This window comes from Hetaerina americana, unplaced genomic scaffold (assembly GCF_022747635.1).
Source record: "Hetaerina americana unplaced genomic scaffold, ioHetAmer1.1.p SCAF_3, whole genome shotgun sequence".
Taxonomy (NCBI): domain Eukaryota; kingdom Metazoa; phylum Arthropoda; class Insecta; order Odonata; family Calopterygidae; genus Hetaerina; species Hetaerina americana.
The window spans coordinates 29,062,358-29,350,715 of NW_027286874.1; the positions used below are offsets into that span (position 1 = coordinate 29,062,358).

Sequence of the window (288,358 nt, forward strand, 5' to 3'; positions counted from 1 at the left end):
CCTATGGGGATAGATAATATGATTCATGGAAGAGATTAGGAAAACACTTTTGATATGTTTAAAATTATTTTCTTACATCATTTGGAAGTAATATTAACTTACCAAATAAAATAATGACACTCATAAAGTGCTATTTTTTGTTCAAAATAAATGCAAATAAAGTCGATTGAAAATTATTTCTTGTGTATATCCCTACATACTGTTTATTTACTATGTATTTTAAATTACCTATAATCATGGTGACACTTTCCTCAGTCGATAAAAGTTGGTAGGATATCCTTTACATTTACACTAATAAATGAAAAATTAGATGCAAATATTTTGCTTACTTTACTAACAGAAAACCGAAAAATTCATGTGAAAACAATGCCCGTTGATTCATGTATGTCATTAAAATTCTCCAGAGTTGATATTGATGATAAAAATGACAATGGCCATATGTATCCTTGACACACTAGTTTTTCTCCATAAATATATGCACCATTTCCAAACAAAAAACTAAATAGCTTTGTAATTTCTCATGAGGCCTTATTTTATGCAGCAAAGCAAAGGTTTTCCTTTTTTTACAGGGTTCTACTTATAATGTTAGCAATTTGCATGTATGAGCCCTCTTATTTGTTTCCTGACAAAATGTATTTGAAGCTGTTCAGACATGATGTAGCTAAATGTGATTTGTTAATACCTTCCTTGGGTATTTCATCCAGTGGTGACAACCACCCCACTCCCTCTCTTCTTTCAATTCACTAAGCATTGAATGACATGGGTCATGGTTTAATGATACATGCAATGGATTCATTGAGAAAATAGGGCAGAGTTCAGTATGTATCCAATTTGTCCTGAATTATTAAGTCTACTCTTTAATTCCAAAATTAATTTTTAAAACTAATTTTTTTAAGGTTTCATAATTATATATTAATATTTCCTGCTCTCTAAGGGTAGCCAGTGAATGTGAAATACAGATATTACGTGGAAAGTTGGGGTTTTTTTTGGGTTGTGGTCTGCTGTGTCTGGTTATAATTATTATCATCATCAATACTTCCATTATAGTACAAATTCCAATATTTCCTGAAAAAACATTAAAAATAACTAAAGCAACTCAGAATAACGTCAATGATTTAACTCCTTACACCCTTTTCTTCTCCAGCTCTCTTTCTTACTTCATTTGTGCCAAGTAAAGTAACAATTTTTTTACCTATACTCTCTTCTGCAAAAGCCTACACCTATCATTCTCCTCAGCTGACCATTCTATGACTTTTCAAGACCTCAAATCGTTTTTACTACTGTAATGAATTCCCTCTCCATCTACCATATAAAAAACTTCTTCAATCTGTCTTCATCACAGACCAGTCGGCAAATAAATAGCCATAAACATTAAGTTATTGTTACTATCATACAAAGATCAGACACTGTGCATGTAAGTGAATGTACTATTTATAATATCATCAGTAACATTTATAATGATTTAATATTGATGTTGTGTGGCCTTAATGAAACACTTTAGGACATGGGGCCTCTTACAAAGGACAATAATGCTTGGAAGTTCGCTAAAAAGTCACTTTTTCTAATGCTAAGCAATTGCCCAAGTGAAAATACTCTTCCAAGTGTTTGATGGTGTGCAAAGTATCATTTGAATAACTTGTAATACTGTAAAGAATGGATGCTCAATAAATAATTTGATTCAAGGTACGATTAGGTATTTATCTGAAGGATAGTTGTCACATCTATTCCTCATTCCCTAGTTCATTTGGTATTTTGGGTGCCCATATTTTCTTTTGTAAGAATTTCATTTAATATTTTTAATTTGTCATTTTTATAGTAAATTTTTCATACCATTTAGTCACAAAACAAGGTTGGATATCTATTTTATTATCGAAAAGGATTTGGTGTGGTGTGCATATAATGCATTATTTTACACAGACTCTCATTTAGTCATAATTTCACGTAATGACATTTCTAAAATAACAATATTTAACAGATATTTTGATTTGGCCATATACACTGTTTAATAAAATTTAATGCTAAACAATGATCATACTTTACTTCTATCTTGGTTGTCACTACCATCATCATTGATAAATATTTTTTCACCGGATCCTTTATCCTCCCCCTCTTCCTGATTAATAGGCACAATTTCTCCTACTGGTGAACGAAGAGAAAACAAAATTGGTATGGATCCAAGACGTGGATTAGACCTCTGCAGAACTCTAATCCAAGAAAGAAGGGAAGATCGGCTTGATGTACCAGTAGCACACATTCCAAGAATTGTCCCTTCCTCTTGTTCATGCATACTTTGTAGCAACTGGAGAGATGATTCTGACATTGGCTCATCCAAAGGTGTTTTTAGCCCACTCACATCTGTTAAAGAAAAACAATTAGGCCACACAGAATAAGCATTTACGTATGCTCTGGAGTAATCAAAACATTTATATTAACATTTAAGATGCATATGAAAGAGTGGTACAGGAAAGATTAATGCTTGTCCCAAACTAGTATGTATCTAAGTAAGAAAGCTAAAGACATTATACCAGTTAATCAGCAAATACATATTTATAACACATAATGCTTCTTCGAGAAGTAGCTTCAGGAAAGAAGGTATGTACTGCCACCAAATTTAATTTCACACTGAAATGAAACTATGGGCTGCGCAATATTGCATTACAGTTTTAACACCAAGAGAGGGTATAGGAGACATAATGAGGAACAGTGAAAACTGCCTACAGCAGAATCATACACAGCCAGAAAAATTTTGGCCCCATGGTGTTCATCAACTTAGTACAACTTGAAAACTACGTAGATGTGCTGGAAAAATTGGCATTTTATATCAACACCTTAATGTTGAAAAATTCATGTAAGGTCTATCATTTTGATATATTCCAGAAATGTTACTAGTTTTCACTCAGGTATCTCTGTTCTTCGTTAATTATCTATTTTTTGGATGTTTTGAAATCATGTTTATCTCACTATCATCAGTAATCACTCTTCCTTCATTCTTTTCATTGACTCACCAAAATTTTTCAAAAATGCTATGAATCTAACACCAACACTTCACTTCCTTCAGGGTACTTATGTAATGAAAACATAAAAGACACTTTCTCAATACTTGTAGGTTCGACGTCAACCCTTTTCAGACTAATTGAAAGTATGAGTAAATATTTTTGGTTCTTACAAATATCATAGCTTCACCAATTAAACTCCATTTATTAAATTTTGAAGATAATTGTTTGTGGAAGGCAACAGAAAACCACCACGTTATTCTCCCTAGAATATGCACCCTTGCATTCAAATATGACTCGATGGCTTTCCTCCCCATAAAATATTCCAAAGGAAAACTAGTCCCACACTCGGATCTCCGGATGCGGACTACTGGGAGGGGAACATCAGTCAAGGTGGATAAATGCAGAATAGGGATATGGAATGTTGGGTCATTAGGGGTGTGCGGGAAATTATAAAATGCAAAGATAGAGATGGATAGCCTGGGCATAGACATCCTGGGAGTGAGCAACATTAAGTGGGCACAGGTGAATGGCTTCCGGAGCAACAGCTACAGGGTGATATACTCGGGAGGCAACCAGAAAATTGCAGCTGAAGGCATCATACTCACCAAGAAATTGGTAAAGACAATAACATCATGCTGGCAATATAAAGAAAGGATACTGATTATAAAGTTAGAGGCAGGACCTACGGATACAGCAAAAGTACAGGTGTATATGCCGACTTCCACTCATTCAGATGAGAAAATAGAGTAAGTATAGGAACTGGTAGAGGTTTTAGGAACAGTAAATGGGAAGGAAAACCTTATCATGATGTGTTATTGGAACACAGTGGTTGGCAAGGGACGAGAGGGAAGTAGCATGGGATACTTTGGATTGGGAAAACAAAATGCCCTGGGAGAAAGGCTGAGAAAATTCTGCAACTAGAAAAACATGGTAAATGCAAACATTATCTTCGATCAACATCTGAGAAGAAAATGCACATGGAAAATGCCTGGAGACAAAGCACAATACCACATTGACTACATCCTTGTCAGGAAGAGATAGAAGAACCAAGTTAAGAAGTGTAAGAGCTACCCCGGCGCAGATATAAATAGCCATCACAACCTGGTGATCATGGAAAGCAAACCGCAATACAAAAAGATGAAGAAAAACGCACAGCAACCCAGATGGAACACAAAGATACTGGAAGAAAAGAGCATAAGAGAAAAGTACACCGCGGCCATTAAAAGGCAGATTCGAGGAAATAATGAAAATACCAGCACTGAGGGTTGATGGAGAGAAATGAATATAATTACCAAAGCTGCAGATGAGGTACTTGTGAGTAAGGTGGAAATATAAAGGAAGCCATGAATAACAGCTCAAATAAGGGGTCTCATAGATGAAAGAAGAAAATACAAGAATCCAAAAATGAAAGTGAAGAAGACCTCTATAAACAGTCGTGGAACCAGGTCATACGAGAATGCAAGAAGGCAAAGAAAGAATGGATAGAAAGTTGCTGCAAGGAAATTAATGACAGCATGTAAAAGGGAAATTGCGAGATTGCGTATTAACTAGTGGAGAGGTAATTTGGAGAAAGAAAAACAAAATCACAAAACAACCAAGCCACTAATGGAAAAATATTAATAGATGATGAAGACATTGGGAATAGATGGACCTTGAAACACTCTATCAAGCTCCCTAAACTCCAGAAGATGGCCTAATTAACGATGAAAGCATGATCGGGATCCGCAGATATTACGAAGTGAATTCGACAGAGCTTAGAAACAACAAGGAACCAGGAGTTGACAAAATAAATGGAAAAACGATCAAGGCACTCCGGGTCAAAGCGAAAAATACCCTCTATGGAATAATCATAGATAGCTACGACAGTGGAAGGACACCAGAAGATTTTGAGAAAATTATAATGATTGCAATACTGAAGAAACCAAAAACAGATAAATGTGAATAACACAGAGCATTGAACCTGGTCACTCAAGCATTGAAAATCCTTACTTGGATAATTAGCTGAAGAATAGAAGGAAACTTCTCGGAAAACTAATTCGGATTCAGGAAAAACCGAGGAGCAAGAGAGACAATTCTCAACTTGAGAGTTCTGGCCGAAAAAATGATACACGTAAATAAGCTATTATACCTGGCATTTGTGGACTTGGAGAAGGCCTTCGACGATGTTGAAGGGAACAAGATGTTCCAGATACTACAAGTGCTTGAATTGGACTACAACAACAGAAGAATTATCTATAACCTCTACAAGAATCAGGTTACAATGATGCAAACAAAAATTGAAAGAAATAAAAGAAGCCAAAATAAACAAAGGAGTAAGACAAAGATGCAACCTCTCACCAGCAATATTCAACATATACCTGGAAGAGGCAATAAAAAAAACCCAAGAATTGGGTATCAAAGGAGTCAAGGTAAATGGAGAAAAGTTCAAAATGCTCCAGTTTGCAGACGACATTGCAGTAGAGGTGGAAATGTGAGAGGACCTGAATGCAACTCCAAGTGCCATGGACCAAGTTCTGGGGGAATAAAATATGAACATCAACAAGAAAACTAAAATCCTTCTGCGTGGAAGAGAGAAGCTGAATGCAGATATCACAATTCGAGGGGTGAAACTAGAACAAGTGGAATCCTTCATGTACCTGGGTAGCAGCATAACATGGGATAGAAGTTTGACTGTCATCAAGCAAAGAATAGCCATCAGAGCTAAGAATGCATTCATGAAGAAGAGGCAATTACAATGTTCAAAAAACCTAAGGTTAGAAACAAGGAAGCATTTCGTCAAGACTTTCATGTGGAGCATGGTGCTCTATGGTTCCGAGACTTGGAACATTTGAAAAGGGGACCAGCGAAGAATAGAACCCTTTGAAACATGGTGCTGGAGGAGAATGCTGAAGATTAAATGGACAGACAAAGTAAAGAATGATGATGCATATAGAAGACCAGAGAAAGATAGGACCATATGGAAAACTTACAGCAAAGACAAAATAGACAGATTGAACACACATTGAGGCACAATAGATTGATCAGGAAAATAATAGAAGGAAAAATAGAAGGGAAGACTCCACGAGGAAGACCAAGAGACATGTACATAGGACAAATTAAGAAGGACATAAAACAGAGAAGGTATCAGGGATTGAGGGAATTGACAATGAATAGAGTAGATAGGAGGGCTACAAGAAACCAATCCTAGGAGTGAAATAATGATGATGATGATGAATATAATTTTTGCAAGACAGCAATGAAATTATGGAAAATTAAAGTTGAAAAATGCATATTTACTGAATTTTATAAAATGTATGTTTATATAGTTTCACTAGATGGAGCATCAGGTGTTGGGGAAATGTTGTTTGAGGCCTATTTGAGCAAAGGAGAGGGGAAAGAGTATAGAACATTGTTATCAATTTTATTTTTGGCATTTTTTTTCATTCAATATTTGTCCCAACAGTTGAGCTACACCCACCTCAGTGTAAATAAAATCTTCAGAAAAAATCACTTATGTGCTTCATTGCAAGGAGGTATTCAGCAAATACAGAGGTTTTGTTCCCTTTACAAAAACACATTTAATTTTCAATCATTATTTCAACATTGGGAAACAAAAAAGCCTCACACAACAGGCTCTCCCCCCCTTCCCTTCATAGCTCCCAAACACCTCCAAGCAGAGGTTTCCAAAACACTAACCTAACTGAATTGCTTAGCCCTTCCCCTTAATGACTTTTCTCCTCCTACAAGTGGCACTAAATTTACCTGGCCATGTATTGTAACTATACCTCATCATGTATCTATTAAATCTAGGCAGTGTTTTGACAAAAAACATTTTTTGGAATTAGAAGCACTTTTTCATTTGAATATGAAAATATCTAGCAGCAACAGTTTTAACTTCTTAATACTAACCATCATAATCAGGCAGTTCATCGTCAATTGTGTTAGGTACAGGATCTGATCTTAAAATGAAATAATTGACAGCTTTGTCCCTTAGCCATACTCTAAAAGCTCCTTCCACAAATATAGGATATTTTTCGGAATGGCTTTCAATTAATTCTGCCTGGACCGGACTATGAGCACTGACTAACCAGGTATCTTCATTAGAGTGTTCCACATCTTTGGTCTAAAAATAAATCACATCAAATGGAAAGAATTTAGAACTAAAAACAAAAAAATACTAAAAAAATGCATTTCTTAAAGTTAAGATCACATAGAATAATCCACTTTAATCCTCATGAAATAAACCTGTAATGATACAATATGTCAAAGTGACTTGAGAAGAAACACATTTTCATGTGGACGATTTGAACTTCATATTGCTTGCTTACCTGATAGACTTCAACGACACTTTGAAGATCAACACTACACATTTGTTTCAAGGCCAGGACTGCAAGTTCTAAGCTATCATTGGGCATAATTTTCGGGAGAGGCCATGGATTAATATTATTGAATTTTGGCATCCAGTACATCATTCTCCAGTATTTTCTCACCGGATGTCCAGTTTTTCCAAATATGTTAATCAACATGTCCTCAAGCTCCATATCTGGCATTACACCTAACATATATTTTTGGATAAAATAAAAATTAGACTATGGATACGTTTAATTTCAGCAAATGTTTCCTTCAAATTCAAAGGTAGGAAATGTATACAAATAATTTAGAGTTAACCTGTTAAAGTCCAGTACCATTTATAGTGAAGATTTAACTAAGGTATTGACTTACCATTATCTTCCATTTGCTGTAAGACGTCTATAGCACATTGTTGCTGCTTTGGATAGTGCATGAATTCGGCTTGAAAAGCATTCGTGGGAATAAATTTACCTTTGGGAAAAATATCAATCAAGTTTTTATAAGCTTCAAGGTCTTTGTGTACACCAAAGTCTTCCATGTGCCTAAGAGCTGCATATATGAATTCGACGTGACCGCGTCTCTGAGGAGCTCGAGACTCATAAATCCTAACCATTTCCAAGTAGGTGTCTTTGTTTTTAGTTCCCAATTTTTCAAAAAAATCCCTCTGAACAATTTCACTCTTTTCATTCTTCCAAACAGTTTTCCCAGCAAAAAATGAACGGTTAACATTATGATACGATGCAGTCTTCCAAGAACACTTCACAATTCTATAAATTTCTGGTACCTTCATGCGATTAGCAAAGCACGTTAAACATATAGGATGCACTAATACTCTATTACACCACATGTCAATGTGTACCAAAAGACAACTCAGTTGAACAATTCTAGGATTCACACTTATGAGTTCCCTCCGCAAAGTCCTTATTTACAAATAGTTGCAGCCTTAAACCAAATATCGCGGTGACCTATTATATTACTATGTAAAATTTTCATTGTGCAATTGAAATTACACCGCAGCAGTATTTTGAAAAACATCATCTGTAAAATTCGAGGATATTCGTAGTTTGAAATCAAACTTAAATATCAAATAATTCTATAAATAGAATTACTCGCCGGCACTCCGAATACCCTTGGTCAACATTGTATATTTGTCGGTAATTTGAATCAATGGTAGCGTGAAATTTCTCATAACATACCCAAAGGAATGTTGAAAAACGAAATGCAAATTTCAACTTTCGTAGCGTTTGCAATGTTTTTCCTTACAATTCATAGTAATTTCACCACTACCATCAATGAGTTAATTCTCATTAAACTAATGAAATAACTAAAGCACTTCATATGTCAATGATTTTTCAACGTTCTCATACTTTGACAGGGTTAACTTCAGTGAATTCCGAAACATGCCTTTTTTCCCGCTCAGTGTAATGCTTCTGCTAATTTTTCCCCTTCATGGATACAAATCATGAAAGGAAATAATATCATGATTTCTTTAGTCCTACTGGTGATTAAGATGAATTTTTCATCTATAGACGCGTAACGAATAGTGATGAACTATATTGCAGATAAGTTTAGTTAAATAGTGGGATGATTAGTCAATCAAATCCAGTGTGGTAACTTGTTTCCAATTTCTTGTCATTTAGCGCGTTCCACATTAACCGCTACCTTCTGCCTGTGTTTTTATAAAACAAGTAAATGTTTACAGCAATTTTGTTTAAGTTAAATATTTATTTTTACTAATCAATAAATTTGCTTTTGACTTGAATGAAGTACTGATACCTAGTCCTAAGTATGTAACTTCAGGTCAGTTTAAATGAAAACTCAATCGAGCAGTGGCATCTCAAGCAACTCTGCCTGATTTCAGTAATTAATATTAGAAAGAGCTAGTCTATTTATTAAGCAAATGCAGAATTTAAAATTAAAGGTCTTTCCGTTACGTCTTTAGGGAAAATAAATACAAAATTCATTATTTTAGCTTTATTTAAAAAATAAAATGTTTGAAATTTTAACACAGGTACAATCAATTAGGAGCATATATTTTCAATCCCGATTTATGCTTTGAGGCTTTGTAAAGCTAGCTAATTCACCATGAACCCTCAGTCGATATACACAAGTATACATTTGTTCTCCATGATTTGATAAAACCTTCAGTTCAATGTAACGGTAAGGTATTTTGCTTTGGTGCTGTAAAATGACATCACTTCCAATATTAAATCCAATTGGTGAAAATTTTAAGGTTAAGGTAATATCATAACACATTTGCACAATAAGTTTTTGCATTAGTTTCCAGTTCAAAAAATCAACTGTGTCAATTTTATTATGCATAACAATATTTCTTTTATTCCACCTGATACTCGTGAATATGGATCTAACTTTGACCATCAATCAAGAATTGTAATTGTTTTTAATAAACAATTTTCAGGGATATAAATCATATTTTAACATTTTCTTCTGTATTTTCGAATTAATGTTATATCTTTGGAGGGAAGAGAATACATAAATGTACTAAACATGAGAATAAGTGTACCAACTTAACTGCCTACCTGAACAACAAAGGTCTGTTTTGGAGGTCCATTTCTCTCATATGAAAATTGTCCAAAAAAGAATCCGTCAACATCATCTTCACTTTTAAGACCCTAGTAGAAAAATTACATACATCTCCCTTAAACATACTAAATTCTCGAAGTCAAATAATTTTTAAAGTCAAGAATACGATATGGAAGCTCATGTAAATTTATCTTGCAGGACACCAGCAACAGAAGTATCACAAAAATACACGTCTAAAAAGTGATTCTTTCAAATAACAATAATTTAATATAAGTAATTCATTTGAATATTCAGTCCATGTTTCGAAGGCCTTCAGTAGAGGCACCTCATGGACACAACAGACTCAGCGTATTATTAGTTTTTTAGATATTTATTTACAGGAATAATCCTTTTACAAAAAGAAAGGCAAAAATATATATTAGTTCCAGCATTGTAAAAAATCATTTTTACATGGGTAAAAATAAAATTAAGTTACATGCTCGTCATTGAGAATTAAAATATAATTTAGAATTAAAGAAGAATTTTGATTTGCAATGCGTGAAAGAAATTTTCAGATGGTACACGGATACGCAAGCATACCAGGCTAGATTATTTAATGTAGACAAAATATCAATATTAAATAATATTCCAAATTAAAAAATGGAAACAATAGCAGTAATATAGTATTAGTTACAGGCCAGATGATGATAAATATAATAAATATTAGTAGTAGTAATTAACTAGACCGTGTGGCATCAGTAAGAAAATTTTCTCGATGGGCATTAGGAACAACTTATTGACAAGTGCAAATTTCCACACAGCAATTGATTCTAAAATTCTTCAGATATTTTTAATAACATTTTTTAAGGGATACTGGTGAAATAAAAAATAGGTCAATATAATCACAACATCTCTCATAGTCTGGCTAATAGGCAAGTAGTAAGTGCAATTTTGTGCATAATATCTAATTTCAAAGAGTGCTTCATTCCTTGTGTTAACTGTATGTGATGGCACTTGGAATGATATTGCTCTTAGGAGTTCTAAGGAATCAATCTTGTTATGCAGTAATTTATAAATAAAAGTGATGTTAGTAATTTTTTTACATTTATGCAAGGAGGGAAGATTTGGTAGAGATAACATTTCATGACAGCAACAAAAATCTTTGTGAAGATTGAATTTGAATGTAATTTTGCACATGAATTTTGGGATCATAATGGCTGCCAGAGTTCTGAGAATGTGTAGATCCGATGAATCCGTAGATGAGATGTGCAGAGCTCACGGTCAACCCACAATTACAAGTTTTCCAGGTAAATTGTGCATAAAATCTACGTACCTATAAAAACCTACGTACTCGAATTATGAAGTCTTAGTGTCAGTTCCATCACCATATAAGTACCAGCTTTGAATAACCTCACTTTTTATTTCCTTTGTGCCCAACCAGAATAGTAACTGTCCAGATGCAGGAAAGTGTTGAACAAAGAAATTTCATAAAAAAGCAATTATTGCAATGGGAGAGGAAAGTGATAGCAAGAGATAGGAACTACCATGGGGTGAAGAAAAACCATGGTCCTAGTTTTGAGCAAAAATAATATAATGGTAGCAATCTAAGGGGTTAGATAAAATCAGGAGTCATGAAACTGCAGTAACAAGCTTTGAATAGGTAAAAACAAAAAAAAACCATAAAGAAGCAAATTAATTGCAATTGCTTTCAATTGGGGCATAGTTAAAACTTGAAAAATATACTTGCTAATACTACATGAACAATTATATGTACTATTTTCATTGCCCCACCCATTCTCAAGCCACTTGAAAAATTGTTCAAATCCATGAATGATCATCATTTCATTTTTCATAGGGCTTTTGTTTTCAGATATATTGAAACATTAGGGATTTATTTTCACTGCCTTAATTAAATTGATGAAGGAGGGAATGGCTATATCAAACAGTAAAATACTTTTAGAATTTGGTTTTCACATGTTAACTACAAGATGTGCATCTTGACCATAATTTTAATCATTGTTGAAATTTTTATTGTGAGAAATGATAATAATATATTTCGTTTCTCAACCCCTTTTGCCTTTTAGAATAATTTAGAAGTTTGATTGCATGAATATTCATCAGAAAATTTATGATTTTTGAATCAGTTCGGCTTGCAGATGATGAAGCTTTAATTAGCCAGTCAGCCAAAAGCATATAATCTTGCTGGTATGGATGTTGAGTGAGGTTCTTTAGAAGAGACTAGTGAAAACTTTGGCATAGAGCACTGTTTGGTATGGCTTGGAAACTTGCCATTGGATTGGATATGAGTGGAGTGGATTGGAGGTTTCTGAGATTTTGGTGTGGAGAAGGATGGAAAAGGTAAAACAGGTAGAAAGGAAAACAAAATGAAGAAGTACATCATACGTGGAGGGAGGAGAGAGGCTTACTGGGAGACATCCAAATCAGACAGGAAATGCAGATGCAATATATTTTGAATGATGATGGACTGCTGAAGATTGCATAGAGGGGAGAATGTCAGGCAAAAGGAAAAACATATTGGATAGAATGAAGGGAGGTAGAATTTGTATGGAATTGAAGTTTATTGTGATGTGGTGTGTCAGCCTGAGCCTTGGTAGGAGAGACTTAGAAATGTAGGCACGTTGTCTTGTGTTAATCCAAAACCTGTCTTAAATCGTAGACTGTTGAAATACCAAATATTAATAATTCTAGTTTAGTTTACACCTAAGTCCAATTTACTGAAAATATTCTTCATAAGTATCTAGCCTTAACAGAACAACACCTTGGCTTTGTAGTCAATTACTGTAAAACCATGTACATGTATACTAAGAAAATTGATGACAGATTAGTATAAAAAATTAAATGGTAATTAGTATGAACATAGGTTCTCATTTTTTTGTGAAATGGTTGCCACTTGGCAAGTCCATTTCAATTAAAGCCAAAATAGTCACAACTTACTGAAAATGGGTTGTTATTTTGGCAGGTAAAACTTACATCGCCTGAACTGAATTCCTATTAGTATATCCATTTACTATCACACATAATTTAAATTCTTCTTAAAAAGTACTACAGAAACCTGCAACAGCTAGTTTATTTACTGACCTGTGATTCTCAATGAAAAATGACAGGCAAGAAAAAACCATTTAATTAAACTATTTACCCAGATGGAGAAAATTCTTGGTGCTGAAGTTATACTTCCAGTGGGAGAGAGTACAACTGGAATGTGCTCCATAGTCACAGATGCTATGTAAACATATCCTATGAGTTGAATCACAGCTGTTCCACTTGATCCTCTAAATGCCCAGCACTGCCCAGGTAGAACTCCAGGCTTTCATATCAAGATGAAAATATTTGTGTGTGTTCATGAAGATTTCCTTTAATTAGACCTTTCTTCAAGACTTAATTATAGTTTACTTTTATTAATGGAGAAACTGCAGTTCATTACATAACATTTAAAATTAATTTTACCCAGAAAAATATTGGGGACATTTTTTTAGTGGACATTAAGGTCAAATTGAATTTCCTTTCTTGATTTGGCAATGCCTATCACCAAGCTCTTAAGATATTTTCTATTACATCTTAAAATAATTTTACCAAAACTACCTCACATATTCCAATGTAAGTAAAATTATAGATCTAAAAAAATTATTTATAAAAAATCCTTGACCCAAGAATTCTTAAGGAGATGAAAACAATCAAAAGTTATTCTTGAAATTTACAAATAAAAAGCAATATTAACTTAAATCTGAGGGCACAATAAAAATATATTAAAAAAGCAATTATCAGTGGTGTCATACCAATGTATATGGCAAAGATGCTGTTGGGAGGATGAAAGGTGAGGCCTGTTGGGATGAAGACATGAAAGATTCATTGAGTGGAAAGAAATAAGATTCTGAGTGGATGATTGGGTTGACTAAACAACTGAGAGACTGGGCTGACAGTCATTACCTACTTGTACTGAAGTAGAAATTGGAGTTGAAGCCAGCTAAGTTTACTGAGAGCATTACAGTTAACGCTGTATTCAACAGAAGTTTTACCCAAAATTTGTGGGCTGAGGTTATAATCTAAATAATTGGCAAAATAAAGTTATAAAACATAATAAAGCATACATTATTATCTTTACCTCCAGTGTCCATCACTGTCATTTACAATAATTTTAATGCCAGAGACGGTACATAGTGAGGATGCACTGTGTGAGATCCATCTGGAAGACACTCATCTTTCATAACAAAGCTGGCAAAACTATACCAAACACCATCAGAGGAAGACTTAACTCTAACAACTAATAAGAAAGAGGAGTACATCTGCAGCCAATTTGGTCACCACTAGTTCTTTTTTCCCCGAAAAAATTAGCCATTCTATCCCCTGATATACCACATTTGTGCTAACCAAACAGGTGCGAAAAGAAAAGGACAGGCTGACTATGGCTTATGAGTATGGTAGATGAGCACAGTATCCTATAATGAGACACAATTTCAAAAGAGAAATATACATCAAATGATTCTATGAAGGAAAAACAACCCTCCCTGATGAAAGACATATATTAGGTATTGATAGACTTCCAACTCCTGGATGGATAAGAGCATGATCTATTAAGCAACCAAAACAATAGCGCCCTCCCATTGTGGCACCTATTGGGAGGATAAAACAGCCAGCAGACATAGAAATCTTGACAGAAAGGCTACAGAGACCAAACAAAAGGTGCTGAGAATTCAGTGTGTAATGGAAAATAAAACTTCTGGACATTTCATTCACATCTAATGGACAGCTAAAAGCTTTGAACATGAAGCCACCACCATCATATGATGAAAAAGCATGCACTGCTAATAATCAGGCAGCACCAGGTGGGCAGAGTGTGGGCACAGAAGTTGACCAAGAAGAAACCATTCAAAAGGATTATGGCTGTGAGGAAAGGTTCACCTTCTTATTACCACGGCCACATCCCTTATGTCACACCCCATCAGTCGTCATATGCCCACCATCAGAAGTCAAACGACACTGAAGAGCCCTCAACAAAACCTTGAAGCTATTCAAGGGACACTCCAGCACTAGCCCTCTTCAAAGAGCATTGCAACCACCTTGATGTGTATGCACCCCATTCAGTCACATAAAGTAACATGACGAAGGAATTCTTTGGCAAGAGGAATTTATTGGCACCATAAATGGGCATTGTGAACAACTTTTGGTGGAAGAAATTTACTTCAACCCACAAAAACCTTGCCTGCATAAAGTAGAACATCAACAAGTTATAAAACCTCAACACAGGTGAGCTATGGTAGTTGATCATCAAAAAATGATGATCAGCTACCATAGTCTTCCCCTATTGACTGAGCGTATCTACCACAAAATCTGAATGTTAGTGTGCAGTGAGTTTGGAGAGTTTCTACAACTGAGTAGCCCTGGGTACAGCATGCCGAGTGTTCTACAGCACAGACCCCTGTTTTTAACTTTTGTAAGACTACAGGGATGTTTTCTATTTCAGGGGGCAAAGAGGGCACCAAACCATCTCAGGACAGACTGGAGCACTTTGCCCACAGAAATGTAAGTGAAACTACCATCCTGTTGCTTAAGGCTGATCTCAAGTTCAAAAAGAAGAGTGCTGTACAGAATACCTGGCTGAAGAAGCACAATGATAAGCCCATTCCTTGATTTTTCTATGGAAACATGGAAAAGTTAAGACTATTGACATATGACACTCATAAATTTTGGGTGCTTTAAAGGAACAAGATGTTGTGATGAAATACTGTGCGTATTATGCCACAGGCATTCGTAGTCATGCCCGACACGCCACAGTCCACAAGGTTAACGCCAACTTTAAACACTTACGCTGTTTTAACCTTTGATAAATGCCAATAAACTGTGGGAAATTCCGATACAATAACTTTTAATGGAGTCATCTGCTAATATGAATTTCATCCCAGTCAAGGCAAATGATTTTTACATTCTGAAATTGTTGCATTGAAATGCATATTAGGGAATGACTCCATTAAAAGTTACTGTTGCGGCATCTCCCGCAGTTTCTTGGATTTTGAGATATGAGCTGACATTGGACCTATTACAATCCACATGCCTCTAATCTGAGACTCGGGGCTTGAATCCTGAATGCATTGAAACATTTTTCAAAGGTATGCATAACTATACACATTTAAGCATAACGAAGAAATGCATATTCAATAATGGCATGTATAGCACTGATTACCAAATAAAATGATGAGAGCACCTTAGAAGAAAAACATTTCAAGTTTCTAAAATATTAGAAAGCTAAAAGAATAAAATAAAATGTAATTACCTGAATAATTGCCTGAGGATTTCCTACCTCGCATAGAGGAAAACCAAAAAATGATTGAACAGTACTTAACATATATGTCTCTGTATTTGGAGTATTCACAACTTTACCACCTACAAAGAGGGAAGTAAAAGAATTACACTTTAGATCCATTAAGAGCTATTAAATCTAATGAGTAAGACTCAAAGCTAATAAATTTAAGATATATCCTGAGAAAGATAAAAAGAATATCATTGAAATATGAAGGAGGACAAAATTTAAAAGAAGCTTTAGACAGCCTAATAAATATAATTAAGAGAAATAATACATATCATTAAGTGGGATGGAAACATAACCATTTTATTTAAATATTTCCTGTTAACAAAAACTAACTAACTTGAAGACATAAGCTGCTAAATTTATTCACTTCATATGAAGTTTGCACATCAAATAAATTGAGGACCAGCATATGTAATGAGGTTGCATGTCTATCTAATGAAAAGTAAATATGGCATAGGAAAGACTGGTACGATGAGACAGTTATGTTTGGAGGAGTTTAATCCATCTTGTCAATGCTAAGATAAAATGCCATCATATAGGATAATAATAATGTTTATTGGTTTCTATAAGATATGTTTGCAACAAGCATGGAAAAAGTTACATTATCTGCTCATATTCTTTGCAGACATCACAGAGTGGATATTAATTACAGAGTCAGCATACATCTCAAAATAAAAATATTAGGAAGTGTACAGGGTACAAACAAAAAACAGGAGTCGTGAGCAGTAACAAGAGTATTTTCATAGAGTTATTTATGAAGAAAATCATTTAACTAAAGAAAGAGGCATGTATAGCATTGATTATCACGAAGGAATTGATATAGTTTAGACTTCAGTAATAAAAAATTATCTCTTTCCCTTCATGTTCTTGAAAGTGCTTCCAAGAATTTCACATCAGCATATCTAGCATGCCTCAACATTGCCTTTTTATCTTCAGTTTACTTACAATCCACCATCTGGATTCACTGACCATGTCATGATTTGAAAAACATTTTTTTAAATTAAAACTGATTCATCTCAGGAACCCAAAGGCCAAGGTACTTATTTATCGTACGTGTGTATGCAAGTGGGCAAACATCTTTTACAAATAAATACCTTATTTAGATTACAAGAATCATGACTCTACAACACTGATACTGGTTGAAGGAAAATTACATACTTATTTCTCAAAAGACATTAAAACTTGCTCACATGTCACATTTACTGACACTATTAACTATCGCATCTTTGAATTACCTGTTGATTCAAGTGCAAAGTCCACTTTTCCAGTACCATCAGCAGTGAAACCTCCATTTTCTATAATTTCATTAAGTGGTTTTAAAGCATCAGTTAAGGCATTCATAATTAAAATTGTTTTTCCTGATATCTCTGCCAAGAAATGTAAAACAAAATATGTTAAAATATTAAAGCAGCCCACTGACTGGTTTTGGACCACAAATTTTTTGACATATCTTCTCATTGAGTCCAAACACCACAGGGTGCGACAATATACCTTCCTTTTTTAAAACGCAAAATGCTTTTAAAAAAAGTGATATTGCCGCACCCAGCATATCAATGGATTTTGAATGCTTGAGGTCACTTCACATTTTTCAACAACATTAAGAAGAATCATAGAGGCTGTTTGTTCAAAGAAAATAAATATGTAAAAGTGAAAATCCCATGAAAATAGTCAACCAATAATCGGATTTAAGGTTGTGATTAGTAGTGGTAGGTTCAGTTATAGGGTGACCAAGCAAATGGTGATCGAATCCCATGGCTTAAATTCAGGAAGGTTCACATTCAGCTGTGACAACCACTGACCTGACCAATTCTCCCAGAACATCATGAACATTTTTTGTACTTTTATTTTAAATGTGAATCTTGGATTATCAAGAGAAATAACTCTACCCTAAATGACTACCCAAACCTCAAATTGAATGCTCTTCACTTCTTAAACAAGGATCAAACAAAATTTTGAACAAGTATTTATGAAACCCTAGGATGTTTCAGTCACAATGATTACTTACCAAAATAACCTAATTTTCACATTTACTATTGGAAAAAATACACCAAAATTCATCACTTAACATACTGTTGATTGTTTACTGCTTAATTCTTTTCCCAAATCAATTATGGTATAACTATCTGGGCTATATCGGGTCACTGTCAAAGACTTCTCAAATAACAAAAATAAATGCTATTTGGCATATTGCAGGCATGGATAAACATATCTCCTATTAAACAACTTTGCGAAATACCAAATCCTGGCCCTTTCCTATATTCTAACAATAAAAGTACCTTGAGCCAGCAATGTTAGCTAAAACCTATCCCAACATATTCACACTTAAAAACCAGAAACACCACCAAAACCTTAAAATACCACAGGAGGAATGAAGTTATTCTCTCAAAAAGAAGCAGTACCATACCATAACTATCCTCCACAATAAATTACCATCTCATCTCAAAACCATGCAATCAATCCACACATTCAAGATATGAGTATAAAGTCATCTTTCAAAACATTCATCCATACAACTTGCTCAATGGGTATCTGCCAAGAAGACAATTTCATGAGAAATTGCAATATCTTGATTGATATTGTGATTTAATAAACTATCAGCCTTGCATCACTTATTTACCTATATTGCATTTATCAACTAATTCATATTTGACGTTTCTATTTGTATATTTCACAACTGCATTTTGACTTATTTCTCTTAATTCTTCTGATTAAACTACACAACCTTGTATTCCCTGCTGTGAATGCATATAATTATTTTTTATGTATAAGTACCTATTTATCCATGGATGGCAGGTGTTACAACACATCCCAATATGACCTTGTGGTCGAACCGTCCATCGTGCCTAAACATTCCTTCCCCTTCCTTGTTTGCCTAATGTTTTCCCCTTTATCACAATCTTCAAAATCCCATTTCCAATCAAAATGCTCTGCACTCATCTTTCCTATCTCCTTTGAACTTCACCCAAAAGTCATCTCTCCTCCCCCACTATGCCCTGCACTTCCTTGTGAGGGCAGAAAAAAAAAGAAACTTTGCACTTCCACATAAGGATTTAATACTTCACGCAACCATGGTTTTGATGCTGCACATCATCATCTGGTGATGATGATGCGCAGCATCAAAACCATAGTCGTGTGAAGTATTAAATCTTTATGTGGAAGTGCAAAGTTTCTTCTTCTACCCTCATCATGGAGGAATCCCACAAAGTTAAGCCTGAAACTGTTACGTTCATCACTTCCTTGTTTGTTTTCCTTTCGGCCCATTGCACCTTTTCCATTCCTCTCCACACTCACATTTCAAAAGCCTCCAATCTACATCCATCATCTTGCTTTAATGACTATGTGCCCTAGCTGCACAAAATTACATTCCTTTTCCAAGTTTTAACAAGCCATTTCTTAACATTCTTTTTTGATGTCCCTGTAATCAATTCCATCTTCCTTGTGAAAGCTTCTATGCTTAGCAGAATTCTTCCTCTTATTTCTCTACTAATTTGGTCATTTTGGTCCAGAAAACTGCTGAGATAAGTTGACTAATCCACCTGCACAAGTTTAATATTTAATTTTGCTTTTCTTTTTCCTGAAAACCACATAGCCTTTGTTTTGTTTAGATTTACTCTCATCCTATACCTATTGTGCTAACTTTCCAAAACACAGAGCAATGCAACCCTTCGACTGACTGGCATACTAAAGTTTGATCATCTGCGCACCAAACTGATTTAATGAATGGCCCACTGACTTTCATTCCTCGATTCAGTTCTTTTAATAACTCTCTCCAAATATGGGGTTCGTATAAAAAGCATGAGTCATAATTCTTTTCCTGAAATTCTGTGCATTTATTGCTGAATTCAGACCATCTGTTGAGTGTGAGCATCATCACAGATCATATTGCCATTGATAAGATTACAGTGCACACCATTATCACTGAAAATATAGCAATGCAAAATATCTGCTCTAAATTCATCCCAAAAGGTCTTGATGTGCGACCAAGAGCTGAGTCGAGTGTTTGCTAGTAAAGACCTTCTGTAACAGCATCGCATCGAGTCCCCAACCCCCTCACAGTCCCAACTTGGTACCAGCAGACTATTTCCTATTCCCAAAAGTGAAATCCTCCTTCAAAGGCACCACCATAGGACCCTGAGCAAAGAAGCTAGTACACACACCATTAAGGACCTTCCGGAATCTGACTACCAAGGAGCCTTCGAGTTATTGAAAAATCACAAGTGCAAAAGTGTGTTGATGCTCTAAAGGGATGTACTTTGAAGAATTTTGAGGAATTGTAGCAATATTTGAAATAAATCTGTTTTTTCAAAACTTTTCATACAATCCATGTATTCTTCAAAAAGTACAGGTTATAATGGACACCCCGAACCCTGAAAAGCAAATAAGTATATCAGGATTGTATTCTGTGTTCCTTTCTATTAGTGAACTCATTACTGTTATGGCATCACGCATGCCTCACCCGTTCCTGAAACCAAAAAGTCATCCCCTAAGAAATCATTTTCACTCCTCTCCTTCTTGTAGTTGATGATCCTGATCACCACTTTAGGTTTGCAAAACAAACTATAGTCCTAATAAAGATTGCTTTTCCCTTTTATGGGATGGGAATCGATCTAATGAAATCTTTTATTAAAATTCCTGCCTCATGATTGCTACCAATTAGTTCAAATATTCTTCCAACCATGATTTCTCAAATTCTTGAGTAGTTCTGCAGGAATGCTGTCCGCCCCTTTAGCCTTATTTGATTTGCTAACAACAATTTATGGAGATATCAAAATGTTGTACATAAATCATTTTGATACTAATGAGAGGCTTCCAAGTTTAAATCCAGGTGGTGTGGTACCTCTGCCCTAGATAACTGGAGCAGGTGACACCTTATCCCCATTAAAACTCAAACTGTAAGATTTTCAGATCAACAGACGTTTTAGAACATTTTGGGAAACGAAGTGTGGCACAAAGAAAGGAACTGGCTCTCCACTTCACAATTGTAAATTTCACATGCTATAGATATTTACTATTTAGGCTGCACCCTCAAATCATATTGAACATGTTAATTGAGAATTTGATTATGGTATCTGTTGGAGGAGTAAGTACCTGTATTCTGTTTGAAAGCAAAATATTCTTATATATATATATATATATATATATATATATACTCATATATACAGAAACATATATAAGGAAAAGGGATAGGAACACGCATAAAGGACGAACACAATAGAGGTGGGGAAGGCGGAATCGAACGGATCACAAGAGTAAAAATATTTCCTCAACCGGGACTCGAACACCGGATCTTTCCACTTGCCGGGCGGATGCTCTTAACCACTTGAGCTATCGAGGATATGTAATTTACCCTGAGATCCGTGGGTCTTATATGTCGCCAAGCGCCCCGATTCTTTAGCCAAGAGATGGCGTCAGGGGGCTGTTTCACCCACCAAAGGAGAAATAGACAATACACAAGAGGAAAGGTAGGTGGTTAGAATTCATACAACATCATACAGGAAAAGAACAGTGCGTTTCGTGGCACGCATAGCCAGAAGAAAGAGATGAGCCACATTGGCCAAATACACATTCAAACACGAAATCCCGCCAAACGGCGAATAAATACTCATATATACAGAAACATATATAAGGAAAAGGGATAGGAACACGCATAAAGGACGAACACTATTTCACCTCCACATATACGTTGAACAGTATCAGTGATAACGTACAACCCTGCCATACACTTCTCCCTAACACTGCCTATCACTCTCTGTTCCCCACTTGCACCTGCGCAGTCTGAGACGTGTAGGTTGCAGATTAGCCTCCTGTCCCTCAAATCTGTTCCTATTTTCTGCAATATACTCATTGGTTTTCCCAATTCACTCTATCAAATGCCTTTTTGAAATCAACAAAACAGGCAAATACATCCTGATTATATTCTATATTCCTCTCAATTAGCGATCTCATTACTACAATAGCATCGCGTGTGCCTCTCCCCATCCTGAACTCAAACTGATCATCCCATAAGTAATCATTTACCCTACTCTATATCCTTTTGTTGATGATCCTGAGAACAACTTGAGCTGCGTGGGAAATCAAACATTGTTCTGGAGTCCCCACATGCTATGAATCAGTCCATAAAGCCTCTTCCTTCCACATTTTCCTACACCTTTTAGTAGTTCCGCAGGAATGTTGTCTACCCCCGCGGCCTTATTTCGTTTCATCTCCCTTAATGCCTTTTCTATCTCATCGTCGAGTATGCCTGGACCTAAGCTATCTTCCCCTACATCATGTTCCTTTTCTATGTCTAACTTTGTTGGTCTAAGTTCTTTACTTTACAGTTCTTCTATATATTCCTTCCATCACTCTTGGATCTTTCCTGTGTCAACTATTATCTTATCCGACTTATCTCTAACTGTTAGCACAGATCTTCCCTTCTTACTTCCCGATAGTGATTTAACCTCGCTGTATAGCACCCCAATCTCACCCTTCCTCAGCAAACTTTCCATATCATACAAATTGATGGACATACATATAAATTTTTAAAAATGTAAGTCATACAAAAGCCTCTGAAAAGTGGTAATGCACCTAATTTCATCACTTTTGTTAAATACCTTTCTCTATATCCTCTTTTAGCCCATTTGTTGACTTGTATAAGCTTGAGAGAAAATTCCTCATTTCCATTATTCCTGTCATTCTCCGTTCGGTATTTTCAATTGGTAGAGTTATTTCTTGCAACATTTTCTGACAATAAACAAGTATAATTATGTGATTTACTTTATCCAACACAAGTCATGAAGTAATACGTTTATATTATAATACATGCCATAACTGAATGGAATTATGAATCGGTAAACAACTGCAAAAATTGATTTTAAGTACGTGTGTTTCACATTCTACTTTTGCGGAAAGGAATCACACTGAAATATCATCACAATCTAAGAAGCTAAAGATAAACTTTTCTTCTTAGCATATTTTTAGTTTAGCAAATATAATGGCAGCCAATGAAGTTTCCATAACACAAGCCAAGGTGAATGACAGACGTGATGACAATTTCTCAGACATAATGGTACATTACATATTTCACACTTCATGCCTATCCATGGGGAACCTAATATGGTCACATGTGTGATACATACATATATATACACACACACACACATATATATATATATATGTAAGCCAATCATAAGAAATGTAAATCCCAAGTGCATCAGAGATCACAGAGCCATAAAAATGAATGACTGAAAGCATACTCCAGACTACATGAATCCTGTACAGCCACAGATTTTGAGTTGGATAGCCCGTTATCTACAAATATTCTTCAAATTACTACCAATCAATTGCTATGACTTGCATTGCTTTTCCCGCTGAGGCCAATGTCCATGACCATTGCAAAATCATTTTATACCAATTGGTTCGACATACCTGCACAAAAATTACTTGTGTCAGGAATAGAACATGGAGCCTTTAATATTTCATCTCAGAAAGATTTTACTGCACATATATTTTGGGTGAAAAATCAAATACCCATAGAGGATGTCCACTCTTTGTGCTACCCGTATCTTCCCTGTAATGCCGCCATAAGAACCTATACATAGGTATGCATCCACTTGCGGCATATTTCCATAATTTTTACTAAAAAATTATTAAATATTTTACATTTCCAGAGTAACCACCCATGTGATTTTTTTGGAAATTAAAATTACACAACAATTACCTCAATTTTGCAGAATTTGAGCATTCCCAAATGGTGGTGTCATGAGAAATTATGTTCTTCCTAATGAACAGATCAAATCACATTTTTTAATATTCTAATTTTGTTTTGCATGTTATATAAAAGTGCCCATGTCCATACATATTTACTCAAGAACATCTAAAAAAATGATTTTATTAACATGCACTTTGGAGTCAAAGCTCAAGTATAACATGGGTAGCACACTTATCCTCTGGGACCATGGCTCAAGCATTGCTTAAGCCCTAATATGCAAGAAGATGTACAACAACACCTACTTTACATTCTTGGGCTTGGACTCTGCAGATTAATCATTCTGTTGTCTGGTACCTTTTTCTTTCAGAATTTTGCAAATTGTCCTTGCCTAATGAATTTTTCATGAATACACTTCTATCTCAGCATCGAGTAAGCCTGAACCTCAGCTACCCTCATCTACATCATACTCCTTCCTATGTCTAACCTTGCTGGTCTAGTGCCTTTACCATGCAGTTTTCCAATATATTCCTTCCATCTCTCTAGGATCTTTTCTGGTTCAACTACTATTTTTCCTTCCCTGTTTTATCTTTTTGAATCACGTTCTACAATTCATTATTACTAAAATGTGGTCTGAGTCCACATACACTCCCAGGGAACTGTGTGAGTTGACCATGCTGTTCCTAAGTCTGCACCTTACCACAATAGTGTAGCCGATACCTTCCTGAATCCCCCAGCATTTTCCAGGTGTACCAACAGCTTATTTGGCGTCAAAACCAAGGCTGGTGATGATGAACTTCTGCCTCTTGCAGAACTCCATTACTTTACCCCATGGTAATTTCTTCTCCCTTGACCATGCTCCCTTACCTCACTACAATTTCTTAATTTGCCTACCATCGCATTTAAATCCCCAATAATTATAAAATGTTCCCCTAGGAACACTGACGAGTATATCTTTGAACTGATTGTATACCCTATCATTGTACCCTCTACCCCTTATGATTGCCTGGTGTCATGTGTACTTGAACAATGGCAAAGTTCACTGGTTCCTTATTTACTTCTACTAACAATATTTTATCATTAGCTTGCTCTACATTTACTATGTTTCTAACTACCTTTTTGTTCAGTTCCACAGCCACCCTTTGCTGACTCTCTTCCCCTCCCCTATATATTACTCTATAAAGATCATTCCAGTAATCCTTTGATTTGTATTCTCTAATTATCCTACCCTCATCATTGTCCTAAAATTCCAAGTTCCTATTCCAACTAATTTGGCCATTTTCTGAATCTTCTGTGCAGCTCCTGTCACTTCAGTAACATGACAACTGAAAAAGCCTTGTCTCCCATGTTGCTGGGCACAATCAATGGCCAGTAAAGCTCTATGGGTCATCAAAACACACAAGCCCTTCCACCACGTCAAGATTGTAGTCCATATGGAGGAATTAAGTAGCATACAGCTAAATATGAGTGCAATGCCAGCCATGGAATATTTTCTTTCTTAACATGGGATTAGAATAATACAAGTTCTCACTAGTACTGAGTTCAGTATAGGGAGGTTTGGTTACATTTCATTTTTATCCATTCTGCCATATGTCACAGGATATATTTCATTTAAACAACATTCAATTCAGGGTTCTTTTAGGGGTATTGTAAAATAACTCACCTTTATGATCTCAATTTCTTTTTCCAACCGCAGAAAATCTGTTTTAATAATCTCAAACTGCTTGATAGATGTCCAATGATCAGAAACACATGTTATCGAAAATCCTATGAAAATTAAATTGATTGAAAGGAATGACCAGTTTTAACAAAAACACATTCATTCCCATCAGTAATTCATAGTAAAAGTGGAATGCAAAATTAAAATACATAAAATGAACCATATAATTAATTACCGTTTAATGGATGTTGAATAAGTGCAGTAATTATACCTCATTCAAAATTAAAATAATATGCAGAAATGCACTTCAAATTACACAAAACCCAAAAGTTCACAGTCCATGGGTAGCAAAATTGCAACTGTGATATTCCTGTATGCACCTACATTAGTTTTGAAGGTCAGCTGAAAACTTACCTGCATAGGGTGGACTAATGAGCTACAGGAGAAAAAATAATTTCTTTACATTCAAACATAAATACCAAAAAATACAGTTATCCACCAGAAGGTTTTTTTAATAGGTTAGCATAGAGTACACCTATTGCCAATTTAAATAGAATTTGAAATTTATACACATGAGTATGGGAGTCGGCTTCTTTCTGCATACCACCAATAATTACCCAGGAAGATCTGGTATCCAAAAAGTCACCCAACTTTGGTGAAGCTGTTAGTGCCCAGAGGAATTTGACCTGGGACCTCCAGTCTGCCGACCAATGTTCAACCCATTGGACTACTACACCTTTTGTTTCACCTAGTTGATATTGTTTCAAAATTTGGCAGGACTACTTCAAATCAAAAGTCAGTTGTTCTTCTAGGGAGCTGGTTTTCCCTTACAAAACTATCTCGGGCTACATTATCCTGTGCTCTTTCATGTGTTGTGCCAGAAAAAAGGTCACCAATAAATTTTGGAGAGAGAATTGTTTGAAAGTCATTACTTTAAGTTACAGTTCTATATTGTGTACATTCTCTCATGTTCTTCCAACTTCATTAATAATTACTTAACTAATTAGAATGTGACTTTTTAAATTCCTTACAACTTTACAGAATGATTTTTTTTTATATTTGAAAAGAAATGAATTGAAGCGATACCTAACATGATGTAGGTGAATTAATATCATTTATCTTTTGCTTGCACTTCGACTGAGAAAGTTTGAAACATAACCATAAGAAAATATCTTGCCTATTAAAATTGCAATTCCGAAAATGTATGCGGAAAATGCAAATCGAGATTGGCTGAAACCAGGACTATTTTCTTCTTCGCTAAAATAAGCTGGATCAGGCCTGCTAAGATTTTCACAGTTGTCACTTAAATTGTCTTCTTCCCTAACATCTTGGAAATTCCTTCTTGAACTATTAGTTTGCCCTCTTCTTGCTATACACCAGAAACATTATGAATAACATTATCTAGACTATCACCGGGCCGAGGGCAAGCAGTAAAACATTTCTTACCCATAATATGGTGATTAACCACAGAAAACAACTTGATCTAAATTAAAACAAATAATTAAGAGGTATTCCATTTTTTTCACTTCTATACAAACATAAACGGAGAATAACGATTAATAATAATTAACCTCTTCCTCATGAGATAAGTGCTTTCAGCTGCTACACGAAGTTATAACTTTCACGGTCGTCCTAGTAACATACCATTTGTCACGTATCACATTATACCCACAAAAAAGGAAATTCAAATAACAAGTCCATTATTGACCACAGAAATAAACAACTTGTATACTATTTTAAATTTGATAAAAATGTCATAATCCAATATTATGTTATTACCGTCCGAATGATGATTTAAAAATTAATCTATATGCAACAATCAACCATATCGAGTTGACTGGAGCTACCTCTGATAGCGGAAGAGGAAAAAACATGCTAGCTTCAATTTCGTCCGTAGGAATTTAGAAAAGGTACCGCATGTTGCAACACAAAGAGACGGAAACCACGAATGACGATAAAATGAAGACTCCTCGGCAGACCTGATCTTAAATCCTGGCGCTCGCCTGCATTATAAGTCGAGGATTTGTGTAATGGTGGGAAGTTCCTCATTGGTTCAGCAATTTTCTATTCAATCCAGAAGCATCATGGTGTTTCTCAATATTTTGTTCGGAAGAAGTGTAGCTTGTGAACAAATAAACTGTACACCAACATAATGCCTTTCTATAAGTTTAAATAAAAATAATGAACATGATACGATTTCTCAAACAATTCCTTCCTATCATTATGTAATTATGGAACCAAATAAATACGCAAAAACAACAAATAGATAACTCGTGTCTCTGATCATTATCATTTTTTTGGCCAAGTTGGTTATTTGTCCAACAATGAATTATTAGTCTCGACTTGAAGGAATCCCTGGTGTCATATGGTAACCGTAGCCCTGCCAGAAGAGGAGGTAGTGCTTTGTATTTACACTAAATTTCAAAAGAAAAATGTTCTAGTTTGTAGGTTATGGTCAAGTACTTTCTGATTTTTGGTTGAAAGGGCTACTCCAATTACGAATAGTGTGCCATGGATCCTAAACTAGACCATGAGCATACAGTAACCGCATATCTGAAAATAGAAGAAGTAGTGCTTTTTATGTATGCTAAATTTCAAGAAAAAATGAGCTAATTTAGGAGATATTGTAAAAAACTTTGTCATTTCGCTGTATAAGACGACTGTCCAATGGGGCTAGCTTCAGTTTAGTTACCTTCGGAGGACCCTGGATTTTATGCTACGTAAAGAGCATACGGTTTTGCGCTTTCTAGTGATTAGAGACAGCACTGGTGAGTTTCTAATGTCAATTTTAGCGAGTTAAATGAACTGGTTTATGATTTTCTTCGTGGATTACCGAGTGTGTTGGTATTACTGAAAAATCTTTAGCCTCTACCGGCCGTGAAGAAGCCGTGGGCCAAGTTCAGTTAATTAAGATTGATCAATGTTTGTGTAGTGAGGTACTCATTATTGTTAGCAAACCGTGGTTGTCTTTATTTAGTAGGGAAATTACTTTTAAAAGGTTAAGAATTTGAAAATGAGTCAAAGTCATGATAGCCTTATTTCTGAATATGTGGAGTTTGCGAGGTTTCAAAGGATACAACATCTAAAAGCAGTAGAAAGCTGTTTTAAAAGATTTGTTGACAGCCGGTAACTTAATTTTGTTTCCGTTTAATGCACTGTAGGCGAAGTCTTTCGCATATTTTGTACACTTTTTCACGATATTTAAAACACACCCATTACAGGTGTTGTAATATTTTCACTGAGTTGAAGCATTGCAATACACCTGCACAAACGCAGTCGAGACGAATGAAAGCTCAAGGAGCTATCAAATTCTTTTGCTTACCATATTTGTTTTTTTTTTTTTAAAGCCACGGGCCTAACCAGTCCCCACTCACGGAATGTGTTTCCACAATCCCTTCTGGGAAAAAATTTTCCCTCACATTAGATTTATTTGAATGAAATTAATTAACCTGCATGTAACTTTGGCCCCTATTAATGGAATTGTTTCACCATGCATCTAAGCGTTATCACTGAGACTTAGTTGGCACAAAAAAAGTTGGTTGGTTGTCGTCCTTAGAAAATAATCCTCTCAGGGAATATTAGCCACCTATTCCCAACATGGAATTTTCCGAAGGAATTCGCGTCGGATTAGGTTCTGGAGTAGGTGGAGAATCAAAAGAGACCTACCGGGCTAATCCTGGTCATCGAAAAGATGCCCTAGCAAGTATAAACATGGCCTTTCAACTTATTGATGAAGATACATATGGATGTCAGTTATGGGCTTCTAATACAACAGAAGAAGAAAATGTAGAGGGATGAGACATTTTGTGATTTTTGGCTGAATTTAAATTACTAGTTAAATATTGAATTTCATTACAGTCAATAGTTTATTTTAAATGGACTGGGGGAAACGAATTTCGGAGTTTTATAGTTCAATATAAATTTGAGAGTAACCTTTGTTCGGATTTTGGTTTCATTTTGGTAATTAGTGGCCAACTTTGATCTACTCCCTATTTGAAGGTCATGCACTTGCTGATAGAAGGTGGTATTAACAGAAAAAAATCAGTTTTTTGCAAAATCCGAAGTTAAATTGTGTAGGATACAGGGGTCTACATCACAATTTACAGATAAAGCACTTCTATTTGAGTTCTATAAACGGACTCAAGGATTGAGATCTTACAGATAATCCTATCTAGCAGAATTAAGATTCAGGCCTTTAATATTGGAAGTTATCACAATAAAGGGTGCATCAATTGACCCCGCTCCCGAATTCCAATTTCTAGTGAATTGACCTAAATGGGGTATCATGTTGGTGAACATAACATTTAACCGAAACAAATGGTATATGGTACCGGCTCCAGTAGAAGGGAGAGTCTTAGTATTTTTTGTATTTTGCAATGGGAAAAGCCAAATATGCCCAATGTTGCTGTAAGTTGACAAAATGTTGCATGGGCATGCGGCATGTCTGAAGTTCACTCACGCCACATAGCATCGCTGTCACATCGTAACTTTCAGTATTAAAATTGTTCTAAGAGGATGGAGTTACGCCCCAGTCAAATGGTTTACAGCATTAAAAATAAATAATGTAATAAATAATATAATGTGAGTATAACATAATGTGATTACAAAAGCTTTTTTTTCAATATTCATCCATGAACTGTAGTCTTAATTTTGCAATGGTTTGTTTTTCGATTATCAAGGATAAATTAATGATTATTATTGAGTGAATAAGAATCACTGGACTGAGTCAATAACTTAGTTTTACTATGTCCGACTCTCAATTACCACAAAGATGAATTAGTTAAAACATTATGTGTTAGATGAGAAGAACTATTTTCATGTACTTACCTATTTGTTATCAAAATACCCTCCTTCTTGAGGGTATGTATCATGTAATTAGGTCGGTGAAGTATTCTGGCTACTTACCATTCCAGAGTGATGTGTGTATGTAGTTTTACTCTGGTACAAATCATTTTGTGCAATATCTTATGATTTTGCCCTTATTAAGTCTTCTAGAAGGAACCTATACTTCTGATGAAGTAGCAGAAATTATACAAGAGTTATGCCAATGCATATGTGGTGATATTGAATCCGAACTCATCAACACTTCTCACATGAATGTTTTACTTCTGAAGCAATTATTTAAACAAGCAGAAAATATGGGTTTCACCTTGAAAGGAAATATATCAGAAATGCAAAATGAGTAAGCATTAGCATCTGACCATTTGAAAATTTTTTGCAAGTCTTAAAAACATACCTAGTGAAAAAAATACTATCATTTCCTCTTACAGGGATCTATTAGAGCAGATAAGAGAATTGGAATTGTCTCATACTTCTGGCCATCCTCCTGATTACAAATTAGTGGAAGTTGAAGCAACAAACATCACTGAAAGAGGTAGTGATGATCACCAGAAGGCAAGTTAAATTTATGGTTTTGAGGGGACCAGGAAAAATATGTGAACTCGGGGTTAATGTAAAATTGAGGTTTGAGGTAAAAATACTCTAAAGGTGTGTTTTCATGCTCTTTACATGTTGTCTATTGTCAACTGTGGTGTTTTCTACTTTCTTATGTTACCGTGCTGATAAGTGCCTATGTTTAGAGTTCTAGACTGAATGACTGCTGGGTCTTACGTATGCTTATCTATGTCAGTTCTACTTTAGAAAATTCCAAAGATTTTTATTTGCTGTCAAAATGTATTACTTTTACGTTTGAGTTTTTTAATTCAATAAAATGACTCTGGGTGCAATTTTAGAAGCAGTATTAAAAACTAATATGCATTCCTTAATTTTTAAATATTAAAATGCATTAGGACAAAGAGTAAGGAAAGAATACTTTGGGGTATTTCTATTTTCCCCTTGCATGTGGTGAGCACACAAAATGCACCCTTGGATGAAGTATACTCTCCTCAATGAAAAGCAATTGGCTCTGAAATATCAAACACCTGATTTTGTAAAAAAACCTTTTCCTGTTGGTTGGGAGTACCCTTTAACTAAACAGTCCCATAGAAGTGGGAAGTTGTGCTTGCCGACTGTCTGTATTCATGGCCTACCTTCATATTTATTTGACATTGCTGTTAGTTATCAAATGTAAAATCACAACCAGAAAAGGAAAGGGCACATATCGGCTGTTTCTCATTGTTGGTGAATAGTAAAAAAACTAAGGATAACCACTATCACCCTGAGTTCGGCCAAAATTTCATTCTGAATTAAATTGCTTTATATGTGTCTATGTTCATCCCAACAATAAAATATGATTAGTTTTATTAACCATTTGAAGAATTATGTACACAGCTTGCCTCTAATAAAAGAAGTAAACAAGCTCTTAATTTGGTTTTTCTGCATAAAATGAATTGTGTACACATATGTACCCACTATATTTTAATCTTATTTTGTCTATTACTGCCTGAATTTCTGATGACCTACATGCTTGGGTTAAACATGCATAAGAATTTAACATGTGATGTGATATTTCATTGCACTTCTTCTCATGCCAGTGGAAAAGTACATTGTGATTCAGAACACGAATAGATATAAAGAAAAGCATATATAAAGCAGGGTTCTGAATTATTTTAAAATGATTCAAACAACACTGTCGAAATAAATATGAGGTTCTTATAATTAATTCTGCATGAAGATCTCATGAGATCATCATATAGGTGCTATGGGTAATTATAACTGCCTCAGTCTGTGCAACTTAGTATGCTAGACACCCTTAATGTACTCGTGAGTCTTACATATATGAAAGTAACAGAATGGAAAGATATTTTTTCAAGTTCAAGTCGAGTGAAATTGAGATGGACAAATGATGAAAACGAGCAAAACTCAGATAATTTAAGCAAGGAAGAGAAAAGGAAAGAATTAAGATACCTTCAATTTGCAACATTTGATGTACAGATTGGTAATTGAAAAGGCAGGTGCTTATCTTTTAAGTGGGGGCTTAAAGTGCTCTTTATCTTATTTTCAAGACTGCCTTAGCATGTAAGGTAATGAGTCAGGTAAAAATAATTTCTGTTTAAGTGAAAATAAAAGTAAATGAAAACTTTTCAATTCGAATAACCATATATTGGCATCTCAGAAAATTAATTGACTGACTGAATCCTTTTAAATTTGCAGGGAGATCGACTTATTGATCCAGACATGGCTCATGAGAATCTGAAGAAAATTCTTTGTAAGAAGAATGAAGTGATTAAAGATCTTAGGGAAAAATTACAGATGTATGAGGATCAAAAATAAAGGAGGATCTTGGAATAGCTAACTCTGAATCATATATTTGGTGAATATTAAATAACATTCCTGAATTTTACCTCGTTACAAGTTGAAACAATATGAGTTTAACCAAAATATCTTTTAAAATCTCTGATTTATGCACCTTAAATAATTAACCTCATACAGTACACTTTAAATTAATTGTTTTCATGCAGTTATCTCATTTTGTTATTTTAAGTTAAATTTGTTCATATGCTACGATCATTAGATAGGTAATTAGTCTCTGGCTTATACATATTATATTGTTTCCTTATAGTAGAAACTGAATACCTTTATTTATGTAACAAATCTCTGCAGTTAAACTATTCATCTCTTAATAAAGGTAATTTTTGAGCTGTCATGATCCTTTTTAATTAATGAAAAACCTGATAACGGGCAAAGACTTAGTAGTTAGCATTGGTAACTACATTTGTGCACAGAGAACAGTGAAAATTAAGGTACATCTACTAAGCTGAGAACTTAGCTCACACTATCCCTGACTCAAGAATGGTCATTAACTATATTCATGTCCTTTGGAGTTTCTGTTTATTTATTGGGGTTTTTTATAATCCATTTATTACTACCCCCAAAATTAAGTCAAGATGCTCATCAAAGTGGGGACCGATATAAACATTCCTAATTGTAATGTGTGACATGTAAAATCTAAACTGTAAAAGAGATGCATAGCACTATGCTTAAATAGTGTGTCGGGTGAAGTGGAATAATGCAGACATACATACATATTTGTGTATTTCAGTGTGAAACTAATGAGGATACACAGGAGAAACCTCGAGAGGAGTTTCTGTGATTTTCATCATGAAACCATTCTAATTTGAAGTAGATATCTTGCCAAAAATATATTATTTTGGAATAATCTCTTTTGAGCTTTGATTCAGAAAGACAAACCTCTTTCAAATTTCATTTTCCTTGGAAAAATCTGAATCTGTTATACTGCGGGCAATATCAAAGCCATACAAGCATTATTTTTTATCAAAAATGATTGCTTAAAATTTTCAACCTGGGAATGAATCTGATGATGAAACTTTCTCACATGAATTTCGTTTTAAATATATAATATTGTGAACGTACGAGAACAGTACATGGGTACTAATGAATTCATTTAGGGTTTTTTTATGTTTTCTTGATTATATATTCATGTCATCCTTTTGGGATGATTTAATTGTGAAGAGAAATCAGGGCTAGAACTATGCAGCCCCTCTTTCAGTTCCTTGATGTTTCTTTGCTCCTGTATGTACCTGGGTACTCGCCTGCTGACTTTTATGTGTTGTACAAAAGATGTGTTCACTAGAAAATATGAGTTTGAATGAATGAATTACTATGTTACTATGAAATTTCTTGAAGGAAAGCAATGAAAAATAAGATATCATGTATTCAGATTAGTTATATATAATTCACCATATTGTTTTTAAGCTTTTCTACAAGGCACTATTTATAATAATGCCTATTGCCAAATAATGTTGATGTGCCCTTAAAAAACTTCTCATTGTTTCAGTAGTGAGAAAATATTACAATTAATACTTTTCTTGAGAAATGCCTTATGTGCTGTGATTTCATTTAACCTAGAAGTGGACTACTTCACTGATAAAATAAATGAGGTCAGTGTTACAGTTAGTCTTCTATTAGCCTATGGTTTACCTGAAATGCTTTTCAACCTGCTTCTCAAGGATTTTTTAAAAATTAGGAATAAAAAAACGTAGTTCTTGGGGAGAAAATGAATACAAAGATGATACAAACTATTCAGTATCTGGACACAGGATTTATGTAATGGTTTGAGTTATGCATTGCATGATACCAAACTCTGTATCATTGGTGTACGGTCTGTATCTCAACACACAAAGCTCTGCACCATTGTTATAGGTTCTGTGTTCTATGTAACAGCTGTGAATCTTTGTTGTTAACTCACATGAATTAATTGAATCAAAAAATATCTCTCAGGTAAGACAGAGAGTTATTTTTGGATACAGGTATTCATAGCTAAATGTGAAAAAAATTAATATTATTATTAACAGTTATCTGCCAGGTTCAGATAAGTATTTGATGGACACTGGACCCTACACATAACTGTCCTGCTAAAAAAAATATTAGCTCCCAAAAAAAGGACCAACATATTGGCATTCTTTTGGGTTATTTAATTGAGGGTGATGCTGATAACAAAATTGCAAGATATTTACAGCACTTCCGAAAGTCAGCCATTCAAAACAATAATAGCTACAAAAAAAACAAGCCAGCAGTTGAAAATTAGGGGTATCAATTTAAAATAAAATTTCATGATTGTCAATACCCACCACCATATCTTGTGATATACATTACTGTTTATCATAAAATAGAAATTTCTATATCGTGATGCAGATTAAAAATTTAAGACTCAGGATTATTTTCATCAATAGTGTGAAACTCAGCCAAGATTTTCTCTATCTTTTGTATAGCCTTCTCTGTATCATTTGCTGGATAAGTCATTGAAAAATAAAATGTAGGTACTCATAATGCTCTAGTGATTATGAAGCACCTAGTTGATATCATCTTCAGGCTATATGGTGGAGAATGTGGTATCAGGCATGATGTTCGCTTGAAACACTTTGAAAAAAATATTGCTTCATTTTTGATTTTCTTTATATATAGCTCTGAAGAGAGTCACGAAAATTTTCTCTAACTTAGTCTCTTAGTTATAATTAGGTCTATCCAAAAGTAGTATAAAAACGAAAATGGAAGTACATTTTATTTTCGGTCATCTTAATTTCCTCCTCATCATCATGTATAATACCATAGAGAAATAGATGTTAATACCACACCTGAATATATGTATAATGAATGCTTTATAAAACTGTATGGCTTAAATGCAAGTAAATTACATTATACTCACTGACAGTGCCATGATTAGATCTAATATTTCTACATAACTAGATATGCAGGAACTGGAGAAACTAGAAATTAAGGAGACAATTTTCTTTGACAAAAATTTTTTTTCCAACATCATAATTTTGAGTTGCAGAGCTAGGTGGTATCAGCTAATCATTTACAATAAGAAGATTAAACAACTTCAAGGCTTACAAAATGTGATTTTAGTGGTTTTAATGAATATGCTAGCCAAATTACTTCAAGTACATGCTCAGCATTCTCTACAAACCTCATCATAAGATGCTGTTAAAAAAGAGGAAATTAAATATGCACATATTAAAATCATGAAGATAGAAATTTCGGATGTTAATTTTTTAATGTAAATAAAGCTAGTATCTTTCCACATAAAGATAGATAGCTTGGCTTCTTGAGTTTTCCCATATTCTTTTCATAAGTTTTCACTAATACTAGGACCTACATACAGCATGCTCATATTACAGATAAGTATATCACAGGTACATTCACATGCATGAATCACAGGTAAATTTAACATATTTCCACCTAACTATGTGATAACCTAAACTATGTAAAATCAGCAAGGATGTTTAAGAGGGCTAAATGCAGAAGGAGCTCCGACGAAAGAAGCTATTTTTTCTGTGAAATTTAAGGGAAACCATTGGGGCTGATGCATTTTTGATATTTAGTTTTGAGGATATTGTTGGTGATGCTTTTATTTTATGGTAAAAATATTAGCAGTCTTTTTTGTAAGCGCAGTGCAGTTTTGCATTTCTTGTGAAGCCAGAATGAGCCTCAAGAAAAAATCGAACATGAAAATGTTATTGTTTAATCCATTTTAAATTTGAATTGGTGAGAATCCCTTTTGCCTTTCCATAATCACCTGCTACCTGAAAAACCTGTTTCAATGATGTCTCCCCTATTTGTATGGTTTCTGTTTTTGAAAAAAAATCCATGATACTATAAAAGCATTTCTTTCTCTTATTACCAAACAAATAGATATATCAATGCTTGTAATGCATGAAAATAAGTGACTCATAACAGCTTCCAGAAGTTTTTTTAGCCAAGTAGGTACCAAACCTACCAAAAAGCAAATAAAATATCTAGTGAAATGAAGTTAATATTTCGGTTACTTGGCTACAGAATTGCGTTTGTTTTAGAATGAAAACTCTTAATAGATGGACTAAAATCTTTTTAAGGGCAATCCTGGAATACTAGTGACTTAATGGATTGCTTCTATGATGTTTTTAAGAAATATTTACACAAAAATAAACTTTGAAGGTCAAATATCGAAAGTTTAATTCACTCACTAATTTACATGCAATTTATTCATTCTCGTCAAGTAACTCTTTCATTGGCAAAAAAATATGAAGAGAAAGGGTTACACATCTTGAGAAATAGCTTCTTATGATACATAGTATCTGTGCGTGTCAACAAAAGCACAATCAGTGCATATTTATACATTGCCTGCACGCCATTCTTTCATTGTCAAATATCAGGGATAGAGAGTCAATCTTTGCTGTAACCATGGTGAAGCAGTAAGGAGATCTCCCTGCTGCACTTCTTCATTCGCAGCCATGAAGCCTTAGTGTCACTCACTCTCTCATTTGTGCTTTGGGATGCTGGGGATGGCTGTCAGCCACCGTTCAAGTGGCATCAGCAGCTCTTCAGGGGTAACAATAAGAGGTCATGGAAGCGATATGTGGTATGAAAAGGGATAATTGAGTGTTTTATCTTATGGTGCATTGCTCCCACTTGCATCAGATCTCACTATCAGCATGCACAGCGCCATGGTGCTCCTCCTGCCTCTTCATTGTTCTCATCCTCAAGTGCCACCTTTCGGGATCCTTGCCTTTCAGCACTGTCAAATATGCTGGCCTGTAAAGAGTTCTTTGGGTCAGCTCAAGTTATCATTACCTCCATATAATTTTTGAGGGCTGATGTCAACAATGGAATTTCGAAAGAATTAATATGATAAAGTTCATAAAGATTCACGCAAGGGAGAAATAAGTCGTCAAGCACATATTTGAAGATAATACCATTAAATATATCATTTGCTTTCAAAAATCTAAGTTCCTAAATATGTTGGTATATTATAATTTAACATTTCTGACTCATATTATACTGATAGTTGATCTTGATGTTTGTGGACTCAAGAAAACATATTCTATTCCATTAAAGCTAGTAAATGATATAGACAAGCCTATAAATAGGTAGCAGATGATAAGGTTTTTGAGCAAAATGGCATACTTATGCAATATCAATTTTTTCTTCTAAGATCACCATTTATTTTAGCTATATATCAATGTTGCCTCTGTAGAAAAGGTAAGAGGAGAATAAGGAATTAAAATTAGGAATGTAAATGGCACTACTCTTTCAAGTCAATGAATGGCAATGATGATACATAAAATAATTATAAAGTATGTATTAATATTCTCTTTTTATTGATTAAAATATTTGTAGTGGGGTCATGTATGGCACTTTTTGAGCAATAATAAATTGGATGGACTCCATCTAAAACTTATCTCTTAAGAAGGGATTTGCAGAGCATACTACCCATTTCATGATATTCATGCCCACATACATAATATAAAATGCATCTTTGTGTCTTCATTATTTTTAATTAATTTAACAATTCAATTTTTACACACTCACCCTTCGTTCTCGTTGCTCGCGAATCCTCCTTGCTAGAGTCAGAAAAGCTTCTTCAATGTTAATGTTTTGCTTGCAGGACACTTCAAAGAATGGCATATCAAAATTCTCAGCAATCTAAAGAAAAAAGTTTAGAATCAAACTTGTGTTAGAATTTCTTGATTGTTTTAATACTTCCTGGTTTAATAAAGAAGTTGGTACTACAATAGAAACTTTATTTTAGCTACCAAGGTTACATCCTTGGCTCCTAGTTTGACTGAAACTGAATGTGCTCCTACTTTACCAAGATTTGATTTATGATGAACAAGTATTTTGCAGAATAAATATTTCACAGAAACCTATATAATCTAGATGATTCATTTATGGAGAAAAAAATAGTTGATTTAGAATCTGAGTTGGAATTTAAAATAATATTGGATTAATAATTCAAATAAGGAAACTACATTATTTAAAAAATTAGAAATAGATATGTAGTGCCTATTTGGAGATCTGACCAACTGATATTGACTCATACAGAAAAGTAAGATGCAATTTTTTGCTTGGCACACTGCAAGTATATATGAATTTGCCATCAATAGACTAATTTACCGTAGTTATTAAGCTCCCTACCCTCACTCATATTTTTCTCTACAGCCTGCTGATACTCCTTTCTTGTTGTTCCAGTTAACGTTCCTAAATTCCATTTCCTAAACTATCTTTGCTGTTTTATTCTTTTGAATCTGATGATACACTTCATAGAATTATATGAGGGTCATCCGGAAAATAGTACCCGTTCTTGAAATAAAGACACAAAAGTAAATATTAACAAACATAAAAAATTTTATTTGAAAGAGGATACTTTAAACTACTTCTCAACATAATCTCCAAGCAAATTAAGGCATTTGTCATAACGTGTGACAAGTTTCTGTATTCCTGCTGCATAGTCCTTCGCCGCCAGCTCATTGAGATACGCGAGGGACCCATCTTGCACAAATTTTTGCATAATGCAGATGGTGTTTAACAATTTCATGAACAATTGTTCGAGAAACATTGGGAAAATGCTCACAGATGTCATCAATTGTGACGCGCCGATCGTTCCTCACGAATTCGTCAACTGAGCTCACCAGTTGGTCTGTAATGACAGACGGTCTCCCCGAACGCTCATGGTCGTGTGTGTTCCCCCTCCCCATGTTGAAGTTGCGACACCACCGCCGAACAGACGACTCGTCCATTACATTGTCTCCATACACCTCCTTTAATTGGCGATGAATATCACATGGGCGAACGTTTCTTGCATTGAGGAATTTAATCACTGCCCTCACTTCACAACTGGCGGCGTTCTCAATTTTTTTAAACATTGTAAACAATCACAGAAACAACACAGGCAATGCTAGCGTCACGCAACTTGGCTCAGAGAAGGCAGACAAGCCACTGAAGCTATCTGACCTCGTCCAGCGGCTACTCGCGTCGTCAGCACTTCATGCGGCACGAACGGGTACTACTTTCCGGATGACCCTCGTATTTCATTTACATCAAATTACACTTCATATACATCAAATTATCATCTGAGTGCACATCCACTCCTGGGAAACTGCAAATCTATCTATCTAAAATGTACCTATATCTGTGCCTAAAGATGTAATAGTCTAAATGATATCTTACTGAAGCCCCAGGCATTTTTATACATACATATACGTATGCTTGTTGTAGTGTCTAAACCAAATGTTCATTATGATTAAACCCTGCCTCCTACAGAACTCAATTAATTTTTCCCAGTTGTCTTTCATCGTACCTAAACTGTAATCCCCCACCTCATCACCATCTCTTCATTTGCCTACCATCACATTCCAATCCCTCATTACCATCAATTGTCTCCCTGCAGGAACACTCACAATTATGTCTTCTAACTGATTGTACACCCTATTGACTTCTCTCTCCCTATGATTGCTGGGAGGCATTCTGAACATTGACTGTGTTCATTGGTTCAAAAGTTACTCCTATGCATAATATTCTATTAGGCACTTTCTCTCTGTTTACTTCACTTTTACCTCCCTTATTGTTCAATATAATGGCCACCCTTTGCTGGCTCTCTTTCCCTTCACTGTATATTACTATATAATTATCACTCCAGTAATGCTCACTGTCCTTCCATCTCACCTCGCACAGGCCTAAAATATCTTTATTTTTTCTCTCCATTTCTCAATTTTTATTTTCTACTTTCCCTGCCCTCAACATCTTCCTAATATTCCAAGTCCCTATTCTAACTAATTTGGTCCTCTTTTGCGTAGCTGCAGTATCTTTCTCTTTCAAAGGATTTCGTTAAATAGTGAAAGCTGAAACCTTGCCACTCCTGCTCCTGGCTGATTGATTGCCGACTAGGCCGAGTCCCATTGTTCCCAAAACTCATTTTTATTATGATGTCCATCCTAAAAGTCTTGGGGTAAATAATTGAGGTGGTATCCCTTTGTCTTTCTCAATAGTGTTTTTACCATGACACCATCACTCAATGGCCACCCCACTGGATTAGATGCCTTTGCAGCTGCCTGACTGAGGAATAGACTCTGAGTGACAACCTTTCATCTATCTCCTTGCCTTCAACATATCTGGCATAGTCGACCCAACCAGCAAGTATTATTGCTCCCTCCAGCACAGCTAAGGATTAACATAATTCACAAGCCCTTCCATCATGTCAAGGTTATAGTATACAGGAAGGGACATGTATTTAAATTAGGCCCAACATTATGTAATCATTGATATATACATATGGTATTAGGCATGCATTAGCTAAGTGAAGCATTATACAAAATGAAATCATTGAAATCAGTCAGTAATATTTGTGTGTAACAGGAGTTCTATTAATTTAATTCTTGATCTATGTTTGGTCAATTTTCAGTAATTATTTAACTTGCATAAGCTGTGAATTTTTTATTGATCATGTTACATTGGTGCATGCACATATTAAATGATAGCATCTTTTTTCGGCTTCTCTGTATCAAGGGATTCATTTTATCTTGAAATTTTGTCTCCAACACAGATTCTAATAGCAGAATGGAAATTTCTAATTAATTCCAATCATGAGAATGAATGAAATGTTGAGCATAAATATATCAATTGGCAGAGAGAAGCTGAAAAACATTTCATAAATAATTAATCCAGACCATTTCCAAAAAAGGGCTCTAAATTATATTCATAAGGAAAATTATAATTTTCACCCTAGTTTATTAAACTCTCCAAGATCATAGTTTGTAAATTTGGATGGTTGGTGAATTAAATATGAAAACTTTGAGGGTATTTTAGAGCCTGGAAGAGAGAAAAGATGATTTATCAAGTTTGATGGCTTATGAGATGCACTGGCATATAAGACACTACCTTATCTTTGTAGGGCACATGCAAGGAAAAGTTTTAACAGCTTGTGCAACAGTGCCACACTGCACTAACTCATTTTAAAGTTCCATCCAGTTTTTCTGTTTGAGAAAAGCCAAGTAGATGGTGTGTTCATTGAAGTGATTACCAAAAAAATGTTAATTTGCTCTGAAAAAATTCATAAATGGCAAGTTATGACTACTGAACATAATGCAATACAAAACATAGAATTAGGGGAAAACATTCCCTATTATGAAATGACTTCAATCACTTTCCGTCCACTTCTTTCCACTCACTAAGAAGACCACTACAGTTTTCTCATGAATAGTTGTGATAAAATATAATCAAGTTCATTCTATATCTTGCTTAGGCCTCTTTTGACATCGCACAATAAAGCAGCACTATAATCACATCACATAATAGCAATGAGTTTAATAGTTACAATCGCAGTCAAAAAATTCTTCAATTAAACAATAAACATTACACGTAAATAAAGGTGGTAATCAAAGTATCATTATAGGTCATGTGCCATGGCTGGCAGGTCCAGGGAGAGAAAGAATAAACAACTCCAAATTTGAAATCCATATATAATGGAGTGAAAATAGGTGGTACTGACCATCTGGGATAAAAATAACATTTAGTATTGAATGTAAACCCATGGGGTTCAAATCTTCACAATTAGTTGCAGGTGATTTTTCACTTCATAATGTTATAGAGCGTTGGACTGCTGACCGGAGGGTCCCGGGTTCGATTACCGGGCAAGGCACTCTGGGCACCTGCACCTTCACCCAAGCTAAAGTGATTTTTCAGGTACCAGGTCTTCCTGGGAAAGGAACTGGCCCCCCTACCCTGATGTGTGAATTTTCACACGCCGTGTAGGGCTTAGTACTGGGTGATCTCTACCATCACCTACTAAACCGACCTTCGGGTTGATTACTGTGTTTATGTTTTTTTTTTTTTTTAATGTTACGGATAATGCACTTCTTTCCTAAACCATTATCATCAAACATCAGTATGGACCAAATACCTCCCCACAAGTGTTAAGACCAAGCACCAGCCTCTCACCACATTATTTACAGATAGCACACTATGTATAATTCAATGATGGTATTCCTCTCCTTGTTTAAATTTCGTGCAGATAATATTGGATCAAAATCCATAAAATGCATGACTCATTTGTTATCTAATTGTAAAATTTATAATGCGAAACATATACAGAAACAGCAATTGAAGCAATTGATTTTACTTAACTTGTTACCAACATTTTTAAAATCATTGGGATGAGAGTTTATTCAAAAAGGCCAAATTTGATGAAGGAATATTATACAAATAATTTTTACTAACTCATTCAGGACCTTTTTCAAGATAGGTTTTTCATTTGGTTATTTTTCATTACTGAATGGAAGCTTGTATAAATGTTTAGTTGAATCTGGATATCTCTTTAAAAGTAAAACATTATCTCTTCATCTTTGTACAAGAGACAGATTTTAGTGACTAATTTTATATTATTTTTATTTTTGCAGGGTGATAAGGGATTAAAATTTTCACAAGTACCTTCCATATTTTAATGTTAGCCTTAAGGTTTGTTTCTTAATCTTATTAGTGGATAAGTTAACAGTCCTAAGGTTGACACCAGAATTTTAAACTTATCAGCAATAAAATAACAGTTTCATGTTTCAGTTATTGATGGAATTGAATTCACCTCCAAAAACACTGATATTTTTTATAAGAGGGCAAGTTTGATTGAATGGGCTAGTATTCTAGACATATCAATGGTAACTTTACAACTATTTATAAAATAACGTCTTTCCCCATTGATGACACATGCGTTACCTGTACAAAAATGTTCAAATAATCGAAAAATATGACGATGCATGTTATGTAATAAAAATTGAAAAAATCCAAACAGACGTATTTTTACACACATACATCCGATATAGATGTATTTTACACACACTATACACAATTTATATATATATATATATATATATATATATATATATATATATATATATATATATATATATATATATATATGCATATACAGATGCATGGCATCTATACACACTCAAGATAACTAAAATATGAAGCCTTGAGCGCACGGTATCTATACAAATTCATGATAAAACATGACACAAAGTTCTGGGTGCACGTTATACATAAGGTGTATGTTATCGATGGGAAAATACGGTACATATTCCAAGGGTGGAGCATTTGAAATTACAAGAATATGGTGAAATACATTTTGAACTTCAGAATCAACACTTTTCTATGGAATCAGGCTCCAGAAGAATATGTAAGAATTAATATTTTCATTGTCCCAGGGATTGTTATGCTGGGTACTGAGCAACACTTTTTATTATGTCTATCAAATGCCCACTTCCATCCGTCTCACTACATAGTATTAGTTGCCCTATAAGAGAGTGTATTAAACCTAGGCTGCAGAGAAAGATGCAGCTCTATTTGAACCAGCCATCTGTAAAATTATATCTTATATAATAATTCCAAGGGTAACAATGGTTAAATTTATGCATTCTCTGTGCTCCAATTAGAAACACTGAAAAATTCTGTTATTGCATCACCCCGTTTCTCCACTTAAAATGTAATACCACCAGAAATTTGCACCCATGCAGCAACAAACCTGCCTGGTAAGACCCTGAACATATTTTATTCATTGGATAAACAGTTCTTACCTTTCTTCCTCTTTCTGCTTCTACTGCTCGCTGTGGAATGGCATCACTCTTATTTCCTACCAGGACTTTGATCACTTCAGGTGATGCATTCTACAGAGAGGAGGAGATAAGGAAGGGCTGAGATTGTATAAAATAAATTAAACTAATAATCGATAGATTGAATATATTTTGGGTCATACTTATTTGCAAATTTAAAGACGGAAATCATTTATTCTTTGAAAATTAAAGACACATATTTGTAAAACTCACTAAAGTATTTTATCTTGATTTTAGAAAATGCTTCTTTAGATTGACCATGCTGGGTGTATTAGATTCCATAATAAAGAGGAGAAATATGTGTATTAATAGTTTTAATTAGGAGTTAATGATATGTACACAAAGAAGGGTTTTATTTTATTTCATGACTCATGCTAAACTATCTGATTTCAATATTTTTTAATAATTTTGAAGTTTTCTTTCATAAGAATGTTCCTGAGAACAAGGAATCTTTTCAATTCACTCCATGGATAAAAATCTGATTAACTGCATTTAATTAACATTAGAATCATGCAGTTTGATTATATGTTATGTGAAATGCACCTAAAATGAAAACCAATTAGCGTATATATAAATAAATGGTGAACTTCGGAATACGGTAGGAAAAGAGATGAAGTTGCTGGGGAAATCCAAAAAAGTCAGAGGGATTGGGTGGAGGTAAGAAGCAAATAGACTTTTTAGACAGCATTAAGGCAGATGGAAGTGATGAAGAAGTATATAATGTAAGGTAAGCAAAAAGATGTCCTCGTAATGTGCAACAGGCAAAGTCAGTAGGGATCACCCAAAAACCTACCATCAATAGATACATCTAGAATGGACATGGAATTATCAAATTTTTAAAAATTAAAAATTATATTTAATGGTAAATAATTAATGAGTCATACAATAACTCCTTTGAAAATCCAAGTGATGGCACTTGCAGTATCGGAAAAGTTTTGCTTTTTGCAAGTTTCATCTCTCGCTAGACTGTTACTGTAGCTTCAGCTACATCCTACATGTGGCTAAAATTATATAGTTGATAGAAGCAACAAACTTTTGTTTATTTAGCAAAATGAACAAAATGAGTTTCGTGTGCTGACTAAGCACTTAAATTTAAAAGGCTTTAAACCGAAAGAGATCGAAGCTGAGTTGGATAAGGTTCATAGCAGATCTACTACTGTGAATGTTTACAATTGGGTAAATGAGTTAAAACGTGGCATTACATCCACAAATTATGAACATGGTTCGGGTCGTCCAGTGGAAGTGACTTCTTCCGAAACAACATTCACAATATGTTTTTGAGTGATCGACGTTCGCGAAATAGTTCAGGCCATAGGCATATCGTCAGGTACAATGTTGTTCATTTTGCACGAAAAAGTGGATAAAAAAATCTCGGCATGATGGGTGCCGCGTTTTTTCTCAGTGGAGAATAAACGCAATCGTACGGTCGATTCGGAAGCTGGTATGGCACTTTTCCCTCGCAATTCTGACGAGTTTTTCCGTCGATACATAATTGTGGACGAAACACAACTACACTCCTGAGACAAAGGAACAGTCGATACACTATATTTCTAAAGGCGGTCTATCTTTGAAGAAGGCGCAGACTGTGAAATCGGCCGACAAAGTGATGGCCACAGTTTTCTAGAATGCACGCGGAATCATCTACATCGATTACTTGCAAAAGGGACAAAAAACACTTGGAAGAGTATTGTGCGTCGTTATTTCACCGGTTGAGAGAAGAAATCAAGAAAAAACGCCTTCATTTGGCAAAAAAATCTCATCCATCAAGACAATTCACGGGTCCTCACCTGCGCAGTTTTGATGGCGAAAATTATGGAATTTAAGTTCCTATTATTACAATATCCACCGTATTCATCATATTTGGTCTCCAGTGACTTTTTTGATTTCCAAACTTGAAAAAATCTCTCGGCGGAAAACGATTCACGTCGAACGAGGAGGTCATCACAAAAGAAGATGCCTATTTTGAGGACCCTCCGAAATCCTACTTTTTGGACGGGTTAAAGAAGTTGAAGAAAGGCCGGGAAAAGTGTATCGAGCTAAAAGAAGATCTACTCAAAATAATTGTTATTCTATTTTGTCAGAAGGACTTATTCAACGACCATCGCAATCAAAGGTGTTACAAGTAAAAAGGGCTAGGGTATTTTTTAAATAAAAAATATGGGACTTCGAAAATTGGATGATGTGGAGCTATTATTGTTAAAATAATTTTTATGGATATTAAATAATTGTGCATTCAAAACAATGAATAGATGCCATACTCGGGATCATGTAATATAATATTCTTCATATTAATATTCCATGTGCTTGAGTAAATTGAAGAAAAACAATACTTAGAAAGTGTTATTAAGTATTGAAAAACATTGTGTGGTTTAAATAAATTTAAACTGCGAAGAGTAAAATAATTTTTTCATTTAAACATTAAGAAATGCTTCAACCCCATTAAAAACTCTTAATCTAAAATACCTCAGCCGAATATAGGTAACATAAAGCAAGTATCAAAGTTGAGTAATTTTCTTTAAGATTCTAGATTGGCACACCATACGGTAGAAATATCAATCAACAGTTTTATAGTAGAAGACAAGAAATCTACAAATGGTCTTTTGTGGCTTTTATATGGCTATAAAAAATGCGGCAATGAATTATCACTAGACACTGATGAGACTTTTCATTACTGAATATGATGACCTACGGAGAAAAATATTTTTCCCTGCCATTTTATCAGAATATTAACTCCATTCCATTAATCCTGCAAAATGTTCAATAGGTGTGGTGGTAATTATTCCCATGAAAGTTTTTCAAAATTTTCATAACATGAAATTTTGAAAAATGATAAATAAATTAATCTCAAAGTATCTGTTTAATAACGCGTTTCTAATCAATGACGAAAACGAAAATCAGCGAGAGAAGTGGTGGTGCCAGCTTGAACGCCTAATTACATCTGCCACCCTCACAACATAATGTATGCCACCCAGGATACACGGTTTATAGAGAGAATTTGCCGTGGGTGATGTCTAATCACCAGGATGTTTCACGAACGACTGCAGATGATGACGCATCGTCACATCGAAATAAATTTTGTGGCAACTGAAGTGATTACTGAATCTGAAGGTCTTTTCAAAATAAAAGAATTTAGCCTCCACTAATGTCTTAAAAATCCAACTACATTTTCCTCAATACGAGTTCAAGTCTTTTAATATCCTAGGTCGTTTAAATATGTGCTGTTAACATTTCATCGAAGTGTAAGTTGCCAATTCTTTTAGGTTGCTTCGCATTCTTCAAGAGAAAAAAAATCCTTCGCGATTAGGAAAAATCTTCAGACAATGCACGTATGTACTCCTGAATATAGAGGTCAAAACACAATAAAACTTATTGGTATGGATTAGGGGGGATTAGTAAGTGTTCAGGGAAATGCAACATTTTTTTCATGCGGCACGGAAAATAATTATTCTTATCATGCAGAAAACTCGAACAGTGGAAAAGTTAACGCATCCAAATTTTTTCACTTCTTTCTAAATGTTTACTGTTATTGGAGAAAATCAGATTGAGCTGTACTTCAGTTCATACCTTTATATTAATACACTTTATATTGCCAAGGATTTCATCTCTATTTACTTGGAAAATTGAGAATTATAGGAAAAGTGATAGAAACGACAGACTACATTACTGAGTACAAACAAACCATGGAAGTCTTCGATTTAGCCTAGTTTAGGAACATATGTGAAATAGTGCAAAAGACTCATTGGAAATAAAGCTGTGTCTGTAAAGCAAATAAGGAGCAGGTCTTCAGAAATTGTACGGGAAATCGAAAATAACCAAATAAGCTGAGTACGATTTTAAATTATTAGTCAATTGATAGAGATATGCTATTCTAGTCATTATAATATTCTTTTTTCGCGGGAATAACGAGAGCGCACTTACATGTCTCATCAAGAAACGTTATTGGAACATTTTACTCCAGAGATAATGGGCATCGTAAGTAGTTTAGGTTTAACTGAAGAAGAAATATATTCTATTGTTTCAGGCTTCACTTCGTGGAACCACACCATGTACCATACAATAAAATCTGTGGAAAAGTACAAGTCTTTCTTTCTAGTATGAAAGATGAAATAATCAATCAATAAAAAATTCAGAATTTCTCTTCTTTTTACGGTACTTAATAAGTCTATTAAATTTTTTCGATGCATAACAAATGCCGACTGAACTTGGCACTTGATACTGCCGCATTCGAAACCATTACACCTACTAATTATAGCCAGAATATTATATTATCGACGGAGAATATAGTAGAATATGAAATCGTGTAAAAAATATTTCACATCTCCTCTTGGACAAAATATCTGGATTAAATTGAAAATGTGGAGATACCTCTGAAATGAGTCCGTTAGGAGGGGAGAGAATTTTTTTGGAGAAATTCAAAGAAAGCAGGAAAAATGGATGCAGGGCATAATCGGAGGCAATGCAGCAGACTAGATGCTGATAGAGGAGCGAATATAGGCTAAACGAGTGAGAGGATTGAAGAGAATTAACATTCAGGACCGAAAGAAGGGGGGCGGAAAGTATTTGGTGTTAAAGAATGGTTTATTACATTCCAGGTTTTATTAAGAGTATTTATTTATAGTCATATTAGGTGGGGCGTAGAAATTCAGCAGGACTTAGGCATTGGATCCATCAAAACCTATCTTGATCGGTGGACTACTCGTAAAAATATTGAAGTGATATAGCTTCACCAAGTGTGTCAATGTGTAAATAAACATTAATAGGTCGAAGATATGGTTACTGCAGGGAGATTCATGGTGTAGCGATTTAATAGCGATATCTCTTTTCGGTAAAAGAACGTGGAAGAAAAAATATGAAACCCACCTAATGTCAGCAGATGTAGGTATTTCAGGTTATTCATTGCGACTTGTAAATTAATCGAACATAATATCACTGTACAAATAATTTCATCGGAAGGTTAACTAATGTGCTATCATTAAACAAATCAAAGTAAAAGCACTTAATAAATACTAAGTGCTCAGTATACGGGCATTGGGAATAATAAATATTCCCTCGGCGTATACTTTTCATGCACTATAATGTGAATTATTGTATTTTATCATAGAAATTGCTCGAACTGTCAACCTTTTAGACATGTATTAAAAATAAGCAATATTGGGAAGATAAGTGTTAAGCAATATTTTTAATGTTAATACCGGAGGTTGGTTTCAACCTAGGCAGCGCAAGTCATCCAAAACGGTGCTGTTTGTATTCAGTCTATTAATACACAGTTCTATTTCCCGGAGAAGGAAAGGAAAATTAAACCTGTAGGATTTTTAGGCAGTCACGATGTTTCCAAGAACTTGTATTTGTGTAATTGTTTAAAAATAAAAAAAGTGGGGAAAAAATAAAAAATTATAATAAAAACGCAAAACAGTTTAATGCCTTTGGGTGTTTCTTCCTCTTCCTGAAAATACCGGATAACGGCTATAACTTACTGTGGTTGTACAGTAAAACGGCATGAACGTTAGTAACGTTTCGTGGAAACGCTTAAAAATCTGTTGCAGGTCGTATTCGACCCGAGTTTACCAGACAAACTTTATGTTGCGCAACTTCAATAATTTTTCGAATGCAATAAAATATGATATGTAAAATCGATGATATATAAATATAAATTTATTTTACGTGTTGGAGAATAAATTTCTTAAAGAAAAAGGAAAAATTGCATGACTGCATACTAATCCATTATACCTGGACGACAGCGCCCACAAAGAAATAGTTTGCCTTGTAGACTAGAGTTAGAAAAACGTTTTTGAAATATGTCGATTGACAGTTTTTGAAGTACTTGATTTGGAGTTGGGTAATATATGGAGTTGGAATCACAAGTTATTACAAGGTAGAAAATATATTCGCAGGAGACTTTAGGATTAGAGTTCACTACGACAAAAAATAGAAAATTTAATTATGAATCCCATGACAGACCTCGAAGGTTGGAGATAATGCAACATGTGGCATTGAGGTACCTTGATCGGGAATATCTTTGTAAAATCAAATTATTTTAGATATCAACCCTAGTATCCGTTGCTTTCGTTTTTTTCCACCGAATTTCCACGCAAGGCTGATTTGTTTTGAGAGTGCCATGTTGCTCTCTGTTCGTCCTCTCCGGGGCAGCTCGTGATGGAGTGGAACCGACGCTAAGACTCACATAGCAGGCGATGGCGGCCGCTGTTGGTGTTGGGCCTCACCTCCTCTATGTTGCGTAGCCAATAGGAGAGGTGGTTGAAGGAGTCCATGCTGGTCACGTCGTACATCAGAATGATTCCCATAGCACCCCGGTAGTAAGCGGTGGTCAGCGTCCGGAACCTCTCCTGGCCCGCGGTGTCCCTAATGAGCGAGAAGTGTTAGGAGAAGTTTGGGACGTTTGGGAAGTTAGGAGAGGATTCAATGAAGCGAAAAATAAGTTCTCAAATATACTACCACTATTATTATTCACCGCAGATGCGCCCACTTGCTCTTTTGAAAGTGTCGATATACCTATTCAGGAAATGAAATTAATTGCTGACCCGACGGGAAAGGTTTTCGCCTCTATCTGAAATTAAACCCTCATTCGAATTTTACTTATGGGCAGCAGGATATTGTTAGCTCTAATACCTCCTTGCCTCAGGCACACCTGTTCCAAGCGAAATCCTACTGGGTTTCCAATTGGCAGTTGTGGAGGACGTCAACAAAAAAATGTATTACTAAAGCGAGGAGGTATTTTTTTACTGTCCTGATCTCCCACTTCGAGAACGATATCACAATTTATCGGAAGGCGACTATGTTTTTCGGAAGTTCAACAGATCGAGAAATATTTGGTTACATGTTAGAAAATACATCAAAATTTGCTATTATTCAGCTTTGAAAGATCGAAGTAGTTCTAATAAGTTAGGGAGGCAACATTTACATGGTATCATCTTGGCGCATGGATTTCCTTAAAGGCGCGTGACAAACTGAGATGTGTAATTAAATTTAGTTACATAAAAGTTCACATTCTAACCCATAGGGCATGACTTCCTGAATGCATAACAATCGCTGCGTTTTGGCCTAATTCAGCAACAAATCGACATCAGTTGAAACAAATGTCACACAAAGTATTCGCGTGAGAATTTTATATATAATTAATGCCTGTAGATTATTAAATACGACCTTGAGTTCCGCAATAAATAGTATTAAACTTGTACATTTTATTTTTTATATTATTTGGAATTTTTACCTTCCACATGTCGGATAATATGTATATATCTATAAAAAATAACACAATGAACCGGTAAAATTTCATCAACGGAGGTACCCAGAAAATCCATGAGTAAAAAATAATCAAAAAGCATGTTACCATTTCTCGAGCAATCAACACCGCACTTTTGCTTTAATTTTCTTCATCTCAATACCAGGCTCAACTTTTCCAGGCGCTTAGAATCATGTATTCCAGATGCAAGTAATATATGCCTTCTATCTAATGCAAGCATTATTGAATGCGTTCCCAGAATCAGCTAATCACAAAAAGTCTCTCAGGCACACGGCTCTAATATTGTTACTCTCAACTTAAAATACATTCAGAAACTGTATCGCTCTTGATTTAATAAATATAGGCTTAAATAACGTTCATTAAGTGATGTACAAGAATGATTGCTCGAAATTGGCAATTAGTTTATAGCATTAGACTAAAAAGACAATTGAAGACAGGAATCTACTTGGAACGGTTGAAAATCACATTTCATGATTACAATTTTTTACATTAGCAACAATTTCTTATTGATTAGATTTACAAAAGGCACCATAAAAATAAATTAGGGATTGAATAGGATACGTCTAGATATGTATAGGAAAAGACGGGCTGAGTTTGCTGGAATACTGTCGACTTGCAGTCGATTTTGATGATATGGAACAAGGCCGTTGATTTACTATGTTATCTGCTCTGCTATAAGGGTTTTTTCTTCATCTAAAATAATTTCCACTTTCCCAACAGAAATTCGTCAATTTAAATATTTCTAATCATAATGAGAGTATTTTGGTTAACGTTAACACACATATTAACTGACGAAATAAAATAGAATAATGACTATTAGGCGGTTTAAACGAGATTTTCTAATGATCGTGATATACGAGTACATTAGTAAGTAACATTTTTTATTAAAGGATAGAAAATAAATATTTCGTGTAAATTAAATCGTACTACGATCCCAGAGAATTCCACTTCAGGTATTTTTTTAAAATAATAAAACAATACTTAGCACAAAGTTAATCCACCATGATGTGAATCCATTGTTATCTCTTTCATTTACTTAAGCTGAAAGGAGACTAAAGAGAGGTGGATAGTCGTCCTCATTTTTTTCTCAAAATGAGATTAAGTCTAGAAGATCCTTTACCATTAAGTTCGCCAGCCTTTTGCTCACTAAATTCACAAAATATGGATTTGTAGAAATAGCTAAAGGTTCGAGTTCCGTCTTGGTCACGGTCACTGTGTTTACTCCGACATCTCGGCCCTGGGGAAACCCGATGACATGAGAAGACCTCTCGGATGTCAGTGGCATATGAACAACCAGGAGCGCTATGTAGAATACAAAAGGCTTCTATTCCGAGTTATATGCTGAAATATTTGCCCGATTAAAAATGTGGCCGACTAAGTCGTGCAAATGTGTATTTTTGTCACGTCTATAGTGGGCCGCACAGTCATTCTTCCTGCTAGTACCTTGCATACAAGAGGCCGGTTTCTTGCAGTGCTATCAGGGTTCAGGAGAGGTTCACTCATCTTAAGATACGTCACTATTACCAAGCTGTTATAGCTTAACTGTAAAATAAATTAAGGAAATACTTCTCCTAGCGCCGTCAAACTCGCTTCACGGTTATGTACATGAGATTGATCATTATAGCAAATCACATTTACTGAAATGGATCGTTTTCTGACCGCTGTAAGAGGTTAAAACAGGGTAAATAATGTCGTTTAAAGCATTTACATGAAAAAGTATGACGTAGACAACTATTAGGGTAGTTTTTTTTACAATTTTTTTGCAAAAACGTGTAATCACAGTAAAGTACGATCTCTTTGAACGATAAGCCTTTATGCACCGTAAGAAAATTGAATTTTCATTCGCTAAAACAACAGTTCTCCAGGCTCAGGATCTGGAACCTTACGAATTTTCGCAATAAACTGAATTGTTACAGGGACTTATCCATGATGTCTTTCATTACGTTTAAACTAAGACATTTAAAGTATGAGTTCAATATATATTTTCTGTGAATACTTTTTCAATATGAACAAGAAAAAAAACTACTACGATGACTACGCTTCCGCTGACATCACAAATCAGGGTAAAACCCTGAAGAAGAGATGTAACATGACAAAGTACATACTTGGAATTGAAAATTTGGGAGGAGGTTGGAGGACAGTGATAAAATATAAGATAAGAAATCTCATGTATAATGGTGTTAAGCATATGCATAGAATATATAAGGGTTATAAAATATTAATGGGGAGGGATATCAAGTGCGCAGTTAATTTTTTTGGCATGAGAATTCTTCGTTAGTAGAAATGCTGCAAGAAACTTTATCCGATCTTGGGACTAGACTCTCCAGTTAATGCTCATTTTGGAACAGAACGAGGTCATCGCGGTACAGTTGTATCATCAAAGGGGGGTGTAAATCCAGAGCGTAACGGCGAAACTTGTCGATTCGGATTCAATTGTCAGCGCGAGGAACTTCAATTCGAGGGCGCCTGAGCAGACGAGCGGGTACTTCGCTTACACCGGGACCTCAAGATTGGTGACATACGTCAAAGGATCCTTACCATATTTGCAGCTTAATGGGTATCCCATCCAGGTTGATTATTTTCTGCTTGAAGTCGATTCCTGCAACGGGAGAGACGAAATAAACAACGAAACTTAGTAGTGCCATGGAAAGAATGTTCTAAATAATTCAATACCCTGATATCATTATGGAGAACCCACCATCCCCTCCCATGGAGATCAAAAAATGTGCACACATCAATTCATGAATTAAGAATTCACATTCTATCTATTCGACCCTTCGGAATATTGGAAATCACCCCGAGTAATAAAAACAGCACTTATGGTATCGGGGAATCGATTGGACCATGACAGTCGGGGAATACCCGTTACTCTCAAGGGAGCAATGTATGTGTATATGCACACCTGCCTTAACCACGGATCCAATCTCATAATTTACACAAACAGTCCCCCAACCCAGAATGAGGACCGCGCTTGATTTCATCAACGAGTACCGGGAAGCATGATAAGATAACGTCCCCAAACAAATAAACACACACATACAACCGCACACATAGAAAAAATTTGTTTACGTGCACGCAGAAAAAAACTTACTCTAGCATGAAAATTTGCACGAGCGTCTACTCTACACGGCATGGTCCCGAATCACTCACGAAAGCTCACAAGGGAGAGACATACAAGGGTATCGGGAGGAAAGGGCCATTCTCGGGGAATTCGCACCACGGTCCCTCCCTGATTCGAGAGCCCTGGGACGGCGGAACCCACAGCACTCACCGATCGTTGAGATGTACGTGTCGTAATACCGTTCGTCGCAGTATCTGTGAACGATGCAGGTCTTCCCTACGTTAGAATCTCCGAGGACGAGGACTTTGTACGTAGCGGCGAAGTCCAGCGCCATGTTTGCTCGGTCCGAGGGTCGAAGAGATGGCAAGGGCGGAGAGGTGAGGAGGGAAGGGGGGTCGGAGGAGGGGGTGGATGGGAGGGAGGAGGAGGGGGGGAGGAGAGCGATCGATGGCGGAAGATGCGGGAGGGTGAGGGGGCGTCACCGTCGAGGGGGGTGGGGGTCGGTGGCACGGATAAGGGGGGCGGAGGGGGAAGAGATGTCTGTTGGGGGGGTGAGGGGGAGGTCGGTGTGACTCAAGGTGTGTTTGGGAGAGGGAGGGTTAGAAGGGGGGGGGGGGGGAGAGGAGGTTTGTTGGGAAAACAGGGCGAGACGAAGGGAAGGGACAGACGGACGGACTATGGAATTTTTTTTAATAACACTGGGACACCGGTTTCCGTCACGCCCAAACCCAGGGAGGAGAGGTGGATTGGAATAGCCATGCGAACAAGAATTGCGTTCTTCATTTTACGCGCATCGTCATGTTCGAGACTCGATGAGAAGGAAGAGAAAAAAACTACCACGACACAATCATGTCTCCGGAGAAATAAAAAAAGAGTTGTTTCTCGGAGAAGGAAATGACAGAGTCAAAATTCAACGGCGTCACACGCCCAGATTTGAGCTACGGAAATGATGCATATTGCTCATGTTGGAAGAGAAAAGAAATCTCTCGGAGAGATGAAACATGTGTGAGGCCATCGTGGTGGCCACAACCTTTGTGCGTGTATGGTGGTGGACTGGGAAGAGGACATGGGTGAGGGGTCGAGGGTGGGCGAGGTCGGCGGGTGTGGGTGAGGAGGAGAGGGCGTGGCGGGGAGGAGGGCGCAGGACTCTCGGAGGGAGGGGGGCCTGCCCAAGGGGGTCAGAGAAGGTGGGCGAGGGGAAGGTTCTGGCAAAGACCCTTTAAGGGCGAAGGGCGACACCTGTTGATGGATCGGTGGGGAGACGGGGTAGGCTAATGCATGCGACGCGAGGGGAGATAGAAGATAAAAAAAACCGGAGTCCTGCGAGTGCCGCGGACATGCGAGCAAATTCGAAGGAAACCGTTCGACAGCCTTGGACCTATTGAATATGCAGTCGTGACACAGTTGTTGGGAGGATTTAATTGGCGAGTCGATGGAGGGGGATGAAAGTTGCCCTTCGCACCGTCGAGTCGTCAGGGATGTCCGACTCGAGGCCGGCGGAGTGTTTGAAATGCCACTGGAAGCATTCAGCCCTGGGGGCCATAAAACGGGGAGGCTGGGTGGAAAAGACGTCAGGTCACACACACATACACACAATCCTGGGCTCCTCCGTCGTCACCTCTTGCACAGCTCCCCTCCCCCTTGAACCCAACGCTCCCCAAACCTCCATTCTTCCTCCCTCCCCACCACCGACACCCTCAGGCCACCCGCGACAAATGTATTGGGTCACACAAAGAGAACAAGGGGGTGGTGTGTACGTTCCATCCGCTGTAAAACTGGAGCATTCCCTCGAAACGCACCCCGCCAGGAAATTGATTTCATATCAAACTTTATCTTTAAAGTAACTAGACCGTTCGAGAGTTTCCCTGTGCCCTGTTTCAAGTTCTTGCCTAGGAAGGCAACTAGGGCTACGACTTCGCTTCATCTTAATTGTACAATAGGACTCTCGAGAACCTACATTGATGACAGACCAGCTTATTCAATACAGTGATTTCATGTAGGCAACTTTTGACTGCCGAAACGTGTACTCCTGGAATGAATCGTTTTTACTCCTCACTTTTAGGAGAACAAATAAATATGTAATCTGCAATAAAATGTACAAATTAGAGTAACATTCAACTATGAATAATTCTTATCTGAATTTGTTATTACGGCTAAATAGGGGCTTAGACCTTCTATCAGATCGAAAAATTAACTTTAAAGGAAAGACTACTCAACATAACTCCAACCACAATGGGCAACGACATGGCTATGGTAAGATACGAAAATATTTATTAATTGTCACTTTCGCAGATCCAATAGTATTATTTCTTATATTAATGCAGAAAAAGGTCATCATTACTCTTTTGTATCTAATCTGGAATAAATTATATTAACTTATTACTATGAGGTCCGTTACACGAAGAACTACGCGTTGACCTTATGCCTATTGTAAATATTCATCTCTTAATCCCACTGGAAATATTCTTATTATTTCTCCACAAAGAAATGCAAAATTGTATCATTAATATGTACACACCTCTCCGAAATCGTATTGATTTCCTTAAATTTCTTATACCGTGAGGCTTCCTAAAAATTTGTCACTCCCCTTACAAAAATTTTCAAACCCCTATCCCCTTATAAACATTGCTCCTCCCTTAAGTATGACCCCAGGGAACAACCTTAAAAATGAAGAAATGGGAAAATGAAAGCATTTTCAATTAATATATACAAGTATTGTATATATAAATTGAATATATACTTGTTTTTTACGACATATCTCACCTGCATACACAAATTGAAATAACAAGAATTTCTGTTAATATGAAAATTTATTAAAGTTATCATGAGAGAGCGTCGCAATATACCAACCAGCCTAACAAAGTATTACAGCAAACGGGTTTTAAAATACAATCAATATTTCAATCCTAAGATCAGTATACTGCAGCCCTATATTTTTCTCTATTTAGTGTCCAATCCGTCACCACCTGATAGCTTTTCTGTTTCACGCCCTTCTTCTTTATCCTATTTATTTATCTCTTGTCCTCCCTCACGACACCTTTTCTTCAATCCTATATTACGTTTCCAACTAATCCATTGAGTCTCATGGTGAGTTCAACCCATCTTATTCTCTTTGTCGTTGAGTTCTCCATGTTGTCCTTTTCTCTTCTTCAATATATTTCTTCGTTCCTCGCTTTGACTGTCCATTTAATCTTCGTCATTCTCCTCCGGTAGCTTGAGTCAAAAATTTGTATATTTCTCTGGTCCAATTATCCAATGTTTCATGTAGCTGATCCATAGAGTGCCCTGCTCCATACGAACTGCTTCCTTGGTTGCAACCTCAGGTTCTTTGAACTGTGTGGTTGCCTCTTCTACATGAACGCTTCCTTAGCTTGAGCTATCCTTTGTTTGATGTCAATAAAAATTATTTCATCCCCAGTTAAACTTCTGACAAGGTAGATGAAGAATTATACTTCCAGAATTAATACTAAAGAAGTCCAACTGTTAAGTTTTCTTTTCGTATCCTATTTCTGACTTTTCACGAAATCGGCTCACCACTCCTCAAGGGAGACACAACGCACTTACGGGATGTTTCAAATGCTCTCCTCTCTTTCCATCACGTGAGGTCGAATTTCAACCACGACTTTTTCACAGTACTGCGAACCCTACATGTGCGGCATGTATAGAAAGAGCACTTCCGAGTGCAGAACTTCATCCGTCGGATGTGATGCCTTGGCGCCTTGTGCTCTAGTAGATTGAGTCGATGCTGGATTCCTGTACAACGGGGGTAACCGAACCCTAGCGGGGGCACGCGGATCAAGGCCATCACTCGCACGTGAAAATGCTGATTGATTTTAAATTGATATGAACTTGATGTCATGAAAATGATACTAAAATTATAATTTTGCATTCTTTCAACACTGGGTGCCATACCAAAGGACCTTTGTGCATTTTACCCGTGTCATCACCGAAGAATGATTAGGCTCATAGTAACTTGATATCTTTGTTGAAGCCATACTCATTTTCCAATTTAATATAATGTAAAACGTAATATTAAACACGGTGATGGACGACTTAAGCATCTACATGCAGTTGATCTCGAAAAAAACGATAGAGCTCAGAAATGATTTATCAATCCAGCTAACTGCAAACAATTAAATCTCAATTAATACCTATGGCCCGTAGTTTTAATCATGTTTAGTCAGATTTAGGATTCATTAGTATAGAGATAATGTAAACAAAAACAAGATTTGTATGGAAGAGATCAAGAGGTATCTATGTAACCAAGGCGAAAGCCTTGAGAGGGGGCAAAACCAGCATTGCCAACTTCACGCAACTACTTTCAATTGCATATTTTCCCTCCTAACCCCCATTAAAATAAGTCCAAGGTTTGCATGCTTCCCGTGCGCCCTCCTTAATAGAAACTCTGCCATAATCTTCTCCTTGCAATATGCACTGAGTTCATAAAGTCTTCTGATGTTTGACTGATCGCTCCCCCCGCGAAAGTGCTGTCACAAGTTGTGAACGCACAGTAAACTTTCCGTGGTGAATACAGGGGGTTTGCATGTGCTAAGAAAAACATCACAGAGTGATGTGCCAACCGGGTATACCCACTGTACATCTTTTTCTCTATCTGACCGCTTCTAGTTCTGATCTCTCAACCCAGTGAGTCAATCTCAGCGTCTGACAATCAAAAGCGAAATACATACCTAATCAGTTTATCGCACCGTTCCTCCGAATTCAATTGAATGCATCCTCCGAAAAATAGGCATTGTGGGTTAGCAGTTAACATTTTACGATGCGCTTAGGTTTTTTTTAATTTTTGCCTTTATACGATATGTTACAACGTCGTACAAAGATTATGCTATCAATTTTTTCTGCAAAATTGTTCAACATTTTCGCAATTGATATTTTTTTCTTCAGCGGAATCAAAAGATGTGCATTCGGGACCCCCAATCCCCATAGCCCGTGGGACTGGAGAAAGCTAAGATAAAAATTAATGAATTCTCTTAAGACTCGAAACGAGAAAATTTTGAAATCCCTTACTTTTTACAAATGCGACTTAGTTTGCTGCAATTATCAGCTTTTTGGAACTTATATATCGAGGGATTGGTTCAACGGAAATTAACAATAAAATCATCCCTCATATCACATTAAGGAGAAGAATAGATCCGGGAATTTTACACATCGCACCCGGGATATATAGAGGTGAAGAATTTTTTTGTTTCTCGAGACGGTCAACAATATACCGAAAGCCGCACCTCTTTGTCTTGCAACGTTTAGACCTTGAATCAATAAGCTCAATGAATGTGCAAATACATAGACCATCCACTTTGAAGAGAAAAAGGACAGTAATCTAACTCTATAGCACCATAAAATATCGTGAACATAGTTCGTTTCAGTGGTGGAGATTTTTACAGTTATTCCTTTTATATGCCACCATAGGCACTCTATATGCCACCATAGGCACTTATTTCCACCATAGGCACTCTATTCCCTTTGGATAAGTCTATAATATCGCGAGACGGGTGTTCGTATGCAGTTACAAATTTTCCAGAACAATATCAGGATATAAAAAAACACGGATTCGGTGATCCGTCTAATACTCGCCCTGGGAACTAGCCTCCGCTCCGCTTGGCCAAATAAAAATCTACATCTTGCTGACTAATTAACGAATCGAGTTAATACCATTCAAAAAATTAAATTCATTCCTCCTGCTAATTTCATTCGCAACTACGTCAGTAACTACGACAAACTTTAGGCTGATAACGATATTCCGCGGGCAATTACTAAAGGTGGCCACAGGATAACTGTTTAAATTGAATATTTTTCCTTATAAGAATATCATATCTCAAAGTGGAATTCGACAGTGAGTACGGAAATTTGATTTACGATTTTCCAAAGCATATTTCTTTGAAACTACATGCATTCACTTAGCGTGTCGTTTTACGCCCGTTACGTCATTTTCTACTTTTCAATCCCCTCGAAAAAATGACGAATAATAATAATAATTTTTAGAGACTACTCATTGAACAAAATCGCCAAACAATTCGATTGAAGTTGACCAAGCAAGGGAGAGGTAAACAGCCCAATCAGCATTTAATTCGTAGATTATTCGATTCGCATTTAAACTTAAAAAGGATTTTTTTTAATTTAACAATACACATAAATAATTAGTATTCTAAAGTCGATTATTTATCACGTAATTTTAAATGTTAAACTATTTTTTTTATTAAAAATACTCTCAAGTGCCGATGAAAATAAATGATGATATACTTATGGTGGGAAATTTAATTTCAGGTATCGTCTTAGCTCAGAGCGAAAGACTTAGGACCCCTCTCCATTCCATTTAGATCACCTGCTTAGCAGCAATGCTAATAATATACTTCGCCACTTAGAGCAAACTTTCACTTTATAATGCAATGACTTTAATATGCTCTTGGCTAAGTTTTATGATGTGGAATGGGACCGCCGTGTTAACTGATGGCGGGTCTACCTATAGATAAGATAATCAGACGGAACGGCTCGAAGCATCAGGTCATTTTGAAGTCATTCCCAAGTCAGTCAAATATTGGCAGGTGGTGTTTAAATTGAGTGGTAGTGTAGTTTCAAATTAGATGAATTATTTATTCAATGTTACCATAAACAATAATGCCCTGCCAAATGCTTGAATGGCAGGGCATTATTGTTTATGAGAGGTATGTTATTGAGAGGCGTGTGTAACACCAACTTTCAAAGGAGGAGATAAGGCTCTAGTTGATAATTATCGACCGGTAAGATTGACGTCAGTTGTATTCAAGCTATCAGAACAGATAATGGTTGACTATCTCCGGGATTTGTGGGAGAGTGAGAATTGGTTGTACAGTCGCCAATATGGTTTCAGAAAAGAGCACTCTCGCGAAACTCAGCTATTAAGGTTTGACTCTATAGATGTGGGAATAGAATGGCTGCTCTTTTAGTCGGCCTGTCAAAAGCCTTTGACAAAGTTGACCACGATCGCTCAATGCTTAGGCCAATTACCACTACACACAGATAGAAGAGTAATCTCGTGGGCAAAAAAATTCATGGAAGGTCGAACACAAAGGGTCAAATTAGGAGAAGTGTATTCTGAAAAAAACAAGGGTTACATCGGGAGTTCCACAGCGGTAGCGTACACAGATAGCGTACTTGGTCCGCTCTTGTTTTTAATCTATATAAATGATCTCCCGGAAAAAATAAATCTCAGATAAGGCTCTTTGCGGACGAATGCACTATCTACAGGGAAGTCAAGAATGAGAGCGACCACGAAGTACTGCAAAGGGGCGTTAGTAAAATGGTGGATTGGGTGACAAATAATGGGATGGATATTAATGTTACCAAATCCATCACTTTTAGTAGTAAGGTAAATGGAACCAATAGGGACTACAAATTCTCGGAAAATGTCATTCCTAGAAGTAATAGCGGTATTTACTTAAGTGTATATTTAACCAAGGATTTAGGGTGGGGGCTAAACGCGGAACACATTGTTAAGAAAGCTTTCTAACTCTGTGATGAGAAACCTCAAAGGGAGCATTAGAGCAACTGAGGAAAAGGCGGATAAGACCCTGGTAAGATCAATTTAGAGTACTCATCACTTGTACGGGACCCGCACGAAGAAGGACATATCAAAAAACTGGAGAAAGTACAAAGAAAGGCTGCCAGATGTGTACTGTGGAAGCATAGAAGGATGGAGAGTGTGACTGAAATGTTAAAAAAAACTGGGGTGGGAACCTTTACAAAGCAAAAGAAAAATAAGCAGACTTTATGGAATGTTCCGCATTCTGAAGGGGGAGAAAGCTTGGGCAGAACTAAAAAAAGATGCGGGAAATCCAAATTTTATTGGGAGGAACGGTGATATCCTACCATTTAGGCAACCCGTGACAACGCGTTAAGAAAACCCTCCCCATAATTATTCTACATGGAAACACTGGATTATCCGTACAAGAGAGACGTCAGGTGCTCTTGACAATTGGGGTTAGCATCAGGTGAACAATTATGGTGTTTTATATTTACAAATGACAACAGACAAGGGACCTACAAATATTCAATTGAAACTTCATAAAATAATGGTAATTTAAAGATTATAATCTGTGGTTAAAAAAAGCTGTTAGAAAACTCATTGAAATAGACTTAGTATTCTTCAATTGCAGGAAACGGGAATGTTAAATGATGATGGACCGAGTGCCATGCAATTTTGGTTGCTAAACAAAATTCAATTTTAACTTTTTATTCATATACATATGCATTTTTAATTATTTCCGTTTTAGGCTTCTGGCCAAGCAATTTGTATTTTAACCCTCATAAGAATCTAAAAGTAAGGAATTACACTTATGCGATATCATATTAGATTATCTAAGTTGAACTATTCAGCAATAGACAAATTTTATAATTTGGCTAACTATCAATTTGGTTTGAGTTGTTTTTTAATCAAGAAATGGTGAAAATGGTTGATACACTTCCGCAACACTGTTTTGTTTTAGGTTGTGATAAAATAAGATTCAATCAATTGTGCAAAGCTAAGGTTCTTAAACACCCCATTGGCTGTGAACAGCTGGGTATAATGACCACTATTTTGCTGGAATTAGTTCTGGCACTGATGCTTCTATGATCCAAAACATATGAGCTAAGTTGATAAGAGTTTCATTATTCCTAATTTATTAATTTTACTCCTCCAAGAGTGTGCTCAGTTGAATAGTATAACAAGTTTAAGCATACAAACTCCCAAATTAATTTTCCTTCAAAATGTCTGGCGATAGGATATTGTTGGATTACATAACACACTGAACATTGTGACTTATGAAACCCCACCTCATTATATTTTACTGGATCCCTGCAGCCTCTCCAACGTGGCAAATAATTTAGGGACAACACATCACAAGGTTTTTGAACAAGGGATTATTTGAGCTCAGGATGGAAATTTAATAATAGTATTCTTTACACTAGGGGCAAGTATTATTCCCGGTAATAAATGTTTTTAAAAAATGCAAGATCAAATGCAGAAGTACACAGGCTGGATGAGATCAAGAATCACCATCAAGGATCAGCCTGAAAAAATTCTCATCACTTAGACTTGTTAAACAAATGTTAACATTTAATATTTTTCCATTGTGTGAAGTTGGCAAACCACCTTCCAGCAGGATTCAATGTCATTGAAATGGAAGGCGACTTACAGAATACCTACATATTGGTCACTATAAGCAACTAAGTGAGAGACAGCAGAATATGCCCAAATATACAATACTAAAGTGCATATAATAGTTTCCTTTTAACTAGACCCATGGTAGCATTAATTGCAGTGCAAAACATTTCATATTTGTTTTTAATGAATGACCAACTGGGCACCCATATGCTTACCAGATAATGACTAAAAGCAGAGGTAATAAAAAGCAAACATTTAATTCGAGAGGAAAGGGTTGCAACATGTTCAAGTATGATGCTGAGAGAACTTCCTGAATTTTGAAAAAAACTGTAACACAATAATTAAATTAGTAACTTCTGTACTCCAGTAGTAGGAAAGAGAGTTTCATTTAAAATGACAGGACAGGCATTAACAAGAATTGATTCCCTAAATTCCCTGAAGTTTGAGTCCCTAAAGCATTTCTTTTTCTTTAGGCCAAAAGACAGCAAGTCAAAGGCCTTTAAAATTTGGATAAAGTTTATCCACAGAGAATTAAATAAACTGGCAAGTCATACAGATATTTATGTAATGGGTTAGCAAGATGTAAATTTGAGAAGATTACTGCATACATTTTTACAATTACCCTTGAAACATTCCAATATTTCCATTTTTGCTACATTTGTAAATCATATTCTTTTAGAAGCATATCTCGGCAGTATCTCACAAACAACTTTTTGGTAAGCAAAATAATATGCTTGATGAAGTTTTCTCATCTACCCTTAGGACAATGCATGAGTTAAGCTTCGAAACGTCGGCCAATGTGGAACCCTTGGCACAGTGGAAAACTTGAGAAAACTTCATCAAGCATACATGCCGGGAAAGCACCAGATCTTACTTCAAAATACTATGCATAAATAAAATGTTAACAATGCAGAATTCCTGGAAAGACAATGTGTCAACTCTTCTTCCATTGGTGCTGCTTAAGTTAGAGCTAGACCCTGTTCCAAGAATGGGATTGAAACTCAATATCTAAACAACTTCGGGATTTCCTTTTTCCTGTTACAGAAAATAACTTCCTTCTCTTCATGTCATATTTTTTACTGACTCAAGATGTACAAGGGCATAATTTAAATTTGAACTTAGGTTGAAATATAGACTGAAGAATGGCCATAAATGATTTTTTCATGCAGTTGCTCTTAAAAAATCAGATAGGTTTGTTTCCACCAAATGGTTAAAAGAATAAATAAGGGAGCAAGATTTTTCAAAGTAATAATTTAATTAGGAGCCTATTGATGAAAAAGATATGAAAAGCAGATGGCAGCACACATTGTTAAAAATACTGTTCACCCGGCAGATCATTTACAAGGATCAAAGGAGAATGTCTAAGTAAAGGACTCTGCTTCGAAGCTAAGCATTGAGCTGTTTTGAATTAATTTATTAAATATATGATAAACTTCGTAGAAACATTTAAATGTGAACAAGGGCATGGAGATATCATTAAAAGGGAGCCATTTCCACTGTTCCCATTTCCTTATTTTTAAGAGAAACTCTACTTCAGCAGGAGGTATATTTTTACCTACATGGAATCAAAATCCTAGCAAATAAAATCTGCAGAAGAGACGCAAAGGGAGCACCAATGAAAAAGTAAGTGCCAATCATGGCTAGTCAATATATTAATTAGTGCTGACGAGGTTAAAATAAATAAAATGGCATATACGTAGGCAATGAAGATAACACTTTTGGCAGCTAAGGAGTCAGAGAGCACTCTTCCTTGGAGGAGGCAGAAAGGAATAGAGAAAAGCTTGGAAATGGATTCCATTTGTGAATTAATGCTGGTAAATATTACCTCACCAGAAATTTTATATGTCCCAGGAAGAAACATGAATGTTCTGAAATTGACAAAGTTAATATCGATATGCATTCTACAGGAGTGGGAAAGTCGCTGTATGTTAGCATAAAAGAATGGGACCATGAGATGCCAAATTCCAAAGCACATTTCAGCCATTCACCTCTCTATTACAAGAAATTCGTCTTAATTGTGAGGTTTTAATGCAATATAATACACTTATAAAATTAATGAAATTTAAGGAAACAAAAGAGTTCAGATTAACTTAAAATGCAACCCTAAACAGCTTAACCTAGAGGGGAGTTAGATGTATATCCTTGATCAAATCAATCATGAAATGGTACAAGCAGGGAAGATGATCAACTAAAAGGACTTGAGAAGCTTGAGTAAAAGTACTTTGGGATGAAGATGCTAATTTTTATCATAGAGGCAGCAATACTCTCAAATACATCTTACAAAGCTATACATTCATAGGGTTTTCTTCATGCTGGTTACACTTAGTGGCTCTTGCATTATGGCAATGCAATAAGCCTTAGCTTTCTATAGTTCCTCAGAGGCCGAACAACCGGCATTTGCACCATTACCCAGATCAGAATGTAACTTGAAACCATGACATTTTAGATTAGCAAGCAGGCAGGTTACCCAACACATTAATCCAGCCATCTTGTGACCAAAATGACACTCAAAGTACAAAAAAATATTAATACTTTTATTTCCAACAAATTGACATTAAGTATTTTGGCAACAAAAATAATCACATGTGTGTTCTCAACCTTCAACTACTAAGTGTTTCAATCCCATAACCATGCAATGAAATTGAATTTTGGGCTTTAAAATGAAATGCTTTCTATTAATGAAAACAATATATGTATGGCTAGGGTAAATTGGGTGAGATCATGTAATGAATTACACTAAAGAAACAATGGCTAGTCCATTCATGGTAATACATTATCCCCTAAGATTAAGTCGGGCAACAGAGTGCAATGCAGTAAATCAAAGTACCTAAGTGATTGATATCTATGCAGCTATGTTCAGTGAGATCAATAGGATTATTCTTGAAAACAAAGAATGTGGTCAAATAATTGCAAGTACTCACTTCTCATTCCTTTAATACAGAGAAAATACTTTTTTTAAATACAGACTGCATTTCTGGCACTTGCTCTATTGCATAACTCAATTAGAGTGAGCAATTTCAAAATGGTCCCTAACCTTCTTCTTACACTTGTTTTCTCGTTCAAATTTTAAACTGTTGACGGCTCTCACTCATGGACTTAACTTCAACATCTATAGACCATTCTTCATAACTTCAATATTCCAAAATAAAAGGTTTTTAATATAGCCATGACATTTATAAGTGCAATGGTCATTGTTAAATGACATCTCAATTGTACAATTGTAGAGGACCCACCTCAAAGAGGGTCCATAGGCACCTAAACCTGCAGATCCATTGTGCCATAGAAAAAACTCAAAGAAAATATGTTCGATTAGCCATATTACTATTATGACATTTTATGCTCAATATGATATGGGCAGTTATCATCATAATCTCATCTAAAACTATATTTGGTAACATTTTCTTGAAGCGTGCATGGAGTACTCCTATGTGACTGTACCATGTAATTTGATTCATTGCTATTGCAATGCATTTATAAACACTGTAAATGTATGTAGAATTAGGCACGCATGTTGAATAATACTGTAGTCCTCATACAAGCATTATTAAATATTTCAATTGTGCATTCTACCTAGTCAGATGTCTACTTCTGTACAGTAAAAACTTGTACATTAATAATGCAATTACGTATTTTCAAAAACTTATTAACAGATTATTACCTGTCAAATTTTTGATAAGGAGGACAATTCTTGTCATAGAAAGAACACCTTATTGATTCAGATATTTCTATAAAAATATAATATGCAGTTTATAAAAAACTGGCATATGCTGCATTTAAACTCACAGCATTACACTCATTGTAAACCCTAAGAAAAGTAATACCAACAGAGCAGTTATTTCAAAACCATGTTTAGGTACTGAATTCCATAAACTATTAGATATCATTCGTCTCCTCTTCCAGGAGATGTGAATATATACCATTATAGGCACTATGAAATTCAATATATCTGGTGTCATCAAACAAAGATCTCGAACCACCTGGTGTGCTTGACCTCTTCCCTGAACGACATTTGCAATGAATTGGTCGCTGCCGGCAGCCACTGTATGTAATGCACCCACTCCAGAAACAACAAATAACAACCGTGTGGAAATTAAGGTTTCCGTATTTGTGTAGTATAAAATGATACCAGTTGACACTACTTCGGTAAGGGAAAAAAACATTTGGTGATTCCACTGAGTGTAAAAATCATCATTCCAATAATTGATAAAAGACCACCATGAATAATAATGAGAAAACAACGTGGTTAAAAATAAAAGTGCCATACTATAACGCAGTCGATTCAGCAGTGCAAGTCGAACTAGACGCTTGATGCTCTCATACAAACACACAATTGCCAGCGTTGTCAACATCCACATTTTAAAGCCATTGCTAGTAGCATTGAAGTACATATGCTTGTACGCTGCCACACCGGTTTCGTATGGGCCTAGAAAGCAGATAGTCTTAATCCCAGAAAAATATCAGCTATATGCAATGCAAAATTTTCAGCATTCGAAATCCAGTGTCCATACCTTTAAAAACGGTATCCCAACAAGAACATGAGCAGATGCGCTTTTCAACATTTCTGGAGTATTGACTCCAGAAATATGAGAGAGTATAAACGTGAGCTGGCAGAAGCAGGGCAGGCAGTAAATACCCACATAATGCTGACACAAACTTCACTTTATACTGCTCTATATTAATATACATTTCAACTTGCACAAAAACAAACTTAATAAAGTTTTACGGATTATATTCACATCCCAGAAACAAATGGGAAATCACGATAATCACGCTGGCCGGGTTATTTCGCAACATGCTCGATTAGATTATATCTGCTCCATTTCAAAGGAGCTACACTACAGCAGTAATGTACAATTCCACACCGAGGATCATTTAAAAAAAACCGGGGTAAATTGAGGCTGAGCGGGAGCACTCTAAATTGACGAAGGATAGCACACAACTGTGCCAACCCTGTGAGTCCGTTTTCTTTATGACCCCCGCTCGAAGAGGGAGCGAGTTGTTTTACAATAAAACTACGACGTAGTTAGATTCTTGGTTGATAGATGGCGTTACATTAGTGCGCCGTGGGTCATATTTCGTCATGTATAGTCTTCGTGCTTTACTGTCTTCCGCAAATTTTGCATTTTCGAAATTATTTATCAAATTTTCCAGTCAAAACGAAACACCGGCATCAGGAAATGACAAGGTCGATGTTTTCAGTAAAGAAAAACATTGGCATTCATATATTTATTGAACGGACTAAGTAATACAAGTTCAATTAAAAAACCAGTCCATTAATAAATTTAAATGGACCTCACGTTTTAATACCAATCTGCCAATTTTTGATAGGCAGCACTAAAATCTTCCAAAGATGCTTCCTTATTTGCTACCTGGGACTACAATAAATAAAAAAGTATTTAGAATTGTGGCACGACATTGTACATTTATCAGAAATGTGCATGAAATCACCATGAAAGTAATTTAAGATGTCAAAAAAAATGTTGTAAAAAACAACATTTATGGCTGAATATTCCATTACCACCCAAGAGTTAGAGCTTGGAGTATTTCTCTCATTTCATAAGAAAACCCCATGTGGAGAAGAGATCCCTACAAGGCATAAGAGAAACCATCAAATAGTGCCTGTACATAGTACACTACCTGAATAATGTGAAAGGCACAGGAAAAGATAAAAATATATAGACTGCAAAAAATATAGGCAAATTATATTTATGTCCGGTCTGCAGAATATGTGAAAGAAAATAGCTGAAGATGATCTCAAGAATTAGAAACTAACAGTGAATTAATTTCCAGGGTTATGGAAGACAGGCAATTTAAAAATAATAATTAGTTCATTTTATTCATCTCTATACTTAATGCTTAATGGATACTTCAAAGATAACTGACAGGAATAAATTCCTAAAGTATATGAGAGTGACACCCAAAAAATTGAAAATCAACTGCTACCAACAGTAATCGTGTTAACTCACACATAGCTGCAGAGATACCTCAGCCAATGGCAGAAAAAAGTTCTTCAAAGGGACTGGTTGTGTTTTATTGGTCATCCTCTAAAAGAAAATATAAAAGGTATCCTGTACTACATTATACTCTATTGTACAGGTTGCTCCACGTTTGTCACAAGTATGAACCTTGTCTGCACCACATGAACACCAACATATGCAACAGATCAATTTTTTAACTTAACATCAACTCCTTACCTTTGTTGTCAGTTGGTTCTCCTGTACTGTACTGAATATATTCATGAAAAAGGGAGGATAAGTCGATCAAAAGACCACACCCATGATCCATGGAATTTCCTTGGGTCTGGTTGGAAAGCAAATTAATAATTAATGCAGTTTTCAATGCTGCCCAAAACTGGTGTATATTGGGATTGTGGTTATCCCCAGAGTTTTGCCTAATAATATTGAAAAAAATTTGTATGGGATCTTAATTAAGGTTTCTTGGGTTGAGGTGGAAGAACTGCTTAGTTTTCCATTCAGACCACAACAACATTATCGCTCTTATGGTTGTTGACCAACCATCCTCTGAAGGAGGGAATATTAATTTATTCTTTCCCAGGAACTCCCATGACCTGATTTTGGTAACCGATGATTGCTAGTGATCCATATAAGGACTCCCCTTCCGGACAGCCAACTTATAGGGTTTCTTGTATTGGTAATCCATTATATCATTTAAGCCTTCATAAGTGCAATCCATTTCCATAAGGAATTGTACTGTAGCCAGCCCATCCATGCTCAAAACACCTGCAATAACAAAATAGATGCACATGATGGTAAAAAACAATAAATTCTAAACAAAAGTAAAACATTCTAATAACTCACTTCTTCCAACTAATGCATGTACTCCTGCGGCAACATGATTACTAAAAACTTGACCCTCAAATTACACATGCATTTTCCGGAATGATGTTCGGACAAATGAGCCTCCATGAGGTTTAAGAGCCTACCTAAATGAAACATGATATCGGTAATAAATACATCACACACAAAATTATTATTGCCAATCAGATTATAAGAGTAACAGAATCTAAATCAATTTTCAATCATGATATTATAATATAGGTTGCTGGGTGAAGTGATTAATTTTTTCAGTTAACTTAAATCAGATGGTCACAAAGCACATTTAAATCATACAACTCATAAAAACAAGTGAAATTCCAAAACTGCCATTATTTGGTGGTGGTCACTGAAAATTACCAATCATGCCCGCAGTAAAAACATTATTCCTTTTTAACCGCTCGGTATATTTTTGTGATAATATGTCAGTTAATCTACACAGAATTGGCATGTTGTTCTCTTGAAAGCACTCGATTGAAAAATGGACGACACGGGATAAGGAGTATAAAAAAACCATAAACACAGTAATCAACCCTAAGGTCAGTTTGATAGGCGATGATAAAGTTCACCCACTACTAAGCCCGACGGCGTGTGGCATTCACACATCACGGTTATGGGGCCAGTTTCTTTCCGTTATGGTTTCCCAGGAAGATCTGGCTCTCGAAAAATCAAATAGCTTGGGTGGAGCTGAAGGTGCCCAGAGAAGCTTGCCGAACCCAGGCCCTCGTTTACATACAGGGGGCGGCGCTTGAATCCGGACAAGCACGCGTTTCCTTGAATGAGATTTCCTCGCCGGGTAGAGAAACCTTCCCCAGACTTCTCCGAAGTAATATACTTTATCCACAATAGCCACAATATCGTAAACAGTTGATCTGGTGTACCAGAAGAATCAAACTATTTCCACACACAACGCCCTGCGCGCGCACTTTCGATAATCGGCTCTTTGGTTGCACTCCGCAGTAGTAATTAACATCTCGGCCATTTTGAGGTTATGACTGTTTACTAGATGCCTATAAATTTCAAGACTGCCAACCGCGACCTCCAGTGGAACTACGATATAGCGGGAAATTCAAATTGAAATTTGTCCGGATCTAAGCCCCGCACCCTGTGCATGTATGTATGTAGACGTCAAAGTCAGTATAAATAAGGTTAAATACAAATATTAACTAATAATTTATAAATAACATTGAATTCTTAGCGTGATGTCAGGCTTGCATGCCGAGACATTAACAACGCCGTAACGGCAATTGGCCTGCTGAGTCATTCTAATGTAATAACAACAAACATTTAGAGAAACGTAAACATATCTATTAATATTACAAACTGAGCCAACATGTAATACAAAATACACACATTACAAGGGAATTCATAAGTTACAATTACCATTTCCGAAAATACTGCATGTAGATTCATTTTTTCACTAAACGAGGTAAGTAACACCAATTTTTCATTAATCAACTTCCGCATGAGTATGAAAGAATCACTCTACATAAGGAATAACCTTTGATGTCTATTAAAGCTAAAAGTGATACCATCATGGACCGGAAACATGTGTTCGTGACCTCCTTAGATTACATTATTACGCAATTTACTTACCTCTCAAATACCCTCGTAAAGTTGAATTATTTCCTCCTTTAGAGTCACAGCGGAACACTCATCTTCTGTGTGCCATTGCAGATTTATGGAATATTCAACAGGGAAAGATCACGGAAAACTCAACTTCATTCCAAGCTTGCAAGATTCAGTTCGAAGCGAAATTGCATCGTCTCCCGGGAAGACGCTACCCTCCCGCACCTCATCTTAAGAAAGGGAGGTCTTTCGGCATCTCTTAGTTCTGACCCCCACTCGTAGATGACCGGAATAAAGCCGAAAAATGGGCCGACCACTGACACCGGTCTGATGCTAGCTTTGCTGAAATGCAAACCTCGAATCTCCACGTCAGGACAGTCTTCACTTGTTTAAATAATCTTCGTCACATTACGAGTTGGCAACCCTGTATCCGGGATACACATTAAACTTGCAATATGGCTGCGTCAGGTACGTCGGTATTCACGTAGTCACGTGAACTGTTATCCATGTTTTTTGGGTTATTAAATATGTTTTATTTGTAGTTAATGGTATGTTAGTGTAGAGAGGCAATATCGCCCGGAAGATGTTTTCATTGCGGCATGTAAACCGTAGAAAATCACGTTTCACCCGGCGGTATATTCCGCTACGGTGCCATATTCCTTCAGAAATTCACATGGCCTCTGTAAATTTATCAGTTATTAGATACTTAAATATGCAATTGTGAGGATGATAACTTGGCGATTTGTTCGAAAATTGTCGTGTCAGTAGGGTTATAATATTAAACACCTGTATGTTGTACTAAATGATACACTTGTTATCAGTTTGTCAATTGGTTTACGCATGCAACTTGTGATTTTGCAACTGATTTAACATAAGCAGCATCAATTGCTAATTCCGGATGTTCATTTCAATCAGGGAAAAAGGGCAAGAAAACAAAGGGGAAAACGATTGCCTTGAATGAATTTTTGGCTAACAAACCTGATGAGCCAGAACCAGCAGTTAAACCCTGGAAGCCCAATTGGGCAGAAGAGGATGTTGACGAAGGTATGTTTCATTGATATTGGATTGTATTGTTATTTTACAAAACAATATTGCTTAACCTTATGTTTTTGTGTACTGCAGATTTTTCGTACTCTAGAAGTAGAGACAAGCATGTTGTGCTGCCTACTGCACCTCGAGCAGCAAGAGAACCAGGAACAATTGATGAATCTAGAATTCCTAATGAAGCACCATTTATAGCATATATTTCGAATTTACCGTATGAAGTTCACAATGAAGACATCGCTGAATTCTTCAAGGGACTGGAGGTGAATATATTTTAATATTTAATTGCGTAGTCAGATTTCTTTAGTTACATTTTGGGTTATTATAGTCATCAATCAACTAGAGGTGTAACAGTTGTTATTTAGATGGTCCCTTAGTCGTTGCTCATTTTTTTGGACTGATAAAAAGTTTAACGCAACCTGCACGTCACTTCTTTTCATTTTGATCGCCTACTTAAACTCAAGTTATCGTGGTTTCTAAAATGCATATTCATTTTCTTGCCTGCTCCCATATCATTTTCCCTCGCCTCATTGCAATTTTCCTCGTCACGCAACAGTCTATGTCATCTTACGTCATTCACTCATATGAACTCTTTAATTCGCCTTTTCTGTGCTTGAAATTTCCTCTGCAGGTATCTCTTTTTCTTGTGTATTCCTTTATTGAGATATATTATCTCCTTATCTTTCGGCGAGTACATTTCTTAAGATTCAAAGATCAGGTCTGAAAACAAAAAAATTGTATTCATGAAGTTTTCTCGGTTACTTAAGTTTTCATATGTATGTATAATTTAAAAAAGTCAATCATCTGCAATTCACTGAATAAGCTCACTCCACTCCTACCCTTGCAGTCTCAAGACTCTTCTTGGGGTGTAAATTACAAGGCACGAATAATAATGGGTAACCTGTATTCTACTGCATAGCATATAACTTCCTAATTCATTTCTCTGTTGGTTACCCTCACATTTATAGCCTGATTCTTGTATAGGTTTCTAATATGGCATCGATCACTCCAGTTAACTCATATAAATTCAATACTTCCATTTAAATTTCTCGCTGTTGTTAAAATTGCCTTCTCAAAATTCATGTAGCAGATGAAGATGTGTTACATAAATTTCTTAATCAGTACTATACTAAGATGTCTTGTGTTTTCCTCCCTTTTTTAAATTGCAACTGAATTTATCTTATCTATTAATTTGCTTCTTTATCCGGCATTTTGTTGATAAGTATTAGTATGTACTAATATTGTCACACGTAAAATTAAGCTTATACTTAGAGCCCTCACAAGTTATATCTTTTTTGGAAAGTAATTGGTGTTAACTTAATAGGTTCTGATGGAACTCATTCCTTAAAAATTTGTTTAAGCATATGAGTGTTTGGTATTGTTATTTACTGTTTCAATGCTTTATTTTCTTTAATTTCCCATTCGCTTTCTATCATGCTCATATTCCATCTTCTAATACAAAAATGGATTTGTATTTGGATGCTAGTAAAATCAATGCTACCAGATGATCCTCGCCCGCATCATGCCCACTTATAGTGTATAGGATTACAGAAATAGTATATTTACCAGGAAGTTCTTAAATCTATCTTTCCAAGTTCCTGTAATATCTTCTTGGTTCCATCAATATCTTTTCTACTTTATCTCATCTCCAATAATGCATATTTTCTTCCTGTTAACTTGCCAGCTATTCTTTCAATTTTTTAATTGAATATCCAATCTTACTTTTCTCTGAAATCTTATTTTTCCCTGTCATTATAATTCGAATTCATGAGTTTTGCATAAAATTATGGTGAGGGCCAGTTTCTTTCCCTGAGCCAGTTATGGTTGCCCAGGAAGATCTGGTACCCAAAAAATCACATTAATTGGGTGGCGCTGCAGGTGCCCAGAGAGGCTTGCCCGGGAATCGAACCCGGGACCCTCTGGTCAGTAGTCCAACGCTCTATCCCATCGACTACCCCAACCCACATATATATATATATATATATATATATAAATTTATTTTTAGTTTGTTAGCGTGTAGCATTTAATAATGCTTAAATTACACATTTTATGTTTCAGATCAAGAATCTCCGGTTGCCTAGGGATGAAGGCCGTGAAGGTTCTAAGCTGAAAGGATTTGGTTATGTTGAATTTGAAGATCGGGAAAGCTTGAAAGAGGCTTTACACTTTGCTAACAGGGTAATTTTATTTTTTTTAATAACCAAAATGCATGATTTTTAGAATTTAGAATTATAATTAGATGGCTTGGAAAATTTATGGAAAATGGTAGAAATGATTTAAAATTGACAAATTTTAATACACAGTCCCTCTTCATAGCTTTTCTACTTCCCATGTGGGTATATTTCTCATTTTTCATGCAGCATTTTGTCTTCAAATTAACAGCAAATGAGTTGCATTGGTAAACAGCTTTACCATCTATATATGATCTCTAGATTATTGAGTTTATCACATTATATTGCATTATTCTTTTATATATTGGCCCCTCCTGTAGTTTTTGTTTCAACTTGGCAAGCATGTTTTTTATGCATGCATTCTTAACAGGAATTGCAATGAGTAAGGACAACTGCCATCACAATTCGACAATGCCACCACATCAGACCTGATAGTACTTCATTTTTTACCCTTCATTTGGTTCATTGGATTGAAAATTCAATAATTTTGAAAATAAATTGTTACAATTATCAAATTTTCAAAAGAACAAATTATATCTTGTTTCAATCTAAGATTTTTGGTAGATTTTACATACAATGCATGGTGTTATTTCAAAAAGAGAGGGCCTACAACAGACAGATGCCTCTCTATGGTTGTGGTTAACTCTGCTTGTTGCAGGATAAGTGGAAAATCCTTATATTCCATTCTGCAGGCACATTCTGCCTTGTTATGAAGATATTGAAGATAGTAGTGTGATGTTTCATAAGTGTACTCCCAATTTTTTAAAATCTGTTATGGCCTACACATTTTTATCTCTGCTGTTACCATTTGAATGACTAAAGGAAGGGACAGCATTATTACGTAATGGTAGCTAATAATATCGCTCAGGTATATGAAAAGGTTTCTTTTTTATTATGCTGGGTAACATGAAGTAATAGTTTTGAAAACATCTCCTCTTGCAGCTTCTTCTTAGATTCATAAAAATCTTTTTCCTTTATGGATGGATTCACCCAGTTAAGGAGAGAGAGTGTGCCAACAAAAATTGGTTTTCTATGTGAATCATTTACAAAAGTGCCAACAATACCGTGAAAAAAACACCTATGAACAATGTTCTGTACATTTTTCATGGGAAATGTGATGAATTATGCAGAGAATGAGAATATTTGAATAAGTAAAAGAAGAGGCTTCAAAAAGTACATCTCAGTTGTAACATAAATAGGTCTCAGATCTCTCGATCTATATAAATGGTTTTTTGTGATGGAACTATTAGAACATGGAAAATGGATTTGGTGGATTTTAGTATAAATCTATTAATCAATACTTACTAAAGATGTGAAATATGAAATTCTGTGCTACTGAACATGTCCAAGGCACCAGAAAATGTTAATTCCATTTCAATATTGGTGTAATTTTAGCTTGAAATACTTCCTCGGTGAGTGAGTATGGAGACAGAAAAAGTCTTAATATTTAAATGAGGATTGAAATATGTTGAACCTTATTAACAAAAGAAATAGTTCAGATTTTCACAATGTTGACCCTCACAGTATCTGAATAGAATTTTCTTTCTAGTTCAGCAATTTAAAAGTATTAATCATATGCAGACTACTTTCAAAATTCTGATGGATTTAACATTAAACCACATTCAATTCAACTGATATGTCATCAAAGAGCCTAATGTGTGATGATGCTGAATCTACATTTAAGTTATCGGACCAAATTGGCTGGTGTACATTCATTGGAAACAAAATTCCTTCTCTTTAATGTAAAAATACAGAAAAATATTAAAATTGTTAATGGATGAATGCATTAAAAGAATGATGAATAATATTATGCAAACATTGTATGCATTAGTTACTTGGCCTATTTATCCATGAGTATTGTCTGAATATTTTCAAGGAATATTCTTTTGGAAGCACTGAAAAACAATGATAATGAGATTCAAGGAACTGGGGACTCTTGCTTGTAATAGTCATTAGTTGTTGTATTCATTGTGTGGACACATCGTGCATCTTCTGTCACTTACCACTTTTTCTCTTTTACATAAACACATGCTTTTGTATATAATTGCGCACATACTATAAACACCATAATTAACCCAAAGGTTGGCTTGATAGTGAGGATAGAGGTTACACAATACTAAGTTCAATGGCATGTGAAATACGTTAGGGTATGGGGTTTATTTCCTCTCCCTTTGTCGCCTATAGTTTCCAAGGAAGATTTGATACCTGTAAAATCACGCTGCTTGAGTGAATTTCAGAGTGCCAAAGGGTGTCATCTGGAATTAAATCTGTTGTTGTAGTATAGCGCTCTACTGACTGGGCTACCACACTACTATATACACTTATAGGATGAAGAAAAGGATTGGTAACGTACAAAGTTAGTGGGAAAGATGAAAGGAAGGAGATTCCAAAGAGCAGGAAAGGTCCCAAACTGGAAATGGAACCACAGACATTGTTTGCTGGACCAATGCACTGACCAGTGTAACATCCAGAACCTCTAATCTCCCCTGGAATCTGGCTGGGTTCAAGCAATCAATATATCCAGTTACCTGGCCTAGAGATGGCACTTGGGTTTTTTCACCCTCTACCAGAGAGGAAGAGAAAAGGATAATACAAGCAAACATACATCATGACAAAGAGTAATTGCAGTGCGTATAAAGGCATGCATAACCAGATGAGGCCTCTGTGTGTTTGTTTGTTCCCTAGATGTGTGTGTTACCCTATGTTGGGCAATCCAGCAGTAGACTTCTTAAGGTAATGAGACATTACTATCACCTAGAATGTGGACATGGAAGGAAGTAGTCAGTGAGTGGGGAAGGGCATACTAGTACATATTGGTCTTAATTCTTCTTATGACTGTTCAACCTCTGCCCATTCATGTGAAATAAAGATTTATTTTTTATATTCCTTGGGCTCTACTACAATGATGTGTTGCTCATAAAATACATAATTTTCAACAAACACTTTCCTATGTTATTAATTTTTCCAAAAAAGCTACTGAAACCTTGTAATGATTAGGGTGGATGGGAAAATGTAAACTATTAATGCTGCATTAAATTTAAGATCCTTTTCATTGTTAAGATAATTCATCAGTAGCAATTAATATGTACCAAAATACATTAGCTGAGCTCTTGCCATAAATGAGGTTTTAATAAATGAGATGATGTATACTCCAGAAACAAACAGTACTACTAATAAGTAATTGGCAGTTGCCATTTACATGGAGCCACTAATTAGAAATTAGTTTCACTTAATCATTGATGACGTTGACTTTGCTTTGTCTTCATGTCCATTTCTGTAGAATATCATATCTTGCTCCTTTAGTTATTTCAAAGTCAATTTTGTTCTTGAAATGGAAACTATGAAGAAGGCTATAGGACTATGAAGGAAGGATATAGGGGATTAAGAAGGATGAAGTGATGAATTTTTAGCATCTGTAGTCAGAACACGGTAGAATAATTGAGGTGATTAATGAAGTAAAGGCTTCCAATGAGTGAATCTGAGTACAAAGATCCTCATGATATTCCTCCCCAAATAAGCGTTAACTGCCTGATTTATCATTTACATTTTTGCAGGCATTCCAGTCACCTTCTTCAGATCAAAAGTGGTATATTTTTGCATGACCTAAGTCTGTCTCTTTGTTAGTTGAGTGCACCCAGATTGATTTCTCTTCTTTGAAAATCCACTTCCATACATAAGAAGAGAGCAAAGAGCCATAATCCAACTTGATATTTGGGTCTTTTATGAATTCAATCACCTCTCGTATCATGCTAGGAAAGTAATGATTTCCTGCTTTCTTTTCCAAGGATTTCACTCTGCAATAAGTTCATGATCTTCATGGGTGATATTGTAACTGGCTCACTCCATACAAGCTTGGTAGTGGCTGACTAGTATTACTTTCTATTTTTGATAGGCCATTAGATTTTGACTGAAATGTTATCAGCATTCTAGGGGGCAATGAAAAACCTCTGCCTTCGTGATTTGAAATCAGCCAAAATAATATGTTAAATTAAAATCCTTGAAGTCGTCAGGGAAGTCTCTTGTAAATTGCAAAAACATGATTGAATCGAAAATAGCTGAGGTAGTTGATTGATCATTAGATACCTTATTAAATCCATAGTTCTCTATGAATATTCTATGCATTAAATACATTGCTGATTTCCTCTTTAGTAGGATTACTTCCGTTATTCTTGATATACATTCCTATAGAATAATTACATTACCATTGTAATGCAAAATTTGGAAAATTTGATTTATGGTATAAACACATTCTATTTAATTACTTCTTTTAAGAAAAACCAGGATGAAAAGTACCCATTTAGGTGAACCCTTTCAGTGTGACCTGGCTCTTTGTCTGCAATCACTTCCTGAATTTTAGAGTGGTAGACTTAAAGCAGCTTCTCTCAGGCCTGGGTACCAGCATGTATTGTATTCATGATACCAATCAATACCAGTCGTCTAGTATATATTTACATTTTAGGATATTTTTTCTTTCCATGGAAACAAAGTCCCTTGTCATGACAGAACCCTGTAGTGAAATTGATTTTTATATTCAATAAATAACCTTCAAATATAGCATCTCAGTTTTATGACCTGGGCCCTCACAGTCATAAATGCATGTTTAACTGTGTCTTGTGGTGGTTATGATTAAGCAATGCATGTATTTGTAATAAATGCATGAAAATGAAATTATGATTTAAAAATTAACTTAACTATCCTGTGAATGAATGACAGGCCACATCTGATCATCTAGATAAAATTTTAAAGTCATTTTTACCACCATGGGGAAAGTGATGGTAACTTACTCAGAGTTACCTGAAGAGAGTAAATCCTATATGGGAATGATCAATAGTGCATTGTGATTTCTTAACCCTAGCATTCTATCATTACTTACGAAGTACCATAATGCAATATTCTTGAAATAACAAATTGCTGTCTGAATAAAAAAACTTATCTATCATATCCAACTTGTGGTAATGATTAAACAAATGTTATTTCTGTGTAAATACTTCAAAAATTAACTGATATTCATTTTGTGAATGTTTTATGGAAATTATTTGTTAATAATTAATTGAATAATCAATTAAGTAATTAATTAGGAAAATAATAGTTTGTTAAAAAAACTTGGTTTATCCTATAGTCTATGTTGGTATTCTTTATATTAATTATGTATTTGAGTCAGTATTTAAAGGTTTACTCAAGGTTGAGATAACCTGTATTCTTTTTCCCAATGCATCTATGTACAAATTATTTTGATAGGGTGCCAATTTTAGCTTCATTTTATCCCTACTTGAAATAGACCTCATTGTAATCATGGCATGGTATTCGATATATCCTGTATGCACTTGCAAAGAATATGGTGATACCAATCTTTTTATTGCATTGAATTTTGTTTTTATTTTAATTTTTGTGTGCATAGTGTGGGACTTCCCAAAGGGGTCCAGATCCATTAGTTTTGAGAAGTTTTTAGTACTTGTTTTGCTACGTTAATTTCATCCTTGTGATGATGTTGGCATGGTAATTTTAAGGTGATCAAGCTAAGAGCAGAGATATTTCATAGTGATGTGTATGAGCCATGGCATGGCTGAAATATGAAACTATTTTTGTTTTCATATTTTCTTCATGATCACATGTGACTCAAGAAAATGCTTACAAATGGGTGATCATTGCGTTTTGTCGGCTTATCTGTAACTTTTTACACTTCTTATTATGCAATATCACATGAAGCACTTGGGAGGGAATTATGTGTTTCAGTATGTACTGCTGTGGTAAAAACCACTCAGCTGCTGATAAAAAGGCTAGGGTAATGACATACATTCCTTAGACGCTTGAGTGACCAAGTTTGTTGAATGAAGGAATAATTCTAATGTTGGAACATATTTTGTATGGATTTTTTCAGGATATGAAAGGTAGATTAGTTGGTGTGGAAGTGGCAGATGGAGGTGACGACCGACGCCGAGGAGGGATGGGCCGTGACATGAGGCGTGGGGGCATGGGCCGTGATTTGGATGGTCCTGACCGAACTCTAGGCGATTGGCGCTCAGGGCCAAGAGATGATGATAGGGAGGCTGATAGAGATCGAGGAGGCTTCGGTAAGTTACTGATTTCAAGAATATACACTAACAGTTAAATGGTAATTTCTGTTTAAATGTTAAGAAAAAAATTGGCTTTAAGTGCTTGCTCAATGTTGGTTTTTGCATAGGCATGTAATTTTGATAGTATTGACTAGTTTAGCAGATGGCCGTTAGGAAAGTATATGATGCAAAAATTTTCAGCCAAGCCTAATTTTTCTTAGCCCTTTTCATTTCTATTTTAACTTTCATGGTAAGATTTTTCTCTCGAGAGAACCTATCATCAGTTGTGTCGAAGTTAAGGTCATACCTTTTCTGCTGGTCTATATTTCAATTTTAAAACAAAACCCTGCAAAAACAGATTGTGTAGAGTGAGGCATATTTTCACATATTATATATTTAGATAGTTTTTCTCTCTTTTATATGGCTTAACACTATCTTAAGCTATTGGCTTAGGGTAAACTTGGAGAAAGATGTAAGGTAAATCTTCTTTTCGGTTTCAGTTAGGTTCTGGTTTTTGTATTTATTTTGATAATGATAAAAATTTTACTAGTAAACACAATAGAGATTCATCTAACTAACATACATGTTTTGATCTGAATACAAAAATAATGCTAATACCTGTAATTAAAATATTCTTAGTACAATGGTCAGTTCTGTTGGATTCAAACCTATGTGCTTAGAAGTTGCAGACTAGAATATTTTTCCCCTAATGATAGGTTGGCAAACTAATTCTTGTTCCAAAATATTTTAATAAATCAAAAGAAAATTTGTTTGATGCATAAATACAATAGGTGAACGTGTAAAACATCCAAAGAAAAACAAACAAAATTAAAAAATTCAACTTTTAAAGGAAAGAGTTAGCAAAATGCAGAGGAGGAGACATTTTCAAGGGATGCCCAGCAAACAGTAGATTCTTGGAATCACATTTTTGAAGGTATCCCTAAAATTCTGAGCATACTTCCCGATAAATAATTCAAAACAGGGTTTGTCATCAACGGCATCACAGTTGTAGTGTGGATTGCATAACTTAGGGGTGGTGAATTTATTACATTGTACTTGTAGTGATAACATATCCCATAAGCTTTTACCTCTTCAATTATCTGAAATTGCATGTAAATACTGTAGAACCCCTGATTTGTACTTTTTTAGGGACCTCAGAAAAAATTGTAAATTGTGGGAAAATGCAAATTGAGGGAAAAAAAGAATTTTCTCTTTTGCATGCTTATTTACTCGAATAAAGGTTCAGATAAAAAACGGAAAAACCAAAAAAGAACGGGATTATTATTTATCTCTTAAACTATAGCTCTCATTTAATTATGTATGGTAAATGAAAATAAATTGTACATAAAACATCATGTATGCAAAAAATATGTAAAATATTATTCCTTATCAGGACATAAAATGATATGTTATGACTTCAACATATCACTCAAAATCAATAAATGTTGAACGAAAAACTTCATGAAATGCAATTTACAGGTACTAGTGGACCATGCATATAAGTAGTATAATGTATCATTCTGAATACTGAAAGAAATTATTGTAAGCATAAGGAATAGTAAATAAGGCAGTCATTTTTCTAATTTGTTATTAGGAACCATTGAAACTAATGGTTAACGTAATCATTTTAAAAGAATTCATTATTTCAACTGTTAAGACTTCTTCTGCCTATTGATGTTATGCCCTTCATTTTTAATTTCCCAGGGCACGTCAAGAATATGCTTGCTACCATTACCCCCTGATAAGTTATTTCTTATAGTGTGAATAGCATACACTGTGTCTATGAAGGTAAAGGAATCTCTTCATCAACACCTTCATCCGAATGTCATCAACACTACCTCTTTAGTACACAAGAATGTAATTTGTTACTCTCCGAGAATGTATATTTTGCCTGAAGAAGATTCCAGTCATTCTGTATGGTATCATCATCACGAATAACTTCAACAGGAATTTCTTCATAGCAATCAACTTCAAGTCCTGCCTTTCTAAAGCAGTTCTATATTGTAAATTCCTCAACTTGCTTCCAAGACCATGATATGAAGTGTAAGGCATTATAATCCCATCACAATCATGCAGAAGTATCAATTTCTATACTATCGATCTTTGATGTTGCACCTGAAATGAGTGAATTATACCTATATCTAGTGGTTGGAGCTTACTAGTATAATTTGCAGGAAAACATTAACTGTGCATTTAGTGAAAGGGCTGGACTGATCAATGAACAGCAGAATATTCCCATTCTGGGACCTCATTTTAACACCCAGAGCCTTAAGCTGATCATGATGGTTCTGATGACATCCAATCTATTGAATTTGCTGTGTATCTAGTGGGCAGTGTTCTTAAATGTTTGAAGCACCTCAGTCTCTGATTTATCAACCACTAGTAGCTGAAGCTTCTTACTTTCAACTGCATTTGTGACTAATAAGACCGTAAAAGACGCTAACCCATCTGCATTGAAAACATCTTTTGGGCTATAGCCTTCAGGAAGTTAATTAAATTCAGACACCTTCCACCAAGTTGCAGGTTCAACAACAAAACTCCTACTTTCACCACTCACTGTCTTTTTTGCAAGATTGTACCTATTTTTAACCCTATGCAACTAACCATTGGATGCTGTGAAGTCTTTGCTTCCCAATTTTGTTGAGAATGTGCAATGCTTTTTCTCTTATGATGATGGCATTCACAGTAATATTTGAAAATCTAGCCCTTACTCTTTTGTACTCTACTTCTACTCTTTCACAAATTATAATTTGTCATGCTTGGAATTGTTGAACTATTGTCTTTACTTTTTCTTTTCTAACTTTTTAGGCAAATGTCCATACTAGTTTGCTTATTTCAGATTCAAAATGTGATTTTTCACTGTTATAAGTGGTATAGAGGCTGGCAATCATAGACGTTTTGCCTGATCAATTTGGATCCATCATGAGAATCAACTTGTTCCAAAATAACGCACAGAGAAAGAATCAGACTTGGTATTTCCACAGGAAAAAATTAATTGTCTACTAATTTTGCTACACTGTAGCATCATCTGCACTAACAAGTGTAGCAAAACTAGTTGACACAATAAATTCTTTCCTGTGGAAACGCTAAGTCTGATTCTTTCTTTGTGCATACAAATGGATTTCCACGAAGTATTGGCCTCAATCATCTCTCAGAAAAATTGTTTCAAATTTCAATTTTATCCTGAATGAATGTTCTTTTTTTACCTTATCTTTCGACTGTCAGGCAGGTGGAGATTAACTTCCCCTATTAATTAAGAAAAAATAAATATAAAGTAAATGAGAATCTAAGCTACATCACTGTGAAGCTTGTGCATTCAGTTGTCAAGTGTGAAAATTTTGTGAGGAAAATGAAGTTATTTTTGAATCAGTGTAGTTTACTGGTGACAAAGCAAGTTTTGATACTTATTACTATTCAGGAGAGCCCATCACTGTTATAATTGTTGCGTGAAGGGAGTGCTAATGATGCCATTTGTCGACCTATATTTCTTGGATCTTTCATGCTTCACCATGTTTGGGTCAGAAATCAATTTCATTCCTCATAATTTCAACTTATTTGCGAAATGAATCAGCAGCTACAGGTGTTCTTGCAATGTATAAATTACGTAGTTAACTCCTAGTCATCCAATGTATGCATTTCATAGAACTTTTACTTACAATAGTAATTAGTACATGATAAAAATTTTGTAAAATGTGAGAAACGTTAATTCCTATAGTGCTATAATGGGTTTGACTGTACTTCCTCAAAACTCAAGTTTTGAAATATAATCAATCCATGATTTAACTCCTTCCACTTCAATTTATTTTCTGAATATCAAGCCCCTATCCTCTATTTATTTTTTCTGTGGCCCTTTTTAAATGGAATATAGGTAATGAAATGATATTTTGTAGCTTGTAATTATCATAGAACAGTGAAATAAAAAGTAACTGTTTTTTCATATTGTCAAGTATCTTGTTGAATACTTTATTTTTTATCAAGACATTTTTCTAATAAACTATTCCTGCAATAATAATTATATTATATATTAACAAAAAAGAAAATTACATGTATGTCACTGAAAAATCTATACATGAAGTTAAAAATTGGGAAATATCCACGTTTAAAGGGAGACAACATTCAATTGTTCCCGGCTCAACCTTGTGGAAATTCATTTTAATTAAATGAAGAATAGAATGTATCTTTCCACTGTCCTTCATTTACGTACAACGGGTTTCAATGCTCAAGTGTCATCATCAGGTACAAATCAAACAAGTCGCAGTCCATTTATATACCATTCATGAGGGAGAGGAGGGGTGGGTGAGAGAGGGGGGGAGAAGGAGGCGATAGAAGATTGAGTTGCGATCGGCGTTGATGGGGAGGGGTGTTAAATGTCAGGACAGGTGCTTGGCTGGTTTACAGTGGGGTGGGGGGGGTTTGTCGGGTCTATCTGTGAGGGAAAGGGGTACTTCCAGGATTGGGGAGAGGTATTCAAACAATAAATCATTAACCAAATGACCTGTTTTTAAATTAGGAAGAATTTAACAATAAGATTTCGAGCTCTTCCCACTTGTCCATCCTCAATGGGGCTTGGCCCGATCAGCCGTGTGTCATGCCCGGCAGCAGGGGAGGCAAGGCTTCCGTGTTTGTCATCCCACAAAACCCTTGCAAGGGAAAATTGACAGCAGCAGGACAGAAGATGCCGCAGAAGAAAACCAAATTTATTAGAACCGGAACTTGGAATGTGAGAACAGGAAAATTAGAGAATATTAAGCAAGAGATGGGCAGAGGAAATATAGATATTTTAGGTCTATGTGAGATGGAAGGATAGCGGGGATTACTGGAGGGATAATTATAGAATAATATATAGCAGCGGGGATGAGAGCCAACAAGGGGTTGCCCTAGTATTAAATAAAGAGGTTGGAAGAAGCGTAGTCAACATAGAACAGGCAGCAGATAGAATATTACTAGTGGAGATATAAGCAGAACCGACGAACTTGGTTATTATTCAGGTGTACATGCCACCAAGCAACCATACGGAGGAAGAGGCCGATAGGATATACGATCAGTTAGATGACATAATCGCATTGAAATGCGATGGTAGGCGAAGGGAAAGATGGTGATGAGGTGGGGGACTATGGTTTAGGCATGAGAAATGGCTGCGGGGAGAAAGCAATTGAATTCTGCAGGAGACAGGGGTTAGTCATCATCAACACATGGTTTAGACACCACAAAAGGCACAAGTATACATGGAAAATGCCAGGTGACTCAGAAAGGTATCAGTTAGATTATATTCTGTTTAGACACAGGTTTAGGAACAGTGTGATAAATTTGCCTACCTGATGCAGAAATGACGCTTTTACACGAAATTTCAATGAAATGTTTTGTATGTAGAGCATTATCTTTTTCATTCCATACCCATTCTTCCCTGGATGCACTGGCGATAGTAGATGCTTCATCTCCACTGCTTGATTGACATCATGCATGTTTTTGAACTTTTAGTGCGACTTTGCTATCATCACTCTCTGTTTCACTGCAGGTTTCGTTCTCTGCTTCAGTGGGATTTTCGTCATCTAATTCTTCATCATTCAATCATTCATTATCATTCAGTTCAATACTCTCATTGTCACTTACACTTACACAATTTATAATTCTTTTATACATTGAAGGGTATTTTTCACCACATTATATATATAATAAATGTGGGCATAAACCGAAACGACCACCTGTACCACACTCCGTCTAACCACATGAATGATCACATGCAAACTAAGCTTATCATGAAGGAACTGGGTAGCCACCACGAGAAAAGCAGAGAAGATGACTCATCGTGTAATAGGATCACCCTTTTCGAGAAGACAAACTCAGCATATAACACTCGTAGATATAGAAGAGAGTGGGTAGGAAACTCGATACTTTAAGGTGGACACCAATACGAAAACGAAAGATAATATTACAGAAAGATAACTAAACTAACAGTTTGTCAAAAATTCCAAATTGTAACTTCATTTCACGAATAATGCTACCAATAGGATACTGATGAAAAATAATAGCTTACGTCTTTTGAATTTGTAATAAGAATGGAAGAGAATTCAATTTATTCCATGACGATCGGGGCAGTAATTCCTGAGCGAGTGTGATTTCAAATTTGCTGCCCAAAAGTATGATTTTAAAAAGTTGAACAAACCTTCTTCCCGTGAGAACATGGAGAACTACTATTGCTACTTGTATAAAATCATTTTATTACTTCCAATGCATCATATTTCATAAAATATGAGTTCTTTATGTACATTATGGATGTTTTAACATTGTTAAACTTTCAAAATATTTATATTGTTCCCCTAAATAGTGCTAAAATTATGAAAATCTGATGACGAGCTAAAGTCGTCATTGTGCAATTTGGCATTGGAAGTTCATGACAAGCTAGACTCGTAGCTAGACATTTCAGCATAGGTTTGGAGTGTGTCCCATGAATGTGTGAATTTCATTTTTTTAAACTAAAAATTTGTTCTGCGCAATCATTATGTGAAGTGGTTTGGTTTACTCTTTAAGGTGTTAAGCTTAACAAAGTCATATTACATGAATGACATTCTCTCAGCTCAATTCTATGTAGTATAAGGCCTGTTCAAAAAGAGGTGATACTGTTGGATTTAATACTTGATTTTATGAATTATCCTTTAATCATGCTTGTCACCTTCTTCTTTGTACAACCCTCGGCTACGAGCACAACCATCCCAGATTTTGTTACTGCTTTGAATGCCACCTGGAACACTTCTTCCAGAATAGCCTTTATGTCTGCAGTACAATTTTGTTAAATGTCTTCCATAGTTTCAAATTTGTGTCCTCTCAAGGTGGATTTCAACTTAGGATATTGGAAAAAGTCCACTGGAGCAAGATCCAGATATTAGGGGTGCCTGGTGGATCTCTGGTTTGCTATTTTTGTTCAAAAACTGAGTAGCAATCAATGATATGTCCCCTGTTTTGTTGTCGTGATGAAAGTACCGAGACTTGTTTTTCTGTATTTGTGGTCTCTCCCGCAACATGACATGTTTTGACCTTCTCATAACCTCTGTATAGTGCTGCCCATACACTGTTTGCCCCGGGGGACATATCCATAATGAATAATCCCTTCCCAATCAAAGAAACTTTCACTTTCGATTGTGACATCCAAGCTTTTTTGGGTCGTGTGGAAGATGACTCCTTTCACTCTTAAGACTGGACTTGGTTTCTATATTGTAACCACAAACCCTGCTTTTCTCATCTCTAAAAATTATTCTTAAGAAGTTTTTGTTGTTGTTTGAATGATCGAGCAGTTCTTGGCTGATGTCTACATGTTTTTGCCTCTGTTAATCCGTTAACACTCATGGTACAAATTTCTGCTGCATGCCCAAAAATTCAGTCAAAATGGTGAAACAAAATCCAACACTAGTTTCAACTCCATTGACAATCTCCCTCTCAGTTAACCTATGGTTTGCACACCCTAAATCATTCACACTGTTGACTTTGATGGTCATCCAATTCTTGGATTTTCATTGTTTGATGTTTGTCCAGACTGGAAGTGGTAGTACCAAGGAAAACACTGCCCAACTCATAGCTTCATAGCCGAATGCCTCTTGAATCATTACATAAGTTTCAGTTGCACTTTTCCTGTGATTAAAACAAAATTCATTGTACACGTGCTGCTTCTTCAATACCTTCATTCTCTCCAGCGCTAGAATTTGTAGAGCAAGCATGTGCAAGCTCAGACAAGAATCACTGCTGTGGGGAGACAAGTCGAGATAAGGCCACAAGTAAGGCTGTGTTTTACTTCTAATGGACAACACTTGAAGGTAATGCCTCACTGATTGTGATCCATCGAGCAGTTGGTGTGTTAAAAGACCAGTCTCCTCTTTTTTATTGTATCCACCTTTTCTATGCTTAGGTCATGTTTTAAAACTTAAATAATATGTCCGTATGTTTGCTTTTTCCATTTTAACTACATATTTAAATCATTTTTCAACACTATATACTTAACATAACATTGTTTTAAGTAATTTTGACCTTATTAAATGGAAATCTTTTTACATAGTTTTTTTATATGATGCCCCTGAATTGCCTAATTATGTGCCGAGGATGGTAAGTTTGGTCTTTTGTTGCGCATGCAAAAAAGATTAACCAAAGCATACTAACCATAAGTGTTAACATTGGTTTGGACTCGAACTTAAAGAAATTGAAATGCTAATAAGGAAATCGTGCTACCTGGGAACTTCCTAATAATAGTTCAATGTTTAAAAAAATTGCTATCATCATCGTGTAGTATGCAGTCCAATGGGTAGAGCTCCAGGTTACTTGCTGTAGGATCTAGGTTCGATGTGGGTAATGGCTCAGGGCAGCCTCAGTTTCAACTGTGTCATTTCTCTGGTACCAGTTTTTCCTAGGATAATCACAGGTGACATCAAAAGAAACTGGCTTCATCATCCTGATGTGTGACTTACTCATGTCGTTAGGTTTAATATCAGGTGAGCTCTACCCTCGCCTATCAGATCAACTTTACGGTTGATAATTGTAGTTCTCTTATTAATAGCTTTTGGTTTTTTTTCAGGTTTCAGGGACAGGGGAATGGACCGGGGATCGGACAGAGGAGGACCAGGTGGCCGTCGTGAATTTGGAGCTGGGTTCTGGGACCGGGATCGGGAAGGTGGGGGTGGTTTCAGGGAAAGAGATGGTATGGGCTTCAGGGATCGCGATGGTGGAGGTTTTCGTGAACGGGACGGAGGTGGGTTCAGAGAAGGTGGGGGAGGAGGCTTCCGTGATCGTGATGGTGGTGGCTTCCGAGAGAGAGACGGGGGTGGTTTTAGGGATCGAGACGGGGGAGGATTTAGGGAAAGGGATGGAGGTGGATTTCAAGAGCGGTGGGGAGGAGACCGTGAGATGTCAAGGAGGGATGGAGATGCTGGCCGTCGTGATATGGGATTCCCTAGAAGAGGCGCTGATGAAAAGGATGATGGTGGTCCTGAAAGAGGTAAATATGTGCCTTTTTATCGCATATGGAACAATTTTTTGTGCATTTAACCTTCAAATTAGTGGTTATGGTATGAATCATTGAAATCAAATGAAATTTTCTTCAATATTCAAAATATGGAAAAGATAGTTAGAGAAACATGAATAACAGGAAAAGAAAGAAATCAATTTGTAACCAGAATAAACTAAGGTATAATGGTTTATGTACTGTCTCACAAATAAAAGCAAAAGTTATTTATAAGGTACACAAAGTAAACACATGATCATGAATTAATGGTGCTAGATAATAAAATTGCTTAGGAACACACATACAGCCTTATAAAATGATGTAATGTTTTTAAATTACTATACTAGCTGATCAAAACATGATTTCTTGAAATGGTTTATGTTATCAATGATTACCCTTTGTATTTTGTATTATATGGCATCAATATTATAGAAAACAAGACACATTAAGGATCACTTAACTAATTCAAAATTTCATGCAAGCATAGCACATTGAATCATATCAAAATTAAGAAAAATGCCCAAGTATGCATTTAAATTATTAACCCTATCATACCTAGCATATTAGGAAAAAATGAGTGAACCATTGAGAATCAATAAAGTAAGTGAAGTTAGATTTTGAGAATTGTGTTCCATTTGTTTAGAGGTATATGAAAATCATAGTGCATGCAGTGCCTTACAATTGGGCCAAGCATTCAAAATAAGCCCAAATAATGACATGTAACTTTATTAATTCATAACAAAATATTTTATAGTTTGTGCAATCCCTTTGATCTTTGTATATTCAAATGGAAAAATTCCACCACATGAAGCCTGGATCTGTTTACCAAAATGTTTTGCCCATTAGCCAAGTCTTTGTATTGTTGGTGATTGGAGGCGCATATGGTTGTTATTATACTTTGAAGGATAATGGATTATTAGTTATATTTGGCTACCACAATATATTATGTATAAGATAGCATAAGTTGGAGTGGACTCTTCGGACTTGGATAATTAATTGAGACTGCTGGACGGTCCTGCTCCATGTGGAAGTGCATCTTAAAGGCAAGTTTCTTCTGTTTGAAGGTGTTTGACAATCCAGACACTCAAGAAGGGTTTAGTCATCAGCAAACATTATACATTCAGCAGATACAATATTTGGTACTCATTATTAGTAGAACTATAATAGGACCAATAATAGGATCTCAGGGTGCATTGATTTACTTGAAGAAAGTTTGATTTGCAGTTATTCACTTCCATCTTTTGTTTACATTTAGTTAAGTAGGAGGACATAAATATTAATTCATAGCTGTGCAGACTATAAAACTTTGAAGTTCAAATATTATAAAGTTTTTGGAGGAAAGTTTGAGTAGTCTACTCTGAGGAATACAGGGGAAAAATCATACAGTATAAGAGGTAAACTTAAAAATCTTCTAAATCACATTGTACTTGCTCAATAACCCAACCAGTAGCTGACCCAGTAGGCTTCTCATGTGAATAACCAAATTGTGAATTTGTCACCCAACTCATTAAATAAATGAGGGCAACCATTAACAATCGAAGTTTGCGAACCTTAGAAACTGCTTGAGGCGACGCGTGAGTTTGCACTGGAACGGGTCCGTTGATCGACTCTAACTTATAGTAACCGGCCAATCGTAGGAAAACGTAGCAGTCCGGCATGTGAACTGGCTTCTACAAAATCCAAGATGGCATGTTTCAGGAACGGCTTTTCCTATCTATCTGTGAAACAACGCGAGGCTCATGTTGTGGCCAGCCTCTTTTATAAGAGTACTCAGAGATAGCCTTCATAATTACAGGTATTATTAGAACTGCTCCTGTTGCAAATAAAATTAAAATTTACAAGTTTTCTTGCATCATCTGTTTGATAATATGACACATTAATGTAAATCTTGCAAATTCTATTATGTCTCAGAAATTTCAAAAAACAATATTAGATTGTCCTAGAGTTTCCTTCGGCATGGTGATGTGTGCCATATTTTTCTTACTCTTTGGCTAATCAGCATTTCTTTGAAAGGGTTATGTTTGTGTATGATTCCCCCCTTCTGGTTCTCCCTCTGTTCCACAGCCCCTCTCCCCCCTACCCAACCGTCCTCTGCCCTCTCCTTCCCTGACGCCATACCCAACCGCCTTCTCCCCCTCCCCCCATACACACTCACCAGTTTCCCTTCTCTTTCCCCTCCTCCCAATTCTCCAAAGCCTCCCCCCCCCTCTTCTCTGTCTATTATATAAAGCTGTGTGCCTTCTGTACTTTACCTGATGATGACTTTGTAAGTTGAAACCTTGGTCATGTATGATAAAATATTTGTGGAAGAACAAGTATTTTCTTTTCCAATATGAATCGCTTCAACAAAGTGATGCCTCAAACCATTCTGCTATATGAGCTTAAAAGTGCAGAGTGAGGTGTATAATTATATATGTATCACTACTGCAAAATTGAGATTGTGGGGTATAATTAGTGTGGGTGTAAGGAAAGATTGGAGGCAGAAGATAAAATGAGTAGGGATGGTATCAGTACTCATGTGGGGATTGTTGTCAAATTCATGGAGGGTTAGCTCTAACTGTGGAAAAGCCAAGCCATAATTTTCATTCCTTCTCCAAGGGGAGTAATTGCGTGACTTATATCATCCCTACTCACATCACCCCTCCCATCTGATCCCTCATTAAAATAACCTCACCTATACCTACCCAACCTCATTTTGTGGTACCTATGCATTTATATGCCTCAAATTGGGTTTTTAAACTTGTATTTTACCTAAGGATGATGCATAAGTATTGAAACAGGTTGCCAGAAATTACAGTTTTATTATTTTCCATGACAGTGAATTTCCATGACTTAGAGCCTGCCACTAGTATCTATACATTCAGGATTATCAACCTAAGCAAAATTAACATAATTTACTTAAGTCTATTCTTTCCACAAGTGGGAACTTCATCCTAACACATTATTATTATAGATACTAGAGGTTATAATATCAAATTATAACCTCTAGTATTATATATACTAGAGGTTATAATTTGTGGCACATGCATATTTTATGGAATTAATAGCAGATAATTATATTAGTGTCAAAATTAATTGTATCATAGAATTCCGAAAGTGGATGCCCAGTCTCATTTTTTTTGTTTCATTCATTTTATGACTTATTGATTGTAATTTGAAATACCTAAGTTTAATAAAGTTTCTTAATATGAATTATTTGTATTCAAATTTTAGACCCTGCGAGATCAAGGCCAAAACTGAATTTGGCCCCTCGAACAAAGGCTCCCGAAGAAAAGAAACCTGATGTAGCTCCAGTAGTTGCTTCCTCATCAATTTTTGGTGGTGCCAAACCTGTTGATACAGCTTCAAGGGAAATGGAAATTGAAAAGAGACTAGCTAGAGAGCGTGGGACTGGTGATGGCATCCCATCTGCACCCAGCCGTAACCCGGAGTCTAGGTTAGCTTGTAATTTAATGGCATAGAAGGCAATGGTGAAGTATCATAGTCAGAAAAATGATTCTAAATTAAATGGTTTAACTAAATAAAAAATTGTAATATTGTCACTAGCATCATTATATAAACCAAAATTATTTTATATTTGCTACTTGCTTCTTGATATCAGGAAATGTGGTCTTGATATTTTAATAAACTTTTTTGTTGAATAGTTCATGTAGTCTGTCATGCTACCTAATACCATTCACACTTTTCAATTCATTGGTTAATTTTAAACGGTCATTTATTGCCCATTTTAAATTTAAGTAAGTACAACCAAATTCATGAGAAATAATTGAAATTGGTTTCTGATACCAGCCACCTTTGATCTTTATTAATTTTGTCATTAATAATCAGAATTGGTAAATGAGCCACATTTTTATCAATTGCAGACTTCTAAATGTCTCTCTTATTGCTATTTAGACCCAAAAGTGGGACCGAGGATGAAGAGGAAGAGAAACCTCGCAAGGAGAATTTTTGGGTTCGGCGTTCTCAGAGAGCCACTGATGAGAATCAGGTATTTGAACTGTTCCGCATGAACTGTAACTTTGTTATTATTATTTGATGGTATAAATTTTCTCAGTGAAAAGAAATCATTGGTATGTCTGTTTTTTATGCCTATCAGTTTTATGGAAATACCACGAAAAAAATCTTAATTCTTGTTACCTTTCTCCATTTGTTGAGTGCACTCACAGAGTTGCAAATTTAGTTTTAATTAAACAATACCTTATTTCTTTTAAGCCTCTGATAGTTCAAAGCCCTCTCCTATAAAAAGGATTTGAGTTGAATATTCACAAACTACTATACTTGAATAAAATATTTAATTCATATTTTTGCTAAGAGTTTATGACAATTTGTGATGTTCTTTGAATTTCTAATTTTTTTGTTGAAAGAATTGCTGTGATTTATTCATGTGAATTTATCAGTTGAATTTGAACTGATGAACTAATACCTAAATGAATAGAACACAAATGCCTTTTCAGGGTTTGTAATTATAGAGGAGATGAGCTGCCTGGTAACAGTTTGATTTTGTTCTCTAAAAAGATCTAAAGTTACTCGATCAAAAATTTGGGAAAAAGAGGGAATTTGATATGCAAGTTCCTTATGAGAAAGATGTCTTTTAGTTGTGTTATTAATTTAGGATTGCTGCAAGCCTTAGCACTTAAAGGCCCTGGTAAAAACCGAACCTATATTCAGACTGGCTTTACAGATACCAGTGACAACTGAAGTGGTGAAGGGGATGATCCCAAAAAAGTTTAATCAGATTTCAAGTGCTTGGCAGAAATTAAACGGAAAAGGTAGCATTTTTGTTGGGGAAATTTGGAAAATGTTGAGAATAGGAATCCATAAAACCCAGTGTAATTACAGCTCAGTTGTTGATGTACCAAATAAAATTTGTTTGTTGTCAAAATTATTGTTTGCACTCAAAGCCAGACAGGAAATGTATTACTTCTTTCTTTACTTATTGAATATTTATTTCCTAATTTACTTGTCCTGGTCAAACTGGACTACTGGCTGTCAAATCAACCATTTGTTCCACAATATGCTGGAAAAGTTAAACATACTGGTGCATCTATGCTTGGAAGTGTTAGCATCTTTGTGCACAACCAGCCTCTGAAATTGACAGGCTGTTGAAATAGTGCGGACTTGTGCCATTAATGCAAGCATGTAGGTCTAGTGACTTCTGGAGTGAACAAATGGAACCTTTCTATTTTGCTGATTTTAATTTTCTCTTTTTTAAATAATTATGTGACAAATTTGCTATAAGTTTTTTAAAGCAATGGTAACAGTTCCAGCTGGTGAAAAAGTGGTCCCAATGGGCCTATCTGTGCATTTTCAAATTAAGGGTTCACCTCAAGGAGAAGTTGGTTGACCCTCAAATGAACATCCTGCTATAGTTGTAGCTAGTGAGGTTGAGGAACATGTCTGGAGTAACATGTTTTCTAGGTTCTTTCCTTAAGCTTATTTATTTCCATGGAGTCATTATTCCTGTAATGAATCTTTCTGTACTGTCAATACTTGCCTTTATGTTTACTGAGTGTCAGGGGGCCTTATTAGCAAAGATGTTTTTTGACGCTCTTTCTGGAAAAATATTTTGTTAAGACATCATATTTATTTTCTGCCAGTAACATCATTCATTTCTTTGTAGGGAGAAAGGAGGGATCTATCTAGTGAGAAAAATAGGTCATCTGACGATGAGACGCCATCAGCCGTTGAGCCTCATTCAGGAATGGGTGAGTTTCATCTCATTTTTTAAGTACTGTACACCAAAGACACAGCTTTCAGTGACACTTCAGGATTACTCTGCATTTGATTATCACATTTTAAAATTTAAATGCACATGGTTTTTTTTCTTTTGCTGCATGTGTTGTCATTGAGAACTAAAATGTTGATTCTTAATTTTTTATGTTAGGCTCCTCTAAAGAAGATGTGGATTCATCTGAAGGCAATGAAGTTAAAGGTCCCTCAGCTTCTGGGAGAACTCATTCTGGTGCAACTGTTCGAGACAATACAGCTAAAATGCCTGAATATTTTAAAGAGCCTGCTCCTGTGAGTAATCTCTTCTCTTCTTGAAGTAAGATCTGGTGCTTTCCCGGCGTATTTGCTTGATGGAAGTTTTCCCGGGTCTTCCACCAGGTCAGGGGTTCCATATTGGCCGACATTTCGATGCCCGACTCATGCATCATCCTCAGGGTAGATAAACGCTACCTTAAGGACAATGCATGGGTCGGGCATCGAAACATCAGCCAACATGGAAGCCCTGACCCGGTGGAAGACCTGAGAAAACTTAATCTTCTCCTCTTGATTACTTATTTACAACAGCTTCACATTGGCTGGCAAACCACCAAAGCATAACATACCCTGCATAGGTTGCTATATTTTTTATGGCATATGGGCACCTAAAATATGTACTACAAATTTTTTTTGGCTTTTGATTTTGCCCTGAACTTATGTAAACATGAATGTGTGGTTCCTGTGATTCTATAATGGTCATTTTTTTTTCTTGTGAAGATGGGACTATACGTGAGAAAATCAAAATTTTTCTATTTTTAGGGTTTTGTGCTAAGAAGAATCTCTTTCATCCTATCTTATATTACATGATTCTTGCTTAACTATTATCATATCAAATCAGCAGATTTGTTCCAGTATGGCATATTCTTAATAAATAATACTTGACCATGAGATAAAGGTAATGGCAATAATGGCATAGTTAGGTGTTATTGTAAAATGACCCACAACTACAGTGGAACCTCATAATACGAGCATAATCCATTCCACAATCTTTCTCGTAAAGTAAAACACTCATTTAGTTATACAAATTTTTGAATTTAATTGATGTAAATAACAATAATGCATTCCATGCCAGAAAAAAATTCTGTTTCAGGCTTATTCAAATAAAATTATGTATAAATTGTTCAGGATCATGGATCATGTTCATTTTTTCTTCTATCGTGGAATTAAGCTACTGGAAATGCAAACTTAAATTGAAAAGCAAAATAGAATCAAAGTAAACTGTTAATTATTTATGCTGCATGCCTAATTCCTTTTTATTAGAAAGCTGTCCAGTCATTTGTTTTTGCCAATGCTTTAAAATTTGTTAAAAATGGAAGGGTAAATGATGGTGAAATAAATTTATGGCATGCATCTCCACAACCTTATTAGGGCGATGCCTCATGCGCATGGTACGATGCAATAGTTTTCTGTGCCCTCACACCTCATTTAACATGCTGTTTTGGACTTGACCCTTCTTAAAAACCCTTGAGTTTTTAAATTGCTACCAAGCAGGGATTTGAATTTTAAATCCCTGCTTGCATTTGTGCAAAATAAAGCTTGAGATGGCCTTCCATTGTCTTAAGGTGGGGCAATGGTTTCTCTTCTACTGTTACATGTAGAATTATAGGTTTACTTTTGCATCTTCTTCCAGAAGAGGCCCGTCTCGTCACCGTGAATAACCTTTTTTTGCCGGTAACCCTCAGAATCTATGAGCTTTTTGAAATCACCAATGAAGTTCTCTGTTGCCTTTGGCTCAGAGCTTGCTACTTCACAATGCCATGGATGACTATTCTTCTTGTTAACTTCTCAAACCTAGCACAGCTCCCATTAAATACTTGTTTGGCAGTTAAAGATCTTTATGACAAAAATCAGTTCCCCCTTCTCACATATTTCATTCTTGGCAATGGTGTCTCATTGTAATTGTTTTTCATTAATGCATATGAGAAACCGCCTTCCAACATCATTGAGAATAGGTGACCATTGCATAGATACTGTTGTCCATGTTCTTGATAAAAAGGCCATTCGTTAATGTCCACTGATTATTGATGCTACTAGATCAGCCACGATCAAACTTTGTTCTCAATTTTCAGTGATTTAACTTTTCAATTCTACTGTTATTTTTGATTTTTATATTCTTGCAGCTTTGTTCTTGTGAATTTTCACCGGGGTCAATTTTAAAATTATGTACAAAGTTATTAAACCTGAAACAAATAAATTACTAATATGTTTTAACAGGAGTTTGGAAAAATTTGTGATCACTAGCGACATTATGATGCTAGTAGAACGAGTGCTCGCAACGAACTGCAGTAGCAGGCATGCAATGAATCCAAGTGAACATGAACCCTCTCCTCATTACTCGTTATTCAAAAAGTTGCCCATTTAGCGATTCGTTTTCGGGACCAATTTTTGTGATTGCTATGCAAATTACTCGCTGTACGAGGTGCTCATTAAATGAAGTTCCACTGTGCAACTCTTCTTTCTATTTTTGATAATTGACCGTAGTCAAAAACTTAGTTATTTTTTCGTTGATAGGAAGTGCACGATAATTCATCTTAGTAATGTAATACAAGATGTTATAATTTATTGAGATGTGAGATTTGTACAGGAAATTGTTTGTTACGAAACTGTACTCATGTTCCAACAAAATTTTAACATTGTGAAGGTTTATTGTTGGTCCCAGTGGAAAATCTGAATTTTATGTTTTAATTCAAGCCACTATGTAATATTTCTGGATTTCAGGCACTTACAGAGGTCGTTACCCAGTAATTTCAGATTTCCTGCAGCAACACCTATCACTTATAAATGGAAATTTTAGCATGCACTTGTACCAATGACAACAGTTATCCTCGGCTTTATTATCACTTCCAGGTCTTCTGGTATGACCCAAATTTGCCTTCTGCAGAATTTGTGGATATTTATGTATGTGACCCAAATAATTGTCATGAGTGAGTTCATATTCTATCCGGACCAAGCATTAAATGTCAGTATCTAAGGCCATTTGTTGTTTATAAAGTTTGTCTCAAAATTTTAGCCACTTACGGAAGCCATGGGTATCCCTTGGAGGTTTACCATCCTCACAAAGTCTTGGGGTAGAAAGGCACTCATAGAAGCATCAACAAATGCTACTTATGAAGTGCTAAAAATGCCCACTTAGTCTCATTACTACAAAATTCATGGAACCCCTCAAGAAAATTGACTTCTCCTACTGAAGCTTAAGCATTTTAGGAAAGTGCTCTTATTTGCACAACATGCTTAAGTACTACTTCAGATATGGTATTAGGAGGTAAAATTAGTTCTTTCTGAAGATAGGTTTTTTCTGTCAAATCATTTTCACTTAGCAGCAGTAAATACATTGAGTTCTGAATGGCAAGTAATTATGTGATAATTATTGGGGTTGGAAATTAAATGATTTTGTGTGTATAGTTAATGTCACTAACACTTGAAAGTAGGCATGGAATAGATGTTATGGATTCATTATTTGGTATTCTCCAAAGTTCTTATTTTAAAATATAGGATGGAAGAGTTTCATATTAGTGGTAGATTTAGGAGAGGTAGCTGACAGCTGAGGTCATTTAGAAAATTAGAAGTAATATAATGTTATTAGCAATATCAGTTTTGAACTCGCACATATCTCCATTCACTGTCAAGCACACATTCACGTTCATTCTTGCTGGAATATTTACAGCACCAGGGCAACTTCATCTTCCTTGTTAGCTGTTGAAGAAATGGAAGTTTGAAGATCTTTTGTGTACAGGTTCATTTCACATTTTCATGGCAGCCTTTTTGTTTTCAAAATATACCTTTTTTGTAGTGGGTCGTGGCATCTTGAAAGTGTCCTGCTTACAAATGACCTTTTGGCATTTTAATCTGTTTTCTCTTGTTCATTTCTAATAATACTACATTACCATATTATTGGTGAATGATCTGGTGCTTTCCCAGTGAATAATCTGCATGAAATTGAACCCAAGAAACATTCACACAGATTGTTGACCATCCCTCCTGTAATTAGATTTTTCAACTATGGAAAAACTGCCAGGGTTTCCCCTCTTGTCTACTGTTTTTATTAGTATCGTGTGTTGTGTAACCTTGTACTTGATCTAATTCCTCATGCAAGATTGTGGCACATTATACCTTCATCTGACAGCACAATTTCCTTTTCATCACCATCTCCGATTACTTTTAGTTTTTCATTGTCTCTAACAGCATTTTGCACCTAATCGTTTTAGGAACTATTTGTTCACAGAGGGAATTTAATAAATTATCAGTCTATCTTGTGAAAAATGTACACATGAAGTAAACATGACGTATTGGTAGGAGGGTGTTAGAGGGCATAAATCTAGAGCCTGATAGCCGATAGAACGGCGATGAGGCAAACAACACACTCAACCCTCCAATCTCATGCTGCTTCAGGGCCTGGAAGGCAGAGAAGGGGTTGACTCACCTACCCCAGGGACTTCTGAAGAGGGCAGAGAGATAAGGGAGGGGATTGAAATTGTGTAAGATGCGCACCTGCCGCCTCTGCGGCAATATCTGGGAACAAAAGGTACGCATGATCCATGGGTTTATACGATAAAAGTTCTATATGTCTCCTACCTCCTCCTCAAGGCCAATGTGAATAAGCTTGACAACTTATGGGACTTCATTAAAATCGTTTGTCAAGTATCCCATGAACTCAGGACTTATGGTTATTTTTAATCCCTTCGTTGGGAGATTAGATTTTTGCTATGCTAGTGTTCGGAAATTGTTAGTGCAAAATAGCAGCTGTTTGGACAACTGCTACTTACATTAGTATGAATTTTCTGCTCAATGCAGTAAATCTACTTCTAATGAGAGTTCAAAACAGCTGACCACTCATGTCTATTGAACCCTCATTATTGCCAAAGGTGATTCGGTGATAACTCTTTTGCTATTACTTTCAGGATAGTATAACTACTTTAGTGGGTATGTTAATGGACATCAACTAGGAAAGTATTAATTTTGATTTTAGGTACTTTTTCATTGTCTTAACATGATTTTGTCACATTTACTCCAGAACTCGTGGGTTTGTATAGGTTTTGTAGGAGGAAAATATGCATTGCTGTTTTTCTTGCAATTATGTAAAGATTTCATCAATTAATTAATACCTGGCCAACTTGTTTTATCCTCATTCTATCAGGATTACACTTAAATTGCACAGTTTTGTCAGGTCAGAGAGATAATTACAGCTCGGAAGTCCTAGAGAAATGTTTTTCACTTATTAGATTTGAGAGTGGAGACTTTTACTGTATTCTGGTGTCTCATTCATAATGAATAATGTGAGTTCAAGGTAGCTATTCAACTAATATTTGGTAAAGTATTTGCCAGTTGTTCTACTTACCAATTAATACATTATGTAATTAGCATAGGTCAACATGCCGAGCCAAGATTATGATGGGTATTATTTTTACATATTTTACTACTATTTCAAATTTATTTACTTGCAGCTCTAAAATTTGTAATTTATACCTAAAAAATGATAGTATGTAATAACTCTCTAATATAGTGTCATATTTTATCTGATGATTTTTATTTTTTTTTGTTTCAGAACTTCTTTGTTTCAAACAAGTTTGCCCCGCTTCCAGATGAAGATGCAGCAGATAATTCTGATTAGGTTCTTCTTAAAGAGTTGGGGAGGAAAAGTCAGGGTTGCATAATTCTGGTGGATTTTACCAAATGGCTATTGGATTACAGATTCTAGATAAACTAGGCATATCCACACAGCCTGTGGCAGTGGTTTATGCTAATGCCTGACTGAACAATCGGGGCTGAAAAATCACTTTTGAAGTCTGAAGTTCGGAACTGTGTACATTTGACAAAAATATGTTGGATAATGGTGTTGCTTGCAGTTCTCTTGGTGTTAAGTAATGGCATGTTTAAAAATTAAGGCTGACTGAAGATGTCCAAAACTCTATTCCCATAAAAATTTTGAAACCTATTGAATTTTGAGTGAAACCTATAATGTGAAATACAGTTTGGGATAAGGGTATACAGTGAGCTATGTCATTACTCTGACAAAATGTTGCAACTTATGTATTGAATACCATTAGTCCCACCATACTGGAACTATAAATGTCATTTTTTTACACTTTAGTTGTTGCTTTGGAATGTTAAGTCCCATTATTTTAACAAAATTATCTGGTTAAATCTCTCAGAAAATATTACAATATTTTAGCCATTTCATTTCTCTATATTAGAACTCAAATAATGTTACACATTCAGATGTTTGCTAGTTATCCTTGATTTATTGTTATATTATTGGACTCCCGCATATGCTTTACAAGGATTATTGTAAGACTGGTTGTTATTATTGTCCGTCATTTTTTTTGTAGCGAGTGCAATTTTTTAAATGTGTGTAGGTGTATAATTTTGCAAGATATACTAACATAATTTTCTTTTTTTTCTTTCTACTTTGATGGTGAAAAGCTTCTTGCGCTCCCAATGGCTATATATTGTTGTCAAAAGTTATTACTGGCTTTTGTCAAAATTTGATTAGATGGTTGAGTAATTTTGGGGACCAGAATGTAATTTAATGCCTATCTTTCTGCTCATCCTATGAGCCATTGCTTGATGTCTGGATAATTGCAGTGCACCATGGATAATCTTGAACAGGTCCTATAAAGTTTTTCCCAAGAATCTGTTTTTTCCCTTATTTTTAAACTGTATAGGGGGTGTGTTGCCAATTTTCCTTCCTTAACAAATATCATAATAATTTTCCAAGCAAGGTTTATTACAAATAAGGCAAATGGCCAAACAAACATCTGAGCTGTCAAAATCATGGTTGTTTTTAATAAACCTTTCATGAAAATCATTAAGCTACTTTGTTTTGATGCATTAAGACAAGATTGGGAGATTTATTTTTGATATATAGTGATTTTTTTATGATGGAGTGTGCTTAGGTTTACCTTTAAAAATTGTACCCTGAAAAAGATCGCTTTATAGATAAGCCCAAAGATCAAATAATGCTTAATTATTCAAGTAAATCTGTGTTTGTTTCAGAAACAAATTGAGCTGCAATATTTTGGCTGTAAATTTATCTTTTTGGGGAGTATATAGCATTGCATGACTTATTTGTAGCTATGAACATTGTTGAAATGTTTTTGATCCACATGATACATAGATCAATTTGAAGCTTAAGGTATTGGCACAGTAGACCCATTTTGAAAGAACAATCCCATGTTCCTTAAATGCATTATAGGGTAAATGATGTGTGCGAATTCTCTCCTGTATTAGGGATCCAGTATGGCCAATTTGGCGATATTGCTTGGTCACATGTGATTCAGGGTATACTACCTTGATCAAAAAGTTCCCGGAATAACCACCGTGTGGCGCTCCCATCGTTCCGATTTGAGTTCTGTTTTTTTTGTTAAATTGGCACATCTGTTGTTGATATTCCCTTTAAATCTTAGTGTCATAACTTGACATTTGCAAAAGTTACGGTCGGTTTTCGGTATGTCCATCAGTGCTTCCTGCGATTTTTCCATTACTTCCTCTCGGCTGCTAAAACGCGTTCCCCGTAATGGTTTTTTAACTCGATTGAACAGAAAGAAGTCACAGGGAGCCAAATCAGGTGAATTCGGTGGCTGTTGGATGGTATTTGTTGCATTTTTCGTCAAAAAATTACGAATAATGATAGCACTGTGCGACGGTGCGTTATCATGGTGCAAAATCCACGAGTTTTCTGCCCACATTTCTGGTCTCTTTCGGCGAATTGCTTCACGCAAACGTCTCATAACGCCCAAATAATACTCTTTGTTTACTGTCTGGCCTTCTGGCAAAAATTCATGATGCACTACACCGTTGTAATCCATGAAAACCGTCAGCATTGCCTTCTTTTTTGACTGAAAACGACGTGGTTTTTTTGGTCTCGGCTCATTTGGTGAACGCCATTCACTTGCCTGATGTCTGGATTGCGTGTCGTACTCATAAACCCACGTCTCGTCTCCAGTAATGATCCTTTTGATGAATGTGGGATCGGATTCAGCCTCGCAAATCATGTCTTTTGCGACGTCAACACGGTCTCTTTTTTGCATGAAATTGAGGTCTTTTGGCACCAACTTTGCTGCTACACGAAGGAAACCCAAATCATTAACCACAATGTCTTGGGCGGATCCATAGGCAATGTTCAAGTCCTCCGCTATTTCTCTGATGGTTAATTTGCGGTTATTGACCAACATTTCTTTTACTTTATCAATTTTTTCACCGACTTTCGATGTCGATGGTCTGCCACTGCGTTCATCATCTTCGATTGACTCACGACCACTTCTGAACCGCTCGTGCCACTGGTAAACGACCGTTTTTTTTAGAGAATCGTTTCCGAAACACTTTTCCAACATTTCCAACGTCCGTGCGCCACTAAATCCGTTTTTTACGCAAAATTTAATACAAGTTCGTTGTTGCAAATTTAAATCCATTTCTGAAATTGTAAAAAATCGCCAACACACACAGAGATAGATGTACTCTTGGCTACGTAACTTTTGCAAATGTCAAGTTATGACACTAAGATTTAAAGGGAGTATCAACAACAGATGTACCAATTTAACAAAAAAAACAGAACTCAAATCGGAACGATGGGAGCGCCACACGGTGGTTATTCCGGGAACTTTTTGTTCAAGGTAGTATGACGCTAGCCAATTTATAGCATTAGTAGAACCTCCGGCATGAGAAGTGTATACCAAAGTGACCCAAGTTTTTCTGGCAGGTATATCTGATGGTCACTTGCACAAATCTCACCTAATCCCTCTTCTTTCTACCTCTTTCATGCACAATTTTACCACTCTCTCATGCTAATCAATTTTATAATCTTCGAATTTATCTGGGTTTAAGGATGCCCTCATGATATTATCCACAGTAATCAAACCCAAAAGTTGGCATGAGTGACAGTAGAGCTTGCTTAAAATTCAACCTAATGGCACATGAAGTTCACACAGCTTGTGTAAAGCTGAGGGTGCTCAAGAACATCACTTGGAATCTGGCCTGAACCCTTCAGTCTGTAGCCAAGTGTTCTACCTGCTGCAATACCATTCCCCTGCTGCTGAAATTTTAAGTAGTAGATTTATCATATGAACCTGCTCAGCTTAAGAATTGGCATCAATAATTTTTCAGGGTGGCAATCCTGATGTCATGTCTTTACCATTATTATTTTACGTTTATTATTGATGACTTGAACAGTATACAAACATGAAAAAATATTAACAAGGTTTTCTTGGAACTTAAGACAACAAAAAAGAGGTACGTATGCTTCCCTTGGAGACCGCCTAAATTTACTTATGAAGTAATTTAAGACTTTTGTATGAAATGAAACTTATGAATTAATATTCAGTTAATGTATTCATTGAATGAATATCTTTTATGCTTAGCTGTAATCCATATTAATGCCAGATAAACATGCTAATGATCCCATGATGATTATTAAGTGGTCAGGTGGTGGTTCTTGGTATTGTACCCAAGCCCAAGATTTTAAGTTTTAAGGATGGTAAGAATTTTAAGTGGTAATTCAATTCTCATTAACCAAAAGTAATATGTGATAATACTTGTCAGAGCATTTGATACATCCTGCCTGTTATTCTTCATGGAGCAAGCTATCTTAGCACTAGCATACATGCTAATGTTTACATGAATTAAACTACAGGTACTATACTAAACCATAAATTTAAAAGTGTAATCACAGTATGTGCACAAACTGTCATTTGCCTTATGAAGAATTTAATTCAGCCTTTAATTAAAAGAAATTATGCTGTCAAACTATGGCCTGCCTTAGTGTTATACTGAAGGAATGGGCTAGTTAGCTTTCTCTTTGCAAGGGGAATAGTTTCCTAATTCTTTATCACGTTTTTCATCTCAAAGAATTACCAAAATGTTGAATTTTGGAAAGTCTTCAGAGGATTGATTAAGCCTGATTTTTCATTATCAAATGAAATTCAATTTTCGTTCTAAATAAATATTTCTGAACAAATTGAGTAGCTTCAGGGGTGATGTGGTGGAATTCGAACCTAATGAATAACTGGTTGTAGCAATTTTCCACTTGTTAAACAATTTATTTTACTTAGGAGAAAAAAACACAATTTTACCTTTGCTTTTCTACAGAATAATATATAATATTCAGAATATAATATTCTGTAGAAAAGCAAAGATAAAATTGTGTTTTTTTCTCCTAAGTTAATAATGGAATTCTACAAAGTTAAGGCCTCAACCATTCAGTGCAATTTATTTTACGGCCAGGTTTCGATGCATTACATCATCATCAGGTGATGATCTGATGATGTAATACATTGGAACCCGGTCGTAAAATAAAAATATTAAGTGGAAAAGTGCTACGATCAATTATTCATCATATTTTTCTGAGATTGTATTTCTGGTGATTGAAGTAGGAGGGTGAGAAAGGTATCTAGATATGATCGGGTCATCTCAATGTGAAGCCTTTCATTGGACCTGATTTAGTTTTCCATTGCTTCATGCCATAGGTACATTCATTTTAAATTTACATTGGACCCTAGGAATTAGAAGTGCATGCTGTGATTAGCCAGTTAAATATTAGAGTTTGCTTTTATTTGAAATGAAGCAATTGCACAATTTGAGCAATATCATAACCATAAGGGACATTGAAGTTGAGTGCTGGACAACTGACAGGTGGCCCCATATAAGTTTCTGGGTAATTAATCTTGGCCTTCACTTGAACTGTGATTATTTGACTACCAGATATACCTGGGGACCATAGTGGAAACAAGGAAATGTTATGCGTGAATTTCAAATACTGGAAAGGGTATATCACTGTACTGACACATTTTAGTCAAAGAGTGCCCATCAGTCACGAAATCTTAAAATGTAATGATTTCATTCTTGTCGTGAAAAAAGCCATAAATTGAATCAGAAAATGTTTATATCTTCATAATTTTTTAATGGAACCCTGGAAGAGAAGGGACATACTGAAGTGTATAACTTATCTTTCTTGAGGATATCTCTCATCATAATGACATTGAACCCGATGGTTTTCTGTGACACTAAATGAAATGGTTAACTCCAATTGAATTCCGATTGCAGACGAATGGTGCTTCTCTCTCAGGGGTAGAGCATTGGACTACTGCCAGGAGGGTCTGGGTTCAATTCCTGGGCACCCAAACTAATTTTTTTGGGTATCAGATCTTCCGGAATGAAACTGGCTCTCATACCCTGATATGTGAATTTTACACGCCATCAGACTTAGTATTGGGGTAACTCTAAAATCACCTTACCTGCCAAACCGACCTTGGGGTTGATTATTTCGTGTTTATAGTTTTTTTATGGACTTTAAAGTGGGAATTAATTATTAGCAACATCACAATATAGCAAGTTAAAATAATTCATGTCACTGGGTCATGTGATAATTATTTCCCAGTGAATTCTAGGACTAGAGGGCTATTTTACATTTAAAAATTAGGTATTGATTTCAATTTCTGTGATTGCATTCCCTGCAAACTTAAGTGCATTGAAAATAAGGACGATTATATTAGGATGACAGAACTAATGCAAGGAAAATGAACAACAAAAATTATGGAACATTTATTATCAAACCACACTTGGAAAATATTTAACTATTGTAACATACATATATACATGCTTATGGACTCTTAATATTACGTCACTGGAATGTAGTGTACTTAGCTGCGGAGATGAATGGGAAGAAAAGACTGATGCTTCAAAAATGCAACTTTTTTTCTTTGCTCCGTAGTAGCTTCCTAATTACAATTTTCCATAGGGGTTATCCTGGTGCATGTCTATGTCCAACATTTCATCTATAAAATTTATGACAGTACCTAGGATCTCCCTGACCATTAAGATAACTGGTTTTTCAGAAGGTTCCTCTTCAGATTCCGGAGAAATATTTCCCTCAGCCGAAATACGTTGAGCTATTTCTTCTTATCTTAATGTTTGTAAACCCAGATCACGTATGTCGACTTAAGGCAGTCCTTAACTTAAATAGCCAAGGATACTTCCCCTGCAGACAGCAAAAGTCCCTAATAATATTCATGTTCAAATCCTTTGTATTATATATCAACCACTTCTTCATACGTCTTTTTCCAAACATTTTCAATAGCCAATTGTTCCCCCCCCCCCTTCAATAATTAGCCCAGTTGAAGCGCACAAACTTCAGGCTATATATTTTTTATTGATTATTTTTCTCCGTCTTCAATCTCATCATTACTTGACAGTTGCACTTCAAAAACTTGAAACTGTATAGCCTTTTGCAATCGACAATCACTCCTTGGTCCATTGGCTCAAAAATTGAAGTTCTTATTGAGGACAAAGCAAGGTACCCAATCTTACCATCCCCACTGTGTAAATTGTCAATGCCATGGAGGGGGCATTGGCCAAAATCGACAGCCTTATCTCTCTTGAAAGTTTTTACCTCATCCTTTTGAATTCTCATATCATTGACTAGATATTTCAGGACTTGGAGGACTAGTATGCAGTTGATGAATGCTTACAATGTACAGTCCATTCATTATTTTCCTAGGAGCTTATGATCGTCTTAGTTTTCCCACAAAAACAATCTTCAACTTGAGGCTGACATCTGCCGTTAGTCCAGGAACCTTTGATTCACACAATGAAGCTTACTTCCCTTCAGATAAAGCTCTCCAGAACAGACATTTCTTCCACATTTTGCAGTCGGCATAATTTAACCTAATTGGACCACTATCAGCACTCATAACTCCACTGAATTCCCTCGTACTAGAAAAATTTTCTACCCACACAACCAACCAATCTTTTTCAGCGTTTATTTGTGCCACAAATTCTTACACCACTTATTCACTGTTGCAAATACCACCTAAGGCTGGCATCTTCCAGCTTTAAATCTGACTGACCGCAATGCTTTCCAAGGCTTCTGGATATTAGCATCAAACTTGACAGCAAACGATTTTATCCTTCTGTCTTTTTCAAATTAGATTTTGTTAAGATATATCAAATCAGTGATAGGGGCCCTAACTTCCTTCCAATAACCTTCATCTTGTCTACAATGCCAAAGTGATGAACTTTCTATTAGTGATACACTTTTTAATGCAATTCTTGTTGAACTGTCGTGCTACCAGAGGAAATCAAAATAATTGCGTATGGGCTTCAAAAGTGTTCAAAGCACATGGAAACTAGCATACAATAGATACAATGTGATGAACGCGTGAATCAGTTTTTTCATGTACAAGAAGCACGGTAATTCATAATCACAATACTAGAAAAATGATGAAATATAAAATGGTTTTTCATGCCCAGAGAAACTTGCCGGCTAAATGTATTTTTCAGCAAACTAAAATAGTTGAGCCATTTTGTGGCCTTGAAAAAACATAGGCACAATATGTCTGTATTGGTGAAGGCTCATTATACAGCCAGGGACCTAGGATACATACACGTGTGTGTGTATACATATATTTATATAAATGTGCAAAAATTATATATTTTGAAAAATGACACCTTTATGGCATTCACTAATGTCCAATGCACTCACATGAAAAGAGATAGGAACACACATTAAAGACAAACACAAGTATGTTGAAGGAAGTGAAATCGAGCAGATCACAATCCCAAAAAAGCTCCCTTGGCTGGGACTTGAACATGTTTGTTCCAATCCCTTTTTCTCACATCTGTATCCACGTGAATGATGGGGTTTGCCATTTAGCAGGTTTGAATGTATATATGAATATGCGTGTGTGTATATGTACTGCATGTGTCCATAATGCAATTGAATTTCTCGTGCAGCTTCAATTGGTTGAAGTGAAATAGATCCACTTGGGAGTAGGTTGGACGGGGGCTAAGGTTTGCAGTCTCGGTGCTCTACAAGCTGTCAAAGCAGCAGGAGTCAGCTATTGTAGACCTTTGTGCACTGACCATGTCACAAAAAAAAAGGAATCAACAATCGAACAATTTTGCGCGATTACTAAGTTTTGCATTATCTTGAAAAAATCCCTTGAGGAGACTAATAAAATGATCTGGGAGGTTTACAGGAAATCTGCTGTGTCCTACTCACAAGTTTTGAGATGGTTAAAGGCCTTAAAGGAGGGCCTGGAAGAGGTTCACGATGAACAATGCTCCAAGCAGCCATCAACCAGCAAAACCTACAATGTGGCTCATGTTCGACAATTGTTGGACTCTGACCGTTGATTAAGTATCAAGATGGTTGCCAATGAACTGAACTTGTCATCTACCGTTGTGTTTTACATTTTTACTGAAGATTTAGTGATGAGGAGAGGGTGCGCCAAGCTCATGCCCAAGGTGTTTGCCACAAAGTGCAGCAAGTGCACGAATTCTTGGCCAAACCCCAGGTGCCAGTGCTTCCCCACCCCCCTATAGTCCTGACGTCACCCCAGCAAACTTCTTTTTGTTCCTTCGGATTAAGGCAGCCCTGAAAGAAACCAGTTTTTTTGTCCATAGAAGAGATCTTATCAGCAATGACGAAGACCTTACGAGAGGCACCCAAAGACTCCTTCCAGGGCACGACCGGTCATGCTAGAGTTGCTGATAAAAATGTGTAGAGGCCCAAGGACAGTACCTTGAAGAGCTTTAAGTGTTTGTGCGAATCTGCTCAATAATTTACTCTTAAAAAGTAATTACATTAATTTTGGAATGCACCCTGTATATACACACAAGCTCTGTCTGGAAACTATCCAGCCAAAAATATTTTGAGGCAAATCGGCTACCTCAAACAATGAGACCTAAGTCCCCTTCAAAGTACTCCCAAAAATCCCCTCTCCTCCCAACTAACATTTTCTTGTTTTTTTTCCTTTGCATCCATTTAACATTCTAAATCCTTCTCCATATTGACATTTCAAAAGACTCCAATCTACACCAATCGCCTTACTCAAATGATCACTTGAAACCAAACTGATCATCTCTACTGAATCATTTTCCCTGCTGTCTTATTGATCAGAGAACCACTTTAGCTGGATTCAAAATTAAACTTAATGTTCTATAGCCCACACACATTGCTGCCTTTCCATTTTGTGGAATAAGAATTTTTTGAAAAAATAATCAGACAAAATGTTCCAGCCAAAATCCTCTCTCATAGATGCTATGAATGAGTCAATAAAAACTTCAACACTTCCATCAACCTTGAAGTAGTTCCATGTGTATGAAGTCCACCCCATGCATTTTATGCAAACTCCTTACTTAATTAAAATTCCTAATGTCAGTAATAATGGCTTCAATATATTGCTCCCATCTGCCACTCATTTTCCTTCCATACTAATTTCAGCACAACATTACATTGTTTACAACGCATACAATGGTTTAAGAGATTTACTTTCAGAGGAGACCTCATGCTCAGGAATAGGAGTGGAGAATAATGGAGGTATGGTTCCTTGTTACAGTGATTTGCCTTAGTCCTGCTTGCTGGCCATTTTCAGTAGAACGAAGCAATAGCTTGAAAGCTCATTCCACATGATATGATAGGAACTATGGAAATGACAGTTTATCCATGAAGAAGGGTAAAAAAAGTTATCATTAATGATTAACCTCTGCATATTTGTACTAGTAATCACCAAATTTAGCACATTGTAGCTATTATTTGTAATTTACTCATTGTTTTCACGAAGGTCTTACTTTTTATTAATACATTTCACTTTACATGTAAAATAGGTTTTGGAATACTTCTTTCCCACTTTTGGTAGGTTAAAAACTATTGATAATGAAGTCAGATAATTTTAAAAAACTTCCTCCAAAACCTTAAGTATCATAACCCGCACAATACAAGGCCATACCTAAATGAACCTTTTATTTGTTAATCAACATTTTTTTGTAGCTTAATTCCACAAATAGCAAAGTTTATATTAACCTGAATTTTAATGCATTGACCTTTACTATGATTACTGAAATAATTGGGTTGTTAATGGCTATTCATTGGGGAAATATGAAGGAGAGGGATGAGGAAAAAGAATTTAAAAAGCAAAGTACCAACTCCTGGTGTGTCAATTGATAATTGGTGCCTCCAGAATAAGCTAATGTCAGCATTTTCACTCTCATTTGGGTGATACGAGATAGCCACCACCTTAAACCCATTGTCACCAGTTATCTTGTGCCACTCAAATATTAATCAGTAATAACAACATCCAGTTCATCCTAGAGGCATCCATCAGCAATTGACATGCTGGCTAGCAAACGAGCTTCATTAGTTACCATTTTAACCGTCACTCAATCTCCGCATTTCACAGTTTATGACCACTAAGAAGCCACATATGCAGTCTTATTGCTATTTGGCCTTGCACAAGGGTCCCATTTAAATCTATTAACCTCTTATTTTACCTTTTTCCAGAGAAACAACAGAGTAATTTCTTCTTGCATTGAACTCATCTTCTAAACTCACTTTAAAATTTTATTTATTGGTAGCAATAGGCAATCAAAAATATGAAATTGTGACTTTAAATTTTTTATCTCTTATATCAGAGTCCAGATAATTTTCCCAGCATTGTTCTCATATCTTAAGTAATTGGCTACAATTCTTCGGGGATATTATGCTCATGAAATTTGGTATAGTGAGGGGAGAAGCTGAGTACCAGATAAGAATTGTATTTCGCATGCCCAACTGGACCCCTCAAAATAATATCATAAAAATTTTGTTATTCTGCAAGAAAACACGCCAAGTGCAACCCTCAAGTTATACTTTGATAAGTAACCATTTGCGAACTTAAAACCAATTTTTCTCAATGCCAAGTGAAATCTAAATTGACCCCCAATTCTTTATATTCAAGTCAGAAAAAAGCAGAACTAAGTTTTTTCTAGGAAGCTTAATTCAAATACCTTCATTAAAATGAAACAGTTTTAATCAGTTGCAAGAAATTACTCACAACCTGATCAGTTAAAAATCAGTTACATAAATGAGCAGGAAAAGTTTAACAGCACCATGTTTTATAAGGGCAGCTTGTCCAAAATTTCTTGTGGCATGGGCATAATGCCAAAAATAATTACTTTGGAATGATTTGTCACAATAATCATATTTGGATGGTTACATTTCATTCAGAAGCAATAATGGGTACTGTCATGCCATAAACGACAATTTTACTCCAGGGTTAAGAGTATTGCAGTCATTTTCCAAAATAATTGTTCATCTGCCAAACCATTTGCCGAAGTCAAATTGCAAGAGTTTATATTAATTTGTAATGGATCTGGAAATGTAAACGATTATTGATAATGACATCAACTCAAAAATAATGGTTGTGCATTGCACAATGTATATTTTTGCACTTTCTGACATGTTATTCTTCTTGGCAATACCACTTGCCTATAACATGAACCATGGCACAAGAAAGACTATGACGACCACAAAGATATTTTATTAATTAGCACCTGGCTCAAAGAAAACTAATGGTTGCTAATGGTTATACGAGAATTTAATGACAATTAGTAAACTTAACAATCATAACCATCAATCAGCTTACAATATAGTAGTACACTCTTTACAAGCATGTTGCAATTATGGCAAACTTGTCAACAACATGAACTCAATTAGTTAGGTCACACATTGAATTTCACGGCAGCTCTGCTCCACATAGCTACAACACCTTAACATATGCTTATCCATTATCGCAATCATTTTCCGTTTGCCAATATGACAAAGATTTTCTTTCATTTGAATGCTTCGTAAGTCTTCAAATGACTTTAAATTATTCATAGTCTGAGTGATACACTGCAGCAAAAACCATGACGTTCACAACTCAATTCATTTTTAACGAGAAATAAAACTGTTAACATGAATTTTTGGTTAAAACTGAAAAATCCCAAATAGATCACAAGGCTAGTAAAACCAAGGAATCTATGTAATAAAAACAAAAAAGTTCCTTTGCCCACACAACTATACGCTTTATAATCTCACCAAAGACACACAACAAGTCCCTCAATCATTCACACTGACCAGATTAAAGTGCACTATGACAAATTTGTCACAAGTGAAGCCTCGTCACGTTCAACTTATAATCACATTTTTAAGCAAGGCCTTTGCAATTTACACAACGGTTTCGATACTCAGGACAATAAAAATGTGATCTATTTCTTTCATACAAATCAAGTAAGTAATCATCCTTACTCTCACGAGTCCTAGCAGCAGGGCCCAGTTAAGCAGAGAATTAGTCTGGGAGTCGGGACGTCGGAGCACAAATTAGCAGTCTACACACGCTGTTTGCTGCATCTTGTGCTCCAAACCACTTACTTCTATCGCCACAAACAGATGGTCAACCCGACCCCAACTTTAATTTCATCTAAATTCATAAATCTGGATACTATGCTCGGGAACATGTGTTAGAGTTAATGACTGGTACCTGAAATGCAGTTGAAAGGCGGAATTAAATGGCATATAATAAAATATAATTGGACAAGATTCATTTCTCAACAAATTCGGGATCATGTTTGTATCATGTTTGCGCTAAGGAAACAAGTTAGAATAATGTGGCCAGTTACCATTCAGAGCTCCGATGGTAATAATATCCTTCTACAGTAGCAGCAGATTTGTGGAAACAAATGTAATAGAATCCAGCAAATGATGCACCATTTATATCTTTAATAGTGTGATCTGGAACTAAGAAAAGTTCCTTCCATCTCATAAAAACATAATCTGTACTCTTCAAGTCGTCATAATCAAAGCTATCCGAATTAAAGGTCTTCGCATATTGATAAAATGACATAAATTTACTCTGTGGAAGAGAAACGAAAATGAGTAAACCGTTACAGAAGAATCGAGGTAAATGCATTGTTGATAAATATATATCAATACCCAGTGCTTTTTATCCACATCTTCATCTGCATCCCACTTTCTTGTAAGAAAAGGGTACTTCTTGCTTATAATTTCCCCGTCAAAGAAAGTTGTTAGCGTAGGAAACTCTTCTGTAAGTCCTTTGATTTTTAAGTAACCACAGAGGTATGATTTCTCCTCGTCGACATTCTATCAAAGAACGTAAACAATTATTAGAAGTGAAATCCATACATGTAAACCCTTACCTCGTTCAAGCAAAATTAAACTGCTAATTAGTCACATTTCTTGGGTTAATTTTAAACAAAAAATGATCATTTACCAAAAATACTACTCAATGAGATAAATCAAATAACTATCACAAAATAACTGTCATTAAGACCATCCGAGGCAATCGAAATCTGCTACGCAATTCCTTAAGCCCCGTCATGGTGCCTGTCTACTAACCTGAAGAACAACCTCCACATCGTAACTATTTCCTTTCGACTTCTGATGACCCTGAAACTTTGAACCATTATAAAGAAGAGAGCCAGCTACACCGAGCTGACGAGAATTCGCTGGTGGAGGAGGAAAAACGTCAATTCTCACCGGCATACTATCATGTAGCCTTAGACTTTAACACCACCAATAACTGCCTTGCGATAGGAAGTCGAATCGGCAGAAGATGGCGATATTGGCAAAAAATCTCAAACCCACTTAAATTTTTCTTGGCATTTTCAATCGTTCTCGTAAAAATAAATAATTTGTGTTGACATGGAATAAAATATTTTATAAACCTTGAAAAAAGGAAAAAGATTTTGAAATAATTTAATTTCTGCGTACTCAATTCTCTGTGCGACTTCGGGATCAACAAAAGAACATGGCTTCCGCAAGTGAAGCGAATTCTCATGAAGCTAAAGAAAACAATGGACCGAATAGAAGTAGTAATCTTTGGGTGAGGTTAAATGTCGGTGGTACATACTTTTTGACCACTAAAACTACATTATGCAGAGATCCAAATTCGTTTTTATTTCGACTTTGCCAAGAGGATTCGGATTTAATTTCCGACAGAGTAAGTATTACGAATTAGTTACTGCATTAAAGAACATGAAATCATAGTTCTATCATGTGTACAGTTTTTGCGAAGACGCTGTAATATTTATTTACGCCTATTGAGATGAACTAATCGTGTTAATGTTTGAACGGTCGTTTTATGGTTACTGATTTTCAGGACAACACAGGAGCTTATCTTATTGATAGAGATCCAACTTACTTCAGTCCGGTTCTTAATTACTTAAGACATGGCAAACTCGTCATCAATCGAGATCTTGCTGAAGAAGGTATGCTAGAATTAACATCTAAGTGAGAAGTAGGACAAGCTGTATAGAGAGAATTCCATTGTCTTTACTGCATTCTTTTCATTTCATCAGGTATCTTGGAGGAAGCTGAATTTTATAACATCACTGAATTAATAAGGCTTGTAAAAGATAGAATATGCCAGAGAGATTCTATACCTTCTAGAGAATCAAAGAAGCATGTATATAGAGTTATCCAGTGCCATGAAGATGAGTTAACTCAAATGGTTTCAACGATGTCTGATGGCTGGAAATTTGAACAGGCATGTTACTCTAATTTTCGTGAATAAGGGAATTAAAGATCGAGTACAAGACCCTGGAACTTGTTACACTTTATTTTACTGCGTATACAATGATACAAAGATGAATTCTTTGGCGGTAATGGTTTTCGAGAACATTTATATAATGAGCATTTTATATATATAGTCACGCCCAAGATGTGCACAAATCACTACATAATGGTAGCCCCAAGTAACCTGACTCAATATCCTTGAAACCACTTACTACAAATTACAATAACTCATTTTATAACTCTGTGTAATTTTTAATTCTATCCAAAATGCCTACTATTTTATCCCTACCGGAACAACCTGGTGAACCATAAACGTCGTAAGAAAAGGAAATGTTCCCCTTCCCTGGTGTGTGAGATTTAATGCATGCCCATATTAATTAGCTTAAATGGCCATCACATGTAGTGTAAATCACCTGGAGCTCATCGCATCAGTTCTATTCGCTAATGATTAAGCGTTAGTTATATGCAGCCATTGATGGACACATTAAAGAATCAGCATTATTGGTACGGGATGAGAATTATTCATTAAAAAAAAGATAATCTTATTATCAATGAACTTCATTAATATTAGCCGACCCCGCCATACCAACCTCAGACAATTATCTAAGATAATACCACTTTCCCAACATTCACCCTTCGATTACCCTCTTCGGTATTCTTTTGCCTCTCTTCATCCACTGTCATTCCTTTTTCGAATTTTCCCTACAGTCGTCTCTCTTCCACAACCACACCCAGAGTATCATAGTTTTCTCACCTTTACGTCCATTTCATTTTATTATTTTCTATTCTTATCCACCTCTCAAATGACTCAAATCTTCGCTGAATGTGTAAGTTAACGGGCGAAATAATTCAATGTTTGACGTTGTTAATTATGCTGTTTTTCAGTAGCCTCATTTTAAATATTTACTTGATGTTATTGGTCAACTGTCTCCTCTTTGTAAAGTTTCCTTGCCAAGTGCAATTATTCCTTTACTGTCCTTAATACTTAGCTAGACTTCTTTTAAAACGCATCCTAAATCGGTGCCTTGTATTATAAATTGTACTCACTGTTCTAGTTTATGCTCTCCGACTTTGATTATCTTAGTTGGCCAGTTTATCGAGGATAATATTATCTTTGTTATTTTATAAATAATTCTCATCCCATATCTATCGCATAGATTCTTTTGCGTGTTCAGCAAAATTGCAACCCTTCGGCTTACTGACTCCTGATATTTGGCGAATCGAACTGATTGATAGACCTCCCTACCTAATATACACTACATATTGTCTGTATTAAATGTAATTAATATTTATGCATTAAAATTAATGCCATAACCACAGTTATCAATCCAAAGGTTGGCTTTGATACGTGAGGGTAGACCTCACCAAGTTCTAAGCCCAATGGTGTACGAAAATCACATCAGGGTAGGGGGGCCAGTTCCTTATCCTATGTCACCTATGAGTCCCTAAGTTGATCTGGTACCCAAAAAATCACACAGCTTGGGTGGAGCTGCAGAGGGGGCCAGAGGCGTCACCCAGGCCCTCGGGTCATCAGCCCAGGGCTCTACTCACTGGCCTACCACATCCCCCTTATTACACGTTACATATTACTGAATCTCATTCTCTCCTACTATGTTCAGTATGGTATTGACACTGGACAGTCATTGAGAATATTTTCTTACTCTTGTCTCTTCCTTATCATTTCTTAATCAACCCACAAGGAATAGCTTTGCAGGCACTTGGTGTCAATATAAAATATTGTTTTGATGCATAACTTATCAATTTAAAAAGTATTACAGTGAAGCTATGGGATATGATTTTGTGGAATCAAAATTTTTTTGTAAGGGGGTGATTTTTTAACTTTTGTTCCTACTTCTAATCATTTCTTTTCCCTGTACTCCTATTATTTTGTGAATAAGATGTTTTATGCTAATAGAAATATCCTTTTTCCTTTAGTTAATAAACATTGGATCGCAGTATAATTACGGAAATGAAGACCATGCAGAGTTTCTGTGTGTTGTTTCCCGTGAATATGGAGCATCTCGAAATGCCAATAAGGAGCGGGAGGCAGAACCCACAGACAGGGCAAAGGTAAAGGTGCTCATATGTTACCCAAACAGCATTATTGTAATGATGGCTTTAACAAGACTATTATTGTAATATATACAAACATTAATTGATAGGTTTCATCTGTCATTGTGAAGAAATCTGAAAAAAATTGTTTATGGAACTATTTAAAATCTTATTTCTAAAGGTTTTATGACAATTGATATGTGCTGGCACTATTGTTTGCTATTCTTTTCTAATGGCTTTAAATCTTGGATGTAACACGCAGGATGCTTTGAGACTGGATAATACAGGGTTTTTTAATGGTTGAGCTAAAAAATCAATAAATTCTAATGAACAATATCCTTATCCATATTCTAAAATAAAGTTATTAAAATAGTTATCTTGGTCTGCCCTGCATCTCTCATAATGTCTTAATGTCCAATGGTGTATGGCGCTGATACTACCGCAATGAACATACATGCAAGAATGACAAATGAGTTTTGAATGCCTTCATTGATTGACATGATATAGGAATTAATTGACTATTAGCTGGTATCATATTTATTATCTTATTTGATGATTTTTTTGTTAAACTGTAGTTAAAAAATACAAGAGTTGTTCAAGTAGATCATCTGAATCAAGTATAGGATTCTTTTTGCTGTGTTACTAATTAGATTTCCTTTATATGTGTTTTGATAGTCAACCTTGCTCTTTCTTAACTTCTTCAGTGATAGATTATTCACCCATAGTTTAAATTGAACTGAAATAACTAAATGCATTAATTGCTTGATAATTGATTCTTGAAAAACAAAGCCTGTCCACATACTATTTCTGTATTACCATAAAATAGTGGAATAGGTTGGTTAAAGATCTGTTGTTACCAAAATTTAAAAGTGTTTTTGAAGTTAATTTCAATAATAACACTGTTTCAAATTACTGTCAAATGTAGGTTTTCCATGGACTCTAAAAATGGTTGACATTAATTTTTACTTGTGAGATATAAGTGAAAAAATGTGAGAAAATTTAGTGAAGTGAAAAGTTGCCAAAATAATACCAAAATCTTAATTTTTTTCTCTTGGAACAATAAACTAAGTGCTATTGGAATAAAAGCATACATGAAATAAAACTTATATTGTCATGTCACAGGAACAGCAGTCCAGTTTTTCAGAGTTTTTTACAGAAAATTGCCCTCTAGGAGTTTGACATGTAATACCCATGTAAAAGCCAAGCACTTACAGAATTTTGCAGTGCTTAACATGACGCCACTAACCTATATGTTCGTATTGAATTTTAGATATGCTTATGTACATTTTCAGGTTCTTCAACAAAAGGGATCGAGAATGTGAGAAAGATGCATTTTGGAGACACACGATGGAAGGCTAGGTGTCAGGCAGGTGGAATTGGCTAGCGTATCCCTTCTACAGCACAAAAAGTCCCCCAATGAATTGAGGTGTCCTTGGATGATTGAAGCCTAAGGCACTGCCATCTGTGTTAGTTGACGTAGATATCTGTTGCTGTTGTTTCTGGGCAGAGTGTAAGAGAGTGGTGATCGGGAGTAAGTGTGCTCAAGAACAGTTCTATATGTTTTCCTCGGCTGCGATCTTGCGGTACTTCTTGGTAGAAGAAGGAATGATGTTGGACATGTGAAGTTGGAGAGCTGCTGAATAAACCGTTGCAGTTGTATGAAATATGCTTTCATAACAAGAAACCTGTCATGAACACCAAGGGAATGCTGTGCTTACGAGGACACAAAAGGTAACATGCTCAGTGCATTTACAATGAGCAATGCATGCTGTGGCATGAGGCACCTAGCTGTGCACCTGCTAACAGCCCAGTTACAATGCAATGGGATCAAAATTATTGGTTTTATTGCTTCTGTCTATACATTTCCCGTAATTTTTGTTAACATGATGTAGGATATTAATATCCCAAAAATCCTCTTAAATGATTATTTTCATTGAAAAATTTTGTTGTATTGTAATTAGCCATTCAAATTTAAAATCATTAATTACTGTTCTAGCTGTTACAATTCAGCTATGATGTATTATTTTGTTTCATCTGTGATTTTTATCCACCAGTGACTTTGTACAGCATGACTTTATTACTGTTCAATATTTGAGTGTTGTGGATGACAATGTGGTGTTGTGTTGCTATAAATTAGGTAAATTGTGGAAACTAGGAATGAATCAAATAGCCTTTGAGTGCTTGTGTTATGATAAACTGACAATATTTGCAATTGTTTGTGGATGGCTACCCGTATTATATTTTACTCACAAACATTATTTTTACGACTATTACTCAAATTGTTTCAAGCTCTAGAAATGACTGAAGATAGGTGTGAATTCTTTTTTACAGTTTTGTTTGTAAAACTATTTTAGCATGAGTGCATGGTGAAGATATTTTGGTGATCTCTGGAATATTCAGGGACATGAGCCATATCACAAATTTCCATTTGCCATTCTCTGTATAGTTACCCCAAGTTCATCAATGATCAGCTGAATATATTTATACTCTGTTGGTTTATGACTTCAAATACCTTTGTTAAAACTTTTGTGTGTGTGTGTGGTGACAATTAAGTCTTTACCAAAAAGGTTTTGATTCTGTATGTTGTGTATTATCTCTAAAGGATATATCAATGAAAAGTTGTTTTAGCCCTAGGCTTTGAGTATTTGTATTTATCTGTCGGTGTATAATGATGGTAAATTTTGGATTATTTTTATTTGAAAACCCAAGTAGCAAGCTCTGTGGAGTAAGCAATAATTCTCAATATGTGGTAACTGAATTTAAATCTTTTCATTTGCGTATTTCTTGCATTTGAATTTTCTATACATTTTATTAAAATCTATATTTAAGATAATTTAGTTCCCATTAAATCCTTTGTGAACAAAGGTTTGACCAAGCATCTATTAAATCATTTTGTGTACTGTATGTGCCATATTGTTTTGTTATTCATAATTTTATCTGCAATCAGAGAGACTATTGATGGTTATCTAAAGGACTGATGCCTGGGAAATTACCCTGTTTTCCTTAACATGTAAATGATACTATTAAACAGAGGATAGAGCAACTGTAATGTGGCTTGCTTTTTTGAATGAATATCATATTTCCTTGATTTATGGTTATTAAGCTTTATTCTAAAATCTAAGTTGATCCATTGGAATTTTTTTCCAGGTGGTTATAAATAGTTTTTGTAAAATAAATTGTCTCCTATTTAAATACAGCACAGGCCCAACTAATCTCCATTCAGGTAATTTCTGTTTAAGTATTAATATGATTTTTAGTAGGCATAAAGTAGACTGCTTTCCCCTTCTTAAAAAAATTTACTATAATTAATTGGTAATAACCACATCACTTACACGCCCAGATATATTTTGTGGTGTGTATTTAAAAAATCCTAGAAGATAAATCATTTTGCTTTTCTCTTTGTTTCAAGTTATTAACATTGCCATTTTTTCATTGCAATTAGTTTGAACTGCATAGGTTCTTAATTAAATTCAACCATGCATTATCATAGCGTCTCTGGTTTCACTCTGTGGAACTTATTGGTCATTTCCAGGAAAAAAATCCTGTATTATATACATTCCACTAAAACCTTTTTAATTAACTGATCCAATCTCAATATCTGCGCTAACATCATTGATGATGAAAGTGTGTCATAACCTGGATTGGTTAATAAAACCTTTTGCGTAACTATGAACGTTTTATTTTTTTTAAGTCAGCTATGAATCTTCAGTAACCATGAACAAATACTGGAAATAAATATTTGAGAAGTTGTTCCATAAATGAGTACAACTCAGTTGCATGTAACAACTATTTACAGAAAACGTACGTTTTCCACGGTAACAAATATAAGGTACTCTCAAGAAAAGTATGTAGTTCAATGTCACCTGTTTTAACAAATTTTAAATGAAGTTTACCATATTTTATTCAGATTTCAACGTTCTGAGTACATAATCTTTTTTTTCAATGCAATACAATTTAGTACACTATTGACTGAGCATGAAGTTCTGTCATTTCCATTGTTTCATAGTTTCTAGTCACATTCAGTACACATACTTGGCATATGAAGAAGAGCAAAGGAACTATGAATTCCTAGTATATTGTCATCCTTATTATTTTCTAAAATATAACTGTTTCAAAGCTTATTTGTGACATGACTGTCATCACTAGCATGGTGGCACTGAAATATTACGCAAGTTCAAGTTCGAATGAATTTGGAGATAAATGTTTTTTCCTAAACTAGTTTTGAAAATATTTTACATGCCCCTGGAATCAATCAGATTTATCCATGCCAATACAAACTTCTATCAATACATTCGAAAAGGTTGATTACAGTAGGCTAGGTATTCTATTTACAAAAAATCACCTCATGGTCATCCAAATAAGGTTTTATTACAAATTCTTGACAAATATCAAATTCATATCACACTGTTAAGGGGTAATCTCACAGAATTCAATGATATTTGAACACATTTTATCATTAGCCATTAGTTACCATATGATTTGGCTAAGGGAAAGGTGCACTTGATTCCTGAGAATTATAGGTAGTCTAAGAGTGCAGCAGTGATGGGACTGGAAATCCACCTTCAAATATCACAGCCCCCAGTTGCCAACCCAATTCAAATTATCAAGTTACAACTTCTGGGGAGATGAGTCTGAAAATAAATCTGAAAAAATGCACACTGCCACACACACATAAATACAAGTTATCTTGGATGTAACCTACGATATGAGCAATAATAAATAATGGTGATCACAAGTATGAAAGGGCCTTTAGGGGAATAAGGAAAGCTCTAAACACACCACAGGAGGCCCTCTCGGGTTAAGTCTTAATATTCATTCAGTCTTCTTTAGCAGCTGGTGAAATGCCACTGCTTAGGGATGTTGACAATCTTGCAGTTTCTTTACTCAGCAGGGTCATGAGGAATAGCTTCAACCTAAAATGCATACAAGAACATTATATGGTAGTCATACACGACTTTGCTTTAATTTAATCCTTAAACAGTTTCCATGTATATTAATCCAGATTGCATTCATACCTATCGTGTGACAAGATTTCAAATCAATTACATTAATTTAAAAAAGAACACAAGTCATCAACCAGAAAAGTGGTTTCGTTGGAGAAGGTAGATCTCACCTATTATCAAGCCCTATACGTTATGTGAAACTTACACATCAGCTCTTAACCCTGCACAGCTTGTGGTTCCCCAGAAAAATCCAGTACCTGGAAAATCACAGCGCTTAGATGAATATGAGTGTGCCCATTGGTGTTGTCTGGAATTAAACTTGGGTCTTCTGGTGAGTAGCCCAATGATCTACCCACTGGACTGTCAACCTCACCTTTTCCGTTTAAATGTAAGATAAACCTAATTGGGAAAATTATTATCCTTCAAGTATCTAAAAAACTTCTATTGTTTAAGCTTTTATAATTGATCTCAAGCAGACTAATTTCAAAATCAGTTTCAATTTACAATTAATCAATTAATTTTTTTAAGATTAACAATATTATTTTTTTAACTGACAATTATACAAAATTCAAACAAATTATTAATGAAATTATTTACTCCCATCATCCACATCATCTGGAGTTTCTATACTGCCAACACGCTTTGCCTTGCCGTTAAAAATAGCCACCAGTTTCTATTTTGGCAATTATTTGGTCCAGAGATATAGTAATGCGCAAAGTTCTAAAGAATATTCTTTGAACTATTTCCTGATATGAGGTTGGAGTGATATCTAGAGTTTGGGAGATCACAGTAGAGTGCAAATTGTCCCTGATCCCTTGAAATAAAGGAGGTACTTCTCTATGTTCCTCCTAAAGATCTCACAATTCTGATGTCCCAAGTTTCAAGTTCTTTGTCACCATTTAATGCAATATTCCATTCACTTGTAACAGAGGAAAGGCAAAATTTATCTGTTTGCCATATATTGAGCCTTGTTCCCTTCTCATTAAAGCAGAGAAATTGCATTATTTCCTTATAATTGTCCTTCCCTACAGAATTAGCAAAATAAGGTGGGTCCAATGTTTTATCCCCAAATGAGTTCAGACAAATAGTTCTTGCTTGCATATCTCTTCAACAAATGATTATGGCATCTCTTCAAAGAAACAATGCCAATTATTGAAACCAAGGTGGCAGTATTAGATAAGCTGTAATAAGATTTTACCAAGTTTCATTCTTTGAAATAATATGTTCCACTTAAAACAATGATGCATGGTATATTTTAAATGTGATCGGAACAATAAGATAACAAATTGGCAGACAAGAAGTATTAGCTTTTATATGCAATTAAATAAAAGCCAAAAAATTTCATGATCATTACTCAAAAAGCCTTATTGGCATCAAATGACTGGCCTCCTTATCTGGTGTTAAGGTACTATATCACATGGCACCAAATTTTATTTCATGTCAGAGTTGGATTACTCCTAAACATACTGAAATTGACGAAAAGGTAAAATTTTCACAGCCTCTTTAAAAAATATCACCAATGAAAGTTTGAAATTTCTAGGAATTTTACTTAGGTGAATCAAAGTGAGCTAAAAATATTGACTGAAGGTGTTTTGTCATTTATTTTATTTAAGAAACTAGCATATAGAAGCATAAATTAACTATTGATGAAAAATCAACACTATGAAGTGGCTACACAAGTAAGTCATTGAGATGTCACATGGATGTATCCCAAAGATGCAGGTATGCTTTAAAAAATAATCCAAAAAAGGAGAGCACTTTTACAAATGCTGGAAGGAATATTTCCGTGGGCTCAATGCAGGATTGGGCATTTCTAATGAAAACAAATTACCATTAAGGTATTACCTGAATTATTATGAGTTGAATTGCTTTATTTTCAAAGCAAAGCTCCTAACTTTGTGTTCTCATGTCAAAAATCCCATTATTTACATTGTTAGTAAAAAAAATGGTTTCCAAGATACTGTGAATTTTTTCTGCTCAGGTGGTTAAAATTCAGACAGAGACTTAACTGATGAATTTCTTTGCTCTCGTCAGATAAAATTAAAACTATGATAGTTCATAGCATGTAAAATTATAATAGTTACTGGCAGGTACTGATGAAATGTTTTAATGCACTCTAGTAATCCTTCCCCAAAACGTTTTTGGGAATGGTCCAAATGCATGAAAGGTGTTACTTCATAACTAAATAAGAGACATTGCTCATGCAGTTCAGTCAAGGAATTAACTATTTGCAAGGTTTACAGACAGAATTAATCAATAGGTTCATTAAACTACTCTAATATACAATGATAACTTGCGAGCATGAAGTAGCTATATTTAATTAATAAATGTATAACAATAAAAGATCGAAGGAAGGAAATTTAATAATGAATGTTTTGCTATGATGATAATTGAAAATGATTATATGATATAGGGACTCTTCCGTCGAGAGGGTAGCGGGTTTATCAATGATATAATGCTTCGTTTAATACTAAAAATAGGAGTTGCTAGACTTCCTGACATTCATTAATTTACAAGTAGTGAAAACTGTATCTTTTAATTGAAGATCTTGATCTTCTCACTGGTTATCAGTGTGATAACTTATATGATTAATACGTATGTAATTTCAATTAAAGAGAAAATTTGAAGCTGGTCATCTGAAATGCAAAACAATACTGGAAAAGGATATTGTAAAAATTATGTTATAGGCAGTTGATTATGGTGGCTTTAGGGAGAGGTAATTAACTACAACGTATGTATAAGTAATAGGATTCTTCGCAGGTGATAACTTGTGCTATTAATGCAAAGATACACCTACATCAAGAAATAACATGTACACAGCAAGTAGGGCAAATGTGATCCCAGGTGTAGTATTTTCAATTCCATTAAACAGGAGTATTTTTCAGGTTATTCACAGTCATATAATTGATCAGCGAGAGCAGTGCAAATAATTACTTAAGAGAGGATCACTATGGGTTCAGGAAGGGGAGAGGCACATTGCAGTAATGAAATCACTAATAGAGAGTAATATAGAATTTAATCAGGATGCATTTTCCTTTTCCTTGATTTCAAAAAGGTGTTTGATAGAAATAATTGGGAAAATTAATGACCATAATATAATTAATGACCAGAAAATAGGCATAGATTGGAGGGATAGGAGACTAACCGTCAACTTGTACATGTCTCAGACTGCTGAAGTGCAAGTGGGGGATGAAGAATCTGGATGGCAGTGTTAGAAAGAGGAGTAGGCAGGGCTGTCTATTATCAACTATGCTGTTCAACGTTTATGTGGAGGAAATTATTAAAGAGACATGGGAAGAACTGGAGATAGGAATTAAAGTAAAATTAATCAAGTTGCAGACCATTTATACTACCTTGATCAAAAATTTCCCGGAATTTATTCAGAAAATTAAAAATACAAGTTTATTCATCTAAATCTATATTGTCCCCTTCAAAGTAATCCCCATCGACTGCAACACACTTATGCCAGCGCTTGATCCAATCCTCGAAACATTTTTTATATTCGGTTTTCGGTATGTCCATCAGTGCTTCCTGGGATTTTTCCATTACTTCCTCTCGGCTGCTAAAACGCGTTCCCCGTAATGGTTTTTTAACTCGATTGAACAGAAAGAAGTCACAGGGAGCCAAATCAGGTGAATTCGGTGGCTGTTGGATGGTATTTGTTGCATTTTTCGTCAAAAAATTACGAATAATGATAGCACTGTGCGACGGTGCGTTATCATGGTGCAAAATCCACGAGTTTTCTGCCCACATTTCTGGTCTCTTTCGGCGAATTGCTTCACGCAAACGTCTCATAACGCCCAAATAATACTCTTTGTTTACTGTCTGGCCTTCTGGCAAAAATTCATGATGCACTACACCGTTGTAATCCATGAAAACCGTCAGCATTGCCTTCTTTTTTGACTGAAAACGACGTGGTTTTTTTGGTCTCGGCTCATTTGGTGAACGCCATTCACTTGCCTGATGTCTGGATTGCGTGTCGTACTCATAAACCCACGTCTCGTCTCCAGTAATGATCCTTTTGATGAATGTGGGATCGGATTCAGCCTCGCAAATCATGTCTTTTGCGACGTCAACACGGTCTCTTTTTTGCATGAAATTGAGGTACTTTGCTGCTACACGACGGAAACCCAAATCATTAACCACAATGTCTTGGGCGGATCCATAGGCAATGTTCAAGTCCTCCGCTATTTCTCTGATGGTTAATTTGCGGTTATTGACCAACATTTCTTTTACTTTATCAATTTTTTCACCGACTTTCGATGTCGATGGTCTGCCACTGCGTTCATCATCTTCGATTGACTCACGACCACTTCTGAACCGCTCGTGCCACTGGTAAACGACCGTTTTTTTTAGAGAATCGTTGCCGAAACACTTTTCCAACATTTCCAACGTCCGTGCGCCACTAAATCCGTTTTTTACGCAAAATTTAATACAAGTTCGTTGTTGCAAATTTAAATCCATTTCTGAAATTGTAAAAAATCGCCAACACACACAGAGATAGATGTACTCTTGGCTACGTAACTTTTGCAAATGTCAAGTTATGACACTAAGATTTAAAGGGAATATCAACAACAGATGTACCAATTTAACAAAAAAAACAGAACTCAAATCGGAACGATGGGAGCGCCACACGGTGGTTATTCCGGGAACTTTTTGATCAAGATAGTATACCATTCATGTGGGGAGAGTGGGGTGGCTGAGAGAGGGGGGGAAGGAAAGGAATAGGTGGGATTGTGATCGGCGTAGATGGGAAGGGGGAGAGGGGTGTTAAGCATCAGGAAAGGTGATTGGTGGGTTCACAATGGGGAGGGGGGGTTGTTGGGTCTTTCCCTCAAGGAAAGGGATGCCTCTAGGATTGGGGAAAGGTGTTCAAACAATAAATCGTCAATCAAATGACCCATTTTTAAATTCTCTCTGATTTCTAGCTCTTCCCACTTGTCCATCCTCCTTCCTTTGTCAATCTGATGTATGAGTTCTGGGTTGAAATCTCTCCCATGATTTTCTTCCCATTGATGCTTGGTGAAGTGAGATTGCTCGAGGTGATAGTCGAAAGATGAAAGTCGGCGGGAATTCATTAAATCACTTAGGCTCACTGATTACCAAGCTTCAGTTTGTCAGTTAGCCAAGGGGTTGCGAGCATTTCTGAATGAATTGGAAATGCAGTGCGATAGATATGGGATGAGAATAAATGTAAATGAAACATAGGTTATGTGGTCCAGAAAGAGAAAGATTAAGTTAAATGTTAAAATAGGAGGGCAAAATCTAGAGCAGGTGGAAAGGATTACTTATCTCAAAAGTGTTTTGACCAAAATGGTCGAAGTAGTTGGGACATTAGGAGATAAATTGTATTAAGCAATGAAGCACAAGAAGGAGGGAATTGATGACAGGGACATTGAGTAAGGATGTTAAGAAAAGGCTCATTAAAGCTTTCATATGGAGTGTAGTTATGTACAGCACGGAAACATAGCTACTAGAGTAGGATGACAGGATTGGAGGCTTTTGAAATGTGGGTGTAGTCAAGAATGGAGAAGGTGAAGTCGACAGAAAGGAACAAAATGAGAATGTGCTAGCAATGGTGGGGGAGGAGCGGGGATTGCTGGGAGAAATTCTAAGAAGACAGATAAAATGGATGCAAAGCATATTGATTGGCAATGGGATGTTAAAGACTGTGACACAGGGGAGAATGTTAGGCAAATGAGGAAGAGGCAGGAATAGAATAAGGATGTTGGATAGAATAAAGGGAGAAAGGAAGTATGTATAGGTGAAGAGGGGCTTGTTGTAGAGTAGGATGTTGGGTTATGTTTTGTTAGATGAGGCAAGATATTTATTTGCTAGTTGTGCCCATATAAAACCTACCTTAACTGGTAGATTACCTATAGTAATGATAGCATGCTAATTAGTCCCTTCTATACACATTAAAGGTAACTGCAATTCAACATTTAGGCAACAAATCAGTTAAAACATTCAAGTCTACTAATTAGGGTACACCTATTAAGTCAGAACAGGGAAAAGTCAAGAACTATATAATGGTAAGAGGTTTATGGATTTCATTTTACGCATTGGTTTAATCATAATTGCAAAGGTTGAAAGAAAAACAAAAACTTATTGTTTGACAATGTTAATATCTAAATGGGTGCTAATAATAATGCCTATGCATGTGTAAGCATGATTAAAAATATGAAGCTATGGGAAACTGACTGCCAAACACACTGATTTAATGTATAACAAACATCAGGGACTACAATTCATACTGCTCAAAAATGCAGAGGTTCTTAGCTTTTAAAATCACCCTACAGGCAGGTGGCCAAAATTCCAAACACATTCTTTTATAGAGGCTTCAAGTATAATTACAGATATATGTTATCTACGTAGTCTTATATTGGTAAGTAATTTTAAAAAAAATATGATAACTATGAATCATTTCCATTTATTAAAAGTAACCATAGTTTTTCTGGGGGAGCTCAATAATCATAAGCCACTTCCTTCTAATCATGTGGTAAAAACCCACCAGTAATGTCATTTATAAATTCAATCAAGAACAGGAATGTTGCCACATGCATATCCTAGAGCACTGCATACACTGGGTTAGATTATTGTAAGAGAACCAACCTGACACATAATTCTCTTCTGACAGTGGAGGTGAACTTGTTCATGAGACATATGGTTGTAGATGATGCAAACACCAAATTGTACATGAGAACAATCTTGAAATTACCCAACCATTCTATTTTTCCAAAGTCTCCCAGAAGATCAAAATTGGTAATACCTGAAACATAAAAATTAAACAGCCATAAAATTAGATATCTCTTAACTATTGCACTTATAAGGCATAAAAACACTGATTCGATAATAAAAAGTCCAAAAGATAATTTATCCTCAACCTGCACTTATCTCAGACATCAAAGGTGCAGGAAGCATATTGTGAACCAGGATTAGCAGTATTAGAAGGAGTGAAACCGGGCTGTCCACGGTCCCCCATGTTTTTCAGTATACAATACTTGGAGGAAATAGTACAAGAGGCATGGCAGGGGCTGGAGAAAGGAGTGAAAATATATGGGGAACTCATCAAATCAGCTGGAGTTGCAGATGAACAACCATCAGTAAGCCTGTCATCCTAAGGGCTACATTCATTGCTGAGCATACTAAAGAATCACTGAGATAAGTATGGGTTGAGAATCAACAAGAATATTTTCAAGGCAGTGAAGTTCTCATGAAATAAAAAGGCTGTGATAATCATTAAGGTTGGGAGTCATGAATTAGAGTAGGTATAGCAGGTTACCTATTAAGGCAGTGGAAATCTGTGGAAAAGTACGAGTCTTTCTTTCTATTTCAATAATGGATATTAAGGCAGTGTTTTAGAAGAAGAGAAGAAGGTAGTAAGGACATTAAAAGAAGAATCGCAAATAGGTAAAGATGCTTTACAAAGGGCTGATCACAGGGCTCGTAAGTAAATATTTAAGAAGAGACATGCAAAACATTTGACATGGGGCATACCATTGTATGGGGAGGAAACTTATTCACTAAGCATGAGTTTAAGTGTAACTTTTGGGATGTGGGTGGAGAAGAATGGAAAAAGTGAAATGGATGGAAAGAATAACATTGGAAGGGGGTACAAACCAAGGATTCGTGCCAGGAGAGGCAATGCTGAGGAGAGCACAAGAGTGATGGCACAGTTGAGGATCAGGTGCGGTAGTGGGGTTGCACCATATGTAGGCTGCACCCTCGACACCATAGGGAGAGTGTAGAGTCCCACAGAAGATGTGGCTGCCAAGTAGAAGATGAGTACCACCTCCAGAGCAGCCCCTGCTGGCCCCAAGCTGGACAGAGAGGTCATGCCAAGCACCAATTGCTACGGAATAATTGAAAACTCAAGGCATAAGCAAGGTAACTACAAAAACTGATATCCACAAAGCACATTACATTTAAAATTGCTTATTGATCCCTATATTAGTAAAGTGATGTTAACACTGAAAAGGAATAAACATTTTTTATCATTGATAACATTTTTTTCTTTCAACCAGAAATTTTCAACAAAAATCTTTTCATAAAAAGGCAGGCTTTATGCCACCCTTTAGGGCCACTGTACACTTAAGTGTCACTAAAATGGCTTCCGAAAAGCATTTTGGCAAATGTTAAAACAGCTTTCTTGATTCTGTGATGTAACAAACTTGATGAAAGAGCATATCCAAATATTTAAATATGCCATTGGTGCTATTATTATTATGCAACTATTATTATAGGTAATCTACCAGTTCAGGTATTTTTTGGATGGACACAACCACCAAATGAATATCTTGTCTCTCCTAATGAAACACATCCCAATATCCTACCCAACATCAAGCCTCTTCATCTTCATATACTTCCTTCCTCCCCTCATTTCATCTAAAACTACTTCCTGCCCCTTCCTCGTTTGTCTAACATTCTCCTCTCAATCACAGTCCATATCCCACTGCCAATCCACTGCCATCCACATCCCATCGCTATTCAATATGCTTTGCATCCATTTTTCCTGTCTCCTTATGCTTTCTCCTAACTATCCCCTCTCCTCTCCTACCATACCAAGCATCTCCTAATTTGTTTTCCTTTTTGTCCACTTCACCTTCTCCTTCCTTCTCTAGACCCATATTTCAAAAGCCCCTGATCTACGCTTATCATCCAACTTCAATGGCCATTGCAAGAAACTGTGGGAGGTACCATGACAGTAATTTTTAATGAAGTCATCCGCTAATAGTGCCTTCCGATACAACAATTTCCGAGTATAAAAATCATTTGCCTTGACCAGAATTCAAACCCCAATCCCTCAATGTCCAACCAGATGCTTTAGCCAGTTAAGCTATAGAGGCGTCCTCTTACACTCTGAAATTTGGGATGTTGTGATGAAATACATATAATTTCACAGGCATTCCTATTCATGCACGAACTGACATCGAGAGATCCGGGTTAGAATCCTGGTCAAGGAGAATGATTTTTACACTCTGAAATTGTTGTATTCAATTACCATTTTTCCACACTGTACATAACTATGCTGAAACAAAGAATAAAAGAATTTGTTTTCACAGGAAAGAATTTATAGATAATACTAAAGTCTGTTGAATCTAGTCAACAATAATAAAATCAGAGGCTTTGATTTTTTCTTTGCAATTAATAAATAAATTTCCACTAAGTATCAGCCTCAACCATCTCTCATAACTATGCTCCATATTAAAGTTTTAACGAGCCTTTTCTTAACATCCTTACTGAATGTCCTGTCATCAATTCCCTCCTTCTTGTGCTTCATTGCTTAATACAATTTATCTCCTAATGTCCCAACTACTTCGACCATTTTGGTCAAAACACTTTTGAGATAAGTAATCCTTTCCACCTGCTCTAGATTTTGCCCTCCTATTTTAACATTTAACTTAATCTTTCTCTTTCTGGACCACATAACCTATGTTTCATTTACATTTATTCTCATCCCATATCTATCGCACTGCATTTCCAATTCATTCAGAAATGCTCGCAACCCCTTGGCTAACTGACAAACTGAAGCTTGGTAATCAGTGAGCCTAAGTGATTTAATGAATTCCCGCCGACTTTCATCTTTCTACTATCACCTCGAGCAATCTCACTTCACCAAGCATCAATGGGAAGAAAATCATGGGAGAGATTTCAACCCAGAACTCATACATCAGATTGACAAAGGAAGGAGGATGGACAAGTGGGAAGAGCTAGAAATCAGAGAGAATTTAAAAATGGGTCATTTGATTGACGATTTATTGTTTGAACACCTTTCCCCAATCCTAGAGGCATCCCTTTCCTTGAGGGAAAGACCCAACAACCCCCCCCCCCCATTGTGAACCCACCAATCACCTTTCCTGATGCTTAACACCCCTCTCCCCCTTCCCATCTACGCCGATCACAATCCCACCTATTCCTTTCCTTCCCCCCCTCTCTCAGCCACCCCACTCTCCCCACATGAATGGTATATAAATGGTCTGCAACTTGATTAATTTGAACCTGATGATGATGCCTAAGCATTGAAGCTAGTAGTACAAAAATAAAGAACAGTGGAAAGTGTGGAGTCGTATACATTGTGTTCTTCATTTAATGATCAATTCCAAAGAAACTGCGGGAGATGCCGCAACAGTAACTTTTAACGGAGTCATCCGCTAATGTGCATTTCCATGCAACAATTTCAGAGTGTAAAAATCATTTGCCTTGACCGGGATTCGAACCCGGATTCCTCAATGTCCAGTTGAGTGCTTTAGCAAGTTAAGCTATCGAGGCTATTATTAGCTAGTTAAGCTATCGGGACATTGCATGTATGGTATTTTGTCACAACGTCTTGTCCCTTTAAAGCCCCCAAAATTTCAGAGTTTAAGAGGACGCCTCGATAGCTTAACTGGCTAAACTGGCTAAAGCACTCGACCGGACATTGAGGGATCCAGGTTTGAATCCCGGTCAAGGCAAATGATTTTTACACTCTGAAACTGTTGCATTTAATGATCAAGGTTTACTTTTATAAGATCTTGCTATCATTTGGATATATTTTGAATTATCAGCCATAATCTTTCATGCTTGATATAATTTATAAAAAAAAATGCAAGTTTCCATGTTTGGAATTAGGCATACACGTATTTTGCATAGATGTAACCTTAATATTTAATTAATGAATCATTTGAAATGGTATTTGAATCAATAGAATTATGACTGATTCATTTCAAAATTGATAGTAAGAAAGCTTTACCAACAACCAGATTTCACAAAACAAAAGAGCATACTGTAATGGGGGTTTACTAGGGAAGAAATTTGTTAAGTAAATTGATAAATTTCAACTGCCACTCTAAATGATTATAACATTTAGGAAATTATTACCTGTGTTCCCAAGGGTAACGCCTTAATACCAACAAGTAGTCCAAGGGTGTTAAGAGCAACTGTGAGGACAGTAATGGAAGTCAAAACCAGCAAAAGCAACATGGCCACAGGATAAACAAGGTTTCTCTGAAGATATGATGTACGCTGCTGTCGATCTGTACATTCAAAAAAAAATTTAAGCACAAGGAATTTTTTTTAAGCATTCTCATTTTAAAATGTTCATGAACATGAAAGTGTTCAAAATTATTTTAAAAAGTTATATAAGATAACTCTGGAAGTGACATACCATTTACTTCAAACTTGTATCAGCGCAATAGCCGATATTAACCTACATGCTGTTTTCTTCTGCAATTCAATTCTTATTCCATCACACACATTCTTCAAGGTACCATTCACCTTCCTCCAGACATGACTTGAGGAACCAATGCCCTCATTTTTAGTTTTATTCTAACTTGAGAAATGCATTAATTTTAGTGAGAGGTAAGTGCAATGCTCACTGAATACACAGTCACTAAGAGTTTGCCTAGTACATCATTTATGGCTTGTGTTTTTCAAGGTCAAAATTCCTAGACTTTATGGATTGACATTTTTTACCAATGGTATTTCAATTCTCAAATAACAGTTAATCACAACCAAATGCTATTGTAATTCATTCGCTTAAAATCTATAAAAATCATAAGCACAGTAATCAAACCAAAGATTGGTTTAGTTGGTGATGGTAGATGCCACTCAGTACTAAGGCGAACAACGGCATGTGAAATTCACACATTAGGATATTGGGGCCAGCTCCTTTCCCTGCACTGGTTTTGGTTTCCTAGGATGATCTGGTAACCAAAAAATCACATAGCTTGGGTGGAGCTAATGGTGCCCAGAGAGGCTTGCCCCAGAACAGAACCCAAGCCCACCAATCATTAGTCCAACGCTCAACCCCTGGACTACCACGACCCTCTTCATAATGTATATGATACACATATTATGACTGATATTCAAAACTAATTACTGTAAAAAAATTATCATAGATTTACTAACATAAGAAACACTTTGTAACTCCAAAAAACAATTTGTTATGCATGGCGAAAGTTTTATCAGTATGACATGATTGCCATGATGATCCCTCACAACTTAACCCAGGTTATGCAATAAAAAAATTGTATGAAATTACAAAGAATGCTTCTTTTAGAGTGAAGCAAGTACATGTATATCTACATTACACCATTGCAAGCTGCTGCAAGGAAGTGTTACGTCACTTGACATGAATGCACAATCCCAATCGTGACACCTCTTCAAATGCAAGTAACATCAGAAATCATAACCTTAATCCTTGGGTTATCTAAATCAATACATGTTGTAAATAAGTACCCTTTGTCTTATTAAATTATAGAATATGCTCAAAAGTTAGTTCTTTGTGACTAATAAACAACAGAACACTTCAACTTCAAACTGAAACTTTAAAATCCATCAATCGATGTCAAATGCCATTTCCTTTTCATGATGAGAAATTTGAAAATAATGGAATCTTTTAAAGATTAACTTTCCTAAAATAACATTGGAAGGCATTACCTAAAATTATGCGGTGAGCCTCTGCCTTTTTAAGCTCAATTTCAAATTTTGTTTTCAAGTCATCCAGCTTAGCAGATGATAATACTCCTTCCTCAACTGGCACTGCAGATGATGAAAGCAATGTTGAACACTCAGCCAGTTTCCTCCTTAAATAATCTTCATCAAACACTGCCACATAATATTCTTCACTTAGGTCACACATAAACTGAGGTTTCACCAAAAATTTGCCGACCACCGCAAAGAGATGAACAAATCCCAATGGAGTGCACACTGAAATTATTTCATGACAAAAAATTAGAGATTGGAGGAATAACATTTAAGATAACATGTAATTAGGTTAAATAATTAATATTTTATACCCTTTAAAATTGCATTATTTATTTGTCTGCACAACTTCATAAACTTCATACACATTCTGCAGATACAAGGTCCCAGTTCAAATAATAGCCACCAAGTCAAAGTTACAGTGAACAATTTATATCATAGAAGTTCAAGCACATCAAATTTTATTGTAATATTAATTTAAAGATTATGTTTGACACTTGTGTATCGGAAGAAGAAATTTGCTTAGAGGTTTACAAAAGTTTAACTTGTAGCTATTCCTCATAACGACCTATGCATAAGAGGCATGAAAGCTACTATATATATTCTGGATACTATCTTTCAGCATCTGATATCACACAACGCGCCAATAAATATAAATAGAAGAGCAATTTGATGAAGTAATAATGAGGTAAATAGCCCAAAATTAGAATGAACACTAAAGACTCACTGATTCTTAGCATCTTTTAACAAATGGATATATAAATGCTCAAAAAACATATTTAACAATTGCACAGTATTACTGAATTAAAGTCTGTCAAACTGAAATTAAAAAATATGTATATGTTCCTGAGGAACAACTGCAATTGAAAAATTGTACTCCATTTTCTCTCTTGCTCGTTCTTTTATCCTATTGCATACAATTTTTACTAGCTGGTGAGTATATTTCAAAAACACACTGCACTCCTTGATTTCCCAATCTTCTCCTACATTCACTCAATACTATTCACACCTAACATAAGAATTCTCTCCCTTGTAACTTCCCAACCCTATCTGTATGCCCTGTACTATGAGAGGAAAGAAAACTATATCTATTGTGCCTTGAAACCAAGATCACATGAACACAAGTTGAATCATAAAGGACTACAATAGGACATTTTGTAAGGATCAAATGATTGTCATTCATTAAAAATTTGCAATTAGGCGAATTTTACAAAAAGCTTTTGATAAAGTTGACTAAAAAGTATTCACAAATCAAATCTCATTTTTTAACCTATTTTTTTGAAAGAAAATCATACTCTTTATCACAATTAGGGTTGTACAAGAATGAAAACATGTAATATAGCAAAATTTAAAAATTAAAGGAAATATCTCAAACTTAAGGCTACAGGTTACCTATGCTTGGAATATATTATTAGTTTAAATAAACAAATACAATCGTCATCAAAATTAGGGTAAGGAGAATTAAGGAATATTAAAATTATATTTGAACATTGAAAAACTACTTACATAATAACATCAGCACTCCAAGAAATGATATGCACGAGTACAGGAATGGCAAATAGTAACTCCAAAGACCTAGAAAAAAATAAAAATTTACTTCCTTCCCTTAGATTATGACTGCCTCATGCGCAATTAGGTATGCAATAACTATTTGACAATATTAATATAATTTACATGATTCGACTAAAACAAGAACAAGGATATAGCTGCAGTCATGCCATGAAAAAAAGAAGCCTATTTTTAAAAGAGAAAAATTTTTAATGAGAAATCAATGAAACTTGTAGATACATGTATAGACAATAGACCAATTCTAAAATGCCCTTTAATAATAAACATTGAATTGAAATATCCCAAGAAACATATAGAAAACATATTTTTAACAATGAAGACATTTGAACAGGTGCTAGGAAAATAAACTTCAGTTGAACTTATTATTACCTAGATATATTTTTAAATATTTAAAGTTATTACCCTTATTTTACATAGGTTTTCATATTTTTTTTAAACATCTCACAGACTAGAGAACAAAAGTTAAATGTAGAGAAGTCACCCACCATTTGGCTCTATGAGGGCCACTATAATTAGGACCTACATTACACTTGCCCATGTCTTCCCTAATCCCCTTCTTTTTAACTTTTCCATGCCCACTTTATTCTACTATCCCTACTTCCTCAAATATCTCACTCACAACCAGAAATTTGTAATTTTTCAATAGGTGCAATGCTCCATAAAAAACCACAGATGTCTGAAACCAAGAATGATTGTCAACCATATTAATATCCACTTTTTATTAATATTCCCGATCTTTCAAACTATCCTTGTATGCAAAAATTAGGGATTTCCTAGTACGTGTGCTTTAAATAACCCAAGGACTTACCTTGTCATGTATTATCTACATTGTCAGAAAAATATTCATAACTAAAAATTTATTGGTTGAATTCATTAGGAAGCTTTTGTATTTTTGGTTAATACTGCTTTGTTCAAAATCCAAAACAAATAAAAGGTTCTAAGCTGCTTAAACACTGATGTAGATTGGCTAAAACATTTTTGCCCAGGACTATTCCCCATTTATTCTAAATAATCAAGAATCTACAGAATTAATTTACTGTTCAACTGGCTATCAGTGAGCCTGCAAAAGAAATTTACTTAAAATAATTAGAAGTAGGCTTCATGGTGGCTGTTGTGCAATCTATTTGATAGCATGGAAGAAACTTGCACCTGCACTATACAATCAACCAATAAATATGGATTGGGCAGAGTAGATTTTTGTGATCCCATGTACTATGCACCCAACTGATGCCCATATTTTTTTAAGATTTTAACAACCAATTATTTTCCTGCTGGTCATCACATGAAGATTCACATTTAATGGCCACAATACTTATTTCAAAATATTTCATTACAAAAAATTCTAATAATAGTACATGAAAGCATTTGACATTCATTGCAGAGGTATCTGCATGTAAACTGTACAGGAAATGTAAACGAACTGATCCTACCCTAGCAATGAGTCTAAGATGAAAATGGCATAAGTCTACCTAGCCAAATAAAATTTGTCTTTTACAACAAATTTCATGTTGTGGCCACAGAGAATGCTGGACACAAGGATTGGCATATCAGGTAGGTAGAGTGAATATCACAGGCTATTATTCAAGTCTTGAGGATCACAACAAGAATATGTACACAAAAATGGAAAAAGTTATAGCACTCTCATAATAAGCTAGGGGTGTAAGGTAGAGTGATGTGAGTATAGCCTCTCCTGTGCAACTGTCATCCTCACTTTCACGCGTGATAACTAAATTTGACCACACAGAGCACCCACCCTGTTATCATGGATATCTCTGATGGCTGAGTGTCTCCCAGTATAAGGAGTCACCCATATGCCAACAAACTTTTAAGGGTGGATGAATGGGTATGGGGTAGAGGCACTCTCTTTTCCCAGGGAAGAGAAATATTCCCCAAAGGCAAAGGAACCAAAATTAATGGACAGTGGAATGAGAATGCAGAAGGCTACAGTAAAACTACTGCATTGAAGATCCCAAGATATCCAAAGTTCAATTATAGCTACATTCAACACAATGCTAGCCTGAATGAAACAGCAATTAATAGAGAGGAATGGCCATTGTGACAAAGCACTCCCTTTAGCTTTTGATGATGATGATACTAATCTAATAAATAATTATTAACTTCCTATTTTATGCTTACTTAATAGAGCACTTATGGCACTCTGGTCCTTGTCAATCAATGCAGACATTATGTATGTCATCCCAGCGACCAGCACAGCCAATAAGGAAAGAATTGTAAATGTCTCATATACTCGAGCCATAATACCCTGCAATTAAAAAAGTTAGATTGTTAATACGTGGTATTTATAAGAGAAACTGAAAAATTAGCAATGGAAAAAATGTCCATGTACTAGATAATGATTATAATATTTACATACAAAGGTGAATTTTTTCCCTTCTTCCAAATTGTCAGTTATACATTAAGTTAAACCTTATCATGCAACTTGCACATCTTGTGTTTGAAAACATATTTGCACATAAATACAAGGGTGTTCCCATAAGTACCCGGCCTCACCTAGAGACCGCCGTAGTTGTTTGAAAATATCACTGTATTAGATAGTATGAAATCTCTAAAGCATATCTTTCAAGCTTGAAGTCGCTATATTGTTTAGTATTTGTTTGACAGCCATTAATAGTGAACATTTTCAGTGAATTTGTGAAAATGCAGAAAATTGAACATCGTTATGTTCTACAATACTTTTATTTAAATGGCCTCAGCCCAACCAATATAAAAGCTGAACTCAATTCTACTCTGGGTGAGTCTGCTCCTTTGTTTACAACAGTAAAATATTGGGTAGAGTTTAAACAAGGCCGTACCAGCTGTCAAGACGAGCATCGCATTGGTCGACCAAATGAGGTGACAACTCTAGAAATGGTGAAGAAAATCCACAAAGTGATACTGGAATATCATCGACTGAAAGTGCGAGAGCTAGTAGACATAGTAGGCATTACAAATTGAGTGGTTTATCGCATATTTTATGAAAATTTGGACTTGAGAAAGCTGCATGCAATATGGGTACCACATTTGCTCACACTTGAGCAAAACCAGTGTCGTGAAGATGTTTCAACTGAGTGTTTAGCAAAGTTTCACAGCAATAAAGCAGAATTTCCAAGCCATGGATGAAACACACTTGAGCAAAACCAGTGTCGTGAAGATGTTTCAACTGAGTGTTTAGCAAAGTTTCACAGCAATAAAGCAGAATTTCCAAGCCATTTCATAGCCATGGATGAAACACGGGCCTATTACTTCACACCTGAGACAAAAGAACAATCAAAGCAATGAATTTTAAAGATGGAACCGCCTCCAAAGAAGGCGAAGACCGTTTCATCAACAGACAAGGTCACGGCATCGGTTTTTTGGGATGCACGTGGGATAATTTTCATTGACTATCTTGAAAAAGGAAAAACTATCAACGGCAAGTATTATGCAAACTTATTGCAACATTTGAGAGAAGAAATCAAGCACAAGCGGCCAAATTTGGCTAAGAAGAAAGTGTTGTTTCATCAAGACAATGCACCAGCTCACAAATCTGTTATTGCAATGGCCAAAATTCATGAATTGAAGCTTGAATTGCTACCTCATCCACCCTATTCACTAGATTTAACCCCCTCGGATTGTTTTCTGGTCGATAACTTGAAAAAATGGCTCAGTGGTCAAAGATTTTCCAACCATGACGAAGAGATGTCGGCATTAATGGCCATTTTGAGGAGCAAGACAATACTTATTATATAAAGGGTATCGAACTTTTTGAAATACCTAGGGAAAAATGTATACAGCTGAAAGGAGATTACGTTGAAAAATAAATACATTTTTTCCAAAATGTTTTGTTTACTTTGTTGGGTTGAGTACTTCTGGGACAACCCTCATAACCAGAATAATATATGCTATAGAAATTTTTACCAACAGTTTTGAAAAGCATTTGTCCTTGGATTTTTGGATGGCTGAAAGTGAAGACTAAAAAGCAAAATTACGAGGGTCATCCGGAAAGTAGTACCCGTTCGTGCCGCATGAAGTGCTGACGACGCGAGTAGCCGCTGGACGAGGTCAGATAGCTTCAGTGGCTTGTCTGCCTTCTCTGAGCCAAGTTGCGTGACGCTAGCATTGCCTGTGTTGTTTCTGTGATTGTTTACAATGTTTAAAAAAATTGAGAACGCCGCCAGTTGTGAAGTGAGGGCAGTGATTAAATTCCTCAATGCAAGAAACGTTCGCCCATGTGATATTCATCGCCAATTAAAGGAGGTGTATGGAGACAATGTAATGGACGAGTCGTCTGTTCGGCGGTGGTGTCGCAACTTCAACATGGGGAGGGGGAACACACACGACCATGAGCGTTCGGGGAGACCGTCTGTCATTACAGACCAACTGGTGAGCTCAGTTGACGAATTCGTGAGGAACGATCGGCGCGTCACAATTGATGACATCTGTGAGCATTTTCCCAATGTTTCTCGAACAATTGTTCATGAAATTGTTAAACACCATCTGCATTATGCAAAAATTTGTTCAAGATGGGTCCCTCGCGTATCTCAATGAGCTGGCGGCGAAGGACTATGCAGCAGGAATACAGAAACTTGTCACACGTTATGACAAATGCCTTAATTTGCTTGGAGATTATGTTGAGAAGTAGTTTAAAGTATCCTCTTTCAAATAAAATTTTTTATGTTTGTTAATATTTACTTTTGTGTCTTTATTTCACGAACGGGTACTACTTTCCGGATGACCCTCGTATATTAAATGTGTGGTGGAACACTATTGAAATGAATTGAAATAAGTTTCTGTTGTCCATGATAAAAATTAGTTTAGCCTCACATTTTAATAGCCATGTCATTTTCAGCACAGCAGAAAAAAAACTGGAGATTTATTACAACTTGATTTCACCATCCCAATGTTTTCTTCAAAAAATAAATCTTTACGTTCAAATAAGCACTGCAAAATATTCATAGTAGTGGTTTTTTTTGGAGGCGACTGACAGTTAAGGTCATTTGCCCCATTAGGGATGGTTGGGAAAGGAAGAGGAGAGAAACCCGGCATTGCCATTAGCCTAATCTCGTTGAAAGGTGCCAAGTGCTCCACAGTTTAAGGTCCCATCCGACAGATGTCGTACTCACTCAAAGTGCTCTCCACAAAGCACCTCAAATAGGGATCAGGATACTACTGAAAAATATTTGTTGTCTCCAGGATTTGAACCTGGGCCCTCTAGGGTGAGAAGCCTGTATGTTAGCCACCACACCATCCCACTATCATTCATGTAATTAAGGAGGTTCAATGCCGAGAAACCCGTTTTGTTAAAAATTCTTACGGTAAAACGAAAAGCAACACTGAAATGCTTATGGAGTTGGGGTAGGAATCATCAGAAGAGAGACGATTCAATGCAAGATTGAAATTACTAAATACATTCAGATCCCCATGTTTTAGCACCGAAGTTTCGCAAATTATTTGCACTCCAACATACATTTGTCGCTTGGATCATGTATATAAAATTTGGGAAATAGATACCAGAACTAGCCGACTTAAGGACTCCTTTTTCCCACGGACAATACAGGATAGCAACTGCAGGGTTATAGATAGCAAAAATTCCACTTGCTCAGCGTCTAGGGAATAATTAGTTCTATTCAATTGCATGCTCAATCACTAACCTCTTGTGTTTTGTTGTCAAAACCCATTCTTTCCGAAAGACCTCATTAGTGTTCTGTTCATCTGTTTTTAAGTCTCCCCTTCAAACCCTCGTCCCTCTCCGTGGGGGGACCCACCCGCTACCTGCAATGTTGGGTTGCATTCCCTACCTTTCACAGTCTCCTTAGGGAGGAGAGCAATTTGTGTTGCATGTTCATGTGGTGATTGAATTTCACCTTCTTGCTTGTTATGTTCTGCCTTGTGCGTTGTTGGATGGCTTTCGTGATTCATCCTGGGGTGCAGTTGTTGGTTGGTTTATGGTATATGTGCTTGCATGAGTGTTGGATGAAGGGATTTTCGCATGAGTGTGTGCGCAGCTATGGGTGCAGTTTTCCATGTTGTTGATTTTGCATAAGGTACTGTTCCTATTTACGGGTGGTGACCTAACACCCCCCGCCACACACCCTTGCAGCAGCTTGCAGGGTATTGTGTAGATGTAGATCCCGAACACTTTGAGACTACCCTATGGCAATAGTCACTGTTTGGCTTGATGCTCCCCCTCCCTCTTTTTACATTGCTTCTCCAAGGTGGCAAGGGTGCACTTGCAAATCCCTAGAATTAGAAAGGGGAAGCCTAGAAGTTCTGAGTCAGAGGAATGACATGTAGGGGAACGAAGGAAGCAGGGAGATAGGAGAGAATTGCCACCAGGAAGAAATATTTTGTTATAACTAATTATGTAAATATGTATATATGTATATGTATATATATATATATATATATATATATATATATATATATATATATATATATATATATATATATATATATATATATATATATATATATATATATAATATGTATATGCTTTTAATATATATATATTTATAAACCCACGACAGTCATTGCTCAATCCTGAGAAAGGTACAGATATTTAATATTCAACTGATTCAATGAACAATGTTCAACAGATTTCATCTGTTTCTCTCTTTAAAGGCAAAAATGCAGACGTTAGAAAAAAATGAAAAGTAATAGAATCTAAAACTTGATTTTTCCCAGCCTCAAAATGACATTTGATTTTCCCTCTAGATGTTGAGTTGAAATCCTTTTGGAATAATTATTTTCTCAAGAAGTAACTGCCATATTTAAAGAAAAAATTGGAGGTGACCTAACATAAACTGATGAGATCAGCCTGATTTCAAACGGAAATGGTCGGAAATATATAGGCAACCTCAGGAATAAGAAGGTAAATAATAGGTAATTGTTCCACCATCACCACTGTAACATTAAAATAAAAATGATGACAACATCAACATAACTACTAACACACTATTGTAGCCCAATTTTCAAGTCATTTAATTTCTTCCACAGTTTCTCTCAAAATACATAAGCATTGAATACCAACCAAATATGAAACATGGTCCAAAGAAACTGCGGGAGATGCCGCAACAGTAACTTTTAAAGGAGTCATCCGCTAATTTGCATTTCAATGCACAATTTTCAGAGTGTAAAATTCATTCGCCTTGACTGGGATTCAAACCCAGATCCCTCAATATCAGGTCGAGTGCTTTAGCCAGTTAAGCTGGTGTGTCGCGCATGACTACGAATGCCTGTGACATTGTATGTTTGGCACTTTGTCACAACATCTTGTTCCTTCAAAAGCCCCAAAATTTCAGAGTTTAAGAGGACACCTTGAAAGCTTACCTGGCTAAAGCACTCGACCGGATATTGAGGGATCTGGGTTTGAATCCCAGTCAAGGCGAATGAATTTTACACTCTGAAATTGTTGCAATGAAACATGGTCATGAAAATCACATGGAGAGATAAAAGTTTTACAGCATATATCAATCCAGTTTTATATCTATGCAGTGTCTCATGTAAATAAATAAAGACTGCATTTTATAAAAAATCCTTACCTTACGATAACCAGTAAATCCTTCTGACTCCGTGAACAAATATGCAAATGGTAGCAGTACGAATAATGAGAGATTAGAAAAGAGGAATATATAATTCCAGAGTCCTGTAAGACAAAAAAAAACAATGAGCAGGCATAATTGGGACTAGGAGTAACTTTTGATAAAAATTTACCTTTGTACCTCAGATTGAAAACAAAGTGACATCCATTTATTGAACACTGGGCTTCATAACAAGAAGTACGTCAGTCTTTCAGAATTGTAAAGTTTTGATAATGCTACATAATGCTTTGATTAAGACTAAACTTGAATATGGAGGTATTGTCTGGACACCTTATGCAAGGAAACACCTTAACAATTCCTCAGAATTCTTTTCACCAGGGAATATAAATAAATCCAAGGTACAAAAATTATAAATCACATAAAATCCTGTCAAATTTTTATGGCCTTGTAGTGCTGTACGTAAGAAGAAGGGACACGGCATACATTTATGCTCTTATGAGAAATAATAAATTATGGGAAAAAAGTGTAATCCTCCGTAAATTACATTTTTATGCAACAAAATTTAAACAAACTTGTTTCATTCTATTAAAAAAAACAAATATTGCCGCAGCTAACCACTTCTACCAATGTGCAAGGAATACAATACTGTATGCAAACATTAGTCATGAAAAGAAAGTGGATTCAACTCCAGCGAAATTTTGCTTTTGAAAAAAGTTCTATGATAATTTATTTGTGAATACACTATAAATAATCTACTATTTATACATATTGCCATACTTTTTATACATCTTTATATTTTGATACTTCTGTTTTGATGCCATTATAGAATGTACATCATTAATGCAATTAAATTAACAGTGCCAATTGCACCGATATATGGTCAAAATACTTTATGACATGTATGATAAAAGTAAAACTTTTTTACCGTTGGTCAATTGGAGAAAACATTAAATTATATAAATGAACACTAAATTTTATCTTTTTTATATCATAGTTTATTTATAAACCTTAAGTTTAGCAAACCCATGGCTGGTGAGTTTTATGCTAAGCCATAGAGCATTTTCCAAGATTGCAGATATTGTTTTGATCCCCTACATAAGGATTGATAATTTGTTTATTATCAAAGGCTGCTAACACCCACTAGAGAATACATTCACAATATATTTGTACATACCGTAAGCATTACCAAATAAAAAAAATTATAGATAAATAAATACCATAACTAGATATAAACATTGAGCATTTTTAGTAACTCATTCAATGACCAAATTTAGGTTATAGCGTAAGATATATCTAACATATAAGAATATTATAACATCATATAAAATACAAAATTACATACATGTAAGTCTAGAATGGAGGCATTATTTACATCACTGACACTTTAGTAACAATTGTTTCTGCAGCCAAGTTAAATTTAAAATGTACTTTTAATAAAAAAATCATTGCTTCTTTCAAAATGAAACAAATGTCTTACTGTTTTTAATTTCATTAATTGGAGAGTAACATCAGGTATGAGAGTAAGACAGCTAAGAGGGAGTTATTAACTCATGTGCTGTAGTTAGATTATCCTTACCCCTGGTGCCATACTTGTGAACATCCCTATTTCTGACCTGAGAAGGGGTTATGGTGCAGGCATACAGAATCACATTATACATATATATATATACCGGGAATGGTCATAATTTTGTGACATGAAATACTCCCGGCAGGATTTTCTTGCATTTAGTATAAATATAACCCTTAATGCACCTTTTAGAATGGCGAGTATTCTGTTGATGTTTCCATGTGCTTAACTCCCCCAGCATACGATGCCATTTCAAGCTATGGACTCAAATATACCATGGTATACTGAGATTAATGCTTCTGTATTACAATAGTTAGCAAGATTTTTAAATGGAATAGGGCTGAGCATAATTTTATGAATACATATTTCCATTTGGAACCTCCAGCTTAACTTGTTTTCCATTTCTAAACCCTGAAATTGGTATTTTCCAACTCAGAAATCAATTGGTTTCCTCTTTCTACAGAAATATTTGACTGAAGGTCTATATTACTAAATACTAAGTAAACTGTTTTTCTTGAATGCAGTAATAAATTATTGTCATGCAGCCATTGAGCAACTGAATTCACCATAACATACATATCTATTTCCAAATGAGATGATTTAGTATGACCTGCTGATAGACTGCATAGAGCACCATGTTATTATTCTCTGGAGAGATTATGGCTTTTTCAATGTCATTCATATACATCAGGAAAAGTAGAGGCCCTGATACAGAACCTTGTAGAACACCATATTTAAGAGTTTTCATTGTTGATTTGAAGGTAGCACCATTTTTTCCGACAATTTCTGCATACTATTTCCTGTTTTCCAAAAAAGATGCCAGCCAGAGATGAGCTGCTCAACTGATACCATTGTGTCCTACTTTAGTCAAAAGAATGCTGGATTTCACAGAATCAAAGGCTTTTGATAGATCCATATTTATCCCCCAATCACATGCTTTTTACATTTAAAGCTTGGGCAATTTTAGTTACATACTAACTACTTGCAGTTTCAATATTTTGTGAAACCATGCTGCGACTGAGAAAGAACTTTATTTTTTATGAGGAATTTTAATAGTCTTTCTTCCATCAATTTTTGAAGTATTTTAGAAATACATGAAATTAGTGAGATTGGCCTGCAATAATTCAGTTGGTCTTTGACTCCTTTTTTGTGCAGTGGAATAACTTAGGTTATTTTTAATTCTTCAGGAAATTGCCCAGTTAGAAACGATTCATTGGCTATATTGGTAATAGGTAAAATGAAGGATTCTTGACAAAGTTTTACTAGATAATTTGATATGCCATTATGCCCACTGGATTTTTTGGTTTCTTGAATACATTTCTAACTTCATTTTCTGTGGTGGGCTTTAAGTAAATTGATTCACTTATGAACATTACTTTTTCTATGCTATCATTTAGAATGTTTTTCTGTACTGTTTTTTCGCCAATGATATCTATAAATTGAAATTATCGAATTCGTTTCCCATATTTTGAGGATTGCTGATTTCTTTTCCATCAATTGTTATGGAGAAGCATTATTTTTTCCGGAGTCTAATATTTTACTGGAATTTTCATTTTTGACTAAGGACAACAATGCTTTTGTTTGAATGGTAGAATTTGAAATAATTTTTTAGATATTGTTATTTTTTGGTTTTATAAGCAGCATCCTGTACTCGGACTTCAGTTAATTTTTTAAGGGTATCAGCCTAGTATTCACTTTACTAGAAATAGTTGGGTAGTTAAGTCTATTTCTAGCAGTCAGAACCTCATTTGTTATCCAGTTATATCGTTTAGTTGCCGATTTATTTTTTATGGTTAGCTTTTTCAATGGGTAACAAATATCCCAGTGGTAATTGATTGAAATTCTTTGAACTTGTTTGTAACAAGATTCGCATTTAGTACTGCTGCAGAGTCAACACTTTTTAACTCCCATTTAAATAAATTCATATTTTCCTGTGAGTATACACGTGTGTAGACAGTATCTGCATTTCTCTCACTTCTATCGGTTATAGTGTGTGAATTAAATTCAATAATTTGAGCATGATGGTCTGAGATAATAGTTTCTAAAACTAGAGATTTGAAGTTATGCTCGGCTAGATTCACAGCTATGTTCTCAATAACAGTTTTGGAGTGAAATGACTCTCAGGTTGGGGTATAAATAGTTCACTTAATACTATAGCAGAGAAGTATTTCTTTTAGCTTCTGAGTAGAGCTGTTATTTTTTGAGACACCTATATTCAGGACCCCAGCAATGATAATTTTATTCTTTTCCTCCCTTCTTACTTGCCTAATACTCTCCCTTTTATCACAGTCTTCCACATTCCATAGCCATACAAAATGCTTTACACCCACCTTACATGCCTTCTTTGGATTTCTCCCAACAACCCTCTCCCATTCCTCAAATTGCCTAGTACTCTTTTACTGTTTGCTTTCTTTTCCATCTGTTTCTATCATAACACACTAGTGCACACCACCTCAAATTGTATGGAATTCCAAATTGTTTCTCATTCCAGCTATTTTCCAGATTTGTCACCCTTGAACAACTACTGGTTCTTGAACATAAAGAAATTACTGGTGAGAAAACATTATTTGAATGAAGAGGTGATTGTGGAAACAGATACCTATTTTATGGAGTCATAACAATCACATTATTTTGAAAAAATCAAAAAACTGGAAGTGTAAGATGAAATGTATAAGCTAAAAGAGGGCTGCTGGAAAAAAATTCAGTAGTTTTCATATTTTACTGACTATGTAAACCACCCTCATATACATTGTTTGCATAAAATGTATCGGGAAAAAATTTGGAAAAACAGATTTATTCCAGAGTTATAATGCCTTAAATTTCTGCAAAGTACATCCCTTGAGTGTTGATACACTTTTGCCAGCGGCTTTTCCATGACTCAAAGTCTCCCTGGTGGGCAAATTCCGGAATGTCCTGAATGGTACGCATGCAAGCTCCTTTGAAGGTACTTAAGGGCCCATGATGGAGTCTTTGAGGGAGGATTTCACTCTGGGGAATAGGAAATAGTCTGCTGGAGCCAAGTCAAGTCCGTAAGGGGATTTGGGAATTGTCATGATGTCATTGCAGAAGGCCTTTGCAAGCAGACACTTGACTCTGCTCTTGGTCATCCATCAAGACCTTTGGGAAGAGTTTAGCACAGATCTTTTGCATTGCCAAATTTTCAGAGATAATGGTATACACTCTCATCTTATCAATGCCAACACAATCTGTGATCGTGCGCACACTTAACTGACAGTCTGGACTCCCTTCATTCAGACCTCATGAAAAAATTGCTATCAATACTTTTTATACAAACCTTGTATAAAGAGCAGATGGCACTGTTTATCTTTGGTAAAAACAAAAAAGTTAAAATAAAGAAAAGTTGAGACTAATGAACAACCTTGCTTTTTATGATGTATAAAGCGTTCAATAAGACGGTAATAACAAGATCAAGGAAAAGATAAGAAATGATTTATAAATACATGGAGAAAGGATTAGTATGCTGAGCGTTGTAGATGATACCGATGTGCTTCCTGAGAGGATATACTCCCTGAAAAGGATACTAGACAATGTGGAAAAGGGGAAGAAAAGTATAACCTCAAACTAAAGAAGTTAAAACTACGGTAATGGTGAGAAGTCAAACTAGAGTAGATATCTCCATGTAAGAATTGGAAAAGTCATAGAGTTCTGCTATTTAGGCTGGAGCATCAGCATTGATGTAAGAAGCAAGGGGAACAAAGTAAGGAAGCAAAATAAGAATGGTGAGGAAGGTTTTTTATAAGCAGACACAACTCTTCCATGGCTGTGAGAAATTGATGATAGGAGCATAGGAGAAAAGAAGATTGGAAGCAAAGGAAATCAGGTCCTACAGAAGAATGAATGAAACAAAATGGATACAGTAACAAATGAAAATTCACTTGAAGAGTTAGGAAAGAAACCAATTGAACATATCCAGGGTTATAAAAGCTCACTGTAAACCATACCTGAAGGAAGCATATGAGGGGAAAATTACAGAGGAATGCCATGGATGAATAATGAAACAAAGCAATGGAAAAGGTCAGAAAAATGAGCTACGAGGTAGTAAAGATAAGGATAGGTAGTAGGTAGAAGGATAACTCAGATAGCAATTAATAACTTGGATGAGCTTCATCATGATACCCTATCATGATGAAGTTCCACCTGACCATGGCAAAATGTAAACTTTTTCAAGGTAAGAAAAAGTATGAACCACTCGTTATGGCACTACAGAAAAAAGTACTCTTCTAAATATTTCATGACATTAAAAAATGCTATTCACTAAGATTTTCCAGGTGCACAGCAGAGAAGGGAACTGATTTCACCATGAAGACAGTGGCAATGTCAGCCATTGAAAAACTAATTTCCAATTAGGAAACATACTTGGTGGCCATAGTATTATCCACCCTTCTATTCACATTACAATCATTTTGACTTTGAACAAATCCTTAAGTTGTGTTGAATGGTTGGTTGCAATGGACACATTTTTTGTTGAAATGAAGTTAGAAAAATCTAGTTAACTTCACCTACGACATTGGTAAAAAATCTAGAAATTTTATACACTTGGGAACTGAAATCTACACAATAACTTGTCATTTGCTGACCTATGTATCAAGGTGGGGGATAAATGGACCAAGAACTTTTGCAGAAATCAAGAATAGGTAAATATAAGCAAGGCCCAAACCATGTTGGTAAATATGGAAATTCAAATTATAAAGAATAACATGCTAATCTATTCAAGAATAGAGAATTTTGAACAAAAAACCTTGAAAAAATAATTTTCTTATTACTTTTAGTGGATAGGTCAGGATTTTAAACAATGATGGCTTAAGGAGACTACAGTTTAAACAATAATTATACATGATTTTTTGATTCAGAAAATACATCATGAACATCATTAATGGCAACAAAAAAGTGATCCAAGATAGGATCCCTATAGAACATCAAATGTCTAATTATATTGGCATGAATTACTGAAATTTACTCTAAAAATAAGGGACCTAACAAACAGATAGCTACTGATCAAAAATAACAAACTACCAATTCAACAAATTGCAGTTTGTGAACTATCTGAAATGATATATTACTTTAATACAATTCATCAATTTTTTTAAAGAGGCGTCAGTCTGAAAAGTACTTTTATATACATTATGAAGAACATTAAACCTACGTGTTCTTTGAAAAGACTAATGATAAAAATTTCAAATTCTAAGCTATGTTGCTTTTAATGTAAATTTCCCATGCTAAATATGCTACAATTGCATCCCAAAGGATATAAAAGAAGACCTATAACTTACAGAGACCACAGAGAAACATTGGGTACAATATTTGTTAGTTGAAAAACATGGATAGCACATATCATTTTGGCTGGTTGCCCCCACATTAATTCTCAAATGGGTTTCAACTAAAAACATTCCACACACAAAACTGACAATCATGCACAGTTACATTTTTGAAGAGATTCCTCATATATGTTTGCTAATCAAGTATAATCAATTTCAATTATTTTAACACGTGCTACATTAAGGGCAAGTATGTTTAATCATTCTAAAAGAGAAAAATATTAAATCTCATAAATATTAAAAATAAAATTGAGATAGTAAACAAAAATTTGAATAATACCTTGTACAAGAGAAGTATTTAGCCATTTAACATAATAGCTCTTTGGGTAGAGTAGGAGAACTTCATTTCCTGCTATAGACATTGGTAAAAGAAGAACTGCTCCCACTGATACTGCCAGTGAAATTGTACAAAGCAAGATGCTGACATGTAATTAGATATAAAATACATAAGATTATTTGTGCAACTATTTAACACTACGACACTATAAACTAATAATACATTACACTACATTTATTTTTCCATTGATGCCCCTATGTATTCCATCAAAACAGAACGTTGAAAAATATTTTTGAACAAGTCGCACTGTATAATTTAAATATGTATAAACCATTAATGAAAGGAGAGAAAATACCCATTTCATTTTACTATTTATTAAACACAGTAAAAGCGCTTGTGGATATCCTCGGATCCTGAAAATCCCTGAAAATACTTTGGAATCTCAAGCAGAGGAGAAAGAGAGTCATAGAAGGCCAGCAGTTAAAGCACTGGGCTATTGGCCAGAGGACCCTGGTTCAATATGGAGAACACTCAGGGAACCCACAGCTTTACAAAAACTTTCCAAATACTTGAGTAGCACCTTCACAAGAAACAGCAGGCTGTTGAGGGAAGGGCACTGGCCACCGGACCCAAATGTGTTAATTTTACATTATTACTGTAGCTAAGCAAATGAGTCAATGGAAGTGGAACAATAAGGTTTTCCATGCCTGTTCCATGGTAGTCCTAGGGTGGAGCACTAGGCTATCGAGGCAACTAAGGGCTTGGATTCAACACTGGGTGATGCCCCTGAAAACTCTCAACTTCACCCAAGCTGTGTAATTTTTCAGGTACCAAATTTCTCTGGGAAAGTACAGGTGGCACAGAGAAAGGAACATTGCCCCTACCCTTACCCTGATGCATGAATTTCACATACCGCTCATCTTAGTATTAGATGAGATGTACCCTCACCTATCAAGCCAACCTTTAGGCTGATTGATGTAGTCATGTTCATGCCAGGTATAGAGGTTTTGATTTCTAATAGTCATGCATTATGTTACACCTGGCATTAAAGATTGTCTTTTAATAATATATTTTGGTATACATGGCTAACTAATAAAATGTACGAAGTGGTTTAGACTATGAGACATGCACCTAATTGTAAAATGTAACTATAACTAATATAAAAAAAATCTCATACCGCTTATGAATCTTATTCAATGCAGTACAAGATTTTTCTATTGCTGTACCCGTAAGTCAGCCAGTTGCCATGCCTGAAGTGGTTGCACGAATATATTGGTTTGCGTTTATGGGTAGCTTCATCTTTTTATTTCAAATAAGAACTATACATTAAAAGACATTAATTGATTGGTCATACATCATAATTTACTTAGTTTAAGACAACTGGATCATATACAAAAGCTAACACTGGATGAACAAAAAACTGACATCACCGTCATCTGAAATCAATTCAAAAATAAGAAACTCAAAACTTGAAATTTTGAGGGATTCCCAGCATAAAATAGCCTACCTATACAGTTCTTTTGATTAGTCATGAGGTTTTTCATTGTTCTATGGTTCACTGCCTGTTAACCCTACTTGGATAACTCTTAGTTGGATACATAAATTTATGCTGAGCATATCAGGCACATTTCTTGATTTCACTCTCATCTACTTCTACATCTACATAATACCTCACAACCTGCTGCAAGGGCATGTGGCAAGGGTTGTAAGGGCAGCACCCCTAATCAAGAAAAAAACCCTCAAGCAATAGCCACAAATTTATACAAACCATAAACAAAGCATAATATAGCTTCATGAAAAAACCCTTGCAACCAATCCACAGGCAAACACACAAACTACCAACTGACACTCATATGCACCTACAAATATACCTGATGTCTTTGCAATAGTTAATTACATTCCAACTTGTGAATTAATTGTTTTTAATATTTCTAAAGTGATTTCGGTTTCTTACTATTATGATTCCTGATTGGTCGGGGAAAGAATGAGTATTTTAATCTATCTGCCCTGGAATCTACCTCCCTTATTTTATCCTTGTGGTCTGATCTACATAAGTAGTGTGGGACAAACTTTCACAATAGCCAAGTATGGGTAAGCTTGTGCATAGGCTAGCAAATACCGCAAAAACTCAAAAATAATGCTTATTTTAATGGTAAACAGTTAAATTAACATTCACCAAATTAAATTCAAAAGCCTAAGGACACGGATGAATACTTAATTTTCACTTGAAGTGATGCACACAAATGATATTCTAAATATGAAATTTTAGCAATAGAGAATAGCCATGGGAAAGTTGTGCATAAAATATTTATAAAACTCTAAATGATGTATTTGAGGCATTCATTTCACGGGAAATCTGTATTCTCAAAACACATAGGCATTAAACATTTTCACCTATAATCTTTCAATTCTCTTGCAAAACTATTCTTATTTCCCCCCTCAGTTTTATTTCCCATGTTACTAAATTCACCTGTATCTTTGTCCACCTTAGACTCAAAGTTTTGGGACACATTATATCCCACTTATTATACAAAACTTTGCTTTGCCTGACATATTATTCATTAAAGGTTTTGGTAAGACTTTATTTCTACCTAAAACCTCATGTGCCATTCTGAAAGTTGGGTTGAAAATCAACTCACGTAAAGGGAAAAGTTGTTTTCACAGTAGTTTTCCATGCACAATATTTGTTTATGGTACACAGAATATCAGTACTTGTACTTATGATTTGCCTAATACTTTTTAAAAAAACCTAAATAATTTACAAATTTCATATGTATGTTTCCTTGAGGGAAGATTACTGTAGTATCAACTTTCCAACAGGACTGTAATACCTGTCTAATCAGTTGCCTCCTTTGAATGCTATCACAAGAGTTGTAGAATGATGCATAGACCTTTCAAGCTTACAAAAAATGTTCCAAATATATCCAAAAACAAATAATCATACATCCCAAAGCAAAGAAAGTGTACAAAATCAGTAACATCAGCACTAGCAATGGGCCTGAGGGTCTCACCATGTGCACTCCTGAGGCAATGTATACTGTTCTGACAATGCAAGTTTATAAAATCACTATAAAACCAACTGAAAGGGAGAGAGAACACAATGATCAGCCATCGTAAGCATTGTGAAAATAAACAAATCATGAGTCTGGACGGCTATGTGAGTTTCATAGGGTTTAACTTGGAGGTGGTAAACCTACATTATTTCTGAATCTACATGTATGCACATAAACAAATATTTCTTGCTTATATTGTAAAGTTAAACTAAGTCAACTCTATATCAAATGTTTTGATAAACATGATAACATTTTTCATCAGGGACATATGTTTAAAATACCCAACAAAGATGGTATACATCCTGCTTCTTCTATATCTATATGTATATATTCATATATATCCTGCTTCTAGTAATATCTATTTATTTTATTCCAGCCGCATATAAACTATTTAGCCAATAATAAATAAGCATTTGAAGGGAAAAGTAAATAGCAGTTAAATCTCATGGCTGACATATTGAGTCCCTTGAGCCTTAATACATGACTTTGATGAATCCTGGCCTCCTATGTCATCTTGCATCTGGGTGAGGGTAATAGTTATATGTGCCCTTTTCCCTAAACAATTGATTTCTGTATAGAAAACCTTCACCGATATGATTAACAACGATGGGCGAAAATATTTTAAGTTTATTTTAAGTTTTTATTTGGTAAACCCCATTATTAATATCGGCTGGCCATTCCCTGCTTTCAACGTTTGATAATTACATTAAGCTTGCTAATATGTCAAACCATTTGACAGAAATGTTATATCCTCAGGATTTAATACAGTGACAGTGATATTTACTCTTATATGGGTGTTTATTTTAAGAGAAAAAAATCTTTGGTTTTGGATAAACCCTGTCACTTCACACTACCTTACTCCTAAATCATTACTAAAATGATAAAAAAATACCCTTTACATTATTACCATAACCACAGTAATCAACCCGAAAGTCGGTTTAGTAGGTGATGGAGCAGTACTACGCCTAACGGCGAGTGAAATTCACACATCAGGGTAGGGGGGCCAGTTTCTTTCCCTGTACCGGCTATGGTTTCACTGGAAGGCCTGGTACCCAAAAATTTGGGTGGGGCTGAACGTGCCCAGAGAGGCTTGCCAGGGAACAGAACCCAAGCCCTCTGGTCAGTAGTCCAACGCTCTACCGCTGGACTACCGCGACCCCCCTTTCCAACGAAAATATTCTTTTCTCGAGGATCCAACTTTATTCGAGATTTAATAAATTATTATGTCATTATTATTGGTCAACTAGTAGTAAAACAAGGACAACGGAAAATATTATGAATCACTTGATCCACGGGTCACTTATTCCATTGGGTTATTGGGTATGATCACGGTGAAGTTGGGAGCATGTTCAATTTGGCGTAGACTGACCCTAATATCAGAGCGTAAGTGAAGATGCAACATTACATAGATTACACTGAATTGAGGAATAAAAACAATTGCACGGGTTTTGAATCCGAACCCAAGAATAATTGGAGGTGAGCTGGAAAAAAAAGCGGAAAGACAAATGATTCACTAAAAGTAGTCGACAATTGTTGGGAACTCAGACAAAAAAGGGATGAAGAAACATTTGTTTAGCTTGTTCACCATCGTTGACAAAATATAGAAAAAATCAGTCATAATTACCTAATTTTGCTAACTGTCGCCTCGTCTTCATCCCCACATAAGTAGTCTTCCCTATCTCGTTTCTTATATTTCAGAATTATCACATAGCTTGATGCACACAGAAAGAGGAAGAGTAGAAGAAAGATCTGAAAAGCGATCCAAATTTATCACCCACAGGCACACGCTGCTTAACTTGTATCAAAGAATAAGGACTTGAGCACCGGTGAATGCTTTTATTAACAACGTTTACTATACATGACACAAAGGAAATAAAAATATTGAATCCAAGCACTATTCAGCACAAAAATACTTGCAATATTCTCGCGGACATTATTGTGGAAAATCTGCTCGCGTAAATCAGCATCCTCATCCATAATACTCATGTGTAGATTACTTTTATTGAAACAAATATTTCTGAGGAAGGAGTCATTTTTACGAAACCACTTTTCTCCAGAGAGTAATAAAGAAGTAGGACATAGCTTCTTTTGTTCTACATGTTCCACAAACGGAGCAATGCCCTGCATTTACTGCCAGTTCATCTTGAAATCCGAACCATTTTCACAGCTATTTTTGTAAACAAATAAGGAAACGTCAAATGAGTTATTCACAACAATGAATCGATATTTAAAAGTTGAGCATATAATTTCCTTCAAATACAAGTCGCACAGATACATTTGCGGGTCAACCATTAAAAATTATCACTAGTTGCACGTTACTCCGCTTTGGCGCTGTCATGCTTATCGCCATTCGCGCTCATTCAAAGTAAAATGCGAATTCACCCTTCAGTTTTTCTTGGCATCGTAACTTTTACCACTAAAAAACCCTTAGGAAATGTAAATATATAGCAAACTGTAGACTGAAAAACCCACTTGCAGGCTAGCCCAATGTATTGTAGAAAATATTTTCAAGGAAGGGGTTTTTCTGCATATGCAGCCACAACTACTAAGCCTATAGATGTATCTCTATAATATTATTATTCTTAAACCTATAATTATTGAAATTTTCGTTGAGATATACTCATTGAAAACTAAGTAATATTTATTCTTTGACCAAACACATATCAATGTCACAACACACATAAATTTAAAACTGCTTGTGCATCAAGATGCATGCCAGATTAGGAATTATGGAGGGTACATGACCAACTATCGTCGGTGAATAAAGGGGATTGTGAGATACAAATACAGGTGACTTGCGTAGCTACTGGCTACAATAACCCAAAAACATCATTCTAGGTCATATGGCCAGTAACTTCCTGGGGATTCTAGTCCATACCATATGGCTACTGCAGAATTTCTTCCAAAACAGCAACAGCCTTAGTGTTCAGTGATTTAGTTTTCACTACTCACATGGAATTATTAATGTATCTATATAGTTTTTAACAAAAGAGAATTACCAAGGGCATCACGAAGGGTATTGTATCCAAATTATCATTTTCCCCTTTTTGGTGTTTGAAGATCAGCATGAGGAATCAGAGAAGGAATAATAAACATAACAAAATATTATATTTAATGCATTAATTGATAATAACGCCGTACATGATACTATAGTACCACAGGTACTACTACAGTACCATATGTACTATGTACCTGCACTGACATTATGGGTGTGCTAGAATTGATAGAACTAAAATGGAAAAGAAAGGAATGCTGAACACTAAGTGAAAGTGATGGATCAAAGTAGAAATGATTAAGAGGATGGATGAGAGAATGTTAAAGAATTATGGGCCAACCAGATTCGAGAGAAAAGGGGAGTGTGGCATAGACAAGGATAGCTTGGGGCTAGGAATACCAGTTAATTAGTTTAAAAGCACTCTTAAGGGAAATTAAGCTAAACAAGGAATTAATTATACAAAGCGAACAGTAACTACGGCCGTATAAATATAATGGGAAGAGGATCAATGCTATATGGTAAATCCGAGCTAGAGAGTGCGTGATCATTTTTCGTTTATCATACTTCCTAATTTTATTTCACTACGTGTGATTGGTGGGCCCCTGACGCAGAGGGAAACCTCTCGTAAGCCCTGATAGAGTGGGAGTGTATGCGACTAGCAAGGATCACTGCTGCTTAGTACATCAAAGCTAGAGAGTGCGTGATTATTTTGCCTTTATTATTATGCGTGTGACTGACGGGCCACTGGCGCAGAGGGAACCTCTCCTAAGCCCTGATTGAAGGTGAGTGCCTGTGACTAGCAAGGATCAATGCTATATAGTACATCCGAGCTATAGAGCGCGTGATCATTTTTCGTTTATTATATTTCTTAATTTTATTTCAATACGTGTGATTGGTGGGCCCCTGACGCAGAGGGAAACCTCTCGTAAGCCCTGATAGAGTGGGAGTGTATGCGACTAGCAAGGATCACTGCTGCTTAGTACATCAAAGCTAGAGAGTGCGTGATTATTTTGCCTTTATTATTATACGTGTGACTGACGGGCCACTGGCACAGAGGGAACCTCTCCTAAGCCCTGATTGAAGGTGAGTGCCTGTGACTAGCAAGGATCAATGCTATATAGTACATCCGAGCTATAGAGCGCGTGATCATTTTTCGTTTATTATATTTCTTAATTTTATTTCAATATGTGTGATTGGTGGGCCCCTGACGCAGAGGGAAACCTCTCGTAAGCCCTGTTAGGGTGAGAGTGTATGCGACTAGCAAGGATCACTGCTGCATAGTACATCCAAGCTAGAGAATGCGTGATTAATTTTCACTTTTTTAGTATTCAAAAAATTAATTTTTTTTTCCCCCCCTCCATTTCATTGTTCTAACCGTTTGCGGTATTTAAATATTTCAATTATTTTCAGTTTTTTACTATTGTTAGTCTTATTTTCAGTTAATTATTTAATTTTATAATTTTTATCGATTTACTGTTTCTATTTTCTCCAATATCCCCCACCCATCCTTTGCCCATTTATGAGAGTACGGCTGGGGTGAACTCTTCCCAAAGGAATTAATTATACTCAAAAAGAGTTTTTGGGACTTCAGGAAAACATGGAAGAAATAACTTGTCTAGATGACTACATAATATTTGCGAGGAAGGAATTTGAGAAAAATACTTATTTGGATGGATTTTGATCTCACTACCAAGGAAATAGAATATGGAGACTATGGAGCAATAGATTTAATTTCACAAGATGCAAAGGAAGCTCGAGAATCTTAACTAGATAATATAATACTAAAAACAACTATCTTTTGAAAATCAATTCAATTTTTGAAAGGGGGGGCGGGGAAACATTTTATGCCCTGTCAGTAACACTACCATAAATAAATATAGACTATCATCAAGCGTAGTAGTAGTAGTTTTGAGGGGAGGCGACCGACAGCTAAGGTCATTTGCGCAATAGGGGATGGGCAGGAAAGGATGAAGGGTTGAGAGAAACCCGGCGTCGGCATTAGCCTACCCTTTACGAAAGGCGCCAAGGGGTCCACAGTTTAACGTCCCATCCGACGGACGGCGTACTCACTCAAAGTGCCCTCCACAAAGCACCTCAAGTAGGGATCGAGATACCTCTGAAAAATATTCAACACCGCCGGGATTTGAACCCGCGCCCTCAGGGTGGGAAGCCAGTACGTTAGCCACCGCACCATCTTGATCCCCCGTACCATCAAGCGTTATCAGAAAGTTTTGTGAGAAGTTGTTTGACATAGCAGAGTGGAAAAATTTGATAGAAGTCATACAGGCTATCGGAGAAGACTGAATGAATACATTACTTACTAATAACCTGCAGGTACATGAATGAGACAGCCCAGATAGGGGTATAGGGGTAGTAGAGTTAGAATCATCATGGGCAGTGATAGGTTAGGGAATAGAAGAGGGCGGCCAATTATTGTTGTCACCCATTTACATATATAATGAGCAAGAACGGGTGACATGGAAAGGAATTTTGCTTGGAAAGAAAGTAAGCATTCAGCTGATTAATCCAGGTTTGGAGATGATCAAATGATAGTTATTCAAACAGAAAATGGGTTTTTTTCATTCAGGAGCAACGCAAGAAATATGGAATGTAGTTAAACCACAAGAAAATAAAAGGACTGATATCATCAGGAAGGAGGAAAATAAGTTAAACAAAAAAAGTAAGAGGGATTTAACTTAAGCACGTAGAGTAGTCTAAGAATTTAGGCAGCAAAATGAAGAGAAATGAAATCAAGAGAATAAAGCATTGGTGAAAGAAGCATTTATTAAATGCAAATTAATTACCTGTACACACAATTTAGAAGTAAAGAAAATATGTGAGAGGCATGTGAATTTGGTGAGGCAAATGTAAATTTGGAATTTAAGCAGAAATTAAAGTTGAGGCAGTGAGAGCTGGAAAAATATTATCCTAGTCCCCTCTTAGCTCATTTTGAATTATCCACTATTTTGAAAAAATATCAAAAATTTCCTGTGCTCATATGTTTTGCAATTACAGGCAATCTTTTTGGATATATTTTTTTTTCTTTGTCAGAAGCATTGGGACTGAAAATTTGTTCATATTACGAAAAATTTCTTTTGTAGAAGGTACATTTTCACCATGGCTTCCAGCAACAAATCTTTCATTAAGCCCAATTGATGAGTGAACAAGAAAAATTGAAATGTATCGTGGGAACGCATTATATAGTATGTCTAACAACAACTATGTTAGCCACCCACAGAATTTGCTGAAACTCTTTTCTTACTGCATTCTATTCTTTTAATTTTAATGTGGAATGCTTTTCCTGAGGAAAGAATAAATTCCTAGTGAAATAGTGGTCAGACCCACGAAAAGCTTTTTCTTTTTTAAATTGGTATCCTTCCCACACATTTACTGACTGTATTTAAAGTCACAAATTTATATTACTGGGGTAATACATTTTATTTATATAACAATATACACAGGCAAACCCCACTTACAAAGTGACTGAGAGACAATATATTTAAAGAGAAATCAAACTAATTTGCCTTATTAAGTTGTAACAATTGATATATTTAAACTTTAAAATACAGAAAGAATATTTATAGAGAGAAGAAACCATATTTCATTTCAAACATTTTTAATTTGTTACAAAGAAGCATTAATCGATTGGAGCAGTTAAAAAGCATATATCAAGAAAAATAACAGGCAAGCACTTTGACATCGAGCAGCTAAAGGCACCTACTCCTCTTTTCATGTATCTGTTGGTGAAGACTTAAAAGGTATAGTGGAAAGTCCTGGCTTTTGTTCGGAACATGTCTTGGTCAGTAGGTATTTTTTTTTAAGGCCTGCCTGACCTCCTCGAAGGGTTAGTCAAAATTAGCCAGCCTTTCACAATCACGCATATTAATATTCAGTGCCTCAGGAAAAAAGTAAACCAGCTGGAAGTGGCAATAATAATAATAACAATAATAATTTTATTTCCCCAATTGACAAGTACATAGTATGGTACAGAATATCATACAATTATGTAATCGTATAGGGTACGTCAAGAAGTACAGAAAATGGATTACTAGCCAGAGAAAAGAAAAATAAAATTACACCTACACACATAGTTAAGGATTTACACAATATAAAATTCAGAATTACCCAGAATTGAAGTAGTCGTTCACACTGTAAAAACATTTTTCATTTAAGCACATAAATAACTTATTTTTAAAAATAGAGAGTGATTTCTCATTTTTTTAAACTAATGGGAAGCCTGTTGAATATTTGGTTGCACAAAGAATGAGGTCCCTTGGACATCATTGTCATGCTAGCAGTCACTACACACAGATGATTTCTTGTCCTAGTCCCATAGGCGTGTGTGCCATTATTTGATGGGAATAGATGCATGTTCTTTATTACAAAAATTATCGAATTATAAATAAAAACACTAGGGACAGTTAAGATGCCAAGGCTTTGAAAGAGAGGTCTGCAGTGGGCTCTATAGGGTTTATTGCACATGGACCTAAGTAATTTCTTTTGAATAATAAATACTTTACTGAACTGATATTCAGATTATGATACCGTATGATACAAGAGAATAAAATAGACCATAGTAGAGTGTTTTTAAAACGTCCATACTAACAGTATGTTTCAGAATTGAAAGAAGATAGTCCACAGAATTTAATTTTTTACTTAGATTTGTGATGTGCAGGTCCCATTTCAGGTATTTATCGAAATATATTCCCAAAAATGTACACTCGTTAATAATTTTACAGTTATTTGACATTGGCTGAGAAGTACTTTTATCAGAATGGCAGGTTTTTGCAGAGAAAACCATGGCCTGAGTTTTTGTTTCATTGAGAATAAGGTTATTCCCATAGCACCACATGCCCATGTCTTGAATAATGGTTTTACCTAGAGTCATCTAATCTTCAAAGGATTTCTGATACAGCACAAAGCTCACATCATCTGCAAATAAGACACAGTTACCAGGAGGATTTACACATAATTTTTTGGGTAGGTCATTTATATAAATGAGAAATAAAGTTGGACCCAACACTGACCCTTGAGGAACACCTTTTTCAACACCTAATGGTGAAGAGGAAGGTATTCCCATTCTTCTGGACAGCTACCCTTTGTTGCCGATTTTTGAGGTATGTTCCCAACCATTGCTGTGCTTTGCCTCTAATACCCATTTGGTCACATTTGAACAAGAGTTTATCATGCTCAATAAATAAATAAACGATTTTGAACCAATCATTTTGTGTATTACTGAGCATTGGTTAAAATATGAAGAACTAATGGTTATTTCACCCTCAAATTATTTTTTAGTGTGCTCATTCTGCCGTACTTTTATTAAAATTGAGGTGTGGCCATAATCGTGCTTAGTAGAATAAAGGGTACTATTAACTCAATGGACATGCCTGTGAAGGAAGAAAAAACTTTTGAATGTGTGGTGTGTTTCCATGAAACTCCAGAGGGCTTGCTCATCTCCATCTATCGATCACCAACAAGGGATTTTCACGCATTTATAAAAACTGGACCAACTCTTTTGTTACTTATATGCTAACTACTGGATACTTGTGTTGAACGGTGACCTCAACTCTAATCTCTTGGATGACTTTTCTAAGAGATCCGAATTACTGAATTTGTTCAAAACCTAAGGCATGGAATGTTTTAATGATAATCCTACTAGAGTCACTCCGACATCCGCCATCCTAATTGATAATGCTGTGACTAACCTCAACCAAGAAAAAGTAGTAACAACTGTTTGTAACCTAGGTATATCAGACCATAGTATGGTGAAAATAAGTATTGATATTAATCTACCAATGGAGAGCATAAATGATAAAACATACCTTAGGTGGTCTTTTACTCATGGAAATCTGCAGCATCTTCTGCTCATTCTACAGTCCCAAAACTGTGAAAAAGTCGAAGACACCAAGTCAGTAGACGAAGGCTTCAATTAATTTTATTCAATTTTCAGACACAATTTTGAATTGTTTTTTCCAGTAACACATCAGAAATATTACATAGAACAAAATGTAAGCCATGGCAAACTGATGATATCCATTACTACTCAACTATCCTTAAAAAACAAGCCATCTCCAGGTAAACTCTAACAATCATGAACAGAGGTTACTCTATAAGGAATTTCAAAAGCTCTACCATGAGCTGATTGGTAAGATTTTGAAGCCATAAAAGCACCCATTTTATTTTTAATTAATGAATCTTTGATCCAAGGGATTTTCGCATCCCAATTAAAAGAATCAAAAGCAGTGCCCATACATTAAAACCGTGGCTGTGTTAATGATTTAAACAACACAAGATCAATAGGCATCCACAATGCATTTGAAAAAATATTGGAAAAAGCCATGTATATGCAAATAGCATTTTATCTCGAAATAAACTTCCTACTTTCCAATTCTCAGCATGGATTTAGATTTGAAAGGTCCACCACAACTGCCATATGTCAGGCAATTGACAGCACACTTAATTCATTAGAAGCTGAATGCATAACTCTTGGAATATTTTTTAATTTGTCAAAGGCTTTTGATGATGTAAACCACAACAGATTATTAATTAAATGCTATAGAATAGGTATTAGAGGAATTCCTCTAAATTGAATGTTCCGTTGTTCCTCTAATTGAATTCCTCTAAAAGTCCTATATTCTCAATCACACTCAGAAAGTAGTGTTATCAGCAGATGGGTTAAAATAGCAGATAAGGAGAATATGGTCATGGTATTAGAGAAGGAGTCCTATGCAAAAAAATGTGATGACTTCATTATGTCTAATAAAATAGTCAGCCTTCCCCGTGATCCCACTGCAGAACACCAGAGAGATGTCAAGACAGCTTTGGCCAGATGTGAAGTATTGTTAAAGCTGAGTGATATTATCAAACTAGTACAAATGAATCTCAAATCGCTCAGATTCTTTGGCCTCCCAAAAATTTACAAAAGCGATATCCCTATCCGACCAGTGGTATCTAGTGTCTCCGCACCAGCCCACCTACTTGCTCATAAGTTAAACAACCTACTCAGACAACTTGCTCATTTTTCCCCAAATACTGCATCAAGAACTCAAATGAGCTCGCTAGTATGTTGTCGGATATACTATTACTGCCAAAATGTATTATGGTGTCCTTCAACATTACCGACATGTTCACAAGTATCCCTAGGATGGAACTAACTGAGATAGCCCTCATAAAGGCCAAAACACCACCTCCTTTGACGAGTGAATTGTGTGATTTATTAGCATTATGTGTGAATCAAAGTAGTATTGTGTTCAATGGTCAACATTATAGACTGTTAGAAGACTTGGCCATGGGCTCACCTCTCTCTCCCATCCTAGTGGACATTTATATGGACAATTGGGAAAGACAGTTTTTTGCTTTAAACCATCCCCCACAACAAATGTGTTATCTTGGTTCTGATATGTTGAAGATATCTTTTAAGTTTGGACTGGATTCAAAAGACAATTTTTTGACTCTATTTAATTCTTTAGATATATGTATACAATTCACAAGTGAGTTGGAAACAGAAGGTGCCCCTAATTTCCTAGATTTGACTGTCAAAATAATTAATCAAAGGTTTGACCTTTCCATATACAAAAAAAAGTATTGCTCCGACCAAGTTATCCACCCCACATCCAAGCATCACCATTCACAAAAACGCCCTACCTTTCATGCTATGTTACATAGGGTATGCAATATTCCAAAGTCACCACACAACAAACAAGAGGAACTCTGTATTATTAAACAAATGCAGTCAACAATGTTTACAGTGAAATAATGATTGACAACATGTACAACAGAAAACAAATAAGGATAGCCCAGAAATCCATATACCACACTTCTAAACTTGACGAGCACGGATGGTGAAGAATTTTATTTCTTCGCTACATTTCACTGAGGATACAACAAATTTTCTCCAAAAACAAAATCAACACAGCTTTTTACAACACATATACTTTGAAAAACATAATAGGTTCACCCAAAGACAAAATTGACATAATGCAACAAAGTGGGGTTGATAAACTAAATTGTGCAGACTGCAACGCCATCAATATTGGACAGACGGGGAGGACATTTGATATTAGGATCAAAGAACACCGTTCATGCTTCACAAAGAAAGACAACAGATCCCATGTCACCAAACACCTCTCAGATAAAAATCACACTAGTCACTTCACAGCAGACATTCTACACATTAAAATGAAAGGACGCAGGTTGAATGCTTTGGAGGAGTTGGAAATTTGGCAATCCCTTCAGTCTGACAGGTTTGAGGTGGTCGATGAAACATTTTACCTCTCCCGTTCCCACCTCCTAAAATTCTTAAAAGACTCCAATATCTTTCCGCACCAACCCTACCCCAACCAAGGCAGGGATGATCATCGACCATCCCTTAATAAAGGTCAAACCATTGCAGACAAACACCCCCCCTAATTAAATGTAGAACACAATGTGTTTGTTTTTTTCTGCCATTATTTCTAAGAACGGTGGAGTGTTACATCGAGTTTTTCATTTAATGATCACTTGATTAATTTCAAATTTCACAAATTTGAGCCAGTAACCTTCCAATACATAGACTCCCCCTCCCCTAGACCACTAACAGGCTGCTGCACCTAAACTCAACTTACCCCCTCTCCTCTCCTTTCCTCCCCTCTTGGAGTCAGACTATACAAGTTGGGGGAAAAAAAAATTAATGTATGCTATCTGATGATGATGCCCAGCGTCAAAACCATGGTCATGAAATATTAAATCTTCATTGTGGAATTGTAAAGTTTTTTTTTTTTAACCCTCATAATGAAGGAATTCCACATAGTTCAACCTGGAACTGTTCTGCATATCTCAGGTGTGTGGAAAAATCAATGTCTGTCATATTTGCAATGAAGAGGTGGTGTACAGATAACCTTCTAGACTTAAATGTAAATAAAAATAAAATAGTATACTCCACATGCAATAAGAATGTGACAGATAATCTGCGGATAAAAATTAATGACCAAACAATTGAGCATGTGATGGAATGGAAAGTTCTGGGTGTTTCTCTGTGTGCAAATATTTCTTGGGATACCCATATAAAAGCCCTTCAACACAAAATCAGTTCAACTTGCCACTTATTAAGACACCTGTATGAAACTACAAGTAAAACTGTACTACTCAATTTATACTATGGGGAAATTTATTCAAATGTAACCTACAGTATAATATTATGGGGATCAGCTGCTATTTCTCAAACCATCTTTAAAATGCAAAAGAAAGCTATTAGACTCATCACCAGGAAACCTCACAATGCTCCATCAAGGCCCATTTTCCATGAATTAAATTTGCTACCACTCCCATGCATCTACATTATGTTTTTAATTCTATATATAAAAAATAACATTGGCGACTATTCTCTTAACTCTGCCTATCATCATCATTACACCAGAGGAAGGAATGACATCCAATATGGGAATATAAGAACTAAAGCATTGAAATAAGGACCCAATGATATGGGCATCAGATTATAAAACAAATTACCCAAAATTATCAAGGATACAAAGGGAACTGCTACATTCAAGCATAACTTAAAAAGATATCTACAGCGCAATATGTTCTACTCGGTTGACGAATATCTCAACAATATTCCTCACCAGTAAGTTCATACTTTTAGTTTCTAGCAATGGTCATGGTCAGATTCATGTTGGTGATCAATGATTTTTCTGAATTTGATATTGCAGGTGCATGTTACAGCCAATGTTCATGGGTTTGTGCCAAACATTTATGTAACAATGAGCATCATTTCTTTTATGTATCTTAATTGTCTTTGCTCCTTTTTGACGTGCCTTATATCATGTACCCCTCCCCGGACTACAACCTTGACGTGGTGGAAGGGCTTGTACATTCCGATGACCCCTAGAGCTGTACTGGCTGGAGTAATAAAAATTGCTCCTGGTAGGGTCACCCATGCCAGATAGGTCGAAGGTTAGGAGCCAGACGAAAGGTAGTCCACGCAGCGTCTGTCCCTCAGTGAGGCGGCTGCAATGGCGTCTGACCCCAGTGGGGCGGCCAGTAGGTGATGGTGTCACGTTAAAAACACTATTGAGGAAGGCAACGGGAAACCACCTCAATTATCATTCCCAAGAAAAATATGTTGGACAATAGAGATATTTTGAGTCCTGGCAACCACGGGGCTCGGCCCAATCGGCCGTGTGTCGTGCCCGGCAGCGGGGGAGGCAAGGCTTCCGCGGTCGTCATCCCACGAAACCCTTGCAAGGGAAAACCAGCAGCAGCAGGACAGGAGACGCAGGAGAAGAAGACGAAATTAGTTAGAATAGGAACGTGGAATGTTAGGACAATGATGAGGACAGGGAAATTGGAGAATGTTAAGCGAGAGATGGAAAGGGGAAATATAGATATTTTTGGTCTATGCGAGGTGAGATGGAAAGATAGCGGGGATTACTGGAGTGATAAGTATAGAATAATATACAGCGGCGGGGACGAGAGCCAACGAGGGGTTGCCATAGTATTAAATGAAGAGGTAGGGAGAAGCGTAGTCAACATAGAGCAGGTAACGGATAGAATACTACTAGTGGAGATAAAAGCAGAACCGACAAACTTAGTTATTATTCAGGTATACATGCCACCGAGCAACCATAAGGAAGAAGAGGTGGATAGGATATACGATCAGTTAGAGGACATGATCGCGTGTGTTCCTGCGGGGAAACATTTGATAGTGATGGGGGATTGGAATGCGACGGTAGGCGAAGGAAGAGATGGTGATGAGGTGGGGGACTACGGTTTAGGCACAAGGAATGACCGCGGGGAGAAAGCAGTTGAGTTCTGCAGGAGACAGGGGTTAGTCATCACCAACACTTGGTTTAGACACCACAAAAGACGCAGGTATACATGGAAAATGCCAGGTGACTCAGGAAGATATCAGCTAGATTATATCCTGGTTAGACACAGGTTTAGGAACAGTGTGATAAATTCCCACAGCTTCCCGGGAGCGGATGCAGACTCAGACCACAATTTAGTTGTTATGATATGTAGCGTACGTTTCAAAAAGATAAGGCAGGGGCGGCGAGTTAGAAAATGGAATGTAGAAGCATTAAATGGGTTGAAAAGGAAGGAATACAAACAGGCGGTAGAGAAAATCATGGAGGATGGTAAAGGGCTTAGTACTATCGAAGAAAAATGGGAAATGATCAAGAAAGGGTTGTCTAAAGCCGCAAAAGACACTATTGGAACCGTTAACACTAAAAGGACTAGGAAACCATGGATCACGGATGAGATGATTACAAAGATGGATGAGCGGCGAAAATGGAAGAATAATAATACAGAATTAGGCAAAATGAAGTACAAAGAATTGAACAATAAATTGAGGCGGGCAACAAATAAAGCAAAAGAAGCATGGTGGAAGATGCAGTGCGAGGATATGGAAAGTCTGCAGAGGAAGGGTGAAAAAGGTGCGCTGTACAGCAAAGTTAAATCGTTATCGGGAAGTAAGAAAGGAAGAGCTATGCTAACAGTTAGAGATAAGGCGGGTAAGGTAATAGTTGACGCAGGAAAGATCCAAGAGAGATGGAAGGAGTATATAGAAGAACTGTATAGTAAAGAACTCAGACCAACAAAGTTAGACATTGAAAAAGAAAATGACGTAGAGGAAGACAGCTTAGGTCCAGGCATACTAGACAATGAGATAGAAAGGGCATTAAGGGAGATGAAACTAAATAAGGCCGTGGGGGTAGATAACATTCCCGTGGAACTTTTAAAATGCTTAGGAAAATGTGGGAGGAAGAGGCTATATGGGCTGATCCGTAGTATTTATGAGGAGGGAATCTGGCCGGAAGACTTTGTGAGATCAGTTTTAGTTCCTATTCCGAAAGTTCCTATTCCTATTCCACGTCATGTGAGGACTATAGGACAATTAGTTTGATATCCCACGCAGCTAAAGTTGTTCTCAGGATCATAAACAAAAGGATAGAGAGTAGGGCAAATGATTACTTAGGGGATGATCAGTTTGGGTTTAGGAAGGGGAGAGGTACGCGTGATGCCATTGCAGTAATGAGATTATTAATCGAGAGGAATATAGAACACAACCAGGAGGTATTTTCCTGTTTCGTAGATTTCGAAAAAGCGTTTGATAGGGTGAATTGGGAAAAACTAAGGAGTATATTGCAGAAAATAGGAATAGATTGGAGGGAAAGGAGGCTAATCCGCAACCTGTACATGTCTCAGACTTCTCAGGTGCGGGTGGGAAACGGGGAGTCAGGATGGGCAGTGTTAGGAAGGGGTGTAAGGCAGGGTTGCCCATTAACACCGTTGCTGTTCAACCTGTATGCAGAGGAAATGATCAAAGAGGCATGGGAAGAACTCGAGGTAGGAATGAAAGTGGGCGGGGAATTCATAAAATCAGTTAGGTTTGCTGATGACCAAGCTTTAGTTTGTCAGTCAGCCAAGGGGCTGCAAGCATTGCTGAAAGAATTGGAAATTCAGTGCGACAGGTATGGGATGGGAATCAATATTAATAAAACAAAGGTTATGCGATTTTCTAGAAAGAAAAAGGCCAAGCTTAACATTAAAATAAGAGGGCAAAAACTAGAGCAGGTAGAACAGTTTACGTATCTCGGTAGTGTTTTGGACCAACACGGTCAAAGTAGTAGGGACGTAAGGAGAAGAATTGCGCTAGGCAAAGAGGCTTTCACAAGGAGGAGGGAGTTGATGATGGGGACCTTGAGTAAGGATGTTAAGAAAAGACTCGTAAAAACTTTGATATGGAGCGTAGCTATGTAACGTGGTCATTGAAGCAGGAGGATAGACGTAGATTGGAGGCTTTTGAAATGTGGGTGTGGAGAAGAATGGAGAAGGTGAAATGGACAGAGAAGAAAACAAATGAGGAAGTACTTGGTATGGTGGGAGAAGAGAGGGGTTTGTTGGGAGCAATCCTATGGAGGCAGGAAAAGTGGATGAAGGGGGTGTTGACTGGCAGTGGGATGTTGAAGACTGTGATAGAGGGTAGAATGTTGGGCAAAAGAGGAAAGGGAAGGAACAGGATAGGGATGTTGGACGGGATGAAGAAAGTACTCAGAGATGAAGAGGGACCTGATATAGAGTAGGATGATGGATTTTGTGTTTGTTAGGAGTAATAAAATATCTGTTTGGTGGTTAGTTGTGTCCATCCAAAAACCTACCTTAACTGGTAGATTACCTTAAAAAAATATCATGTACATACACCACCTACCTGGTATTTTTGTATTGTGATCTCTGGGCAAATAATAAGTATTAATAATAATAATATAGCAATGGTCAAAGCCTAGTTCATATAAATAATCAATGATTTTTCTAAATTGATACTTCATGTGCATACTACAATCAATGTTCACGGGTTTGTGCCTAATATCATGCAACTGTGAGCACCATTTTTTTCTATTTCAATTGAGCCTGTATCTTTACTCCTTTTCAATGTGCCTTCAGTCATGTACATACAACCACCTGGTATTTTGGAATTATGATCGCCGATGCAAATAATATGTAACAATAATAAAAATTAAAAATATCATCTGAATTTATCATTTAATACTCATTACCAAATTGATACCAGTTACAGATGGCTCAGTTATACATACAATTTGATTACTTATCATCAACTTTTGATGATGATTTTAAAATATCCAGTTTTTTCCATTCCTTGGAGATATACTATACTTTGCAAGCTTATCCCAATAAATTTATGAAGTGGTGTTATGAAAACCTTCAGATTTTAATCATGGAGAAATGGAAAGAACAGCATTTGGTTAAAGTCCCTTAATATATTTACCATTTATTAGATACTACATAAAGCAGTTTTAATATAACAACATGGATATAAAATAATAAAGTCACATTTGCTGCCTCACATTTCAATGCCATATCATGGCAATTACAGTTAAAGCATTCCAAATGATGAATCTGACGAAGATTTTAAATTTCCATTATTATCAAGAGTAGTCTACCAGTTATGTCCGGTTTGGGTCAATCTGATCAATACAGAAATGCTATATTTGCCAGCTCCCACTCCATAATCATTATGAGAAATTACAATAAATTATTCTTCAACTCGGGATGCTTCCTAACTCCCTTCACATCATCAACCTATTGCCTATTCTTTTCTTACCTCTTCCTTGTCTACGAAACATTCATCATCACAGCCTTCAGCATTCCATTCCCATGCAATAATGGTACATCCACTTTCCCTGCCTTCTTTGAATTTCTCTCAACAAATCTTCTCCCCTCGTTTACCATGACTGGAACTTCCTTGTTTCTTTTCCAATTTGGTCACATCACTTTCCATCATCGTATTCCAAAGCCATTTCTCAAAAACCTCCAATCTATCCTTATCGCCCTATCTCAAAGACAGCGGCAGCTTGTCCAAAAGTGCCGTAGAATTGTAGGAATCCCTTGCTTTTCCATGAACTACAGCTCATGTTAAGCAAAGTAATATTTCAAGTCTAGATGGTGAAACCAATAAAAATTCTCACACTACATATGTGTAGTCTAGCAACCATCCAAAATGCAATCTTTTCATTCAGTGATAATCTGGGGCTTACTTAGACTGAATAGAACAGCCAGTTCCTCTTCTGCTAAGAGTTTGTCAATACAACAATTTCAGAGTGTAAAAATCATTCACCTTGACCGGGATCTGTTGTGGCATCTCCCAGTTTTTCTGGAGTGTGTCAATAAGTGATACAAGGGTGGGGAGACATAAAACATTGGCTATACAATAAAAATGGTCTTCACCTTACTGCAGCACCTCTAACTGAAACAGACGATGAGAGATATGTCAGCCGAAAGTACTTCGCAAGTTTAACATGGGCTGACAGAATGAGTTGCAGTGGAGTTGGATGAGGTTTGGGGAGATAGGAAGGCATATGATCCAAATAAAATTACACATTGGTAGACAAGGCAAACAAATATTGGGCAGAGGCTACATAAGGGGTGTATTTTGGCATGGCTGCTAGAAAAACCACAGATTATAGTCAGTAGTAAATCAGTCACTGCCACATAAGAGTACCTGAGAATGCCTTGATATATCCAGTTTCAAAAAAGTAAACTTATAATTTTTCATTGAGGGAAAAAATTGAAAATAAAAACAAATGATGACTCTAAGCAAAGTTGATTTAAAATGAAAGGTTTGAGAGATAAAGGTGACATTTGTCTGAAAATAATTAAGGAAGTGTTCCGAAAACCAAATTAAAACTAGATTGGCTAGGTCGAGTAAATATGGATTTTCATTTAAGTGACAAATAGAATTAGGGTAAATATGTACAGTTAAGAAGTAAGAACATATAGGGACATATTTTCAAAAATTACATCAAGTTTTGTGGACAATTTGAACATCCTCCAAGAGGCCATGATGGGTCTGTCATTCCAAATGTTTTTTATGGACCGATGTTGATATTCGGTCTGATGAAAACATTACTTTGAATTATCAACTGTTTGTATTGAAATTCTAAAAAAAATACAGAACCAACTGCTTCAAGAAATCTGCAAATTAATACTTTTCATGCCAATGACGGTAACTAGTCATAAACTTCACCAAGGCTGAAAACATTTGCCCAAATACAAGCACTTTTTACTATCAAACAATTTGCTGACCAGAGCATGTAAATTAGCTCTAACTTCGTAATTTATTATTTCTCTGTACATGCTCCGATTGTATTGAACACCTTGTGAACGTAGCATCACAGTAGCGGGGAACTCCATCCTCGATACCGATCAAGTATACGATAAAAGAACAAAGATGAACTGCCACGTTTAATTTCATTTTAGAAAGGAAGTGCCGGTAACTTGTACATTGTTCAAGGGCAAGAATTTAATCCAATAGTTAATTACCGTAGACACGAAAGCTCAAATTCTAGGATACTGCCCTAGATTGCATGAGCCAAAAATATAATTGCATCTAGCTTTTATTGATTCAAACCATCACACATTCAATTTTAATATTTATTCTTTTCCAAATACCTTAATGGTCAAGACCGTCACAATTATCCGCCAGTAAGCACCCTAACATCATGGGAAGGAAATCAAGAACACTCAAGTGCCAAAGGAATGACTGATATTTCAAAATAATTTTGTTCCTAGTTACAACCAAGTCAACAGAGAAATTAAGCATATGCTCAGGCTGACGGCAATAGATAGCAATGAATTTAACTTTATCGAGGGTAGCATTACAACCCTTCTGCAATTTTGACCAAACTATGAGTAGTTTCCGAGTAACATTCATTGAATAAAATTTATTTCAGGCATGACCAGAGAAGAATTCATTCCTCAACGTTTTTCCGCAAAGCAATACATTTTGCACAAATTTAGTATGCCATCAATCATGGCTATAGATTGAACTTAAACACATTCAATCAAATATGCTTCCTCGATCGAACTAATCGGCAAACTACGATATGATTCAGGAGATATAAATTGGTGAAGTGGCAATTGCAGTAAAACGGAGCAAATATTCACAATCAGAAATATAAAGTAAAAATTTTCCGATGGTGATAAAGAAATAAAAACTGAGGTGAAATCGAACTTAACATTTTAAGAGATTATTCATTTTATATTAGCATACCATTGAATGACCCTTAAATACTTTCTTTTTAATTCGCAGTATCTGCAGTAAATAAAAAATAAAAATTAAACATTCAGATTCGTCAGGACTACGCCATAAAATAAGTAAAATTAAATATCTTAATCTAAATATTAAGTATTAAACAATCGATTTTAGTTTAGGGAAAAGGTGAGTGTCGTAAACGGAACACTAGCGCCGTTTCATAAATTGAGTTGGGTGAACGAAAAAGTCCCTAAGTCTCGTCCATTCACGTTTTAGCTATTGCCGGAACTAGTCCTCCTGCTCATACCTTCGGCCTGTAAACTCTCCTTTCGGTAAGCTGCGCTGTATCTCTTAATATTTGTCTTTAAATAAGCCATCCATTACTTAACATTGTGCATTTATAGTCTTTTATATGTTGTTTTCAATATTCCTCTATAAATGTTTTAGTTGGGACTTAAGATATAGCTGTGAATGCCTGACAGAAATTTTGAGGTCAAGTCATAAGAATCGGCCATTTTAACTAAAACCGGCAGAAGTTAAAACTTATTTAATATTGAATTAGGGGGGGCCTTTGCTTGATGCAGGTTTAGTCTGATTTCATTTACAGCAGTAGTATATGACGTTGTGACTTGATTTCTCCACAAAGTAGATGCTTCTACATTATGGGCATATCATTTTTTTTGCAGGAAGGCTAACCGTACCTAATCACCACAAAAATGTTTTCCTGCAGCCGATTTTTGACGCCAGTTGCGCGAAGTGCTGTGAGTATTATTAGCAAAATGAAGCTTAATGAGGGATATGATTTTCATGTAGTTAGGGTTTGAAACCACATCTGTTGTTTTTCATTTCAGCTGGTTTCAGCGTCTAGGGCTTATGTACGGCCCATGAGTGCGATGGTCACCCAGAGTAGTCCACTCCTTCAAATTCAACCAACATCTTCAAGTTTAGTAAGTTCCTAGAGATCGAATAACCGTTGAAGAAACTAGAAATGCCTGCTTGTGGAATGTATCAATTATTTCTATAAAATTTGTTTCCATTGCAGATACCATCTAGGGGATTCCAGACTACCCTAGTAACTAGAGATATTGATTCGGCTGCCAAGTTTATTGGGGCTGGTGCTGCCACGGTTGGAGTCGCAGGTTCAGGTATGTATCAGATTAGTGTTTTAATGCAATTTCGTTTTCCGTGATGACTATGCCGAAACTAAAACTTAACGACCAATGACAAGCTTGCACTAGGGGACCACGTACTTGGCACTTCCGTTGCTATAACAGTCCCCGGGAAGGTCTGAGAAAGAGGCATCAACTCTCTAGAGGGGGGCCCTTATTTTGAGGGGTGGGATACCAGAAATTCCTCGGTGGTTGTTGCCTAAGAAGCCTGCAGCAGTGGTGTTTTCACTCCGGGTCGAGGCGTACACAACCATTCCTGTTGGAAGTTCCCATGTCTAGCATTTTAAGTTCAATGTGCAAGTGAAGCGTGAATGCTTGAAACTCAATTCAGACTACTCTGGCATTGGTCGTTGTTGGATTAACTAGGCTGCTACTGATTTACATTTAAGTGTACATGTGTGGTTTCTCTGAGTTGCAGATTTTTGATAAAGTTTAATTTTTCAGGTGCCGGTATTGGAACAGTTTTCGGTTCCCTGATCATTGGTTATGCAAGGAATCCCTCGCTCAAGCAACAACTCTTCTCCTATGCCATTTTAGGATTTGCCTTGTCTGAGGCTATGGGGCTGTTTTGTCTTATGATGGCTTTCTTGCTTCTGTTTGCATTCTAAGCATCTAATGCATAGTTAACTTCAAGAAGGTTTTGCCCCTTTTCTGGGCAAGTGGAGGTGCCCATGGAATAATTTCGTTGGTATGCCTGGGATTGTGTATTTAGTGGCGTTTTGGTCTTAATGATATGAGGGCTTTACATGTGGACCATGTAATTCATTAGGCCATTCGATGGTGTGTCAAGATGACTTTTTTACTTCACGATTATTCCATGGGTCCTCGTGTAGTGTATGCTGTCCCATTTAATATAATTTGATAGACTGTTAATCAGGGAAATTAATTGCTAGCTATTAATTTCTTGTTGAAATTTTTGGCATAACTGATCAAGGTAATTAGTGGCATTGATTTCTTGGTGCATACTTCTCATCAAATCACTAAATCACCACAATCAGAAAGGACAAGGTATGTCAGCAAGGGGGACTGGAGGATTATTCCAATGTACAGATAGAGATACAATAAAAATTTAGTTCAAATGTTTAATTTTTTTTAATGACATTTTTCCTCATTGTGACCCTACATCATATGTTAAAGTGACAATGGCTTATCATTGCTATTGGTTTGTGAAGCTGTCTATTAGGATTTTGCTTCATCTTTGCATTGCCATGAAAAGAGGGCGTTACATACGGTATTAGTGTCAAGCTTATACAGCCTAGGGGTTCTGTGATACCTAAAATTGTTAGTAGTGCTATACTTACCTGTGTATCAGGTCATGCTGTTAACTGTAAATCCAGATAAATTGGCCCAGGCGAACGACATTCAACAATTGCTGTTATACGCATGTTGAATTTGTCAGCGAAATGAGTGTTTCTTTTATGGAAACTGATCTTGGTGAATTTTCAAACTGTTTACATTGCCAGCCCCATTAATACAGGGCTTTGGCCCTCAAACACACCAAGGTCACCTCGCTGAAATTTGGAAATATTTTTATCTAAAAGCTTTTTTGTAACCGTTCGGGCTTCTAGTCTTGAAGCGAATGTGCAACTGGGTAACCGCGTTCTTTTCCATCGAATTTACATTCAACAACAGACCGGTGGGAAGGGCAGATAATCACACGTTAATTCATTACGGTCATCGCGTCTTTGTCAGGAACGGTTTACATGTATTTTGTGCCGAATTGGCTGAAAATATAGCCTGGTTAGCTGATGGATTTTCTATTTATGGTAGTTGGATAGCTATATTGGAGCCTTTTTGAATAATTTAATTATTTACAGTTGATGCTTCTCACAGCAGCCAATATTTCTGTTAATTACGCGCAGGCTTACGTATTTTAATACCCTTGTACGATGGCGAATATTTGCATTTTGGCAATATTGCGATAAAGTTTTTATGATAATGAAACGTAATTGAAATTCTACCCTAAACTACTCGAATTTTACCTTCGCCGTCATTAAATAATCAGTTCTACACTGGGCATTGGTCCTAACAAGTCACCGGTGATCTACTGACTAAACAAAATAGTAAGATGCCCAGTTGTCGACACTAGATTGTTGTATCCCTGGAGATGTACCTTTCCATTGTAGTGACTTCAGTGGAAGTCGGCGATGTTGATCTTACATGAAAGTTTTTGTCGGTAAGTCTCTTAGATCATTTCTCCTTCGCATGGTTTTTATTTCCTCGGGGTAAACTTTAACATGTCATTCGTTTTATAAAAGAAATTGTTGAGAAGGGCAGGCACATTCAAGCTTTGTTCTGTGGTAATTGTACCCTCCGCTGTGTAGCAGCTGTGAATTGTGCAGCGTTATCAACAACATTAGTGATTTCTGGATTCTATAGTCGTATATATGGGGGACCATGGTCATTAATTATTCCGGTACTCCTATTAACTTTGTCAGTCGGCGATCAGCTTCATAGATTCTAACCAGGCGATACCTAATTTAAGACTATGAAGGCGGTGTTTGTTTACTTCGCAATGGCTCAATATTTTTAGCAGACAAATTCTTCAATTATCAAAAATGTCACGTGACAGCAGAAATTAATGCCAGCAATTTTATGGAGCACTAAGGTGATGATAAATAATAATAAATTGCTGTTATTGTTTTATGCATGAGGCGCTACTTGAGAAATAATAGTGGCTGTAGTAAGAGTAAATATGAACATCACTTATCCTCTTCGATACTTATGAATATTTCTGTCCCTCATTATTTTAAATAGGCTGCTGTAGGATGCATTGCTGCCTAGAAATTAATTCCATTACTTTTAATTTTTGTCGATGTAAAAAGATGCTTAAGTTGATGTTTATAATTGATAAGCCCCTCCCATGAGTTTTACAGATATCTAGGTCCGCTCATGGGCCCACGTACTTGCCATTTACGGTTAGAGTAAACACTAGTTAAATTCAATTGTTTGAGTTTTCGCATAACATATGCTGTAATCACATCGTGGGGTTTTAAGCTCGTTTGACCGCTCCACTAGATTTGTAATATAAAAACAGGACTGATGGGAGGGGCAACGCCCATCATCTCTTTGTTTAAAATCACTAATCCCATCCTGAGTTGGCTGTTGATAGCTTACGTATGCATTGTTTCGTAGTGTTTACAAAGTCTCCTAAGTCCGAAGAATTACATTCGGGTTATTCCAGACGCCTGGGGATGTGTACCCATTTATCTTCTTCCTTTGGTGTTACTATTCAATGCTATAGAGCATGTTCTTATTTGTGGATATGAGTTCCCTTCAACTTAGTTACGCTAATCGAAATAAGTTGCCCTTGAATCTGGTGTACTTTCCTCGTAAGGATAATGGGTAGTTCTTTCAGGCATAGTAGCAGTTCTCCGTAATTAGGAAAAAGGGGCACGTATGCGACATGATACCCGCAATCATAAGCGACATCATGGAGCCGATGCAATAGCATTGCATTCGCCCACGATGTTGCGAATATCAGCTGATTTTCAAGAAGTACAACTACCGATGAAGTGCTACATACCTGCCACGCAATATACGCTCGGCATATTTTACGATATTTATGCTCTACCCTGTACCTTGCGGGACGCCGCAATTCATTTTTAGAAGTTGTGAATGAGTACTATCAAGTTGGTAATGCCGCTCATGGCTTGTTTTTCTTCCGTTCGTGTCAATAGTATTGATGAGAAATTTGAGATTAAACTTAGGTTCGAAATGTGTATAGACTGTTGACCAATTACGAGCGGGCAATAATAAAATTATTTCATCATCAGAATACTTACTTCAACGATAGGTAACGAGTTCATCGGAGCTGATTTGATTCTCAAAGTGCGACTAGTGGAAGTATAAATGAAGGTTACGAATCGGATTCGGAGTGGAATTTGTGGGTCGTAGTGGTTGTCTAGTGAAATCCGTAATTGTTCCCTAGGACAAGATGAATTCCTTTGTGCTTAAGCTAAAGAGTAAATCGGGGCAAACCGTACTGAGTGGTCTTACAGGACAAAGCACTATATTTGAATTGAAGGAGAAACTGTCGTCCCTGACTAATATAAAACCTGAATCCCTTCATGTACTCTATGGATATCCTCCAAAAGCCTTGGGTCTCAGTGATAATACTTTAACCTTAGAAAGGTGTGCAATAAATTCCGGTGAATTGTTAATCGTTGAAGAAAAGGAGTCTTCTTGTTCTGCTAGTGATAAAACCTCTGAAAACCTAAAAAGTGAGCAATATGATTCTACTTGTGATATTGCCGGGTCAGAATCGGAGAGTTGTTCTCCGGGGATCCTCCTCCGCAAGGTTGTGCCTGCAGACAATTCATGCCTATTCACAAGCATTGGATACGTCTTAAGTGGTTTGTATAGTTGGAACCTTACTTAGCAATTGCGTTACCCTGTGATTTCGGTATTGGTTGTTTCAATATCATTATGTTTGATATTTTTAAGGTAAAGTACACACAGATAACGGTGCCTTTTTACGGGAGATAATAGCGGAATCAGTCGCTGCTAATCCTGATGAGTACTCTGAAGCAATCCTTGGTAAACCAAATCCCGAGTACTGTCAATGGATCAAGAAACCTGAGTCGTGGGGAGGTGCCATCGAACTGGCAGTGCTATCAAGTTTTTATGGCATTGAAATTGATGTTGTAGATACACTCAACTGTATAATTAACCGCTTCGGTGAAGACCAAAACTATGGACAACGAGTGCTCTTAATTTTTGATGGAATTCACTACGATCCCTTGTATCTCGAACCGTTGGAGGTAATTTGGCAACACCTTTTTTAATAGTACGCTACGTATGCAAGTGTCTACAAATATTTATTTTGGAAAGCGAATTTAAAGGAGTCCTTAGATACATTGTGGTTTTCGAGAACTAATTTAAATAAATTTATTTTTCTTCTTGTTTCAGGGAGGAAAATTGCAAACCATATTTCCAATTTCTGATGAAGGTATTCTCACTCAAGCATTGGCTCTATCTGAAGAGGCTAAGTCAAGTCGGCAATTCACAGATCTTGCTCGCTTCACCCTGAAATGTATGGTTTGTGATACCATGCTAACAGGGCATGTACAGGCTCAGCGCCATGCAAAGGAAACTGGTCATAAGACATTCGGCGAAGTAGCATCATGACCTATCTATGAAATATTTAATGATTGGGGACATATCCATAATTCTGCTTAAATCCCAATTGAATTCCTCATGGTGGAGATACAGTCTCAGGGTATTAAATCACATAGTTTGTAGTTCCTTTGCCAGCAGTTCTTGATTATAATCCCAAATTTCATTAAGGTTTTGGTGATTGAGGGTCCTACGTTTTAAAATTATAATTATTCACCTTGTTATTGTATATTGTTGTTTTATGTAGCCAGGATGCCACCAATTCTGACGTGGGAATTTTGTGCTAATCGCCTCCATGAAAGTGGTCTACTGACTATTATGCTCCCTGTTAACATATTGCATGGAAAAGTAAACACTTTTATTTTTGTCAAAAGTGGCTTTCATTAATTAATATGAACAATAAATCTTTTTTGTTGAATTTCATCTCTATTTCGATGTTGTTATGTAATAAGGCAAGCACCTGAAATGTTAAATAAAATTCAGTGAATTATGTAGAGTATTCATTGATGCAAAGGGTGCACTGAGAGAAGATTCAAATTCAAGGATTATGCATGAATTATGAAAATGTATAAAATGGTTAGGTGAACTCTTAAATTCATAATTTTTAATGATAGCATGTAATAGAATTATTCTGTGTACATCGTATGGTGAAGCCCACATTTATGGCATTGGCATGCTGCTGGAGGATTTCACTCCTTGAGGACAGGACTAACGCTGCAGATGTTGAAGCTTCAGGCATGCCTGTTTCAAGAACTTTATGGGTCAATATTGACCCTTGTCTGAGTTGAACCATTTTCCATGCAAAAGGAACATTTATAATCGGCAATAGTTCATATATTCCACCAACATTTTATCTAGGGGATACTACTATGCACAAGAACAAGTCTTTTAACAGAGTATGGCACCTGTAAGAGCTCTTTCCTCATTAAAGAAATTCGCATTTTGTCAATCACCTATTATTATCTAGCCACATGCAGTACTTAATCTTTTCTGTATTTAATAACTTTACTGCATTGTAGCTATCTTCTTTATGACATTAAAGCATCATCTTGATAAGAATTTCTGATTTTTTTTGTTTAGGTGGAAATTGTAATGAAATAAATTTTTTCTCTGCGTGTCTGTAATATTTCACGGTCATTTGATCTGATGTGATTTCAAATCACTCAGCAAGCTTAACTCTTGCTCATATATTTGCTTCCACATTTCTTCTAATTAGTGTGGAATTTGTCATGGTAGTCATTAGATTGTTACATATTAAAAACATTCCTTGAAGTACCAAATTTCTTGGACTAAGTAATTCCAAATGAACTACATGTGAAATATATGGTTTGGCTATTGTCATTAATAAGGCTTGGCCAATCTTGGAGAAAAATGTGTTACATGCCAGCCCTGAAATTAAAATCAACAGAAATGTCCGCTCCTCACAATGCTTTGTATTGCGTACGTAAATTTAGTTCCTATGCATCTAATCTTCAGGGCAGGAAAAATTCTGGAAAGTTCTGGGAGTACTGACATTACAATCAATTTTGGAAACACCTTTGGGAAGTCTAATAACAGAAGGCATTGTCCACTAAGGCTGAAGAGTGGCAAACAGGCATTCGTTTTATCCCACCAAGCACTGATCAATGTCAACTCCATGCGCTCTTAAATTGTAGGGCATGTCACAGTCTTCAATGCTATGGCACTTCTAGAGTCATCCTTTCTGTTATTTCAAACCTGCGGCTTCAGTGAGGAGAATCGCATTCCTTTCTGGTATATTCGGTATTGTAACTTAATGGGAAAAGCTAAAGAAGGTGGATTTGAAGGAATCCTTAAAGAACATCCTTCATGCAAAATTGATATTATCACTTAGGTGAATGTGATGTACATTATAGGAGTGAACTTGATTGGTATCACCTTCTCATCAGCACAAAGACCAAGTCAAATCATGTAAATGAATATCCTTTTGGGGAGCATTTAAGTATGCATGGTAATGAAGACATCATTCACAGGAGCTTCATTGTTAAAGCAATAAAATAGTAATATTTGCAGGCAAAAAAATAAGAATAATAAACTTCCACTGCCAAACAAACTGTTCAGGGAATTATTTTGCCCTCACAATTTCATATTTATAGCAGGAGGAAGGGGCACAAACATTTCTCTCTTAGGTGATTTAGTATTTTCTTCATTTTTCACCACTTTCAAACAGGCAACCTCTGCCCTGCACAACTGCCCTAATTTGTTTGTGAGTTTGTAGAGAATGGAAACATTAATCCAGCTTCAATGGGGAATTTTTAAAGAACCTTGTTCGGAAAAAAAATATGCTTCAAGTCTCCTGCTAGAGCTCTGTGATAGAAGGTATACGTAAGGGGAGAATGGTAGGCTCAAAATTAAGGTGAGCCCCAGCAAAATTATTTCACTTTGTGATTTGTCTTTCTTAATGGAATATCCATATAGAAATATAAATTGATGATCTATATTTTGGAATTGAGTTTCTATAAACACCAGTTGAGTTTGCTTATTTTCAATGCTGCTCCTTCAGTAATTTTGGTCGTTGGAGAATGGTCATTCAGTTGGACTTTGTTCATTCGATGTGCTCTAGAGTTAATAAATTGGAGGGCTATGTAAAAGACAAGTGTTATGTAAAATATGACAGTCGATGAATCATGATTTGAACTAGTGGAGATGAGTGACAACAATAATCATGTGTATGAGTGTGTATTTATGATGGTGAAAATACTAATGGTACTGTTACAATGTGTTTGACCAGAAATAAAACTTCAAAACGCCATTCTTTATTTATTTCTTAAAACTTCTAGAATCCAAATTTGTGATTTTGCATGTAGAGTGTAAATGCTTAAGATTCATCATCTGGTAAGCTAAACATCTGTGTGTCTCTCTAAAAGATAAGTGGGCAGCAGATGGGCTAGTACGTCACTACATTGAGGTTGGAAGACAACAGGAGACAATGACATTCACTGACATGAGTCCATGGATATAGTTTTTTTTAATTAACAAGCTGTTCTAGAGAATTGAGCTATGGCTTTTTGGAAAAAGGTTCAATGTTTTAAGGACTCCATGATCCCTGATATCATTCTTACCAATGTCTCTTTCCCTCATCCTTGTAGTGGCATAACTGTTCCACCTGCATCTATTTTAGAATATAAGCCAAATTTTATGTTGAAATTAAATTTAAAATACTTCGCCTTTCCACATAAACCACTTTTATTACGACCTAGGTTTCGTTATGGTATAACATCATCAGGTCTATACCTGATGATATTATACCATATTATAGACCTGATGATGTTACACCATAACGAAATCTAGGTCGTAATAAAAGTGGTTTATGTGGAAAGGCGAAGTATTTTAAATTTAATTTCAATATGAAGAATTTCCACCAAGTGACGCCAGAGACTGTTTCATTTATCAAATTGTATGTATTAAACACCATTTGATGATGACGCTTAAACATTTAATCTCTGGCCTTGTAATTAGTGTGACATGTAATTAGATCCTAATTTAATAAAACCATACCTGGTAAGACTTTTTAAATACCAAAATGTAACCAATGCTCTCCTGATGTTTTGTTGTAGGACTGCTAAACAGAAGATTGACTTTTAGTTGAAGTGAGATCCAATCAAGTTGCCGGGCTTTTCTATATTGAAAAGAAAATGGATGGAAGCATACTTTAATTGAACCTTTTACTGGACCTGAAAAAGAGGTTTTAAAGGATAGAATGAATGGGAATGAATCAAATTAATGGCACTGGTCTGAAAAGCACAACCAGCAACTGAAATTCCTGCGAAATATTTCGCTCAGATGGACTCCTTTTAATAAAAAAACCTGCTAAAGGTCTGTGAAGATCTTTCTCGACAATTGTCATTATTAATTGAATAAAAAATTAAATGCGTACTAAAATTGGTATAAAAAGCTTGCAAAAATTAACTCAATCAGTCCCTCATAAATGGTAAATTATGCTAATACGTGTATTCTCTCCCAATTTTTATATGCCTTATTTTTTTAAGGGAATGCAATGTTAAATAACTACCATAAAACCTTGTTACTTAAGGAGCAATCTATTTCTTTGTGATAATATTATTTGTTATTGTAATAGCAGAATCCATACATCTTGAGCAATTACTATGGTTGGTATAATTGCTTTGCTAATAAATTTATGGGGAGGAGCAAAACCAACCCACTGTGGATTTTAAAGTGATATTTACTGTGAAATGCATAATTTAATCAAACATGCTGCAATCATGGAGAGTAAGCAAGAAATAGTAAATTTTAGTTTGTGATTTTTTTTGAGAATATAACTGAACGCAACAATTGATACAAGTAGTTTTGACTGTAGAGAAATAGCCTCAGGAATCTCAACAATGTGGCATTATTGGCTGCCATATTTTTTTTTATCAATGTAACAGCCAATGCTCATGGGTTTGTACCAAACATTTATGTAACTATGAGCATCATTTCTTTTATGTATCTTAACTGAGCCTGTGTCTTTGCTCCTCATTGACGTACGTGCCTTATATCATGTACATACACCACCCACCTGGTATTTTTGTATTGTGATCTCTGGGCAAATAAAAAGTAATAATAATAATATTACCAGAACAAGGGTCACAGTAGTCTAGGGGTAGAGCATTGGACTACTGACTGGAGGGCTGAGGTTCAATTCCCAGCCCCTGAGCATCCTCAGCTCCAAGGTTTGTGATTTTACTGGTACCAGATTTTTCTGGGAAACCACAACAGGGATAGGAACTGGCCCTCCTATCCTTGTGTGTGAATCACACACGCCATTGGGCTTAGTACTGGGTTGACTCTACTATCACCTATCAAACCGGCCTGAAGGTTGATTATTGTGTCAATGGCTTTTTTTTATATTGTCAGAATATCTTGACACTTAGGCTGGATATCTAGGATTTTATTTCTTAGCAGTTGGCCATTTCAATTCCAGCATTGACATCAAATGCCAAAGGTGTAATGAGGAGAACTTCAGAATGTAGGGAATGATGTGTGGTGAGTATGGGCTGGATTGGGTTGGTGTGGGAGGGATTAGTAGCTGGTGATTCATAGTCACCACCTACTCTCCTCGCCATCCTTCAGCTTGGGATTCTAAGTGATATGAAACATGTGGTCCTACAGTTCTCATGTCCTGCTAATTTTCCCTTTTTTGGAATGGGTACTGTTCTAACAACTTTTTCCAGCCAATTCCTCCAACATAATGCTACAAATGAACCCTTAAAAACTTCCTTCCCCTAACTCTATAGCAGCTCTGCAAGGATATCATCACTTGAAATGAGATTATAAATGAAACCTCCTTACACAATAGCCTTATCTGTAAGGTCCTATCCCGATATGATGGGCATACAGCCATGAAAAATGTCAACTGATATCACCATTTAATATAAAAATGTTTGAAAAGGTCCTAATAGGTGGAGTCCTAGTAATGAAATAACTTGCCCAGAAATCACGGGATCCGCTGGGGTGTTTAATTATTTCACAGTGAAATTACTTATCCGTGCATACATCAGCGGGAGCTTCCACTATGGTTACTGTCGTAACTTTTCCCAGTTTCTTCAAATTAAATCAATGACAGTAAAATGAATGAAGAGTAGCGTTGCAATTTCCACTGGACTTTTTATATTTCACAACAATAGTTTAATTGCTATGCAACATCATAGGGAATCCTGAGTACATACCTGCGTACAGGTATGTACATATATATATATATAATATTTATATTTGCAATAACCCTTGGGAGGGCAGGGCAATGGAGAGGTAATCTAGGGGTATATAAGGGAAGGTAAAATGGGAAGGGTGGTGGTGGGTATGCCAATTGGTGGGAACTAGAAAGCATCTGGGGGTGAATAGGTTGGGAAAGCTAGTGGCGGAAAGATAGGGGTTGTGAGGTGCATACTTAAAACGGCTGTCTCAGTGGGTGGGAAATGGGAAGGATCACGTATGGAATAGGAAAGATGCAGGAGGAAGGATCGTGAGGGATACAAATGGTCATTCAGGAGTTGTTGGTGCTTGGATTTCAGGTAACCTAAAATCTCCAACTCTTCGAGCGGGTGTAATCAGTCCCTTCTCTTCTCGGTGTCGAACCTTTGGGTGGAAATCGCCGATGCAATTTTGGTCAAGGAGATATTTGGCAAATAAAGAGTTATTCCTACCTTGATGAAGCAGGCCTGGTGTTCCGCCATTCTCCTGGTGAAATTTTAACCAGTTTGCCCAATGTATATGATGTTACAGTCTAAACATTCAGCTCATACACGCCACTTTGCTGTTCCATCTTTTCCATCGTGAATCTGAGTCAATTTTTTAAGATTCTATCCATGTACGAAGCTACTCTCACTTCCTCCTTAGGGAGTAAGCATTGTATTCTAAGTGATAAGTTCCCGAGGAAGGAGACGGCACCATGTCTGCCTGGCATGGTGTATGCCGGATCTCATTCAGTGAGAAATGTTCTGTAGTATATCTCACTCAAGTGTCTTATTCTAATGACAAGAAGAGTGCATTATAAGACAAATTACAAAGTATTAACCAAGAGAAAAAGGAAGGAGTGCCAGGGGGTAGTGGAAAATTTTGGGAGTGAGGACAAGGAGAGAGGTACAGTAGAATAAAAATGGGAACATATTGAAAGAGGTATATTAAAAGTTATAAATGAACTGCAGGGACAGTAAATGAAAAAAAGATAAGAAACCATTGAATTCAGATGAGATGATTAGGAAACTAGAAGAGAGATGGCAATGAAAGAATTTTAATGCAGAACTAAGTAAAAGTACAAAGATAAATAATAAACAGAGCTGGGAAAACTAATAATCACAGCGGAAGATGCAGTGTGAAGATATGGAAAGTTTCTAAGGTAAGGCTGTAGTTGGTGGACTGTACATAAAGGTGAACGAATTATCAGGAAGTAAGAAAGGTAAATCTGCCCAAACAAATGAAAGGAATATAATTTATTTAAAATTCCTCAGCCATAATGGTGTCACTAATAGAGAGGAAAATTTGAACAAAGGAACGATTAGGATGCGTCTGTTTTGTAGATTTTGAGAAGGCATTAGATAAGAGTAAATTGGGTAGAATCTATGATTGTATTACGGAAGGTAGGAGTAAATTAGAGAGATAGGCAACTTATCAAACCATTACACCCATACTCTATATAGATTCAAACTGCTCTTCTCTCTCAGTACTTGGTTAATCTTTTCTCCATCCTTTTGCTGATGATCCTACATACTAACTTTGCCACAAGTGAAACAAAACTTAGATTCCTAGACCTTACATACTGTTGCAATCCTTAATTGGGATGGTATCAATATGGATCTAATGAAGTCCTCGTACATGGGTGAGCCCATAAAAACTCTTCATTTTATTAATTCTGGAGCAGTTCTGCCGCCTTTTCTGCTTGAATTTCAACTAATAGTAATTTGCCATTCACCTTTAGTACATTCTTTACCTTTCTCATCGGTTTCCTATTCAGTACTATGGCTACCCAATGAAGGCTCTACTGCTTTGTTATATATTACTCTCTATCTTCAATAATCCCAACAATCTTTCAGCCTCGCAGAGGCCTAACAAGTTTATATTTCCTTTCTTTCCTGGAGTCATTATCGACCAAACATTTAATACTTCTATTTACATGATGGCATTCCTCATCTGTCTTCTTCTTCACTGCCATCAGTTCAGCTATGCAAGTCTTCCGTAGTTTCACGGATTTCTTAAATGATATCCTACGTATTTTGCTATATATTTATATTGCATGTACGAAAGCAGAAATTAAAAGGTGGTAGTATCACATTTGAAACCAATTAATCCTCAAATATTATAAATTTCGTACTTTCGGAATTTGAGATTCCTTATGCGGGATCCCACACTGTGCCAGATATTAATAAAACATTTTCATAAACAAGGTTACACAATGACAGTTTTCTTTTATTAACTGAATAGGGGTAACTTATAGTAACTAGCCAGGGTATAGAGGGGGTATTTTAATCCACTGGTTGGAGCATTTTGTTATTGATTGGCTGGATATTCCATACACACCTCTGGGTACCCTCCACTGCACCCGTGTGATTTTTTTTAGTACTATACCTCCTGGGAATCTTGTGGCAAAGGTAAAGGAACTATCCCCTACTCTGATGGGTGTATTTCTTCTGGTTGGGATTAGTACAAGATGAACTCTACCGTTGCCCATTAAACCATCCTTTTGGTTGATTACGGCGGTTTTTGGTGCTAAGCTATTAACTTTAAGGATTTAATATCCACCACCCTCACAGAAATTCAAGGTTGTATTACGAGGGTCATCCGGAAAGTAGTACCCGTTCGTGCCGCATGAAGTGCTGACGACGCGAGTAGCCGCTGGACGAGGTCAGATAGCTTCAGTGGCTTGTCTGCCTTCTCTGAGCCAAGTTGCGTGACGCTAGCATTGCCTGTGTTGTTTCTGTGATTGTTTACAATGTTTAAAAAAATTGAGAACGCCGCCAGTTGTGAAGTGAGGGCAGTGATTAAATTCCTCAATGCAAGAAACGTTCGCCCATGTGATATTCATCGCCAATTAAAGGAGGTGTATGGAGACAATGTAATGGACGAGTCGTCTGTTCGGCGGTGGTGTCGCAACTTCAACATGGGGAGGGGGAACACACACGACGATGAGCGTTCGGGGAGACCGTCTGTCATTACAGACCAACTGGTGAGCTCAGTTGACGAATTCGTGAGGAACGATCGGCGCGTCACAATTGATGACATCTGTGAGCATTTTCCCAATGTTTCTCGAACAATTGTTCATGAAATTGTTAAACACCATCTGCATTATGCAAAAATTTGTTCAAGATGGGTCCCTCGCGTATCTCAATGAGCTGGCGGCGAAGGACTATGCAGCAGGAATACAGAAACTTGTCACACGTTATGACAAATGCCTTAATTTGCTTGGAGATTATGTTGAGAAGTAGTTTAAAGTATCCTCTTTCAAATAAAATTTTTTGTTTGTTAATATTTACTTTTGTGTCTTTATTTCACGAACGGGTACTACTTTCCGGATGACCCTCTTATTATTTTGACTCTACCCCTTATAGAGTTATCAAACTTCAAATGAAGGGTATTCACAGGTTATAATATTTCTATAAATTAAAATATAGAAGATTCAATAACTTTCCCACAAAGCAGATTGAAAAACCTTTGTTTGCCTTCCCAAAAGAACAATGCGGAGCACTAAGTCAGTCACTGGACCTGTCTTAGGATGGTCACATTAAATGTGTCTAGATTTCTTAGCATTAACTAACAAGACAACCTGACACTCCACACTACAATAAGCTATACTTCAACGCCACTTACATTTCATCTCCCTTCATTCCACCCAAAAGCAATTCCAGCATCAATCAAAGAGCTCTGCATCCTTCTTCCCTGCCTCTTTTAGATTTCACCCCACCTCCTACCTAGTATTTTCTTCATCAGTTTTCCTTTCCATCCTCCACACCCACATCCCAAAAAGTCTCCAATCTACACCTATCATTTTGCTTCAAACATCTGTCTTGTGATGTACAAAACATGCTTCATGCCAAAGCCCACTTGTCTTTTTTATCATCCTTGTCATAAATTTCCTTTTATGTGCAAGCTTCTTAGCTTAATGTAATTCTTCTGGTGTCCTCCTTTGACCGTACTGATCCAAAACATTGCCAATATAAAGTAACCTCTTATTTTAACGTTTAAATTAACCTACCTCTATCCAAAAATCTCGCGGCTTTTTTGTTCACATTGATACTTATCCCATACCTTTCACACTGATTTTCTATTGCACTTGGCAATAATTATAACCCCATTACCAATGAAAGCTTGATAATTTTACACAACCGACATTCTTATATCAAGTTCTTCCAATGCAATTTTTAGCATTTCATATACAAATGCGTTGAAAGGCATGGGTGAAATAGACATCCATCTTTCTCCTTATCGCAATACTGCCCACCTGACACTAAAAAACAAAACTGCCTTGAGACATGTGCAGGTTGCAGATGCCATCTATCCCTCCAAACTTTTTTTAGCAAAATTTTCATTAGGTATAATTCCACCCAATTCACTCTATTGAATGCCTTATCAAAATCTATGAAACAATTACACCCTGTATTCCATGGAAGGAAATAGTTTACAAAAGATCCTTGTGCTTACATACTTTGGCCATACTAATTACTTTGCAGTTCCACCTTAAAATGTGGATTCCTCCCATTGTGGTTTATTTATCATAAATCATGCAAATTTATCATGTATATAAAACAAGGTAATTCACATTTTAATAGATATGAAATTCGGTCATCACAAGTTTTTACCAATTCTCCATGTGCAGACAGGAGAATTGTCAGAATCGGGTATCCACTTAACCATTTAAGCTTTTGAGCAAACCAAAAAATATGTAGAACCAAGCCAAACACTATGAAGGGAAAATCTGTATTAAGATAGTGATATGGCATGCTTAAGATCCAACATTACACCATCAAATTACCTAATTGCAGTGTTCATTTAGTACCCAAAAACAGTCACATTGCCACAAAGAACGTTTCAAGTTGGTCCCATTTGGAGAAAGGAGAGAATTTATAATTCTGATTGATGGGATTCACCATGGCTCATGAAAAACTACACGTGCCTGATGCATATATTGTTTATGTTGGCGAGCATTACTTGCCTGGCATGTTAGTTTTACCCCTTTATCAACAAAAGATGTCACCAAACACTTTAATCTGGTGAACAGTGACATTCCAAGAAATTAGTTAAAATATGATTTCTACATGCCTTCCTGCAAATTTAAATGTTTCTCTTTTAATGTGTAACCCTGCACTCATTTCCAGAGTTAATTTTTAATGGGAGCATTTCCCCACAAGAACAGAGTCCCCAAACATCTACTTCTTTAACAGTGAGAACGAAAAAATGCATATATATGGTAGTCTCTGACTAGGCACAACTTATTAAGTAGAGCTATTGCTATTTTAAAACTTAGTACAAAACTTTTAAAATTACCCAGAAAAAGTTCCACTGTAAATTCTGAAATAATTTGTGACTTGAACTGACAAAATATAAGCATAAGACAAGAAACTGGCACAACTCAGATTAACCTTTCTGAATATAATACTCCAGATATAGTAAGAATAATGGGATAACTTTCACATTAACTCGAGGCCTACCACATAATTATCCTTTCCATGGTACATCAGTAAAAAACTTGTGCTGGCCAGGACTTCAGAACAATGCACTCAAGATTAGCAAACCAAACAATTAACCCTGGGAAAATGGTTATTAGTGGCTCTAGGCTGTCCCGAATTGTTTAAGAGTCTGTCATTTTAAGTTACAAGCATCCGTAGTCGCGTTTAGCTTTGTAATAAAGACATATTCAGCCATTAATCTTCATTTCATAATATGAATTTAAATTTTTCACTTCAAAGGAGTGCTTTCATAACTTAAAGCCCTGAGAAACAGCAGTTTGATGAAAAACAATAAAACCTATTTGAATTGTTTTGACTTTCTTCGAACCATTGGTAGAATTACTACCCTCGCACTAGACGACTAATTCTTACCCATTCCACGAGATAGGAAGTGCAGGTACCAACTAGCACACAAAAATTCATTTTAATTAATTTTATTGACCAATTGCGTACAATTATTGGTGATTTTACCCTTAACGCTTTCTATGCAGCTGCAATGAATTCCTTCTGAGCCAGCATGCTCTACGGGAGCCACCAATAGTCTGTGTGTAAGTGTGTCCCTTTCCGAGACCTCTTGATTTCCTACCGGCAGAAGTCTTTCCGCGAAGTTCACGGTGCTTGTGAACGGACTTACAAATCCAGTTCACCTTGGCATCACGTCGTATAGCCTGAAATGAGTACGTAAAAACAAATGTGAAGAGAAATTGCGAGAAAATACGCCATCATTAAGTCTCGAGTGAAGAAGACATACCTTATGAGAAGGATCAACAAGTATGACCTCAAAGTATTTATATGTGGAGTCCTGTGCCACCCAGTAAGAATTCAGGACTCTCAACCCACCACATCGTCTACCTACTCGTTCCTATAAATAAAGAAACGTATTGTAAACACTGTCGCCCATTCGGACCCAAACATTGGGATATGATATAGAAATCAAATGGTAAATTATTAACTTCAATTCCATTACCTCGGCAATCGATTGCAGATTCCGAGTAGGCTTCAATTGGTTAACACCGTGACTTTTGGGTTTACCGTAAGTGCACCCTTTGGGGACGGGACGTTTACGACCACCACGTCGTACTCTGATTCGGAAGATGACAAACCCTGTTAAAATGGAAAGTTATTGTTTTCATATTTTCTCATTCCCACAATATGGAGAAACAAAGTAACTAAAAAGGACGAAGTCATGAAATTCACATTATGACAACTAACCTTGCTTAGCACGATACCCGAGCCTTCGAGCTTTGTCGGGACGAGAAGGGCGGGGAGCACGATGCATTTTCGTTAATTGACGATATTGCCAGCATCTTATCCTTAGCAAAAACCGCATAACATCACTTTGTTTCTTCCTGTACAATTCCTGCATGTACTTGTAGGCCCCCATGATGCCCTATAAAAAAGAAATATATGTCCATTTATACAGAATTAAAATAAATACAGTGACCAAGTGACTAACATCAATTCTAGATACATACGGAAATTTCTCTATATGAATGGATGGATCAGATAAAACTGGAAATTAAGCACTTTCCACTTACCACGTATGAAGCATGCACCGGAAGCAAAAGCGGAGTGAAAGATATATCGATACATTGTGTGTTACCAATCGATCTTGATGTGCACTCGCAATTGTTACATGTTCGATCTTGGGCGATTTGAAGTCTCTGGCGCGCAATTTTTCAGCGTGGCTATGAAAAGATAGTGCTTTCCCGTACCCTCAGCTTCACTTATATAAAGTTAGCACTAGCGGAAAAATACACAGAAACACACAAAATAGGAAATGAACTCACGTGTTTTCGAATTTTCGGTCGTCAAGCCACCTTTTTCAAGGAATAGAAGGAAGGAATTGAGTAGAAGGTTATAACAGGACCCGGACATCCTCGATGGAAGGGGAGCGTAGGGAAAGTTTTACGAGGGGTTGAGTTTGGGTAGTTTTAGAAGTGTGGGAAAAATATGGAAGGTGTTGGGAGCGGAGGGGGGATGAAAATATGTGAAGATTGGGGTGATTAATGTCTAATATTAATACCTGGATCATTCCAAGAATCCAGATTACGCCTGCTCTATTAAATAAAACAGTTTCTGGCGTCACTTGGAAAATCTTCATATTGAAATTGAAAATGAACAACTTGGCTTTTCCACATAGAAAACTTTTCCACATGGAAAAGCCAAGTTGTTCATTTTCAATTCAGCCTGCTCTGTTGTTTTGAGTGAAAGTGAAGAGTCAGAGGGTGGGTGGGATGCTAAAATGGAGACTAAAGCATTTATTAAAGGGAGTGTTGTGTTCGAAGGTGTTTTCTGGTATTGAAAGCATCCCAATCATGGAAGAATTCTTGCATGAGGCCCAAGGGTTGTTGATTCTAACATTTAAGTGGCACACTATCCAATATATAAGGCAGGGCATAGTTGCCACTTCAGAAGGTAAACTACATTGCTGAAAGTACATGAGTAGGGCTTTGGTGGGAAAGGGATGGGGTTCCGGTTTTGAAAATAGGACATGTTTTGCCTCTAGGTTAATTGCATGGTAAGTTAGTGACTTTTGGATGGGGCGGGCATTTAAGGAGTAGATGGGTCAATTTAAGGAGATCTAATAAATTGGTGGAGCATTTGGAAGTAAAAGATGGGCATTTGGGAAAAAATTAATGGTGAAATTATGGCTTTTGAGGATAGGGTAGAGGTTTTTTAGGCTTGATCTCAGAGACTCTGGGCCAGGGAAGTATGTGGTACAAATTGAAAGAGGGTGGGTTTCTGCGGTGGAGGAGTGTAAATTATGTTTCCTCGATAGCTCAAGTGGTGTGAGCATCGGCCTGGCAAGTCGGAAGATCTTGTGTTCAAGTCCTGGTCAAGGAAATATTTTTGTGCTTGTGATCTGCTCGATTCTGCCTTCCCCACCTCTCCTGTTTTCATCCTTTATATGTTTTCCTATCCCTTTTCCTTATATCTAATTCCACGTGAATGAATATTTTTTCACCATTTGGTCGGATTTTATGCCTGAACGTGTATTTGGCCAATGTTGCTCATCTCTTTCTTCTGGCTATGTGTAACAAGAAATGAACTTCCTATCCATTATGGTGTTCTATGATTGCTTTCCTACTGTCCTTTCCTCTTGTGTGTCATCTATTTCTCCTATGGTGAGTGAAACAGCTCCATAACGCCATCTCTTGGCCAAAGAATCGGGGCACTTGGTTGCATAAACCCCCCCGCAGATTTCATGTAAATTATGTTTCCTCGATAGCTCAAGTGGTTAGAGCATCAGCCCGGCATTGATGTACATTAGGAAATGAAGTGGCAACAAGAAGGGAAGCCATTAGAAACACGCCTTCCTACCTCATTGCAAAATGCCATATATTCCCTTGTAAAACTAACAGTTAAGGGTCTATGAATCAGAAAAAAATTAATCAGATCATTTCAAATTTGTAACTAGTAACCAACTCAGTAATTTTAGTAAAGAGAATTACATTATCTGCTGAATCAAATGCCTTAGCAAGATCATAAAAATTGCATAAAGCATAGAAGTGACCATCAATGGCCTCTAGATAGCATCAATAAATTTGTGAAGAGCAACTACTGCTGAAGATCCCTCAATTAATCCAAAATAAGAACTATGTAAACTTTTATTTTATATCAGGCATTACATCATCCTGTTTGATATGTCATTTGCTAATATAGCAAAACTAAGTTTATACATTGGTCAACATATTTGTATATATATTCATTTCCTTTTTTTATCAAGTAAAATAATAATAACAGCAATTATAGTTTGTCTAGAAAAATTCAAGGGGGCAATGAAGCATTATAGGTGTTTAATAGGGCCTAAAAGATATTTGGTGCAATTCCCCTATTGAAGGGATCGTGGAATGTTGTCCTACCCAGATAAATGAGTTTTATTAATTTCACTAGTAATTTACTTAGTAGCTTCAGGCATGATGTGGTGGAAGTTGAACATAATGAATAACTGATTGTAGCACTTTTCCACATGATAAAATTAATTTTATGACCAGGTTTCGATGTATTACATCATCATCATGTAAGACATCGAAACCTGGTTGTAAAATAAATTTTATCCAGTGGAAAAGTGCTATGATCAGTTAATCTTTCACTAATAATTAATTTTATTTCTTTTTAACAGGTGAGGCAAAGAAAAATGTTATGAGATAGTAATTAATCAAACTGAAGTCCAAGGGATACTTGTTTTTCCATAGAGTTACATATTATGATTTCATAGTAGTTTACTGCTTTATGTAAGTTTTGGAGGACACAGACTGTCACTGAATTTCTAAGTCTCAAGATTTAAGGAGTTTATTATTAAAGTCTGTGGTAAACACATCTGGATCAGAAACAAGAGGTATATGTGAAATATTGGATTAACTGGTTTTATTTTCTTCATTTTACTATAGTGTAATTGTTTCACATTGTAGTTTTCTTATCAGAAGAACAAATTGAATTGATGTTGAAAGAACTTTTTGAATATAATGAATGTAAAGTTGTATTAAGGAGTTATCCTAAAATATACATAAGACTTTTTGGGGAGGCAGAAAGGAAGGAGAGATTTTCCATGACATTATATTTCATTGTGAGGGAGGACAGGGGTTCAGGTAAAATCACATAAGGCTAATTAGCATCATTATTTCAGCCATTGTTAATGAAGAAGTTTAATTATCCTTTTCACCAAAGAAGACACTGTGCAAAACCACATTAATTAATTAAACTGTAATTTAAGAATTATTCAAAAATTTATCAGTCTGATTAAAAAAATGTCATAATGCATGTTTCACATCACTATACATTTATATTATGATACTAATAAAATAAAAAAGTTCTTTCAACATAACATATTTTTTCAGTACAAGCCTGTGGCTGAAGTGATCAGTAGATATTAACTGTGAAAGCTTTTACAAAACCTAAATAACTATTTTCTTTTACAAAAGTGACATTTGATATTTTTATGACAGCACTGATTATTACACAAGATGGTAGAAGGGGATTGATGAGCACCCTTACCAGAGGAGTATGGTCAAAATAGCAGAAAATCATCCTACATTCAATAAATGAATAATAATATTTTATTCTCCACTGAAAATACATATAATTTAGAGAGAGGAGTTGTCAAATACAAAGAAAAGGTCAAAATACGGGTATTTTTTGACACTATTAACATGCTTCAAAAGAGAGCTTATACATTGAAACATCTGATAAAAACACAATGAATTATAACTGCCTGTCATTTAAAAGTTCATTCAATGAATAATAGCACTTTATTAGGAGGAATTTCCAGAGTTTCAATTTGAAATTGCATTATTCATCACTTGATTTAAATGTGTGTGGTGATTGGCCATACATTCTGACACCCATTTCCATTGGGTTTTTTATTGAAATTGCTGATTTCCGGGTAACTTGCGTGGATGTTGTGATGATTTCTAGTTGCATAAGAGTGAATTTCACCATTTGCGTGAAAAAAATGGATATTATTTTTGATGAAGACAGACAATGCAAATATATACATCGATGGAATGGTAACAACATTTCATTTTATGAATAAGGGCCTACATGATGTCCAAGCACCAAGTACGCATCTAATAACTTTATTTTAACCAAGAAAACTTTGTGCAACATGCACACACATGATCCCCAGGGCACTATTCCATATGATACCCTGAGGTAGCAGTAGAGATAAAGAAGGGAAAGGATGGTAGAGGCAGGAAGGGAGGGGTCCACGCGGTCAAGAAGGCAACTCCAATTGACTCTCAGGAGGAGAGGAAGAATGAGTCCATGACTGTGGGTGTAGACCTTGTTTGCTATTAGCAGTGATAATGTACACTTCACATTCTGCATCTCAAAGGGCTATTTTAACACATTGCTGCCAAATTTTGGGAGCAGAATTGTTTTCAAAACTGTTTTGAGTAAGAGAAGAAAGATTAGCGCATTGAAGTCAGAGCTTCAGGTGATTCCAAATTACCGGTATTTTTGACATTGAGAATCATCTGAAAGATCCGAGGAGCAGATGGAAGTATTGAAATATACATGGTTAGCCATATGGAGCCTTTCATCCTTTTGTGCAGACTGCAGTTGCATTATATGGTTTTTTGGCAACTTTCACCAAGCACTCTTTTATATGAGGCCTAATGATGCACTTTTAATTTAGCTCTAATTAGGCATATAAATTTGAATTATATGCATCTCATTCTCATGACTCACCAACTTAGGTCACTAGGTCTGCACCAATGTCCCAGTATAACTTTGCTATATTTTATTTTTCATTAACAATTATTTGATCAACCCATATTGTTTTAGAGATAATGGAAATGTTCAGTTAGTTTGTCAGAGTTGATTGGAATGGTACTAATTGACTATTATTAATCAGAAAAGCTCAGAGTTCTGGAATCAAAGGTGCATTAAGTATTGGATATCTGTAGTTTGGTTTCCTGCCTAGTATATGCCAACAGTCCATCAATTTTTTCCTGGGCCACTCCCTTACCACCTTCCAAACCTCCTGCTTAATTCTGTGCCAGAGCTGTTGTGAAAGGAATAAGTCCTCAATTATCTGGAATTTTGTCCAGGGCTGAAAACTATCTAGAAGTACATTGAATCAACATTTTCTTTTTGTGGAAATATTGGAAAGTTGGATGTCCTGTAAAAATGTAGAGTTAGTGTCAGAAGGAAACATAACAGTTATCTTGCATGTTGTTGCCTGGCCTGTTTTTCATCACAGTTCCAACACCATCAGGAGACAGTTGCTTAGTGTTCTTGCCTTTCATAATGGAGGAATAACAAAAGTCCACACTGTGATCATATTCCACATATTCCATATGAGCCATTGATATTGTTGAATGTAGTTAAAAAGTTGATACAAATTCTTATGCTAGGATCCTATCAGTTGCTGCCATTCACGAATATGGATGTGGTGATTTAACTATAGTATTATTTGTCAAATTTTTGGACATTTAATCAAAATAATATATAAAAATCAAAAATATCTAGGTATTTTGAATTAGGGGGGCAATTAATAGAGACTTCAAAATAGTAAAATCATGGCAAATATATTAGGAATGTTCATCAATAAAATAGCTCCAAATCTTGTTAAGTGAAAATTCCATTTTCCTGCTAAAGCGACCTTTGAAAAAATGTGTAATATTAAGGTTGTGGTGATGAATATTTAAGGAATATTTTTATTTTTTATAAAGGAGTTCCTTACAGGGTAGTTTTACAAACAAATTTGTTTTTACAGCTAAAGGAATTAAATTTCAGATTCCACATAATTTGAGGATGACCCCTAAGGTTTTTGACTTTCCACTAGACATTTGAATAAGAATTGTATACAGATACCCCCCAGATAACCCAATACGTCAATCGTGTGAAATAAAGAATTCTTAATATTAGATATCATTAGGGTGAGCAAGATGTAATGCAAAGGATCATCTAAACTGATCTTTACAGCTGAATATACTAATAGGGCATTACCTTACAATTTGCCCAGTTACATCTTGTAATCACAGAGAATCATCCAAAAAACCACAAAATACCTAATTTTCTCATATATAATGCACACCTTACCCATAACGCGCACCCAGAACTTTGTAGTTATCATGAACATACACATACATACATATATATATGTATATACAAATGCACGGCATTTATACAAATTCATGATAACTACAAAGTTATGGGTAAGATGTGCATTATAGATGAGAAAATATGGTATTTTGTGGTTTTTTGGATGATTCTCTGTGATTACAAGATGTAATCACAGAGAATTTAAATTATTTATGAATTGTAAAAATAAAATTTTCACTCTACAGATAGTCTTGAATGACTTGCTTCTATGAGTTCACAAGGATAATGAAATTGAGAATAAATGCATCAAATATGGAGGAGGTTGTGTTTGATAATGAGAATGGGAAGAATTAACACCCGAAATATGCAGCAAAGCAATCATTCGATTAGTTCACTCCATAGACCATGGTCAAGATTTAACTGTCACATTCAATCTATAAATTGACCTTTATTCACATTTATAGGGCTGTTAGTGGTTATTTTTAACTGCTACGAGTTCTATATTTTTGGCCATTTAAATAATAATGTTACACATGGCATGCAATCTGAACTTATAATAATAATAATGACCACTAATATTTGATATTATTCTATTTCACAGTGGTACCCAGTCATTCTCATGTCATGGCATTACACCTTTTGAACTTCAACATGTAAACTATTTTGAAGACCTCATGTCTGAGTAATAGTGCTCAGGAAACCAATTTTATTTGGGTTAGGATTTTTCTTAGACAGAGCAATGTGAAAAAATAAATAACATTCCCTCCTAGATTTCAGTAGTCTCTCAAACTGTGAAACAAAAATTTTGGAGAGACTATGGCTGCACAAAAACAACATGTCTTACCCAAGGATTGAAAGCCAATGACCTATGTACTATAATGTAGGTACATAGTTCAACACACAGTAATTTATTCCAAATTTACTCAGTTTATTGACATCGTGTACAAGGTGAATCTACAATTAGCTTTGGGAAAAAGTGAAAGAATAAGTGGAAAAACCTGCTCATCAAATGCTCCTGTGGTGAAAACTGAATTCATTGCCTTTGAAGATTCAGGGCCTGAAATGGCTACTTCGGATTTTCATGTTGCTGGGAGCATGATTTTAATTTATCAAAGGATCAACCAAGTAAGTAAGACCATGCAGTATATCTGCTTAAATATCTTGCTTTTTTCACATTATATTCAGTGAGAAATGGTCCCAGAATAATTTTTCTGGTACCAAGATATGTTTGAGATCCTAAAAAATATGTTACCTTTATGAACCCCTCAGATTATGGTGAAAACGTCATAAATAATAGTGGAAAATATACACAATAATCCTGGGTTTACTCTTTGAATATTTTATGAAACTTCTGAAGCTAGAACAAGTGACAACAGTGTTCAAGAGATATAACTAGGATTCAGATTAATTGGGATCTAGACATTCTTCATTCACTTTGTTTTATTAGTTATTATCTTACTGGAAGCATTACTCCAATTCTTATTTTCAGAAACCAGATCTTAGAATCAAGCCAAACATTTCTATCCACCTGTTTCAGGAAGCATATTTGGATCCATTACCACACCTTGATACTTTCTACTGTGCCTTCCCAGACAAGCTTTCACTCACAATTTTCTATTACCTAACTCAAATGACAACAGAGGATTTAGTAGATCATATTAGAGTAATCTGAAAAATTGTCAGCTAAATGATGAAAATGACTATTTATGTTTTCAAAAAAGTTTTATTTTCCAACATAATTTCCTTTAATAATAATACATTACATGCAGTGGTGTTTGAGTGCCATTACCCTGTCTCTGCTGTTTTCTTCCATAGGGGCTGCAAAGTACTCGGCCACAGTCGCTTCTAGATTAGACAAAAAATGTTGACAGCAAAGAAATATACAAGTTTTCAGAAGATTTGTCCAATGGACTGCCAAATCCAGACAATAAGGTGGATTTTCCAGCACTTCATAGTGCTAATCCCTCAATTTATCCATTGACAGGACATTTTGTGGCCAGGCTCATTGTCCTGATGGAAAACAGGTTTTTCCTCTGCAAACTGGGTCTCCTCTATGATTTTTTGCATCCAGTTTCCTTAGAAGGCTAGATTAGTATTCCCCAATCATTATTTCATGTTTTTCAAGATAGCTGATCAAAAGAATTCCTTTTATATCCCAAAAAACTGAAGCCATGATGATTCCCACTGTTGGCACCATCTTTGTCTTCTATGGAGCTGAAGAACCGGCCTCTATTCACTGCATGAATTATTGGTTTTGATTCTGGAGTGTAATGGCATATATATTTTTCATCCATTGGTACATATCCACGCAGAAAAGCACTCTTTGTGTTTTGTAAAGTGTCATCTGAATGCATTTTTGATCAATGGTGAGCACTTGAGATACCTATCTTGCGCAATGCTATGTCTTATTCAATTCTACCAGCAAAATGTTACTGACTCATTCTCTTGATATCTGAACAGTATTTGTATTTCACCCACCTTCATATGCCGGTCTTCCAAAATCATATCATGCACTTTTTCAATAATTTCTGGTGTGGTTACACTTTTCATGGATCATCTCGGAGGATTTTATGGTCATGTTGAAACTTGGCTGCACATTTCTTCACAGTGGATATTGAAGGAGAAGAGTCTACATACACATTTAAAATTCTCAAATGAATTTTGATTGGCATTAAACCTTCTTTTATGAAGAATTTAATCACTGTATGACACTCAATTTTTTTCTATTTCTAAAAACACATTCACTGCAACTCATTCAAACAACTGCCTACAACTAACTACTGGATGGAATGGCTCGCAATTTCACACAGTGTCCACTCACAGTTGTGCCAACATGAGAGCAAAAAAATATGAGTGTTGGCTGAGGCCGAGAGCTTTTCAGACCACCCTAATACATTAAATTGTCTAATTTTCCCACTCTAAGCATTGTTCCCTGGTCTGTATATTTTCAACCTGAAATCATACATAATGAACTACAAAAATGTAAGACTGGAAGACGGAGTTCTGGAATCCCTTCAGTGATTCCAGAACCAGTGATACAGCAAATCCTTAGTTGTCTTAATTTAAATTGAACAATAATTCCTAGCAGCACTAATCCCAATAGTCGCATAATATCCATGTCTATCTGATATGGCTATAAAATATTTTATTTATGAGATAAATAAATATGACGTCTGCAAGTTAAATAATAATAAAATTCAATATTACAACAAGTAATAACTTTTATGAAAATGTAGGGAATGATACATTGCATATTAGGATGTAAGAAAATAATAATGAACAGATCACAACACATGCATACATGAACTATGTTACATATATTTGTCAAATAAAAACATGAGTGACAAAAACAAATATATTACTTTTTTGCACTTAACTGTAATAAAAATAAATTAATCTTTTCAGAGAGAGCTGTGTCATTTGTTGAACACTTCCTCTGGATAAGTAGGAGAGCTTCACAGTCTTTTTGTTCATACGCATATTGAGCAGCCTCTTCAAGCATTCTGAAATATCAAAAAGTAATGCATAAATCAAAGATACAGTCATGCTAAATAAAAAATATCACATCCTGGAGCTGAGGTATCAGGCACGATTTGATTATCAATTGGCAAGTGACTGACCATGAAAATTGTTAAAAATCAGATAGAATAATACAACCAATTTTCTTGGAAGTATAACTAACAAAAAATGTGCCTCTCTATCTTGAAATTTAAAGCATATGGAACTATATGAAGATTAAATAAAGTGTTAAAATAATACTTAGGCAAAAAGCAGCACATAAAACTTTCAAGAGTAAATCAAATAAGCTATGATAAAAATATTGATTTACAATGATTTTTTTATCAGTTGCAGGTGAAGTAAAAATTACTACTAAATGTGTTCTCACAATGAGATAAATTATAAACATTCATGCAGATACAAAATAAGCATAAAAAAGTCTTATGTTTGTTTACCTTTGTACACAAGGTTGATATTTAGGAAAGGCACAAAACATTTTGAAGCAGTGCACAGTTGTCAAAATACCTTTCCCAAAATACCTATCTTGCAATAAAAGTTCCCAAAATACCTATCTAGCAATTGTAAAGTTCCTCACTAAATATCCTACTGTAATATGTCATAATAATGAAATGTGTCTTCACTGAGTGATTATACATTGGTTAAAGCAATTATACATAACAAATAAAAATTATAGAAAATTTCTCACCCTGCTTTGAGAAAATACTTGACTTTAGCCTCCTCCCTTACTTTAGGTAGATATTTCTCTGCTTCTGCTTTCTTACCATGATTCAGGCAGGCATCAACAAAAGGCTGAAATTAATAGACAAATAAGTATCTTGGCTAATTTAAATTTCTATATCAAATCAGTTTAAAAAAATGCTAATGCATCACATAGAGTGAACTAATAGAAAGAAATAATTATTACTTGGATCTTTACAGTGCTTCATTCAGTGTGAGTAACAATAAGGCTGACTGTGATAAACTTCCCAATGAATTAATAACTACATCAACTTCCTTGAGAGTTGCTCAAGCTGTAACATTTGTAACCCCTGGTTGCTATAATTAATTGTAAGAGGTTTTACAAACTAATGTACTAATAAAAAATAATATTAATATCTACCCTCTCATGTTTAATGTAATATTGCCCAGTTTCATGCATGCATGACACCAATTTTTAACTATTTATGTAGATTTTTCCATTAAATACTGTTAGCAGAGCATTCATGAACTTGCACAAAGATAGCGGATGAACAGATTATGTAAGTTCAAGTCTTAATGTAGTCACAGGTCTTATATTTCAATACTCTTTGGCAGATTGTTTTTCATAACTGGCACTGAGTGACGAGGTCCTTTCTATAATAGAGTGAGTGGTTGATGTCTCAGGTGCAATTCCTCCTTTCCACGTCGTGTCACGTGAACGTGAACAGTGGAATCAGGTGGCATCATCATCAGGTAACCAACATCAACATTTCAACTAATATAGTCTGGCTCCTAGATGGGAGTAAGGGAGAGGAGAGGGGAAGTTAGGTAGGGGGAGTAAGGGAGTGGGAATAAGTTGAGTTAGAGTGCAGCATTCTATTAGTGGTCTAGGGGAGGGGGAGGGTATGTATTGGAAGGTTACTGGCTCAAATTTGCATGTGGGACTTTATCAAAGTCTATTTTAAATCCAAGAATATCGCATTATCTTGTTCGTTTCTTTCCCCGCTGTAAAACGTCATATATCAAAAGTTTCAACTGCGTTTCACGCAGTCTTTCCTTTCTGAATCCATATTGTCTTAAACATTTTGTACCACTCAAAAACTCTTGTGCGGCTTGAGGCATCATCCCCATAAGCCGGTGTAATGAGTTCAAGGGTCTCCGATGCGTATTTCCCGAGTTTAACGCAAAACTTCACAGCATAGCATATTTCATCATAACAATGCATACTCACAAATAAGTGTCGTTACCAAGGCAAAGATACACAAACAAATATATGAATTCTTGCCACACCCCCCCCCTCCCCCCCCCGTATTTGCTTGATTGGGCTGGGATTTCCATCTATTCCCCATGTTAAAAATATTCCTGGGTGGCAAGAGATTCTCTTCAAACAAGGAACTGAAAGCCTAAGTGGACAGGTTATTGGCTGGTCTGAAGGAATCTAATTTTTGAGATGGGATAAAGATGTTGGAACATCGCTGTACCAAGTTTATTAGAGAGTATTGAACAGAATGACTTCATCAAAAAATAAAATAGTTTCACTGACGTAAGTCATTTATTTTTATTCCATTAAGAGAGAATTTTCCAAATTACCCTGGTGTTGTGTGTGTGTATATATATATATGTAGTCACTTATCCGCGCACAACTTTCACAGCTATTTCCATGTTCTCAGTGATAAGCGGGCATGTTTTACATGCGTGGCAGTAGCAAGTAGGGGAAAGATGGGGAAATTTAATAATATGTATAGATATAATAAAAACCATAAACACAGTACTCAACCCGAAGGTCGGTTTTTAGTAGGTGATGGTAGAGATCACCCAGTACTAAACCCTATACGGCGTGTGAAAATTCACACATCAGGGTAGGGGGGCCAGTTCCTTTTCCTGTGCCGGTTATGGTTTCCCAGGAAGAACTGGTACCCGAAAAATCACTTTAGCTTGTGTGGAGCTGCAGGTGCCCAGAGTGCCTTGCCCGGGAATCGAACCCAGGGCCCTCCGGTCAGCAGTCCAACGCTCTACTCACTGCACCTACCGCGACCCACATATATAGATATATATACATATATATATATACACACACACACACATACATATATATATATATATATATATATATATATATATATATATATATATATATATATATATATATATATATATACATATATAAATAGGAAAGACAAATAATAGAACACAACAGCTTCACCACAGAAATGACTACTACTTTGAAAATTGATTTTACCTAATATGACATAAATTATTTTTTTTCATTAAACCAAAATAACATTAGAACTTTAATGAAGCAGACCACATTCAAGTTTCATCAATAAGGACTTAGGTTTCAAAAAAATGTAAAAAAGGTAAAAAATTAACTTACTTCGTATCCTATTGGGGACTTCTTACTTTTTGAAAATTTTTCTAGTTCCAGCCATTCACCTAGTTCAGCTAGACTAACTACTTTCAACCACCAATACCTGTGGAGGAATTTGAAAAAATGTTACCATGATTTTTCTCAAGTTTATATGCACAAGTTTACTTTCCCTTAACATGCATAAAAATGTCATGGAAAGAAAACATGCTTTAATATTGCCATAGCTAATGTCGAGCCTGCAGCAGCTTCATCCCAATGAAATATTTTCTTTAAAAAATTTTCACTATACATATTTTTAACAGTGAATTATATTTTCAGTGTGCACTGTACATACATACAGTATAATGCTAATAAGAGCACTTCTACAAATTAATTTTTTAAATGAGTGTTTTTTGCCTTTAAAATGAAATCCTTTCAAGGAATTGGTGACTCCATATTTATCTTGTATTTCTTCCCAAGGGAGCATGGCTCATAATAATTTCTCATTTTAAATCTTATAATTCATAGAAATACCTGGTTCTATACACTTCTGTGGAACAATTGTATCAAAGTATGATCAAAGGATCATTTTGAACTATTTGGGACTAACAACTACACATGTATACAGACAAAAGATTACAAACCCAGACAAACAAAGTGCAAACAAAGACAAAAACAAGGTTTATTTTAGAAAATATACCTTCCCTCTTAAAAATTTGCCACACTCCACTTCAGATTAGGGAAGGAGTTCACAATAACTGAAGACAATGGCACAGTAAGAATTGCTTTACCCAAGTGAAATGCTAAATTAAATACAGCTCTTCCTACCATTAAAAATGAAACCAATATTTTTCAAGAGGAATCATCCTACCAATACCCGGGAAAATGCATCACAATTTACACTTGGCAAAAAATCTCAGTTAAGAAAGGTTATGAGAACAAAGAGCATGCACATTTTTCCTTCGACTTTGACCATTATAGTTGGGCTTATTTTTATCATCATTATTTTTAAAGCAATTAATCATCAAATTATTGGGTGAATTAGCATTAAAATAATATTATTAACATTTACCGGCCAATTAAATATTTCTTATTACCTTTGATCAGGAACTTTATGCTCTGTCCTCAGCTTATCAGCCAATTTTGGCTCTCTCAAATGAAGAAGCAGTGATACAGTGTCATGAAGAGACAAATTAACAAAGGCACGGCCAAACTTTGACTCCAAATTTTTCTGTTGTCCGAGGAGACGGAGTTGATCATGACAGAGTGTAGATATGGAATCATTGTGAGCCTTCTTAAAATTCTCTGCTGCTGAGTATAATGAGGCCTCAGGGGATGCAACATTCTATATGAAAGGAGAAAAATGATATATTTAGATTTGCACATGAATGTTCCTCTGTTTTACATATTTTAACATCAAAATATCACCATCAAAAGTGGTTTATTTTTTCTAATAACTTATTTCCTTGACATTATTTATAGCAAAGCAAAATTATTAGCACATAGACTTAATCCATAATTATGTTATCTCTATTTATATTACTTACATTATCATCATTAGTTTGCAGACTATGTTACAGAAATATCTCTCAACCAAAATGTTCTAGTGAAATGAATATTCTTTTAACATGTTTCAGGTTCCAAAAAAATGAGTTAGCAATCAACATTAATCTGTAAATCTTATAATATAAGGCAGCTAAAAAAATTAAAAATGGGAAAGAATTCCCATTAAATAACCTGTTTGAAGAGGATTTAGTGTAGTTTCAAGAGAAAACAGAAGGATCCTTTCCTATGGACTTGCTCTGGCCATTTCAAACTCTGCATCTAACTATTTTGCTCACAGTTCAGACAGATAATATTTATAAGTTATTATATACTCCTTTCTCTCAGCAGTCTAATTACATCTAAGTATCATGTGATGAACCTAAATTGATCTTTCCTGAAATAGTTGCTTTCCTTCTTTTTTAACATTTTGTTGATGATTTTATGACTCTTTACTATCTTCACTGCATGAGAAGTTAAAATTATGATTCTATAGCCCTTGCATACTTCTTTTTGTGCCACTGGATGTTATAGTTTTCTATCTGTAAACTGTGTTCCCACTTCTTATTACAATTAATACCTCTCACTCCTCTGCTACCTTTCACTGGCATCTCAAGCATAATCATTTATTTCTTTAGAATGTAAACACTACTGATACTTTTTCATATAAATGTGATGAAGAATAGAAGGAAACGCCAAGCATAAGGTTCTGCTAATATTCCACCACTCAGGAATGATGGTAGTCAAGTCTACAGTACTCAGACCATTCCATGACACTATTATAATAATCATTTTAATAATTTTATCAGTCTTTGGAGAATTGCACATACTATCGACTTGGTCAAAAACAATCCAAAAGAGGAAATAATATAGATATGTAATTAGATGATGCTAAAAAAAATAAAATATATATTTCCACAAACAATATTTTACACACAATGATTATAGCATTTCTTAATAATGCAATGCCTCTTTTTCAGAGTAAAAGGCATTACATAACAGACATGTATTTAGTTTACATTTAACCCTCTTAGTGCGGTGGGCCGATATATCGGCTCTTGCGTAGGCTTTTGTTTAAATCGTTGTAACTAATGGTTTTTTTCTTTAATAATTTATGGTTTTTGTGCTATCGATAGGTTGAATTCCATAGAATTACGTAACTATTTTTTAAATCTTTTATTAGCAATTTTAAATGCTTTTAAAATAGTATAATTCTTACCATAATTTTTCGTTCAGTTTTGTACATGTCGGGAAGCTCTGCCTAATTGTTTGCTCGTTTTTTTTCTGAGTAGTCTTTCCACTATGAAAAGCCACTGAAAGGCTACTAATCTGTTTTCATCTGTAATCTCTTGAATGTGTTGTGGTGTCGTGGTGTTGATATATACCTGCTTCTTCAGACTTTGTTGAGACGATGGAAATGAGAGCACTGCTTTGTAATCATTTTGGTTTCTCTTGCCGTCCGTCGTATCTAATCAATTGCGCCCTGTGTAATGGATTACATTGTCAGCAGTTCTCTGTGAGTTAGAACTTAGTTTTTTTCTGCCTTTAGATTGTAAGCACATTGCCGCAGTCTCAAGGAAAGGGGAAAAGTCCCAATTTGACTCAGTGAGATCAGCCTTTTCAACAAAATCTAACTATGCAGAGGCTGACAAAAAAATTTGTAACTCACTGGTTTTTCTTTATTTATTTATAATATTTTCTACATGTCTTTTTGATTCTTTATTATATTTAAATATCGTAGTTTAATTGAAAAATGTTTTTTAAAAAAATATTAGTTTTGTGTCTAAAAATCGAAATATTATTGCTAAAAAAATATTATTCAAATTTATGATACTGTAATAATTACATTTATTATTCAGATGATGTAAATGTATTACATCATTATTAACTACAATATTATATTTTAAAATAAAAAAAACTGCATATGGATATCTAAACAAATAACTTCATAATGTTTTTTTTCCTAAGGTGATACATTTTCTTAAATTACACTTCGCACTTCTCACTAGTACCCCTGAAATCCCCGCCGCACTAAGAGGGTTAAAGCTTCATAGGAGTTCATTTCAAGATTAACTGATAGTCTATAACATAATTTTATTCCCAATACATGGTGATGGTCCAATATTTTTCTCAAGCCTGCAGTAAGGCATATCACTACAAAGATTGTTTCTTTTTAGGTAGCCATGTATTGCACTCCCGGTGCTATAACTGTCAATGTTTCACTTAGTTTGAACCATGACTTCCAGCATATGTACACAAATTTATAGCAGTCAATATATCTTCCCTAATGAAAACAAGCTTACTGTGATGATCAGGATTGCCAGTGGCTCGAATCCTTACAACATTTTTCTAAATATGCAACACAACTGCTATTACCCCACACCCTAACACCATAATACAATCTGCTCAGAAACAGAACAAAATAAATCATGCATAGTCCTATGGCAATCATATCCTAAGTCTTTTCAACAGGTAGACAGATTTTGACAATTAATTACAAAATAAAAACATGAGTACATTCCACCACAATTAAGGGTTAAACTTTAATAATAACAGAATTTAACTGAATGTCTTGAGGGGTCCCCTTAAGATTACATAATACAGATTAAGTTTTATACTTGCTTAACAAAAGCTAATTGCAGCAAAGCAAATGTAACCCTCCCTGCTCATATTGTAGTGTCATTCAACTGCAAACATTATTGCATTATCCCTCACATTCCCACATTCCTATTAAAATCATACCAATACTAAGAACAGCAATGGTTCGAGTAAAAATTCCTCTGGTATACCATGAAGAATGTTGGTTGCGTAGCACCTATAAATATTTACAAAAGTCAATTGTTTGCAATTACTCAGATTAGATTTAAAAAGACTCATTTCATTACCTGTTACCCCATTATACTAGTTTCCATAACTTCATGTTTAACACAAGCAATAGCCCATTGCTCATATTACATAAAGTAAAACCAATACCTCCCCCTATTCAAAAGCATCAATTATGTGGGTTATTAATTCATTTATAACATAGATTTGTTTTCTCTGAAACCAAACTAAGCAACTAATTTTTGTTCTGAGATTCTAAGCATTCATCCTTGTATAGCTTCTTTTCCATTACTGTTTCTAATGCTTGAAACAAAATTGGCACCATTGATACAGGTCTGTAGTTTTTAATCTTACACCAAAAACAAGTAGTTATGACCAATGGTCTGAAAAAAAACAAAATGAAACTGGGGTCCATAAGGAGACAATTTTGACAAGTACCTATTCACTATGGTATAGTTAAAATTGGTTCTGAAAAACCAATTGAAGCTTACATATTTAATTGTACCAAACTTTGCTGACATTAGAAGACAATTTAACTTATTCCTTGATCACCTATGCTAAAAATGTTATCGTGCTCAGAAATAGATTATTTTATTCTTGTATCTTTCTCTAACTTTGTACCATATTGACCATAGGGGTAAGTAAACAAATATAAAACATTTTTTTTTAACATAACAAAATGAGCAACAATTTCTTACTTTTGGATCATAACTCTCTTGCAAACAGCAAATTGCTTGCGACAGATAGTCATCCTCTTGATTATAAATGGAGTGGAGGGTATCACGTCCTTGTTGTCGACAGTTCTTAATGTACAAGGCTTGAGCCATTGGAAATCCCCGGATGACTAGCTGTAAATAAGATCTTAATTAACAGTTGACAAAGTTGAGCACTAATGGATTTACTTTTAACTGTGATATAAAAGATTATATATTAATAAAATTTTCTTTTAACAGCTCAACTGATTATCTTAATTGATCAAGGGAAAATTATCAAGCACCAGCCATATTAAAAGCTTATTTTCTTCGTGAATCTAAAAACTTCAAGAGTATTACAAAATTGGTGCAAAGTTGGCACCAAAAAGAAAAGAGATAGGCTGCCATGAGTTAATCATTTCTTCCTATAGGTAGCAGAAGAAAATCGTGAAACATGACTGGCAGTGACTGAATTCGCAGTAAGAGATTTTAACACTGTTACTATTACTGATATGCAATTTTACTAATGAGTAAAGTTTATATTTTTGCAACTGGTAAGGTTAAGCCTATTTCCATTCCTTTGCAACTGCTTTGAAAATTTGAGCATTTATGAAAATGGACCAATAGGTCAAGCTGAGAAAAAAAAAGAACTGAAAAAATCCTAATAAATATTAAGATTTGGTGGGCATCTCATGGCGAATAAAAGAAGGAGAATTATAGGTTTCAATTTGGAAATATAATTAATATTAAACTAAAAAAATCTTTTCAAAAATTCAAACAGGAAATAGGATGGTAAAGAAAAGTTTGTAGGGGAAGATTGAATGAAGACATTCCTTGGGTGAAAAATTTGCTTCTGGACTGGATATAAAAAAACTTGGGGCTTTCATGTTTATGGAAAATATGTATCCACCAATGGCAACACCTTAAACCAGTAGATTTTATCATGACTTTAAGAATGAGTATTGCCACTGATAAACTAGGAAGCTACTTTTCAACCCTTTTCACCAACCACAAGAGAAGACAGAAAAGGTTTCAAATAGAAGCAAGGATATATACCTCGTAATAAACTTAGGAATAGTAGACTTAAGAGCATATACCAATTAGGAAAGAAAGAAATGGGTCAATGTGACTGTTCACCAACTCAAAATAAAAAACAATACATAAAAAAGCCAATGGATAGAAAAGAGATAGGAAAAATACATAATGAGTGCATGGTTGGTAGGGAGCTAAGGAGGATGATTTGTTATTTCTCAGCAGTAAAATAATTGCCTGGACTTATTCCATTTTCAATTTGTATAAACTGGCATTTATACCATAATGGCAATGCTTAGAGTGGCACAATTTGGTAATTTCATGAAACATGGATATCTTCATGCAGTAAAACAACTTTTCATTAGGTTTTTCAACTGCACTGTGCTTAGCAGCTTCATTAAATTTCTACAATCCTTATAAGTCATCATATCTCAATTTCTATGACAGTGTTCATTCAAATTCCATCACCTTATACCGATTGCGATAATGTGTGCATATAAGTTTTAATAAAAATGTCACATGTATCTTTTATTTACTTCCAGCAAACACTGATAAAATCAAACTGCCAACTTAGAACGATGATTATTGAAAAAACCTGAAATACTCCAAAATTCAAAGCAGCTTACATGGATCACTTTGCATTAAAGTATGATCCTAATATTTTGTATCTGTTTACATACAATTGGCACCATTATTTTAAGACATTAGTTTATTACCTGAAACTGATCCACAGACATTTTCTTGTGCAAATGAAGCAGTACAGTATATACAAGATCAGTGTCTCCACTCTCAATTGCTTTTGAGAGAGCAGGACAAAACTGTTCCAATCGCAACAACAATGGAACCTGGAGGCTTGCCTTGGGTTCATAGTCCATTAACTGTAACAAATGCATTAACTCAAAATATGCAAAAATATTACAGGGATAAATATTTAATAGGGCAAGTAAAATTTGTATGCAAGAACAAAGCAGCATGTCAAATAATCATCAATATATGATATGTCATAAAGGTGAATGAAATATAAGGCAGAAAACCAAAGAAAATAAAAATAAGCTACTAACCTTAATAGCAAGATCAAATCTGCCACATGAGGCAGCATTTTCAGCAATTTTACTATATGATATTCCAGGTAGATAACCAAGTTTGTTAGCAATTTCCTGTGCTATACGCTCAGAATCTAAATGAACTTGTTCCACCTAAAAAGTTAAAGTTCAAAAACATTTAATAATAGACACCATACGTAGCATTTATAGAATCAATTCATTTCATATGCACAATACCTTATTACAAGCCCAGTTAGCAAGTATTTTGCTGGATCCTTCTGTTTCAGGTAATCTCAGATATTTAGCAATTAAAATTGCTAAATAATAGAAATGTCTCAGGACTAGTCGATCCAATAAGTTTTCAACTGACAAATTTTGCAATCAACCGAAAGAATCAAGGAATGTTTTACAAAAGAATACTGCCAGGATAATAATTTTACAATTAAAAAGAAATCCATATAATTGAAAATAATGCAACAATTTTCCACAGAGTAAGAATCATGTGCATTGACCGGGAAAATTGAAAACCACCAAACAAGCTGAAAACCAAACCTATAATGAAAATAACTTTGCAGTTTCCACAAGTAATGATCATGAACAGGGCACAATTCATTTCACCACTGTGTAGCAAAATCACAAGCAATAGATTTGTTGTGTCTGTTGGTTCACACACCAAAACAGCATTGGGAAAGGCTGAGGAATGCGTGGGTGAGCAATGACGGAGGGAAGGGTGGAGGCAGAGGGAATATTCTCCATTGGTAATGAGGAGAAGGTCTAGGGATAGATAAGGGTGGTGGAAGGATCAGAGTTGGTTTTAGGGGTAAATGAGTTCAGGTTAAGGCTCAGGGACAATAAGGTGGTGATTACTGAAACATATGCAATTTCAAAGTTATTTCTTGATTCTAATCTAACCATAATCTCCATGAAGTCACACCTGATACTATTACAAATACAGAATAGTTATATTTTATGGACACATGAACATTATTTTGAATTTCTCTGTGAAACACCAGCGTGCAACTAAAATTATTCAGTAGTTAAATTGGACTTACAGTTTCTGACCATTAAATGCTAATGGATCACCAAATGTGCTCATATTTGATACCAAATTCATAAAGGAAGACAAAGGTATCACAACACACACTCCATCAAATATTTACATAGACAAAATCTGCTAGTATTTATTGGCTATAATAAAATACTGAAAAGGATACTGAGATACTGATATAGGTAAACCAATCCTTGGATCACGTACAGCATTCAGTACACGCAACGTCCTGCACATTTTAACATATTCATCAGAGCAAATCTCTTGAACAAAATCCTTACCATACTGGGCAGCCTGTAAGAATTAAATAAAAAATTATTTGATTCCTAGCATTTAATAACATCCACAAGAAATTTTGTCACAGCAAAATCGCATGCTTTGCAGTGCAGTGCAGGCTGAAAGTTTGTGTGAAACATTTCAATCATAAATAATAGTATTTTTTCAATTCATATCAATTGGAAGAGCATTTTATGTAAATCAACGAGTATTTTTCAATCAAAGACATGGGAATATATGCCCTTTTGAATGCAGATCATTCCTGTGCCTAAATGAAAAACTTTAAAATTATTTCTCACTTGTAGAAAACAGTTTTTCTTCATACACATTAATTTTCCTATTAATAACCTCCTAGCCCACTCTTTATGCACCCCCTTTCCAAATTTTGGTGGTATAGTTTGTCTCATCACATAAGGTGCAATGGGGATCATTTTACTAGATAGAAATAGAAAACATTGGAAGTGGAGATAATCAACAGGAATCGGCCCAGGAGTATTTCTAAAGGGAAAGTAGAAGAACAGGAATTTTCCTTAAAGGTATTTCTCAGGAAAAATATGATCTCTATGAATAGTTAGCCAACGGATAATTTTCTTAATATTTTCTGGTTAATTCTAGAAGTTCTAGCTAGGCTACACTTTACCTGATCAATGTGGAACCTCCAGTAAAATTTGGGGAACATGCGCTACTTTCTAAAACTAATTCAATTTAAAAGTCATTAGTTAACATGCACATAACAATGTTGCTGTCTTTCATTGTTTCATGTATAAAATAGTTTGAAGTTCAAATGTAAGGTGAATGCCAAAAACATGAATATAAAATTCCAAAGAAACTGCGGGAGATGACGCAACAGTAACTTTTAACGGAGTCATCCGCTAATATGTATGCCAAATTGGATATCCACAGGTTATCTATCAGATTGCCTATCAAACAACATCATGACTCAGTGTTCTCCTTGTTTATTCAATACGGCTAAGCCCATGACAAAGTCTGTCTACAGAGATGAAGGGAGCTAATGTGACTGGTCCCAACCTGGGGGTTGAGTACTTCATACTTGCAACTTGTTAATTACAGCTCTGTATCTATTTTTGGATGGAGGACTTAAAAACATTCAATATATTTAGAGCCTTAAAATGTTCAACCGCCATTGATATCTCAGATCACACTTGAAATCTCCTTTTTCATTACTTTTAGTTGCACTTAGTATTGTCCCCTAACCCTACTCTCACCCTCTTTCCCTTGACCGATTATAGTGCTAACAATATCAATACGCTCATTTGTCATATACTGCAACACTTTTTCATAGTCACTGTCCCTGTTGATCTTAACATTTTCTGATGCACTTAGTAAACCTCCATTTTGACGATCAAGAGATGAAACTTTGCATTTTAACACATCTCCAAAAATGCATTCTGAATAACTATTATTGCTCTTATAAAAGGCTAAAATAAATGAATATATAATTTAAAAAATGAGATTTTAAAATGACATAATATGATACAAATTTGAAATTGACTCCTCTCTCATTATAATCCCATAGTATCATTATTATTTTCACCATATTATTGTGATTTTTTGTAAATTATAGGGCTACTTTCACATTATTTTTTTGTTGATTGATTAAATAATTGATATGATGGTAGCTATAGATTAGGAAGGAAGTATGAGGAATCCCCTAAAATAATCTCCAAAAGATACTAGTATGATAATAATATTTCTTAACTATAAGGAGCAAAAATACAATTTAATATTTATTAAGGTATTGAACTTTAAAATATGCATCTCAATTGCATGGGTAACAACTTTTTCTCCACAAATGTATTTTTCATTATAATTGCATATATTGACATTGTTTCCCAAATGTTTAACTAAACGATGCACTTCATTTAAATGTTATGGTCACTGTAGTTGAAGATATAACTATAATTTACTTTTCTAAAAAAGTGCAGAAACATTTAAATTTTATCAATATTGATGGACAATGGAAAAATTCAAACGCCACACTTATGTACCAGGTCTGTTCAAAAAGTATCCCGAATTTTGAATTTATGTGGGTTACGTATATTTGATTTCTGAATTTTTTGTGGTGTTATGTTGGTACTTACATCTCTCACTTTTGCCGAAAAGTTCGGCCATTTTGAAAGTTCGGTTAATTGTTGACAGTTGTTTTGCTTGGACACCTTTTGGCTTGTCTTTAATTTTTGCCAGTTCCAAAAATTGGATCAAAGAATCTGTATCAAATTTTGTGAGAAAAACAAAACTAAGAGCGCAGACGAATTCGGAATGTTGACTGCGGCATATGGAGAAGCTACCTTGGACCGAAGAAATGTTTATCGGTGGCACAAAACGTTCTCAGAGGGCCGAGAAGATGTGAAAGACAAAGAGCTTGCCACACACCAGAACATGTCAACAACAGACCAAAACATTGATGAAATGTAGAAAATAGTATTGGCCAATCGTCGAATCACCGTTGGAGAAATTGCTGAGGAACTAAAAATATTGATTGGCTCGAGCCATTCCCATGACCCATGCCTATGACACAGGTCACCGTGAAATTAGTACCAAATTTGCTCAATTTTGACCAAAAACAGCACCGCATTAACATTGCTAATGAGGTTAGGACTCTGTCCACGACGACCCAAATTCGCTCTAGAGGGTCATAACTGGTGACGAATCATGGGTTTATGGTTATGACGTGGAAACTAAAGCTCAATCACCCCAATGGAAGCTGCAGAATGAGCCAAGACTGCAAAAAGTGCACAAAGTTTGGTCGAATGTGAAATTTTTGCTAATGGTTTTCTTCAACGGTAGGCGCATCATGAGTTCTTGTCACAGGGTAGAACGGTAAATAAGGAATATTACCTGCAAGTTATGCGCAATTTGCACAAAGCAATCCGCCAGAAATGCCCAGATTTGTGGAAGAACGAAAATTAGCTTTGCACCATGACAACGTCCCTGCTCACACATTGTTACTTGTGCCCGAATTTTTGGCCAAAAAAAACACACTAATGATGCCGCAGCCACCGTATTCCCCAGATCTGGCCCCAAGTGACTTTTTGTTGTTCCTGAAACTGAAGAGGCCCATGAAAGGATGACGCTACGCTACGATTGACGAGATAAAGACTGCATCAAAGGAGGAGCTGAACAAGATTACAAAAAATGAGTCTTTGAAATGCTTCGAGGATTGGAAAAAATGTTGGCAAAAGTGTACAATATCTAATGGGGATTACTTTGAAGGGGAAAAAATAGATATTCATTAGTAAATAAATAATTTTTGAAAAAAGACATAAGTCGCGATACTTTTTTAACAGACCTCGTACTGTGCAAGGAAATTCTTAACAGTGAAAAGGTTAAATATATAAAAAGGAAATAAACAACTACATGAAATAGCAAAGTCATTGAATGAAGATGCCATGGGAATAAGAATAGGATCATGAAAAACAAAATTAGAGTTCCAACAGGAAAGCGCTGCAGTGAAAATTCCACTGCACTTCCAACACACTTTTTTTACTAATCATTTATGTAACTCTCATCATCAATAATGAAAATGATAATTCAAGAACTGCATAATAACTGGGGCTATAGAATTACCCGAATAAGCATCTTTTGGTTATCAACTTCATACTCATATCCTGCAGCCTCTATACACTGATGGACTGCATCTTCCAAATGAGGCTTCACTAACAAAATGTATTGGTCCGCTCGGTGACTCCGTTTCTGTAATAGAAGTAAAAAATAGTGGATAAGACCTACAACAAGAATCGCACAATAAATTCGAGAGAAACCAATTATATTTTGAAATGAGCATTACTTGTGCAGCCGACAAAATATTATATTTCCGCCATCTCAAACAAAAGGGAAATTGTCATTGAGCCAACCAACCCTGGCTAAAATGTATTCATACCTATTAATACCAGAGAAAATTTATTAACTTCTAAGAAAGCTAATTATTATTTTTTCTATGAAATAGAGAACAAATGGCTTTGAAAAAAGCAATTCTACATTTCAAAGGCAAGACAAGACAAATATTTTTCACATCCATCTTTAATTAATGGTAATCTTGAGATATTATTAATTTCGACATTTTAAGGAATTAAGACAAAGATATGTACCTTCACTTTAAGTTTTCATGGTCTCATCATTATTTTGATTAATGTAAACTTGTACAATGGTGTATGCCAACAAGTTATTTGATTAGTGCTAGTGCAAATATTGTGCAGTTTGATCTATTATTATTAGCAGTAGTTTGCCAGTCAAGGTAGGTTTAACCCGGCCCAAGTTTAAACCCATTTCCTCTCCTAAACCCCATCTAACACTAAACTAACTTCCCTAATATGCCACATTACAAACATTTGTCCAGCTCCACCACCTTTCTATCTCCCTTCAATGCCATCTAAATGACTATACCATTTCACTTATGCAATTCCATCAACTTCCCTATCAAACCCAGAAGTCCAAGAGCTTATTATGGGGTTCATTAGAATATTAAAAAAATGCCCACAAGAATAAAAAAAGCATAAAAAATTCAGAAAAACTGCGGGAGATGCCATGACAGTAACTTTAAAGGAGTCATCTGCTATAAGAATTGCAATGCAACAATTTCAAAGAGTACAAATAATTCATCTTACCCAGGTTAGAAAAATTTCAATAATTTAGAATTCCTTGATGGCTTAATTGGCTAATGTACACCGCTGGATAAAGGGGGAACCAGGTTTGAATCCCAGTCAAAGTGAATATTTTTCTGATTTGGAATTATTCCATTGAAAAGCATAACATTTCACACAGTGCGTTGGTTTATGCACTGACTGACAATTAGTCCAATGAACATTTTTTAAATCGATAAATATGAAACTTGATAACCAACTTATTAAAACAACAGTTAAATAAACAAGCATAAATTGCATAAAATTTTATCATTTTAATGAATCCTAGGAAATATATAATAAAATTTGGTCCAGTATTTCTGTGCGGTAGCGATATTTTAATTGACTTTGGGTTCAGGAACTTAAATTTCAGGTTTTGAATGTACTGAGTTATATGCAGGCAAGACCAGACGGACCATAATAAAAATAAGATAATTTCAGGGATGACATCAATTCAGGGCAGCTAAATACAAGATTTCACAGTATTTTTTGCTAACTAGATCATCCTGTGTAGGTATTCTCCCAGGTTAAGACTAATTTTTTTACTTGTAAATAGTTTAATTTTCGTTGATGATACTACTACAGCACCAATGTGCTTTTTTTCAGGATGCAATAATCTCTCGCTCCATTTGAGGCCCGGGTGAACATTTCCTAAAGGCAAAGGATTTTACTTGGAAGTCCATCGCCTTTGAGTAAGAATGTACTTCTCTATTTTACAAGCATTTAACAATGGAATTCACATGAGGAAAATTATAAAAGGCTAAATGATATGAATTGTATGTAAATAAATAAAAGAAACAACAATTGTACATACCCTATATTGTTTGGATGCTTCCAGTAAGTATGATCCAGGTTCTGTGCTGTTGATACGAAAAATGCCTTGAACCACTGGAGGTACTTTTTGAAGGAATTCTTGAACATTTCTAGATAGAATTCGAACACCATCAATTTCTGGAACTAAATAAACTGATGTGTCATAACTGTAGTTAACTACATCTGAGCTAGTTGCTTGGGATCCAAATAATATTAAATTAGTGGTCTCTAATCCTGAGTCCCAAAGTCCAACAACTGCATCTGTTCCACACCTGCCAACAAGTGAGACAAATATTTAAAAAATAAAAATAATATGAAACATTTCTATTAGCATTATTAAATGAAGGTTACTTAAGATCAGGTATTTGGTATTGTAGCGGTTCACAGTAACTATGTAAAATACCATATTACACATTGAATTATTTCACAATTTATCTAACTACTTTCTATGACACACATCAATTAACTAACATTTTCAGATTATGATCACTGAGCAAATGTGTGAGTTTTGGAATATATGATTCAAGATTGGATTAGAACTAATCACTATTTTAATGTACCAATTGCTGCACACTTACCAAAACAATTTTGTTGGTTTTAGAGGGCTTTGTGAATATATCTCCCAGTATTTCTTTTTCAGGTCAGGTGAACCAATCCAAATATAACCACTTAAATAGAGTAGGGCTACATGACTGTGGTTAACTGACACAGCAATGTCAATTATCTCTTCATCAAACTCAGGCTTCTGAAAATGTTCACAATATGTACTAAGCACAAATATATCTTCAGAAATATACATACTACAAAAATTTGTTGACTTTATCACAGAAACTCCCTTAGTTGATTAGGCGGCATGCTCCCGTATAAATACTGTGGAGGTTGAAAAAAGTATGAATAAAAACCATGCCCACCCAGTTTAACTTGAAAAATAATCTTAATATCACCAACTGAGGATAGTCTAAATGCTTCAAATGCTCCTGCATTAATTTGATAACTACTTCCAATTGTGACACAAATTTGACACGACAAAGTTACTTTATCTTAAACTAACATACACAGCGACTGACTGATTAAGGGTTTCCAAAATAAGATCACCCACCCAGGCTTAACCAAATGAGATTTGAATTGATGCATAGGAAGAGAAATAATTTAAACATTTCCGGCTAACTATCAGAAGATGACTAATTGACCTTCAATTCTGATCAAAGAACTTGACCTGAGTAAAAGTTGGGAGGCAGCAAAATAAAGTTAAGTTTATAATAAAATTTACAGTGAAAATTAATTATTATGAGTTCATGCGAAGACAAAAAGATAATTGAATAGGAATTGATAATTAATTGACTAAGATTTAGAAATGAAAACATGGAGCTTCACGACAAATGTTCTTGGTTACTAAATCATGTAAATTTCTCTGGCCTCTCACGCAATGACAAGCCTTCAAAGAAATCTTATTTGAATGCTTTTGCATTCAAATGTGATGACTTTTTGTCTCAACTTCAAGTTGACTCAATGATTTCATTGGTGCTGAAAAGTAAACACTTCTCGGTGAATGCTCAAAAGTATAAGAATTTAATTCACATTTATTAATTATATAAAGTTATGTTTCTTAGAATAGCATGAATAATAAAACAAACCACAGGTTGAGCATTTTGTCCATGCATTATAACATAGAGTTGTTTCCCATATGCAAGGAGTACTCTAGTTTGACGATCTTCTGAAAGAACTGTCCAACAATTTGGGGGAGAATTCAAATCTAGGAAGGAAAGAAAAAAAAATTTTTATTGACCATTAAACTTCACTGATTGATATTACTCTTTAAGTTAAGATGATGCAAAATATAATATAAATCTGTAACATACTAGGTGCTTCAGCTAAAGGTCTCACTCTAGGATCCTGAATATTATTGATTAAATGTATTCTATACAGTGATGTCATCACAACAATTCCAGTGCCATGATTACCATGATTGAAGACTCTGGCTTCAATAACTTTAAATTCTTTGGCTTCCTGAAAATAATTTACAATAGAAATCAATATTTACCAAAACATTGTTACCAATGACAAACAGGTGCATAATTACACGCAACAGACACCCACAATGCCATTACAAAATAGGATTTCAATGCAATTAAGTTTGTCTTGGTTATTTTTCCACAAAAAGTAGATATAATATTCTAAACTATAAAATTATCAAATCAGTGGAATTGACCTACATGTTCCCTGCTTCAGCTTTTACTTTATGAGGTTGAGTTAAATGAATGAATACAATAGTTGCCTATCATTCATCTTTATTTTAGTAAACATGCTTTCTGTTAGAGTAATTCCAAGCAAATTCCAAAGAAACTGCGGGAGATGCCGCAACAGTAACTTTTAACGGAGTCATCCGCTAATGTGCATTTCAATGCAACAATTTCAGAGTGTAAAAATCATTCGCCTTGACTGGGACTCGAACCCAGATCCCTCAATGTTAGCGGATGACTCCGTTAAAAGTTACTGTTGCGGCATCTCCCACAGTTTCTTTGGAATTTGTCAAAGTATTAACACCATAAGTGTTTAAAGTTGGCTTTAACCTCGTGGACAGTGGCGCCTCGTGCACGACTACGAATGCATGTGACATAGTATGTACGGTATTTCGTCACAACATCTAGTTCCTTTAAAAGCCCCAAAATTTCAGAGTTTAAGAGGACGCCTCGGTAGCTTAAGTGGCTAAAGCCCTCGACCGGATATTGAGGGATCTGGGTTCGAGTCCCAGTCAAGGCAAATGATTTTTACACTCTGAAATTGTTGCATTGTAATTCCAAGCAGATAAAAGTCTATAACCGTGCTGGGATAAAACCTTCTAGAAAAGAAAAGGCCAAACCACTATTCCATTATCTCATAGTTTTTCAGTTTTTTCATTAACCTCTAGATGAGTACCATATTTACTGGCCCATAAGTTGCACCATGATTTTTCTGGTTGGAATTTATGAAAAATACTTGGATAAGACATATAAGGACTAAAGTACTTTGATGTTAACACATAATACAAAGAAAATTGAATAGTTATTTTATAAAATAAGCAACTACATATGTATTGACTTTTATTCATCATGGAAACAGCTCAATTCATCATCACAGCTGCTAAATCATTTCCACAGTTATTTTCACTATGGTTGCCACTTTCATGTACTGCATTGCTAACTTCACCTTAAAAAAATACATTGAGATAGCCTCACTTTTAACTTTCCACCAGGACTTTCTCAATCATTCACAAATACTATTAATCTATGCCCATTACTTTTTTTTCCTCACTATGACATCATGAGTTGGTGCCTTATAATCTTGCTTTTGTATTCAAATGCAGTTTCAGTGTAGGCTTTGACCATTTAGGAGCAAATGAGAATACATTTTTGGATTCATAACTGCATTCACAATTCAATATTATTAAAATTGGTATTAAAAGCAACCATTCTCTATGCCTTTACGACACTCCCATACTACTTAAGGTTGAAAGCCTGTAGGATCTGAGTTTATCGGCAGATACAATGTATGTATTAGGAGAGGGGTGACATCCCCGTTAGCTCAATGCATATTAGGTTTTGTGGAAGCACCACATATGAGATGACATTAAATTCGCTACATTGTTTTATTTACGATTAAATTAAGAAATTTTTAGGAAGTAGTATTGATGAAATATTAAAACTCTGGTGCTTACTACTAACTAGAAAAAGGTGATATTAAGTAAATTTGTAATCATGGCAACCATTTTCTATGACTAATGCGGGAAAAATTGCTTATAGTGAGTATTTTTCAGGCGAATTGGCTCATGTGTATAGAATGAAGTTATAGCCATAAACCCCCAGCCTATTAGAGGCAGGCTGATTTTGGAGCACATTTTGGAGTAAATACAGTGCATCTAATGGGCCGGGAAGTACGAAAATGAAAATAGTGAATCAATGATGTGTGTTTCAAAGTCTTTGAATGTGAAGTTTTTCAACATGAAAGAAGTCACAAAGAAAGACAACAGATCCCAAGTCGCCAAACACCTCTTAGATAAAAATCACACCAGTAACTTCACAGCAGACATTCTTCACATTAAAATGAAAGGACACAGGTTGAATGCTTTGGAAGAGTTGGAAATTTGGCAATCCCTTCAGTCTGACAGGTTTGAGGTGGTCAATGAAACATTTTACCTCTCCCGTTCCCACCTCCTAAAATTCTTAAAAGACTCCAATATCTTTCCGCACCAACCCTACCCCAACCAAGGCAGGGATGATCATCGACCATCCCTTAATAAAGGTCAAACCATTGCAGACAAACACCCCCCCTAATTAAATGTAGAACACAATGTGTTTGTTTTTTTCTGCCATTATTTCTAAGAACGGTGGAGTGTTACATTGTGTTTTTCATTCAATGATCACTTGATTAATTTCAAATTTCACAAATTTGAGCCAGTAACCTTCCAATACATAGACTCCCCCTCCCCTACACCACTAACAGGCTGCTGCACCTAAACTCAACTTACCCCCTCCCCCTTACTCCACCTACCTTACCCCCTATCCTCTCCTTTACTCTCCTCTTAGAGCCAGACTTTATAAGTTGAAAAATGTTGATGTACATTACCTGATGATGATGCACAGCATCAAAACCATGGTTGTGAAATATTAAATCTTTTTGGTGGAAATGTTAAGTTACTTTTTATCCTCATCATGAAAGAAGCATGTTGATGACTACTGTTACAGATGCGATCGATTAGAAAAACATTTTTCAAAGCTAACATTTTTATTTTGTACTTCATTTATTACTTCTTTGTTTATTTAATGCTTCAAATTATAATTTTTGGTTCATTCTTATACATATGTATGAATTCCATGGGCTGACGATCTGACTTTGAAAACTGTCATCCACATGAACACTTACAACGTAACAACATAAGTTTTATATTACATACAATTCCCATCTTAAGGTAGACGTTAATTGTAAAGTATATATGGTTCACTATCTCAAAAGATTTTTAATGATGACTGGCATAAAAAAGTGGAGGCAAATAAACAGATAGCCATTTGAGATGAACCATATAACTTAGATAACCACCTTTGTGAAGAGAATGAGAGTAGGATAACACCAAATACAAATGTGAATTACATAGTATGTAGAGCGTGCATCTACAGTTAAGTATAAATTTACCTGTCCAATTCCAAAGGTATGCTTATGTTTGCCAAATATATCATAAATGAGGACTTGCCCATCATCTTGCACACACAATAACTCCTCTTCAGTTGTCCAACCCATATGCAGAAGTTGACCACCAGACCACTACAATAATGGCAAGAAAATATCAAATCTGTAATGGAGCTATAGAATTTATTAATACCTTTTTGTACACCCAGTATGTACTTTTCTATTTACTTAAGAAAAAGAATGAGTTCACGTCACCACTGCAAACTTATCATTATTCATGTTCTGTATTCTATTGTTTCAGGCTTCACTTCGTGGAAGTAATTAATATCCATTATTAAAATATAATGAAAGGCTCGTACTTTTCCACAGATTTTATTATACGGTACAACGCGTTTCACCAACTTGCGGCATCATCAGGTACAAATTTGCAAAACAGACAGAGCAAGCATATATACCCTCAGGACAGAGTGGGGGCGGGGAGGGTTGGAAGGATTTGAGGGGGGTGGGGGCTCGCAGGTGCGTTGATGGATTGTTTTGACCATTTCCAGGCTAATTTCTCGGAGAAAAGTGGGGAGGGGTATGGGAATAATTGCTCATTACAAAGTGTCGTGTTGGGGTTCACCAAGTGCCTTCTAATCTCTAATTGCTCGAGAGCGTAAAAATTCATGTTCTTTCTTAACTAGTCAATCAGAAAAACTGAATGCATTGTTATACAGTCTTGAATTGTTAGTTTATGTACAAAAATGCATATAAGATTTACTTTTCCAGTGTAAATGATAAATGTTTTCATGAAACAAGTCACTGCATTTTAAAAATGGTTCAATTGAAACTGATGAAGGCTTTGTTGAAGAAGCTTGGGTTATAAAAAAATAGCAGATATATATTTCAGAGTATCTTCAACAGGCAAAAGAGCTTACCTCCATGTGATGGCCATTATATTTACAATTAATTCAATCATTTTTTTTCTGGTCTCAGGAGTTAAGTTATGGAATTTACTCAACATACTGAAAAGAAAGAAGTAACTTTGTAATCACACAAATTAGGTTTTAATAAAGTTTGTGTGGAATTATGAATTGGATGGTAAGAGGCGTCACTTTGTGGAAGCTATTCATACTGGAAAAGGAAATGCTTTGTTCTTCCACATAATATTAATCACAACCTTGAATAAGACTTACAAACCCGATGATGACTTTGTAAGTCAAAACCTAGGTCGTTATTAATAAAAATGTAAGGGAAAGAACAAAGTATTTTCTTTTCCAGTGGAATTATGAAGTTACTTCTTTCATTTCAATACAATTCAATCATGTTTTCTGCTACGTACATACTTTAGCAAAGTATTTTTTTATGATTTCACATTGACCAGGAAATCATTCAATCGGTAATGCTGGAACCTGGATTGAAATGGTAGTGGTTAATACTTTTTCTATTCACCACTATCTCCCTTGAGGCATAGATGATCACCAACTGATGATGTACGTACATGTACAAATCATAAGCTAAGCAACATAAGATGACTTCAAAGCTTAGGATTAATTTATATGCACTCAATTACCTTCAAGAAAGGTCCTAAACCTTTGTAGGAGTTACTTCTCTTAAGCATAAAATATTGTATAACACCCCACCATGTTTTCAATCAAATTAAAGAATTAACAGACCACAAAAATTGAAGGCTGATGAAAATAGAGGTTTTTAAAATTTGTGTTGATGTAAGCATGTGTTTATGCCTGCATGAAAATGAGTGACTCCATGTGTGCTATTTTAACTATTTATTTATCCCCGTTATGCAGAAGGAATATATTTTACATACAGAAGAACTTCTACTAGAAAACCAGGAGGATCTTCAAAGGTCACTACATGTATAAGATCAAGTTCTACAAAGATACCACATGAAAATAAACAAGAAGAAGACTAAAATCCTAGTATGTGGAAGAGAGAAGCGGAATACAGTAGTCATAAGAGTTGTCTCACTGAAAGGGCAAAAATTAGAGCAAGTGGATTCCTTCAACTATCTCAGAAGTACCATCACACGGGACGGAAGAGGTACTACAGGCATCAAGCGAAGAATAGCTACAGCTAAGAGAGCATTCAAGATGAAAAGACAACTGCTGTGTTCAAAGAAGATAGAGCTACAGACGAGGAAAAAATTCATGAAAACATTCATATGGAGCATGGCACTCTATGGATCAGAAGCATGGACCATCAGAAAAGTAGACCAGAAAAGACTAGGAGCCTTTGAAACCTGGTGCTGGAGGAGGATGCTTAAGATCACATGTGCAGTTAAAATAAGTAATTACGAAGTATGCAGAAGAATAGACAAAGAACGTACCTTAAGGAACACCATAGAGAAAAGAAGAACCAGATGAATTGGCCACACCCTGAGGCACATTGGATTCAAGAAGAATATAACAGAAGGAAAAATAGAGGGAAAAGTCCCAAGAGGAAGGCCAAGGGATAAATACATGGGACAGATAGAGAAGAAAGTACATTGCAAAAAAAATACCAGGAAGTAAGCCAATTAGCAATAGATAGGGTAGAATGAAGGGCTGCAGTCAACCAATTTTAGGATTGAATGACCAATGATGATGGCAGTCAAACTTCAGACCCCCATCTTTCAATTTTACCCTTGGATATGAGACAGACAGTTATATCTACCATCTAATATCCCTAATATTCGTAATGAGCGTTCAAGCACATTATCAACACATAAAAATATCAATTTGTTCATTAATATGAAATTGTTCTAAATTAACTGTCACCTAAATGTTAAGGGTGAACTGTGTTTAGTCTTAGAGACTGACAAGAATAAGGCTATCTCTGGCAAGAAGATTTCTCCGCAAATGGTAACCATAATGATACTATATAATTAATGATAACTTCAGGTGCAAGAAATTTACTTCCACCAATTAATACTTAGTCAATCTTTGTATCCTTTCTCATCAGTCGTAAACCAGCAATATCTTGGCTGACTGAGAAATGCATAGTTCTATTTCAGAAAAAGGGAGACTTTCCAATCTAAAGAACTATTGATCTAAAACCTACCCTGATACTGTACATAAGGCATTCAAATCCACCATGAATGGCCTTATCTTCCAATGTATCCATTTGTGTGGGAGGACATTTAAGGCAGAGAGACTCATAGTGAGGCATCATTGAATCCAAAAATAATCTGATCATTGATAAATATGTACATTTGCCCAGGAAGACTTGCATCATAACAAAAACCTATCAATGGTTAGAGTGGAATGCATGAAGGCATTTAATACCATTTCATATGAGCTACTCATTAAGATGTTTATGATGATGAAATACCTTGCAGATAATGTGTCCAGCAATATACAAATTTTAATATCAGAAAAATTTCTTTCATCCTCCTATTCAGTGAGTAGACTGTTCCAACAGAGGGACTAATGCATTGCCAATAATGTCTGCCAAGGCAATAGGCTTGAGCCACCTCTTATTCTGCTCCAACTATTGCTCAAGGTGGAAGATGGAATAAGTATTCAGGGACCATCTATTAGAAAGTATCTGGCAAACCATCTCCTTGATATGGATGACCTATCTGCTTACAATGAAAAAGAATTCTGTCTTGCAATGGATGCCACATGGAAACACTGAGGATATAGGGCTAGAGTTCAGATTGAAAAAAATGTGACCATCCACCTCGCAAAAGGAAGCTTCAAATCAATCTAGAGGGGTGAAAGAAGATGTGTAACTCACTGATGGAAGCATTCCTCATTTCAATGACAGAGAGATATTGAAACAACTCAGTATTCCCTAATATGGAATCCAAGAGGTAAAAGCAGCAAAGAGATCAACTATCTACAGAAATTTAGAAATAAAAAAGATAGAAGAAGGAGAGGCTAAGAACAGTGGCTCTATACAGAAATGGTCTCCCACATAGAAAAGCCCGAAGGATTTCCTGAAAATAACTAGAGATATGTGACAGTGTAAATCAGGGGATATTTTCAAGGATCCTCTTCTCATATTTGATATCCGATTCCTGGACAAAAAAGTCGAACAGTCTCCACACCAAATCTCAACTCCAGGTGTAACCACCATAATATTCTCTCTACCACACACTCCAATGAGATAAAACAAATCTCCATGTTTTCCTACTAGATGTTTCTTGCTTCTCTGCTCTCCCCAACCACTCCTCTCTTCACAACATCCTCTAATACCACCCAATTAAACCCTTCCAATTTTCTTTACAAATTACTCCCTCAGAACCAATGTTCTTTTTGATAAACCCATATTCTGAAAACTTGTGCGACAGGATCAGGCCCACATATTGATATTGGAAGAACCATCAAAAATAAAATTAAATGAAATCAACAAATTATTCAAAACAAAATTTATACAGCAACTTTCATCACCAGCGCAGAATTTTCAGCACAATTAAACTTATTCTGGCACAAATATTAAATAGCAAAAATTTTGTCGGGTACGTACTGACAATTATGCACATACTTAAGTTGTGCTATTTATGGCTTTTTTTCAAAATTTCAATCAGTTTGTGATTACGAATAATACAAATGACAAAAATAAACCTATATCATCACCCTTTAATTGCTTGGCATTTTCGCAGTAGTTGATTAGCAATTAATGTCACCTCTGGGTTTTGATTTTTCATAGGTAATTACTCTCATTCTACGCTTAAAATAAGGATTCTCAAAAGCGCAAAGCATCTCTCTAATAAACTGACCTTTCAGAGACATGCATGTTACCATAACCTGTGGAGAGTGTGTAAATAATTCTTATGAGTGTCACTGTGAAAAATGATGTGTAGTCTGGTCAAAAAAGAGAGAAAAAATTAATTACCAAAAATCCTCCACATAACTTCCCCGATGCCGAGTAAATGGAAACTTTAGGTTTTCCTACACCATGAATTTTAACAATCTGCCGGCGATCACGGGTGAGTGCAATTGGACCTCCGAATGGTGCTGCTGCAACCATCATCCCATCCAAAGAAGCATCAGCCAGCCAACCCATGTTGTATATTTCAAATTTTCTGAAATAAAATTGGGACTATGGTCAAAAAAACCCTATCGAGATGAAAGACAAGGAAATATTTTACCGAGGCTTAATAGTACTCATAATTGATCACGCATTCTTTATTTACTTTAGTTCCAAATAAATGACTCAAACGACAATGGAAATATTCGGGGTAATCTAATACTTACAAAGCACACGGGAAATAATTTAGGAAAAAGGTTAAAAAACATGCCACATGAAAAACATTAATTTGCAACATTTTACCACATAAAATGAAGACGGCTCTTTCTTAAATTTCACCGTAGCACTGCAATAACCATTATCGTTACAGCGCGAATTTACTTCATTGTCGTTTAGATGGAAATTTTTGCAGTACATCTGTTGGTAGTTAAAGATTAACAAATGTTTATTTTCCTTTTCGTACCTAAAGTATACATCCTTCCCACTACAACACCAATCAGCAGTCAACATAGCAGACATTTTTCGACTTTATAGTCGCCTCCGGCGGCTTTGGTACTGGCATGTAATTCTACAATAATCAGAATTTTACCAGCATATTATGGCATACTGGCGACATCAACACAGAAGTTCAAAGTAATTTGTCTGCCACGGTCATCCCACAAGGAGGAGGCGTCAGACACGATTCCTCGTTCGTATGTCATATGGTTGATGAAAAATTTATGAAGCATATGATCGTAACTTACGCTATTATTATAAGATTTCTGCCATAAGAAAGTTACCGTAGACAAATGCCACACGGTCCGCGAACGCAGTTCAAAACAACTTGTTTTATAAATTTGTCATAAAATCATCATTCGTTAAAGACTCAGAAACATTAATTTTTAGTGTTACAATTAATTTTATTGTTAATTTTCATCATAATTGTATTTATTCTGCATGAGGAATGAATTCTGTCCATAGTTCTCCTGCATTCAAAACTTTGTGAAGTATTCAAATCTTCCAAACTTCAGCGATACCAGACGTCTTGGAAATAAGTAGGGGTAGGCGGTGTGTTGCCCTCTGTCGAGTAGTGTCTATCATATGCCAAATTTGAGCGTTTTCCTCTTTTAATGTATGAATTGCCGCTAAAAAGAAATCGAAACACTCTACACAGAAGAGTTTTCAACACCTTTGAAGCACGTAAGCCTTGTGACCACTTATTTTAACACTCAAGCATCACAGCTCGATTTACGGGTTCGCTTTTACTGTGCTGATTTTTGTCCATTTGTCAATATCTCTGGTTAAAAATCATGTTTTCTAATGTTTTAAAGGTTTATTTAGTTTTTGAAGCTTTTTATCCGCGAAGTTACTCTCAGCAGCCATCGTCTGCATTTTTATAAACTATAATATATTAATGGGCGTATTAGAATACATTGCATTTATGTAAATACAGTACCAATGAAGACAGTTAAAAACTATTCTTTCGTTATTAAGCCTTTTTCTACTGTTTGTTTTGACATGAGTTTCGACTGAGTGAATGATTCCAGTAAATAATTTCAGCAAAATATTTTTGTAATTGTATTATTAGTCCTAGGGCTGACAGAAATCCCTGCAGGATTTGGAACTCATTGAAGAAGCAAATTCTTTGGTATTTTATTCCAAAATCTTAATAAGTTTTAAGTATATAGGTGTCTACATTTTAAGAATAATGAATAATATGTAGAACGGCTCAAAAGAATATTCTTAATTATTATTGTATTTGGGCACAAAGTACAATGGAATGTCGTGAACTTATTTCAGATGGGTTTCTCGACTAATCTACAAGGGAAGTCTGCTCATGAAGCCCTTCTTGGTCGCCAGGAAGCCGAGCTTCGGCTCATGGAAACCATGCGTCGCTGTCTCACCTTGAGGGCGAAGTGCGATCGCGAGTACGCCGCAGCCCTTACATCTGTGTCAACACAGGGCCTACGAGGGGCTTTAGAGCAGCAGGATCTTCTAGCCGGGAGTTTAGTCGCTCAAGTAAGTTTTTCTCTCATATTCTTGTAATAGTTCATTAAATCTATTACAAGAGTTAAGCCATAACAAGCTCAACATTGTAAACAATTGTACCTGAGAGTAAATCAAATCCAAATTATGCTATATTGTAAATATTCCATGACTACGTTAATGATTCCTTTTGAGCGCTGAAATGAAGTGAAGCAAGAGGAAGTCGGTCTGTCGCCACTCACTGTCATGATGGCAGTGGGTGGGGACAGAAATCATAGGGGCACAAAGTTCTTGGGGCCACATCATTAATTTACCTTTTCAAATTACTTTTTAATAAGTCATTGAAAGCATAGTGAGTGTGGAAAGTGAAAACATCTGGATGTGGAGTTTTTCTATTTGATTGGAAATTTGAATTTCATTGGGTTTATGGATTTATTACAAATTATGTTTTGAATATTTTATGGACTAGTTTCAGCAAGTCTTACTGATATATTAGGTCTTTTGATTTGTCATTTAGATTTATTCCAAGGAGAAGAATAAAATTTCTGTATCTTTTGTGTCTGGGGTGGAAAACGAAATTCCAGCAATGTATTCATTTCCAAAGCTGAAATAAAACTTCAAAGAATTAATGTCATCCAAAGCCTCATATTAAAAGCTCTCATTCTCTTTTCCCACTGTAAAATATGAGAAAATCATGAGAATGGTCCAAATTCAAAACCCAAATGTTACTTCACTTCATAATGTCAGTTTTCCTGAATATGTATAGATTTTCATAAAAAATGTTTATTTTTCCAAATTAACATTTTTACTACAGAATGAGACTGGTTTCAATGAATAACCTCATCATCTAGTGGAAACATTTTATGAAGCTGAGAATGGTGGTTGGGGGTGGAAGGTTTGTAGTTTTCCCCAGACAAAGCTGCTGCAAGGGTGTTTGGTTGAAGGTGTTGTGGCACCATCCAGTACAAGTATATTTCATACTTATGAATAAGCATTGGCTCTTATAAACATGAATACCCCTGTGAATAATTCACTAATGAATGTTTGTCTATATCATTAAACTTTTCTTTTTCAGGAGTAATATTTCGGGGCTTAGGTTCAATTTTTTATGATTGCATATCATGTGAGGGAAGAGCATGCTCTTGAATTAATTGGTGATGGTGTCTGTTCCTTCATTTTAGCCCGATTGTTGACTCCAATGGACATTGAACAAGTATGTGGAAGATATCATTCATGAAGGAGGAAATTGGACAGAAGACTTTATCAGATTTTTGTTACTTCCAATGTTTAGAAAGGGAAAAGTAGCCCGAAGTAGGAACTAAAAGAAAGTGTATTTGATTTTGCATATGGCTAAGTTAGTGGCCATGATCATCAACTAAAGAATGGAGAGGAAGGTAAATGCTGACTTAAAGAATGAATAGTATGGCTTCAGAAATGGAAAAGGTATGCTTGATACCAGAGCAGTAATGAGGTAATTGATAAAAAGGAGTATAAAATATAATCTGGATGTATTTATTTTTTTCATGGAAATGATAAAAGAGACAGGGAAGTACTGGAGGTAGGAATGAAGTCAGATAAGGAATTCATAGAATCACTTAGATTTGTGGATGACCAAGTTTTAGTAAGCCCGTCAGCAAAAGAGTTGCAATCTTTGCTGAGCATGGTAGAATATGAGTAGGATAAGTATGAGATAAGAATCAATTCAAACAAAACCAAGGTTATGGGGTGTTTCTGAACTAGGGAGATTAATTAAATCATTATAATAAGATAGTGTAAACTATAGCAGGTGGAATAGTATACCTATCTAGGAAGTTTTTTTGATGAATATATCCAATGTTGTAGAAAGATAAGCAGCAGAATTGGACTTGGTAGAATTGCTTTAATGCAGTGGAGGGAGTTGATGACAGGGATGTTGAGTAAGAATGTTAAGAAAAAATTGGCGAAAACTTTGAAATGGAGCATTGTTTGTATTAATGCTAGAACATGGCACTGAAACAGGATTATAGGTTTCAATTGGAGGTTTTTTAGAGGTGTAAGTGTGCTTGGAGATGAATAGAGAAAATAAAATGGGTAGAAAGGAAAACAAGCAAGAAATACTAGGGAAGGCAGGGGTGGAGGAAAGATTGTTGGGAGAAATATAAAGGCAAGGAAATATAGAGGCAAGAGAGCTAGATACCAAATATTTTGTTGGCAATGGATTGTTGAAGACAGTGATAGTGAGGAGAATATTAGGCTAGCAAGGAAGGATGAGAAAAGAAAAGGGCATGTCAAATGGGGTAATCGGAGGCAGAAAGTATGTGGAATTTGAGTAGATTTTTGAAGCCTCCAAGAGCTATTTCAATTATTGTTCACAATTTGTTATACAATGGAAAATAAGTATGTGTGTATTAAATTGTATTATATTTAAAACTTCTTTTTTTAACACATTTCCAATTGTTGTCCTACAATCCCATTTGTATCAGTAGAAATGTTTATTCATACATTATCTTCAAAAGATCTGGTGATCCTTGTTGGGGAGAATGTGGAATATGTTTGACTAAGGGTCTATTGGTGGTAGAATCTAGTGGAGGCAAATTATTTGTTTTTGGATTTCAGAGGTATCAGAGAGTGATTATGTTCCTTGACCACTGTGTGGTGGGTGTTAAGATGGTATCAGGTGATTTCAAAATTTAATAGGCTGCCCAATGTAATTTTCTCTTCTCAAAGTGTAAAATTTTGGGAGTGAGTATGTATGTATATCTTTTAGAGAGGAGGTTCTCTTAAGTGTTCCAATTAGGCAAGAAAGCACCTTGTGTTTTTTAATCTAATGCTGAAATCATATCCCCTTTGTAGCTCATAAATAGCAGTGTAATCGTTATTTCAAGAGTTCAAAAATATTGTTGGGAATATTCCTGCTATCAGTATTTTTGCAATCCATAATTTAAAGCATAACCCTGTCATAGGAGACTAATCAGAGGTGGCTTGGAGGTATAATAATGGTATCTTAGCTTAATGGACCTACGAATGGAAACTTGCACAAATTGTATGCAGAGGAAATCTTCTGTTTGAATAAATGAATAATTTTACTTCATTACTAATTTCTTTTCTTTTTTTATTAGGTGTTTTTTGTCAGTTTCCTGGATTCACCATATTTTAAAGCCAGGTATCGGATTATGGTTTATGAAAACCTTTCTGATGTTAAGGGATCATTGAGAAGTATGAGCTTTAGGAAATGGAAAGCTGCTAGTTTATTAGAATGATGGCTATGGGTTATCATCATCCATTGGAGGGTATTGGCTTTCTTCATCACTGTCCTCCAGTTTTGTCAGTCCTCTCCTCTCAACTTCCCACTGTATCAACAACTTTCTTAAATCTTCTATCATATCTCCCATCACTCTCTATACCTACATCCCTATCACTCCCCCTACGCCTATTTCGTGAATCAGAATCTTCTTTCCTGCCCTCTCTTCCTCCAGACATATGTCCGCCTCCTTTAGTCCACATTTTATTTCTCTCCAAATAGTTGGTTCATTGTACTCGCTGAGTTGTTTACTAATTTTTTTAAAAAACCATGTACCCCATGCCGTCGTGTTATTCCCTAGTAATTTTCTCCCTGAAACATCATTCTTTTGGTAGATTGGGTATATGATTCCTCTAACCCAATCCTGTGGTAATTCTTCTTTTTTTATATGTAATCTATGAGTTCTTAATTTAACACTTGGAAAGTTTCTCCATAAATCTTTTGTAATTCTGTTGATATAGTCTGTTATCCCAATGTTGTATTATTTCCTAGTTCTTTTATAGCTTCTCGTATTATACTCTGAATTCTTCCTAATTCTCTCTTTTCTTCCTTGTCTCTCTCTTTATTTGTATCTTCTCTTTCTTAATTTTCAACTCATCTATTTAGTAGTACCAATTCATGAAAACAATCTGCCCATCAATTATATATTTTCCCCTATCTTCAGTCTGATTTCTTTTTTCATTCTTGCAAAACACTGCTGATTGAAATCCTTTTTTGCATGTTTCAAACCTAGGTTGAAGCTTCTAATTTCCTTATTCATCCTCCTTCCTTCCAAGTCTGTAATATTTTACTTTTGAAAATCCTGTTTCTTCCTTTGGTGCGCTTCATTTGTCATTTTCATCATTCGTATCCATTATTACATCCCTAGAGTCTTCATGAAACCATTCCTCTTTTTTTTGTTACGTCTTTATCTCTAGCATCAACTCTGCAGTATTTGGAACTATTTCATTGATTATTTCCTCTCTTGTTTTCAATACTGCCATATGCCCATGCTTTTTACTATTCTTTTAGTTTTTAACATATTCATATATTATGTACTGCCTCCCAGGAGTATCAGCCAGTCATAGGTTTCTCCACCTCTCATACTTCTTTTTTCATTCTTTTATAATTTCAATGGCACTATGTTCTCTGCATATACTTTATTATAACAAGCAATGCTCAGTTTCATAGTCTGTGCCTCTACAACTGCTTACGTTTACCACTTTTGGTGTTTGTCTCAAGTTGAAATGAAAAATGCGTGTTATAGTTTTTCTTCATGAATTTGTGCTCCTCTCAAGATGATATTGGTTTTGTAGAAACTTAACATCTTAAGGTGAGGTTACAAGTCGTGACCAGGTGCATGCAGTACCACTTGGAGGAGGAGGAGGGAGAGGGGGAGGAATTTGGTTGAGCAAAGGGTTTAAGGGGTGGGTGAGTGAGAACTCCCACTTGGAGGTGTAAAGAAGGGGAGGGTGGTGGGAGGAATTTTGCACAATCTATTTTTTCCCCAGTGGTGAGAAGGAGATGGTGGGAGAAGTATGGAACCTTTTTAATGACTTCTTTCTTCTCTGCTAAGTTTTTAAAATATGGTTTTTCTCTGAACAGTTGAGCTTGGTCCTCTTAGTCTCTTATTTCTCTGCATGAAAATCTTCAGACAAAAATTACTACTCTGATCAGTTTCAAGGTAGTGCTTGGCGAATACACTCCAGGTACATTGAACCTTATGATGTCTGAAATCACTAAGCATATGGCCTACTTGATTTATCTTTACCTTATCTGTTATTGGCCTTTCTGTCTTCTTGATATCTTTTCTTAGGAATTGAATACTTTTCATTGCTGTATTCTCGCCAACAGTAAAATCAGTGAGTCTCTAGGCTGCTACCTTGTTTTCATCATATCGGTTCCTTTGTTTATTTGTCCTATTCTTCTTTACCTGTTTGGCATTGCTGGCACCGGTAGCAGCAGGGTAACGCCTGCCAATCCAGAGGTTGTGGGTTCAATTCTCACCTAGGTGGATTTTAATCTAATCTAATTGAGGCTTTTTTTACTGTTAGTAAATAAATAAATTTAAATATTCTAGTATTATTTTTAAATCCTGCTATTCTACTCTATTAGGTTATCATAGTGTAAACACTGCATATTGCAGCATTAAAAATCCTTCATTTCTTGTTGTCTCCTACCACAACCGTTTTTGTGCTGTCTCATGGATAGTCTTGTATATTCGTACACTGAAAGTCTAGCCAATGAGTAGCCATGGTATTATATTAACTCTGGAAATCTACACTGTCCAAGACTGATAAAAATGTGAAAATCCAAATCTAAACCATCACCCTCACAATTGACTTCATTTTATTAGTTGCATAGTAACTATTTCTGAGACATGGGACTAATGAGCTGTGAACTGACCCATTAATTGTTTGAAGAGTTACTATACTGAAAAAATATTTATTGTGCGATGAGAGTTATGAATCAAATGTTGAGTATAAGCACTGCTGTAATTCACTAAAAAAATTTACTGTTGCCAGGCATGGCGCTCTGCAATGGAAGAAATAGAGAATTTAGGCCGTCTGATACGTCAAAATGCCGACCAGTTAGAGGAAGAAGCAGTAAAGCAGCTTAGTAAACTTCAAATGGATAAGAGGAAAGCTCGCAAAGAATATCGGGATGGTCATGCCAAAATAGCATCCATGTTTGCTCAAGTAAGTCTCTTTCTCCATTTTAGTTGTTTCTACAGACTCTTTCACTGATTATATATTGGGGTCAATCAGATTACTGTTTCATAATTTGTTTCCTTTTTAAGTATAAATATAATCATTAATTGTTTTGTTCTTTCTCACCAAAATAGCATCACTTAGGAAGCAATTTTTCTCGATGCTAGAATAATTAGTTGATACATTCTTAATGCCCATGACAAGAAAACATTTCAATAGTGCATGTGATTCATGTATGTATAGAGAATGGTTATTGATTAATCCTAAATGGTATTAATTTTCAAATGGAATTACTTAAAATATTTGTTCAACATAAGGCTTAAATTTTTACTTGGAAGTATTTCACTGTCTTTAATTCATTACAGCTCTCAGAAGACGTTGCCCGCAAAAAAGGAGAGTATTATAAATCCTTAGAAGCTTATAAAGTTGCCAGAATGCGATTTGAAGACCATTATGTCAAATGTAAGTTCAATATTTTTAATATTCTTCAAGTTCTCTTGAAGTAAATAAAGCCATGAAGTAATTTAATAATAATAATATCTTTGATCCATTTTGATGAACGATACAATGATATTAGATGCCATCAAGATAATTATTACATACTGGATAAACAACATACATTTTTAAATGTGATGATTGTGATAAAAGAATTTATCAGTGGAATAAAGCAGGTTTGCAAGTAACCAGGTACAAGGGTTGCTATTTATATTTTCAGCCTATTAATGAAAAAACTGTAATTTATTGTTGAAAATGGCTTTATTGTTTTTCCAAGTATTCTCCATGATAATCAATACATTTCTGCATGCACTCAAACCAATTTTTGCAATACTTTCTTCACTCCGATTGAGGTACCTTCAAAACATGTTGTGGTGCCAAAAAACATTGGCCACGAAATTTTTTCTTGATAAATGGAATAAAAAATAGTAATTTGGTGCTAAATCAGGGTTCTTTTGAGGATGACCCATAAATTTGGCATTTTGGCCAGTCAAATAGGTAGTTGTTTCAGCCGATCTGTGAGAGCTTGCATTGTCATCATGAAGAACAATTCTTCATTGCCGCTTCTTTTTCTTTGTTTCACCCAGCACTTCTGGCAAACAAAGGCTCGTGTACCATTCAGAATTTATGGTTCTACGTTGCTTTAACGGTAGGGTTGCCACATGTCCAGTTATTCCGAAGAAACAGGCGAGGTGCTTCGTGCATGAATCACTTTTGTCGGATTTGGCTCGTCTTGGAAGACCCATATGGTGGATTGCTGTTTTGTTTCAGGGTCATACGCTCATAGATACCAGGTTGGTCACCTGGGTAGATGTTATACACAGCTTTTGATGCAGCGCGATTGTATTTGTTGAGTATTTCTTTGCACCAACTGACACAATCATTTTTTGAGCTTTTGTCAAATTATGTGGGATCCAACGCGGACAAATTTTTTCACAGCTAAATGTTCATGCAACATCTTATTGATGCTCATCATACTATTCCCCAGGAATGCCTAAATCTCACGATAAGTCACATGACAATCTTCCTTCACTAGTTCTTGCACAGCATTAATGTTTTCTGGCACAGCAACTGATTTTGGATGACCTTCACAACTTTCATCGCTGAGCAAATTGCAATCATGATGGAATTCATTATACCAGCGTTTCACAGTGGCAAAGGATGGGGCTTCGTCACCTTAAGTGGAAGTTAGTTGATCGATGTGTTCCTGTCTTGATATTCCTCATGGAAATCGTAAAATATTATGGCATGAAAGTGCTCACGAGTGAATTCCATTTTTTGCTGAGACCAAATTTTCGAGTCACTGTAAAAAATACAAGTTATGATCAAACAACAAAATGAGGAAATTTAGCATTTAAAGGGTCAAACTTTCAGATGGAAATGTCAGATGATGCTTAAAGCACTTATGTGTTATCAAGGCTCAAAATATAAATAGCAACCCTCATATACATTTACTGTTATCTTGAAATTTGGGATACAGTCCAATTTAAACTGAGTTGGCTGCCAATTATGCAAATGGATGCACACGTAATGAAATGAGTTGTATGTATAGAGGACAGAAATTCTTCAATATTTAGTGTTCAAGTTCGCATCACCCCTAATGGCATGGTTATGGGTGTTAGATCTTGATAGGTACGTTTCTAGATTAACTTTAACTTGAAACAGAACCTTAAAGACTTATGAACTAAACACAGACATGACTTTCACTGGAAACAGAACATTAAAGACATAAACTAAGCACAGGCATGATTCCATACCTGGTAGAAGAAGGCAAAAATCATGTAGTGGAATTTTAGCTATAAAACAAATAGCTTTCTTTTGTAGCAGCAAGATTAGTGCCATTGTCTTTGGTGTGTGGAATGTTTAGTATGTTAGTTGTGAACTGTAAAAGACTACAATTACATGACCAATTACTCAAAGCCGTGTGGCAAATTTCAAAAATCTTCTCACCAAAATAGATTGGATGGCCTTACTCACTTAAAATAATGGGCTACAGGTCTTAACCTTGTTCTTTGAAACATAAATTTTATTATTCAATCAATAATTCCCACAAAAAGTTATTAGCTTAAGGCAATTAACTAACAAGATAGCTGGTTTGCTCCTGAACTTGTACAGCAAAGAGGAAATCTGATGCGGAACTATTATGATGTTAAAAATATTCAACTGATTCTACCCTTAAAATGTAAAATGAGCTCAAAAGGGAATATCATAAGAAGCTAATACTGGCTAAACGCAATGCCAATGGAGTATTTAATGACAGTTCCTGGAATAAATGTGAAGCTGTCTGTTCAATCATAAGGAAAATAGGTTCTTCAACTAATGTAACAAAAGATACCACAATACATTCCTCTGAATTTAATAACTTCTTCACAAGTTCCTTGGACAATATTCTTTGTAAAATCTCTAACTCCTATCTGGATTTTAAAGATTGCTTCAATAGGTCTCATGTTCCTACTGAAGCTTTTTGCTGGAAGTGGGTCACTTCTCCTGAAATAGTGAAAATGGTTGCTAAATTTAAGGGGTCAAAAAGTATAGATGTCTATAGTCTCTCTAATGATATTATGTGGGTCATTGTTCATCAAATTTCCTTCCCACTGTCATCACTTCCTATTTCTGGTCTAGATGCTTTCCTGATGTCCTAAAATACTCCAAAGTAATAACAATTTATAAGCCGGATGATAAAAACTATCCAAAAAATAACCACCTCATCTCCGTCATTCCTGTGATTGGCAAAGTTATTGAGGCTATTGGCCGTGCCCAAATACTTATGTATCTAGAAAGAAAGAACTCACTCAGCTCCTCTAAATTTGGCTTTAGACCTGGAAAGTCTACCAAGCAAGCCATTGAATATGTCTTAAAACAAATATTGTGTGCTTTTGAAGATAGGCTGTGCTTATCTCTCTCATTGTTTGACCTCTCCTCAGCATTTGATATTTCATCATAATATATGCCCCGACCAAGATGTCTGTCTATTTTTGTTTTCTTTCTGCAGCTTTCTTCCCTCTCGTATTCTCATCAACACTTCCTCAGTCTATCGGTCCATTGTACCTTAAGCATTCCTCTCCACAACCAAATTTTAAACTTAGAGATTAATTTTCCTCTTTCTTTTTAACTATTGATGTTTCACTGCTCTAAGATGCCACATTCCAGGGGGAAAATTTAGGAAATCTTTTTCTCAGTTCAATTGGAATTCTACTTGCTGTCGAAAGCACTTTCACCTTTTCAAAATCTTTCTTATTCATAGACATCCTCATTCTTATTTCCTCTGTACAGCTTCCATTCCAGACTACTAAGTTTCCCATTTATTAAAATGATTGAAGTCTTGCTCAACAGTTTTGCCTTCTATAGACATGTCAATGATTGCTTAATTCCTACTTATTCTCAACATTTTTGTCTATCCTGTATTTATTTTCACTCTGAATACTTTCCCCACCCTTAAGGGCTACCTAAAGTTCACAAAAATGGGATTCCGATCAGACCTGTAGTATCAAATATGTCAGCTCCCAACCACATACTAGCGAAAAGGCTTAATGTACTCTTCAGGGAGGTTTTCAAATTTTCCACGGAATATGGTGTAGTGAATTCCTTGGACCTTGTCTACAAACTTATGAAAAAGGTCATCCCGAAAAAGTGCATGTTTGTTTCCTTCGATGTATGCAACCTTTTCACCAACGTGCCACCCATGGAAGCGGTGAACCTTGCCGAAGACATCCTCATCCCGGAAATCTATCCCAATGCCAGTTATAAGTGAACTCTTTGTATTACTTAAGACGTGTGTTTCCCAAAATTATTTCATTTTTAATGGTACATATTTCCAACAACCCAATGGTTTAGCCATGGGCTCGCCCTTGTCCTCACTCCTGGCCGACATTTATATGGACAATTTTGAAAAAGTTTTGTTCTCCTCAGTTCACCCTCTCATTAATAATGTATTTTGTTGGCTAAGATATGTAGACGATGTCCTCTGTGTGTGGACAGGTTCTGATAGGCAACTAGATAAGTTTCTAGCACATCTAAATTCTATCAATTCTAATGTACAATTCACGTGTGAAAAAGAGGAAAAAGGTTCCCTGAATTTCCTCGACCTATCCATTTCTAAAGACAAAGACGGGTTACAGTATTCCATTTTTAGGAAAGAAATGTATACAGACCAATTAATTAATTCCTCTTCAAGGCATTGTTTCACCCAAAAGCTTTCGGCATTTCATGCAATGATCCACCGTTTAACCGCTATCCCTATGTCAAAATTCAATGTAAATAAGGAATCCCACTGGCAAATGGCAGAGAATACTATATCTTGGGACTATTTCTCAAAAAGTAATTTAAAGTTTTCCTAAAGAAAAAATTAAATGTGCCTTTTACAGTGGTCCATGCCTTAAGAACCTGATCTCTCACACTAAAGACAAAGTCCCCAAAAACGAGAGGAGTAGAGTGTATGAGTTAAAGTACTCAGAATGTAGCACAAAGTATATTAGGCAAACAGGACGGAAATTTAAAGAAAGAATTAAAGAACACCAAATGTGTAAAAAATAAGAACATAACCTCCCTCTTTGCAAAGCACCTTATCGAAAGTGACCACAACAATGACTTTGTGACAAAAATTATTCATTTTGAAGAAAAAGGTCAAAGGCTCGATGCTTTGGAGCAGTTAGAAATTTTGAAATGTGTCCATTGGAAAGATGATCTTGCGAACAAAATTTTGTATCCCTCCCACTCCCCACTCCTAGACCTACCACTCTTCTAAATCAAAAATGTAATTCTCTTTTCTTCCCAGCTGCATTGTAACCTTTTTACCCCTCCAACCTCCCTCTCTGACCAACCCTCCTATGATCAGAAGGTATATATAGCCAGCGTGCTTCTATGAGGACCACCTGATGATGACGTTCAACGTCGAAACCTGGGTCGTGTTTTTAAATAAAGTGTGTGGATCAGTTCAATAGTTTCAGCCTCAACTTTGTGGAAGTTCATTTTAATAAATGAAAAAGAAACACTTTGTTCCAATCCACCACTTCATTACAGGTACGACTAGTTTCGACGCTACGGCGTCAGCCTCAGGTGCCAGGTACCTGAGGATGACGCCGTAGCGTCGAAACTAGTCGTACCTGTAATAAAGTGGTGGATTGGAACAAAGTGTTTCTTTTTCATTTATTAAAGTGTGTGGAATTACAAAGTCAATTATTTCATTTCATTTCAATATTTTATACAAAGTCCATAAAGTAATGCCTGAGACAACAAATTTTATAAACTAACTGATTCATTTCTAAGTGACCTGGCATTTTCCATGAATACCTATGCCTTTTGTGGGTTCTAAACCAAGTGTTGGTGATGACTAACCCCTGTCTCGTGCAGAATTGAATTGCTTTCTCCCTGCTGTCATTCCTCATGCCCAAACCATAGTCCCCAACCTCATCACCATCTCTTCCTTCGCTTACCATCGCATTCCCATCCTGCATCACTATCATAAATTTCCCTGCAGGAATGCATGCAATTATGTCCTCTAACTGATCATATATCCTATTGACTTCTTCCTCCTTATGATTGCTTGGTGACATATATACCTGAATAATGACTAAGTTCATTGGTTCTACTTTTATAGCTACTAGTAATATTCTATCCATTATTTGCCCTATGTTGACCATGTTTCTTCCTACCTTTTTATTCAATATTATGGCATCCCCTCATTGGCTCTCATCCCCTCCGCTGTATATTACTCTATAGCTATCACTCCAGTAATCCCCACTCTCCTTCCATCTCACCTCGCATAGATCTAAAATATCTATATTTCCTTTTTCCATCTCTTGCTTAATATTCTCCAATTTTCCTGTCCTCAAGATTGTCCTAACATTTCAAGTTCTATTCTAACTAGTTTGTTCTTCTTCTTGTGCGTCTCTGATCTGCTGTTTTGCTAGGGTTTCATGAGATGACGACCGTGGAAGGCTTACCTCTCCCGCTGCCGGGCATGACACAGCCGATAGGGCTGATTCCCATTGTTGCCAGGACTCATATTCTTTATAGTGTCCGTCATTATATTCTTGGGAATGATAATTGAGGTGGTTTCAGGTTGCCTTCCTCAATAGTGTTTTTAATGTGACACCATCATTGAACAGCCACCCCCCTGGGGTCAGATGCCTTTGCAACCACCTCATTGAGGAACAGACTGCATGGACTACCTTTCGTCTGGCTCCTAACCTTTGACCTATCTAGCATGGGTGACCCTACCAGGTGCAATTATCATTGCTCCCACCAGCCCAGCTCTAGGGGTCATTGGAATGCGCAAGCCCTTCCATCACGTCAACATTATGGTCCTTGGAAGGGAGTACTGCTTTATCATCTGCATATATCACTGTCTCGATTTTTTTACTCCTCCGACATCTCTTGCTTTTTCTCAGGTTTTTTAGTAAGCTCTTCGTCATATATATTGAAGAGGGTTGGTGATAAACAGTATCCTTGTCTAACGCCCCTTCCAAATACCTATCTCATCTGCCACATCATTCTCTACTCCATAAGACCATTTTTTAATTTTGTGAACCGTTTATAATGCATCTATTCATGCGGCATATAGCCATATTTTAAAATCCTCAGCAGTGCATTGGAGTTGATTCAGTCAAATGCCTTCTCCCAATCAACAGAATATATAATCAGGTCCTCATTCATATCTCACATTGTTTTGTTTGTTATCTTTAGACTCTGAATGGCATGTTAAGTTGCTTTACTCTCTCTGAAATGAAACTGTTCTTTCCTCAAAATCTCATACATTTTCCTCTCTATTCTCTGAAATAAGACTTATTATTGCTTTTGAAAAATGGCAGATAATGCTGAATGACTGCTACATTGCATATCTTAGTTTAAAAAAGAAATCAAACAAAAATTAAATTTTAAAGTTATTTCAACTATCAGTTTTTATCGTTCTCTTGCTCTAAATTGTTATTTGTTTATCTTGCAGCTGGTCGTGCAGGTCGCAAGCTGGATGAAGTGTGTGACAAGTATCAGAAAGCATGCCGTAAACTCCATCTGATCCACAATGAGTATGTTTTGTTGCTCTCTGAAGTGCGAGAATTTGAACATGAGTACAGGACAGTGCTTTTACCTGGATTGCTGGATTGTCAGCAGACTGTCTTGGAAGCAGGTGTTGAAAAATGGTAAGAAAGGAAAGTGTAATTTCAGGTTTTGCCCATGGGTTTATTGAAAATGTCACAAGTGCATGTTTATTTTTATGAAATCATCACCCTTAATTCAGTAGGTAAGGTATCTAATCTTCAACTCCATTGGCTCTGTGTTTATGGTACCGGAACTTAAAACTCGAAGAAAGGAAAAATCCACAGAAATCCTTCAAAGAGTTACTGCGGAGTGCTCACAATTAATGACCAAGTTCATATTCTTGACTAAATTTGTAAAGAAAAAATTATGTGCTTGAGTTACTAATGTATGTATTAAGAATTTAAGAATGATATTTTTCCCAATGAGGTGAAGTGAGGAATGGAAAAAAGTTCTTTTTAGATTTTCCATGACACCTTGTACTGCTAAAGTGGCATCTAAAGTGAATGAATAGATGGAAAAAGTATTAAATTTTTGGTCAAAGATATTAGCCGCAAATATATGTCTATTGGCAATTATGTGTTTCCTCAAAATGACTTTTAACTGTATGAAGAATGTAAGGAAAAAACCATTAAAAGAAGGAAACTGGGATATTTAGAGCAATTTGGAAATGGTTGTAAATACTCAAAACAGACATAATGTGTAGTGTAAAAATGATAATAAATATTTTAAAAATTACTGGAGAGGCTGTATTTGCTGATGATGAAACTGCTCATTTACTCCAGGCTGTGACTAATGATATAGGGAGAAAAGGGGTTGCTTGGATGTGTAAGGGTAAGGGGTGTTTGAGGAGGGACAGAAAAGATGCTGTGTGAGTCAGGATGGTATCAGTCATTCTACAGGGATGGTGGCTGTCTGAATGAAATAGTATGGAAGCTTTTACCAAAAGGAGACAATGATTAAATAGTGTCAAGTCACTTGAGACCCTAATTACCAAAAAGTCACTAAAATGAAACGTTTAGATCCACTGCATAGACAATGTCTACAGTATCTTATTTTGAGTCTGTGTCTAGTATTAGATTCCGTTAACTTGAAAAATTTTGATTTTACCATGGATTTTGCTGTTATAGTGTTTACTCTTTCATTTTCATTTAGGCAAAGTATATTGCTAGATGCATTTCGAATATCCAATTTCTCATCAATGAAGTTTCAAGAAATTAATGGAAAAATGGAAAATGGCATTGAAACTGTCCAACCAACTGCTGAATACAACGCTTTTTTGGACAAATACAAGTAATGTAATTCTTTCAATTTAAATATTAAAAAATAAGGCTTTTCTGTATGATTAGGTAATATTGCTTGTTAATAGTGTTATATCAGTCATTTTACCTATAAATATTCGTATATTTTTTTGATAAGTATGGTTGTATGAGTGCATTTACTACTTCACAGACTTTCATGAGGTAATATTTTGGGGGTGATAAGGAGCATTCTTGCATATTATGGTAATTTTTAATTTTTTAACCCTTGAGCTGAGCATAGTGAAGGTGGTAACCGGTATAAAACTTTATCATTTAAAATTGAACAAAAATGATTGTGCCCACTATGAAATACCTAAGTATATCCAACTGCGGAAATTTTTTATGTGTTTGCTCATTTGAATGTCAAATTTCCTATTTCAGATTTATAAGGGGTGTGCAAATCTTAGTGTACATTTATCAAAAGTTTTTACATGAACTTGAAGGTGTTTTATGAGTAATGCAAATTTTGGGATCATATTTTTAAATAAGCTTCTAAATAGCAATTTACACATATTTTCCTCTACTTCCATTTCTTTGGCATTCTTGCTTAATACCTTCAATGTACAAAGAAGTTGTTGCTAATAAGTTCTTGATTAAAATTAAAATGTTATGAATTGTCAAGTTTGTGCATTAGGATGATTGATGTTGTTGCATCGTTCTGTAGTTTTCTGATGTGTACAATAAGTCGTTGATGTACCACAACTATGGTTTCGGGGTGGGAATTCCTTCCTGCTGTTCTTGGGATATCTTTTTTGCTTTCCCATTCTTGAATCCCGAGAAAAATTGGTTGGGAAATCAGGAAATTTGTAGCAAGAAATAACCAGGGGTGAAAAGATGGAACTTGAAGTTATTTTGGATTGTAAATCATGCTGGAACACAGGAGAGATTTTTAAAGGTCATAAATCCGACCAAGACTGTGTTATGAGAGTTGAAACTTGATCAATAATCGAAAGAAGAGTATTCTACGTCTACATCTACTTAATACCCCGCAAGCCGCCGCAAGGGCGTGTGGCGGGGGGTGTTAGGACACCACCCTTAATTTAGAAAAGAAAAAAAGTGGCATGCCAAAACCACAAAATCATACATCCACAAAAAAAACATGGCATAGATTCATGCATGAACACTTACACCCCACTCACATGCTAACAGTCAAACTAAATCTTACATACACATGCACCTGAAGGTATACCTAACAGCTTTGCTGTGTTTAACTTTGCTCCGACTTGTAAATTATTATGAAAGAGTATTATGAAATATTGAGAGGCATGTTGAATTGTTTACAACCTCTAGGATTAGCAGTTGAAGCCTTAAGTAATAGAGAAGCTAATATTTTTGCAAGTGAAGGAATTTTTTAAGTTCCAGTTCAGTAATTTAGACAAACAGAATTCTTCAATGAGCTAAATACTTTTAAAGGAAATAAAATGTGTATTGGTTGAATGTAGAATTAGAGATCTTGTATCTCTCACAAAGTACTTGAACAACACTAGTTGTCTATGTGAGATGTACTGGAATGAATTTTTTTCCTTTTCAAGTGAGAATGAAATTGCACAATTTGCAAATTCTTTAATGGAAAGACTTTTTAAAGGAGCATTTACAGCAGAAGTTCCAAGAAAACAAATAAAGGATGTCCTTACAGAGTTCTGACATTAAATCACTATCTGATCTTGAGTGTGAATTGAATAATATCGATTTTGGTATCAAAGCCTAGCCCTATGCATGTAGACAAAATATTTGATTCTCTAAGGAAGGAAGTGAGCTTTTATTAGCAATGCATTCTCTTGCTCCCAACTTGAAGATGCTCTCTAATGCTCTTCTAATGCATCTTCAATGAGACTTGAAGATGCATTAGAAATTTTCCCACATCAAGTATATTTGTTACTAAGAAGGGATCACAATTGTCTGATGATGCAATTAATGCTCCATGTTTCTTAAAGTTTCGGTTTTAAAATGACAAATAAAAACTATTTGAAGTATTTTTTTAAATTTTCAAAAGAATAATATTTGTATTTGTTTTCCAGTAATGCTTAATTTAATAAATAAAATATTTAAATAAGATTGGCAATGTTAACACATTGTGTGACATATATAAATACTTTATACCATAAGGTTTGGTTAAATAAAGTTTGTGTTAATTACACTCTTTATATTTTGAGAAAACCAGGAAAAATGATACTATAGAAACTCCCGCTTAGCACTCAGGGCAAAAGCGGCACTAGTTTGTAAATTCCGGTCAACGTCCATTTTTGAAATTTTATCTACTCAATTTTTGCATTGACCTATCACATATAGGATTGCCTGAGAACCTCAGAAAGACTGCGCCAGGGCCAGGAACCTGATTGCCCCACCTTCTCTACTGATTTTCTGTTTATTTGCATGTACTGTTACCGTAATTATTACAGATGATAAACGAAAATTAAATAAAAAAGATTATTTCAGGAATTGTAGAGAATTCTCTGGAAATATGATTTCCCTTAATAGATTACTGACAAAATTTCGGGATTTGAAAACCCTAGACACAACCATACTTGTTTGAGAGCATTGAAATCAATACTGATTATAAACCAGTTTTTAATTAAATTGGATGCCCTATCAACATATTTTAATTTGTCATTAGCTGTACCACCATCATAAAATTTTCATGCTAGCATGATGCAACAAAAAATATATTAGTATGTAGCATTTGTGAAAACAGTAAAATTGCATATTGTTTTAGTTTTTAGCTGTAAGAATAGGTTTATGCTAGTTTGAGTATTATGATGATTGTAACAAAAATTATGTAATTTGACTTTGATACTAAGTACTTATGAATGCAACTTTATTAACCTGTGAGTTTAGTATAAAATATAACAATGTAAATGTAACGATAAAAAATGTTTCTATAAAATTTACTATATTACTTGATAAAATTAATCATTCCTGTTTTTAGTGCACTATTTTTTAAGTTTTCTCATGGCATTCTTTCGTGTAATTTTTAGGACAGAACCTGTCAGTCCAGTCAGTTTTATATTCGACCAGGAATTATTGGAAGATATTTCTGGTAAACTTCAGCCAGATGTCGTTGCTGTGGATAATTTGACTATTGACTGGCTCAGAAATAAGGTTGTAGAGTTAGAAGCTGGTCTTCATGAACAGCAGTTTATGTTGAAAGAAAAAGAAACCCTTCTTGCTCAAGTGAAAACTTCTTCATCACCACTGGGCCACATTTGCAGTTCTGAAGTTGGATCGATGCAATCTCAGTATTCAGAAGAAAGGACAAATGAGAAGCAATCAAGTGTTTTAGAGGGGTATTCACATTTACTTTATTCATCCCTTAAAAATTACCCACCAAATAATTTTCAAATGTTGAAGTAAGTCCTTTTATTTACATTTGCCTTATTTCTTTGCTTTAGGGATGAGTTGGTTTCCCTTTTTATTTAGTTCCAATGCTGGTTTGGTTCTAAGTTTCAGTTCTTATTTCCGGTAATGTTATTTGAATAATTGATTGCAATGTTAATCAAAAGCTCAATCCTCTTCAAAGATATTATTACCTAATTAGAAGCTATACATATGTTTTAAGAGAATTTCACACTAGTGTTAAATTTCACTTACTAAATATAGTATTTTTTTAGGTTTCAGTACTTTGAGATAATTGTACATTTTATTGATACACAGGTCATTTTCTAAATTTCTTTTATAGAAATGATTTAGTTTCCCACATTATTGTACTCCTTTCATGCCAGGCAAGTAAATACAGGAAAAGTAGTTTCTGATGATCATGACGTACCACATTTGATGGCATATAAGACACCTTTATAAAAAAAATTATGGCTCAAAAAATTGAAGGCTTGAACTCCATGGGTTAACATTTAATACCGAATGTTTTATTTTTACCTCAGATGGTCACTACCATCTATTTTATTTGGGATTATTATTATTAATTTTATCACTATTATGTTGCTTGCTTTTGCAATTTTTTTATGGTATTTTATCTCAACTAATCATGAGAAACAGAATGTGCCCTTCTAATTGAGAATGCCATCTATTTGGCTTTTCTGGAATTAAACTAAGTACTAAAAGGAACTATAACTCATTATGCTGGGGTGTTATGCTTTCGTGCAAACTATTAAAATGTTTTTTTTTTTTGGTATGCCCTAAATAAATGAGGGTGTATCTGACATGTCATCAAATATGGTACATATCTAATTGTTCAAGCTATTACGTCCAGACAGATTTTCTGTTTCAGTCGACTGAAATGAATATTTTACGGGTGAAGGATTCCATTAAGTTTCAGATCCATATTAATTAAAAGACATGGTTCAAAAGTTAAATGTAGCCTGCTGTAATAAACTTAAAATCAGCCATTAGAATTCATCTTGCAAAAACCTAGTAATGTAACTATGCCTTATTCCAGCAATATCCTTATTCGCCCTCTTATAGAATCTTTTATTAAGCCTCGAACTTTTAATAGTTCCGGAATAATCATTGGCAATATTGGACCGCATATTTGCACAGCCAGTAGATTACCAATGATGATAATAATTGAGGTAATAAGAATATTAGCTATTTAATAAAAATTGTTTTAATTTTCCTCAATAGCATTACTGATTTATGGGCAAATCAATATTTTCTTACCAGAACAATAAATAATGATGTAAAATAGATTAAAATATTCCAGAAATAATTAATAAAATCATATTATGATGAATGTCAGAAGAGTGTAGGTATGTTAAAATGCTAATGCTTGCTATTGCTCAAGGCATCTTGAGAGAGTGATGCTTAATATTTTGCATTAAAATTTGGATATGAGAAAGCTATCCCCATAATTAGTGCCACAATTGCTTATGATTGAACAAAATCTAAATCACCTGACATGTTTCAATGCCAGTTCACAGCTGTTTCTGCTGAATCAACCAAACTTAGGGCATTGTTTTGTCACTTTTGCCAAAACATAGATACAACACTAAAAGCCTGAAACCAAGGAACAGTCCAAGCAAAGGGTTGCTATTTGGGAGTCTTGCATCTAAGAAGACTGAGATCATTCCTTCTGCTGTGCAGGTTATGGTGACTGCGTTTTGAGAATCTCTAGAAATAATCTTCATTGACTTAAGGGAAAGGATAAGGAAATCATGGATTATGGTCGTTTTTTTTTTTTTTTTTTTGAAAAAATGGACAAGAGAAGAAAATGGAAGAATGTAAACACAAGAGGTCAGTGGAAGGAAGGATAAAGTGTTAAGTAATAAACTGAGGGGAGAAACAAGCTGAGCAAAAGAATTGTAGTGGAAGATGCCGTGCAAAGAAATGGAAAGTTAACTAAGGAAGGGTAAAATTGGTCCACTCTACAGGAAGGTGCAAGTAATGTCAGGAAAGGAAGAAGGGAACATCCATGCAGAAAATCCAATGATATAAATCAGAAAATTCCTGATTGAACCAGAGAAGATTCAAGGGATATGGAAGGAATATGTAGAGGAAGTGTATGTTAAAGACTTAGGCCACCAAGTTTAGACATAGAAAGAGGATATGATATAGATGAGGATAGCTGAAGTTGAGGCATCCTTGATGGCAATGTGGAGAAGGCCTTAAGGAAATGTAAATCAAGTATTAGTAGTTTTTATGGAGGGTGACCAATAGCCAAGGTCATGTGCACCATTAGGGAAAAAAGGACATAAGGGGTAGGTTACATTCCCTCAGAACTACATAAAAATTTAGGAAGACATTCGAGGAATAGTTTTTATAGACTAATTTGAAACATTTATGAGGGAGAAATTTGGCTGGAAGATTTTAATCGTATCAGTGTTCGTTCCTATTCCAAAAAAGTTAATGGCAGCCATATGTGAGAACTACAGAAAAATGTTTGATTTTCCATACCGCTGAAGTGGTTCTCAGGACCATAAATAAAAGTATGGAGAGGAGGGCAAATGAGTTAAGGGATGATCAGTTTGGGTTCAGGAAGGGGAGAGGGATGCTTGATGCCATGGCAGTAATGAGTTCGTTAACTAAGACCATAGAATAGAATCAGGATCTATTTATTTGTTTTATAGTTTGCAATAAGGTGTTTGCAGTGAATTGGGTGGAATTAATGAATATGCTGCTGAAATAGGGGTAGATAAGAGGGATAACAGACTTATCCACCTCCTGTACATGTCACAGACTGCTCAGGTGCCATTATCAGATAGAGAGTCAGGCTGGACAGTGTTAGGGTAAGACAGGGGTGTTCACCTGTACTTTTCAATGTATATGTGGAGGAAGCCTAAAAAGGTATTGAAAGAACTGTAAATATGAATGAAAGTTTGTGGGCAATTCATATAATCAGGTCTGCAGATGATCTTACTATAGTGAGCCAGTCAACCAAGGGGTTTGAAAGTCAGCTTAGCATGTTGGAAAGCTGGTTCAATAGAAATGGGATGAGAATATATAAACAACAAAGTAATGAAGGTTTCCAGAAAGAGGAAAGCTAAGTCAAATATTAAAATAGGAATCGAGAAACCACAGCAGGTGGAACAGTTGCATGTATCTCAGAAGTGTTTCTGACCGAAATAGTTAAAGTAGTTGGGACATAAGAATAGAAAGTATGTTAAGAAAGGAAGCTTTAACAAGGAGGAGGAATTTGATGGCAGGCATGTTGAATAAGAATGTTGTGAAAAGAATTGTTTAACATTTGATATGGAGTGTGGTGTTGTATGGTACGCAAATATGGCCATTAAAGCTTAATGATAGGCTTGGATTCAAGGCTTTTGATATGTGGGCATTGAGAAGGATGGAGTAGGTAAAATGGAACTGAAAGGAAAACAAATGAGAATGTGCTAGGCATGTTGAGGGAGCTGAGGGGATTGTTGGGAGAAATACAAAGGAGGCAAAAGAGATGGATGCTGAACATTTTGATTCGTGAGGTTATGATGAAGACTTGGAAAGAGAACATTAAGCATGCTAGGAAGGGGTAGAAATAGGATAGGCATGTTGGATATAGTAAAATGAGGAAGGAAGTATCCACAATTAAAGAAGCATTTATTGTAGTGTAGGATCTCGGATAGCTTTTTAGGAGAGCAATAGAGGCAAGAAAATGTATATTTGTACCATAGTGTAGGCTATGTCCATTCAAAACTTACCTTAACCGGTAGAATACCAATAATAATAAACATTTTATCCTAAAATATTAAGTACAAATTTTTCATTTATCCTCAGGATTTTCAAACCATACTAGTGTTTGCAATGTATTTAAATTTGTTTAAAGCTTGTTTCTGCATTAAAGCCATATAGCTTTCGTTATTCCACACAGGTATTGCATAATTTTATTCTAACAATTGCTTATAAGCCATTAAAGAATGGTATTGCTTAATCAAGTAACTTTCTTGCATTTGCTACTTTAGGGTCCATCACTTTTACAGTTGGAATTAAAGGCAGATGCAATAAGCTATTCCATTGGCTTTGAATACATTTTTAATTATGCAAGTTTTACTGTAATAGGTTATAAACATTTTGGACATTATAAATTATTCATTTGTTTCCCTAGCTTGAAAAAAGGTAATTGTGAAAACAATACGCTTTTAAGTAATAAGGTATTCTATGTATGAACTTGCTTGTGTCCCCAGCATTGAGGACAAACTGTTTCATGCTTTAATATTTTAAAACTTATTTGCATGTTATGTTCTCACATGGCTGCAATTTGAGTTGGATTACTATTTTTTCTCTAGATTATTGCATTGTCATAGAAAGCCGTTGGATCTCAAGCACAAGGCAATATTTTTTCAGTTTTAACTTCCTTATAATGTATGTGATTACATTAGTCTCTTGTACACTCCATAGTAATTTGAAAACAATTTTTCTCTTATAATAGCTATCTGAATCAGTATAATCAACTGTTGATTTAGTTATGAATATGATAGAACTAGATTTAGGAAATGAGTAAATGGATATTACCATAATTTTTTAAGTGAAGTGAAAGGATAGTGATAGAGGAAATGTGCTCATTAACTTCAACTTTATTATTCAGCAGTTCGTCACCATCATCTGCCACATTACTATCACTTCAAAGAGAAGTGAATGACCTTAAGTGTTGTGAAAGGAAACTCAAGCATCTTGTGGAAGTCATCAAAAAGCCTCTTGCCGATCTTGGTTGTGAGGAAGCTCCCCCTGGCTGTGACCTGTCCATGTCTCTTAATAACTTGACCTCTGAAATTTTGGATAATACCTCTGAGCCTCAAACACCCAATTTAAAGGTTGTATATTATCTTCACATCTATATTTTATTTCTTTGTGATGTTTATTTGTGCATGAGCAAAATTATGGCCTTATTATGGTCTAATTTTCATTGGAACTATCTTCAATATAAAAAAATTGGATTCAAGTGTTTTATGGCTTTGTGCCCATTAAACTATTTCCTTTGCTACATGTTTTATTTGTGAGAATTTATGTTGATACTTCATGTCAAACTTTCTCTAACCAGATTAGACTCTGGCTTGAGCTATTTTTTTAATGATATGGACACATTATTTGCATTTTGTGCATACTTCATAATTTGTGGAGTGGTAAATGGGACTTAGATGGGCTATCTGTGTCCAACAGCACTTTATTTTGGGCTGCATGATTCTCTTCAACGAGTGACATAGTAGACAACCTGCTGTCAATGATGATCACTGATACTTGAGTAGGTGACCGTCAGGTATGGTATATCATCAGAAGCGATTACCTTATGAGTTCTCTCTATCAATGACCTTTTCAAATAGGGTTTGAGGAAGTTGGAATCACATTTCTATAGTACCAATGCTGGGTAAATTTTCTTATACTGCACAATGTTGAGTCAATCACCAGTACATACGAAGACAGCCAAACTAATGTATCGATTTATAAAAGTGGAAATAAAACGATTCTCCAGACTTAACTTGGTTGAATGGAGTGATTTCATTCATCATGTCATTTCCTAAATTTTCATCTCTCAGAGTGCAAGAAACCAAAGAAAGTTGAAAGATAGAACATGGAGCTGGGAAGAAAGTCCTAAATTGTAATGTAATGAAGCAATGTAGGGTTGTCCTTTTCCTTGGGAATTCACTTTTTTATCTTATAGTGCAACTCGTGTTATATTTAAGTTGTGAGTATTGCTGAGCAGGACAAGTGCTTTCGCCAAGCTTCATGTAAAACAGACATTTGATGAATAGATTGTGCCTAAATAAATAAAATGTGAATAAGGCAGATGTGTCAACAATTTATATATTAGCTCAATTATTTTTGCCATGGTGACGACACTTGTGTGTGGGTGTGCTTTGTCTTGATAAAAGATTACTTTCTTCCTTGCCAAGCCTGGCATTTTTTGTGTATCTTTTGCTGCAGTTGGTCTAGGAGGTTAGCGTAGTATTTTCCAGTAATGGTATGACCTGTAGGAAGGTAATCTATCAGCAGAATCCCTTTTGCATTGCAGAAAACTGAAGCATTCACCTTTTTGGCTGACAGTATTTCCTTTGCTTCCTTTGGTAGTGGTGAGTCAACATATTACCACTACTTTAACTGCTGTATTGTCCCTGGAGTATAGTGGTGGACCAAAGTTTCATTAGTGGTCACAAACCAGAAAATCTTGTTGGTTGCTCTTAAAACAGGTCTTGGTGTGTGTGGAAGGTCAGACCCCCCCACCATCGAGTCTGCGAGCACACTGCGACGTATGGTCATGTAAGAAAAAATTGTTCACAATACTTTTTATAAATACCTGGTATATATATTCTTTATTTTATCTTCTACCGATTGTGTATTCTGTAAGTGGTGTACGTGATGTGGTGTGAATCGAGTATGGCAAACTCATATTGCTATTCAAATGTGAGAATCATAGTGTTTCTTATAATGGTGTTGTAAATGAATAATTTACCGAAACCCAATACTATTCTTAGAATGGGTTAACACCCTTACTTTGATAATTGAATTGCAGTGAAAAAATGCTCAAGATATCTTAGTATTTCATAGAAAAATCTAATTTTTGCCAAATTGTGAACTGTTAAGTGATTTTTAAACTAATAATTTTAATGGTAAATGAAATATCCGAGACCATAAACTTGATTGGCACTAGGTTTGTTTAAGGGGGGTAGGTAAAAACAAAGTGAAAAGTAAGGGGAAAATGGAAAACACACACTAAGTCAGTTGGGTGTGTTTGGAAAATGATTTTAATAAAAAATGAGCTTCTAAAATGGATCACTAGACTCCGGTTGGTATACCTTGAAAATCGATTACCAACCAATGATGAATGACTCAGAACACTTGCATGCAATTAACAATACAATATGGTGAGATACCCATTAGAGCCATCCATAGCTGGCCTCTCGTGTATTAAGTGCCCAGTGGGGATGGGAGTGACTATTTTAATGTATCCTATTGAGAATCATGATATTCCTTTTATAATTTTTGTGTCAAGATGCTATCATTACTCTAGCTTGTCTCAAATTAGGTAAATGAACAACAATACATTTCTTTATTACCAAATGGTTAAACATTGGTCGTGGTGTACGTAGACTGAGATTCGTAATCTGGAAAAGTGAAAATTAAGGTTTAGAAAACCTGGCAAAGTAATTATTATAATTATTATTGTATAAATCTTATTCCAATTACGTCATTATTCTGATGGCAATGGTCAAGTCTGGTCAACCGCAACTCTCACAATGCACATGCATACATACACAAGAGGAATAGATATGAGACAAAATGCTCTTATATGCCAAGACACTGAAAGATTGCCAATCACTCCTTTACCATCACACATGGGCTAGGTTTGCGCCCATATACTGTCCATCACCATCTACATCATGCACAGAACAATATTTTTAATAAGTATTATAATCACTGACCAATAAAGTGTATCACCCAGTGGCCACTTTACACTTATTCTTAAAACTCCTGAAATTGAATGGAAAGGGTTCAAACAAACTTCCAGGCAGCTGGTGTCAATAAACAATAGTTCCATTAAAAAAAGATTATTTTTTGTTTTTTGTGTTCTTATTTTTATTTTAAAACTGCAGTCATTTTTTCCCTTAAAGTTTCGTTTTTCTTTAAGTAACAAGCTCAAGTGAGTGTCTGTTAAAAAAATATTTAATACATGATGATATAATCCATTAACTTTAATATGTTTATGGTTATGCAAACATTCCTAATAACTAATTAGAAAAAATTTAGCTTTAATTGAAGTAAAATTCTAAATAGTTTATGAACTGTGGTAATGTGATGGACCAGAGCAACAATCAGACTAATCAGTGGAAGAGTAAGTTATCCTGATTTTCATTTGCTTTCAGTTGAAAATGTGGCTTGTATACCTCCTGTATAGCATAGGAAACGCATGTTTCTTTAATTGTGGAATGTCTGAGGCCGAGTTTACACTGTGGAAAATAGGAATATTCATCAGGTCTGGTAGAAGTTGTTTCTGGGAAAGAACTGAATTTCTTGTTGTGAAAAATTGTACCAAAAAACTGACCAAATTTTATGCATGAAAATGTTTTTATTCTGAGGGGATTGATTATTTTACTTAAGTAACAGTTAAAAACATGGGATGAATCCTGAATGCTGAGGGCAATAGTACATTCTCCATAATGCATGGGTAGTAGAGGTGTAAAATACTAATCAGTTGAAGTTTTCGTATTCTATATTTAACATTATTTTTGTTCTTGTAATTTACCAATTTGTACTTATAATTTACATGCGTGGTATCATCCTTAGAACTATCTTTCCATTGGTGTTCTTTCTTGCATAGAATTATAATTATTTTTTTAATGAATGAAATGTAAGTGGGAATTTTCTTTGTTTTTATGCATTACTATGGATCCTAAAAAAATACCATGACCTAATTTCAGGGCAGTCAGCTATTCAAGGACAAAATACGGGCTCAGCGCTTTGTGACCCTATTACGCAAACCATTTCACCGAAAATCATCCCTGACTCAATCCTGTCTGTCAACCCCAATGCTTGAAAAGAGAGTGATCATGAGGAGGGGGACATGTGATGGTGGAAGAGTGGTGCAAGATATGGGGGGTGGTACTAGGGATATAAGTGGCTTGGAGGACAGTGTATGTCCCTTGCATGGGAAGACAAAGAAGATAATCCACTTGTTTGTGATCTCCTGATTTCCAAATTAACAAGCTCTGCTGAGTAACAATCCCTCTCATCAAATAGAAAAAGTAACTCAAATTAATACCTGCTTGTTAGTTAGCTTAGTGGTTTTTATTTTAGTTGCTTTTTTACCATTAGCTTTTTTACTTAATAAGTATTAACTTTATGGCTTTATTGAATTTATGGAAATTGTATTACTTAATATTGATGGAATGATGTCCTTTCTGGCACTTGATCATCATCATTATTTCAATCTTAAGATTGGTTTACAGCAGCCCTCCATTTTTCTCTATTCACTGTGAATTCCCTCACCCCCTGATAGCTTTTCTGTTTTGCATCCTTAATTTGTCCTCTGTGCTTGTCTCTTGGTCTCCCTCATGGAATATTTTCTTCAATTTTCCCTTCTATTCTGTTTCTAACTAATTCATTATTCCTGAAGGTGTGTCCAATCCAGCTAGTTCTTTAGGGTGTTTGCCACTTCCATGTTACTCTCATTATAGAATTCTATCAGTCTTTATACCACAATTCGTCATTTTCTTAATTCAAACGGTCCCATAGTACTTCCCTCTTGGCCCTCTACGACCATAAAGTTCCAATCTCCCATCACGATTATGTTTTCCTTCCCTTTTACAGCTCCTAGAATCTCTTCCGGTTGTTCATGTGTTTTTTTTCTATTACCTCCCCTGAATGGCTGAATGTTGGCATACACACCTGTACCATCACTGTGTTGGTAAGCTGCCCCTATAATTTTATTGTCAGAATCCTCTCATTGCATTTCCAGCATTATTTTACTCATCTTGCCCTTTGCTTTTAAAGTGCGATGCCTATTCCTGCAATATTCTGGTCTTCTCCCAAGTATCACCATATATCTATCACTCCTGAAGTCATTGGTCCCAGCCTACTCTCACTCACTCCGAGGGTGTCTATCCCCAGTCTGCCAATTTCCATCTTAGCATTTCCCATTTTTTCCTCTTAATGACCTAACACTTTATATCCATATCATGCATTCCATTCCCATCCCTTGGGAGACCATGGGGATTACTGATTTGGGGACATCAGTCACGGTGGGCCAATGTAGGATAGTAAGGATATGGAATGTTAGGTCATTGGGAGTGTGCAGAAAATCAGAAAATGCTAACATGGAATGGACAGACTGATGATACTTGATCAGAATACTTCAAAAATAATGAAAATGTTGTGAGACCTCTATTTTAATTAAAATTATTGAGAAGTTGGAATAGCTAAAGAAAAAGGCATCTCTTCAAGAACATTTTGCTTTCATGGAAAGTGTGATTTTAAAACTGATAAGCTATAATTGTTTGTGGAAATTCACATATCCAATATGAAAACTGATCTTTTAACATGTTTCATGTACTTATTATTTGTTGGTGCCACTGCAGATGTCATATTTTCCTTGCAGCATAGTAAACCTTGGCTTAGGTTAGCAATAGTATCCTTGAATTTCTAATAAGCTACTAAACTGTTTATCTGTTGGGGCATGTAGATCATTTTTCCTATCTTTTCTCTTATTTTCTATCTCCCTTACAAGGTGCTACCTAAAAGTTCCCAAAATCACTGTCGTGCAAGAGTTGATACATTATATCAAATTTTAAAAATGTTTCAAGTTTTTAAACTAGACCAGACTGTGCTGAATTCTCACTAAAGGCTGAAACAAGCATTTAGTAGTGCATAAGGCTTTTTGTTGAAGAAAATCGACCTGTGATTGAAACATTTTAAAAATCTGTTTTGTGGTACTCCTGGTTTATGAAGCAGATTACCCTTCCAGGAGTACATTGCCGGAAAGCATCACAAATCTAAGCCATTGTCCTCGACACATGGGCTTTTGAACTGTTCAAATCGGTAGTGGCTTCGTAGTATTGAGCGGTGGAATTTGCCAGTGCATTTTATCAACAGAACAGTTCTGCTTCAAATTTATCATTTGAAAAAAGGCACTACAGATGAGGACCAACATGAATCATATACATTTATTTTTTAAATGTTGGTGGATGGAATTTCTCATTAGGACTTTGTTCCCTCATGGCAGACTATCATGCTGAATTCTACTAAATATAATTTTCTAAGGCTTCATGAAGAGTGTATGATTTGTGCCAGTGTGAGTCATACAAATGCCATATAGCAGCACACGGTTGTTTTTGTGTCATTTGTTAGTCTAGTCTGCTCACATTACAGAATTTTGTCTTCGGCAGTTAATGCCCTCAAAAGACATTGCAGTTGCCCCTTACCATCCTTATTATCTTGAATTATACTCTTGTGATGCCTGCCACTTTTCCTCGGTATTAAGTTAAAGGGTGGTGAGGATTTGTGGAGATTGAATGAGAATCAAAGGAGATGCTAAAGAGCAGAAAGAAAATGGCTACTGATTTTGTAGTAAGATTTTGTCAATTTTTGCCCTCCCAAGGAGAATCTTTGGAGGGTATATGGTGATTAGGACGTTCAATAAGCGTATGTGATTTGAAAAAATGTCCAAACTTTTAGCTAGCACCTTGCATGACCTGGTTTGTGTTTAATGGTTGTGCTTATACTTGTGAAGTTGTTTTCAACGTTGAAAGGGTATGCTTAGAAGAGAAAGGTGTGTAAAATATCCTATGTGCCACTGTAATTGGTGAATAGTCAGTACTGTAAGAGCTAATAGTGAAAAGGAGATATATATTCTAGATATTTCAATGGTGCAACAAAAACTTATTGGTAGATAAATTCTTGTCATCAGTGAAATTTAGGGAATTGGATCCTGGTCTCCTCATATAATTTTTTTTTTCATTTCAAATTAATGTACAACAGGAATTAAATTCCTTATTCTCTTTGTTCTGTGATGTGCAGTTAATACATTAAATGTTAATTAGTCAGAAAATGGTAAAATGTATGCCTTCCCTAATTTATGCAAAGGTGGTTTGACAAGTCCATTGAAAAGATAAAAACAACTTAATTTTTTGGGATAAATCATTTTTATTTTTCAACATATTCTCCTTTTAGGTTTGTGCATTTCACTCAGTGCTGCTCGAATTTGCTGATCCCTTTCGAATAATGTGATTGATCCAATCCTGCTAAATATCTATTTGTTTCCAGAATTACCTTCTCATCTGAATTATATCTCCTTCTCTCTTCATGTTAGATAACAGTTTGTTATCTGAAGGATTCTAATCTGTGGAATAAAGGAGATGGGACACAAGTTGGCATCATAACTCCCATCATTTTTGTGAGCCAATTGTGGGCTTTTTTTGCTGCTCAATTTTTTCTAATGGTCTAATAGCAGTGCTGAATATACCTCTATAATATTTTGATCCTTTTCCAAGTAGTCAATGAGGATTATTTCTAGAGAATCTCAAAACACAGTCACCATAACCTTCACAGCTGAAGGAATGTTCTTAGTTGCTGAATCCCCACCGGTTACCTATTTCTTGGACTGTTCCTTGGTGTCAGGCATGTAGAGGTGTATCTGTTTTGTCCACAGTGAGAAAATGATGCCTAAAGTTTGGCTGATTTAGCTGAAGCAGATGTAAACTGACCTTGAAACATGTCTTGTGATTTAGTTTTTGTTCAACCATGAGGGGTTCAAATCCCGGCGGTGTTGAATATTTTTCAGAGGTATCTCGATCCCTACTTGAGGTGCTTTGTGGAGGGCACTTTGAGTGAGTACGCCGTCCGTCGGATGGGACGTTAAGCCGCGGACCCCTTGGCGCCTTTCGTAAAGAGTAGGCTAATGCCGACGCCGGGTTTCTCTCCACCCTTCATCCTTTCCTGTCCTTCCCCTATGGCGCAAATGACCTTAGCTGTCGGTCGCCTCCCCTCAAAACTACTACTACTACTCAACCATGAGCTATTGTGGTGCTCATCGTGTGGATAGCACTCTCTTGTCCAAATATTGATGCAAAATATTGTGTCATTCTCTCAAGATGCTTTGAGCTTCAGTAAGCAATCTAACTCACCTACACTGTTTTATAATCCTTCATCATATGATTTTATTAATGGTTTCTGGAGTATTGACCTCAACAGGTTATCCAGAATGTTCAGCATCACTGGTGCTCATATGGCCCCTCAAAATAATTTTGAAACCACCTGTAAACCAACTATTCTAATAAAAGGTGCAGGTTCATGACATACTTTACCAAGTTTCTCGTTTATTCTTCAAGGCAATTTGCCTTTCATAAAATGTTTGGTCAACTCACAAAAAACTTTCACTTAATTTTTAAAAAAATCAGTCAACTTACTTGATTCAAACAAATGCTAAACAAAAGAGTTATAGACTGAGCTGGGTGAAACTTGAGGTGTATTCCTTTATGGGATACTACCAACTGACTTTATCTTCTATACACTCTTGTGGGGTCAACTTTTTGGCATTGCATGGACTTTTCAAACTATCCTTGTAGCTTACAGCGAAAGTTACTTATCACTTTAATACTTACAACTCTCAGGGTAAATGCCTTATCTTGGGAATCTTTATAAATGTTAATTAATTTGTGTTGGGCAAATGATTTTCAAAGTTTTTCAAATGAAAATATTTTTTTCCTAATGAATTGATGTTATTAATACCAAAGGCCTATGCATTCCTACAAGGCTAAAGCTTTTATTATTGGCTCATAGTGAAGGTATTTGGTTTATGAGAAAAACATGATTAAAGATTTAAATGGATATATAAGTTTCAAGGTCATCTGAATGTTTTTTGACCATTTTCCTGGACATATCTGTTTTTGCTGAGTGTGTTTGTACACATTTTGATGACTGAGATTTTACGGGCTTATTAACTGGAAAATCGTAAAACTAGCTAAAAATACGTTTGGTATTGAAATCATCAATGCTAATATGCAAGCGACAATTGTCGTACGAGGTCTGTTTGAAAAGGATCCAGCCTTGCATTATTTTGAGAAAAATACCCTTCTTAGAAAATGAGACCTTAGTCCCATTCAAAGTACTCTACATGGGATCTCACACATTTATCCGTGTCTCTTCCACTTTTCAAAACAATTGGCATAGTCCTTTTTCGGAATGGTCATCAGATCTCATAGCATTCTTTTTATAATGTCAGTGATCTAAAATGGTGCATTCCATAAATTTTTTAAATCTTTGTTTTTATATAATTGGATCTTGATCAACTATCAACTCTAATGCCATTCATTTCTACCAAGAAAGGCATTCTTTGTCGCAATTTCCATATCTTTTGTCATATTTTTTCGATTAATCAATAGGCACACATTCAATTATGCACTATCATGAAAAAATAAAATCCATGGTCTTAGAGTGATCAAATGCTCATTGTATAATCAAATGTGGGGGGTCTGTAAAGGTTGATTACTTGTAGAATTCTTAAGAAAACATCTAATTTCAACAATACCACATTTTACTTGCTTGGAGTATGTAGATATGGATTATAAAATAAATTTTTAGTATGTGCAAGTAAATCTTAATCGGTGAGATTTATACTTACTACATGTGTGTTACTTAAAATATAGCATAGCATGTATACTTTACCTGTGTTCTTTAATTCCATATCTTAATTGCTATTTTTTCCTGGACAATTTACCTTTTTAAGGCTTCCATTGAAGACAACCACAAATCTGGCCTGGCAGATGAAGAGTGGTTTCATGGTTGTTTACCTCGGGAAGAAGTTGTCAGGTTACTTACTCAAGATGGTGACTTCTTAGTGAGGGAAACTATACGCAATGATGAACGCCAAACAGTATTATCTGTCAATTGGTGTGGACCAAAGCACTTTATTGTTCAGACAACACCTGAGGTAAATTAATATGAATACTCTTGCTTAATTAAGCTATGTGTATCACTCCTTGTTGGGTGAATCAGATGTGGATCTGGGTTACAAATTGTGATTTGGGAAAATTGTTATGCGAAAGAAATCTGTGGGTATATTTAAGATTGAAAGTCTTTTTAATGAGTTAAAAAATATTTGTAATGTGGTTATTAGATAAACGAGTGTGGGAGAAGTGTTTCAATCAATGATCAAACACAAAAGTTCCAAATTACTTTTTCCTTTGTCAAAATTGGGATTAGGTTGTGAAACCTTTTTTAATAGAAAATCTATATAAAAACCAATTTTCAAAATGAAAATTTTCTGCCGTTTTATGGAAGGACTATGAATTTCATGAAATAATGTGAAAAATATTGAAGTCAAAATTATTGCATCCATTGGTATCTGAGGAAAATTAGGGATTACGATTTCGTATTATTATTCAGGATTTGAATCTTTTGTAGTTTGGTTTGCAGAGTAGTGCAAGTAGATGCTAATTAAAGCAGCTGAATGAGGATGATGTTAGGAGTCCCATAGGAATACAATCTTTTGCTTAAGCAAATCAAGGGCTAATAGAGAATATTACATGCAGAGGGCTGCCCTGTGCATGGAATCTGTATTGGTTCAAAACACTGCAAAAACCTGAGCCTGAAAAAGGAGATAGCTTCAGGCGTCACTTTGTGGAAACGATACATATTGCAAAGGAAACACTTGGTTTTTCCACATAAAATATTTATTCACGACCTAGGTTTCGACGCTCAGCGTCATCTTCAGGTGAAATACAGGCCAAAATCTTTCTTTATATAACAGAAGGAATGGGGAGGTGGGGGGGGGGGGTGTGTATGGATGTAAGAAAGGAAGAGGAGATGGTGGGGGAGGGAAAGGAGCGGGATTGGGGTATTACTGAGAAGGAGGAGTCAAGGTTAGTCTCCGGGGGGGGGGGGGGAGAAGGGGGGGGGGGAGGTTAAGGAAGCATGGTAGGGAAAGGGTTGCCTGGCGGGGGTCCGCCTTGGGGTTAGTGGAGATAGGACAAAGAGTTTGGGAGTTTAAGGTTGAGGAGGGGTGACCGGGAGTTACATAGCACGTCGTTCACTATATTACAGGAAGAATTTGCTCTTTCCAATATCTCCATATTTTCCAAAATGTCCAACCGGGGGCCTTTTCTTTCGAAATGGAGAAACTCCACGCTGAAATCACTCTTATGGTTCTGGTCAATCAAATGCTTGGCAAATTGAGATTTTCCATTACCGTTCTTCAGGCAGGCCTGGTGCTCCTTCACACGTTCTCGGAACTTCCTTCCCGTCTGGCCTACGTAGACGGCGGAGCATTCACAGGTTAGCTTGTACACTCCGCTCCTTTCCGATTTTGGGATTTCGTCTTTGTTATTTGCGAGGATGTTTCGCAAGTTGCGTCTATTGTAAAAGGCTGGCTTTATCCGTTTTTTTGGTAACACTTTAGCGACCGAGAGAGACAACTGTCCTAGGAAGGGAAGCCTGCGCCACTTGGCTTCTGAAAAAACATTATGATTGAAACCATATATTAACAGCGTGCTTAGTTTTTTTCTTTTACACTGGTATAAACGGTCAATTAATTGGGGCGTGTAACCATTGCTGTGCGCTATCTGTTTAATAATAGACAGTTCTTTCGCAATATTGCGCGAAGACATGGGCACGTTAATTACTCTATTAATCATTGCATGAAAAGAAGACAGTTTTTGAGAAAAGTGGTGCCTGGATGTGGCATGGATTACTTGATCTGTGTAAGATTTTTTTCTGTAGATTGCAAATTCCAATTTCTGATTGACTCTAGTTACTACTAAGTCTAGAAAATTAAGAGAGCCATTGCTCTCCTTTTCTAAAGTGAATTTAATGGATTTGTTGATTGAGTTAATGAACATTAAAAAATTGTCAAGTTGTCTCTCCGATCCTGACCATATACAAAAAACGTCGTCGACATAACGGAACCAGCGATAGACGTTATTCACTAAGGAGTTGTGGTGAGCAAAAATGTCTCTTTCCACCTGACACATAAAGATATCGGCTAATAATGGAGATAGGGGTGACCCCATCGCCAGCCCTTTTGGTTGTTCATATATTCTCCCATTGAATTTAAAATAATTTTGCGCAACGCATGTTTTTAGACCTGAGCACACTTCACTTATAATGGGGAACGGAACCGCCTTCTGTATGAGGAGGTCTTCGGCGAGCTGAACGGCTTCTTTCACAGGAACACTGGGAAACAGATTCACCACGTCAAAGGAAACCAGGATGCATTTAGGAGGGAGGACCACTGAGGATAAACGGTTGGCTAAATCTGAGGAGTTGACTACCCCATGTTTGGGGGAGAATTTGGAGTGCTGCCTAAAGATGTCATTGAGTTTCCTAGCTAAGCTAGTTTCCTAAAACTAAGCACGCTGTTAATATATGGTTTCAATCATAATGTTTTTTCAGAAGCCAAGTGGCGCAGGCTTCCCTTCCTAGGACAGTTGTCTCTCTCGGTCGCTAAAGTGTTACCAAAAAAACGGATAAAGCCAGCCTTTTACAATAGACGCAACTTGCGAAACATCCTCGCAAATAACAAAGACGAAATCCCAAAATCGGAAAGGAGCGGAGTGTACAAGCTAACCTGTGAATGCTCCGCCGTCTACGTAGGCCAGACGGGAAGGAAGTTCCGAGAACGTGTGAAGGAGCACCAGGCCTGCCTGAAGAACGGTAATGGAAAATCTCAATTTGCCAAGCATTTGATTGACCAGAACCATAAGAGTGATTTCAGCGTGGAGTTTCTCCATTTCGAAAGAAAAGGCCCCCGGTTGGACATTTTGGAAAATATGGAGATATTGGAAAGAGCAAATTCTTCCTGTAATATAGTGAACGACGTGCTATGTAACTCCCGGTCACCCCTCCTCAACCTTAAACTCCCAAACTCTTTGTCCTATCTCCACTAACCCCAAGGCGGACCCCCGCCAGGCAACCCTTTCCCTACCATGCTTCCTTAACCTCCCCCCCCCCCTTCTCCCCCCCCCCCCCCGGAGACTAACCTTGACTCCTCCTTCTCAGTAATACCCCAATCCCGCTCCTTTCCCTCCCCCACCATCTCCTCTTCCTTTCTTACATCCATACACACCCCCCCCCCCCACCTCCCCATTCCTTCTGTTATATAAAGAAAGATTTTGGCCTGTATTTCACCTGAAGATGACGCTGAGCGTCGAAACCTAGGTCGTGAATAAATATTTTATGTGGAAAAACCAAGTGTTTCCTTTGCTGAGCCTGAAGTAAATTTTCAGAATAATATATAAAGTATGAAAACCTGGGATAAGAATATGTGCAAACCAGACCTCATTTAAGACATTGGAATATCGTCTTAGTCGGGCTCCTGAGTCCCTATTACTGACAGGTAAACTGCTCAGTGTTACTAACTGGAAAAACTTAAAATTTATTCGGTGTTTGAAAAATAGTTTTTGATGCATTTTATGAAGGAATGCCCCTTCCTGTCATTATTAGCACGATAGTTGGCTGACAATCCTTCAAGCTGCAAGGAAGAAAAATGTCGATAGAAATGCTTAATTTGATCATGTGTGCTCTTAATGTATTTCATGTTTATTTAACTTGTGATATTAGAGTAATTAGGAATTAAAGATTCTTGATATCAAAAAGTGTTCTATCAAGTTTACTCAGAAGTGTCCAATTCTTTGTTGAATCAGTCATCTCAGTATTCTATGCTCTTAGAAGTTCAAAAACAGTTACTTTTTAGTTCTTTGGTCCACTAATGATCCATTTTTCACTTAATTTTTCTTTTGCTTTTGTGTAGAGTTTGGTGCAGCAAATTTTTATTATTTTTTTTGTTATATTATATGTGGTTATTTTTTGTGCTACATTGGAGGGTGATTCAACAGTGATGGTTATATTGCTCCACTTCCAGCCTTTTAACAACTCATCTGTAGTGGCTCAGGAGAAATTGAAGTGTCAATAAAATGTAACATTTGAATTATTAGATATATAAGATGTTGTAACAGGTGAAATATGCCATTTTCTCTTAAAAATATAATGTTATTAACGTCATTAGGGTTATTTCATAAAGTATAGTAGGCTCCCCCTATAATGTTCAGCAAATCATGCCTAGCCAAATACTTTATACACTGAATACCTGGGCCAAATTGGGATATGGCACCCTGGTTAGTACTTGGCAACCAGTGCCCAGCTGAGAACTAACCCATCAGTTTCTCTTTCTCCCTCACACGGGTCACCAGGCACCTGGGTAGGTCGTGAACCAGCTGGCATAGCCAATCACAAGCAGCAGACACAAAGACTGCTGAAATGCTACCCGAGCTAAACTGGGAGTGTGTTTGCTTTATTTTCTCTCAGACATTTTAATCATCTCTTATGACAAGCGGGGATACTGGGGACATATTTTTCATCCCCCAACTTATTGGGATGGTTAATCTATAGAATAATAGAACATAGGACAATGGCTTTTCCTGCATTTTAAAATGGTCTTATACACATACATACACATAGTGTACAACCAATGTACACTATGTTTCAAATCAACTCAGCATGTGTAAATTGATGCCTGTTATTTCTTCTCACAGGGTCACTTTCGCTTTGAAGGACCAACATTCCCAGACGTCAAGGAATTAATAAATTATCAATTTCAAAGTGGTCTTGCTGTAACAGCTCGTTCTGGGGCCATTCTTAGAAGAGCAATACCCAGAGAGCGTTGGGAATTGAATAATGATGATGTCATCCTAGATGTGAAAATTGGAAGGGTAAGGTGCTAATATATTCACAACAGTTCCTTTTTCCGTAAAGTGTATCTAGATGCGTGTGTAATATGCATGTAAATAAGTATCTGGCCATAATACTCTTTTATGAAACATACCTGTTACCGAGCATATGTTGATGTGAGATATTTTATGCATGAATTGCATGATGACATGTTTTGTTCATGCAAAAATTGCGTGAATAAACAATTTAATTTATTTAGGAGATAAAATGATGATTTCACTGACTGCTGTGATGGTTTCAATTTAAGGTTTTTCATGTATCCTTGTTCGGCTGTATTTTAACAATTTGAAAACATTAATGTTTGTGCTAGATATGTTATGATGATCATGGAATTATGGCTATAGTCCAGTTATTTTATTGAAAGACTATGGTATAAGAAAATGATGCCAGATGGCTCAACTCATAGCATACCTCTAATTATACATTTAAGTTCGCTTAATACATATACATTTAATTAACTTACTATATATGTACTGATTTATTTTTGTACTATGCTTTTCTTTCTTTGTCAACTAATTGAAATGAAATACATTGGCCGGAAAATTTTGTAGTTACTAGTTTTACAATAACTTTTTTCCTTTTTAAACCAGAGGACTGTGGTGTACTGTAAACAACTAGGTTTACCTGTGGCATTGCTTTGTATGTACAGTATTTTGTTTTAGCATCTTGCTCCTTTAGAAAGTCTAGAAACTCTAGAAATTCACAGTGTAAAAAGATGTCTTGGTAGTTACATTGCTTAAAGCACTCTGCGGGAAATCAAGGGATCTGAGTTCAAATCTCTTTAAGGTGAAAGATTTTTATGCTGTGAAATTCTTTCATTTTAACTTTCCTTGTTCAGTCTAATTTTTCAGTCGTCGAAGCCAGCATTCCTTCTGTAAATTTAAATTTAATTTGAATCATAGGTCATACTATATAATAGAATTCATCAAAATGCTTCTTGAGAGAACAATTTTGCCTTTTTTTCTTCAGGGAAACTTTGGTGATGTTTACAAAGCTCATCTTAAGCCAAATAATATAGATGTTGCTGTAAAGACATGCAGACTGACATTGCCAGAAGAGCAAAGGAGAAAATTTCTACAAGAAGGTCGAATATTGAAGCAATACGATCATCCTAATATTGTAAAATTCATTGGTATATGTGTTCAAAAGCAACCAATTATGATTGTAATGGAGCTTGTACCAGGTAATTTATTTTAAAATCCCTTTGATGATCAATATTTTATTTAAAGTAATTAATCTTACAAGGAAGTTTGGTAATTGTTGTATATTGATTATATATTAAGATAGCAAATATGCTCTATTTGAAATAAAAGTTCAAATCTAAAAATGCAATACCGTATTTTCCCATCGATAACGCGCACCCAGAACTTTGTAGTCATCATGAATTTGCATAGATACCGGGTGCCCAGGGCTTCATAGTTATCTTGAACGTGTATAGATGCCGCACATCTGTATTTGCATGCTTTTTTTCGATCATCTGAACATTTTTGTGTAGATAACGTGTGCATTATCAAAGGGAAAATATGGTAATATTTTTTGGCTGAAATATTACCTGAAAATTTGCATGTTATATTCCCTCCATGGCACCTAAACATTTTGATTTAACCATCTAATAGTTTAAATTTACTTGATAAATCTTAATTTACTCATAAACTAAAGATTGAGACAAGTCAGGACTGCCTCTTTTTTTTTAAACTTATCAGTTTTTGGGGACCCTTTACTTTGTATTGTTTGCTTTTGACTGTAGTTTCTCCAGCCATTGTCAGGTCAGAAAGCAGGCAATGCAATTTGGGAGATGTACAATGCAATTACTTAGACTTCGAATTTACATAAACGTGAGAATTTCTTCAATCACATCTGCTTAAAATTGTATTGTCCAAAATTAACAAATTTTCAGCACCATGATTTTTTGTGTTGAAGTAGGTAAATATATTGTAATTCAAGTGAGCTTAATGCCATAGTTATAAAGTTTTGAGTATCATTAGATTATTTCCTGTGAATTTTTTATGGGATATAAAAAATAAAGGAGGAATATGTTTGAGCATGTATTTCAAATAACCTTATGTTTTTTCATTTTATGTGTTGTCACCTTTAGTTTGAAATGGGATGATTTTATGTTTTCGTACCCTACAACTAAATTGTTTAAAAATAGACCTGAATTGATCATTCTAGCCCTCTTTCTTTTTCTACTGAAGTTTATTCTTTCTCATTTTTTTTTTAACTTTTCAACTCTGGTCATGTTTACATAACTCCTAAGGCTTTCAGAATAGCTTATTCAACAATTGATGGTATAGAATACCAACTTAAGTCCTACTAAACTTATTTTTCCATTGCCAAGTGTGCAGAAAATGTTATGCATGAGCTTATTCCTATAATATTTGTAATACTTCAATATTGAGCTTTTTTTTAAACAAGTTTATGATTACATACATGAATTTTTTTACCTCCTTTCTTTTCACTATTTTATAGTGCACTCATAGGTTGGTTGCATAACTCAAGATCTGTAAAAACTTATATTTTTCTATCAATTACAGTATCAATGGAAAATTATCCCAATAGCATTCTTGTATTTAATCTTTTAACTTCATTGGCCCTTAATATAGATAAGGGAAGTATAGTAATTATCTAAATTCCTTATTACATTTTTTACATTAAGAAGGGACATAATAATCTTCCTGTGATCCTTGTATCATTTACAGTAGTAGTGCTCACAAATCCTACATGAGTAAACTGAGTTTCATGAAATGTTATTCCATATCATAATATTATAAAAATATCTTTGCTAATAAGAATTTTACTGTCAAGATGATGGAGAGTCATCTTGATCTTAAACTTTGTATAAATTGATATTTATAGGTGGTTCTTTGTTGACTTATCTGCGAAACCATGCTGCTTTTATTCCTTTGAAACAACTTCTTCACATGTGCCGTGATGTAGCTGCTGGTATGAGGTATCTTGAGTCGAAGAACTGTATTCATAGAGATTTAGCAGCTCGCAATTGTCTAGTTGGTAAGAAGACCTTAAATTTGTTACTTTATGTACATCATAATGAAATTGTTAGGCCTACCCCAAGAGTTGCATATCTAACATTGTCTTTGCTTGTGTTAACCGTGATTCACAGCAAGTAAAGACAAAGTTGATCTTAGATACACAATTTTTGGTGTAGGCCTTAGTGTGTCAAAGGTGTTTGAGTTACCAAGGATAGTTATCAGAATTTGTATTTTCTTTCCAAATCCATATTAGAGCTTCCCCTGAGATATTTGTCATCACCAAGATTTTTTTTTCTCCCTATCTCATTATCATCACAGTAATCAACCTGTGGGTTAGTTTCAATGGGATTCACTCATCCAGGGTATGGGATCCAGCTCTGGTGCCCTGTTTTCCATGAAATTATAGCAACCTGGCATAAAGTAATTATTACTATTATAAACACCCCTATCAAACTCTCCTTCGGATTCCACATCCCACTCCTGGATACTTAAACTATTGCTATTGTATTATATACTCACTTCAAGAAACGGTGGTGTTTTCCTGCTTTCTTTAATTTTCAGTTTGGTTGATACTGGTGATTGTCACTGGTGACTTTAATTGTGACCTCCTTCATGGCACCAAAGAAAAATCAGAACTATTAGATGTTCTTTCCCAGTATAACTTAAATGTAACTACTGACAAACCCACCAGGGTCAGCTCTACTTCTGCATCGGCCATTGATAATATTTTTACAAATATTGATTATCGATTCGTGAAAACCGAGGTTATAATATCCCATATCTCTGACCACTATCCATTACTCTCCACATTCTGCATTAATGCCTCTGACAAGATTATAACAATTTACAGGAGAAAGTTCTCTGATGAGAATGTAAATGCTTTCTGCAATTTGCTTATGTATCATGATTGGACCAATGTTTACTCCATGAGCTCCTTTGAAGATGGTTTTAATTGTTTTTACTCAACATATTTATCCTATTTTGATTTTTGTTTTCCTGTATTACCCGTTAAAATTAAAAATTCGTCTCTGTCTAAGGGCAGAAAGTCATGGGTCACTGATGAAATCCAGTATGCATCCAGAGTCATGAAAAACATTGGCTCTCCATTACAAAAACAGATTGATGCCTATTGAACCTCTCGAATATAAGGCAATGAGAAAGAATTACAAATGTCTTCTTCGTAATGCAAAAAGAACTTTTAATGATCGTAGAATATATAATGCTGGAAATAGATCAAAAGAAATATGGAAAATTATCAAGAAGTCAAAATTTCCTATATCATTAACCTCCAATCTCAGGTTACTGGACTCTCAAGGTAACGAACTTGAGGACAGTTCTGCTATTGCCATGGCTTTTAATGACTTTTTCACTTCTCACCAGTCACCCAACGTGACTAAACAAAGCTTTCATAGACAAACATCAAGCCAATGTAATTCCCTATTTCTCCGCCCATGCTCTGACATTGAATTAACTAATATCTTAAACAAAATGGGAAATAAGTACACCTCTGGTCCAGATGGCATTCCTTTTATCATCATTAAAAAGTCCTTTGATGTCATTAAACCCCCTCTATTATTCTTAGTCAATGAATCTCTTAGGCTTGGTCAGTTTCCATCATCTCTTAAAAGCACCAAAGTCATCCCCCTTTATAAAGGTAAAGGAAATAAACAGCACATGAGTTCTTATCGTCCAATATCTATACTCAATCAATTCGGTAAAATTTTTGAATCAGTGTTTTATTCTCAATTAATATCATACCTGGAATCGCACAAACTGTTATCAACCTACCAGCATGGATTTAGAAAATCCATGTCCACTACCACTGCTACCTACCATTGTATAAACAAAATATTGTCTGACCTAGACAATAAACTGGAATCTCTTGTTTTATTATTTGATTTCTCCAAGGCCTTTGATTGTGTCAATCACCATATGTTATTGCTGAAACTTCAAGAATCTGGCATAAGAGGTACTCCATATATTTGGATTAAATCTTTTCTAAACAACAGACAACAGAGTGTAAGTGTTACAAAAGATGGAATGTCTCATGTATCGCCTGCAAAAACAATATCCTGCGGGGTTCCCCAGGGATCTGTTCTTGGCCCAGTGTTTTTTCTCATATACATAAATGACCTCCCTAGGATGCTTAATTCTGTACCTAATACACTTCCCATACTCTATGCCGATGACACGAATGTCTTAGTGTCTGCCTCTTCAATCAACAGCCTCGTAGCAAGTGCTAACAATACTATCCACCTTTTGCAAGAGTGGTGTGATCGTAATTTTCTTCATATTAATAAGGAAAAAACAAATTTAATATACTTTGTAAATAAAAATAAGCCTCTGACAGATATTTCAGTGTCTTATGACAATGTGATTATTCCAAGGAGTGATAATGCCTCCTTCCTGGGTGTTACCCTGGATAGTAGACTAAACTGGGAAAGCCATATTTCTAGTTTACGCCGAAAACTCTGTTCAGCGTGCTATTTGGTAAGTTCTATCAGGCAAACTGTAAATAATGAAGTGCTTATGTCTATCTATTATGGTGAGTTTTATGCCCACGTAATTTTTAGTATTCTTTTTTGGGGCCCATTACCCTGTGCTCATGTTGTATTTAAAATCCAAAAGAGGATACTAAGACTAATGTGCAATGCACCCCTCAGAGCTCCATGTCGCCCCCTTTTCAAAAAACTTTGTATTCTCCCTCTTCCCTGTGTGTATATGCTAAGTGCTATTGTTTATGCTAAACGCCATATCTCATTATATACCACTAACAATAGCATTCACAATCATTATACCAGGACCTGCAGTCATCTACATGTGAACTTCATCAGAACTTGCAAGTCTACTTTTCCCCCCCATAACATGGGACTCTTATTATGTAATAACCTTCCCCTGGTTATCAAGAGCATAGAAAAAATGTCAACCTTTAAATTCAAAGTGAGGGACTTTTTCATGCTACACTTATTCTACACTATTGATGAGTTTCTGAATATGTAACAATGTATTGTATTTTATGTTAAGATCTTTGACGTGCCGTATATCTTGGAACATGAATGTACCCAGATCCTCAGGCAAATAAATAAATAATTAAAAAAATAAATTTCATAGGGACCTTGTCACCTAAACCTTGTCAAAGCCATTTGCCTCTCAAACATGAAGATCTGTATCTGATATTGGTGGGTGCCGGGAATACTGTGAATGTTTCCCAATTGCCTGTGCTTATTCTAGGAATAGGAACACAGCAATCTAATTTTCCTTTGACTTGGGGAAAGTTTATTGAAAAATGGTGCGCAGGATGAGTACCAGCATGAGGCGCCCATTTTCACCAAGTTGGGAGTGAGTAGACGTAGCATTGTGGACTTACATGAACAAAAGTAAACATGCTCTGTCTTCTCTAATAAAAGATGAATAATGTTAATTCAGTCTGTTTATTTCATTTGTTTACTTAGCATGAGAAATTTTCCTGTTTTAAAATTGAATTTAAGACTTAGTGAGGAGAAACTGCATCTCATTCTATAAAATACAATAGTGACTCAACATATGGACACATCATGTGTGAAACACGATCCAACACTAATGTCAACTTGAACTGGTAATCTCCCTAGCAGTTAACCTACAGTTTGCGGGCACTAAATCATTCATATTGTTGATGAGGACATTGTTTGTCGATGTCGATGTTCGTCCACTTTTTGATCCTTCATCGGCCAAGGTTTTTCCCGGCTGGAAGTGTATGTACCAATGAAAACACTGTACCCAACTCAAAGATTCATTGCCGAATGCCTCTTGAATCATTGCATAAGTATCATTTACACTTTTCTCGTGATTAAAAGAAAATTCATTGCACACATGCTGCTTTTTTAACACCTTCATTCTCACCAACAGAAGGATTAGTACAGCAAGCTCTGACAAAAATCATTGTTGTGGGGAGACAAGTTGAGATAGGGCCGCAAGTAAGGCGATGTTTTACTTCTTACAGACGACACTAGAAGGCAATGCCTTACGGATTGTGATGCAACGAGCAGTTTGTGTGGCAAAAGACCAGTCTCTTCTTTTTTTTTTGTGTACACCTTGTATATCCTGATTCGTTTTACTACTCACAGGCACCGCTTGAAGGTGACACACCTCACTGATTGTTGTCTGTCAAGCAGTTTGTACAAAGAAAGACGAGTCTCATCTTTTTTTGTACAGAGGTGGTGTCAAGGCTCATCATTCCTGGGCAAAAGGAAAACTTGAAGGGAGATGCGTTCTGACACACTCAAAAACATTGATAATGACATAAAGTTGTAGATAAAGTAATAATCAGTGATGAGTATACAATTTTGTATAACTTTTTTCAACACTTTTATGTGAATTTTATGACTTTCATAATTTTTTAATAATCATGTTCATAATCCATGTTTTCCAATTATTTGTGAATCTTAACCTTCACCAGTTTTCAAATTTGTCAAAAAGAAAATGTGCAATAGTATTCCGTCTTATCTCTCATTTCTATTGAAAAGTTTTACTATAATTTGATCTATATGGTATGTCATGTTAATCAATGACCGTGAGCCATGTGTTATACTAAGTGAGGTTTTGTTGATTACTGTTATCTTCTTGATATTGTTAATGGAAGACGTGACATGTGTATTAGTTTCGGTAAATACGTTTAAGTGTCATATCATGTTTATGATATAAAATTGTATAATAATTAATTAGTGCCACTTTTTATTTTAAACATTCCATAGGACATGAAAATATAGTGAAAATATCTGACTTTGGAATGTCTAGAGAAGAGGAGGAGTATATTGTTTCTGATGGAATGAAGCAAATCCCAATCAAGTGGACAGCACCTGAGGCACTGAATTTTGGTTAGTAGCAAATAAAGTATTTGATATTTGAAAATTATATAACTTCTTGCATGAACCCTAGGTTTCTTCTTATGTTCAGGGAATGGTTGCTCCAGTTAATCTCTCCACATTTAAGGTTAATTAATGTTGATTTCAATTTCCTTTTTTGGACTGTGATCATAAACAAATTTGCAATTGCTCTGGAAGTTGCATACATTGATAAGCGTTGAAACTGAACAATTTTACTATCTTCTTAATAAATCAGTAAATTCTCTCACTTTATTTTTCATATTATAATTCATTCTTGGGTTTTCCTAAATATTTGCTACAACCTTAAATAGTGTGAGTTTCAGTGTGGAATGCCCTAAACTCAGAGTAATTTTTTTGGAAATGGCTCAATTCTGTATCTGATAGAAAATGGAATAACATCTCTCTGCTGAAAACTTTTATCTCTGGCTGTTTAACTCAAACATTTCATGGTGAACAAATCCAAAAGACAGTACTTATTTGGAATTTTGCATTTTTTCATTCAGAAACTTAATAGCCAATATTTAATCAATTTTAGTTAACCCACAAGTTTATTTATTTAACCATAAGCAGGTCTTATACCCTTTCACTAACTTTGTTTGAATATGCATGGATAAAATTATAAAATAAAAAGTTAAACCTACACAATATTATCTGCGAAAGCAATTCAATATTTCTATGAATTTTTATCAAATGTATGGATATAAGAAAGTAAAATACATAGTTAAATAGTATAGCACCATTTTATACCATGAGTAAAACATAGTAATCAATCCAAAGGTTAATTTGATTAGCAAAATTAGAGCTTACGTAGTAAGTCAAATATACACATCAAGGTGGGGGTTGGCAGGATTTCTTTCCCTACATTGTTTGTAGTTTCCCTGGAATATCAGGAATTCGCACAGCTTGGGTTAAGCTGAGGGGGCTCAAACGCATCATCCAGAATCACAACCGGATCCTCTGGCCAGTAGCCATACCGCCATACCCACTGACCTACTTTTCCCCTGCACTACCATTCTTTTTCTCATACCATAAGCTAAAATAAATATATGCAGGCTATATTAAGGGGTAAAAATGGATAATTAGTCGGCATTATCTCTCAAGTTTACACTGCTTTAAATTTCCTTATGTCTGTATGAAATTTATGAGTGACATTTGCATATAAGAATATATTACCAAACCTCTAAATCCTATTAATAGGTGTACTATACATATAATATTTGGCATGTTTTTTTACAAAAAATGTTTCCGTGTAACCAATGTCCAGAAAATGGAAGTTGATGTTAGCAAGTCAGCACAATTGATACATTGTTAATAACTATTTGAAATAGCACTGGTTGTTCGGAAATGTTGACTCTAACGAGTTATATACCGTTATTGTTGTTATTTTCTGAAAGAATTTTCCTTCCCTTGACAGCCCTGTCTCTCTCTCACCCGCATATTCCTGCATCTACACAATATCCTGTAAGGGTTTTTGGCAGGGGATGTTTGGGTGCCAGCCATGGAAAAAGAATAGAAAAAGCATTGAAATACATGAGATGTTCGACAAAGTGATCATAAAATATTTCTTCACATTTTCCTTGCTATCCACTGGAATATGGCTTTACAAACACATTTCTCAAAGTAAAACAAATAACTGATTAATAGTTAGATATAATGGTAGCATAACCATTAGTATGATTTAGTTTGAATCTCTGTTCCATTTCCTTCTGCCCAATCAAAATTGTCTCTTGGCAACTTATTTTTCTTTCTCAAACTGCCATTTTTATTCTTCTAGTTTAACCACATTGTCACATCTCCTCTGCTCTAATTTCCTAATTTTATTTAACCTTATCACCCCTCTTTCAACCTTCCCACTTCCATTTTTCAATTCCCGTAGCTCCTATAAATATCTGCCCTGCCCTCTTTGCCTGTGTAATAATCCTTTTCTTCTCCCCAGCTCACTCAAAATTTGAAGTTGTTTAAAGTGAGCTTGTAATTCTTTAATAAAATTGGAAAATGCTGGTGTATACTTTGGCAGTGAAGTGTTCAAAAGAGCATTACTGAATATAAGAGATTTGGGTATCACATGGCATATGATCCAACATGGGGAAGCATGAAAATAATATAAGTGGGACGATCTTGAAGAAAATACCATGCGTGATATGCTGGATGGACCTTTTAGTGATGAAAAAGTGAAATGAATCATGCTATTTCTTATTATTTACCAGTAGAATTCAATTTACTCTGAGGATTTTGGCTCTATCTTACACAAAATTTGGGAAGACAAATCTCTGAGAAGTGTATGTGGTCATGAAACTGAAATGAAACGCCAAAACAGTGTTACACAATTGTTACAAAATCTGTCACCAGAGGAAAGGCACCTCAAAGTAAAAGGGACCATATTTCATGAGCATCAATTAAATAATTTCAGTGATTGTCGTGGAATTATTACCACTATGAAGAATTAGACAGTGATAAGAAAACGGAGAGATGACAGGTCTTACCAATGTATCCATGGATTCATTTTTCTCTTCCCAACCTCAAGGCAAAAAGAGGAAAATTCAAATATTATTTGATGTATTCACTTGTAAGAGACTTCAGAAACTTTTTCTTCTGTATCATTCTCAAGACATACCTTGGTGCATCCCCTGTGGGTAAATTCAATGTATGGATGGATATGAAATGTTGAAGCCTTAACTTTCTGAAATTAAATCTTAATATGAAAAGAATTAAAGTAACAAGTTCACAATTTATTTGTAATTATATCCCAACGTCATCACCCATGATGCTGAAACATTAAAACAAGCCCTGTTTTCAATTGAATTGTAACATTCTCATTTAGTATTTTATATCTTTCAATGTATAAGATGGCTTCTTATCAATATGTAATATTTTCTCTGCATTACATCCCATATCTGGTGATATGTGTGCTTTTGGATATTTGAGTTTTGTGTAACAGTGATTTTTTGGTATGCAAGAGACATACCAAAATGAGTAGATAATATGTTGCTAAGGTCTGCCTTTCCATGCCAGGAATGTTGATTCATTTATTAAGCTGGTGGCTCCTGAATATCAATCAATCCTTAAACATTATGTGCTGTGGACAAATGTTGAACACCCTGAATGCCTTTTTGAAACCTTTCTTTCCCATGTCTTTTTTCCTATACTAACCTACTACCAAGTGTTTTTTCAGTCATTTAATATTTTCTACTTAATTTTTGTCTCTTGGATATGGTCATAAGAACTAAACAATGTTTGTCATTGCATATTTTTGATATCTTATTTTTTCTTTGAGTTCTGAAATATATCATACATGTGATCAATAGTACCAGTAGAAATAAAAACATAGAATAATTTCTGTTGAAAATTTTACTGTGCATTCTTTGTCCCATCAAAGATGATCACTTTTTTCCTATCTTGGTATTTTCTACCTTATAATTTACATTACCCATGTCATATGAAACCTATGAAAGAGTACATTCATATGTAGGTAAGGAACTAGGTATACTTATGGGCTCCTTTGGAGATGGTTGTTGGGAAAAAGTAAGTGTGTGAAATAAAATACTATCGGCATGAAAAATGCGACTCAAACCCATCTTTCAGCTCCACGCTGCATCATTTATTAGCTTTACCTATTTTCAAAGAAATACAGAGCCAGAGAACTAGCATTTAATTTTCCACAAGACTTCTATTTCCAAGGCCCCCTAAATGAGTTTCTCAAAACTTAAACACCCATCAAATCAAGAGATATAAATGTCTTCCTACCTCATGCAGTACATATAGAACATAATGAAGTCTATAGAAGCAATACACAACTTTCATTATATCTGGTGATTTGTTAAGGTTATTTTTGTTGAGTAAATTTGAGGCTTGGCAATCAGCCCTGGTCAAATTGATTCTTTCTGATTCAACAAGCAACTAATTTTTTTTTAGTGATATGTATATTAAATAACCATGCATGTATTGGGATCATTAATTATTTTAAACTTTTAAAAATATTAAGTATCAAATGTTTTGTAAAAAACCTTTCTTGTCTTATCTATTTTTGCTACTTCTAGGAATACTTGATTTTATGTGCACATTTGCACATTATTTATGCTAACTGACAGTGTTATTCTTCTCTTCTCACAGCATTTTTCTTTTTAAAGAGTACTTGTCTACCATTTCCAGCTATAGTTCATTAAGTTTAATATTGGATTTCATTAACCTATTTCAGGGAAGTACACCTCCCTCTGTGATGTGTGGAGCTATGGTGTCCTAGCCTGGGAAGTTTTTGCCTGTGGGGGTATTCCATATAGTGGCCTTAATAATACAAAAGCAAGAGAGAAAATTGATTCAGGTATATATTTTATCACATGATTTTCTGCTGGCATAAAGCATTTTGTACAGGGTAAATCCGGACAAATGAAACTTTTGTTTAAAAGCAAATGTATTTTTAAAAAATGCAAATGAAACTGAAAATCCTTTTGCATACAAGTAGTGGTATCTCTCAAGAGTAACATTACTCAATGTTGCCCCCTTCAGCTACAATGACCGCCTCCAGTCTTGTCCTGAATTGATCGCACGCACTCTGTAAACAGTGTTGTCCATATTTGTGAATGCTGCTACAATATCGGTGCGTAGTAGCAACAATAGGGTGCCTTGTCTTAGTGGTAACTCTTTCCACTATGCTTCAAACATAAGAGCCGAGGGGGTTCAAGTCCGGGCTATTCAGGGGCCAGAACTCCTGTGACCAGAACAGGTCAATTTTATCTGAGTGCCAGTTTTGGACTAAATGACTCGTATGAGCTGGTGCACCATCCTGTTTAAAGAAATATTGTCTCCCCGAGGCCACAGTTACCATCCACGGTTTCATGACATTCTTTGAATTTGTGAAATTGCAAAAACGTGCAATATTTCTCTGAAATCAGCACCTGAGCCTCTCCTAGAATGAGGTTTTCTTGACAGGAAGAATCAAACTGTTTCACTGTGCGAACGCCCAGTGTGCACACATTCAATAATACCGGCTCTTCGATTGTACTCCGCACTTGTACGTAATATCTGAGCCATTTTAGGTTATGACTGTTTACTAGATGCCTATAGCTTTTAAGAATGCCAATCGCAACCTCCAGTGGAGCTACGATATGGTGGGAAATTCAAATTGAAATTTGTACAGAGATAAGCGCTCTGTATAATTGGTGTAATATTATTATGTGGCATTTGTAAATGGGAGGTGAAATTTATAGCTTTGCATCTATTTATGTGATTGTTCTGTTTAAATCTCATCAAAAGTACTAGTTTTTGGTCTTTATTTTATCAATTTAGTTCCATCCTTTTGTCAGTTATCAAAATTGGACTAAAGGATTAATGAGGTAGTAGATATCTGCTGTACTGAATTCCTTGCCCACTCTGTGCCCTCATTCATTCATTATCACTAAACATACAGTTTTTGATGACATAGGAGATGCACCATCATTATAGTTGGGCTTGCACAAGAAAAAAAGTTAAAACAGTTTACATGAAAGCACAAAACCCCACCAACTTAAGTTATTGTTCCTTTTAGTTCTTATGTTTCAGAAAAGTGAAATAGATAGAACGATCATGGACCAAAATGCCTTGCTGCTGATCTGTTTCTATGCTCCTAAGCATACTCTAACATTCTCAGTATAAATTATATAGTGCATTTAAATCTCTTGTCTCTTATTGTCAATTTATTTGAGTAATTTTTTGAATACAAATAATTCTACTCAGTAAGAAGGACACAAACTTGTTATTATCAAGTTGTGATAAAAAATGATCAAGATCATTCATTATCTCACTCACACCTCTTTTCACGTCGCAGAAGTGAACTCATATTCATGTCACCTAATAGCAATGAGCATAATAATTACAATCCCTGCTACAAAATTCTTCAGTTGAATAATTAATATTGTGTATAGTAAGTAAAGTTAATGATGTAAATATAATGAAGTCAAAATAAGTAGTACCGACCTTATATAAAAATAAAATTCAATATTGACTGTTAGCCCTTGGAGTTATAACCTTAACATATAAGTGGCCGGTGATTTTTTTGACTATGATTTTAGAAACATAGGGGTGGCTTGTGGGTTGTGGTAGTCCAGTGGGTAGAGCATTGGACTGCTGACCAGAGGGTCCCGGGTTCGATTCCCAGGCAAGGCACTCTGGGCACCTGCAGCTCAACCCAAGCTAAAGTGATTTTTCGGGTACCAGGTCTGGGAAACCATAACCGGCACAGGGAAAGGAACTGGCCCCCCTACCCTGATGTGTGAATATTGGTAGTCCAGGAGCGTTGGACTACTAGCCTCTCTGGGCACCTGCAGCTATGTGATTTTTCGGGTACCACATTTTCCTGGGAAACCATAACTGGCACGGAAAGGATCTGGCCCCCCTACCCTGATGTGTGAATTTCACCCGCCGTCGGGCTTAGTACTGGGTGAACTCTACCATCACCTACTAAACCGACCTTTGGGTTGATTACTGTGTTTATGGTTTTAGGGGTGGCTTATATGCGAGCAAATGCTGTAATTGTTAATATGTGTCCACTGGAAATTCATCCTCCATGATCTATTTAATATTATTTAAAGGACCATTCGAATTGGCTTCTGATCAATACAGTAAATCATTGCTAATCCAGTCTATATGGGCCAGAGATTTTCTGGATTAAGTAAAATCCATGTTAACTGGAGATATGATACATGTAATCCCATTGAGTATTTTTCACCATTATTTTTGTGCACTCTAATCACCAGTGAATTAAGATTACTTTACATGGTGAACAAGAGGCCTCAAGTGTAAGAGCATCTGATGTAATGGCAATCTTATTTAAATAAAATACATAGCAGAATATCCTCAGGAATTAATTCAGTTATTATTAAGTGACTTCAGTCAACAATATTAATGAATTATTAGATATTTTATCAATGATATTAGCCCATTTATTTGATATTTTTCATACATTAAGTGAATTAATCACATTTTTATTTAATAAATATGACTATACCTGAAGAAAATTGTCCTGTTTTTCTTTTGTAAATTTCAGTAGTGCCCAATGATTGGTGAACTCAGTTTCAGGCATGTTTAAATTATACATTCCGCAGAAGGAACATACTTATGTTTACAACATACTCATCCTTCTGAAGTATTTAAGGATATTAGAGCTCATGGATTTCTATATGACAACACAATATAGTTAATTGAAATTGAATTATACTAGGTTTCATAGAAAGTAGCAGAATTTTACGTTCAAGTAGTTATGAGATTGACCAATGTAACTGTGACAGATGGATAATGCTGAGAGAGCATTTTTGTTAATTCTCGTGATCATTGGGGTAAAAAATAATTATTAACAATTTCAGGAAATAATGAGTTAAAATAATTACATTCTATTAGCCTGCAATCATGTTAAGATTATTCCTTGAGGATTTTCTTGTGATACATGACCCATTTTATCAAAATTTAAAAGCGAGGTACTGATTTAACTTTCCATAAATGAATCCCATCCTACCTAAAGTGTGTTGATAATTAAAAAGACAAAGTAAGTTATATAAATCAAGAAATAATTAATATAAAAGAAAATTAACAAAATACATTGGAAAAATTATTTTTAAACTACACTTGTTAAATTTAATTATTTTACTACACCATTAACTTTCTACATTCTGCCATGGGCATACGATGTCCTGGGCTGCAGGAAGAAGAGGGTAAAATTTTGAAAAAGCTACTAATTTCGCTTTGCTTGCTCTTTGGAGTTGCTCATAAATTACAGTCTTTCATAGAGTTATCAAACATCTATGTTATTGTTGCATGTCTGAGTCCAACGTTTCATTCTTAAAATTTATGATAGTATCCTGGCTCTCCTTAACCTTAAAGATTTTAACTGATTTTTCAGCCGGCTCCTCTTCAGATTTCAAAGATACAACACCCATTGCCCAAACACCAGTAGCTATTTCTTCTTCTTTTTTTTATTTTATTAATTTCTTCTTCTGTTAATGTTGTAAGCCTTGATTACCTTCATCAACATATTTGATAGTTAAGGATATTTCCCCTGCAGACTGCTTACTTTCATGATTATACTCAGGTTCAAATCCTGTGAAATAGAAATCAACCTCCTCTTACCAAATCTTTTTCCACTGATATGGAATAGTGAATTGTTTCACCTCCCTCCCAAAATCAGCCCAGGTGAAGTACACAGACTTCAAATTATATTTTTATTTTCATTATTGTTCTCTGGCCCTTGTTGTCTTCAATTTCATTATTTCTTGACTGTAGCATTTCTAAAACTAAAAACTTAGACCTGCACAACCTCTTGCAACCAATGATTATTCCTTTGTCCATTAGTTAAAATAATGATGTTTTTACTGGGGAGAAAGCTAGGTACTCATTCTTACCATTCCCTCTGTGCAAATTGTCAATGCTAGATGGAAGAGGGTATTGTCCAAAATCAAATATGCGTTTACCTCATCCTTTGGGCTTTGCAGAACATAGATTTGGTGTTTCACATCTTTAGGGACCAGTCTGTTGTGATAACTCCAGTGAACCACACATTTGCCTAATACTTAAAATGTTCAGGGAGTTTATTCATTATTTTCCTCAAAGCTTAAGGTTGTTGAAATTTTCAAAAATCAACACTCCACAACCTATGGCTACTGTCTGCATTATCGAGCAGAAGTATGGAGACCTTTCCTTACTGATTTTGCGACAAGGGTCCTTTGATTAACTTTGTGACAAGATGAACATGTTCAATCATCAATGCCTACAATTGCATTCAAAATGGTTCACCTGTGTTAATATCAGCATTCATATGACTTCCCTCACCTGACACCTTTTTATCACAAAAATTATATCTCCTGCTAAACTTCCCTAACCAATTACTACTTGCAGTGAAGCTCTCTTCTTGTGTCTGGCCAGTTTTTTTGCTGCATTTTGAGTTTCAATGCTACAAATTCCTACATCACTTGATTGCTGCTGTCTGTACCACTGAGGATTGCTTCTTCCAGCTTTTCATCTTCCAATAACCTTAGACCATGGTTTATGAGGTTTCCAATCGATAATCTGGATGTTAATATCAAACTTAGAGCAAATATCTTGATTTTATCATTCTTCTTTTTCAGATCAGGCACAGTCTATTTAGCATTACCAAACTCAGAAAATGAACTAGTGACCGGGACCTTAACTTATAAAGTCTCAAGGAATTTCACCTTGACTACAATGTTCTAAGCTATGCATTTTCTTTTAGAACCACACTTCTTTGATGCCATTTTTTACCTAGTTTAACTGCGAGAAGAACTCAAAATAATCAGTATGTGCTTGGCAAGTTAACAAAAGTACATGGAGATAACTGGCCATCTATCGGAAAAAAAAATTTGTCATGGCTATGCAACGTATGGCATGTTGATGTAGAGGTGAATTATTTGCTTCATGTAGCATTGGTAATTCATAATTTACAATGCTACTGGGAAAATGATAAATTCATCATGTATGGGTTTTATTCATTCCTGGAGAAACTTGCTGGCAAAACATATTTTTTGGCCAAGTATTACAGTGCAGCCATCTTGTGACCCACACTAGATGGCTGGACTCTACACATTAAATGAATTTCAGAATAAACTGGGTCTGGATTAGCCAGGGTTAATTAGCTAGGATTTGAAGGTAGACTTAATCAGATTTTATTGAAAATCTGTTGATATGTTAATTATGTCAAGAAATAATCATTGAATATTATCTGAAATTTGATTCTATCTAACAAATAGTAATTTTATGGATATGTAGAAAATGATTTAATGAGTAATAAAATCCAGGTTACAGATTGCCAGCACCAGAAGGCACTCCACCAGAATTGTACCAACTGATGCTCCGATGCTGGGAATATGAGCCTGAGAAGAGGCCACACTTTGATGAGATATATGCTATAGTGGACAAGCTGTGTTTGACATTATAGGAAGACAGTGGACTATGAGAATATTAAGTGATACATTCTGTTAATGTGTTTCATTTGTTAATCATTGCTTTTGCTAGTGTAATCGCCTAAATTTGCCATTGCAGAACTTGGACTGCTGGTTATTGTTGCCAAGAATTAACTACGAAAATATAAAATCTGTATATAATTATTAACTTAGTGCCCTTAATAATTTCTTTCTGTTAATCTAAGGTTTAGAAGTAGCATTACTGCATGGATAATTTGAATTGTTGTTGATAATTTATGCAGTTATTGGGTACCATAATGTGTAATTTATATGATCATATTTGTTGCTAAAGTAAATGAGCCTGCCTTGTTTTATAATTCAAAAGTCACTGTTTAAAGTGGTGCATTATTATTAAAAAATTGTAGTATTATTTTGTCATGTTGAGCTGCCTCTAAAACATCCTCAGGTTTTCTCATAATGTTGACATTTACTTACCATGCTATCACTCATGATTTTTCATCATTGAAAGAGTTCATCATTCAAAAGCTGAAATAGTAATTTATTTTAATATTTGCTGTTTAATGATCTTTAAATCTGATGTAATTGTATCTGGGCTCTTTTTTTAAGTAAAACTATGAATAAATGTTTAAAAAAAGTTATATATTTTTATCACAACCAATGATAGAATATATTACTCCAAGTGTGCTTAATATTTAGATGATAAATGTTTGGGATGATGTTTAAAATTTTTAGGGGTAATTTCAACAGGTGGATGTTTAGAAACAAAGAAAAACGTGGTGCATCAATGCTATAGTGTGGAAGGTAAAATCTTCTATCGTTCTCTAATAAGT

The 288,358-nt window shown here is 35.7% G+C and overlaps 12 protein-coding genes and 1 long non-coding RNA gene across 22 annotated transcripts; 6 read left to right on the top strand and 7 right to left on the bottom strand.

Moving 5' to 3' along the window:
- Positions 1-1,846: 1,846 nt before the first annotated feature.
- Positions 1,847-8,474, bottom strand: ECSIT (evolutionarily conserved signaling intermediate in Toll pathway, mitochondrial). Its single transcript, XM_071587688.1, has 4 exons — positions 7,698-8,474; positions 7,304-7,530; positions 6,885-7,098; positions 1,847-2,355 (listed from the first exon to the last, which is right to left on the bottom strand). Exons 1-4 carry the CDS (start codon positions 8,170-8,172, stop codon positions 2,030-2,032), a joined length of 1,242 nt encoding a protein of 413 aa, XP_071443789.1. The 5' UTR covers positions 8,173-8,474; the 3' UTR covers positions 1,847-2,029.
- Positions 8,475-28,198: 19,724 nt separating this feature from the next.
- LOC139690266 (leucine zipper transcription factor-like protein 1) lies at positions 28,199-33,863 on the top strand. Of its 4 annotated transcripts, none has more exons than XR_011701464.1 (4): positions 28,199-28,285; positions 30,505-30,699; positions 30,788-30,915; positions 32,614-33,854. XR_011701464.1 is itself a non-coding variant. In XM_071587613.1 (4 exons), the coding sequence occupies exons 1-4, from the start codon at positions 28,531-28,533 to the stop codon at positions 32,624-32,626; spliced, it is 429 nt and encodes a 142-aa protein (XP_071443714.1). In that variant the 5' UTR covers positions 28,445-28,530; the 3' UTR covers positions 32,627-33,863. The 4 variants fall into 4 exon arrangements, 2 of the variants coding, with proteins under 2 accessions (XP_071443714.1, XP_071443713.1); XR_011701463.1 differs by lacking the exon at positions 28,199-28,285 and adding an exon at positions 28,445-30,098 and having other exon boundaries at positions 32,614-33,853; XM_071587613.1 differs by lacking the exon at positions 28,199-28,285 and adding an exon at positions 28,445-28,643 and having other exon boundaries at positions 30,788-30,891; positions 32,610-33,863.
- Positions 33,864-35,491: 1,628 nt separating this feature from the next.
- On the bottom strand, positions 35,492-68,775 carry RabX4 (RAS oncogene family member RabX4). Of its 2 annotated transcripts, XM_071588035.1 has the most exons (7): positions 68,302-68,775; positions 68,058-68,216; positions 54,135-54,195; positions 50,557-50,695; positions 44,300-44,389; positions 38,268-38,381; positions 35,492-37,490 (listed from the first exon to the last, which is right to left on the bottom strand). In XM_071588035.1, exons 1-7 carry the CDS (start codon positions 68,477-68,479, stop codon positions 37,386-37,388), a joined length of 846 nt encoding a protein of 281 aa, XP_071444136.1. In that variant the 5' UTR covers positions 68,480-68,775; the 3' UTR covers positions 35,492-37,385. The 2 variants fall into 2 exon arrangements, with proteins under 2 accessions (XP_071444136.1, XP_071444137.1); XM_071588036.1 differs by lacking the exons at positions 68,058-68,216; positions 68,302-68,775 and adding an exon at positions 54,868-55,001.
- A 240-nt stretch (positions 68,776-69,015) lies between these two features.
- On the bottom strand, positions 69,016-72,380 carry LOC139691035 (uncharacterized). 3 transcript variants are annotated; one of them, XR_011701558.1, is made up of 5 exons: positions 72,223-72,380; positions 70,612-70,736; positions 69,988-70,533; positions 69,760-69,837; positions 69,016-69,168 (listed from the first exon to the last, which is right to left on the bottom strand). It is a non-coding gene; the product is annotated as an uncharacterized lncRNA (long non-coding RNA). The 3 variants fall into 3 exon arrangements; XR_011701559.1 differs by lacking the exon at positions 72,223-72,380 and adding an exon at positions 70,987-71,616; XR_011701560.1 differs by lacking the exon at positions 70,612-70,736.
- Positions 72,381-72,538: 158 nt separating this feature from the next.
- Positions 72,539-103,017, top strand: eIF4B (eukaryotic translation initiation factor 4B). 2 transcript variants are annotated; one of them, XM_071588755.1, is made up of 12 exons: positions 72,539-72,663; positions 73,111-73,239; positions 73,318-73,502; positions 75,298-75,417; positions 81,289-81,481; positions 90,021-90,440; positions 93,660-93,882; positions 94,341-94,434; positions 96,067-96,151; positions 96,331-96,467; positions 100,602-100,734; positions 101,755-103,017. In XM_071588755.1, the coding sequence occupies exons 1-11, from the start codon at positions 72,651-72,653 to the stop codon at positions 100,689-100,691; spliced, it is 1,689 nt and encodes a 562-aa protein (XP_071444856.1). In that variant the 5' UTR covers positions 72,539-72,650; the 3' UTR covers positions 100,692-100,734; positions 101,755-103,017. The 2 variants fall into 2 exon arrangements, with proteins under 2 accessions (XP_071444856.1, XP_071444857.1); XM_071588756.1 differs by lacking the exon at positions 100,602-100,734 and having other exon boundaries at positions 72,553-72,663.
- A 10,518-nt stretch (positions 103,018-113,535) lies between these two features.
- LOC139691062 (glucose-induced degradation protein 4 homolog) lies at positions 113,536-115,557 on the bottom strand. The gene is made up of 4 exons (XM_071588794.1): positions 115,357-115,557; positions 114,934-115,101; positions 114,621-114,853; positions 113,536-114,481 (listed from the first exon to the last, which is right to left on the bottom strand). Exons 1-4 carry the CDS (start codon positions 115,501-115,503, stop codon positions 114,418-114,420), a joined length of 612 nt encoding a protein of 203 aa, XP_071444895.1. The 5' UTR covers positions 115,504-115,557; the 3' UTR covers positions 113,536-114,417.
- A 148-nt stretch (positions 115,558-115,705) lies between these two features.
- inc (BTB/POZ domain-containing protein inc) lies at positions 115,706-121,636 on the top strand. Its single transcript, XM_071588793.1, has 5 exons — positions 115,706-115,960; positions 116,120-116,228; positions 116,319-116,506; positions 118,471-118,605; positions 119,880-121,636. The coding sequence occupies exons 1-5, from the start codon at positions 115,769-115,771 to the stop codon at positions 119,907-119,909; spliced, it is 654 nt and encodes a 217-aa protein (XP_071444894.1). The 5' UTR covers positions 115,706-115,768; the 3' UTR covers positions 119,910-121,636.
- A 1,297-nt stretch (positions 121,637-122,933) lies between these two features.
- Positions 122,934-157,600, bottom strand: lili (LMBR1-like protein). Its single transcript, XM_071587431.1, has 11 exons — positions 157,232-157,600; positions 156,939-157,063; positions 152,265-152,404; positions 145,082-145,185; positions 139,698-139,824; positions 137,499-137,567; positions 135,948-136,217; positions 134,388-134,542; positions 131,151-131,382; positions 130,143-130,299; positions 122,934-123,500 (listed from the first exon to the last, which is right to left on the bottom strand). Exons 1-11 carry the CDS (start codon positions 157,439-157,441, stop codon positions 123,404-123,406), a joined length of 1,686 nt encoding a protein of 561 aa, XP_071443532.1. The 5' UTR covers positions 157,442-157,600; the 3' UTR covers positions 122,934-123,403.
- A 17,446-nt stretch (positions 157,601-175,046) lies between these two features.
- ATPsynC (ATP synthase, subunit C) lies at positions 175,047-177,095 on the top strand. The gene is made up of 5 exons (XM_071587394.1): positions 175,047-175,172; positions 175,527-175,601; positions 175,692-175,787; positions 175,883-175,985; positions 176,454-177,095. Exons 2-5 carry the CDS (start codon positions 175,557-175,559, stop codon positions 176,615-176,617), a joined length of 408 nt encoding a protein of 135 aa, XP_071443495.1. The 5' UTR covers positions 175,047-175,172; positions 175,527-175,556; the 3' UTR covers positions 176,618-177,095.
- A 1,913-nt stretch (positions 177,096-179,008) lies between these two features.
- Yod1 (Yod1 deubiquitinase) lies at positions 179,009-181,545 on the top strand. Its single transcript, XM_071587494.1, has 3 exons — positions 179,009-180,364; positions 180,456-180,772; positions 180,921-181,545. Exons 1-3 carry the CDS (start codon positions 179,947-179,949, stop codon positions 181,137-181,139), a joined length of 954 nt encoding a protein of 317 aa, XP_071443595.1. The 5' UTR covers positions 179,009-179,946; the 3' UTR covers positions 181,140-181,545.
- Positions 181,546-192,719: 11,174 nt separating this feature from the next.
- On the bottom strand, positions 192,720-193,878 carry RpL15 (ribosomal protein L15). 2 transcript variants are annotated; one of them, XM_071587355.1, is made up of 5 exons: positions 193,840-193,878; positions 193,514-193,691; positions 193,269-193,405; positions 193,053-193,163; positions 192,720-192,969 (listed from the first exon to the last, which is right to left on the bottom strand). In XM_071587355.1, the coding sequence occupies exons 2-5, from the start codon at positions 193,683-193,685 to the stop codon at positions 192,775-192,777; spliced, it is 615 nt and encodes a 204-aa protein (XP_071443456.1). In that variant the 5' UTR covers positions 193,686-193,691; positions 193,840-193,878; the 3' UTR covers positions 192,720-192,774. The 2 variants fall into 2 exon arrangements, with proteins under 2 accessions (XP_071443456.1, XP_071443457.1); XM_071587356.1 differs by lacking the exon at positions 193,840-193,878 and adding an exon at positions 193,777-193,839.
- A 7,713-nt stretch (positions 193,879-201,591) lies between these two features.
- Vps16A (vacuolar protein sorting 16) lies at positions 201,592-231,116 on the bottom strand. Its single transcript, XM_071588119.1, has 17 exons — positions 230,882-231,116; positions 230,284-230,473; positions 225,472-225,600; positions 222,165-222,312; positions 221,940-222,058; positions 220,884-221,050; positions 220,307-220,577; positions 218,441-218,566; positions 214,743-214,870; positions 213,766-213,910; positions 213,547-213,681; positions 213,202-213,363; positions 211,460-211,609; positions 207,494-207,741; positions 206,424-206,520; positions 204,057-204,160; positions 201,592-203,355 (listed from the first exon to the last, which is right to left on the bottom strand). Exons 1-17 carry the CDS (start codon positions 230,935-230,937, stop codon positions 203,211-203,213), a joined length of 2,520 nt encoding a protein of 839 aa, XP_071444220.1. The 5' UTR covers positions 230,938-231,116; the 3' UTR covers positions 201,592-203,210.
- A 203-nt stretch (positions 231,117-231,319) lies between these two features.
- FER (tyrosine-protein kinase Fer) lies at positions 231,320-288,152 on the top strand. 2 transcript variants are annotated; one of them, XM_071588384.1, is made up of 16 exons: positions 231,320-231,597; positions 232,198-232,416; positions 238,168-238,341; positions 238,719-238,815; positions 245,792-245,987; positions 247,039-247,176; positions 250,160-250,468; positions 255,151-255,376; positions 258,977-259,189; positions 264,778-264,981; positions 269,579-269,755; positions 270,744-270,957; positions 272,631-272,783; positions 277,495-277,617; positions 281,822-281,944; positions 287,403-288,152. In XM_071588384.1, exons 2-16 carry the CDS (start codon positions 232,198-232,200, stop codon positions 287,540-287,542), a joined length of 2,706 nt encoding a protein of 901 aa, XP_071444485.1. In that variant the 5' UTR covers positions 231,320-231,597; the 3' UTR covers positions 287,543-288,152. The 2 variants fall into 2 exon arrangements, with proteins under 2 accessions (XP_071444485.1, XP_071444486.1); XM_071588385.1 differs by lacking the exon at positions 258,977-259,189.
- The last annotated feature ends 206 nt before the right edge of the window (positions 288,153-288,358 follow it).

Coding starts and splice junctions, on each gene's coding strand:
- inc (XM_071588793.1), top strand. CDS start 115,769: ATGGCTTCCGCAAGTGAAGCGAATTCTCATGAAGCTAAAGAAAACAAT. Junction 115,961..116,119: donor CGGATTTAATTTCCGACAGA/GTAAGTATTACG, acceptor ACTGATTTTCAG/GACAACACAGGAGCTTATCT. Junction 116,507..118,470: donor ATGGCTGGAAATTTGAACAG/GCATGTTACTCT, acceptor TTTTTCCTTTAG/TTAATAAACATTGGATCGCA.
- FER (XM_071588384.1), top strand. CDS start 232,198: ATGGGTTTCTCGACTAATCTACAAGGGAAGTCTGCTCATGAAGCCCTT. Junction 238,816..245,791: donor TGAAGACCATTATGTCAAAT/GTAAGTTCAATA, acceptor TTTATCTTGCAG/CTGGTCGTGCAGGTCGCAAG. Junction 259,190..264,777: donor TAAGTGGCTTGGAGGACAGT/GTATGTCCCTTG, acceptor TACCTTTTTAAG/GCTTCCATTGAAGACAACCA.
- Vps16A (XM_071588119.1), bottom strand. CDS start 230,937: ATGTCTGCTATGTTGACTGCTGATTGGTGTTGTAGTGGGAAGGATGTA. Junction 207,742..211,459: donor AAGAGAGTTATGATCCAAAA/GTAAGAAATTGT, acceptor CCTTTCATATAG/AATGTTGCATCCCCTGAGGC. Junction 204,161..206,423: donor AGTCCCCAATAGGATACGAA/GTAAGTTAATTT, acceptor TATTAATTTCAG/CCTTTTGTTGATGCCTGCCT.
- LOC139690266 (XM_071587612.1), top strand. CDS start 28,531: ATGAGTCAAAGTCATGATAGCCTTATTTCTGAATATGTGGAGTTTGCG. Junction 28,644..30,504: donor AAAAGATTTGTTGACAGCCG/GTAACTTAATTT, acceptor GCCCTTATTAAG/TCTTCTAGAAGGAACCTATA. Junction 30,700..30,787: donor ATATCAGAAATGCAAAATGA/GTAAGCATTAGC, acceptor TTCCTCTTACAG/GGATCTATTAGAGCAGATAA.
- RabX4 (XM_071588035.1), bottom strand. CDS start 68,479: ATGTATATTAATATAGAGCAGTATAAAGTGAAGTTTGTGTCAGCATTA. Junction 50,696..54,134: donor CCCATTAAGCTGCAAATATG/GTAAGGATCCTT, acceptor CTCGCTCATTAG/GGACACCGCGGGCCAGGAGA. Junction 44,390..50,556: donor GGCTACGCAACATAGAGGAG/GTGAGGCCCAAC, acceptor TCCTCTCTGTAG/AATGCATCACCTGAAGTGAT.
- Yod1 (XM_071587494.1), top strand. CDS start 179,947: ATGAATTCCTTTGTGCTTAAGCTAAAGAGTAAATCGGGGCAAACCGTA. Junction 180,365..180,455: donor CATTGGATACGTCTTAAGTG/GTTTGTATAGTT, acceptor GATATTTTTAAG/GTAAAGTACACACAGATAAC. Junction 180,773..180,920: donor TGTATCTCGAACCGTTGGAG/GTAATTTGGCAA, acceptor TTCTTGTTTCAG/GGAGGAAAATTGCAAACCAT.
- ATPsynC (XM_071587394.1), top strand. CDS start 175,557: ATGTTTTCCTGCAGCCGATTTTTGACGCCAGTTGCGCGAAGTGCT. Junction 175,602..175,691: donor CGCCAGTTGCGCGAAGTGCT/GTGAGTATTATT, acceptor TTTTCATTTCAG/CTGGTTTCAGCGTCTAGGGC. Junction 175,788..175,882: donor AACCAACATCTTCAAGTTTA/GTAAGTTCCTAG, acceptor TTTCCATTGCAG/ATACCATCTAGGGGATTCCA.
- eIF4B (XM_071588755.1), top strand. Junction 73,503..75,297: donor AATTCTTCAAGGGACTGGAG/GTGAATATATTT, acceptor TTTATGTTTCAG/ATCAAGAATCTCCGGTTGCC. Junction 96,468..100,601: donor ATTTTAAAGAGCCTGCTCCT/GTGAGTAATCTC, acceptor ATGCTGCTTCAG/GGCCTGGAAGGCAGAGAAGG.
- RpL15 (XM_071587355.1), bottom strand. CDS start 193,685: ATGGGGGCCTACAAGTACATGCAGGAATTGTACAGGAAGAAACAAAGT. Junction 193,406..193,513: donor CGGGTATCGTGCTAAGCAAG/GTTAGTTGTCAT, acceptor CCATTTTAACAG/GGTTTGTCATCTTCCGAATC. Junction 193,164..193,268: donor ATCTGCAATCGATTGCCGAG/GTAATGGAATTG, acceptor CTTTATTTATAG/GAACGAGTAGGTAGACGATG.
- lili (XM_071587431.1), bottom strand. CDS start 157,441: ATGCAGGGCATTGCTCCGTTTGTGGAACATGTAGAACAAAAGAAGCTA. Junction 152,405..156,938: donor GCGACAGTTAGCAAAATTAG/GTAATTATGACT, acceptor ATTACATGTCAG/CATCTTGCTTTGTACAATTT. Junction 145,186..152,264: donor AAATACTTCTCTTGTACAAG/GTATTATTCAAA, acceptor TTTGTCTTACAG/GACTCTGGAATTATATATTC.
- ECSIT (XM_071587688.1), bottom strand. CDS start 8,172: ATGTGGTGTAATAGAGTATTAGTGCATCCTATATGTTTAACGTGCTTT. Junction 7,531..7,697: donor ACAGCAAATGGAAGATAATG/GTAAGTCAATAC, acceptor AATATATGTTAG/GTGTAATGCCAGATATGGAG. Junction 2,356..6,884: donor TGAACTGCCTGATTATGATG/GTTAGTATTAAG, acceptor TTTCTTTAACAG/ATGTGAGTGGGCTAAAAACA.
- LOC139691062 (XM_071588794.1), bottom strand. CDS start 115,503: ATGCCGGTGAGAATTGACGTTTTTCCTCCTCCACCAGCGAATTCTCGT. Junction 114,854..114,933: donor ATGTGGATAAAAAGCACTGG/GTATTGATATAT, acceptor TCTCTTCCACAG/AGTAAATTTATGTCATTTTA. Junction 114,482..114,620: donor TACCATCGGAGCTCTGAATG/GTAACTGGCCAC, acceptor ACTGCATTTCAG/GTACCAGTCATTAACTCTAA.